This window comes from Amphiura filiformis, chromosome 13, assembly GCF_039555335.1.
Source record: "Amphiura filiformis chromosome 13, Afil_fr2py, whole genome shotgun sequence".
In the NCBI taxonomy this organism is placed as follows: domain Eukaryota; kingdom Metazoa; phylum Echinodermata; class Ophiuroidea; order Amphilepidida; family Amphiuridae; genus Amphiura; species Amphiura filiformis.
In genome coordinates this window covers 39,449,113-39,700,412 of record NC_092640.1, presented here as the reverse complement: position 1 = coordinate 39,700,412, position 251,300 = coordinate 39,449,113, and the positions used below count along the sequence as shown (strand labels likewise).

Genomic DNA, 251,300 nt, shown 5'->3' with positions numbered 1-251,300 from the left:
TAGTGAGAATCAAGTAACTTACTGCGTGTTGAATAGGCTTGATTTGAGGAGAATCAGCAAAGTAAGTTGTTACGAGAATCAGTTATCTGATTCTCACGAAATTTGCAGCTCTGGACTTAATTATAAGAGAACAAACTCAAAACTGACAAGGCCCTCTAAATATATCTTGCTTTATAACAAGCTGACCCCTGCCCATGTGTCAAAATATCATTTATGTTTTTTGTCAGAATATGTGAGAAACATCAACATTTAAACGTTTGAAGAATCTTTTGTTCTGTTCTCTGAGATATCAGAGGTTGTGTAGATTATGCGTTGAAATTAATTAGGCCCTTTTATTCTAGTTGTAAACCATTAACCCACTATGGAAGACATGACTTTAATCTGAATGGGTTGACTCCATTTGAAATCTACACTCCCTGTGTGGGAGACTTAAGGTCGTATCTTAAATAGATGGTGTACAGATTTCAAAAGGTTGAAATGTGTGTATTTACTATAATCATTATGAAAGTGTTGAATTTGACCAATGGAATTAAATTCAAAAAACCCTAACATGTAAATATCATTTGGCACAATGTGCTCATGGCGTGCAATGGCAAAATGAAAAATGTACTTGCGTAGAGTACAATAGTCTTTTTGTAGTGACACTACAATAGTAGAAATATCAATATTAATTGACCAATCACATGACAATACTCTTGGTACAAATTGTATAATACATTTTATAACATTGTATACAGTTGTGTCTTTGTTTGGCACTCTGTGCTCGTGGCGTGCATTTGTCTGGAGTATGATAGTCTTTTTTAGGAATGCTAAAATGGAAAAATATCAATTTGTAGTGACACTACAATAGTAGAAATATCAATATTAATTGACCAATCACATGACAATACTCTTGGTACAAATTGTATAATACATTTTATAACATTGTATACAGTTGTGTCTTTGTTTGGCACTCTGTGCTCGTGGCGTGCATTTGTCTGGAGTATGATAGTCTTTTTCTAGGAATGCTAAAATGGAAAAAATATCAATATTAATTGAGCAATCGCATGTCTAGAATAATTGTACGAGTTATAATACCTTTTACTAAATCGCAAACAATTGCATATTCCTTCTTAATTGACATACAACTGTCAAAGACTGATTTCATTGATTGGCAGATGCAGGATGCTGCGAAGTCTGATTAAAAATTATGTCAACCATGCACTGTAATTTGTCTTAAGCTAAGTGCATAAATTAGTGATGAGGGGAAAAAACCTGTTCAATGGGCGGGCAGATTTTCCAAGTAGCGTCAGTCAGATTTTTTTTACTTCGGGTTTTTTTTCGGGGAAAAAATCGCAAGCTTGAAAAATCTGAAGAAAATAACATTTTTGCAAACATTTTGAAAACTTTCTGATTTATTAAAAAAAATTCTTTCAAAATCAATCCACTTTAGTAAAAAAAAACAGCTGAAAAAAAAAGCGGAAAATCTGGGTCAATCAGGGCACGTAAAACAGAGTTTTTTCATCGCTATTTTTTGAAACTTTCAAGTTATTCAACCATGCATGTTGCAGCTGATTAGACCCTGATCTGTTAATATAATTAGCTTGAAAGGCTAATTAAAAACCTAAATGTCATGCAATGGGATTTTTCTCAGATGTACATCAATCAATTTTGTAAATGCTGGAAAGTAGGTCGTTACTTGGGGTTGCTTTTGTCTTTTTGTTTCATTTCTCAGCACATCGCAGTATTTTCTTTTCTGTATGATGAGTTTTATTGAAGGTTTTCAGTCAATTCCTTCACTATTACTTAAAGGAGAATTGATTTAAATAGCGGTAACTAAGTTGAAGTCGTTTTACATTGCATTCAATACAGTTGAAGGAGTATTCTCTCAGTTGGGGTTGTTCCATGTAATGCACTTAACCATTTCTCACACCTGTTGAAAGGGAGACAGCCTCACAAAATCCATACTGGTTTGTACAGGGCCTTTCAGTTGCAGTCAATGTTCTGTGCATAGAAAATTAAATAACAATTGCCCTTTCTTTTGTAGTTATTTGTTGATTCCCTTGATTAAAAATCAAACTTTTGGAATTGTTTCATCATTAGACATGTTTTGTGTGATTTCCCCCATTGAGTGCAACAGTCAACTTCCGCTTCATGTAAGAGAGCACGAGATGGAGCAGCCAAAAACAACCAGTTGAATGATGCAATCTGTCACATGTGACGTAACACCAAAATAATGTTCCGATCAACAATTTCGTCATCACTTTTTACTCTATCAAAATGAAGATTATAGTATATAAGTGGAAAGCCTATAGGTGAGATCACCTCAATGTTTATCAACAAAGGCAAGGGACTGGTATATCGATATGCTTGAGTGAACCCCATGCAACCACTACACTGTTCAATAGCCTTATTGTGATGTGACGCTCGCATACTGCCAGGCATTGACGTCAGAAGTCAACTCATCTATATTTTTGTCAGTTGCACTGTAAAATATTGGAGCTGAAAGATGAATTTTGTTTGGATTCCTTAAGCCAAAATGAGTTAACCTACTTATCTTTTCACACATATGCTATGTTCCCTTCAAATACCTATTTTTAGCTCTCGTATCAAAAAGGATTGGAATACTGCTATGAAACTTCATAGGGTGGGGATCAAGGTGGAAATAACATGTGATGAAATCGAACCATCCTCTTAAGCTCAATGACATACTTGATGACACATTGTGCATCTTGAAAAGGATTAATAGTCATGTTGAAGTAGATTCTACTCAGACAAATTCAATCATACTGTATAACATTAAGTTTTGTTACCTGGAGATATTTGATCATCTCTCACCTCCTTTTTCAACCAAATCGACGGTAATAACTCTGGTATTGAGGGATCAACATTTAACCACAAATTGCCTCAGGCACAACTCACTTCCTTGGAACCAAATACCACACAAGGTCATTTTTATGTAACTCATTGACCCATTTGTGTTATATACTTCTAGCTATAATGACATCATTGTGATCTGGTCAACTCAATGATAGATACAAGCCTCAGGAGGGAATTCAATTCTCTCCAGGTAGTGAAACGTAATGATTTGCTTGAACTTGTGACTGTTTCATGAGCGCTTGGGTTCAATGCGTGTCCCAGGAATTTTCTTCCTTACTAATACATTGTAGCATACTGTTTTAGGTGGCAAAGTTAGATCTTGCAATTATTATACTATACTTGGTTCTTTAGTTTGATAGAATGAACCAATTTTAATCTTTACCCAGAGCGGTCAGCAAACATACACGTTTAAGTGCTCTGGTTGCACTGGGACTGTAAAGATTAAATTTTGTTCAAATTTAGGCTTGGCTTCGGCTGTGGATTTCAAGTTGCTCTATGTTGAAATAGTGTCATGAAGCAGATTTGCCATTGTAAATCAAGTCTACTTCACATAATTTTCTTGCAATCTACGTCCCGTTCTACTCTTTCATTCAAAGTTTGTGTGTGCAGTCCATGTTTATTGTTTGTCTCTTGTTATGAATGACTCTACTTCAGATATTTTTGTACTATAATTTGAATGAAAACCAAACCTAAACCATGAAATCAATTGCCTGCATTGGATTATTCCAGTTGAAATCTATACACCCCTATGGAAGACACAACCTTAATCTTCCACACAGGGAGTGTGAATTTCAAATGGGCTTATCTAAGTGGGTTACCTCATTAAAAATCTATACCCCCCTGTCTGGGAGATTAAGGTCATGTCTTCCATAGGGGTGTATGGATTTCAACTGGAATAGCTCCTTTTGTGTACATTTCCCTTATTCTAGGTACCGGCTTTTTGTTATAAAAAGTAAATCATATTGTGGTAAAGGAAGTTAAAAATGATTCTTTTCCAAACAACTTAAAACTTAATTCAGTGACATTGGTGGTTGTGGCACCTGGGGACGAGGATACGGAATGGCAACCCCCAATCCTGAAACAGTTGCGCATGAAAATTTGCACGAAGATCACCAACTGAATTTTGGTATTAAAAAGTTGGGGTGTGTGTGCGAAAGTTTTGACTTTTACTGCTTGGAGAGGGCGGAGCACCAATTTAGGGTGCTGAAGTGGTACGCAATACCAGCTATTTCCAACGCTGTCCTTAAGACGTTTTACCCAGTTACGCCACTGAATTAATTTGTCTTGCGTGCAGCATTTTACAATGCATTCTTCATATATACTTTCATGATGATAGTACTATGTTTAATGCATTTGGTTCGAGTGTTTCTAGTCGTGTTGTTATCTCTTATTTGTATACTGAAACTGATTCAATAATGTGATGCATAAACTAAGATTTCTATTTCTAATATTTGAACTTTAATTATTGTATTTTGATGTTGATATATGTTTTACATAGTACAATCATTGCATTTATAAACATGTTAATTAGCATAATGTCACCCTGACCAATTGTGAATAAAAAAAGAAAAGATGTACATAGAACATATGTTTCTGCTGTTGAATTATTATTATTTTTTTGTAATTTTCAGCTTCAAATGTGACCAGCTCAAGTCCTTATTCATGAAACATGTAGAAAGTGGGCAAATTTTACCTGTTGATGTCCCCATGACAAATGACATTTGACCCCTAATAGGAGTTTTACTTTTGGGTTGTTGCTTCTTATAGAAGTCCCAAATATGCTAATGAGGATTATGAATACAATGTCACGCTCTAACACACATGTAACACTGGTACTCAACAACGGAATGAATCTATTTTCCTCATTAGCATATTTGGGACTTCTATATGAAGCACCTACGAACTTTTGTGCACCAGCTAAGGTCAATGCAGTATGCAAGTCGCAACTCTATATTATATATTTTTTTGCAAGAATTAACATTTTGAAGGTATTTGGTGAATGGCTGAAGTGACCCTAAATACTTTGACCCCAACTTAGATGATAACTTACTTGTGCCAGCTGAGATCACGTAACCCCTAAATGACCTTTGACACCAAATCGGAATTTCTTTTGTGCACCAGCTTAGGTCACTGCATACGTGCAGGTCCCAGCTCTGTACTACTTAAAGGAGTATTTCGTAATCCTAGCATCCTCTTTTATGACATTTTTCAGTACATATCCACGAAAAAAGCATATTCCCAAAATTTCAGTTGATTCCGATTTTGCGTTTGCGAGTTATGTATGATTATGTGTATTACACTGCTCCATAGACATGCACCAGAACGAAATTCAAATTTCGCGATATCTTTGCTAAACGAATTAATCTGCAAGAAATATTTTGTACATAAACATTATGTAGCCAGAGTATTCCAGTGATATAAAAATCTCAACTTTTTTGAGAAAAGTGGGGGATGAGGCTGTGGATCACGAAATGCCCTTTTAATTTGTGCGAGAAATAGCATTTTGAAGAATGACCGTATTTCGTAAATGACCGGAGGTAACCCGTACATGACCTTTGATACCAAATCGGAGTGTGCATAGGGGTCAACAGGGGTCAAATGCTATACATCAAGCTTGAAATTTCAAAATTACTTTTTTTTGTCAAAAAACCACGCCAAAGTATTCCACTGGTCACCGATCATCTATTCAGATAAAGCATAAAGGTCAAATGAGGGGTCAGTTAATTTTTGGGCCACACAGGGATCAAAAACTAAAAGTGCTCCGATTTCAATGAAAATGGTCTCAAATTGTTTTGTCAATAAAAATAGCGATCAAGCTTAAACTATAAATTAGCCACCAATAGAGGACAGGGCCTGAAGAATGATGGAAAATAAGGTGTAAAAATAAAATAGTTGACGAGCGCTCTCTAAGGATTGCTTGCTTTCTTGCCCTGCAGGGCTATTATATAGTGGAACTCCATTGTAAGTTCTCCCTATAAAAGTCTTCGGCCTCAGCACTGCCGGACTCGCAGCCTTGATGTTTTTTCTTGATACCTCCCCCAGTCCGTCAGAGATTAAGGTTGCAAGCCAGACAGGGCTGAGGCCGGAGATTGCCCATAGTTAAGACTTGCAAGTAATGGAATGCTAATGTATGATAGCCCCGCAGGGCGTGAAAGCAATGGTGATGTGCTGTCTCTAACGGTCCGAGCAATGAAACTTTAAAATTATTTTTGAAAAACATTATTTTGGGATTCAGCATACCAAAATTGCTTTTAAAATATTAGGAGTTTTGCATACTAGAAAAGCCTAATTTATTTATTTTGGCGCCCATTTTGTTTCTATGTAAATTTGACCCAAAAATAAATTATTGCAACGGCCAACACCCCACACACTAATGGGTACATTGTGATGATCCGATTCCACATGGTTGACTGCTTGTAACAAAAAATGCGATCAAACATTTTTATAGACATGTATGAGCCCTATGGCTGCTGTCTACAAATGTCTAGCGTATCAAAAGGAGCTTCAACATATTTCACTTGTCCAACATCGATTTTCGGAGACGACGAATGCTGGGCCAACCATGCCAACTGCAAAACGTGAACGAAACGTGTGACGCCATGAAATTGGAATGAGCAATTTGACGATAAAAACGATTTGTGGCCAAAAAGTATATTCGGACAAGAATGTCCAATTGAAAAAAAATCAGGATTTTCTCGACAAATGACAGACTTCACGTTTTCCTGTCACAACGTAGAAGGAGCATACTCGAAGAGCAAAATTGATTAACTGATGGGGTCGGTAGGGGGCAAGATGACTCTCCAGCGCGGCAGTGAGAATCTAGTCGGGCCAGTGAAAGTTTATTAAAATACCGCGAACCCTTTAACTTTGCTACACTAGCTGTGGCCCACAAGGCCCCGGTCACATTTTGAACGAAGTCACGAAACGGAAGTGTTGATTGCCTTTTTGCACTTTAGCATCAATGTTTTTCTTCAGTTTTTTTTATTGCAATCTTCCAATATCCATTCAACAAAATCCTCAAAATCGTACCCAATTAGAGCCAGCAGTATTACCAAGGGTCCAAAAATACCTTTTTTTTTTTTTTTTTTTTTTTTTAATTTTGAACACTGCTCATTGGACAGATAACAAACTGAATTGTGTGATTCTTTAACATTTAATATTTTGATACAACTAAAGCGAAAAAAGACTGTTGACGCATGCTTCTGGTATTATAAATCAATATTTCATGACCTTGGATCGATACGAACAGATATAAAATAATTGGAAATCTCATTGGTACGAGTGGGTTAAATTTAGAACGATTATAAATGATTTTAATTCAATTTTTCTTTGAGTACGTCTGTTTATATGTCCATTAAAGTCAGGCGGTCAATCCATATTTCACTGAGTCGATTCTTAGAGCCATATAGATTATTTGTTGACAACTGGAGGCTGAATGCAATGACAATAATAAAATGTAATTCTCCTGTGTGTATCTGCATGATTAGAGTCGAGTACTGAGATTTAAGTGTAATTAGTTTTTTAGATGAAATCGTAAAAAAACCCTTTGAGGTCATTTCACCCTGAAATCAATGCCTCAAGACCGGATTTATGATATTATGTTCATTAATTAATGGAAATAAAGAAAAAAATTCTGAAGTGATGATAATAGTTAACAACACTTTATTATTGTGCCCACTAATATGCTAAAACCTTCAACCTAATATATATGATGTTGTTTTTGTACTTGATGATGATGGTGGTGAAGAAAAAGAAGATTATTATTATTTTATTATTATTATTATTATTATCATTATCATTATTATTATTATTATCATCATGATCATCATCATCATCATCATCATCATCATCATCATCATCATCATCATCATCATCATCATCATCATCATCATCATCATCATCATCATCATCATCATCATCATCATCGTCATCATCATCATCATCATCATCATCGACATCATTATATCTACTGCGAGATCTTTACATCAATATACCAATAATCGGATTTGAAAATCGTTTTGCGCGGTGTTCCAGGAATGGGAAAACGCACCTTGATGGCACATTTGTTGTACTTTTAGCTAAACAGGTCTGCAGTTGAAGACCTGAGCGCAAGAAGACCGTAAGTCCACTCGGTCCCTCAACATGTATACGGTCGAATCCAACGAAAAGTGTACACGGCATGTTCAGGGCCATAACTTAAAAGTACTATTAATCAATTGACATTCGTTTTTATATTGTGTTTATTCGCCTTGATCATACGCTTCGCGCCATATATAATAAGACCCCTTCTGTGAAAAAAAATTTAGACACAGAGACCCCAAAACATGCTATTTTTACCCATTTTTTCAAAATATTTCTTAAGGTATTTTTAAAAACATCTAAATCAGTTATGAAAAGAAGTCATTGGATTGAATCTAAATTGATTTCCTGAAAGGTGTGTATTCAAAGATTGCCTGTTCAAATTTTCACATATTTGTACAAAATTATGAATTTTTGTGATCATTTTTGAGTGGTATTTTTTACATTACCTACGAATACAATTTTTCATAGCACTAGATATATCTTTAAAAATGGAAATCACTAATAAATGCGCAATTGATACAAGCTTTGATATGTCCAATACTGAAATGCATTGTATTCGGACATCTTTATTATTGTGTTTAGCTGCCAGAAATTCTAAATGGCACAAAGGTAGGTTTGGTAAAAAATATGCATTACCTCCGAATACATGTTAAAAGCTGTGTCATTTCCACAAAGTGAGAGAATAGTAAACAATAGTTAAGGAATAGGTGCAGGGTAATACACTCTTTATTTCTACCAAGTTTCAATAGCCTGCGTTTAAATATTTCTGAGATGTCAACAATAAAAGCAAGTATTCGTAGGTAAATTTCGGTAACCGAATATTACCTACGAATACAATTTGACATCATGACAGTATTGTGAAACACCGCCATTCATGCCAATGCCCATATTGGTACATAACGAAGGCCTGTATGTGTGCTATCAAATTATATGTCAATGAAAGTTGCGAATTCACATACATGCCCACCATGCAAAACCGAATACGGCTTAATTGTTGAAAATATGTACTGAAATAGACGACGGTCTGCTCATTTGAAAGAAAAATCAGATTCAAAGAAGATTAGAAGGGATAAATACTTGGATTTGTCAACTGTCATGTGTGCTTCATTTTAAATGTTTACCGACCTTCTGGTTTCTGAGTAATTTGTGTCCAAATTCATTTATTCGAAGGTAACTTTTGACGTTTTCGCTAAGGTTACCTACGAATACCATGGAAAAAACGACTGTTCTCATTGTCTCATGATCTAGACAACACAGTGATGGACCCTGGTATAAAGCTAATTGTAGTTGCCCTCAAAAGAAAGGCCACAAGACGTAATTGACTCCAAGATGGACTTCACAAGTCTGCAATAACGGTTTTAAGCGATTTGTGTGCAATTCATCAAATTAAAGTCACTTTAGTGCCTTTGTTTCTTACTTCAATCCTCTTTCAACCGCTGTGAACCGACATTATTAATACATGATAGGGTCTTAAGTATCAATAAACGCACATAAAGAAAATATTACATTCAAAGTGCTTTATAAAATGAAGTTTTGATTGCGATATCTACCAAAAGTCTAATTCTTACTTACAAATACTGAAATGTTACTTACGAATACAGCATAATACATGACATGTGTAATGAAGTGTCCCTACCAATGGAAATTAATTGTCAAAACTTTAAGCGGTACCCCAGGACACTATTATTACCCATATACGGATTCATTCAACAATTATTTATTATGTAAAATTGCTGATTAACTACTTGTATATCAAAATGAAGTGGTCAAAATCTTGCTAAAAGCATCAAAATTTTTGATCTAAGGTAATAGCATTTATTCATTTGGACGTACCATCTGAAAGAGATCTAAAACTACCATTTTATTAATTTATTACCATAATAGCCAAATTTAAACCTCTAAACTCAATATAGATATTGTTAAATCACTCATGTTACCTACGAATACCCGGGTTTCTTCACCTTTTCATTGTATAAAGCGTTAGGTGTATGCGTATAATTCCTAATATTCTTGAAAACATATATCCTACTCGTTCTTATACAATGTGTAAATTGATTCATACTCATTTGATAAATAAAATACAGAAACTGACCTAAACTTCATTTTCAAAAATAAACTAGCATAAATTGACAAAGATCACGTTGATCGCGTTATAAAAATAAAAACAAATATTTTCTGGTTGAGCTAGCATTTTCCTGACACCCTGTGGTCTACATTACACGAAAAAAGCGTTAATGGGAATATTCCATTTGTTTTAGGTTGATTAGTATTGCGATAGTGAAAGCATCCTAGTGGTATTCGTAGGTAACATTGGGTTTTGATATCACATTTACTATCACACGTCCTGGATTTATTTTTCAAGATTAGTAATGGCACTTTTGGTTCCTATAAGGCCAATATGTCATCAATCAATGGGCAAAAGGAAAAAATTGTGGAGACATTTTTATTTCGGACTTTTATTTTTGGCCCGTGGACACTTTTGGTTGGATTCGACCATACACTAAAGTTACGTATAGTTTCTTAGGGTTTTATAATGTTCCAGGGTAAAAACATCATGAAAGGTTGTGAAAGATTTGTTTTGGCCTCTGAACATGTATAAAACATTACCAAACTATACAAAACTATACGCAACTTTAGTGTATACATGTTGAGGGACCAAGTGGACTTACGGTATTCTTGCGCTCATGTCTTCAGTTATTGAGACTTATGTCAAACTATGGAAAAAACGTCCATGAAGTGATTTATACGGGTTGGTAGTAGCCAACTACCTTTTTGGGACTTTCCAAATGTATTTTCTTTACAAGAAACATCGTCTGAAAGGATGCAAAGGACAAAAAGGATCAATCAGGAAATAGCAGCATTACGCCGCAATTACGGAAAATGGCTTTTTTAATTATTTAAATCAAAAATATGAGTGCTATTGACCAGTTTTAGTTGCCCACTTCTTTGACTTGCCTATAAAACCCAGTAAACAAAAATATGTGACGTGTCATGTCAAAAGTAGACACTTTTGGGCAGGTTATCAATTTTTAGGTTTTTGCGTATCTTAAATATAGAGATATTTTGCTCCACAGCGCCCTTTTCCCCAATGAAATCGGACGTTCCTAAGCGAAGATATTGAGTTCGTAAGTTATGGTATTACAAAATTGGAAATTGACATATCGGCCTTTAAATATATTATTGACAATGTTTAGAGTAGGATTTACCTTCAAAAATGTCTCAAAAATACAAGATGTTCCGATCTGAAACTATCAGACAATATTTTAAACATTAATAACATCACAAATTCGCAACAAACCAAATTGTGAAAAAAATCACCCCGGGCAGATTTTTGGCTATTTCTCCATTTACGATCCTGCCCAAAAGTGTCTCCTTTTGACATGATACGTCACATATTTGTTTATTGAACATAATTCCTGGCTTTCTTACACTATAGAAATCACCTGCCAAGGGCTGTTAAGATTAAATGTCATTTTCACATAGTAAATAGATACACTAATTAGTTTTAAACCTGGAACACACGGACAGATATTCCATAATACGTCCATTAATTAATTTAATATCAATAATTACATATTTCAAGATATTTATACATTGTTTTCTGATTTGTACTGAGGTCAGCAACCGTTTGGTTTATATGATGTTTCCTTTTTTATTATTCGTTCTATCCACTCTGAATTATATTTCTTCCTTATCCTTTATGGTTACATACCACTAATAGGCCTGGGCGATATATGGAAATACGACGAGTAACTATTTGTTACTGAAAAGACTGCATTAAAATCGCTGAAATTGATAAAGGTATATAGCCAAAAAAGTACTTTTTAGGGTTTGATGCTTCAAAATATATATATTTTCTCTCATTATATGACATTTTTGATGTAATAGTACCAAAATTCATACGCACGACTTCGGTTTTTAGTAAATATTCGCCCTACCATATTGTAACTTTCAGCTTCGAGGGCGCACTGCCATTTTAAGATGTTTACGGTTCAGTGCGTTAAAACAAGAAAAGTCTCAGGTCAACCTATGTTGAGTTTTTGATCATTTGGCATCTAAATCATATATTTTCACCTGATATTAGTGGCATTTAACTGTGAGAGTTCTGAATATGAAAAAATTCCACCCGAAATTAGCCATTTTCCCATTGAAACCCGTTTAATACATAATTATTGGTATTTAACCTTATGTGCTTTGCTGGCTAAGTCTCTGTATAATAATGAGAGTCGCACTAGTTGTTTATCGTATTATGTTTGGACATCACGATCATGTCTTCGAATTCAGCTTCTTGAGTTGTTATGGTTATTTCCAATGTGATTTAGGTGAGTTTCTCTTTCATTTCTTCCATTATGCCATGGTGTCTTTTCCCCTTTTTTCCCTTTGTTTTTCGTTTGGTTTTTTGGTTTGTTGGTTTCCGGTTTTTTGTTTAGTTTATACACGTTATGCACCAGGCATAAACCAGGCATAAATGCTCACCAACAACAGTAATTCACTCTAATTTCGTACTATTCATTATTTTTTTAAATTATAATCCCTACTCATTTATTTTTGATCCCGTAACTATTCGTTTTGATGCGATATACTGTTCATTTTGATTAGGTATATTGTCACTCTGAACAATTGAATATTTTCCGGTTTATTTTAACAACTATTCAAATTGACAAGATTTCCAACTCATTATTTGACAAGATTACCCATTTCATTTGGTCAAGATTCTGTTATGTCCCTTCTCGGACAAGACAAACTATTTTTTTTAAATTGTGGTCATTTTTGACAAGACAAACTACTCAAATTTGACAAGTTGGGTCATATTTGACAAGAGTCTATTATTTTTTTTAAATGACATACGTATCAAATTTGATGAGCTTCTTGTCATTTTGATGAGAATATCCGATTCATTTTGAAGAGAAATCTGTTATTAATGGTTTTCAATGTCAAATTTGACAAGTTTCTATTCAAAAATGAGTAGATTGTTTTAAGAGTGTAGTTTCTAGGTATAACGCTCGTCTTATTATTCCTGGTGCACTAAAACGCTGAAAATATAAAGCGACCAAATGACTTGAGATAATCTTAAGCTATTGGTATTTGACCAATGAGGTAGCACGCTTTTCTCAATGCAACAAAAAGCGCTCTACCTAATTGGCTCAAAACCAATCGATATCGCTCAGCGATGGAGTATAAACTAGACTTAGCTGTGGTCTAAGACCACGAACACAGCCGTGTTGTGACCCCTTAATGACCTTTGACCCCAAAATATATGAAAACCCCATAGATATTGGCTAATATTAATGCATGTGTGCACGTGGCATCACTTTGACATGATATTTGTGGCAGAAGGGGCATTTTAAAGGTTTTTCGTCTCAGACCTGAAGTAACCCCTTTATGACCTTTGACCCCAAATAAAAAAAATATCACATATACACTGGCTAACCACAATTCATGTGTGAACATACCGTTACTGTGCTATGTTTTCCTTAGCTAATAACATTGTTTGAAAGTATTTCATTTTTTACCGGAAGTGACCCCTTCATGACCTTTGACCCCAAATCTGTGTACACCCCATAGACACTGGGTAATAGCAATGCATGTGTGTAAGTTACTACGTAATTTGTGGGAGAAGATGCATTTTAAAGGTATTTCGTTTTATACCGGAAATGACCACTTAATGACGTTTGACCCCAAATAAAAAAATACCACATATACATTGGTTTGATGCACTTCATGTGTGAACATACCATCACTCTCCTATGTTTTTCTTAGCTTGTAAAATTTTTTGAAGATATTTCGATTTATACCGGAAGTGACCCTTTAATGACATTTGACCCCAAATCTGTGTACACCCCATATACACTGGATAATAGCAATGCATGTGTGCAATTGGCGTCACTGTCCTACGCTAATGTGGGAGAAGATGCATTTTTAGTTGAAATCACGTTTTAGTTGAAATCACGTTTTTGACCCCTTTGACCCCTGCGTGACCTTTGACCCCACAAGTTTCATGTGACATGTAGGGGCATGGTCAATGATCATTGTGACCAAGTTAGGTCAAAATCGATGTAAGTATGTGAGTACTAGAGCAAATGTAATGGTTAACAGAAAGAAGAAGAAGAAAGAAAGAAAGAAAGAACATGTAAGTCACGGCTGTGTAATTCATCTTATTAGAGAGATTGCGAAATTTACGTGAAACGTGAAACGGGAACGGGAACGGCAAACTACATTAGTCAAAAATAGGTTAGTGTGCCCTCTAGAGGGTGAAATCTATTGTGAATTGGTCAATCGTGGAATTACCGTAAGGCGATTACGTTGCGGTTGGTAGCAAAAAATGACGTTCCAAAATGACAAAAAGACGCATTATAAAATGCAGAAAAATGTTATGTTTGTCTTATTATGAAGCGAATCAAAGTATCCTAATAGAGCAAGTAGAGTCCGACATGTAATAAAATCCATTTTGGGGGTTACAATTTGACCTAGTATAGACCAGAAGAGGTGAGTAAATTTCGATTTTTTTCGACGCGAATTCGAACGGGAAGATTACCTATTCATTTCTGTGTGGAAAATGCCGTCCAAAAATCATCTTGCGAAGAGGCGTTTTAGGTAAGATCGAGTCGTGTTACGGCAAATTTGCCGTTGAATTTTATTTTGGACGGGGACAGAAGTTCATGCAACGCCATTTTTCGCCTTGCTTTTTCGTTGTGTTAAACAGCTGTCAGAGTGTTTTGCTTATGGATACTATTCAGCAAACATCAAAATATTTTTAAAACATGATCACGTGTTTTGGTTAAAACATTTTGATAAAATTTTATTAAAATACCAGGGAATGTAAAGGTCACGATACTGTGGGAAAAGCAATTGTGTAAAATGTTATTTTGCAAACATTTAAATATTGTATGAACACTTTATGTACTAATAAGTCTATTGTGTTAGCCCTTTTTTACCTAGCTGGGGTTTACAACCCCGAGCTAGGTACTGTTTTCTATCCGATTCTTCTTTCTTCTTCTGGCAACAAACTTTAAAATGCTCCTCCTCCTACATGTTACACCCTACAATTACGTAACTTGCACATATGTATCGGCTATATCCAGTGCCCATAGGGTCTAAACAGAATTGGGGTCAAAGGTCATTAAGGGGGAATTTCCGGTATTTAACCAAATACCTTCAAAATGCTACTAATGCTACATATTATAATTATAGTACAATGATGTCATTTGCATATATGGCATCGGCTATACCATACGCCTATAACTTGTATACAGAATTGGGGTCAAAGGTCATTAAGGGGGCTAAATCTTACAATTGCATGATCTGGACATCTGTAAGGGGTATGGGGCTCAAACTCGGTGACAACAAATCTCATGACCAGGGGCACATTTTGCAGGGGTCAGGTCAAAGGTCATGCAGAGGTCAAATTTTAGAAACGCATTACCTGGACATCTGTAAGGGGTACAGGACTCAAACTTGCTGACAACAAAATTAATGACTAGGGGAACATTTTGGAACACTTTGCAGGGGTCAAAGGTTATCTTGGGTCAAATCTTATAATTTCATTTTCTAGATATATGTAAGGGGTATGGGGCTCAAACAGACTAGATGACCAGGGGAATATTTTTGGAACATTTTGCAGGGGTCATGTCAAAGGTCATCTGGGGTCAAATCTAAAAATTGCATTTTCTGGACATCTGTAAGGTGTCAGATACCTCCACAACACCAGCAAGTCCCAGCTAGGTTTGTGGTCTATGACCACCATTTGCCACTAGTCCTTTATTTCTGCCCCTGTGTAATTCACTTATACTGTATTATTCTCCTTTTCTTTTCTTTTTTCGTTTGTTTATTGTAGTACCGTAGCGTCACAGGGGCATGTGCCCATGTGCCCACAATCTATTTAAAAATTTAGAAAATCCCATTTGAATATTGCCGGTAAACGTTTTGTGGCACCTGATCAGGTGAAGTCCCCCTAAACATGTTTGGTGCCACCCTGACACCCCACCCCATGAATTCTGGTACGACATTGGTCCATTCCGCCCATTTTCATATGTCAACATTTGATATATATAATATACTGTAGATCCTTAATTTTTGGACCAGTTATAACCAAACTTCCAAACTTGGGCAAAAGCTTCACTGCCCCAGCCGTTGTATTTGGCATGACCCAATTGGGGTAAAACATCACGGTTGAGTAATTTTACCAAAAATGCTTCTTCTCACATGTTCCATGGCACAGTAATGAGATTTGGCTATAGCTAGCCGGGGCCTATAGGGTAAACATAGATTTGGGGTCAAAGGTCATTAAGGGTGTATTTCCGGTACATAACAAACAGCTACAAAATGCTTCTTTTCCTACATATTACATGGCACAGAGATGTGACGGACACATAAGCATTGACATTAGCTGGTGCCTATGGGTAACCGATTTTGAGTTCAAGATCATGTAGGGATCAAACATATGTGATTACTGAAAACAACTAAAAAATTCACTTTTTGCTGCATATTAAGTGTTGTAATCATCAGAACAATGCCAAAATAGCTATAGCATTAGGTGCATATAGGCACTGAAACCCAAATCTGAGTCACAGTGACTCATAAACACGTGTCCAGCCCTATGTCTAAAATGTCCCAGTTAAGTGAGTCAGTAAAACGTTTTATTGACTCACTCAACTGGGTCATTTTAGACATAGAGGTTAAATACCACTAATAGGCCTGGGCGATACATTGAAATACGATGAGGAACTATTTGTTTTCATGGCATTCGAAAAGACTGCATTAAAATCGCTGAAATTGACTTTTTAGAGTTTGATGCTTCAAAATGGTACATTTTCTCTCATTATATGACATTTTTGATGTAATAGTACCAAAATTCATACGCACGGCTTCGGTTTTTAGTAAATAGTCGCACTATCATATTGTAACTTTCAGCTTCGAGGGCGCACTGTCATTTTAAGGTGTTTACGGTTCAGTGCGTTAAAACAAGAAAAGTCTCAGGTCAACCTATGTTGAAATTTTGATCATTTGGCATCTAAATCATATAGTTTCACCTGATATTGGTGGCATTGAACTGTGAGAGTTCTGAATATGAGAAAATTCCACCCAAAATTAGGCATTTTCCCATTGAAACACGTGTAATACATAATTAGTGGTATTTAACCTAGAGTCAATGTGACTAACAAAGATGAGTCCAGCCTTGACTCACATGGGTGAGTCAAGCTATGTCTAAAATTACCCAGTTAAATTAGTCAATAAAATATTGATAACACATGAAAAGTACCATAGCAATAGATAAATACAATTTTTGAATATGCATTGAACCATAATTATATGTCAAAGAAATGCTGATCACTCGCACCTGTAAGCTATCGTATCTTTAAAAAAAGCGGTATTGTATTCAATCTGTGATTGCAGACATAAACAGGTGATGAGTGCAACCTGCTGTAGTGTAGGGTGATTTATTCAAAAATTGAATTTATCTATTGCTATGGTAGGTAATCCGAGTATTACGTAACTTGGCCAGCGTATTCGCCGTCGAAGTTACGTAATAATCGGATTAACTACCATAACAATAGGTACAAAAAATTTTGATTAAAAATGATGTAGTTTAAGTCGAACAATAGAGTGACGTAGTTTCCGGCATTGTTCCTATGCACTTTCACCCTCCTGATTGACATCATCGAATGGCTGCCTATAGTGCTGTTAGGGTTAGGCCTATGTGGGGGGGGGGGCTGTGTTTAGTTTCTATAATAATTATTATAAGGCCTACACTTATTTGTCATTCCTTTCTTTTCCTTTCTCTGTACTTATTCTTTCCTTGCTAAAGTATCACTCCCTCTTCTTATCTCCCTTCCCTTCTCCATCCCCTCATACTTTTTGTCCCTCTTTCTCTCTTCCTCCAGCCCCCTCTTATTCTTCATGTCCCCTCCTCCACCTCTTCCTCCCTCATCCCCTCCCAAGAGAGCTGCCCCCCCCCTTCAGTACGCCACTGTTTATGACATTCTCCTTCTTAAAATAAAATAAAATGTCAATTTGTGAAACAACTTTTATATAGGTCTATACCGGTATACTTATTATATGTTACATGTAGGCCCTATACGTAGCTATTACCATTATACACTACTAGACATACAGGCATGGCAGCCTTGATATGTAATCATTCAGCAAGCGCATTCAATTTATTTAAATGAAGCACCTACAGTCAGTGGGGTGACAACGAACTGCATCAGCGGCTAATGTGTGCCTTTTGTGCTTACGGCTACTCAATCCCACCCTTGGGTGGTATGACAACAAAAGGTACTTTTCGTTATAGTAAGCGCTTTCACGCGACTTTCGTTTGATCACTTATTGACAGTAGTCTGCTAGGTAAAGCGTTAATACACTGTCGGGTCAGCTTACCGATTTAATGGTGGAAGCCCTTTGTCCCAAACAAAAGGTACCTTTCGATGAATAGCTTGTCAGATTTCAAATCGGCACAAGTGTACAATGCGTTACATAATCTATTGCCTCTCCATCTTTAATAGCTCCATGCATACACCTGTTAAAAATACTCGTTTAAAAAAGGCCCGGAAAACATCGATGCTATAATTATTCTAAACTGGACTGATTGCAGCCAGTCGTATTTGCATACCAATACAAATGTGGGTTCGATGCACCCAAGGGTGAATGGGTGATTCATATATCTTTATAGATGTTGTGCATATGACTACTCAAATGCATTCAACAAAAGCATGACTGCAATCTACCGCGACAGTTCTCTCACACACATAGCAAATGCACTACGATCAAATAGGTTGATGACAACATTTGATTGAATAGACTGGACTGCGCCATGATTGCGGTGAAGGACACCGGTTCAAATCCTTTGTTTGGATCCAATCGAGAAAAGCATGCATGGCATCTATAGTATATTTGTTTCGGCATAGCGCCACCATGAATGTATTGTATTTGATTTTCGCGGCGAACGGCATTATGACGGTCGCCCGCAAAATGCCGAAACACGTAACCCGTATGGCGTTTCCAGTGAACGCCTCTCCGCAATCTCTCTATTAGTTCTTACGTCCATCCCCTACGATCATTACACGTCACATTGGACTCATCGCATTGTGAATGGTAGCTTATTCTACTTCATGTATTTGTCAGTACAATTAAAAGGTTAGTTATGTTTGCAATATGCCCGAGAACGGACCATCTATTTGACGCTGCGTAAGCCAAAATTATCTGTCAAAAATTGAGTTGCGTGTGAAATAAAGTGGGAGGAGAAAACACAGTTATAGGCCGGTTTGATGAAAACTATGGGATGGCGTGTAAACAGTAAAACCAATACTAATTGAGGTATTCACGTTTTCATTGAAATAGTTATAACTTGAGCTTACCTTGAACCTAATCATAGTCTTAACTGGTCTATTTGCTTGAGGTAGCTTACAATTACTCTAAGCAAGGAACTGTTTATTGTCTTGGTTACGAGAACTCGGGGAGCTAATCATGGGTGCGATGGTTTATCGTGGTATGTATTATACTGGGTGTACGCGTCTTAACTACAAATCGCTGATTGTTACTAAATGGTTTATATTGGTATATATGTCATTGGCTACAGTTAACAGCGAATTCCTGTAAAGTGAGCACAGGCTTGCGTAACGCACTATATATATAATTAACACTGCGCTCGTTTTTATCTTTTGTTTATCATGTGTATTCTTCATATGACGAGACTATGACAATGATCGTCGACCCACTACTTTCTGGTAAATTGTGGTGAATCAGCCCAAGGGATGCTCCCAAGGTTACCCAAAGTCGCTTTATTATAGTGGTTATTTGAACCTTTTAATGAAACGGGAGAAAAAAAAGTATTTAGGGGGTTGAAAAACGACACCCATGAGGGTTAATACATCAGTTCCGGTATCCTTACCCTTCTCTCTCTATATAAACTGGGTTCGAAAAAAAACCTTATAATTTTTCATGACACGGAATGCACTGACACGGAACAGCTTCCTGGACCACATTCACAGGCGAATAATTGGCACCCAGCAAAAGAAATATGCGAGAATACGAACAAGATCCTTACACAGGTGATTATTTCCAAAGAGCAAGTGGAATAGCGTATAACGGGCTGCTTCTGCTTTTCACACACTTTCGTCAAGAAACAGGTTTTGTTACACACTATTCCACTTACTTACACGTTTCTTGCGTTGGGTGCCAATTATTAGGCTGTGAATGTGGTGCAGGAAGCTGTTCCATGTCAGTGCATTCCGTGTCATGAAAAATTATAAGGGTTTTTTTCGAACCCAGTTTATATAGAGAGAAGAAGGGTAAGGACACCGGAACTGATGTATTAACCCTCATGGGTGTCGTTTTTCAACCCCCTAAATACTTTTTTTGTTGTGTCACTTGCACGACTGTTTGGTTACTGACCAGTATATAGAGTAGAGTGTTGAAGTAATCCTTCAATTCAATTTTATGGACAGGATTTTAAGATATGACCTTGTGAAAATTATAAGTTTCTTTTTGAGGCTAGTTTATACTGTATCCTATATGAGACTGATTCAATGACATAGAAGCTCATAGATAAACTTGGATAGAGCATAGACCGTGAAGACATGGAGGGTCATCTGCGGCACTCCTTTGAAGCTATGATCGTCTCGCCTGAACACAAAGAGAAGATAGTCTTCAAACCTGCCATCGAATCGATTTATCGTACAAAAGGTCAATAACGCAACTCTCGTCCACTCAATTGCATTATCAGTCGCAAACCAATGGAATGTTGTGCTATGAGCCTCCATGCAAGCATGACGAGGAGACCACAGCTTACATAACGCAAAGTGAAACTAATTCAATGTCAGAGTTACCCGTATTGTTAGATAAATCGCAACGGTGAATATATGTATTTATTTAATTAAATTCAAACTGAATCAAATAAGCAGTTTTTACCGTGGCATTTCTTGTAACTATAATTGTTTTGTGACAACAGAGTTTACATTGCAGTCGTAACTGTGTCAGAGACAAAGTATACGTACTTCCATTGAATGCCGCTTCTTTCAAACACGCTAATCCTACAGGTGCGAGCGAGACGTACATGGTTTCAGCATAATGTGAAATTTCTATAGAATTACGATCCAGATGACCGTCCATCTCTTCACGGTCTTTGGATAGAGCTAGAGATATATACGCATTATTTGGAAGGGTATATATCTCAAAAGAAGTATTATCTGCTCATAAATTATAATTGAAATCGAAATTGAAGATTGCAGCAAATTACATTTAAAACTTTTCTCTATGTTTTTAAATCACTCGTTGGGCTCTGTCCTCAGCTGAGACGAACAGGTCCTCAGCACATGGACGCGTGCCTAAAATAAGATCGCGGCCGGACTTTGTTTGTACTCGTTCATCTTCCTGTGTCCAGAAAACGAGAGCTAGGGACACAGTTTTCTCCACAGCTGCTGCTCAGTCGTGGAATAGGCTTAATTCCTGCCACAATCAGAAGTGCTCCAAACATAAACAATATCAAAATCCAGCTCAAATCTCAACTTTATACGTTAATAACTTTTGGTTTTGTTTTCACAACAATTTCTCTTTAAAACTGACCATAGTTGCCAGGCCACTAAGTAGCATGGTTTAGCTCTCACTAATGTATTCACATTGTCAGTGTGAAGAGTCATTAACGCAATAGTAGATGCTTTAACCAATGACCCTCTTGCATTGCTTTAAGGTCCTTGACCCGATCGACAGCCTCACTCTTCACTTTTCTTCTACAAAATTAAGATAAGGTCATATTTTTCTCATTATCCAAGTGGTGTGAACTAAAGCGTTGTGATTTGGTGTCTCCGGTGTATGTACAATCCTATGGGACATTGTTATACAGTTTTTGCTTCTTATATCAAAACTGCTGGAGCAATACAACTCACAATTAGGAAACATCCTCAATCTAAGATAGAAAACAGAACATGATAAATCGGACAGCGCCTCTTTAGCATTTAGTCCGCCTGCCGGAGTGCCGGTCATATGTACCTCGTTTTGGCGTCTCCATGATAGATATTGCTGTGGTGGATATTCGCCAGCGAAGTGGTTACATAACTCCTTCGTAACTGGATCACGTACCTTTTGGAATTGGTAGTACATGCCATAGACTTTGTGTTGAGATCGTTTCGATCGTGGTGCAGAACTCAAAAGCGTGATCCAGTTGACATAGTGATAATCGGATTACACGTAACACTTCGCTGGCGAATTGCTTCTCAAGACCACCTATTTGGAAGATGATTTTTACTGACCCTCTGTCAGCATTGGGGATTGTGTGATACAGAGCGTCAAAGTTCATACGGAGGTCAAAATTGCTGAAAATATTGATCAAAATGTCACCAAATTATTTCTCTTGACATAAGGTGCAGAACAAACTTTTATATATCTGTGACATACCATTCTGGAGTTATAAACAAAAAAGTCGAAGGTCACAATTTTGTCTTCACAGCGGTCAAAATCTGAAATATTGAAATTGGTTGTCTATGGGAACAAAATCTATGAAAACAAGACATAAGACGCGGAAGCGTCTACGTAAAAATTACACGTTTAGCACAAATTGTGATTTCTTGATATGAACCTAAATTTGTAATGCTCTGAACAGTAGGTGTTCTGCGATGTGATGGTAATTTTATCCGGGCGTCGAACTGGAGAATGATTTGCTTTATTCAGACATTTCGGTCAACATAGTCCCTATTCGTGTGATATGAGTAATTAAGTATGATATTTTTAAAAGTTGTTATTTTATTACGAAGGTTCTTGATCTTGACCATTTCTGCGGTTTCTCGCCACTCGCAAATTGATTTGTTTGTACAATATCCCATTTCTTCGTGGTCTTTGAAACGATAGCTCAGAACATCTTACCAATTCATATCCACACTGCACCAATTTATATCTCAATTATATATATCCACAAGCTTTTAACATGGTAGACAAACTAACTAAAGTTTGGTAAATATCACGTCTTCGCCTCAAGATACTGCTTTAAAAGCTGTCAGGGTCTTATTATGCTCTGCTTGTCACTAATGTATTCCCATTGTCAGTGTGAAGAGTCATCAACATGATAGTAGATGACTTAGCCAATGACCCTCTTACCATACTTAACATTAGAGTGTATCTGATTTCGTGATATAAACCTCGATTTAGGAGTTTTGCGATGTGATTGCATTTTTATCCGGGCATCGAACTAGGAATTTGTTATTATGTCACGCATATGTGATTTGTTTTCTTTAATGATTCAGTCACGTTTTTAAAGTAAGATTATTTAGTATTGTGTTTCAGTTCTCATATTTATCCCCACGGTTATTGCATCTTTAGACATGTTAGAGGGATTTTTTTATTGCCTTGGATATTTTTATCCAGGCTTCGAACTGGGAATTATTCATGGTGTCACACGTCTCCAATTTGTTTTCTTAAATGTTTCAGTCACGTTTTAAAAGTAAGATTATTTAGCATTGTGTTTCAGTTGTCATATTTATCACCACGGTTATTGCACCTTGACGATTTTTTTATTGACTTGGATATTTTCATCCAGGCTTCGAACTGGTAACTATTCATGGTGTCACGCGTTTCCGATTTGTTTTCTTAAATGTTTGTTACGTAAAAGTGAGATTTAGTATTGTGTTTAAGCAGGTCTCGTATTTCTCACCTCGGTTATTGCACCTCTACAAGATTTTTATTTATCTGTCAAAATATGTGACTTTGAGTTGCAAGTGAAAAAAAAATGTGGGAGGACAAATACAGTTATAGGTCAGTTGGATGAAAAATATGGGATGGTGTGTAAACAGCAGAATCAATAATTTTTATTGAGGTATTATATTGTACGAGTTTTGTTGTTTTCATTGAAGTAGCTTTAACTTTAACTTACCTTGAATCCTAACCATTGTCTTAACTGGTCTATTTGCTTGAGTTAGCTTACAATTACTCTAGGCAATGAACTGTGTATTGTCTCGGTTACCTGTACGAGAACTCGGGGAGCTGATACTGGCTTCGACGGTTTATCATGGCATGTATGGTACTGGGTGTACGCTTCTTAACTACAAATCCCTGATTGTTACTTAATTGTTTATAGTGGTATGTCTTTGGCTACAGGTAGTAGCGAATTGTTGGGGTTATACCTGGGAGTAGTGCACTATGTATAATTAACACTGCGCTCGTTTTTATTTTTTGTTTATCACGTTTATTCTGCATATGACGTGACTATGACAATGATCGTCGACCCACTACTTTCTGGTAAACTGTGGTGATTCAGCCCAAGGGATGCTCCCAAGGTTACCCAGAGTCGCTTTATTATAGTGGTTTTATATTTGAACCTTTTAATCAAACTGGAGAAAAAGTCTTGGGGGGGGGGGGGGAAAAACGACACTCATTAGTAAGGGCTCCGGTCAGTGGCGTAGTGTCATAGGGGCGGGGGGGGGGGGGCACGTGTCCCCAATCGATTGCAAAATTTAAACAATCCCATAGGAAAATTACCAAAAAACGGCTTGTGCCCCCCAATCAGACCCGCGGTGCCCCCCTCCCCAATCATGGTCGGTGTCCCCTCAATCGGATGGCCCACGCTACGCCACTGGCTCCGGTGTCCTTACCCTTCTTCTATCTATATCACTTACTCAGTGCCAGAAGTGGGTAAGTGCAATAGCTGCCCTGTGAACATTTGGCAATCTACTCAGAGTATAATGTACTCATCCGTATGGCAGCTACACATGCCAGCTATTGCACTTACCCACTTCTGGTACTGAGCAGCCGATATAAACATCTAAAAAAAGTAACTAACCCCCCTTAAATAATGGCCATTATTTAAAAAGGGCTATTGTATTACAAATCTGTAAAATGCGTTGGAAGCAGAATTTATTTCTGCGCATTTTGACACCTCATTTGATACGATAGCCCAGAAAACAATAAAACACCGGTTAATTAAATGCAGTGAGGTCCAGATTTGAAAGTTGCGCTTTCATACAAATTTTTACAATACAAAAACACTCAGATATCATTACACAGATTTCCTTCCATTACACTGAATACAAAATCAATACAATAATTAATTTACTGCAACTTTCAAATCTTGGGTTACATTGATTTAAATGTATGCTGTGACGTCAATATTTAGTCAATTGCTACAAATGAGGTGTCAAAATGTGCAGAAATAAATTCTGCTTCCAACGCATTTTACAGATTTATAATACAATCCCCCGTTTTTGAATAATGGTCATTATTTAAGGGGGGGTAGTTACTTTTTTTGAGATGTTTATATCCCAAATGAGACTGAATCAATGACATAGATCAATGTGGATAGAGAGATAAACGCATTACTTGGAAGGGTATATCTCAGAAGGAGATTTTTTATCTTCTCATGTCCCATGAATTATAATTGAAATCAAAATTGAAGATTACAGCAAATTTATCTTTTGTGTTTTCCTTACTTGCGCTTTGTAACTTTTTGAAAATGCGCTTTAAGAATGTTGTAGTATGTATATAAGTAAAGGATTGAAGAGTGCACAAAGCCACGTACACTGGTTTTGTTACTCTGTCACATAGCAACAAGTTGTCCACCGGGTTGTCAACATGTTTGGAAAATCCAATTTGGAAAAATTATCACGTCTAGCTTCGCCTCTTTAAAACTTACCATAGTTGCCAGGCCACTAAGTAGTATGCTCTAGCTCTCACTAATGTATTCACATTGTCAGTGTGAAGAGTCATTAACGCAATAGTAGTAGATGCTTTAACCAATGACCCTCTTACAATGCTTTAAGGTCCTTGACCCGATCGACAGCCTCACTCTTCACTTTTCTTCATCAAAATTAAGATAAGCTCATATTTTTCTCATTATCCAAGTGAAATTTAACGCTCGAGAAAATTTTTGTCTAAATGGTGTGAGCTAAAACGTTGTGATTTGGTGTGTCCAGTGTATATGTACAATCATAATGGGACATTGTTATACAGGTTTTGTGCTTCTTATATCAAAACCGCTGGAGCAATACAATTCAAAAAATTGGAAACATCCTCAATCTAAGATAGAAAACAGAACATGATAAATCGGACCGCACCTCTTTAATATTTAGTCCGCCTGCCGGTCATATGTACCTCGTTTTGGCGTCATCGTGATGGATATTGCTGTGGTGGATATTGCTTCTCAAGACCACCTATTTGGAAGATGATTGTTACTGACCCTCTGTCAGCATTGGCGATTGTGAGATGAAGAGCTTATTTCCAAACCGTGTTAAGTCCACAACCACATGTTTCTCATTTACTTGTGTGATACATTCACAATTACTTTGACAAGTTTGACATTAGCAACAATGAGTTGTATCTTCAAAAAGCCATTATTTACCACAACAATGCTTGTTAACAATATACAGACTATTGTTCTCATTTAGGAGTCAAAGGCCTCACACAGTATTGTTACTGTACATCCATCCACTATTTGCTTTGTAATGGTGCATCCAACTGAAATCATAATACCTATAGCATCACAACCCATTGCAATATCGGACCATAGTGCAGTTTTGTCCACGGCAAATTCACCGTGACCTTTTCAGCCATAAACCCGCTTAGTGAAGATTAAACCGAAATACGCAGTACTAACTATTATAGTAATCGATTGTCCAATGCACATTTCTTACCACGTGATAATATTAATCCAATGAGCGATCGAATTGTCCGCTACGGTCGAGTAATCCAATCGATAATGACGCTATTGACATGTACGGGTGGAGCTCCACTGACTGAGTTTTGGAGATTTTTCACTGGTTTGCTATCATTTACTCATCAAGGCACTCCGCCGTTATTATAAGGACTATGCTAATAATTTAAAGATTGACATGTAGAAAATAAACCATACGTGATTGACAGAAAATTTGTACATATTACGGTTTGGTGGCACTCCTCTTCCAAACGCGACCAAATCAGGGCGGCCCGGTGAAGCAAAATGTGCATTGGATTAATACGGGAGTTTGGATAAGATGGTAGATTTCCTTTCTCATACAAATACATGCTCCCCCGTTATTAAAGCTTGTACCGGATTAAAAATTCAGATATTTTGAAAAGAATAAGTAATTGAAACATAGAGCAAGTACTAAAATCTCGAGCTTTTATACTTTTTGATATATGACGCTAACTAGTTCTCGTATACCCACAGCACAACGCTACTAGTACGGGTCATGTGAGTGCCCCTGTGTTGTGTGCATACATGTAGTTAACAATAACTGCATGATGCAGGTAAATCAGAAACATGTGTTTGTGGACTTAACACGGTTTGGAAATAAGCTCTTCAGATACAGAGGTCAAAATTGCTGAAAGTGTTGTTCAAAATATCACCAACTTATTTCTCTTGTCATAATGTCCAGAACAAACTACTTTTATATATCTGTGACATACCCTTCTGAGTTATAAACAAAAAAGTCGAAGATCACAATTTTGTCTCCACAGCGGTCAAAACCTGAAATTACCCAGTAAACATATTTTTGAAATTGGTTGTGTATGGGAACAAAATCTATCATGAAAACAAGACATAAGACGCGGAAGCTTCTACGTTTAGCAACATATGATTTCTTGATATGAACCTAAATTTTAATGTTCTGAACAGTAGGTGTTCTGTGATGTGATGGTAATTTTATCCGGGCGTCGAACTGGGCACTTTGTCATGGGTCAGGAGAATGATTTGCTTTATTCAGACATTTCGGTCAACATAGTCCCTATTCGTGTGATACGAGTAATAAGTATAGTGTTTTTTAAAGTTGTTATTTCATTACGAAGGTTCTTGATCTTGACCATTTCTACGGTTTCTCGCCACTTAGAAATTGCATGGATTGTTCACTGTTACGAACGTCAAGAGTGAGCTGAGGCTTAATTGATTTGGTACTATAAAGGGGCTGTGCAATAATTATGAGCCCTGGGGAGGGTAAAATTGGGGGGGCAAGAAATTTTGGCGAGCCAAAAGGGGGCAAGCAATTTTGGCAAGCCGAGAGGGGGGGGCAAGCGATTTTGGCACGCATTCATGGGGCGCCTTTTAATAAAACGCTCTAAAGAGGCTAGGAAAACAGTCCGGAAACGCTTAAATATGCAAATTTTCCTGCTCGCTGCGCTCGCAACATACATCTAGACCATTTAAGGTTTGCAATTTGGGATCCCAAAAATTTGGCATGTTCAAGGGGGGGCGCAAAGAATTTTTGGCGGGCCGGGGGGGGGCAAGCGATTTTTGGCGGGCCGAGGGGGGGGGCAAGCGATTTTGGGCGAGCCGTTTCGCCTCAAGATACTGCTTTAAAAGCTGTCAGGGCCTTATTATGCTCTGCTTGTCACTAATGTATTCACATTGTCAGTGTGAAGAGTCATCAACATGATAGTAGATGACTTAGCCAATGACCCTCTTACCATACTTTCTTACCATACTTAACATTTGAGTGTATCCGATTTCTTGATACGAGGGTCATTCAAAAAGTTCTACCTCCATCCAGGGATGTGAGAGTGCTCCATCATCACATCACTTTTATGTTACGTGCCATGATATTGAAATTACCCATGATTATACTCTTAAATCTCGGCTACAAAATAAAAGTTCTTTGATGAAAATGTGGTTTGTTTTTTGGTTGTTTAGATATGTTGGTTAAAGTGAATACAGATTTGGTACGTCGGAAATGGTTAAAAACTGAAGCCAACAGTTTTGTATGTATCATATTGTAGCTTTGGATAATCTTCATAAAAATGTTTTTAAGATGCGGTTGTCCAACTGCTTACTCAGGATAAATATTTTGTTCCTATTTGAGGTCTCTGACATGCCTTTGGACTTCAAAACAAAATAAAACATGTTTTATATGAGAAGAAAACATTGAATGGTTTGTGAAATTGGCCAGATTTCAACTAGACCGCGTTTAAGGGTAATACGTAAGTACGTCCTTATTTGAAGCAATGGATGCACCTTGACGTAGAAACCAACAAGTGCTCACCCGATCGAAGTCAACAACCTATGGTAAAGGCTCAATATGAAGGCTATTCTGAACATCTATCGGTTTTGTTCTGCAAAAGACACGATACCCAGTAAAACTGAACTATCTGCAAGCATTAGATATTGATTAAAGACCCATTCAGTGATCCCAGTGCAAGTGTAAAAAAATTAAAATTGTTTATAAATTGCTTAAAAGTGATTCAAATTGTCATTCGGTATTTTTGAAATGACAAATTTGGCAAAAAACGAAGAAAACAGCAGTACTGACGAAGTTGAAGCCCCATTCAAATACATGTACATGTAGCCAATTTAGATACTGTCAGTATCTAAATTACAGATTCGTGTAAAATGTCTTATTTTGTCTTAAATACACGGCTTTTGGCTGAACCACTCGCAGGCTATGTTAGCACATCTATGACAATGACAAAGGTACCAAAATCTGAATTTTTATGATTTTTACGATCGTCCGAATAAGCAAATCACTGAATGGGCCTTTAAATTATTTGAACAAAAATGAAGCAATTTAATCATTTTCAGAAATAAATCTGTGATGATTTCCACATAGATGTTTTAATCAAAATTGGTCTTTCTTTTCAGACCGTTTCGGACGTACCAAATCTGTATTCGCTTTAACCAACATACCACCAAACATCACATTTTAATCAAATAACCGTTATTTTATAGTCAAGATTTAAGACTATAATCATGGACAATTTCAATATCCTGACACGTAAAATAACAGAGCTGTGATAATGGAGGTAGAACTTATTGAATGACCCTCGTATAAACCTCGATTTAGGAGTTCTGTGATGTGATTGCATTTTTTATTCGGGCACCGAACTACGAGTTGTTATTATGTCATGCGTCTGTGATTTATTTTCTTTAATGTTTCAGTCACATTTTAATAGCGAGATTATTAAGAATTGTGTTCAAGCAGTTCTCACATTTCACACCCCGGTTATTGCGCCTTTAGAAGTTTTTTTTTATTAACTCGATAGATATTTTCATCCAGGCTTCGAACTGGGAATTATTCATGGTGTCAAGCGTCTCCGATTTGTTTAAACATTAAAATGTTTCACGCGTAAAAAGTGAGATTTAGTATTGTGTTTAAGCAGGTCTTGTATTTCTCACCACGGTTATTGCACCTTTACAAGATTTTTATTGACTTTAATATTTTCATCCAGGCGTCGAACTGGGAATTTGTCATGATGTCACCCGTTTGTGATTTGTTTTCTTTAATGATTCACTCACATTTTAAAAGCGAGATTATTTAGTATTATGTTCAAGCAGTTCTCGGTTATTGCACCTTCACAAGACTTCTATACTTTCATTTCTGCATCAGGATTCTCGCGGAATAAAATTTCAGTTACGCACCCAGCAAACACAAAACGTTTTCGACATCATTTGCAAAAGGTTATAAAAGGTTGTCAGAAAACGTTTAAATGTCGGGTTATATAAAGGTTACACTAAGAGTATAAAACGTTTTCATAACATTAAAACACATTTTTTGATAATCTACTGCTCAGCAAACAGAAAATGTTTTACAGAAAACGTTTAAATGTCGGGTTATATAAAGGGTATAAAAACGTTTTAATAACATTCCAAAAACATTCTTGAAAACTTGATACAAAACATTCTAAACAGAATGTTATTTTGGGGTTGAAAAAATATTTTGTGAAAACTGATTGCCCAAAATATTTGCAATAACATTTTAAAAACGTTTTCATGACCTTTATATAACCAGACATTTAAAATGTTATTAAAACGTTTTGAAAAAAACATTTTAAGAACATTTCTGTGTTTGCTGGATGCAAATATTTTAACATCATGTTATTTAAGTGTTGACAAAATATTTGGTAAAATATGTTTGCAAAAATAGTTTACAATAACAGTTTGAAAACATTTTAAAAATATTGCTGACTTTGCTGTAGTGTGTTTTCGTACAAAACGTTTTAAAACGTTTTCATGACCTTTATATAACCCGATATTTTAATGTTATTAAAACATTTTTACCTAAACCAAAAGCCAACATATAACTTATTTAAAATGTTTTTAAAACGTTTTTGTGTTTGCTGGGCAGGTTCTCATAGGCTATTTTAACGTGCGCACGTTCATGCAGTGGTAATAAATATCCGTGCAGTGAGAATTAAAAGTCCGTGCTTTAAATATTTCTATACTATTCAAATCTCAACGACATTAAAGAAGTTCCTCCACAAAGTAAGACTGATCGGGTCAAAAAATCCTATACAAAAAGGTTTAATTTGTAGTAATCAATCAAACATTCAATTTTGCAAAATAATTCAAGCAAATATTGCCTTACAACGCCTTTGTCAACGCCCTTTCTCCCCCAATTTTTCGATTTTCAACTTTCAGAGTTTGTATGCGCTTTTTCATTTTTTTATTAACATTCATAAAACATAATACCATTTAACTTAATATCAATAAACCAGCTGTGTACTTTCATCAAACTTCATCTAGGTACAATTCAATTAAATGGTTTGAACTTTGAAATGAAAATCTATTCTTCTAAATAAATGCAAATATTTTCTTTTCTGATTGATATTTTACTGAGATTGTAATGTTATGAAATTGTAGGCACCTGTGCCTGTTATGCAACTTTGCATTTTAAAGAAAAAACAACGTTAATCTGACCTAAGTGAACCAGGTGTGTACTTTCTGCGGGCTCTAGCTGAGTAAAGACAATGACAAGTCAATTAAAGGGATTTACATTTTAAATGAAACCCGCCCTTCTAAATAACTCTCTTAATAAACAATTTGTTTGCTGATTAAAATTTTACAAAGATTGTAATTTTATGAAATTGTAGGCACCTACCTGTGTGTAATTATGAACACAATAATATAGGTCTGAAATAATTCCTATCATACAGCTGGTTAGTAGTTCAATAACCTGACATCACAATGGAAAAGAAACTGCCGTCGAGAGCCATTGCGGGCCCGGGGGTAAAATGATGTCGGGCCCCTTTTTACGGCCCCGTGAGGTCTCTTTTATTTGTAGTTATGGGCCCATTAAGGTGTGTTTTCTTTATTTTTTACGGGCCCCTAGGACCCCGGGCCCTGGGGTAACGCACCCCTTATCCCCACAGTGCCTTATCCCCATTTGTCGGCGGCACTGACGAAATGAGCGTAAAATTGCAAGTTGGCAATTTCGAGACATCCTGCCTGTCTGAGTTGATGTTCTTTGTTTGCAAAGCCAGTAGTATGTCCTTCGTGAATGGCTCATTGTACATACAGACATACTATACTCATGCTACTGGCTTGAACCACAGGGCTTGAACAGGAACACCAACGTAGTAACCAGGACGTCTCAAGACTACCAACTTGCGACTTTATACTCATTTCATGGCAACAGGTCACAAAATAATAGCTGGCATTAAGGGGCGCACCATTAGATTTCCAGGGGGGGCATGGGAGTTTTTTGAAAAAAAAAAAAAATTTTGCCTCACTGATGAGTAAAAAAAAAAAATTTCCCCCACCCAACTTTGTATAAAAATTTACATTAAAATTGAAAAAAAAAAACTTCGCCGAAGGCGGCGAAAAAAAAAATTTGTTGCTCTCGGAGGCGAAAAAAAAATTCTGCCTGACCCAAACTCCCATGCCCCCTGAGAATCTAATGGTGCGTCCCTAACCCTAAGATATCTGACTTGTCACAAGTTTTAGCTGCAGGTTATTGACCTTGTAAAATGCGCAGGTATATCAAACTCAAACTGGGAATTGTATTGTTTGAGCATGTTGAGTCTGAGCAAAGTTGGGAATGTGATGTTCTTTTTTACCGACTTCACTTGCGTAATTGACTTGTCAAAATGTATACATAAAATGTATGTTTCCGTTAAAACCGGATCCCAGCGCATTAAAAACTTCAATGGTCGTTGACTTGGCGCCATACTGTAATATACAAATGTTTATGGCATGGCCGGGTTAGCATGTTTAGCATACCAAATGGGTTGATTCACATGTGTAAAATTCAGCGAAAAAGTAACTAGTCATAAGGACAGGCTGCTCCTAAAAGTAACCAGTTCTGCCTGGAAGTATGATGTCCATATGTGACCGTACACGGCGAATGAACCGTAAATTCCTCTCCCGGTCAATTTTATTTTATTTCGTGTTTAGAAAATATACATCATAAGCTTTAAAATGGTATATCATTTGACTTCAAACGATATCCAGAAGCGGGGTTATGGTTTGTTAAACTTGCCCCTTCAACAAAATGGTAGCTTTTTTCGTTTCTACATGTGTCTCTTTTTCCACATTGCTGGCAATAAATATCAAACAGTCATAATTGGCGGTCATTTCAAATCATCCCCAAGTCAACGAGGTTTAAGAAAGTTCTCTCATTGTTAATTGTTGGTTATACATACCTATACAAAATACAATGCCTAGTAACCTAGCAACGTCCAGACGTCGAAATTTTAATCTGATTTCAACGTTAGGTGTGCCCACTGGGTACAGTTATACTGTTTAGATAAAAAGTGCAATGAATCATGATTTTACAATGGTGTTGAATTTTATCGTAGTTTTTTGATTTCTTTGATTTTTATTATTTATTTTGTACGTACCAACAATAGGACCATTTGCATCCGCAGTTCTCTGACTTGTGACAATGTTAAGCTGTCAGAAATTCGTAGGTGTATTTAACTGAGAGGTATTGTATTTTTGGATTCAGGTGGCAGTTGAAGTTTCTTTTTTTATTGTACTGACTTCATACGAAGGTTTCTGTGCTAATCAATAAAACAGGACTCTGATCATTATGGACTGGTTCTATTTTGGAAATATGTGCGAACGAACATCAATGCAATAGCCAGGACGTCTCGAAACTACTTGCGACTTTATACTCATTTCAAGTGATGGTAGCAGGTCACAAATAGCTGGCGTTGTGTAGGGGTGAAAAGTTAAAGTTGCTCCGATTTGTGTAAAAATGGAGTTTTTTAGGGTAACGGTCTCAAAATACTGCTTTAGACAACAGGTCCGAGTTCAGCATGCTCAAATTATCAAAAATCAGCTGGCTGCTAACTTGCCGTTTGGAACGCGATTTTATCAAAATAGAACCAGTCTATTATAAGTGATGAAATGATAACGTTCTGTCAATGGGCTGGAATAAAAATGACAATCACGCAATACATACTCACACACGTGTAAAAGCAACACAACTTTCCCGCTAATAGGGACATACTCAAGGGTATAAGTGTTTGTGACGTTAGGAATAATAATGGACATGTGTGATACACGGACTGATGAAGAAATCCGAGCTATTTACGTACACTCAATACTAAGTATATTATTTACCATACTTACTGTGAAAGCTTTTGATTGATCAAATTGGGAGAATTATTCTCCTTTTTCTAATCTAGTATAACTGAAATGTAAATTTGATAGTATATCGTGTAAATTTCAGTGACAACATGTTGTAGACATGATGAAGTAAAATTAAACTATTACTCAAAGCGGAAAATTAGCTCACCTGAGAGCTTTCGGAATGTATCACTATTCCTTGTTCACTCGGTAGATGGACTGGTGAAAGATGCTCGTTACTGGTCAGAGACCGTCGAACCGTGACGTGAGTCACGTGATATGCTCTGACGTAGTAAAGAGTTGTAAGCTCCGGAGAGTCTGTGGCGGCCCTGGTCTTTGTTCAAATCACTTTTGCTGGTCCTGAAGTATTCATATATATATCATCTACGTATATGCTGTGCAAGTGCAAAATAACCACACGCGAAACCGATAGTTTCACTTTAAATAAACAGCTATAAATCACGCACGGAATTGGATGAATATTGGTGATAACAGCTGTTCTTCATCTCTGAAGGCAGGACAGTTGGTTTTCAATACAAATATCGACGATAAAACAGTTCTCGTGAAGCCCGCTACAGGAAATCTTGTCCCATTACCATGATTACTATTTGTTTTACGTTAATTGGCCTGAGAATATCCCAATACAATACAATACAATACAATACAATACAATACAATACAATACAATACAATACAATACAATACAATACAATACAATGCGATACAATACGATACAATACAATACAACACAATACAACACAATACAATACAATACAATACAATACAATACAGTATCCCTTCCCTTTCAGTAGGATTTGGCGTTCACAAGTCTATATCAGAGCACCAATCATGCTAATATACATGTACACCCTGGCATTACATATACAAATGGTTTCAAATCGTGTCAGATTTGCATTACATCCTGTATTTGTGTATCACCTTTTTCTCTTCTTTCCTCAAGGACTCACTCTAGTCACGGTTTCTTGGTGTATTTGTTTGTAGACAGCATGGCGTTTCAACACACCACTACTCGTTACATTAATCAAACAACGTGAGTTGAGTACACTGATAAAGCAATATCGTACTGACCATCAACCTGACACCTATTTAGTTTCCAGCAACTTATTTGATCATGAACGATTGTCAGTTGATGTATTATTTGATAAAGCTTAATTAGATAGCACTGAATAACGAGTTAGAGAGCTATTTATACTAGTTTGTAAACTAGTTCATTGGTCAAGCACTCTTCTTTGGCGACACCGTAAGTGTTTCTTCACTGCTTGGCAGACAACAGATTCGAGTTCAGCATGCTGATAGTATCAAAAATCAACTGGTTGCCAACTTGCCGTTTGGAACGCGATTTTTCCAAAATTGAACAAGTCTATAATTAGTGATGAAATGATAACGTTCTGTCAATAGCCTGGAACAAAAATGACAATCACGCAATACATACTCAGACACGTGCAAAAGAAACACAACTTTCACGCTAATAGGGACATACTCAAGAGTATCTTCAGTGTTTGTGACGTTAGGAATGATAATGGACATGTGTGATACACGGATTGCTGAAGAATTCGAGCTATTTACGTACCCAATAGTCAATATATTATTTACCATGCTTACTGTGAAAGCTTTTAATTGATCAAATTGGGAGAATTATTCTCCTTTTTCGAATCTAGTATAACTGAAATGTAAATTTGATATTATATCGTGTAAATTTCAGTGAGAAGTAAAGTATGTATATTGTTCTGTTTTTAACCGAAGTATTACTGTATGACTAGGAATGAATGCCAAGAAGACCAAGGCAATGCTGTACAAGGAAACTCCGTCTTCAATAAAAACACTGGACGGAAGCGAATTGGAGATAGTACAAGACTTCAAATATCTAGGTGCATGGACTGCCAGTAGTGAGAAGGACTTCAACATCAGAAAGGCACTTGCTTGGAAAGCATGCAACAGCATGGACAAGATCTGGAAAAGTAATCTACCAAGAGATCTAAAGATCAAGTTGTTTACCACCACTGTAGAATCGGTACTAACATATGGCGCTGAAACATGGACAATAACAACCAAAATGAGAAAAGCTATGGATGGCTGCTATACCCGTCTCTTGCGGAAGGCACTAGATATCTCATGGCAAACTCACACCACCAACAAAGAACTATATGGGAATCTGTTACCAATCTCTGAGAGGCTCAGGATTAGAAGGTTAAAGTTTGCAGGGCACTGTGCAAGAAGCGAAGAGGAAGCAGCTTCAAGTGTTCTTATGTGGCAGCCCAAACATGGAAAGCGAACAAGAGGTGCACCCAAGAAGGATTATATCAAGATGTTGGCAGATGATACAGGATTAACAGGCCCAGACATCAAGAATTGTATGCTTGACAGAGCAGTTTGGAGAGCCATTATGGGAGTCCGACTACAAGAGTCGACATAAGCAAAGTAAGCAATTACTGTATACCATCTATATGCTGTGAAAGTGCAAAATAACCACACGCGAAACCGATAGTTTCACTTTAAATAAACCGCTATAAACCACGCACGGAATTGGATGAATATTGGTGATAAAAACTGTTCTTCTTCTCTGAAGGCAGGACATTTGGTTTTCAATACAGCAACAAATGTCGATGATAAAACAGTTCTCGTGAAGCCCGGTACAGAAAAACGTGTACCATTACCATGATTACTATTTGTTTTACGTTAATTGGCCTGAGAATATCCCAATACAATACAATACAATACAATACAATACAATACAATACAATACAATACAATACAATACAATACAATACAATACAATACAATATCCCTTCCCTTTCAGTAGGATTTCGCGTTCACATGTCTATATCAGAGCACTAATCATGCTAATATACATATGTACACCCTGGCATTACATATACAAATGGTTTAAAATCGTGTCAGATTTGCATTACATCCTGTATTAGCTTGTATTTGTGCATCGCCTTTTTCTCTTCTTTCCTCAAGGACTCACTTTAGTCACGGTTTCTTGGTGTATTTGTTTGTAGACAGCATGGCGTTTTCACCACTACTCTTTACATTAATCAAACAACGTTGAGTTCATGAGTTCAGTACACTGACAAAACAAATATAGCATTGACCATCAACCTGGCACCTATTTAGTTTCCCACAACTTATTTGATCATGAACGATTGTCAGTTGATGTATTATTTGATAAAGCTTAAATTATGGATAAAGAAATGAAAACGAATTACAGGGTTATTTATACTTGTTTGTAAACTAGTAGTTCATTGGTCAAAAAACAATCACGCTTCTTTGGCGACTTAAGTATAAATTCATCCATAACCGTAAGTGTTTCTCCAGTGATTCACAAAATCCCACAGGAAAGTATTGCGTTGCCAGGGTAAGCGGTTCTGTTGAACAAAACGCAAAATGACGACAAACACAGGCTGTATCAAAATGATGTTATACTTATCCCTGTAAGTCTTGTCATTTCAACTGGATTCAGTGCTAGAGTTGAAAGAGGCAGGCATGCCAAGCACCAGAAATGGATGGTGAACAACCATTTTGATATGACAGTTTTGAAGTTGCCAATATTATAAGTAGCCATTATTACCGTTATAATAATTTGAAAGGACAAATCTTCGTTGAGAACTGAATGGCCAATTGGTCATGAAAATTGTGTGTAAAAGACACCGCGACTAGCATTTTTTGGGAGAGAGTCCTCAAGAAGAGATAGAAAAGAAAGCGACACACAAAAACAGGATGTAATAAAAATTAGACACGATTTGAAAATGGCACGAACATTGTGTTTGGCTCCAGTGTGTTTGGTGATGTCAATTTGCTCTCGTGAACAAAATTACAATTCACTGCCGACTGTCCCGGTTTATCTACACATGGAAGTACTAACTCGGCAATGCTCGGAGAACTGATCAGTCTTTTTGAATATGCAGCTTTCTTACTTCATTGATCAAAATTTAGAGGAAAGAGGCACAAGTAAAAAGTTTTTCCCATCTTCTTTTGAATTTTTTAAACAAAAGCTAATGCCAATATCCTTGACCTCGTCAATGCGGTAAATTACCTTTAGAGTTCTTAGCAGTTTTCACAAACCATCCCTTGAGTAACTGCAAAGCTTTCATCATACTAGAGAATCAGTCTTCTATGATGTAGATAAGTACTTCAACTATTTCTACTAGTTTCTTTGAGCGCACACGGTGACACGTTCAGAATTAAACAGGTGTCACGAATTTAAAGTGATACTGAGAGTTCCATAACTTCCCAACCACAGGTTCCCAACAACACCAAACACTCCTGAACTAAATTATTGTCGGAAATGGTGTTTTCATGTCAAGAGGGACAAGTATCAGATCTTGGTAGTACTTTGTGTCCCGGGACAAGGAACTCTGTGCAAGGAAGTCGAATTCGGAAACTATACTCTACTAATGATAGGCCAATGGAAATAATTATATTTCAAAAATGGACGAAATGTGTAGGCGGGCCTCAGACACACCATCTCCCCGCAATCGAAGTTTGACGGCCAACACTACCAGGTCAGGCGACAGGCTCCAGAATTTTTCCCTAATCAGGGCGGCAAGGATGGTTGGAAAATTACATGAGCCGTTTGGTGGTTTTACGGCGACAATAAAAGAATCCGGCGTGGTAGCATGAATCACACCTCCTTACATTAGATGAGGGTTAATAGCGCTATAAATCATGGGAATGGATAAAAATTGGCGATAAAGATGTCTTCAAGTTTTTTTCAAAGTGAGAATTTCTGAATAGAGCTGATGTTCTTGTTCAACACAGGCAATATGGTTAACACACAGCAAAAGAGGTCGATGATCAAATAATTTTCATTCGCGTAAAACCCGGTACAGGAAAACTTGTACTATTACTATTTAATGTTATTTAACTTGTACAACTAAAAAAAAAACGTTCATATGACAACCAAACCTTTCCCTTTCAGTCAGTAGGATTTTGCAATGTAACACATGAAAGCTTAGCGTTGTTCCATGTGGATAAAAAGTGCAATGAATCATGATTTCGTATAACAATCATGTTGACTTTTACCGCAGTCTGCAAGTCACATTTCTTCGATTTCTTTGATTTGTAAAAATATATTATAGAGTAGACACTTTATTTTGTGTGTGTCGATGTTATTCATTGAAGTTAAGTCAAGTTGACGCAATGGCTTATGACATACGTACCAAAATTGAGGCATGTTATACCCATAGGTATCTGACTTGTCACACGATATTAACCTTGTAAATGCAAAGGTGTATTGACTCGAGAGGTGATGTATTTTTGGAGTCCGGTTGCAGGTAGACGTTCGTTTTTATTTTACTGATTTCAAACGAACATATTTCTGTGCTAATGAATAAAAACAGGACTGTAAACATTACAAATGATGAAACGATAAAGATATAAATGTCAATGGGTGGGAATAGCAATGACAATCACGCAATACATACTCACGCACGTGTAAAGCAAAACAGCTTCACCGTTAATGGGGATATACAAGAGTATAATTATTAAGTGTTTGTGACGTTAGGAATAATAATGGAGATGTGTGATTTGTGCAGAGATGATGTGATACGCTAGCTATTTCGCTATTTACGTATACAACATTCCATAGGTTAATTTCTATTTATCCTGCTTACTATGGAAGGGCACATTGGGAGAATTCTTCTTCTTTTCTACTCTAGTATTCCTAAAATCAGTATAATATTAATTTGAAAGGTATCGTGTAAATTTCAGTGACAACATGTTGTAGATATATTAAAGTACATATATTGTTCTGTTCATAGCCGAAGTATTATTATCCTCTATGTTATGAATCACGCATGGAAATGGATTATTACTATGACTATATTTAAACGTTAATTGGTCCCCGGAATTGCCCTTAGAAGCTAACATTTTAAGGAATGTTCATTTAACAGCTCCAATCCCCCAAATATCCCTTTTATACCAGAGCATTAATATGCAACTACATCCATAAGCTTACATGTAATATAACTGGTTTTAATTCGTTTCTTATATTACATCCTGTTTTTGTATCGCTTTCTTCTCTCTTCTTCTCAAGGAGTCGCTCAAACAAAATTCTAGTCACGGTTTCTTGGTGCATTTGCTTGTGGATAGCATGGAGTTTGAACACACCACAACTCTTTACATTAATCAAACAACGTGAGTTGAGTACACTGATAAAGTAAATATCGCATTGACCATCAACCTGGCACAGATATATCTTCGACTAACGTATGTGATCAAGAATCAGTTGATGTGTTATTTGATAAGGCTTAAATTATGGATAAAGATCTGAATAACGAGTTAGAGAGATATTTATACTAGCTTGTAAACTAGTTCATTGGTCAAAAAGTCAGCCACTCTTCTTTGGCGACTTAAGTATAAATTCATCCATAAGCTTAAGTGTCTCTCCAGCGAGTCATAAAATCCCACAGGAAAGTATTGCGTTGCCAGGGTAATGAGTAAGCGGTTCTGTTTAACATAAAGCAAAATTATGATAGACACAGACTATATCAAAATGATTTTATACGTTACCCTATAATATATTTAAAAGTCTGGTTATTTAAACTTGATTTTGTGATAGAGTTGGAAGAGGCAGGCATTCCAAGCATCAGAAATGGATTGTGAACAACCATTTTGAAATGACAGCCTGTGTTTTGAAGTAGCCAATATTATATGTAGCCATTATTACCGTTATAATCATTTGAAAGCAAATATCTTCGTTGAGAACTGAATGGCTAAATGGTCAATTCACTTCCGACTGTCCCGGTTTATATATACATGGACTAACTCGGCAATGCTTGGAGAGCTAATCAGTCTTTTTGAATATGCAGCTCTCTTACGTCTTTGATCAAAATTTGGAGGAAAGAGGCACAAAGTAAAAAGTTTTCACATCTTGTTTTGAATTTTTTAAACAGAAGCTAATGCCAATATCCTTGACCCCATCAATGCGGTAAATTACCTTTTGAGTTCAGTTAGCCCAAACATTCCTAGAGTACATGTAGTGCAAAGCTTTCATCATACTACAGCCCTCTTCCCTAGTAAAAGTGGCACAATTGGGATTTTACCCTTTCGTTCTTAAGTGAGCATTATTTATGACACAACGGTATTTTCTAATTGCCACAGAGGGCACTTGTCACTTGCACAATTTGTTTTGAGACAGGCTGTAGAGAATCAGTCTTCTATGATGTAGATAAGTACTTCAACTATTTCTACTAGTTTCCTTGAGCGCACACGGTGACACGTCCAGAATTAAACAGGTGCCACGATTTTAAAGTGATACTGAGAGTTCTATAACTTCCCAACTACAGGTTCCCAACAACACTAAACACTCCTGAGATAAATTATAATCGGAAATGGTGTTTTCGTGTCAAGAGGGACAAGTATCAAATCTTGGTAGTACTTACAAAATACGTAAGTGTATCGAACTGGGAACTGTTTATTTGTAGACTGAGCAAAACTGGGACTTTTCGGGTCTTTGTATCGACTTCATTCTTTTGATTGAGTTGTCAAAATGTAGACAAAATATTATGTTTCCGTTAAAAACCGGATCCTCGTGCAGTACAAACTTCAATGGTCGTTGACTTTTTTTTTTTGAATATTTTTTTTTGATTTTCCATCTATAAAATCAACTTGGAACATATCGTAGTTTACAAATCATTCACCTTTATAAAGGCAACGCTTAACCTTATCGCTCCCTTTCAAAGCTTCTTGATATGTCGTAAGAATTAAGGACGGTAAAAGGTGTCTATTAAATGGCAGTATACATCTTGGAAGGAACCTGCTTTTAATCAAAAACCTCGATTTCAATAAAAAAAATGTATTTATCTCTTGAAATGATAGAAACAATTATTTGAACGTGTATGGGAATTAAGTTTCATGTCCATATTAAAATATATTACAGAAAATGGACGACAATGTGTACCCGGGCCTCAGCCACACCCTTTCCACAGGAAAATATTGCGTTTCCAAGGTAACGAGTAAGTGGTTCTGTTCTACATTTTGGTATTTATGGTTACTTGTCTTATTTGAAGATGTTGAAAAGAAAGCAACACACAAAAACAGGATGTAATACAAATTAGACACAATTTGAAAATGGCACGAACATTTTGTTTGGCTCCAGTGTGTTTGGTGATTTCAATTTGCTCTCTTGAACCAAATTATAATTTACAATTCACTGCCGACTGTCCCGGTTTATCTACATAAACTCGGAGAGCTAATCGGTCTCTTTGAATGTGCAACTTTCTTATATACGTCTTTGACCAAAATAGAAATCAAAATTTAAATTGCGAGGAAAGTCACAAATAATATCATTCATTAAAAGTTTTTCCCATCTTGTTTTGAATTTTTAAACAGAAGCTAATGCAAATATCCTTGACCCCATCAATGCGGTAAATTACCCTTTGAGTTCAGTTAGCCCAATATCTCTAGAGTACTGCAAAGCTTTCATCATACTAGAGAATCAGTCTTCTATGATGTAGATAAGTACTTCAACTATTTCTACTAGTTTCTTTGAGCGCACTCGGTGACACGTTCAGAATTAAACAAGTGCCACGAATTTAAAGTGATACTCAGAGACCCATAACTGCCCAACCACACGTTCCCAACAACACCAAACACTCCTGAAATAAATTATAGTCGGAAATGGTGTTTTCGTGTCAAGAGGGACAAGTATCAGATCTTGGTAGTACTTTGTCTCCCGGGACAAGGAACTCTGTGCAAGCAAGGAAGTCGAAATTGGAAGCCATGTGCTACTCATATTAGCCAGCAGATGACGCTATAATAGGCTAATGGAAAGAAATCCGTAAGGAAACGGAAAGCAACGTTTGCACAGTACTTATTGTGGGATCTGAGAGCACATCAGACATATAAAATTTCATTCTGAATATAAAGAATGTCCTTCTGATATCAAATATTTAACAGTCCACGAAGTAAGTAATGATATGTACTGGGATGAAATGCCGACCATCAATTGAAAATTTTGAGCTTTCATATTGAAGATATACGTATTTTTCCATCTGTGTTTAATATAGATCTCATGTGGAGATGTGCATGTGGAGCAGTTTAGATTGTGTTTGATGATGAATTATTGTAGTATATACAAACCATACTTCTTGATTGCGAGTGCCTTACATCAAATTAATTACAAAAAGTGGGCGCTTACCCGAAGATATCCGACTTGTCAGAAGTGAAAAGTACAGGTCATTGACCTTATAAAATTCATAAGTGTATCGAACTGGGAACTGTATATTTGCAGACTGAGCAAAAGTGGGACTTTTTGGTTCTTTGTATCGACTTCACTCCTCTGATTTAGTTGTCAAAATGTAGAAAAAATATTATGTTTCCGTTAAAAACCGGATCCTCGTGCAGTAAAAACTCGTTGACTTGGAGCCAGAGTGGATTTTTTGTGTATGTTTAGCATACCAAGCAAGGTTGATTCACATATATTTATGATTATTTTGATTTTCGATCTATAAAATCAACTTGGAACATATCGAAGTTTATAAATCATTCACCTTTATAAAGGCAATTAACGCTTAACCTTATCGCTTCCTTTCAAAGCTTCTTGATATGTTTTAAGAATTACGAACGGTAAAAGGTGTACATCTTGGAAGGAACCTGCTAAGGAATTCAAATACTACATGTACTACTATTCTACTATTCCACTTGCAGTTCTGTATAACTCGGGGGTGGGGAGTTTTTTTCTTTTACAGTCCCAGACATACTTTGAAAGTTCTGTTTCTTTTTCGTATCGCTCATGACGGAACGATTTGTTGTGATTATTATACCTGGTTTTAATATGGTATAACCCACCATTCAGTAAGAGTGTTAAAACCAATGTGGGTGCGCATTTCTTAAAACTCGTTGGCAGGCATTTTCCACGTGAACACAAGTTGCATAGAATATTCAACAGAAATAGCATCAAAATCAGTTACAGCTGCATGAAAAACATGCAACAAATGATCAAGGCTCACAACAGCAAAACCATGGCGAAAAGTAATCAAAATACCACTGAAAAATCGTGCAACTGCAGGCAAAAAAATACCTGCCCCCTCCGTGGAAAATGCCTTGCCAACGATATAGTGTACAAAGCTAAAGTCACAACAGAAGAAAAATTGCCAGCTACATTGGACTAGCAAGTGGTAACTTCAAAACCAGGTATAATAATCACAACAAATCGTTCCGTCATGAGCGATACGAAAAGAAACAGAACTTTCAAAGTATGTCTGGGACTGTAAAAGAAAAAACCTCAACTACTCAATCTCATGGGAAATTCTCAAGTATTCTAATACCCATAGGCGCAGTTCAGGCCAATGCAATCTCTGTATGGAGGAAAAGCTCCATATCTTATACAGTACTAGACACGATTCAGAAGTCTCAATCAATAGGCGTAATGAGCTTGTTTCTAAATGCCGTCATGGTAACCATCGACGCAAACCGCCCGACCGAAAAAAAAAAAAGAAAAAATGATCTGTGTTATCAAGCATTAGTTGCCTGATGATCGCCGTACTGATCGTACGTGCGTGAAACTCCGAGTAGCACAAAATGTTTAATTAACGTGTATATTTATATATTTTATTAGGCTCTACACCAGTTGTATTGAGCACTCTTACTGCATTTCTGTGACTCTTATATATATATATATATATATATATATATATATATACGTTAATAGGCTCGAGAAGCTAAAATGAATGTTCCTTTAACAGAACCAATATCCCTTCCCTTTGAGTATGATTTGATTTTCCCAAGTACTAATATACAAGTACACCTTGTCATTACATATATAAATGGTTTCAAATCAAGTAAGATTAGTATTACATCCTGTTTTTATGTATCGCTTTCTTCTCTTCTTCTCAAGGACTCAGTCACAGAAAATTCTAGTCACGGTTTCTTGGTGTATTTGTTTCTAGATAGCATAGATTTTGAACACCGCACTAGCTACTCTTTACATTAAAGCCATATTATAACATTTGCTGAGGAGGACGCCCTCACTGAATTTTTTTAATTCATTTTTTTACACGATTAAATTGTACTTTATTAAACCAATATAGCCTGCAAAAATCAAGACTCTAGGTGCTGTAGTTTTGTCAAAATCAGAGATTTTGAATAAAAGGCTGATTCAGCCCTTTATTATTACGATGGAATTGTTAGTCGAACGCATACACGATGTTCATAACACACATAACAGTACTACGCGGCGTGCGCGACGGTGATATACACAACAAAGGGTCGTACCACAACATGACCGAAGGAGTGGTACGTATTGGCGACATGTGCGCTGGTAGTAAATTCCAATTTTCTTTGCTTTGAAGTAGTTGTTCGGCTCAAAAATAAAAGGGGATATATCTGACAGTAAAAGCTAACATTTTATGGCAAAGAAATGCTAATCTATTTTGCTTGAAAATGTTATAATATTGCTTTAATCAAACAACGTGAGTTGAGTACACTGATAAAGTAAATATCGTATTGACCATCAACCTGGCACAGATATAGTTCCGACTAACTTATTTGATCATGAATGATTGTCAGTTGATGTATTATTTGATAAAGCTTAAATTATGGATAAAGATCTGAATAACGAGTTAGAGGGTTATTTATAGTAGCTTGTAAACTAGTTCATTGGTCAAAAAGCCAACCACTCTTCTTTGGCGACTTAAGTATAAACTCATCCATAAGCTTAAGTGTCTCTCCCGGTCCCCGCACTCCGTGCATCCATGGGTATTCATGCTCGTCGAAAATTTCGCGAAATAGGGGGTGTTTTCAGATGAAGAAATGCGATTCGCGAAACACACAAAAAGGGTGTTTTTTCAAACCACGTGTTCGCGAAATGGAAAAAAATGGTATTTTCATGGAGCAGCCTACGTGTTTTTGTCAGAAAAGGGTATGTTAGAAATATCGTTCGCATTTTAGCGAAAATAGGGGTATTGTCGAAGGGCAAATATTTCGCGAAATCGCTAAAAAAAGGGGTGTTTTTGCCCTAAAAACTTCGCGAAATGAGATGCAAAAGGGGGTGTTTTTAAAGTTCACCGACAAGCACGAATACCCGCGGATGCACGGAGTGCGGGGACCGGGGTGTCTCTCCAGGCCCACAGGAAAGTAGTGCGTTGCCAGAGTAACGAGTAAGCATAAGGCAAAATGATGATACACACAGGCGGTACCAAAATTATTTTATACTTTATATTTAAAAGTCTGGTCATTTCAACTGGATTCAGTGGTAAAGTTGAAAGAGGCAGGCATTCCAAGCACCAGAAATGGATGGTGAACAACCATTTTGATATGACAGCCTGTGTTTTGAAGTAGCCAATATTATAAGTAGCCATTATTACCGTTATAATCATTTGAAAGGAAAAATCTTCGGTGAGAACTGAATGGCCAAATTGTCATGAAAATTGTGTGTAAAAGACGCCGTGACTAGCTTTTTTGTGTGAGAATCCTCGAAAAGAGGTAGAAAAGAAAGCGACACACAAAAACAGGATGTAATACAAATTTGACAGGATTTGAAAATGGCACGAACATTGTATTTGGCTCCAGTTTATGTGGGGTGGGGTGGGGTGTGTGTGTGTGGGGGGTGTATGTGTGGGGGTGTGTGTGTGTGTGGGGGTGATGATGCCGATTGCCTCTCGTGAACAAAATTAAAACTAACAATTCACTGCCGACTGTTCCGGCTAATCAGACTAAAAATTTGGAGGAAAGAGGCACAACTCAAAAATAATATCATTAATTGAAAATTTTCCCATCTTTTTTTTTAAACAGAAGCTAATGCAAATATCCTTGACCCCATCAATGCGGTAAATTACCTTTAGAGTTCATAGCAGTTTTCCCAAACCATCCCTTGAGTACTGCAAAGCTTTCATCATACTAGAGAATCAGTCTTCTATGATGTAGATAAGTACTTCAACTATTTCTACTAGTTTCTTTGAGCGCACACGGTGACACATCCAGAATTAAACAAGTGTCACGAATTTAAAGTGATACTCAGAGATCCATAACTACGCAACCACACGTTCCCAACAACACTAAACACTCCTGAGATAAATTATAATAGGAAACGGTGTTTTCGTGTCAAGAGGGACAAGTATCAGATCTTGGTAGTACTTTGTTTCCCGGGACAAGGGACTCTGTGCAAGGAAGTCGAATTTGCAAACTATACTCTACTAAGTCAAGTCAAGTCAAGTCATTAACTTTATTAATCCACAAGGGAAATTACACTCATGAGTGCTCATACATTCAACACATAATTACTGCAAAATATCATATCATATCAAAAACACAGTGTAAAAGATGAAGCTCTGTCAATTACATGTTACTAAGAACGGCGCCCCGTGTGTAGTTAGAGTTATGAAGTCTAATAGCTTGTGGAAATAAGGAGGAAAGATACCGGCTTGTCAAGGCAAAGGACAAGCGCATCCGACCAGATCTGGGAATCAGCTGACATGAGAAACGATCGTGTAGTGGATGACCAGAGTCATCCATCACATCAGTCAGCTTCTTACTCAACAGATCAGCATAAACAGCTTCGAGGTCCCGCCTTGACACACTTATAATCCTTCCAGCTTCATTCACAATTCTATCAATTTTGTCCCTATCCCCTTTTGCAACATTCCTTCCCCAACATAATAAACAATATCTCCAGACACTTTCAATAACGGTATCATAAAACAGAGCAATTATTTTTACATCAACATCAACAAGTAGTTCAGTTTTCTGAGACAATACATTCTGGAATTCAGTCTTTTGATCAAGTAATCTACATGTGTATGCCAATTGAGTTTGTCATCAATCATAGTGCCAAGATATTTATATGAGGACACACGCTCCACATTACTACCCTTCACCACTATAGGGCTTGGAGTTGTGCTTGACGTCCTAAAATCAATAATCATTTCCTTAGTTTTGGAAACGTTTAATTCCAGCTAATTGGCATCACAGTATTTTACAAAATCATCAAGCTGTTGATGGTAGACAGATAAGCCAATGGAAATAATTATATTTCAAAAATGGACGAAATGTGTAGCCGGACCACAGACACACCATCTCCCCGCAATCGAAGTTTGACGGCCAACACTATCCCAGGTCAGGTGACAGGTTCCAGAATATTTCCCTAATCAGGGCAGCAAGGATGGTTCACAACTACATGAGCCGTTTGTTGGTGGTTTTACGGCGACAATAAAAGAATCCAGCGTGGTAGCATGAATCCCACCTCCTTACATTAGATGAGGGTTAAAAGCGCTATAAATCATGGGAATGGATCAAAATTGGCGATACAAATGTCTTCAAAGTGAGAATTCCTGAATAGAGCTGATGTTCTTGTTCAATACAGGCAAGTATGATTAGCACACAGCAACAAAGGTCGATGATAAAGGAATTTTTCATTCGCGTGAACAACAATACAGGAAAACTTGCACTAGATCATTGACCTGTGCAGCTAAAAGGAACGTTCATATAACAGCCACACCTTTCACTTTCACTCAGGTGGGGTTTGCAATATAACACACGAAAGCTTAGCATTGTACCATGTGGATAAAAAGTGCAATGAATCATAATTTCATATATTAAACAATAATGTTGACTTTTACTGCAGTCTACAAGTCACACTTCTTCGATTTCTTTGATTTGTAAAAATATATTATAGAAGAAGTTGACACTTTTTTTCGTGTGTGTATGTTATTCAGTAAAGATAAGTCAAGTTGACGGAATGGCTTATGACAAACGTACACAAATTGAGGCATGTTATTGATGTTATACCCTTAGGTATCTGACTTGTCACACGTTATGCTGTCGGTTATCGACCTTGTAAATACAAAGGTGTATTGACTCGAGAGGTGGTGTATTTCTGGAGTCCGGTTGCAGGTAAACTTTCGTTTTAATTTTACCGACTTCAAACGAAAAGGTGCTTATCAATCAAAGCAGCGCTAGAAACATGATAAATGAAGATAAATTATGCCTCGTGTGTGTATTTACTAGTAATAAATGTCAATGGGCGGGAATAGCAATGACAATCACGCAATACATACTCACATACGTGTGAAAACAAAACAACTTTACGTGTATTTACTAGTAATAAATGTCAGTTGGCGGGAATAGCAATGACAATCACGCAATACATACTCACACACGTGTAAAGCAAAACAACTTTACCGTTAATGGGGACATACACAAGAGTATATTAAGTATTTGTGACGTTAGGAATAATCATGGAGATGTGTGATTAGAGATGAGATGATGTGATACACGGATTGCTGAAGAAATGCGCACTATTTAAGTACGCAACAGTCCGTATGTTGATTTCTATTTATCATGCATACTGTGAAAGGTTTCATTGATCAAATTGGGAGAATTATTCTCTATTTTCTACTCTAGTATTACCGAAATAAATTTCAGTGACAACATATTGTAGATATATTACAGTATGTATATTAATCTGTGTATAGCCTTACTAGCCTTACTAGTTTTACTATACCCGCTACATTCAAAGTAATTACAACTGAATGCAGGAAAGCTTTTTTTTTTCAATACAGCAACAAATATCGACAAATAACAATTGTTCAATTCGCGTAAACCCCGGTACAGGAAAACGTGTACTATTCCTTTAAAAGATCCAATATCCCTACCCTTTCAGGAGGATTTATTTTCCCAAGTATATATCAGAGCAGTAATATACAAGTACACCGTGTCATTACATATATAAATGGTTTCAAATCAAGTCAGATTTGTATTACATCCTGTTTTTATGTATCGCTTTCTTCTCTTCTTCTCAAGGACTCATTCATAGAAAATTCTAGTCACGGTTTCTTGGTGTATTTGTTTCTAGATAGTATTGCAATAATCAAACAACGTGAGTTGAGTACACCGATAAAGTAAATATCGTATTGACCATCAACCTGACACCTATCTAGTTTCCAGCAATATTTGATCATGAACGATTGTCAGTTGATGTATTATTTGATAAAGCTAAAATAGATAGAACTCTGGATAACGAGTTAGAGGGTTATTTATACTAGCTTGCAAACTAGTTCATTGGTCAACCACTCTTCTTTGGCGACTTAAGTATAAATTCATCCATAACCGTAATTGTTTCTCCAGTGATTCACAAATTCCCACAGGAAAGTATTGCGTTGCCACGGTAATGAGTACGCGGTTCTGTTTAACATAAGGCAAAATGATGATACACACAGGCTGTATCAAAATGATTTCATACGTTACCCTATAATATATTTAAAAGTCTGGTCATTTCAGCCGGATTCAGTGGTAGAGTTGAAAGAGGCAGGCATTGCAAGCACCAGAAATGGATGGTGAACAACCATTTTGATATGACAGCCTGTGTTTTGAAGTAGCCAATATTATAAATAGCCATTATTACCGTTATAATCATTTGAAAGGAAAAATCTTCGTTGAGAATTGAATGGTTGAATTGTGTGTAAAAGACACCGTGACTAGCTTGTGAGAGTCCTCGAAAAGAGGTATAAAAGAACCCGTAAAAGAAAGCGACACACAAAAACAGGATGTAATACAAATTTGACAGGATTTGAAAATGGCACGAACATTGTGTTTGGCTCCAATGTGTTTGGTGATTTCAATTTGCTCTCGTGAACAAAATTATAATTAACAATTCACTGTCGACTGTCCCGGTTGCTAATCGGTCTCTTTGAATGGACAGCTTTCCTACGTCTCTGACCAAAATAGAATATTTAACATTGGTAGGAAAGAGCGCAAGTCACAAATAATATCCTTAATTAAAAGTTTTTTCCATCTTGTTTTGAATTTTTTTCAAGTTAATGCCAAAATCCTTGACCCTTTCAATGCGGTAAATTAGCCCTACCACAGGGCCTTTTTTACACACTATATACTCCGAGACACCATACTATAAATTGAGAACTGCTAAAAACCCACTAACCGCTGTCTCCGATGGACAGCGGTTAGTGGGTTAAGCAGTTCTCGGGGTATAGGGTGTCTCCTAGTACAGCGTGTAAAAAAGAAAGAAAAAAGGCCCTGTAGTAGGGCTACGGTAAATTACCTTTTGAGTTCAGTTAGCCCAGTATCTCAAAGCTTTCATCATACTAGAGAATCAGTCTTCTATGATGTAGATAAGTACTTCAACTATTTCTACTAGTTTCTTTGAGCGCACACGGTGACACGTCCAGAATTAAACAGGTGTCACGAATTTAAAGTGATACTCAGAGATCCACAACTTCCCAACCACACGTTCCCAACAACACTAAACACTCCTGAGATAAATTATTGTCGGAAACGGTGTTTTCGTGTCAAGAGGGACAAGTATCAGATCTTGGTAGTACTTTGTCTCCCGGGACAAGGAACTCTGTGCAAGCAAGGAAGTCGAATTTGGAAGCCATGTGCTACTAATATTAGACGCTGTGATAGAAATGCCCAAGGAAACGGATAACAACCTTTGTACAGTATTTATTGTGGGACCTGAGAGCACATCAGACATATCAAATTCATTCTGAATACAAGGAATGTCTTTCTGGTATCAAATAATTTTGACTTTTTGAAATTAGCCATATAATGCAAATTTAATGGCAAATTATTAAAATTGGATATTTTTGATCCTCGAAGTAAACTTCATAAATGTAATGATATGTACTGGGATGAAAAGCCAACCATCAATTGAAAATTTTGACCTTTCATATTGATGATATAGATATTTTTCCATCTGTGTTTAATATAGATCTCATTTGTGGAGCAGTTTAGATTGTGTTTGATGATGAATTATTGTAGTATATACAAACCATACTTCTAAGGTATTTTTCAGAAGTTGATATTCCATTCCTTGTTGATATGATTCAGTGAAGATAACTCAAGATTGCGAGTGCCTTAATTACAAAAAGTGGGTGTTTACCCGAAGATATCCGACTTGTCAGAAGTTAAAACTACAGGTCATTGACCTTGTAAAATTCATAAGTGTATCGAACTGGGAACTGTATATTTGTAGACTGAGCAAAAGTGGGATTTTTTGGTTCTTTGTATCGACTTCACTCCTGTGATTTAGTTGTCAAAATATAGACAAAATATTATGTTTCTGTTAAAAACCGGATCCCCGCGCAGTAAAAACTTCAATGGTCGTTGACTTGGAGCCATAGTGGAATTTGCAAATGTTTTTTTTGTATTTTTAGCATACCAAAACAAGGTTGATTCACACAGGATTATTTTGATTATCGATCTATAAAATCAACTTGGAACATATCGTAGCTTATAAATCATTCACCTCTATAAAGATCTTATCGCTCCCTTTCAAAGCTTCTTGATATGTCGTAAGAATTACGGACGGTAAAAGGTGTCTATTAAATGGCAGTATACATCTTGGAAGGAACCTGCTAAGGAATTCAAATACTACATGTACTATTCCACTTGTAGTTTTATATAAATCTGGAGGGGGGCGTTGTCAGCTTTAATATAAACATCCCTAGCTTTTTTTTTTTTTAAATCAAAACCTCGATTTCAGTCAAAAAACATGCAGTATTTATCTCTGGAAATTATAGAAACCACTATTTAAACATGTATGGGAATTAAGTTTCATGTCCATATTAAAATATATTACAAATATGGACGAAAATGTGTACCCGGGCCTCAGCCACACCCTTTCCCCACAATCGAAGTTGGGCGGCCAACACAACCCAGGTTAGGTGGCAGGCTCCAAAATATTTCCCTAAATATGAGCGGAAAGGATGGTTGGACAATTACATGAGCCGTTTGGTGGTTTGTAATTTTGTTTGAGCGTTTTACGGCGACAATAAAAAAAAATCCGGCGGGGTAGCATGAATCACACCTCCTTACATTAGATGAGGGTTAAAAGCGCTATAAATCATGGCAATGGATAAAAGTTGGCGATAAAATGTCTTTAAAGTGAGAATTTCAGAATGTGATTACAGCTGATGTTCTTGTTCAATACAGGCAATTATGGTTAACACACAGCAACAGAGGTCGAATAATTTTTCATTCGCGTGAGTCCCGGTACAGGAAAAATAGTTTTTTACTATTTGCTTTAATTGACCTGTGCAGCTAAAAGGAGGGTTCATATGACAGCCAAACCTTTCCCTTTCAGTCAGTAGGATTTTGCAATATAACACACGAAAGCTTTAGCGTTGTACCATGTGAATAAAAAGTGCAATGAATCATGATTTCATACAACAATCATGTTGACTTTTACCGCAGTCCTCAAGTCACACTTTTCGATTTCTTTCATTTGCAATAATATATTATAGAAGAAGTTGACACTTTTTGTGTGTGTGTTGAGGTTATTCAGTAAAGATAAGTCAAGTTGACGTAATGGCTTATGACATACGTATAAAAATTGAGGCATGTTATACCCTTAGGTATCTGACTTGTCACACGTTAATGCTTTCGGTTATCGACCTTGTAAATGCAAGGTGTATTGACTCGAGAGGTGGTGTATTTTTGGAGTCCGGTTGCAGGTAGACGTTCGTTCTTATTTTACTGACTTCAAACGAAAAGGTGCTAATCAACATTATCAATAAAAACAGCATCAACAAAAACATGATAAATGATGAGAAATTAGGCTTCGTGTGTGTATTAACTAGTAATAAATGTCAATGGGCGGGAAAAGCAATGACAATCACGCAATACATACTCACACACGTGTAAATGCAAAACAACTTTACCGTTAATGGGGACATACGCAAGAGTATCGTAAGTGTTTGTGACGTTAGGAATAATAATGGAGATGTGTGATTTGTGATGAGATGATGTGATACACGAATTGCTAATGAAATGCGAGTTATTTCAGTTTGCAACAGTCCGTATGTTAGTTTCTATTTATCATGCATACTTTGGAAGGTTTCACTGATCAAATTGGGAGAATTATTCTCTATTTTCTGCTCTAGTACTACTGAAATAAATTCCAGTGACAGCATATTGTAGATATATTACAGTATGTATATTAATCGGTGTATAGCCTTACTAACCTTACTAGTATTACTATACCCGCTATATTCGAAGTAATTACAGCTGTTGTTCTTCAAAAGCAGGAAAGTATTTTTTTTCAATCAGCAACAAATGTCGACGAAATAACAATTTTTCAATTCGCGTAAACCCCGGTACAGGAAAACGTGTACTATTACGATCTGTCTACGATAATAGGCATGAAAAGCTAAAATGAATGTTCCTTTAACAGACCCATTATCCCTTCTCTTTGAGTAGGATTTCCCAAGTACTAATATACAAGTACACCTTGTCATTACACATATAAATGGTTTCAAATCAAGTCAGATTTGTATTACATCCTGCTTTTATGTATCGCTTTCTTCTCTTCTTCTCAAGGACTCATTCACATAAAATTCTAGTCACGGTTTCTTGGTGTATTTGTTTCTAGATAGCATTGCATTAATCAAACAACGTGAGTTGAGTACACTGATAAAGCAAATATCGTATTGACCATCAACCTGACACCTATCTAGTTTCCAGTAACTTATTTGATGCATGAACGATTGTCATTTGATGTATTATTTGATAAAGCTTAAATTATGGATAAAGAAACGAAAAATTGTTAGAGGGTTATTTATACTATATAGAAAGCCAACCCATCTTCTTTGACGATTTAAGTATAAATTCATCCATATAAGCTTAAAGTGTCTCTCCAGCGAGTCGTAAAATCCCACAGAAAAGTATTGCGTTGCCAGGGTAACGCAATACTAATGATTTCATACATTACCCTTTATATTTAAAAGTATGGTCATTTAAAAGAGGCAGGCATTGCATGCACCAAAAATGGATGGTGAACAACCATTTTGATATCGCAGCCTGTGTTCTGAAGTAGTCGATATTATAAGTAGCCATTATTACCGTTATAATCATTTGAAAGGAAAAATCTTCGTTGAGAACCGAATGGCCAAAGACTAATTGTTCGTGAGAGAGTCATCGTGAAGAGGTAGAAAAGAAAGCGACACACAAAAACAGGATGAAATACAAATTTGACACGATTTAAAAATGGCACGAACACCGTTTTTGGCTCCAGTGTGTTTGGTATTGCCAATTTGCTCAAGTGAACAAAATTATAATTAACACTTCACTGCCGACTGTCCCGGTTTATTTGCATAAACTGGGAGAGCTAATCAGTCTTTTTGAATTTGGAGGAAAGAGGCGCAAGTCACAAATAATAAATTAAAAGTTTTCCCCATCTTGTTTTGAATTTTTTTTTAACAGAAGCTAATGCCAATGTCCTTGACCATCAATGCGGTAAATTACATTTTGAGTTCAGTTGGCCCAAACCATCCCTTGAGCACTGCAAAGATTTCATCATACTAGAGAATCAGTCTTCTATGATGTAGATAAGTACTTCAACTATTTATACTACTTTCTTTGAGCGCACACGGTGACACGTTTAGAATTAAAGAAGTGTCACAAATTTAAAGTGATACTCAGAGATCCATAACTGTCCAACCACAGGTTCCCAACAACACCAAACACTCCTGAACTAAATTGTCGGAAACCGTGTTTTCGTGTCAAGAGGGGCAAGTATCAGATCTTGGTAGTAATTTGTTTCCCGGGACAAGGAACTCTGTGCAAGGAAGTCGAATTTGGAAAGTATGCTCTACTAATGATAGGCCAATGGAAATAATTATATTACAAAAATGGACGAAATGTGTACCCGAGCCTCAACCACACCCTCTCCCCACAATCGAAGTTGGACGGCCAACACTACCACAGGTTAGGTGACAGGCTCCAAGATATTTCCCTAAATATGAGCGGAAAGGATTGTTGGAAAATTACATGAGCCGTTTGGTAGTTTTACGGCGACAATTAAAAAAATCCGGCGGGTTGCATGAATCACACCTCCTTACACTAGAGGAGGTTTAAAAGCGTTATAAATCATGGGAATGGATCAAAATTGGCAATAAAAATGTCTTCATAGTGAGAATTCTAGAATGTGATTACAGCTGATGTTCTTGTTCAATACAGGCAAGTATGGTTAGGACACATCAACAGAGGTCGATGATAAAGTAATTTTGTTTTATTCGCGTCAACCCCGGTACAGGAAAACTTGTACTTTTACTATTTAATGTTAATTAATTTGTACAACTAAAAGGAACGTTCATATGACAGCCAAACCTTTCCCTTTCAGTCAGTACGATTTTGCAATATAACACACAAAAGCTTAGCGTTATACCATGTTTAAAAGGTGCAACGACTCACGATTTCATATAACAATTATGACTTTTACCGCAGTCTACAAGTCACACTTCTTCGATTTCTTTGATTTGTAAAAGTATATTATAGAAGAAGTTGACACTTTATTTTTTGTGTGTCGAGGTTATTCAGTAAAGTTAAGTCAAGTTGACGCAATGGCTTATGACATACGTACCAAAATTGAGGCATGTATACCCTTAGGTATCTGACTTGTCACACGTTAATGCTGTCGGTTATCGACCTTGTAAATGCAAAGGTGTATTGACTCGAGAGGTGTGTATTTTTTGGAGTCCGGTTACAGGTAAAGTTAGTTTTTATTTTACCGACATCAAACGAAACGGCCTTAGTGCTAATCAGTAAAAACAGCACTATAAATATGAGAAATGATGAGAAATTAGACTTCGTGTCTGTATTTAAATGTCAATGGGCGGGAATAGAAATGACAATCACGCAATACATACTCACACACGTGTAAAGCAAAACAACGTTACCGTTAATGGGGACATACGCTAGAGTATCTTAAGTGTTTGTGACTTTAGGAATAATAATGGGGATGTGTGATTTGTGATGAGATGATGTGATACACGGATTGCTGAAGAAATGCGAGCTATTTAAGTACACAACAATCCGTATGTTAATTTCTATTTATCATGCATACTGTGAGGGGTTTCATTGATCAAATTGGGAGAATTATTCTCTTTTTTTTTTTACTCTGACGGTATTACTGACATAAATTCTAGTTACAACATATTGTAGATATATTACAGTATGTATATTAATCTTTGTATAGCCTTATTAGTATTACTATACCCGCTATATTCGAAGTAATTACAGCTGCTGTTCTTCAATAGCAGGAAAGTATTTTTTTTTTTCAATCAGCAACAAATGTCGACGAAATAACAATTTTTCAATTCGCGTAAACCCCGCGTGTACTATTACGATCTGTCTACGTTAATAGTCCTGAGAAGCTAAAATGAATGCTCCTTTAACAGATCCAATATCCCTTCCCTTTCAGTAGGATTTTATTTTCCCAAGTATATATCAGAGCAGTAATATACAAGTACACCGTGTCATTACATATATAAATGGTTTCAAATCAAGTCAGATTAGTATTACATCCTGTTTTTCTTCTCAAGGACTCATTCACAGAAAATTCTAGCCATGGTTTCTTGGAGTATTTGTTTCTAGATAGCATTGCATTTTGCATTGATCAAACAACGTGAGTTGAGTATACTGATAAAGCAAATATCGTATTGACCATCAACCTGACACCTATCTAGTTTCCAGCAACTTATTTGATCATGAACGATTGTCAGTTGATTATTTGATAAAGCTTAAAGTATAGATAGCGATCCGAATAAGGAGTTTTATGGTTATTTAGACTAGCTTGTAAACTAGTTCATTGGTCAAAAAGCCAATCGCTCTTCTTTGGCGACTTAAGTATGAATTCATCCATGAGGTTATTATTTCTCAACAGATGTCTCTTCAGTGATTAAATAAATCCCACAAGAATAAGAAAATATTGTGTTACTTTTTGTTATATTTTTTTATACTTATTAAAGTGTGCTGAGGTTTGTGGATCAACGTCTAGGCGTTGTGCCTGTGCGTAGCTCACTATAAATTACTGCACTTTTTTTTATTGCTGCTTGCCTTGTTTCGCCTTTATATAGTCAAAATGATGCAATTCTGAATTAGCCGAAGATTATTTATTTTCAAAATATAAAGACCAGGCGAATATTTTGTGTCTGCTCATATTGTGATCGAGAATTGGATAATTTTTATTAGCAACGTCTGTACACTAAACTCAGACTTCTGGTCTCCTAAAGTAAAATTGTGTAAATTAACCATTAGGAGTACTTCGTCCCGTGTATTATGTGCACATAATACACACTACATTTTACGTATTTGGCTGAGATCGCTTTTGTTCGATGAAAATAATAGGGGCAACATTTTCACAAACCAATCAAATACGTACAATAAACTTTTAAAGTATCATCGTAATGAAGAAATGTTGTTTCTGAATATCATTTCTCCATCTGTTATTCCACTATTTATCACCCAACGACCTCTCAGTCAATGGTTTATGGAAAAGCTGGTGTTAAGCTCGACCCATATCTACTCGTCCGAGTGTAAAAATGTGTTTGATCATCTTGGTCATATCAATAAATTCTTACGATAAATTTTGTTGGCAATTGGAGAAGGTATTATTAAGACAAGTTAATAGGGTATCTCATCCTCCAATTTAAAACCAAATTTAGCATAAGTTCATTAACAAAACCAAAAGAAACTTCGACATTTTGAGTTAACAAAGTTGTTATTAAAAACAGGTACCTTACAAAAAACATATTGATGGAGGGATGCCATTAGAAATTAAAGGGTTCACAAAAAATAACCCCCCCTAAATTTACAAAACATTTCTTTTCATAACTTGACATTCATTTGGTTGTTTTAAAAAATTTAAAAATCTGTGAATAAAGGCATCTTTTTGCTACCCTGCAATAGTTATCCCTTCTTAAAATCCTTTTGTTTTGGTCAAAAATAATCAGAATTTTCAAAAATAATGCCTTCAAAAAAGATGCACTTTCAACATCCCATACATGTAATGTGCAAAACTTTATCGATATCAATGTTACGATTGATTTAATTGTTTTGTTTTTCTTCACCTTTCTGTCTCTGATCCCTTAGTCACCCATGCAACCACCATGTAGTGCAAAATAATGATTCTTTGAAGCTAATCTTGAGATAAATGAGGATGTTGAAATGTGCAACTTTTTCTGAAAGCATCATGTTTGAAAAATTTGAATATTTTTGGCCAAAACAAATAGAATTTTTAAAGAAAGAACGTTGGGAGGATAGATGATTCGAACCTTTGACCCCCGCATGCCAAGCACCCGATCACGGACCAGTATATACACGGGTAACGCTGCCCCGGGCAGATTTTCCGTGAGCATTTTTAAACACTTATGGTGATTGCGTCATCGCAGACCCTGGGATCCACGCATGCGCAGTGGTTTTCATCGTGGTATTTTGTGGTATTTATGGGTGTTAGGGTTAATACAAATATGTTGGAATCCCTAGTTACACCATGCAATATCCTGCACCAGTCTTAGGGCAATTAAGACATATCCGTTTGTATCAAGGTTCATCTGCACCATAGGGAAGAGCCTCTGAGCTTCAGAGGTAGTTTTGTCACATCGTCTTCTTAAGACTTTGAGTCTGACATCATACTAAGGTATTGTTTCTATTATCCATTTGCTGATGATTATGGAAATATCGAGAGCTTAGAGCCATAACTAGCTATGTCCATTTGTTTTCTCAATTACATGTTACTCATTTCGGCAACAAATGTACGGTTAATTATGCCCTCCATAATAAATGCAAGTGACTTTGGGGTATATACATGTACATGGTCACTTGAACAGTTAGTTAGACGCAAGTGACCATGCATATACCCCAAAGTCACTTACATTTTCTCATGGAGAGCAGAATTAACCGTCCATTTGTTACCGAAATGAGTAACATGTAATTGAGAAAACATTATAGACATAGCTAGTTCTGGCTCTAAGCCCTCGATATTTTGACTCATCTATGCTTCCCTTCTGATTCTATAGTTTCCCTTCTTTCCATTTCATACATGTATTTGTGCTTGATTCCTGTTAGATATCTTGCAAGCATTCGCAGCTTTACCACCCGATACCAAGGTCAGAATGGATAAAAATGTTTACGGAGTTATTTATTATTGCCCTTGTACTTTATCCGATCCATATCTTTTATTAAAAATACAAGCCCGTTGAAATGTATCATTTAACACACAAACATAAAATTCATGAATCTTGTATGGCATTTGATACACGTATAAGTGTTTGATTGCAGTTAAATTTCTAATATGCATTCGGTGAGTTGTACGGTCCACATTGTACCAAGGACAGAATGGCTAAAAATGATTAGCGAATCATTTATTATTTATACTGACCGCTCGACTCCCACAGGGGTCGCTTGCTCCGATCCCAAATCTTCTAAAAATACAAACTCCGTCAAATGTGTATCATTTAAGTTAATACAAACATAAATATAATGACATTTTACCAAGGTTACATTTTTAAAATTCAAAATTACAAAGCAATTATATGTTCCAAATCATCAATCAAAATTATATTAAACAAGTCATTAATTTATATCAACAATGCATTATTCATAATGAATATATCTATCCACAAAAGCATACGCACTGAAAGCGATTGATTAATTGATTTCATTGGAAGGCACTGATAAAAGCCTTTTAGCACATTAATTTTCATGTAGCATTTTAGATACAATGTCATCTTTCTAGCTATTTTATCACTCTTGATTTCTTGCTTCAACACGCTAAACGTAATCTTTTTTTTATCGATACACAGCCGCAGGGAACACACATTACATGCTTTGACTGTACTTTGTACACTATGGCGCGCTTTTTACCATTTCCACGTCGGCTGCTTAACCAAGCGACCCGCCACTGCGTTGAAGACGTGTTGTGATTGGATGAACACAATCAGTGGTGATCACGGACTCCGTGCTGTCGTTGAGGGCTCTTATTGCAGAAAGCGATCTTGCAACAGTAGACACTATGTGGCTTTAAATAACAGAATATGTGAGTGTGAAGTCACAGTGTTATTTAAACTACGTAGCTACAGGTGGTTGTATTCTATTGTAACCATTGCGAGTATATAAACCCTGGATACAAGCTTAATTGCCAGGACAACAAGTTGATTTCAATTTCAATATCACGGATGTGCCTGGTGGCAATAACTCTGGAATTTTCCTACCTATATATTTTGCCTTTTATGCCGATATCTTGGTGAAAGAAGAATCTGGATTGTTACAGGAACTGGAATTTGTACCATACTTAAAGGAAACATCAATTATTATTTCTTGGAGTCTTGTGGAATCCAAAAAGGAGCTGTAAAATTGAAGGTAATTATCGTAATCTGTGATTGGTGATTGGTTGCCTGTGATTTGTCTTGTTTGTTATCGATATTATGGATACATAGATCGATTTCTCACCAGATTAGACGATAAATGTTGATTTTACAACGGCTAAACAAGCATCTACTTTTGAATGCATATAAGAGGTGAAGGAATACAAACCACGCATTCGACAAAACACGACAAGTTGCGTTATTGGAGGATATCTTGGAAATGGAAAGCGTGTTACTGCTAGAGAGGTCTTTAAAAGACTTGACCGACTTCAACAAAAAACTTCAGCTCAAGCTAAAAATTGTAAACAAATATGTTAGCTCTAAAACACCCAGAGAGCAGAGTTTATTTCCAAAGATCCAAATTAAAAAAAGAGTTGAGGTCAGTGCTTTGCGAGTACCATTTTACACGATGTGGTGGTGGTAAAGCTATTTTAAAGCATTTCAGAACTGAAATAGAAACCAACACCAAACCAATCATCGAGGTTGCAGAAGCGATGCATATTTTGGCAGACTGGGCTTCAATATTAATACGACACCGACACAGATAAACAGGCGATGGAAAGAAGGACACATCGTCCCCTGAGCTGTGTCATCCAAACTAAATCAGAATCTACATGAAAATGTTGTCCCTTAAGGAAGTTGATACATTATAATGAGGATCGAGGATGCCCTGTTGAGAAATGGATTTGTTCATGATGTTGCCGATACCGGTGAAAGTACATGCGTTGCGATCAGCTTGATGATAAAAGTGTGGCCAAGGATATTTACATCTTGATAAGTCAAAAGATGTTGTGTTGTCATGGACGGCTGAAATAAATAGGAACTCCTCGTCTGACCTTTTTGTACCATTTCGTAACTTATTATTAGGTATGTTATCTGATTGAAACGCAACAAGCAATATTCATGATATACTGTAATCTCTGAAGCAATGGCTTCGTGTATAATGCATCCATATGCATGCCGCGTGTAGATTCAGTTAGTAGGTACCATTTGTGCATGTCTGAGTAAAGTCGAGAGCTAGTGAATTGGTACACACTCAATGGAGTGGAAAGCGTCCCAATTGATTGTACGAGGGAATTGAATTACCCAAACGGGACTAGCACACTCGAATTAGAGTGGTTAAGTTTGATAATTTTTTAATTACTTGACCGACATTTTAGGAACTTGATCATGTAGGAGAATATTGAATGTTGTTTTATACGTACTCTAGTCGTTTGTTCCCTGTGGAGGTTTACAAATATCTCGAATTGAAAAATAAATATTTAAAATTTGACATTTCAAAACGTGTTCCCTACATTCAATAAGAATTTCGAACATTTGGCTCTTTGTATGGTTTTCATATGTAATACATGACAGTGTCTTTAGTTACAGTTTTTCTGGGCTCCTGTTACGCTTTCCTTTTTATTTTTGATTGACATGTTTACTGGTTGGCACTTCAAAACGTTAAATCCTCTTTTGTCAAGGTGAGAGTCGGATCAGCCGGCTGATTCGTTGTAGTTTGTTGGAGGCAAATACTCTCTTTTGATTGGTTACCTATGTGTTGTGATGCGACCGAGAAACATAAAGCAATGAGTACTACAGTTAAGGTTGGTCTTAACGCTGGAATTATTGAAACCTTTGGGCCTCATAGCTGTTAAATTGTTGGTTTAAAGTATACATTGTTAGAATGGCTAAAACTTGACAAATCCATCTGTGACATCAAAATGTTCAGTTGTCGAGAATATCCCACCCAATAAAAGTTTTGAACAACATATTTTTTTTTCAATTTTCAATTAGTATAAATATTTAGTAATTCATTTGTTTTAAATTTGGAGCAAAATGGTTGAAAATTGGGTGAAAACTATGCTTTTCTATGATTTTCCAAAATGTAGTATTTTTCAACCATTTTTGGTGAATATTTCTCGAAGTTGGTTAAAATAAAATAAAAAATAAATAAAAAGGGATTCCTATATATCTATATCAAGTAATAGTAAAGATTTTATCATTATGTTGTTAAAAAACTGAGTCAAGTTAGTTTTTTAGGGATGTCCTCCAAAACTGAGCATTTTTACCACAATCTGACGTAAAATATGCATTTGCCAAGTGTTTGCCATTCTAAATATGTATACGGTTATATACTTTAGACAAATAATATAGCAGTTATGAGGCCCCAAATCTACATAAATCAAGGGTTAACGCCAACGATAATGTTCAAGCAGGACTACTAATATAACGAGGTTAGAGCAGTAAATGAAACGTAACATTGTCTGGACTGAAAATACCTTTTTTACTACACAGCGTAGATACCAAATTGTACATATCCCTTGTTTTTAACGATCAGGATTTTTTTATCACACTATAAATTTCAATAATATATAATCAACCGGTATTGAATCAACATCAAAAGAACATCGGAACACCAACATGCATGTTAAACTAAATTGAATCACTATTGTAAACTATGTTGGCATCCAGATGGTTGATAACAAAAACAGGGTTAGGCCAATTTGCTTCATATACTGTCTGGGAAAATGCAATAAAAACATTTAATAGAGAGATTGCGGAGAGGCGTTCACTGGAAACGCCATACGGGTTACGTGTTTCGGCATTTTGCGGGCGACCGTCATAATGCCGTTCGCCGCGAAAATCAAATACAATACATTCATGGTGGCGCTATGCCGAAACAAATATACTATAGATGCCATGCATGCTTTTCTCGATTGGATCCAAACAAAGGATTTGAACCGGTGTCCTTCACCGCAATCATGGCGCAGTCCAGTCTATTCAATCAAATGTTGTCATCAACCTATTTGATCGTAGTGCATTTGCTATGTGTGTGAGAGACGAACTGTCGCGGTAGATTGCAGTCATGCTTTTGTTGAATGCATTTGAGTAGTCATATGCACAACATCTATAAAGATATATGAATCACCCATTCACCCTTGGGTGCATCGAACCCACATTTGTATTGGTATGCAAATACGACTGGCTGCAATCAGTCCAGTTTAGAATAATTATAGCATCGATGTTTTCCGGGCCTTTTTTAAACGAGTATTTTTAACAGGTGTATGCATGGAGCTATTAAAGATGGAGAGGCAATAGATTATGTAACGCATTGTACACTTGTGCCGATTTGAAATCTGACAAGCTATTCATCGAAAGGTACCTTTTGTTTGGGACAAAGGGCTTCCACCATTAAATCGGTAAGCTGACCCGACAGTGTATTAACGCTTTACCTAGCAGACTACTGTCAATAAGTGATCAAACGAAAGTCGCGTGAAAGCGCTTACTATAACGAAAAGTACCTTTTGTTGTCATACCACCCAAGGGTGGGATTGAGTAGCCGTAAGCACAAAAGGCACACATTAGCCGCTGATGCAGTTCGTTGTCACCCCACTGACTGTAGGTGCTTCATTTAAATAAATTGAATGCGCTTGCTGAATGATTACATATCAAGGCTGCCATGCCTGTATGTCTAGTAGTGTATAATGGTAATAGCTACGTATAGGGCCTACATGTAACATATAATAAGTATACCGGTATAGACCTATATAAAAGTTGTTTCACAAATTGACATTTTATTTTATTTTAAGAAGGAGAATGTCATAAACAGTGGCGTACTGAAGGGGGGGCAGCTCTCTTGGGAGGGGATGAGGGAGGAAGAGGTGGAGGAAGGGACATGAAGAATAAGAGGGGGCTGGAGGAAGAGAGAAAGAGGGACAAAAAGTATGGGGGGGTGGAGAAGGGAGGGGAGATAAGAAGAGGGAGTGATACTTTAGCAAGGAAAGAATAAGTACAGAGAAAGGAAAAGAAAGGAATGACAAATAAGTGTAGGCCTTATAATAATTATTATAGAAACTAAACACAGCCCCCCCCACATAGGCCTAACCCTAACAGCACTATAGGCAGCCATTCGATGATGTCAATCAGGAGGGTGAAAGTGCATAGGAACAATGCCGGAAACTACGTCACTCTATTGTTCGACTTAAACTACATCATTTTTAATCAAAAATTTTTTGTACCTATTGCTATGGTAGTTAATCCGATTATTACGTAACTTCGCCAGCGTATTCGCCGTCGAAGTGACGTAATAATCGGATTAACTGCCAGACCAATAGATAAATTCAATTTTTGAATAAATCACCCTACACTACAAGCAGGTTGCACTCATCACCTGTTTATGTCTGCAATCACAGATTGAATACAATACCGCTTTTTTTAAAGATACGATAGCTTACAGGTGCGAGTGATCAGCATTTCTTTGACATATAATTATGGTTCAATGCATATTCAAAAATTGTATTTATCTATTGCTATGGTACTTTTCATGTGTTATCAATATTTTATTGACTAATTTAACTGGGTAATTTTAGACATAGCTTGACTCACCCATGTGAGTCAAGGCTGGACTCATCTTTGTTAGTCACATTGACTCTAGGTTAAATACCACTAATTATGTATTACACGTGTTTCAATGGGAAAATGCCTAATTTCGGGTGGAATTTTCTCATATTCAGAACTCTCACAGTTCAATGCCACCAATATCAGGTGAAACTATATGATTTAGATGCCAAATGATCAAAATTTCAACATAGGTTGACCTGAGACTTTTCTTGTTTTAACGCACTGAACCGTAAACACCTTAAAATGACAGTGCGCCCTCGAAGCTGAAAGTTACAATATGATAGTGCGACTATTTACTAAAAACCGAAGCCGTACGTATGAATTTTGGTACTATTACATCAAAATGTCATATAATGAGAGAAAATGTACCATTTTGAAGCATCAAACTCTAAAAAGTCAATTTCAGCGATTTTAATGCAGTCTTTTCGAATGCCATGAAAACAAATAGTTCCTCATCGTATTTCAATGTATCGCCCAGGCCTATTAGTGGTATTTAACCTCTATGTCTAAAATGACCCAGTTGAGTGAGTCAATAAAACGTTTTACTGACTCACTTAACTGGGACATTTTAGACATAGGGCTGGACACGTGTTTATGAGTCACTGTGACTCAGATTTGGGTTTCAGTGCCTATATGCACCTAATGCTATAGCTATTTTGGCATTGTTCTGATGATTACAACACTTAATATGCAGCAAAAAGTGAATTTTTAGTTGTTTTCAGTAATCACATATGTTTGATCCCTACATGATCTTGAACTCAAAATCGGTTACCCATAGGCACCAGCTAATGTCAATGCTTATGTGTCCGTCACATCTCTGTGCCATGTAATATGTAGGAAAAGAAGCATTTTGTAGCTGTTTGTTATGTACCGGAAATACACCCTTAATGACCTTTGACCCCAAATCTATGTTTACCCTATAGGCCCCGGCTAGCTATAGCCAAATCTCATTACTGTGCCATGGAACATGTGAGAAGAAGCATTTTTGGTAAAATTACTCAACCGTGATGTTTTACCCCAATTGGGTCATGCCAAATACAACGGCTGGGGCAGTGAAGCTTTTGCCCAAGTTTGGAAGTTTGGTTATAACTGGTCCAAAAATTAAGGATCTACAGTATATTATATATATCAAATGTTGACATATGAAAATGGGCGGAATGGACCAATGTCGTACCAGAATTCATGGGTGGGGTGTCAGGGTGGCACCAAACATGTTTAGGGGCACTTCACCTGATCAGGTGCCACAAAACGTTTACCGGCAATATTCAAATGGGATTTTCTAAATTTTTAAATAGATTGTGGGCACATGGGCACATGCCCCTGTGACGCTACGGTACTACAATAAACAAACGAAAAAAGAAAAGAAAAGGAGAATAATACAGTATAAGTGAATTACACAGGGCAGAAATAAAGGACTAGTGGCAAATGGTGGTCATAGACCACAAACCTAGCTGGGACTTGCTGGTGTTGTGGAGGTATCTGACACCTTACAGATGTCCAGAAAATGCAATTTTTAGATTTGACCCCAGATGACCTTTGACATGACCCCTGCAAAATGTTCCAAAAATGTTCCCCTGGTCATCTAGTCTGTTTGAGCCCCATACCCCTTACATATATCTAGAAAATGAAATTATAAGATTTGACCCAAGATAACCTTTGACCCCTGCAAAGTGTTCCAAAATGTTCCCCTAGTCATTAATTTTGTTGTCAGCAAGTTTGAGTCCTGTACCCCTTACAGATGTCCAGGTAATGCGTTTCTAAAATTTGACCTCTGCATGACCTTTGACCTGACCCCTGCAAAATGTGCCCCTGGTCATGAGATTTGTTGTCACCGAGTTTGAGCCCCATACCCCTTACAGATGTCCAGATCATGCAATTGTAAGATTTAGCCCTTAAGCACCTTTGACCCCAATTCTGTATACAAGTTATAGGCGTATGGTATAGCCGATGCCATATATGCAAATGACATCATTGTACTATAATTATAATATGTAGCATTAGTAGCATTTTGAAGGTATTTGGTTAAATACCGGAAATTCCCCTTAATGACCTTTTGACCCCAATTCTGTTTAGACCCTATGGGCACTGGATATAGCTGATACATATGTGCAAGTTACGTAATTGTAGGGTGTAACATGTAGGAGGAGGAGCATTTTAAAGTTTGTTGCCAGAAGAAGAAAGAAGAATCGGATAGAAAATAGTACCTAGCTCGGGGTTGTAAACCCCCAGCTAGGTAAAAAAGGGCTAACACAATAGACTTATTAGTACATAAAGTGTTCATACAATATTTAAATGTTTGCAAAATAACATTTTACACAATTGCTTTTCCCACAGTATCGTGACCTTTACATTCCCTGGTATTTTAATAAAATTTTATCAAAATGTTTTAACCAAAACACGTGATCATGTTTTAAAAATATTTTGATGTTTGCTGAATAGTATCCATAAGCAAAACACTCTGACAGCTGTTTAACACAACGAAAAAGCAAGGCGAAAAATGGCGTTGCATGAACTTCTGTCCCCCGTCCAAAAATAAAATTCAACGGCAAATTTGCCGTAACACGACTCGATCTTACCTAAAACGCCTCTTCGCAAGATGATTTTTGGACGGCATTTTCCACACAGAAATGAATAGGTAATCTTCCCGTTCGAATTCGCGTCGAAAAAAATCGAAATTTACTCACCTCTTCTGGTCTATACTAGGTCAAATTGTAACCCCAAAATGGATTTTATTACATGTCGGACTCTACTTGCTCTATTAGGATACTTTGATTCGCTTCATAATAAGACAAACATAACATTTTTCTGCATTTTATAATGCGTCTTTTTGTCATTTTGGAACGTCATTTTTTGCTACCAACCGCAACGTAATCGCCTTACGGTAATTCCACGATTGACCAATTCACAATAGATTTCACCCTCTAGAGGGCACACTAACCTATTTTTGACTAATGTAGTTTGCCGTTCCCGTTCCCGTTTCACGTTTCACGTAAATTTCGCAATCTCTCTAATAACATACATAATCCGCCATTATTATTTTCAATGGCCCGTCCCACTTACTTCAACCACTTAGACGGTAGAAAGCAGTGTTTATTGTGTAACACAAAATGTGTTTTATAGCTAGCTTTATCTGCTATTAAAAAAGCTTTTGCTAGCCAGTGGCTACTAGAGTACCCAAAATGTTAAAATTTAACTACAAATTTCACATTTTATAAACTGATTTAATGTGAAAACAAACACGATGAATAAGACGGGTACAGTTAAAGCATTGTCTTGCTTTGATAGTTCTTGTTTCTGTTACTTAAGTCCTTAAATAAGAATGTTTTGGTGTTAAAAGCGTGTAAGGCATTAACAAGAACACTTCTCTATTGCCACGTGTATAATAACCCCACCATAAGTGCCAAGGCGCCACGTGTGTGTCATCTATGCCAGATAAGTAGCTCCTGTTATATGCAACACTTCACATCTAATACGTCCATATTACATCAAACGGCCATTTTTTTTTATCCACAAAGCTTCCATAAAAGTCATCTTTGTCTGATGTGAGGAGTGATTTTGGTTAGAATTCTTTCGCGAAGTAGTTATGTGCAGACATAAAAGGCAAATGAACACCTGAGCGCAAGAAGACCGTAAGTCCCCTTGGCCCCTCAACATGTATACACTAATGTTGCGTAAAGTTTCGTATAGTTTTGTAATGTTTTAGACATGTTCAGGGGCCAAAACAAATCTTTCGCAACCTTTCATGATGTTTTCACCCTGGAACATGTATTAAACATTATAAAACCCTACGAAACTATACGAAACTTTAGTGTATACATGTTGAGGGGCCAAGTGGATTGACCTCAAATGAAATAGGTATAAGCAAAAAAACCACAGATTGTAATCAAATACAACACATATAAAACCATACGTTTGCATAACCAAAGTTAAAACTGTAAAATGCATTCAACTGAGAACAAACATGTATAATTTTGGTTAGGTACTTCTTACAGACAGTTTATAAAAATACGACTAGCTGACCTCAATACAGTACCATTTTACCAGTGTGCGTACAAAACACTGAGGTTGAATTTCTATCATGCCATATGTGTTACAACAACAAAATAAATAAAACGTTTTCATTGATTGTGCCTTTTTCTCAAACTTTGGATTGATTTCATTTGTTCATGATAAAAGCACTACATCAAGTCATATCTTAATAGACTTCTTCTATTGACTATTTAACGGTTTACGAGTCTTGTTACTCGCTACACATTTGTATCACGGTTGCATCACGTCCTTGCCACATAGTTATCAATATGGCACATCATCTAATTAGAAGTGTTTTGATTGAAGATGCATTTAGTCTAACTAAAATCAATATAGATGATTTAAAAATGCAACTCGTGTGCTGAGGAGTTAAATCCATTTCAAATGTCGACCAGCAGCATATTGTCAGAGTATATGTTGAAGAGATTTAACGAATGTGTACAAGTACGCGGTATAAGTGAAGACCTGAGCGCAAGAAGACCGTAAGTCCACTTGGCCCCTCAACATGTAAACACTAAAGTTGCGTATAGTTGCGTATAGTTTGGTAATGTTTTATACATGTTCAGGGACCAAAACAAATCTTTCACGGCCTTTCATGATGTTTTCACCCTGGAACATGTATTAAACATTATAAAACCCTGAGAAACTATTCGTAACTTAAGTGTATACATGTTGAGGGGCCAAGTGGACTTACGGTCTTTTTGCACTCAGGTCTTCAAGTATTTACTGAAAGCCTTCACCTACCAAAATATAGCCATTGAAAGGTAATGCATTAAGCTCTCTAAAGCTGAATTTATACTCTATCGCTGAGCGACTGGTACTTAACTAATGAGGTAGCGCGCTTTTTCCAATGCAACATCAAGTACGCTAGCACATTGGTTAGAAACCAAACGCTCGTCACTCAGCGATGGAGTACAAATTCAGCTTTAGTGTAAAGAGTGTAAATCCACTTTTTTTAGAGTGATCTGATGAACCACTCAAATTTGTAATCTTTTGATAAATATTTTACAGTTAACTTCGCTCTCGACGATTTACAAGATGATTCAACTTCCGCTACAATAACACTTTTCAATATGGAATTGAGAGAGTAGTAAAAATCTGCAGTTTGTCGTTTTTAAACGCACGAAAAGTTGAAGTAATTTTAATCTGCGCAGTTTACACACCATTTCAGTTTCAAGACAAAAAAACAACGTGATTTTAAACAATTATTGATTTGATTTTGATTTGATTTGATTTATTGATAATCCAGGCAAACATACATACAATAGCAGAAAAAAAGCCTTAAAACAATAAACACAAATACAATAGTCAACGGGGTCCCTGGCGGATTCCCTAAATAGCGAACTAAATCACTTTGAAGTGGGTCTCCGATAACGCCGTTGACGAAAGAAATTATATATAAAAAAGCGATTAAAAAAAAACCGCACACACAACACATTACTGATAAAGGTACATACAACTACGCGTTTTGGGAGAATAAAAAAACAAACCAAAAACAATTTCACTGGAGACATCATTTGGCAAGGTGGACCATAACCTGGGAAATGCGACAAAGAGGGAATTATGGAAAGCGTCAGTTCGGCTGCGATGGAAATGCCGGAAATCTATGTTGACTGCTTGTCTGGAGGAAAGAGTATTCAGCTTGATATAGTCAGCCCAGCTAATATTGTATTTATTCCACAAACATCCAACAGCAAACATAATGCGAAGATAATTAAAGCGAGAAAGAATGGTGGGAATCTCAAGGGTCTGGAGCCTTGTACTGTAGGAAGGCCTAGACTGCCAGGGACCAGGAAAACTGTATCTGGTGAACCTTCTCTGGACCCCTTCCAGCTTATTTTTGTGACCCTCCCTGTTAGGAGCCCAAACTGGAGCACAGTACTCCAGGATAGGTCTCACCAGAGCAAAGAAAAGCTTCTTCATGGTATCCGGGTCATTGGATCCAACCGTTCTTTGGATGAAGCCAAGCAAACGTTGGGCCTTACTAGTGATAGTATCAACATGGGGACCCCACTCAAGGTTAGAAGACAAGACAACGCCGAGGTGCTTATGAGTAGAAACGGTTTCAAGAGGGATATCACCCATCTGATATCTAACGGAAAGAGGACGATGGGATCTGGTAATGTGCATTACCACACATTTAGCAGCATTAAGGGAAGCCTATTGATGGTATTGAATTTTTAAATGTTTCTTCTTTTTACAGTGTCATTTTAACTTAGATTGCATTGCATTAATTTCACGTCCTTTACTGTTTATTAAGACATTGATCAAAAGATAAATAAAATTAATACCAAAAAAATGTATAACCTAGAAAGCTACTATGCAACTCTACTAATGAAATCTATGCAACCTTTACACGTTGTGCATTAAACAGTTTATGGATTTAACATCTCTGTGGTATATTTAGTCAACGTTACTGTTGAATCTTCTTTTAACATTAAATGACGCCTTGATTGAAACAAGTGAAGCCAATGATGATATGTTCCGAAAAGGACAGTACACGGGTCACAGGTACATTCAAATTTTGTCAATAAAATGACTTGAATTCCGAAAGTGTTATCATGTAACTTTCTTTCCCATGATGTTATAAGACAATTGATAGACTTTACATCTCAGTGTTAGATTTATTCTACGCGTGACCAATATCTTGGTTTAACAACTTGACTGATGTATTTACTGTTATAATCTGCTATTTATGTTGCCTTGCTTGAAATGCGTGAAGCCAATGACTGGTCCAGTGGTACATGATTATACCACGTAGTGGAACATACAAAACTATCGATTATCAGACGTGGAAAGAAAAATGAAGCTTCCGGGTATTTATCTCTTATCTTTCACTATGAGACATTTTATTCTGTGAAAAATCTGTGATAGGTTGAAAAATCCGTGAAACATCTGTGTTGGATCACTGATCTTTCAACCGATCACAGATTTGTGTCTCTTAGTGATTTACTGTAATTGTTAAGACAATGACTCTACAGAGATAAATACTAGAAATATGCTCGTAGAAGTGATACTAATAAAGTAACTTTAAACCATGATTGTGTTTCCAACCTGTGCAATAGACAATTTGTCAATTTGATATCTCAGTAGTTTTTAGTATTTTATACGAAATGAACTCGTTTTCCCAATGTGACTCCGCTGTATTGTCACTGTGTGATTGTGGAATCTGTTAGGCAAATTAGGGCTGTGGATTGAGTGGATCGACTTCTCAGTGCCAGAAGTGGTTAAGTGCAATAGCTGCAATTTGTAGCTGCCATGTGTAGATGAGTACAATATCATAGGTCAGCTATGGCACTTACCCATTTCTAGCACTGAGCAGTCGACGTGTGTCTACGAAACAATATATATTCTTATACTGTTGGCTGATCGTTATTAATAGGGCATTTCGTGATCCACAGCCTCGACCCCCACTTTTCTCAAAAAAAGTTGAGATTTGTATACCAATGGAAACATCTGGCTACATAATGTTTATGTACCAAAAATTTCTTGCAGATTAATTCGTTTAGGAAAAATATCGTCAAATTTGAATTTCGTTCTGGTATACCAGGACGAAATTACAACAGTGGCCTATGAAGCAGTGTAATACACATAATCATGCATAACTCGCAAACGCAAAATCGGAATCAACTTAAATTTTGGGAATAAGGTTTTTTAGTGGATATCTACTGAAAAATGTCATAAAAAGAGGATGCCAGGATCACGAAATCCTCCTTAAATTCGCAGGTTATAACACGCTTTATTTTCGAAAGAGGTTTATATAAATTTTAGTCATACTTAGAGGATGGTTCTTTAATGCTAATAATAAATGATTTGAGCTAGTTTTTTGTCTCTTTTATTTTACACCTAACTTAGCGCTGCAAAATTATAAATTATGCTTAGTATTAATGCGAGATGATCAACGTTAATGTAAATCAATTTAAGTGCATTACAGCCATATTGTGTGATTTGCGCCCTCAATTTGTCTACTTTTTGCATGATTGTAATGCCCAGTGGTGTACTAAAATACCACATGAAAGACTAAGCCTGAAGTGCTTTAATTACAGTAAAATACCAGTTTTTAAATTATCCGGAGATCTCTGGTTTGATTCAGAGTTCACCGATCGAGTGCTTGCTAACATGTCTCGTGAATGTCAGCTCATATATGAAGTTGTATTATTGAATCAGTGATGTATAAATTGTGTGCATATCGCTATTCGTCGTACGTCTTATAATATGCGTGATGCTTCGTGCAATAATAAACATAACACGACTGGCGAGCTAATACACGCATTTATGCACAGGAATGAAATGGAATTACACAACATATTATGTCTTATTAGATATAGATGTTTCTTGTTGGTGTCATATTTCAAGGTTCATTTTAAAGTAGGATTAGTGGGTTTAATTTGTGGGTATGTGTTACATTGCGAACCCCATGTGTAGTATGCTATGTAATCAGATCTACGAATCCAATAATTATTCATATACATTTTATTTCTTATTAACTTTGCACGTACTCGCTTGTCATATGCAATAAGATTCCACCTTGGAAAAATGTAAACATCCATGTAATCCCGCGTCTAGATGAAAGTCGGCACATTTCATGTTCACTAACATGATTACAAAAATGAACTGAATGTCGTATGTATATTTGCTTCCAAAAGAAAACCGACTAGTTAATAATCCCCAGTTACTTTAGTTCATGAAGAATTGGCAATGTAACATAAGAACTAGTGTAACCTTTAGCTGTAAGCAATTCCTATTTCTGTAATTGAAGTGCTTCTCATCATGCCATATTCATTGAAAGGTAGATATCACAAATTACCTTGAAACATTTCAATGATCATATGTCTGTATTATCACGCTTATGAAGCATTGGGCTATTCCATTTATATCCTACATCCCCCATGGAAGAATTGACCTTAATCTTTCACACAGGGAGTACGTATTTTAAATTGAGTTATCTGAATTCGTGACCCCATTTAAAGTATACACCCCTGTGCGGGAGATTAAAGTAATGCCTTCAATAGGGAATGTAGATTTTAACTGGAATAGCACATTCCACGTTATCGATATGTTCTGTTGTGTCTCAAGGCTAAGCTGAGACATTGTATGTACATATTTTTGCAATTCTGGCTACGAATTATTTACTACATGCAGTATATTCGCCGAAGAAGTGATGATGTAACAGGAGTCAATACCATAGCAATATGTTAAAACAATTTTTGAATATATCGCCCTGGACTACAAGCATGTTGCACTCATCACCTGTACTGTGTATTTCTACAATCATAGATTGAATACAATACCGCTCTTTTCAAAGATACTAATCTTACAGGTGCGAGTGATATGGTTCAATGCAGGGGTACCATGTGAACGTACTAGTGCAGCGCGATATATTAAACAATTGAATATATGAATACAAAAGCCACCTAAGTCCATACTTTGGCCAAATTGAGTTAAGCATGGGAAATTGTTGCTATACATAGGCCTGTCATATGTATGAAAGAACAACTCAAATTCATTCTCTGTGTCTATTAAGCATGTGAAAAATAGCATGTATGAAAGAATCACCCAATTCCATGATTTGAGTCTTGTAACACATTGATTGAAATCCATTATGTATAAAAGTCCACTTGTAACACATTCATTGCTAGAGAGTGACTTTTGAACAAAAAATGGGTTTAATAAAGGAAAGTGTGTGGTTTATATTACATGGCAGAATGCTTATCAACATTATACATACCTGTGTGCTTTATTTTGTATTATCTTACTAGTGGTAATCTCATTCTAACATTGTTGTCTTTGTATATGATTCAAAAAACCACCTAAGTCCAAAATTTAAAATGAACCCCACGAAGTCCCTGAAATGCTAATCGTCATACCTAATACAGGTTAATCCACTCATTTGCACGTAAAACTTACCATATTGACCAGGTAAATCTAACTGAAGGAATTAAAATGATACACAGGTTTTCTCTCAAAATCACTTCCTATGGACTTAGGTGGCTTTTGTATTCATGTATTCAATTGGTTAACCTATTGCTATAATCGGTTGTTACATCACTTCTACGGCAAATTCTTGTACTTATTTCATTTGTATTTTATGTAAAAATAGAGTTTAACCACAAGGGTATGAACTTTGCTCAGGGAACTAATTCCGGCGGTATGAGATGTCAAGCTTATTTATGTGCTGATGCAGCCATTACCTGATCTCTTTTTCCAGCGTGTAACAGTATAGGACTTAAGAAATATATGGGCAATTCCACGGTAACTCGTGCTACACTTTATGTCGTCCTTTTACATACTTTGTGCTCCAGCTTTTAAATTGATTTGATTGGAATCTGTATTTTTTGTATTTTAATACCCAACATTCAAGGCTAGATCCTCATAGTATTGCTAATTCAGGATATCAACTTTTGTATGTATGGTACAGCTGTAAAAATCGGTAACTCGTGCTACGAGCAGAGGACATGCTTAAAAATCACTCATTTTTATTTTGATGGTGTGCTAAAACAAAAAACACTAAAGCCTTATTGATTATATGATAAGTAATTGCTATAATAAGGTTTGTTTTGGTATACCTTAAAAAGTTGTGCCCCTCATAGTTTTACATTGACTGGCAAAAAACATGGTAACTCGTGCTACGGTAACTCGTGCTACAGTTTGTCCGGCCATATATAAAATGGTATTGTTCATCTAAATGTCATATTTTTTTGGATAACAATTCCTCAACAACTGGTGTAATGATCAAATAACTCAATCTATGTACAAATAACCCCCCAAATAACCCATCTATGTACAAATAACACTATTCAGTGTATGTACCAGCATACTTTGATACAATGTACCACACACATTACATACAAACATCCCAGCCTTACATACGCCTTGCTTGATCCTGTTTGGATATTTTATTCTAGGGCTTAAATTTAAACAGTTAAATTGAACAGTCAACAATTGATAAAACTTTTACTTCCATGTTATTTGACTCTAAATTCCCTCACAAAACTTGTAATGTTCATGGTTATTTGCTCTGTAAGTTTTTAAAAAATTGCTTTCTGAGTTATAGAATGTTTGGTCATCTTTTGATTGAGAGACCATTTCCTGCTTGGTGCAAATACTCTAGTTTGCCCGATTTCAATCACTTCACTAAGCTGGAAAATGAGCCTCATTACACTCAACAACAAACCAATTTCCAATACAAATCTCAGAACTATACCAATCTCAGTATCAACAATGTCACTGTAGCTGTTAATCTCAGGATTTCCAGTATCTATTTTGTTTGTTTTATTTCTTCTTTTGCCTCGGTTACTCATTCAGTGGATGTTTTAAGGTATCCTCTGTTCTTCCATGAGGCCCATATTAATTGATTGGTTCTTAGGCTAGATCCTACAATGTAGGGGGTGGACGGCTAAAAATGTTGGTTGCATCATTTTGACCAGGTATTGATAGTGGGATATATGCTAAATAGCATGTTTTTTTAGAGAGACTGTACAATGTAAAGTCTTTGAGCTTAAAAAAAAAAAAAGGACTTTATTGGTGTGTGCAAAAATTTGGTATAAATAAATTTACACTATTTTGGCACATGATCGGGGTGGAAACTGGCTCCTTGAATCTTATTTCTATCTTTGCCTTCCATATTTTTACTTTAATTTTCCTGCGACAGGAGGTCACTTTTCTCTTTAATTTTTGGCCCCCGCACATGTGTGGTTGCCTGGTTGTTTGTTTCTTTGTTTGACTGTCCGGGCGGAAGCAAATTCATTAATCCACTGTACAGCTCCAACACAATAACTACAAACTTGGTACCGGTATGGTGATAGAATAATGGTGGCTTGATGTGCTGTGTAGTTTTGTGTTATGTTATTTGCATATTTATGAATATTAATGAGCTTATTTACAAATTTTGCCTACATTTTCATTAATCCACTTTGCAGCATTATAAACACAATAACCAATCAACTTCAAACTTGGTTTGGTTGGATATGGTGGCCTGATGTGCTGTATAATTTTGTGTCATGTTATTTGCGTATTTATGAATATTAATGAGCTTATTTGCATATTGCATATTATTTTTTATTTACAAACCTTTGTTATTTACACACTTTTGTGTGGGGGTGTGTGTGTATGGGCACCTTAATTACGAACTGCATAATTCTAGTTTGTCATGGGGCAGGCTGCCCCTTCCCCCACACTGGCTACACTGCTGCTAGAAAGCTGTTACCAATATCATGGCCACATATAAATGCATATTCATGTAGTTGGGAGATCCTCTATTGCTGCAAAGTGGTAGATTTTGCATTACCTTTGCTGGTACGGGGGAAGTGGGCTATGGTAACTCGTGCTACATCGGTAACTCGTGCTACTGGTAACTCGTGCTACAGTTTTAAATGGGTCATTATTATGTGATGGATAGTGTTTTGTATATTAATTTCTTATTTTTACTCAAGGCACTACTAGTAGAAGGAAAATAATAAGTGGCATCAATTAAATTGCCAACATTTTGAAAATATATATAAAAATGCATCTTTCGGTAACTCGTGCTACGCCATATTTAGTGCTATGAAAACGCAATGAAAGAAAAAAATAGTTACCAATACCATGGTCACATATAAATGCATATTCATGTAGTTGGGAGATCCTCTATTGCTGCCAAGTGGTAGATTTTGCATTACCTTTGCTGGTACAGAGGGAAGTGGGCTATGGTAACTCGTGCTACATCGGTAACTCGTGCTACTGGTAACTCGTGCTACAGTTTTTAATGGGTCATTATTATGTGATGGATAGTGTTTTGTATATTAATTTCTTATTTTTACTCAAGGCACTACTAGTAGAAGGAAAATAATAAGTGGCATCAATTACATTGCCAACATTTTGAAAATACATAAAAAATGCATCTTTCGGTAACTCGTGCTCGCCATATTTAGTGCTATGAAAACGCAATGAAAGAAAAAAAAAATTAGTGGGGGATTATTTAAAATGTGTTGGATGTTTCTTGAAGACCATATTTCAGAGATATAAAATGTATCAAATTTAAAAGAAAAGTGCCCATGTTTAATAAAAATAGGCCCACTTGGAAAATATCTAAGTTGAACAGGAGTTTTTCACTTAAAATACACTCTCCAAAGAAACTTAAAAAAAAAAAAAAAATGTTAGAAAAATGCCGAAAAAAGTTAATAACTTGAACCTTACATCTGTTTGGAATAATATAAAAGTTAAAAGAAATATATATTGGCAATTTCATTTTTTTGAGTCATGTCCACTTTTGCTTGGAATTGCCCATATGTAGGTTAACAACAAAATCAATCCTTATAAATAAAACTCTTATTTGTATAACCGTCTCATTTAGGTGCCCAGCTGTATAAAAGAAACCATATTATCACTTTCCTATGGTATTGAATTACATCAACAAATATCATTTTAAATAATGTGCCTTTCAATGAACGATTCCTTGTCGTATCTGAGGGCGAATTTGTTCATTTTGAATTCACCATAATGCTTTAAGGTTGAATTTCATAAGTTTGTATTTCCTTTTTATGCAAAATGACCCCGACTTAAACTCCAAATTCGTCTCCATGCTCATTTTTATTAAATCGCATGACACTATCATGTAGTGGTTTGAGATGTATCGATGTATATATTTCTGAAATGGAACATTATTAGAATTACAATGTTTGCACATTTTGAACAGTTTTAGGCTATGTTAGATGTTTTTATGCCTTCGGCACACAGTAGCTGGAATTTTATTTATTTGTTTACTTACAACTTTCAAGACGTCATTGCAAACGTGCATGAAATATACTGAGCGTTTCTAGTTTTTGCGACGTGCACTCTCAAATTTGGTAATGTTTATGTTGTGGGAATATCATCTTACAAAGAATTGTAATAACCCATTCTCCTACTGGGTTTGCCTGTTTCTTGATTTATGTAAGAAAATATGTCTCTAGTCAAAAGCTACGCCAATGTTTCGAGTAAATTCCAAATTCATCAACGACATTTTACATTTTACGTTTTCAAAAAAATATCGGTACAATGTTGAATTCACCCATTATGTCGTGCTATTTGGCTTTAGAGTGTAACTAAAGGATCCGAAATATCTTGCCAAAATCATATTATTCTAGTACCTTTTTTTTACTTTACTTCAACTCTAAATGAATACCCGACTGCAGCACAAAATGACTACTTGATATACTTCTTATTTTAGGTATTTTACATAAAAGCATACGATGATTGATGTACGTAAGTAATAAGTACCACTAGTGGAAAATTTGCAATGAGAATTATTTCAAAACGATGAGAATTGGACAAAAGTATGAGAATTTAAAATGTTCTCATTTATATAAAACTTTCTCATTCAAATGAATGAGAAATACCAATTAACGTGTCAACCACCTGTCACATTGTTTTAAATGAGAAAATTAACCACTTGTGACAGGTTGTTGACACGGTAATCAATATTTCTCATTCATTTGGATGAGAAAATTTTATATAAATGAGAAAATTTTAAATTCTCATACTTTTGTCCAATTCTCATCGTTTTGAAAGAATTCTCATTTAAAATTTTCCACTAGTGTACACACATGACCAGCTTTGGCTATGGCTCTAAAGAAAGGCATAAACTTTTCAAACCATATGTGACTCTGCTAAAATAAATTCCATATTATGTAGGTAGCGTAGAATAATATTGAATTCAATAAGAGCGAAACCTCCAACGTATATGAGCATATGTGAAATCCAAAACATTTCATACCAGCAAATCTAATATATATTACCAAAGGGATGAGACGTTCCTGTTATCTAACCTAAAATTTAAAGCTTGTTAGCGCTTATTTTATAGTTCAAGTCGTTTGTGACTTTATCGCTGTAAACAATGTGGTTTAATCGCACTCGTAAGCTTATTGGTCAATTTTAAGAAGCTTGTCGCTTGCCTCTTGGGTAATCTATAATGTTACAAAAGGTTCATGTAGAAAATCAAGCCCATTTTGCGATAGTACAATAAAACAATGTCAACTTTCAGGTAGTTTCAACTCAAGCAACTTAATTTATGAGCGCAAGGCGAAAGCAGTGTCAAGAGTGACAAACCATTAAAATATCTCATAAAAAGGGACAAAGATTTGTGCCTTGAAGTAAATAAGTTTTGGACTCTCCATACGAGACATAAATAACGCTCATTAATCCGCATCCGATGAATGCGGACTAATCTGGGTAATCCCATAGTCGTTGCGTGCTTGAGGTGGCCCGCGTATAGACGAATCCAAGTAGCCAAGTCATGGTCAGGATTTGGTCGGACATCTTTGGGTAGCCGCTAGCACCAACCTGGTGTTTTGAGTGCCCAATTGTGCAAATAAAAGCCGCCTAACACCTAGAGAAGATGCAAGGACGATGCGGGTTAATAGAATAATATATACAATAGAGATAATTCCGCAGGTAATCCCGTCGCATCTATTCATAATTTACATAGTCCTTTTGTTCGCAAGTACATCCATTTGTAGCGTTTGATATGGTGTATGCAAATACTTTGGTGTATGCATAGATACCGCGTGTAGTTAATCCGATTATTATATGGCACTTCAACAGCGAAAAGACCATGTAGAAGCTGTGCGTTTTGTGTTTTGCCGAAGGGAATTGTAGTTTGTTGTATAATCATGCTTTTGTTTACCTGTGTTTTCGGGGAAGGTGTAACACGGGTGATGGACATTTGTAGTTTAAATTTTCCGCCAAGGCCGAATCATTTCACATTTTGGGTGTATTGTAGCCGACGGCTACCCAACTAAAGGCTTCTAGTCAGGTGTAGGAATGCGTGAATTTGGATTCGTCTATAGGCGGCCCAAAACTGGATGCGGATTCGATCGGTACATATTGATGCGGCTTCGGTATTCTGTGTGGAGAGCCCCAGAGTCTATTAAAAGAAGAAACGGAGGCAGCTCTTCCCAAATCACGTCTCGAAAATATGCTATTGTCCACTGGGTATTTTCAGTTAAAACAGTAAACACTTCATGATGCAGTCATGTCTACAGTAGAATTCATCTCGACCTTTGCAGGACTTAAACACCATTAAAAGCTATTAAACCAAGATAACACTCATTGAAACAGCTCAACTGATTAAATCGGATCTTCTCTTGTTGTGCACATGTGTCTGTTTTCATGTGCTATATCGCAATAAAGCTGGTATTATAGCTTCAGTTGGGTAACCGATTATAAAGGAAACGAAAGGAAACAATGGTGTGTGTACCTTTGTTCACGAAATGAGACAATGGCCTGCTTTTTGTAAACCAGCATTCTTGAAAATGAGCAACATAATGATTGTTGACTTAACACGGTTTGGAAATAATTTCTTCATATTTTTGGTGTTATCTGTCGTTTACATATCCTTCCTAAAACACAAAAGTGCGACCCTATCCAAACACCTAAATTAGCTAAAAATTTAGGACATGTTACAAAACTATATTGTCTAGAATTTTAGAAGAGTACTTTTAATATTGGCCGGTTATTTTTCACACAGCGACGTTAACTAGGCAATGTACTATTACCTATAACATTAACTAAAACACCAAAGTACGCATATTTCCAAACATCTAAATTAGCTAAAAATTTAGGACATGTCACAAAACTATATTTTCTAGAACTTTAGAAGAGTACTTTTAATATTGGCCGGTTATTTTTCACACACCGACGTTAACTAGGCATATCCCCATACTTTTAACGTAGGGCTATTTGTAGAGGTCACGCGTCAATGGGAAAGAGCACTGTGTATTGTGTATAGGAAAACGGACAGTAACTGCAGTATGTTTGCCAAACCACTCGTTCGTCCCGTGAGTCAAACATACTTGAATATTTGGTTTGTAATTGCAAGTGTCCACTTATATTGAGGGTTTCTTGTCTCGCTGGAATATGCTATGAATATTTCAACTTTATGGCTGTGTTTATAGTGTTTTCTTTTATGTAAAATGCTATTAATTATTAGTATAAAATGATATGCAAATAGGGCAATATTCGCAGACATGGTAAAGTTCAGCCACATTTTAATTAAATAGCAGGGGGTCTTGTCACTCTCCTACTAAGCTGCATGCTGTAAACCACAGATTGGCCCATAAGGATTACTAATATTATAGTGCTCGGCTGCCTATATTTTGACATAGTTATTCCTAATGGGCTATTGTTCAAATAAAATTTCTTCAAAAAGAAAAAGGAACAAGTCAGCATCAAAGTCGATATTAGCATATTTTATATGCTTCATGGGATAGTACGTACACCCGGTTAATATGGTTACAACAATTAACCACGTTTTAAACCAATATCTATATAAAAGAGCCATTATCTCGGGCATTAACTTTTACTAGGGTAATGAAAAACGTATGACCTTTTCACTTGACCTGTAAACTTATAAGATGTAAAGCGTTATACTCTGAGTTTACAGTTTAAATAGTTTTTTTTAAATGTGCCCTATTCAACAGATACTTATTTTAATATAAATCGAAACGATACCTCGTTACATTTGATTAAAATGAGTGAACGTATTCTAGCCGTCACATCAAACTGTTACCGAAGGGATTTGTGCTTGTATCATGAGTATTTTCTTTGCTGATCTGCAATGTAGACTGAAGTAACCTTTATAGTACAGAACTTGCACAGTTTAAATTGTTGCAAGCACATGCTTTATAACATAATTAAAAACAAGCACTTGGGTATTGAAGGCCTACTTTGAAAGCAACGTTTGCAATATCTGAAACAATCATACTGGTCCCAGACAATATGCAACCGTCAAACTAGGCTAATTTTATAAACGCAATAAAGCTTTCACAAGCAAGAATGGTTTCTTGTTTCATTTAAACAAAACATTACCTGATAGTTTTGTTGCTAAATATAACAAATAACTTTCTGCATCTCAAGATGAAGATATAAAACGTTGCATTGTGGTGCAAAAAGCAACTCTATAAGAGCTCAAAATGTACTAAAAATACAACTTTTATACACAGGTATAGGGCATGAAAGACAATATCTATTTATCAAGTCTCTGCTGTTTTTGCCGACATTCGCCTCGCCTTACCACAAATATCTATTTAGAATGGTTAATTTAGACTCCCGAAAGCTCAATTTATTATGTTTGGATGTGCTGCAATAATTTGTGTCAAAAAGTCACTAGATTCCAGCTTTTACTTTATAAATATTGAATTGTTGTCAAAAGCATAAAATTCAAAACCTCTATTCCATGCACAAGTCTAAGTTACTATATATATTTGCCATTAAAATGGAACCCTCTCGTGGATAGATTAGGTTAAGTTAAAGGTAAGGTTCGTAAGCTATACAGAGACTTTTATGTAATGTTTCCAACTTATTTGTTCCATAACCTAAAAGGAAGTTATTTCAAACATCTCCGGCAATTGTTGGTTTAACTGAAAAGTGCTTTACATTTTATAATTTAAAATGGAACCCTCTATCTAGTGGATAGATTAGCTAAAGGTAAGGTTCGTGAGCTATACAAAGACTTTTTTTTTTGTAATGTTTTCAACTTATTTGTTCCATAACCTAAAAGGAAGTTATTTCAAACATCTCCGGCAATTCAATTGTTGGTTTAATTGTAAAGTGCTTTACATTTTATAATTTACTGGCGCCCACGTGTCATTTTAATTGGTTACTTTCAGCTTAGTTTTCTTTTTATACAAATGCAGTAATTAGAAAGACAGATTTGTAATTGTACATTGCTCACTGCCAATTATAGGACAAGTTATGAGTACTGCTTTTGTATGTTAATCCTAAAATGTAGGCTACATATCTATCCTTGGCAAAGCAGTTGGTGGTTTTAAGATCTCGGTGTACTATAGTATTATTAATCGGTCTTTAGACGGTGTGTGAGTCTTTAATAAACGACTTGGGGCAGGTCGTGAATGACGAATTAGAATAATGCATTTCTTTTATGGGGCAACAAAACATAAGGTCAAAAAGTTCTACCTCCATCATCACATCTCTGTTATCTTACGGGCCAGCTACTTGAATCCATGATTATACCCTTAAATCTAGGCTTTAAAATAAAAGTTATTAGATGAAAATGTAATTTTTGGTTGTTAAGATATATTGGTTTAAACGGATATAGATTTGGTACATCGGAAATCTTTGCATCTAATGTGTATTTGTTCCACGTGACATTGGTTTTGACATATGTCAGGCTTCTTTGAGATATACATTGATCAAGCTTCTGCAACATTATCCATCGGAGATCTTTGATCTGGATGACCTTTTCAAGGAAACTTGGGAGACCCAGTTTTGCGAATCGGGTTCTTTTCTCCTCCCGCCATGGAAAGTCACATTAAGGGAGTGGAATACATCCCGCATTCATGTAATATTCAAATATTTCTTTTTATCATCCATTATCTGCATCTTCAAACTTAAAACCATAACCCTCAATCAACTTTGTGATACCCCTAAGCCGCAATATCCAATGTTTCTGATTAAAGTACGAATGTCAGCGGACAGATGCATAAAACCTTTGATTAATCGTTGCTGACAACAAACCAAAAACAATCTCCAATTTCCAGTTTTGAGGTAAATAAAACATGATGGCGGGGGATTTTGTTTGACCGAGAATATGCTGTTGTTTATGCGACACACATACTAATATAATGCATTTCATATGTTACTGATCTGCTACTTGCTCAACTTTATTCCACACAAGGAATATATCAATCTTACAGAAGAGGTCATTGAAACAACCTAACCCGATTTCTCATGTATACTTACATTGTCATTCATTGCATATACAATTTCGTATTTAATCAAAAATATAATCCAAGCAGGGACACATAAACCGATACCTTGACACTAAGTTGTTTATACAGAGGACGTAAACGTTAACGTTAAAATAGTGTAGTATTAGATGACATGAATCTAACGGGAATATATGTCATATCGATGGATGGTGACAGACACTTATATCAAGGTTAAAACCTGAAGATGGAAAGACTATTTGCTATTGAGAGAAACCCGACACTTTGTTGTTTTGAATCAAGTGCACGTATAGTACGAATGGTAAAATCACAATTGAAGTAGTAGAAACATAAATGAAAATGAAGAAGCGAAGAAAAAAATAATAGTAAAAAGAATGAAGCAGTAGATGAGATGAGATAAATAAGAAAGATACAGAGAAGTAAAAGCCTGACAAAATAAGAATGAGAATATGTGAAACTATTGATAATAAACCAGACAATCTAAGGTTTGCATGTTAGAATGATAGGTGTGCAAACATATTAAGGTTAGCAAATATTTTAAAGTGTTGCGATTTGGTAGTTCACAGCATCTCACGAATGGTAATTTGCTTTGGCAAAAATTGCATTGATCAATTCATAGCGAGTGTGTAGAACAATTCAAATATCACAGATATACTTTTGTAGGTCCTGTGGTTCTTGCGTAATGATGTAAAGAGTGTTGAAACAACAACACTTATATAAAACGTACATAACTTCTTGAAGATATTCATCAGGACTGTTCATAGTAGATTGTTATTTGTAAATTCATACAACTAGTCCAATAAAATTCCACTTACATGCAGACGTTTCGTAAACTACCAGTTTACTTTTTCGATGCTATTGTTACAATGACGATCTGTGTACAGCTGATGTTTTCTGCTGCTTGGCAACGGAGTTGCCAGTTGATTTTCCTTTGGAAATCAGATCGTCAAATACGTGACTTAAGTTGTATTGCCCCTCGTCTCTGTTCAAGGCTTCCCAATCAGTCGTCCATAAATCTGCCATTACAGATCATGTGGTAGAAAATAATCATGTCATTGACTGGAAAGAGGCTAGGATCGTGGGCAAAGAGAGTAACATGTACAAGAGGTGGATCAAGGAGGCAATTACCATTAGGAAGCAGGACAACACCATGAACAGAGACGAGGGGCAATACAACTTAAGTCACGTTTTTGACGATCTTATTTCCAATGGAAAATCAACTGGCAACTCCGTTGCCAAGCAGCAGAAAACATCAGCTGTACACAGATCGTCATTGCAACAATAGCATCGAAAAAGTAAACTGGTAGTTTACGAAACGTCTGCATGTAAGTGGAATTTTATTGGACTAGTTGTATGAATTTACAAATAACAACGTACATAACTCATTAGCATTAGCAACAATAAATCAAGCAAGTTTTGAAAGTATATGATTTGTAGAATGAACTTTTGCAAAACATCAAAGTGTTATTTTTCAATAATATATTGATTTAGATAATGAAAATTGATTTTTATGACTGCTTCGACCAACAATACCTAGTCTACCCTTAAGCAAGAAAAAACCAACATCGACTTAGTAAGGATATAATTTAAAATATTGGAGGCACCTGTCCGTACGAACACTGTAAACAGCACCTCACAATTGAATGGAGTTTCACAACTTTTTCATTTTTTCTCATTAAAACAATACCTAGACTTCTATCATGTCAATAGGCTCATTGATCACGTTGAAGACTTTTTTAAATTAAAATTTCTACGCATTTCAAAAACTGTTATGCTCTTATGAGGATCACTGTCCCTGTAGGAACTAGTCGGACATCCTTTCAGTTGTTAAATATATATGCTATTCTTGCTTTGAAGACGCAAAAAGATCATAAAAAACAATACAATGCTGCATAGCATACGTCATGGCCTAGGCAGCTTGAATAACAACCATATTATCGGTTTACTTTTCCATATTTGGATTATATTACAAGTACTTGTAAGTAGATCGACACGTTTATAATGTCATATATATCACTACCAATATAAAAAAATGAGTAGCGCTTTTGTATGTTACGGATTAGCTGTATTCAAAATTTTTGTATAATAATCTACAGGTCTAGTGTTAACTTTGGTAAAGCCGTTGAGGGTTTTAAGATCTCGGTGTACTAATATTATAATCGCGCTTTGGACGCTTTCTACGTCTTGACTAAACAACTTGAGGCGATTCGTAAAATGATACAAAGCTGAATTAGAATATAAGCTACTCTTTTATGTAATAACATAAGAGGATATTTTTGCACATAATAGGAAAGTGCCGAGAGTGGTTGTTTGCACATATTTTGTCAACAAATTCTGCAAACATCGATTATAATCACAAACGTTGCAAAATGTCACAAATGACGTTGGATCTTTAAAACGTAACCTACTCTTATTCTTTCTTGTAAGCAAAATGTTTCAAAATCTCCTTTGAGATAATTAATTTAAAAGACATGCGAGAACTTCTAAGTCTTTCGCATTGTCTAAAGGGGACAGATGTCAAAATTGAAATTTATTTTGTCATTTTTGGAAATTTGGTGCGGATAAGTTCAAACTTTCTCCCTTCTCAAACTTACAGCGCATTATCATTCATTTTCCGCAAGTTCAGAAGCGCAAACACAAATCAAAACTTTGTACTTATGTGTGTATATGATAAAGTACGAATGTCAGTGGACAGATACATCAAAACCGTTGATTAATCGTTGTGGCACAATCGTCACTTTCCAATTTTTAGGCACATAAATCATGATGGTGGTGGATTTTGTTTGATCTAGTATATACTTCGTTTTGTTTATACGTCACATTATAAATGTTGCATCTCATATGTTATTCATGAACATTAATGATTTGCTACTTGATCAACTTTCTTCCACCCACGGAATATATCAAGATTTGTAGAACAGGTTCATTCAAACAAATAATTTAATTTCGCCTGTATATGTTCATTGCATATAAAACATCACATTGCTCAAAAACATAATCCAACAAAAGCAGGACACATAAACCGATACCTTGTCACTAAGTTGTTAACGTAAACTTGTGTTGCAATATTAGAATCTGATGACATGGTTCTAAGGGGAATATATGTCCTGTGGATGAAAGGTGGAGGTTAGTTATGTCAAGACTAGAATTTGGAGATGAAGAGAAGAGTGACGATTTGAGAGAAAATTGTCACATCATTAAACCGAATCAAGTACATGTAGGTTTATAATGCTATAAAAGCTTATAAAGGTAAAATACATACAAGTGAAGAAGTATAATAGAAGAAGTAGGTAAAACAAAATTAATGAAGAAAAGAAAAAAAGGAATGGTAAGGTAGAAGAAGATGAACATAATGAGAAGAGAAGAAAAAAGACACATATTATGAGTATAATTGACGAAATTGAGAAAAGATGACAAAACTTAGAAAAAAGCGACAGCACTGAGAATGACAAGGAACTATTGGTAATATCGGTGTCCAAAAAGGTACTATAAAACGATAATTACAAAGGGATTAGCTAGGCTGCTTGGAATACAACTTTATTAACAGTTTGTTTTGTATCAGGTTCAGCATAAAAGTAACCCAAGGGACTAATCACTTTCAATATCAATATCATTATTCTTATGATTATTTTATATTTCAAAACAGAAACATACACTAGGGAAGTTCCCTTTTACTTCATTGTTTTGTAGTCGGTATTTGGTTTTTTGTTATAACCGGAGAGTATTTTACTTATATAGCCAGTATTACGTGCACGAATTGGCTATTTCAAAACAAAGAAATAACCCCTTTTACTCTTTAATAAAAGTAGTCAGCATTATATCATTTAATGCAAGTATTGCATACACGACTTTCTGACAAATGTCTTTTCAACTTGGAATTGTCAAATGGCTTAAAGCAAGGGTTGTTTTAAGTACCATCAAGGAAGAAGCGGCTCGATATTCAAGCAATGATTGCTAAATGATTTCCCCACTGTACACAGGAGCAAACAAAACAATAGTGTACATCCGAATAGCATTCATAAAACATGAATGTTGCTCTAAATAGGTTAAGTGCGGAGCAACATTGCAAAATGAACAGACATTCGAGTTAACGTAATCTTACAGTGAATCAAGAATGTCAAGTTCTCCACTTTACAACGTCTTTTGATTTCATTACGTAAAGCGCAATGCAACCAACATCTTTCTCTTACATTGATCCTGACAGATGTATATACTTGTTTCAGTGGGATACTTAAATTTTAAAAGACATCGTATGTTCAAACTAACCTTTAACCATTAGCGTCAGTTACACTCGCTATCGATAACTCGAAACATCCACTAGTATATCGTACCAGTTTAGTGAATACCTTCAACATCGTAGGGGATATATTAAACTTTTCTGTGTCAAGCAGATTCCCTGGATTGGGGTTCTTATGGGGTAACACATATCCTAGTGTTCTTGTAGCTTTTAAAGTGCTTTAATAGTCGGTAGAAATTAACACATATTTGAGCATGAGCATTACCCGTATCATAAGCCTTATCATGAGCCTTAAAATCACGAGCAAGCAAAATATGGTTGCCAGATAACTGTACTAGAACTATTCTAAAGTTCGTCAGATCCCAGGAAATAATAACTGGGATTATGATTGGGATAAGGATTAAGGTTATGACAATAATTTAATTTCGACTGATGTTCATTGCATGTAAAATATCACATTGCTCAAAAACATAATCCAAGCAGGGGTACATAAACCGATACCTTGTTACTAAATTGTTTACGTAAACTTGTGTTGTAATATTAGAATCTGATGACATGGTTCTAAGGGGGAATTAATGTCCTGTGGATGAAAGGTAGAGGTCACTTATGTCAAGACTAGAACTTGGAGATGGAGAGAAGAGTGGCGATTTGAGAGAAAATTGTCACGTCATTAATTCGAATCAAGTACATGTAGGTTTATAATGTTATAAAGGTAAAATACATACAAGTGAAAAAGTATAATAGAAGAAATAGGTATAACAAAAATTAATGAAGAAAAGAAAAAGGAATGGTAAGATAGAAGAAGATGAACATAATGAAAAGAGAAGAAAAAAGACACATACGAGTATAATATATCTTCCTGTGCTTTTTATTTGATGTACACCGCATCGAAACTTCAGTCTTATGCGCTTTATAAATGAAATTTATGTTATGTTATGTTAATAATGCCGAAATTGCGAAAAGATGACAAAACATATATAGAAAAGTGACAAAACTGAGAATGAGGAGAAATTAGTAATATTGGTGTCCAAAAAGGTACTGTTGACTTGATATAATTGAATGAAAATAAAGACCTAAAATGATATAACGACAAAGAGAATAGCATTCGCTGCTTGGAAAACAACCAACTTATCAGTTTGTTTTGTGTCAAGCTTAGGCCTAAAAGCAACACCGGGGAAGTTCCCTTTTACTTCATTGTTTTGTAGTCGGTATTAACCTCGCAGTGTATTTACCTTAAATAGCCAGTATTACGTGCACGATTTGACTATTTCAAAACAAAGAAATGACTCCGGGAAAGTCCCCTTTACTCTTTTATATTATTTAAATGCAAGCATTACATACACGATTTTCTGAAAAATGTATTTTCAACTTGGAATTGTCAAATGGCTTAAAGCAAGGTTTGTTTCAAGTACCATCAAGGATGAAGCGGCTCGATATTCAAGCATTGATTGCTAAATGATTTCCCCACTGTACACAGGAGCAAACAAAACAATAGTGTACATCCGAGTAGCATTCATAAAACATTTGACTACGTTGCTCTAAATAGGTTAAGTGCAGAGCAACATTGAAAAATGAACAGACACTCGAGTTAACGTAATCTTATAGTGAATCAAGCATGTCAAGTTCTCCACTTTACAATGTCTTTTGATTTCATTACGTAAAGCGCAATGCAACCAACATCTTTCTCTTATATTGATCCTGACAGACGTATATATTTGTTTCAGTGGAATACTTAAATCTTAAAAGACATCGTATGTTCCAACTAATCGACAGCTCTAAACACCCAATTGTATATCGTACCAGGTTAGTCTAGACTTTCAACATCGAAGGGAATGTATTAAACTTTTCTGTGTTAAGCAGATTCCCGAAATTAGGTTTCTTATGGGTTAACACGTATCCTAGTGTTCTTGTAGCTTTTAAAGTGCTTTAAATCAATATAGCTTTTCTTTTTTTGGTGAATAGTCGGCAGAAAAGTGTCCAATCAACACGTCACGTATTTCAGCATGACAATGAGCCATATCATAAGCCTGATCATTAGCTTTAAAATCATGAGCCATCAGCGAAATATGGTTGCCAGATAACTGTACCAGAACTGATCTAAAGTTCGTCAGCTCCCAGGAAATAATAACTGGGTTTATGATTGGGATGAGGATTAAGGTTAGGACAAAGGTTAGAAGTCTTAGAAAGGAGGTAAATGAAAAGGAAATTGTGAGCTCACGAGAAAAAAATTAGGCTGTGTTTTATCAGATAGTTTGTAGAGTGACAAGACTAGTCTGGGAGACAGTGTGTAGTGTGCCATGAAATAAACAAGAAAACGTGTATAATTTCTCTGGTTAGTTCTTACCTATAGCATGCGACGTGCGCGCTACGCGAATTGAACCGATATATTGGGCTATTCCAGTCATGCACCCCTTATGAAAGACATTACCTTAATCTCTTGTACAGAGAGTGTCGATTGGAGGATCTTGTTAAACCGAAAATATATACTTTATTTTGTTTATGCGACTCATGATTATATAATGCATCTCATATGTTATTCATGAAAATGCTAGATTTGATACTTGATCTGATTTATTCCACACAAGGAATACGTCAAGATTACAGAAGAGGTCACTAAAACAAATTACCCAGATTTCTTCTTTATAGTGACATATTTTCATTGCATATATAATTTCGTATTTAATCAAAATTATAATCCAAGCAGGGACCCATACACTGATACCTTGTCACTAAGCTGTTTACACAGAGGACGTAAACTTGTGTTAAAATAGTGTAATATTAGATTCTCATGACATAAATCTAACGGGAATTTATGTCATATCGATGGAAGGTGGCAGACACTTACATCAAGGTTAAAATCTGGAGATGGAAAGAGCAGTGGATATTTGAGAGAAAACAAACACTTCATTATTCAGAATCAAGTACACGTATGGTATAATCCGAAGTATAATAAGTATAATAGTAAAAGAAGAAGGCAAAGGCGAAAAAAATAGCAAAACGAATGAACGTCATGTGAAGCGATTCGTAAAATAATACAAGAATGATTTAGAATAATTTTACAGGCTACTTCTTTTTTTGAAAAACACAAGAGGATATTTTTGCACAATGTCAAATATGGTTGTTTGACACATGCTTTCTCGAAAAATTCTGTAAACATCGATTATATTCACAAACGTTGTAAAATGTCACGAGTGTCGTTGGATCTTAAAATCGTAACCTACATGTACTTTGATTATTATCCTATGCAAGCAAAATATTTCAAATATTCTCCTTTGAAAATAACTGATTTGAACTACATGGTCGTTTGCATTGTCTAAACAAGGCATTGTCAAAATATAGGTTTATTTTGTCAAAGTTTTTTGAAATTTAGAGCGGTTAAGTTCAAACTTTCTCCCTTTTCAAATTACGGTGCATTATCATTCATTTTTCGGATCTTCAGAAGTAATGATATAAATCAAGACTTTGGATTTGTATCCCATATGTATGATAAAGTATACGAATGTCAACGGACAGATACATCAAAACCGTTGATTAATCGTTGGGCACCAGGCACAAACAATCATCACTTTCCAATTGTAGGCACATAAATCATGATGGTGGGGGATTTTGTTTGATCTGGTGTATAATTCGTTTTGTTTATACGACACATGATTACGTGTTGCATCTCATATGTTATTCATGAACATTCATGATTTGCTACTTGATCAACTTTCTTCCACCCACGGAATATATGTGACCGTCCACGGCGAATGAGCCGTAAATTTTGTTTTATTTCGTGTTAAAAAATAAACATCATAAACTTAAAAATGGTATATCATTTGACTTCAAACGATATCCAGAAGCGGGGTTATGGTTTGTTAAACTTTGCTCCTTCAACAAAACTATAGCTTTTTACGTTTTTATATGTGTCTCTTTTTCCACATTGTGGGCAATAAATATCAAACAGTCATAATTGGCGGTCATTTCAAATCATCCCCAAGTCAACGAGGTTTAAGAAAGTTCTCTCATTGTTAATTGTTGGTTATGCATACCTGTACAAAATACAATGCCTGGTAACCCACCACTTGAACAGAATTTAGCGATATAAGCAAACAAAGACCAGAGCTATTAAAAGTTCTATAGCCATCTAAGGTAGAAGCTTATTATCCACTTCAACAATAGGATTATTGATTTAGTTTTTGACTATCGAAATGAGGCGGATGTCGGGCCAGCTTAAGTTACCGATGAATATGACCTTCGTACACATTTTACACCGTATCTCAGAATACAATTTAGGGAATTTACGGCTCATTTGTGCTGCCGGGTCACATATCAAGATTTATAGAACCGGTTCATTCAAACAATCTAATCATTGCATATAAAATATCACATTGATCAAAAACATAATCCAACAAAAGCAGGACACATAAACCGATACCGTGTCACTAAGTTGTCAACGTAAACTTGTGTTGCAATATTAGAATCCGATGACATGGTTCTAAGTTGAATTTATGTCCTGTGGATGAAAGGTGGAGGTCACTTATGTCAAGACTAGAACCTGGAGATGGTGAGAGGAGTTGATATTTGAGAGAATAATGTCACTTCATTTATCTGAATCAAGTATGTGTAGGTTTATAATGTTATAAAGGTAAAATACATACAAGTGAAGAAGTGTAATAGAAGAAGTAGGTGAAACAAATGAAGAAAAGAAAAAGAAAAGAATGGCAAGGTAGAAGAAGATGAACATAATGAGAAGAGGAAAAAAAGACACATATGAGTATAATTGACGAAATTGAGAAAAGATGACCAAACTTAGAAAAAAGCGACAGCACTGAGAATGAGGAGGAACTATTGGTAATATTGGTGTCCACAAAGGTACTATAAAACGATCATTACAAAGGGATTAGCTAGGCTGCTTGGAATACAACTAAATAAACAGTTTGTTTTGTATCAGGTTCAGCATAAAAGTAACCCAAGGGACTAATCAGTATCAATATCATTATACCTTAATCTTTCAAAACAGAAACATACACTAGGGACGTTCCCTTTTACTTTATTGTTTTTAGTCGGTATTAACCGGAGAGTAATTTCCTTAAATAGCCAATATTATGTGCACGATTTGGCTATTTCAAAACATAGAAATAACCCCTTTTACTCGTTAACAAATGTAGTCAGCACTATATTATTTTAATGCAAGCATTGCATACACGATTTTCTGATAAATGTATTTTCAACTTGGAATTGTCAAATGGCTTAAAGCAAGATTTGTTTCAAGTATCATCAAGGATGAAGCGGCTCGATATTCAAGCATTGATTGCTAAATGATTTCCTCACTGTACACAGGAGCAAACACAATATTGTCTATATCCAAGTAGCATTCATAAAACATGAATGTTGCTCTAAATAGGTTAAGTGCGGAGCAACATTTAAAAATGAACAGACACTCGAGTTAACGTAATCTTATAGTGAATCAAGCATGTCAAGTTCTCCACTTTACAACGTCTTTTGATTTCATTACGTAAAGCGCAATGCAACCAACATCTTTCTCTTATATTGATCCTGACAGACGTAGGCCTATATACTTGTTTCAGTGGAATACTTAAATCTTAAAAGACATCGTATGTTCCAACTAATCGACAGCTCTAAACACCCAATTGTATATCGTACCAGGTTAGTCTAGACTTTCAACATCGAAGGGAATGTATTAAACTTTTCTGTGTTAAGCAGATTCCCTGGATTAGGTTTCTTATATGGGTTAACACGTATCCTAGTGTTCTTGTAATTTTGATAGTGCTTTAAATCAAGATATAGTTCTTTTTCATGTCATAAGCTTTATCATGAGCCTTAAAATCATGAGCCAGCGAAATATGGTTGCCAGATAACTGTACCAGACCTATTCTAAAGTTCACCAGATCCCAGGAAATAATAATTGGGTTTATGATTGGGATGAGGATTAAGGTTAGGACAAGGGTTAGAAGTCTTAGAAAGGAGGTAAATTAAAAGAAAATTGTGAGCTCACGATAGTTTGTAGAGTGACAAGACTAGGGAGACTCTGGGAGACAGTGGGCAGTGTGCCATGAAATAAACAAGAACACGTGACTAATTTCTCTGGTTAGTTCTTACCTATAGTATGCGACGTGCGCGCTACGCGAATTGAACCGATATATTGGGCTATTCCAGTCATGCACCCCTTATGAAAGACATTACCTTAATCTCTTGCACAGAGAGTGTAAAATTCAAATTCAAAGGTAACACTTTTTGAAATCTCTCGCACAGAGAGTGTCGATTGGGGATTTTGTTAAACCGAAAATATATACTTTATTTTGTTTATGCGACTCATGATTATAATAATGCATCTCATATGTTATTCATGAAAATGCTAGATTTGATACTTGATCTGATGTATTCCACACAAGGAATACGTCAAGATTACAGAAGAGGTCACTAAAACAAATTACCCAGATTTCTCCTTTATAGCCACATATTTTCATTGCATATATAATTTCGTATTTAATCAAAATTATAATCCAAGCAGGGACCCATACACTGATACCTTGTCACTAAGCTGTTTACACAGAGGACGTAAACTTGTGTTAAAATAGTGTAATATTAGATTCTCATGACATAAATCTAACGGGAATTTATGTCATATCGATGGAAGGTGGCAGACACTTACATCAAGGTTAAAATCTGGAGATGGAAAGAGCAGTGGATATTTGAGAGAAAACAAACAACATGTGTCTCTTTTTCCACATTGCTGGCAATATATATCAAACAGTCATAATTGGCGGTCATTTCAAATCATCCCCAAGTCAACGAGGTTTAAGAAAGTTCTCTCATTGTTAATTGTTGGTTATGCATACCTGTACAAAATACAATGCCTGGTAACCCACCACTTGAACAGGATTTAGCAAAAGCAAACAAAGACCAGAGCTATTAGTTCTATAGCCGGCCATCTAAGGTAGAAGCTTATTATCCACTTCAACAATAGGATTATTGATTAGTTTTTGACTATCAAAATAAGACGGATGTCGGGCCAGCCTAAGTTATCGATGAATACGACCTTCGTACACATTTTACACCGTAACACAGAATACAATTTAGGGAATTTACGGCTCGTTTGTGCTGCCGGGTCACATATAAGTAGTAAAAGAAGAAGGCAAAGGCGAAAAAAATAGCAAAACGAATGAACGTCATGTGAAGCGATTCGTAAAATAATACAAGAATGATTTAGAATAATTTTACAGGCTACTTCTTTTTTTGAGAAACACAAGAGGATATTTTTGCACAATGTCAAATATGGTTGTTTGACACATGCTTTCTCGAAGAATTCTGTAAACATCGATTATATTCACAAACATTGTAACATGTCACAAGTGTCGTTGGATCTTAAAATCGTAACCTACATGTACTTTGATTATTATCCTATGCAAGCAAAATATTTCAAATATTCTCCTTTGAAAATAACTGATTTGAACTACATGGTCGTTAGCATTGTCTAAAGGACGCATTGTCAAAATATAGGTTTATTTTGTCAAAGTTTTTCGAAATTTAGAGCGGTTAAGTTCACACTTTCTCCCTTCTCAAATTACAGTACATTATCATTCATTTTTCGTATCTTCAGAAGTGCAAATATAAATCAAGACTTTGGATTTGAATCCCATGTATATGATAAAGTACGAATGTCAGCGGACATACATCAAAACCGTTGATTAATCGTTGTGGCACCAGCCAAAAACAATCGTCACTTTCTAATTTTTAGGCACATAAATCATGATGGTAGGGGATTTTGTTTGATCTGGTGTATAATTCGTTTTGTGTATGCGTCATATTATAAATGTTGCATCTCATATGTTATTCATGAACATTCATGATTTGCTACTTGATCAACTTTCTTCCTCCCACGGAATATATCAAGATAATGTAGAACAGGTTCATTCAAACAAATAATATAATTTCGCCTGTATATTTTCATTGCGTATAAAATATCACATTGATCAAAAACATAATCCAAACAAATACGTTGCCACTATAAATTGTTTATGTAAACTTGTGTTGCAATATTAGAATCTGATGACATGGTTCTAAGGGGAATTTATGTCCTGTAGATGAAAGGTGGAGGTCAGTTATGTCAAGACTAGAACTTGGAGATGGAGAGAAGATTTGAGAGAAAATTGTCACGTCATTAATACGAATCAAGTACATGTATGTTTATAATGTTATAAACATGATAAAGGTAAAATACATACAAGTGAAGAAGTAATAGACGAAGTAGGTAAAACGAAAATGAAGAAAAGAAAAACAATGGTAAAGGAAGAAGAAGATAAAGCATAATGAGAATAGAAGAAGAAAGATACATATGAGTAAAAGTGACGCATTTGAAAAAAGATGATAAAACTGAGAAAAGGGACAACACTGAGAATGAGGAAAAACTATTGGTATTATCGATATCCAAAAAGGTGCTAGTGATATGACTTATAAAGGTACTATAATTGATTGCATAATAATAATCAACTTATCACTTTCTTTTGTGTCAAGTTCAGCCTAAGAGCAACCCAATGGACTAAGCAGTATCAATATCATACCTTAATCTGTCAAAACAGAAGCATACACAACGAAAGTTCCTTTGCTTTGTAGTCGGTATTAACCTCGGAGAGTATTTTGCTTAAATAGCCAGTATTATGTGCACGATTTGGCTATTTCAAAACAAGAAATAACCCCCTTTACTCTTTAACAAAAGCAGTAAGCATCAAAGTATTTAAATGCATGCATTACATACACGATTTTCTGACAAATGTATTTTCAACTTGTCAAATGGCTAAAAGCAAGATTTGTTTCAAGTACCATCAAGGAAGAAGCGGCTCGATATTCAAGCAATGATTGCTAAATGATTTCCCCACTGTACACAGGAGCAAACAAAACAATAGTGTACATCCGAGGAGCATTCATAAAACATTTGACTTCGTTGCTCTAAATAGGTTAAGTGCAGAGCAACATTGAAAAATGAACAGACACTAGAGTTAACGTAATCTTATAGTGAATCAAGCATGTCAAGTTCTCCACTTTACAATGTCTTTTGATTTCATTACGTAAAGCGCAATGCAACCAACATCTTTCTCTTATATTGATCTTGGCAGACGTATATACTTGTTTCTGTGGAATAATAAATTTTAAAAGACATCGTATGTTCCAACTAACTTTGAACCATTAGCGTCAATTTACACTCGCTATCTACAACCCTAAACATCTACTAGTATATCGTACTAGTTCAGTCTAGACTTTCAACATCGAAGGGGATATATTAAACTTTCCTGTGTCAAGCAGATTCCCTGGATTAGGTTTCTTATGGGGTAACACATATCCTAGTGTTCTTGTAGCTTTTAAAGTGCTTTAAATCAATATAGCTTTCTTTTTTGGTGAATAGTCGGCAGAAAAGGACCCAATTAACACATATTTGAGCATGAGCATTACCCGTATCATAAGCCTTATCATGAGCCTTAAAATCATGAGCAAACTAAATATGTTTGCCAGATAACTGTACTAGAACTATTTTAATGTTCGTCAGATCCCAGGAAATAATAAGTGGGATTATGATTGGGATGAGGATTAAGGTTATGACAATAATTTCATTTCGCCTGTATGTTCATTGCATATAAAATATCACATTGCTCAAAAACATAATCCAAGCAGGGGCACATAAACCGATACCTTGTTACTAAATAGTTTACGTAAACTTGTGTTGTAATATTAGAATCTGATGACATGGTTCTAAGGGGAATTAATGTCCTGTGGATGAAAGGTAGAGGTCACTTATGTCAAGACTAGAACCTGGAGATGGAGAGAAGAGTGGCGATTTGAGAGAAATTGTCACTTCATTAATTCAAATCAAGTACATGTAGGTTTATAATGTTATAAAAGCTTATAAAGGTAAAATACATACAAGTGAAGAAGTATAATAGAAGAAGTAGGTAAAACAAAATTAATAAAGAAAAGAAAAAGGAATGGTAAGGTAGAAGAAGATGAACATAATGAAAAGAGAAAGAAAAAAAACACATATGAGTATAATGCCGAAATTGCGAAAAGATGACAAAACATAGAAAAGTGACAAAACTGAGAATGTGGAGAAATTAGTAATATTGGTGTCCAAAAAGGTACTATTGACTTGATATAATTGATTGCAAATAAAGACCTAAAATGATATAACGACAAAGAGAATAGCATTGGCTGCTTGGAAAAAAACCAACATATCAGTTGTTTTGTGTCAAGTTCAGCAACAAAACGAACTAATCAATATCAATATCATTATACCTTTATCTTACAAACAGAACTATACACCGGGGAAGTTCCCTTTTACTTCATTGTTTTGTAGTCGGTATTAACCTCGCAGTGTATTTTCCTTAAATAGCCTATTTAAGCAGATTTCCCTAATTGGGTTTCTAATCCTAGTGTTCTTGCAGCTTTTAAACTGGTGCTTTAAATCAAGATATCTTTCTTTTTTGGTGAACAGTAGGCAGAAAAGGGCCCAATAAACACGTATTTCAACAAGAGCATGAGCCATATCATAAGCCTTATCACGAGCCTTAAAATCATGAGCCAGCGAAATATGGCTGCCAGAACTGTACCAGAACTGTTCTAAAGTTCGTCAGATCCCAGGAAATAATAATTGGAATTATGATTGGGATGAGAATTAAGGTTAGGATTAGGGTTAGAAGTCTTGTTGGAGTTGTGGCCACTATTCTAAAGTTGCTAGCTTTTGTTGCGGCTAATAAGAAATAGATGCAGGGGATAGTGATCTTTGAATCTGAAACGTCTATAACCATAACTGTACAAGAACTGCTTTAGATAGCTTTATTTACAGTATATAACAACACATGATCCAAGACAATAAAGCTAAAAGGCGGATGGTCCGAAAAGAACAGAAATTAGATATCTGTCTTTGCAAACAATCTCTGGTAAAAATGTACTGGAATCTAAAATGTGAACTTACTTGATGTCGACGTTATTTTAAAGGTAGTTTGTGTAAGTCGACGGATCCCGGTCTCGTCACTACCTAAGAAAATTGTGATTATAAAGACATCCTGAGAAAGGGGATTTTTTTTGCGTTTCAAAATTTGTTATTTAGGATTGTAAGCACTGGCAAGATCTTGTTTTCTTTTCAAGTTTGTAACTTCTTTTGCGTTTATTTCCAATAAAGAATTGTATTATTCTGTCATGTTTTGTTTCAAAAGGTTAATTAAAAGAAAATTGTAACCTCAAAAAAAAAAAAGAAAAAAATAGGCTGTTTGTATCAGATAGTTTGTAGAGTGACAAGACTAGGAGACAGCGTGTGTAAATAATCAAAAAATTGTGTCAGTAGCTTACCGCCTAACGTCATCATGTGTTGACATGAAATAAACAAGAAAACGTGACTAATTTCTCTGGTTAGTTCTTACCTATAGCATGCGACGTGCGCGCTACGCGAATTGAACCGATATATTGGGCTATTCCAGTCATACACCCCTTATGGAAGACATGACCTTAATCTCTTGCACAGAGTGTGCAAAATTCAAATGGATGGAGGCATTCATTCAGGTAACACTTCTTGAAATCCACACGCCCTGTGGGGAAGATTAAGGTCGTGTCTTTACATAAGGGTGTACGGATTTTAACTGCAATAGCACATTAACATGATCATAGTGGGTGTATATAACATGTACAATAAGATAATTAATGTCAGACTTGACTCAAGGCGTTTCACGTTTTTCTCTAAGGGACGCACCATTTGATACTCAGGGGGAGTAGGAAGTTTTCAACAAAAAAACTTCCCCCACTACATGAGCCAAAAAAAAACTTTCCCCACCAACACTAAAAAAAAAAAAACCTTCCCCACCTAACTGTGTATAAATGCATAAAATTAAAAGAAAAACTTCAGCCGCCTTCGGCTAAAAAAAAAAAAAATTTCTTCCCCGACCCCAACTTCCTACCCCCTGAGTATCTAATGGTGCGTCCCTAAGAGTGATTATATGACGAAAAAAAAAAGAAGAACTGGAGCATGCCGACACACCTGCTGGAAAACTTTGTGTAGTTTGGCGTTTGTCTAGACTAGTGCTAATTAGGTTGTGTGTAAGGTTGCCTTTTATCAATGGTAATTGTTTGTGGGAATCGCTGAAAATGCACGTTAGTTGTCGACGCGTAAATCTAGTATGTAGAAAACTGCGGGGTGGTGGTGGGGGTGTGGCGGCCAGTATTGGCACAATTTTGACGTCATCATTGGTTCAGTACGTAAATACGAAACGTTGAAAATAATTTGTATTCATTTTTTCAAGCAATATTGAGCTTATAGTTTCTTGTTTTTTTAAAGGTATTTGACAAAGTAGCGAAAAATGTGAAAAAAACATTAATCAAATGTTGCTAAATATTGTCAGACCCAACAAGTTTTCAACTTCCACTCGAAAAACCTGATGATAAACACTTAATTCTTTACAAATTTGGTCTTGTCCAGCGATATTTTTTATAAAAAGCTTTAAAGCGTCGGGTACCATAAACTTTTTGGAATCAATTTGTTTAAATCAATTTTGTGCAATGTTCTAGTTTTAATAATTAGATGCGCTAAAATAGTATTTATTTTAAGTACAGACCTTCCAGATAGAAGTCGTTACTCTGAGTTTCACACCTAAAGGCGATCGTCAGACGACACGTTGGAGAAAATTTGGCTGGATAACTATCTCCTTTGAATGGAAGAATATACATTCCATGGTTTCAAGAGCCAAACTCTTCCAGAGTCGCCCTGTACTATCATATATATTCAAAGAGTGTTCAACTGCATAAAATGAGCCTAAATAACAATATTATATTAATCATGTACATTGTTAGATTACCTTTTGAATAGAGTCCTAATCCCAAGACTGCATGAGCAGTCCCTTCTTGGCTGATATCGCATTGGCCACGAGGCATGGCCACCATCGTCTGGGTTTCTGTAAACGGAACAAGAAATAGCGCCACCAGTTTTTGAAGTGAGTGATGTCACATTCTAAACTTTTGACTCGGCTGGTTCTAATACAAATATTGTCACTCGATCCCTATTTCAGGATTTAAATCAAAGTATCTTTTCTTTTTTCGTACTACATGTCGTATTATTAAAAGACCTACCGGTACAATATGTGCTTGTCCAGGCTTAAACTATCATCACAAATATTATCACAAATTTGTGGTCGCTGCATGTGAGACCGATATAGGTAGGTATACTCTCATTCAAAGTTACATGTTTGCAAGTAATAGCGAGGTCGCATGAAACACGAACGACAAAAGCGGGTTTCAATTGGTTTTAATCAATACACAGCTAACACACGTAGCTTTCGACTTAGAAGGACAATGAACCTGTAATGTTAGATTCACGTGGGATCGTATATAGTGACTTTGATGATTTTGATGACTCTGAGGTAATTTGAGAAAGAAACCCTGAAAAGAGTTTCCCGCTTTAAATAGGCAAATGTAGATAAAGGGTAAGAAAGTCTTGTGATTTAGTCTTCTGAACAACGTGGCAGGTCTTGCAATATCACTAGGATCTACAACATGTTCATCTATAAGGGCACAGTTCTTTAACCCCAATACATTTGTACATTCATTAAGTGACCTTTGAAAATGTGGGTACAAAAACTCATCCTCTGCAACTTGAGGTCAAATTTCACACAATGAGTGTTTAATTGATGTTATTGAACTATGCCATTGGGATGAGGCCATTGTGGTCCATAGTGTATTACATTGCTTGTAAGATCTTGTGGTTAACCACCATAAACCGTTGAATACATTTGTCACCATATATTTGCTTAAGGTCTGTCTTTAATTGTAGCTTAAAGTTTGATAGTTAGCCGGGACAATGAACTTAGCATTTGAGCGCAAGTCATTTACATTTGAATCAGCTGTGACAACTTAGCAATATTGACGACGCTTTCATGTTTGCACACTTGTATTAACTTCCATTGTCTGTGATCATAAATTGCAGTTACTGTCTTAATTTAAATCTTCAACCTATAGTCACCTGCATATGACTCAAATATTATATACGGTCAAATTTGATACTACAAATGTTTTTGCAGGTGTACGTTAAATGTTTATCAAACAGGCTAATTGAGTCAAATTACATATGAAAATGTAACGTTTTGTTTGTCTTCATACATCAATCGGATCTGTCTAATTTGAATGATATTCGTGATTAAATTACAAAACATTTTTATGAATCAGTGCTGTGATTCAAACAACTACAATGAAATATAAAGCTGACTGCTATACAAGCAAGGATTGATTACATAGCAGATCATTTGAGCTCATAAATGTCAAGAAAGACTCTCCTTTCCTGTGCACGCGATGATCTAGATCATATTTCTTTGCAGCATTTTTATCATTGTTTTTCGTATAATTGAATTTAGTTACTTTCATGGAATTGCAAATTCACTCATGAGATGTTATCGTATTGCGAGTAACTTTGTTGCGAGCTTTGCAGGTCAAGAGACCTATATACTGAATACTGAAGCAATATTTTAATTAAAGACACAGATAAAAAGAATTTATCGCGTCTGACGTTATCTGTCAATCAAATTCGAGCACGGTTTGTTTACAAGTGTCGTGATGATGACTTGCTGAACGCGGATTTATAACTGGGCGCCTTATTGTTAATTTTGCACCTTTCGACATGCAAACCATCTCAAAAGTTAGGTCTTTATAGTAGGAAACTTTCTTATCCGAAGGCACCATGTCCACAATGCCTAGAAAAGCTGCTTTTTGCCTTGTAAAAGTACGGAATTTTTCGACATTTGCTGCTATTCCTTTTCTCCGATCAGCACCAGATAGACCGGTCTTCCTTTTACGCGCTGATTAACCTGTTTTAACCAATCAAGGATCGTAATTGACAGTGACATCAGACGCGATAAATTGTTTTTTTATCTTTGTCTTTCATTATACCATGATAGTTTCTTTTTCTGAATACCTGTGTGCAAGAAGCGCCAAAGTCCATTTGATTGAAGTGTCGTAGTCAGTAGGTCCTAGTATTTGGCATCTATAGTCTTCCTCGAGGTAGTTAAATAAAGTCAAATTTTGTGATATTCTCAAAAAATGAACATTTTGGCAGAAATTCAATATGTACGGTTGTTCGATGGCATGTAAAACTGAGTCATTTTAAAGAAAAGTTGAACAATGATGGCGCTATTTATCTAAAATCTTGTTTGCTTCTTTACAAGGGGTAGACACTTGTAAAATGGTATTAGAACATCAGCAAATAAAATGACTATAAAAAACTATTAATTATAAAATGTAAGGTTTAACTCGTATTATTTGGCTAATTTGAATTAAAAATATATGTAAATAGCGCCCTCAATTTCCACACAACTGTACAGCTTATAGAAATAAAATTACTAGAAAAAAACAGAAAAAGATGAATAATTTGATATAGAAACGAAAATCTATGTTAAAATGTGTTACAAAATGTATGTGTATGTACAGTTTATTAGTGTGATAGCTGATGGTGTTATTCATGTTTAGAATTGAACATTATAATAATGTTTTGTTAGACAAATTAATAAATGATCACATCAAACAACCATTATGCTAATTGGAATCCTTGCGTCATGTTCTTCTGAAAATACAATAAAAACGACTTCTAACTTACTGCCTCGAGGAAGGCATACACACTATAGTACACTGCATCGCACTTGTCATCATTCCTCCCGAAATTTTAGGCCACGGACCCTGCTTATACAAATATTAACAGATTAACAATTTTATTTGGCGGGCATTTGATCCAAGAGCACCCGTGCACTTCACACATCGTAAAGGAAACAAAGCAACACTGTTTTTCTTTTCAAGTCATATCATTGTAGGTTTTCTACAAAATAATATTCAGTTAAAAAATTACTGGACTTAGCTGTCCCCATCATGAGCCTCAATGATACAAGCATCGACTTGAAATTGTTCTTTCTCTATTACTAAATTGGGTTGAAACACAGACAATACGTAAAGACGTAATTAAAAAGGTGGTTTCCTATTACCCTGATGGGATGATTAATTGCGGATCTAATATCATCGTATTATTTAAAACAACACAAAATCACTTACGATTGAATGCGAACCTAAGAGTGTTAATGCTATGTGTGCTAGCCATATACTTCAACATTAAATCCAAGTTTTGGGATATTTTCTGAAAATATCAAGAACTTACTCAAGAGCCTCTGAACTAATACTAGGCTTGTTTGTACTCATTTTAATGCATTTTTCATGCTGAATCAACATGTGGTCATGTAAATGTACAATTTTGAAATTTTTTGAATTTTAAAAGAAAATTTGGAACTTGTCGTCTGCAATCGACAGCCGCGGGGAAAGGGTTAATGCTAAAGAGACTACTTGTACAAAATGTCAACTTTCATTAAACCAATTAACTGCGGATGTAAATAATCGTGTTATTATAAACAACTACAAATGGAGCGTGATGACTTGCAGTTAAATATGAAGATACGGTTGTTAATGCTAAAAAAAGGCCTTTTATCACTTATACCATTTAAAACGATCTGCTGACAGGCTTGATGTACTTAAACGTTATATGACCACCACAGAGTTCAAATTAATACAACACCAAATACAGCATAACAGCTTACAGATTGATGTTAAAATCAGATTTTTGTCCGTAAAAAAAGACTTCTTTATAGAATTATCATCCTTCATTGACGTCATACAATTAAAACTATTTGCGAAGGCTTATTCTTACTGTGCTTAAAAAGACAACTTATGGTAAGTAAATATGAGATTGACAAAAGTGAAAAACACTTTTATTTTATTTGAAGTTTATTTGAAATGATAGATTCGTTTTTGTGTTTTGTGTTTGCTGGGTGTACACATTATTATAGTCAAGCTGGCGCAAAGTAAGCGATAGTGTTTATTCACAACATTATTTATATCAAACTAACACTTATTGTGGACATTTTACAAAACAAATCAGAACGCATGAAGGAATCGCACCTGTAGGATCATAATTTGTGTTAAGTGTCAACTTTAAGATTTTTCCAAATGAGGAAAAATTGATTCATGATCCTTGACAGAGCCGGGCATCTCAAACGTACGTAGACGTCGACCCAGTTCTATAACTCACAAGATCGAGGCAATACGAGACGCATGAAAGCATACAATCATTTATAAGTGAAATATGAATGCAACCGATATTGTAATAGAGTCTACAGACATGATTGGTGCCGTCACACCTTGGGCGATTCTGGAAATAGAAACCTGCCAATCACAAGGCGGGTGTTTTCCATGTTAACCCTCATTCTTGGTTGTAATTGTATTTATTTACAGAATGGTTATAAAAAACCATTGTTATAACATGTAAATGAGTAAGGCTGTTACTTTTTCAGTACATTTCCAAATAGTCTTTGTTATCTTTCGCAAGTAATCCAAAATCGGCCACCTTTTCTCCGTGAAATCATTGCTTATCGACATGATGTCTTCGTGATGCTTCAAACGTATGGTTAAATCTCCCCAAAAGTGATGGGAGCTTAGTGCCATGAATGAAAAAGGTCGATGGTAGTTGTTTACACATTCTTCGCAATTTCACAGGCTATTTGCGTCATTTCAAGTATGGGAGAATGATTCAAAGCATTGTTGCACGATAAATATTTGGTCCATGTTTGTTGGACCAATGATGTGATACTCAAAAATAAATGTTGGCCCGATAAAATCTAATACCCTCTTGTGTGGGTGGTTGTGTTTCTTAAAATAAATGCCATTGGATACAATCTTCCTGTTTGTTACACGTCATTTCAAATATGAACATGACGAAAGTGTCCATCCCCGGGCTCAATCTTTTTATTATATAGCCTGTCTCAAAACAAGTTGTGCAAGTAAAAAGCGCCCTCTTTGCCGATTGTTCTGTTCAATTTGTTTGCTTCAATCTCGAGATATGTTTAGCTAACAACGAAAGGGTAAAATCAAACTTGTGCCACTTTTACTATTGGCTGTACATGTAAATAAATGATAGCATCAAGTTTAAGAGTTTCTTCGTGAAATCAAAAGAATGCATTGATTACACAACAATACAAAATTGTTTTTACTGTTTTTACTAGTGTTTTATCATGATACAGGTATAATGATTCTCTTTTGCCACTTGAAACAGATTAAAGAAAAATCAATATTTCACATTCTGCTGTAAAATTAAATACATGTACTAGCAAATATGTCAATGTCATTTTCATGGTAAATACTGTTCTCTTTGACAATCATGATAATGTTAAAATGCAAACAAATATTGCACACTCTGTTGTAAAATTAAAATCATGTCTACGAAATATTGCATACCGTTTACGTTTGAAATTTTACATAGCAATTGTTACATAATCATTTCTAATCCTACAAATGAATGTTCTTTTGTTTACTGTACTGTACCGGTATTGGAAATAAGTTAAATATAAACCATGATAACATTGTATTCAATTTTCTAAAAAGTGGCACAAAAGGGTTTTCATACATTTGTGTTTAGTGAAGCAGATCTCTAGATTGCCGAAACCAAAATGAATGAAAAAAACGGTATTTGAAAGCTAGGACTGCTCCCTTGACGTTGATGTAAGCATCATGTCACAACAGTATTTTTAATTGCCAAAGATGGCGCTTTCCAGGCTGTAGAGATTAAATAAAATATTCAATGGCATTCTATTTATTCTATTTTAATAGATTGAGTTTTACAATTATGATCAACAAGTCTTCTACAATCTGGTGAATCAATCATACATGTATACATTGAATACACTCAAGCATTTTAATCACCGCCACTTTTCCAATGGGGATTATCAGATAAAATCGTGGCCATATTTCCATTTATGATCAACAGGTCTTCTACAATCTGGTGAATCAATCATATACATACATTGAATACACTCAAGCATTTTAATCAATGCAGCTGTAGCCCTCGGTATTAGCACTGCTTAAACGACCCTCTTTCCTTGTAGACAATGGTCCATTAAACGACCCTCTTTCCTTGTAGACAATGGTCCATTAACGCGGCATTGATTATGATTAATATTTTAATGATACCTATTTTCTAGATAGCATTTGCTTTCGGAGGTTGAAGATGATTCACTTGATTATCACTGGTAAATAGATAGCTGCCCTTGGGACTATAGGCAATTACAGGGTGATTTAAAATGAACTGTACCCAACTTTACCCAATTTTTGTTATATATTTGCGGATATTATACATATCAAAAATACTATCATAGAAAGCAGTGATAAGTGTTCAGTCAGAAGATATCGCATTTTCAAGTTATCATCCCATTTTAGACCAACACACGGAACTAAGTTTATCAGTGTTCTCTACCGCAGTAACAAAATGCATCTACCATGACTACATACATGTACAGCAAAACCAAGACAAATTAAAAAAATTATTTTGCATTATTAAATCAATAATATTCAATTACAATGTTAGGTTTGCAAAGATTACATGTTAGAACGAAGCGAAGGACCCGTTGACTTGAAATTGTAGAGGGAAATTTGAATTCAAATAGAAATGGTGCTGGTGCAATATCCATATACTCGAAATTGAGACCTGATTTTTTTCACCAATAATAGGAAACATAACCTACTACCTTATTACAGCTTGCAATATAAAATTATTTAGATGTCGGTAAGTATTTAATTTTAATTGTATTTATTTATCAATTCATCTTTTTTAAAATATTTTTAAATAAACATGCGCAATTTATGTTGAACTGAAAGTGTCTGAGGGCAGCTGAGTGAGCAAAATGCTGTAGAACAGATAGTTTGAATAAAATACTCATCCGTGTGCAACATCGTTTATGGTGTGTTTTCTAAGAATGTACCTTTCTTCAAAACCATTAGAGGTAAAAACATGTATAAAACCTCCATCAGACGCTCAGAGTACAACATTACATGTTTAAGGTATTGTTTGTTGCGTTGTGAATGCGGAGGATATTCTTGCTCATCTCTATAAACAAAATCCAATGATTTGCTTAATAGATACAGTTTGGCATGGATCTTACCATATGTGATGCGATCAAGCAAAATCAGTCGGAACTAGGAAATATTGATTTTGAGATATAGCCATACGACGGAAATAATGTCCTTTTGTTTCCTTTTGTTTTGAAAACTCTTTAATTGCTCATATCTTTGGAAATAGTCATTTAATTTCAATGGGGTTTTCTGCAAAATCCAGATATGTTAATGCTTTTTACTATCCTTTAAGAAACTGAAAATTTAATATTCCCGAGTTCCGACTAATTTTGCTTGATCGCATCACATTATGATACCCTAAAAAGGGAGCTCTAGATTCCTGCATAGGTTGACCTGAACTCATGCAAATTTTAAACTTAAACTGTTAAACTAAGCTTCTTACAAATGTATGTAACATGATTTTTACATTGTATATAACAATATTTTTGTTTTGAAGAGAGGGGCATTATAAGACGCTTGAAAGCGCACAATTATTCCATGGAAAATATGGATGCAAACGATATTGCAATACAATCTATAGACATAATTGATGCCGTCACACCCCAAGTGATTCTGGAAATAGAAATTCGCCAATCATAAGGCTGGTGTTTTACATGACACCCTCGATCTTCACTATGTGGTTGTATTCGTATTTTTAAAAAGAATGATTATTCGAAAACATTGTTAAAACATGTAAATGAGCACTGCTGCTACATTTTTACACGTTTCCGAAAAGTCTTAGTTTCGAAAGTTATAAAATTCAACCACCGTGTCTCCGTGAAATCATAGCATCACAGTATTAGATGATGAATTCTTCCTGGTGTTGTCAAACATACGGTTAAATCTTCTCGAAAGTGACATGAGGATATGGAGCTCACAGCAGCTGAAATTCATAGTTTAGTACCTAACATAACAGTGGATTTATCGCCAAATATAATGGGACGTGCCGTGAATGAAAAAAGTCGGTGGTTGTTTATCAATTCGTTGTGCACTTTTCACAGGATATTTGCGCCATTTTAAATACTAGGACAATGCGACTAAATAGTGTCAGAGGTGGCTAAGTGAAAATAGCTGCTCCCTGTGAACATTTGGCAATTTACACACAATTTACACATACATGTACCTCATCTCACCTATGGCAGGTATTGCACCTCACCCACTTCTGGTACTAAGCAGTCACAGAAATGGGTAAGTCCAAATAGCTGCCCTGTGAACATTTAGCAATTTTCCCACAGGATATTGTACTCATCTAACAAACGGCAGCTACAGGCAGCTATTTCACTTACCCACTTCTGCTACTTTTAAGCAGACGAATTATGTTTCAAATCACTATTGAACGATAATATTTGGTTCATGGTTGTTTGACCACTGCTGTGGTTAAAGTTAAAGATGATAAAGTTTAAGGCAATATATTGTGTGGGTAATTGTTTGTTTTAAGGGGGTACTACACCCCTGGCCAATATTGTGCCTATTTTTGCATTTTCTCAAAAATTATAGCGCATTGATGAGAAGTAAGATATGTATATTATAGGGGCAAGGACTACAACCACTGCACTGAAAATTCAGCAACTCAAGGCAAGTAGTTATTGATTTATTGATCAAATACTGGTTTTCCTCATTTTTGACTATAACTCCACAACTGTTGTATGTGCTGAAATAAAATTTCCATTGCAGTAGTTGTAGTCCTTGCCCCTATAATATACATATCTTACTTGTCACCAATGCGCTATGATTTTTGAGAAAAATGCAAAATTAGGCACACAATTGGACAGGGGTGTAGTACCCCCTTAAGTAAATGCCTTTGGAAACAATCTTCCTGTTTGTTATACGTATTATCGACACGAATTTCACAGTTCTAGTCCAATAAAAGCAGCACTTACTGTCGACGTTTCGAAATCTGTCAGATTTCTTTATCAACCAAACGATGGATCAAAGAAGCAGTGAAAATCAGGCAACAGGGCACCACCATGAACAGAGACGAGTGGCAATACAACCGAACTAACGTGTTGGACGATCTCCTGAAGATAAAACCAACTTGCAACCGCGTTGCTAAGCAACAATGAGTTGTATCCAGAAGGTCGTCACAACAACATCAGTGTTGATCAAGAAATCTAACAGATTTCGAAACGTCCAAAGTAAGCGCTATTTTTATTGGGCTAGAACTATGAAATTCGTCTCTATTTTCAATAACAGTCCTGATGAACATGTTCAGTAATATACCTATTATCATTTAAAAATACCAAGGTTCCCATCACATGACATACAGATTAAATATTAAAAAAAAGGTCAATGTTATTCTATTAATCATTCTTTTGAGAGAATTTGGCATTTGGTGAATCGATCATTTTGTATTGAATACACACAGCCACTTTGAATTAAAAGCTTAAAAGCATTTAATTCAACGCAGCGGTAACCCAGGCGGTAACCCTATGATTTAAGTACTGATTTAAAATCAAACGATTCTCTTTCCTTGTAGACAATGGTGCATTAACGCGGTATTTACGGTGATTAAGTTCTTTATGCTACCTACTGTCTAGGTAGAATTTACTGTGGGAAGTTTTCTAGACATGATTATCATTATGATAAATAGCAAGCTGTTACACAAATCACGTGATCAAAATTTTAGGGATCCGTGCAGGAGGTTATTGACCTGAGCAGATGTCAATTTTATTATTACACTGTGGAACTAAACTTCTTATAATTGTTACTATTTATAACAGGCTTTTTACCGGGAACAATGTTTCACTCAGAAAATAACATTACGCGGATGTTAACTTCCGAGCCTTATTCGTCAAAAATGTCATATAGTCTGACGCCTGCGACAACAACATGCTTGAAAAATGTCGCCATTTGTTATGACTCAAAGGTACTGGCAATATTTTTATATACTTAACCGTTGAAGATGACACGTACACGTAAAATGCTCAGGGTGTAACAAAATTTGAATGCTGTATCAGTACAACTTTAAATGACGAATGTTTCCGATGATAATTAGTTTAGTAACTGTAACTTTCCCTTCAATGGGGCCAGTGGCGTAACGTCACTGGGGCACGAGGAGGCACGTCCCCCATCGACCTGAAATTTAATAAAATCCCATAGGAAAATTGCCGAAAAAAGGCTTGTGCCCCCAATCAGACCCGGTGCCCCCAATCATGGTCGGTGCCCCCCCCACAATGTGATGACCCACGCTACGCCACTGAATGGGGCTTCAATTACCCCTAACTCCTTCCAATCCAACACAATCCAACAGCACAAAGTGATAACAACACTAAAATCTCACGTCACCCGATTGCCCAATGATTCAAAATCACACGAATTCGTTGGCCGGAAAAAGTTCATATTCGTGGCTTGCTATCACCCTTGTTGACCTCTGCATCTGAGTGGTCGGTGGTTCAAAACCGAGATGGTAAAAACAACCTTTCTCTCCATCTTCTTTCTTCCTTCATTCCCCCCTTAGGCAAAAAACAGAAAGATAGTTCAGGTTAAGGGAACCGGAAGTTTGCGAAGCGCAAATTGTGCAAAAGATTGTATCACAATACAAGTAATCAGTTTAACACCCCTTCCCCGCCTTCTGTTTATACAACACCACACTGCCCATTATGGTGTGTAAGGTTACTGTAGTTGTTGGGCTTACATGCCTTGCTCGTTAAATTAATGTCCCTGCTTTTCCAGGTGCAGCTAAAAGGTAAAGTAGACCAAGAATATAGCATGGTCATAAACGACTATGTAATGAGCTAGATAAATCACCGTTGGTACCATAATGTTTATTACTTAAATATAATAAATGCATTGTTTTTAGTCGCTGGAGTGCATCTATCGTCGCATATAACACGGGCGACATCATTATTGTAAGTAAGTAAAACAAGGAGGTGTTTATGATATGAGACGATAAATGCACGACCAGCAGCCAAAAACAATACTTATTCTTAAGTACTTCAATTCAAATAAAAATATCGTAAGTATACCAAATTTTAATCAAATTAAGTCCTACATTTTACATGGAATTACCCTAGGGCTTAAAATCGACCAGTCCCGTTGTTACTATGCACCTCTGATTGGTTCAAATAGCGCGTACGAGTATCGCGTCGACACCCAAACGCTAAAGTGTGTGATGATATCCAGTTAATGCACATATCAAATGCAACCCCGGCCCCTGGGGACCCGGAGATGGCCGGGTCGTGGGCCGTGGATTTGGGGTTTTAAAGTTCAAGTCCCGGGTAAACACCTGGCCAGTCCCGGACCCACCCGGACAAAACTCTCAGCCACTTCCCGGGCCCCCGGGGCGAATATCCGATGCAAACCGATGCAAACCCCGGGTATTCCTCGGCCCAAGTTCCCCGCCCTGAGCATCGAATATAGGCCTGGATCTTAATATGGTTTTAATATCGCGGCAATCTTGTCATCATACTGGTCATGCGGGCTCAAAATTTGGCAGGTATGTCTTCAATGGACTGCCGAGCTATATGATGCTGGTGGATTCACACGCTTCAAATATAGGCCTACATGTGTGTTCCATTGCAAATACGTCAGTTACTCACCTTGTTGTGGAACATCTAAAAACGATAAACGAATTTAGGCTACCTAGATTCTCGTCACTAGCGCAGAGCAGCGTAATTCTTTCCTTCCCTTCCTATATATATATAGATAGTATCGTGAAAATATAATGTAGTTATCTGTATATTAACACAAGACATTGAATTAAATTTTTATATCATACACCTATGCAGATGTCACAAAAGTATCATGGATTCTTTTATTATCACGATCAGTTTTGTTTTTAGTGTAGGCCTAATAATTTAAAACTTTCAAAAAATAACGTAAAAAACAGGGTCTCGTTTGCACATGCATGTCAAGAAGCCAGTGTGGTCTGGTTAAACGTGTTAACTTTAGAGCCCCGCTAAATAGCAGATACATGGCCTACTGCAAAATTTGGAAACAACAGCCAAGATTTGTTTTTGGAATGGATTTATATGAACAGTAACATTAATGTGGATTATTAATATACATCCACGGCTCAAGTACGCAAAGTGATAGGATTACCTGGCCCATAAATGCGGGCATCCTTACTAGCAACCCATGGCCATGTTCACGGCCCATTTTACTGGTTGGAAAACCCCGGGTAAGTTACGACATAATCCCGGCCCTCGCGCTGGTAAAGTCCCGGCCCAATCTCCCGGGGGTTTGGCCAACGTCAAGTCCCGGCCAACACCCGGCTCCCGCCGGGATACATTGTGAGTCAAATCCCGGGTCACATGATGTCAAGTCCCGGACCATCCCCGGGTCCCCAGGGGCCGGGGATGCATTTGATATGTGCATAAGTGTTTAAGAATGTGTGATACCAGGGATACGAGACATATCCCTGGTAATACAGTATCAAAGAACCTAACAAGTAGTCATCTTTTTTATTTTTCATGTGGACTTATTGTGTAATGTAAAAGCTTGGCATAAAATAAACGTAGCTACAATGTTTAGGTTAAACTATAACCCTTTCAACTCTTTGAAACATCATTTATATTTTTGTGTAAGCTTAGGTTCTGCCATTTCGCTTTACACAATTTTACTTACTTTTGATTTTACTATGATTTCAAAGTGTGCGCTAACATTTCCTTGTTATATGTAATTCAATGTTATGTCAATAAATTGATATATTATTGCTACTTTAAAATGATATAGTCTTTTCTGAGATTACGAGGTTGCCGAATCTATTCTCAGCTTATTTGTGGTTGATATAAATGAAATTAACTTTGACAATCTCATCATGGCTCTCAACATTACAAGATGTAATTGGACTCACAAGATCCGCAAATAAGTTCATCAGGATTGTCAATAAAACAGATAATTCAGAGATTCTTGTGTACAAATCCAAAATTTGGGTTGATGTTACGTACATCAAAGACAGTTTCGTGCTAAGACTTAGCACTTTCTCAAATTGACTGACCAATTCCTGCACATCGTAGGCTGCGACCAGTTGGAGCTGACGTAGGTGGTGCGGTTATGAGTTAGTCGTAGATGTGCGGAAGAAAGTAGTTCCCTTCGTCTCTGTTGAGTGTTTTGCCCCCCTCTTTCTTATCCAGATGGCTTCCTTTATATGTCTTCTCTTTCTTTTCTGTTCTCTGTCTCTGATTTGTGATTCCTCCCATCACAAGATGCTTATATAAATTATAAAAAGGTATCTGTTTCAGTGGGGTAAACCATGAAATAGTCACCATAACATCAGAACATCAGTATTCAGGAGAGGATCCAGGATATCAAAGGCGTAATGGTTTGGGTTTTGGAATTCTGGTCTTATCAGTTAGTTCGTTAGTCCCAGGTGCTGCTAATTTAAATTGAGTCTAATTTGTATTGAAACGATTTGATGGATAGTCGAAATCAAAATTCTGAGACAAATATTAATATCAAAATAATTTCTTATGACGTACACGTTGTTTCTCAATGCACATTCCAGTTCAGTGTGCTTGAAAAAAAAATGAATACCTAAGGGATGAAATGACAACTCGACCGGCGGTTGACCGCCAGTTCCGCCAGGTTCCGGCCGGTTTCTAGTGTTCTAAACAATGGAAACTGGACGGAACCGAACGAAACCAGCCGTTAAGCGCCGGTCGAGTATTGAATTCATCCCTTAGTGGAAGAAGGGCCCATCTCCACCGTTGTCATGGAAACATCATATTATTTCACATTATTATGTAATAATATATGTTCACGTATTTAAAGTCTCCTGAGGATGAAAACAATATGTCTATAAAACTTTCTTACAAATATTAAGTTTTTCTTAATATCTCAAAAACAGTTTTGATGGAGTTGGGCCCTTCTTCCTCCCAGGTATTCAATTGAATTTCAATATCATTTTCATACAATGGCTTTGAAAAAAGAAACAGAACATTCTGAATTGTAAATTGATATTCCAGGATTGGGTGCGGAGGGGTAAAGAAACACCTTGTGGCCCGCGGATTGTGCTTTGGATTGAATTATGAATACTGCAGCATATGGCTATGTTATGGCGATGGTTTCTCTTGCATTACAATGACTTGTTTTCCTCATTGAAGATAATATAGGCCCTAGAGTCAATAAACTGCTGCATATGCATATAAAATAAAGAGAGACAAGAAACACGCTCTTCAAGACTTGACTTTTGTTAATCATTCCCAAATCTATCCTGTTTTGCAAGACAATGGGTCATTTCAAGCATACGTTTCATGATAATTCAATGAAAATGAAAGGTAATATATTCATTTTGCCTTTGTTTAATATTGTCTTATACCACAATTGCAACCTAACGCATAGTCAATATAAGGTATAAACGTCATAAAAGTAGTTGACGCACTTTGGGGTTATCAGCATACGTGATATAATAAGCTGATCAAATCTTGCGCTTGGGGTAAGGAACGAAGACAGAAAATATAAATAAAGATTGAATTGCGTAATTTTATTAACAATTTAATGTTTTACTTCAAAAGAGAAGCATTATATATGTTTATTTTGCCTCAGGTGGATTTAAAATCTTTATACCTAACGGTATAGGACTCATTTTTGTTCTAAATGCATAGAAGAAATAAAGTAATGAACCCCATAATTTTTATCCTCTGGGAGTAAACTTGTGTCTGTAGAATTCACTTCCTAATTTGCATATATGGGTCGTTTTATTACTTTTGCATCGTTAATTCAGATTCTGTATCGGATTTCGTCCCATTTTGAGCTCCACAGAGGACCTCTGTGGCTCCAAGCACGATGAAATTACTCTTTCTCTTAATTTACTTTGGTTAAATGCATTAGCCTGCATCAGTGCATAGAAGTCGTAGCACAGACTTGGCATCACCTTTTTCAAAGATACCTTAGTCTCCGGAAATTGTCTCATTTGAACTGTTACCTTGCCTTTCTTTAAAAGTCTTTTGAATAGTTAACTTGCCCTTCTTCAGACGCCTTCATAACCCTATGTTTTATGGTTGATTGTTTTAATATTGATACCGATTTGATACTAGAGAGAAAGATAAACTCCTCATAAAAGTTTGGAAAGGTTGTTTTCAAGTACCTAGTATATCTCAGATTATTGTGATATGTGCACATCGTGTTGCATATCAATGGACAGCTAATTTATTTCCAATACAATGACACAACATTTGAAACAATCACCTTTTGAATGCAAAGGCGGTAAACAACGCGAGACTGTGCAGCAAATCGTTTTATTTTGTTCAACTTTGTGATTATATTGTAAACGTTTCCGTCGATAAATACTTTCAAAATGTTGTTTTCGATAACATTATTATAAATTCGGAATCCCCACATATGTAATATTTTGGCTATTCAATTCTATTCAATTAATACTTAAATTTTCTGATATTTATCTAAAGAGTTCCTATCCTTTTCAGTGGCATGAGGATTTGGTCACGCTTGCTGGTCTTTGTATGTCGTGTCCATTGGTCACGTGCGTATTTATAAATATATTCAAATGTAGTTGTTTTCAAGTAGAGTTGACTGTTGACAATATTTACGGAAGTGTCGTCAAAATGTTTTGCAATGCTGAATAAAAAGGTTGATCAGTAATACGTAACCTGCAAAGCACATTAAAAATGAAATAAAACTGTATTGCAATAAAATGTCATATACAATGTGATGAGTATTAATGCATCGATATATAATAATAGTGTAACGTAATATTACGCCACGTGGTGCACTTAAAGGCAAAGGTATTCACCTCTAATGTCTCTCCCCACCCAGGTGTATAAATGGGGACCACTATATGTTGAGAAGGTAAAAAAACTTAAGAGGAAGAAGTGGTGACCCCATCGGCACACCCAAATAGCAAACGATATGCGCAACGTGACTGTGGCCTGTGAGCAAACGACCTAGACATAAGACATTGCTTCCCCTTTTAATATAGTCTTGTGGACGATAATTTCAGACGAGGCCAAGGTCCAGAAAGTCTCAAAATACTTTCATTTTACATTTGTTATTGCGTCGGGGAATTGTATACTGAATTAAATTTACATTATAAAGACAGATGTGGACCAAACCAATCTCTCAATAATTTTAATAACTCCAGTTTAATATCAGGAACACACTAATTTGAATAATTGTATCCACTAAAGGATCTTACAGATGTGAAGCATTCATTTCACCTGCTTCACGAGGGCACTATGATGGCCTCAACCGCATCTACAGAATAGAAGTTTACTAAGAACAAGAATAGTTTAAAATGTATTCTTAATACTAAGAAATACGTGTTGGATTTAAAATTCTCCATATGACCTTTTGAACAATTCAATCGCATCAAATCTACTGTGTACTCCAGACGTATTACTTGTTTATACGAGTTTGGATGTATTTGGCTGTTCCCAAAGTAAATATATATTTTGTATTCCCCTATGGAAGGCACAGACGCAGAATTTAAATTCACGGCTATATTTCAAGAACTTTGTTACCAATATGATTGTTCTATGGTCAAAAATGGATTTCCAACAAGTTCAAAATTGCAGTTTCCCTTCCTTTTTCCATCTGTGCTAGGTAAAGAGGTCATTTACAATAAGAATAATACAAAAACCCGGAAATTCCGGCAAGTAACAGGCTAATCGCGAAAAGGTTCATGGTTATTTTTCAACTTTACCCTACACTCCCATTGAAGACCTGAGCGCAAGAAGACCGTAAGTCCATTTGGCCCCTCAACATGTATACACTAAAGTTACGTATAGTTTCTTAGGGTTTCATAATGTTTAATACATGTTCCAGGGTGAAAACATCATGGAAGGTTGTGAACGATTTGTTTTGGCCACTGAACATCTATAAAACATTACCAAACTATACAAAACTATACGCAACTTTAGTGTATACATGTTGAGGGGCCAAGTGGACTTATGGTCTTCTTGCGCTCAGGTCTTCAAATGTAGTGTCCGTACGAGCTATGGAATGATCAGGAATTGCCAATTTCATTCAATAAACAATGAATTATACAGGAGTTCTCTGGATGTACGAAACTGTTTCATATCACGATTGTTTTTAATCCTGAGTTTACCTAAGCGGAGATCCTTTAACACAAGTTTATTTTCTTTGTCAAAATTTATTTTGTCCGACACTACGGAGCATCGGCCTTGAGGAGAAAGATAACTAATAGTACATCACTGTTGTTTTGTACAATTCGTAAAACTTCTCCCACTGACTTCAAAATAACAAAGCTATATAGTCTAACTTGAGTTTAACTAATTCATACGGATTAATTCATATGTCAATTTTCAGTATTAATCTAGCATAAATGTTCTGATTTTTTCAAATTACTCAGATGCTATTTCCATCTACAGTTACATGTATTTGCCTTGTTTATATGGATATTTCTTGGTATTGTAAAGAAATATACTTGAAAGGCTTTGTTTCGACGTGATCATCTTTTTCAGAACATTACTTAACCCAAATCCAGTGAATCATAATACATTCATCGTTCCTTTCTCTGATCTTTGTGTTTTTTTCTTGAAATTTAAGTAAATATGTAATCACAGGAAATATTCTCTATCTTCAAATCATACTGGATTTCTAGGCCATCACAATCATTATTGCTATTTATATGGAATAACTGAGAAGGAAACAAAAACTTGCTTTTACGTCAGATAGGTTAACTGCCCTAAAAATCTCTGCATTAATGTTAATCTCTTGATGCATTTGCACACGGGAAACGCATCAAAAAGTGAAAAAAATATTTCCACATTTTGTTCAGAATAGTTCTTCCTCTGACTTGTATTTTGCAAAAAAATTCAAAACTGTATTGTTCCCTAACCATATTCCTTTAGGATTTATTTGGAAGCTTTTGAGAAAAAAGGTGACATGAAAACTGCGATACACAATTCTCTAAGGGGACAACTGTGGATTAAATGCACATTTTTTTCATTCCATTTCTACGCTGGATCACAATCAAACATTTTACTGTCATTTCTATCCCCATGGTTGCAGGCATCAGTTTTTAACAGCCTTCTAAGCACTACTGATGATCATATGAGGTCACACGATCACGTCTGATGCCATCATAATTTCGTATCTTGTAGTAACACCTGAGCATACTTTTATATGTATCAAAGTGAACGTAAAACTTATCTATCTACTTTACAATTCATGTCCTCTCCTCAACTATTTAAATTTGTGCACAATAACGAAATTTGATTAAGGTGCTAACCCTTCTGAAAGATTTACATATCCAATTTGGCTTTTTGATGAGATTTTACTTGAGAATGTAATTAAATCGGTTCAATATGTGATGCAGACAAAGCCTTTTTACTCTTATCGGAATCCCCGCATGAGTTCAGCTATTCCTTATTCCAAGAATACATAATATACATATTGGAGGTCACTGTAGTTTGTTGAATGTAGACCTAGAAAGAATCATTATTAAACTAAATACGAACTCTGATGGCGCTATAAATCTTTAAATTGTTTGTATATTTACAAATTACACTTGTATACTGGATTTAAAACATCAGAAACACATTTTTTTTATCATAAAATGAAAGGAGTAACTCATATGTGACTGCCCTTAAGAATGTGACGTCGGCATTTTCATTTCTTGAGATATTAGCCAGACAGATTGTCCTCTAAATACGCTTTTACACATTTCCATTATTGATTGTTTGCAATATAAACAATAATAAGAATCAGTAAATTGGTTCGGAAATTATTTTGTGTCTGTTGGGTTTTTTTAAGACCATATCACAAAACAAACTCGCCTTCATTCTGGCCCATTTGTAATGGATAGTCACATATTATGTAGCTAAATTAAATTTAGAAAATAAATAAATAAATAGCGCCCTCAATTTTGACACAAATATACAATTTATATATAGAATACAAATTACCACAAAAAAAAGAAGAGGATGAATAATTTTATAACGAAAGGAAAATCAAAATTATTATACTTAAAAATATATATGTATATCTTATTATAAAAACAGTTGGTATTGCCCAGGTCTAGAATTAAACATTATATTACGTTTTGTTAGAAAAATCATAAATAATCATACCTAGTAGCCGTGAAAGAGGTTTCGTAACAAGGAAAAAATATTATTGCTTGCCTTGGTGTACGTTTAGTGTACGTTTGTGACAAAAGCTAAATTCTGACACTTTATTTTTATTCGATATAGTGTTGAACAGTGACCTGCAAAAAGCTGCCGAAGTTACCCCTGCATGCCAAAGTTACTCAGCACATAATGAGCAAACCACTTCATAACACTTGGACGTCAAACTTGTTAGATTTGCTTGTTGTAAAGTTTCATCAAGGTGGTAATCTTCCAAATCTCAATATTGCACGTAGAACACGATTGCCAGTACACCAAAAAGAGTCTCTGACGTCATTAAGTATGCTATTACTCATAGTGAATACATACCCTGGGATTTCTTTATTACATCATGGGGCTGTCTGATTGAAATTCAAGAGGCATATTTGTTATTTTTTATTTGGCGGTGATAACTCGGCAAGCTACATTTTATGACGTCATTACCATATCCAGGAACCGTAGCATGTGCCATAAAACATTATGTCATTACTGGGAACAGCAACATCCGACGGCACATTCGGTGAAAACAAATGACCATGACTTTGAAACAAACCAGATCTTTATTTTTTCTCTGCCAGAAAAAGGCAACAATTATATTAATTGTTATCCGTATATTTCTTGACAATTACTTCTCAATTATTGATACGCTGTAATAAATCATGATACAAAATCCCAAAATAAAACACATTCGAACACCTTCATCGGCGAGGATGACCTGACCATTTAGGCAAATTCATAGACCTTGATCGAGGATAAACCGACAGGGATCCAAGGTAGGTCATCCAAGGTCATCAGCATACTGTAGTAGGATTTCAAGTAGTTCAAGTATAGTATCCACTTTAACGTTATTATTGCCACTATTGGTGTATAGGCTGCTTCAGATAGAAAAAAAAGAAAAAAGCGCAGTGATTTATAGTGCGCTACGCACAGGCACAACGCCTAGACGTTGATACACAAGCCTCAGCACACTTTACAGGTTGTAGCGTGGTCTTAATATCTGCCATCATTGAATGAAAAGGTGACGCACACAATAGATTTTACCCCATGTATCCTAATGTATGTTGCAACATAACTCAATTTGTTATGTTCATTTATAGTAGATAATGTAATGTTGATGATGGATGTCCTAATCCGAAGGTTGCTTTAGAGATGTCAGATTGATAATTAATGACATGAAATGATTTTCCAATAAACGGGCTCGGTTCTTTTATGATTGGGTTAAGCTAAACGCCACTGGATTAAGAATCATAGATGTAGCCATGCACTTTCATTCGACAATGTTGCATGTTTAAAATGAATAGAGTCCGTTTCGTTTATAGTTTAAGCTTTTAAAATTTTCATTCGTTAGTAATAAGAAGAACTTAATTATGATCAATCGGTGAATTGGTTCGGTTCCTTAGCCTGACCCTAAATACTTGGATATGTATATTATCACTATTTATGCACGAGTTTTGATGCACACATTTCAACCATTGTCGGTACCAAACTCATATTATATTATATTTTGACGGATAAGTCAGCTACAACCTAAAAATTAATTAAGGCAAGCCTCAGGTGAAGATCAAACATCACGAGGGACACTAAAGGGACATCGGTGTCCATCGGCGTGTTAAATTGCAATGAGTGGTTAACGAGCTGGAAATGTAGGCAATGGATTATGCTGTAACAGTTTCGGACAGCTTGCCTTACGATGACCTTTTCAACAGAGTCAGTAGTCAGTGTATGCAACGGGCGATATTTGAATTCTTGCTCCTCTCTCCCAAATGAGTTGGCCCTTTGTACAGGACTCAGGGGAGGATTGGATTTTCTATTCCTCATTTGCACCCCCTGAAAGATTTCTCGCCTGCCCCCGGCTGCTCTGCTGGAAGAGTGACTCTGGTTAATCATTAACAAATTAACCCTGTTTTGCAAGACATGATAATTCAATGAAAATTAATTGTAATACATTCATTTCCTTCCAATGTTCTTAAGTGCTACATCTCACTCATACCAATAACCTTTCTGAGCCGATGCAGTCTGCCTATTGAGGGCAACACAGTACTGAAACGCCCTTATTCTCTGTCTAAAATGACATCTTGCGTGAATTGCATGACCAAAAGGTTGTATTGTTGTTGATGTTAGATCTTTCAGCAGTTTTCAACACGGTGGACCACAAAATTTGAATTCAAAAAGAGATGACTTTGATATAGGAGGTTCTGTTATGGCTGATATAGCTCATATTTTGATAATAGATTTTAGAATATTAGTATCAGGTACTTATTCTAAAGATATACGTTTGGAGTATAGCGTCCCTCAAAGGTCTGTAACTGGGCCATTGGGCTTTGTGTACTATACTAATGTTGTTGTTATTGGACGAATCTTACGTCAATATATCCAGATTTATTTGGGGTAGATCATACAGATCCCGTTGATGTAGCGTGTGCATTATGGAAGCTCTGTATAGATATCAGACATACAGACTTGGATGATTGAAAAGAAGCGCAAACTAAATATAAAAAAAAACCTGATTTTTTTCTGGTATTTTTTCTGTTCGTAACATTGAGGTTGTTTTTGATCGTCATGTGTGTATGTATGCTCACATCGCCCAACTCTGTAAATCAGTCAATGGGCTCATTAGAAACATCAACAGAATTCGTCCATATTTGGATTTCAATACTTGTCACAACTCTCATTCTCTTACGTCGTGATTACTCTAACATTTTGCTCAATGTAATAACACAGAAAAATCTCTCCAGACCACAGAAACTGCAGAAAAAATGTGCCAAACTGGTATATCTCAAGCCCAAGTCTGATCATGTGAGCCCACTCTTAAGTGATCTTCATTGGCTACCAGTTCATGAGAGAATCAAGTTCAAGACACTTTCGTTTGTGCACAAATCCCTGAATGGGCTCTCTCCTCAGTACATGTCCAATTGTCTCACGGTCAAGAGCTTCATACATGCTACGAGTACTAGGTCCAGTGAGAATGTTAAATTGTACCATTTCTCGCACCAGGAAATGTGCCGCTGATAAAGCCTTTTCAGTGACTGGAATGGCTTACCATCTACCATCAATAATGCCACCTGCCTGGACTCATTTAAATCATTGATCAAAACTCACTTACTTTCTTAACCTTTGCTGCCATTGCTTTTTTGTGTTTTTGATTTTTTTTTCTTTTCTTTTCTCTTGCGCCTTGAATCCCTAGGAAAATGTGCATATATATACTTCTTGTTATGTTATGTTATGTTTGCATTTGTTTTTACCGGTTTTTAACAATTTAAAACTGTAATGTCTAGTCAACTTAGGGTTATACATAACATAATGCAGTGAACATACTTTGGCTGTGTCAGCATACATGTGAAATAAGCTGATCACATCTTGCTCTTGAAGTAAAGAACGAAGATGCAAAGTATAAGCACAGATTGAATTTCGTATTCTATTCAGAATTTAATGTTTTTAAATCAAAGGAGAAATATAGTCCCTATTTGTTTATTTTGCCTCAAGCCGAAAGCGAATTATTTAAAAGCTTCATAACCACAAGTGTATGACTCATATTTGAGTGTGGAGGAGAAAATATAATAACGAAACCCAGATTTTTTATCTTCTGGGAGTACACCTGCATCTGTAGAGGTTATTAACTGATTTACATATATGGGTCGTTTTATTACTTTGTAACATTAAATTAGATTTTGAACTTCAGTATCTGATTTCAGCCCACTTTGAGCTCCACAGAGGACTTATGTGGCCCCAAACTCGATGAAAGTACTCTTTTCTTTCAATTAGGTTGGTTAAATGGACCTGCATTATTGCATTGAAATTGTACCACAAAAGTGGCATTATCTTTTTCAAAGATATCTCAGTCCCAGGAAATTGTCTCTTTTTGAGCAGCTTATTGACATGACCTTGTTCTTCTGTTGACGTCTTTAGGCCCTATGTGGTTTAAGGTTTATATCGATGCCAATTTAAAACTGGATAGAAAGATAGTTGACTTCCACCTCGGAACACTGTCAATTTTAATCATACCTTAAAGTGACGTTACATAATGTCATGTTTTGGTATGCATCTTATGCAATTCATTGTAATGTACTGTTGTATAACTGTAAGTAAATGCGATACAGTGTATTGCAATAAATTAATGAAGTATATAACATAATGTAGCGTCTCGTTGTTCACTTAAAGGCAAGGCTCTTCACCTCTATTCTTTGAATCTGTATCGCTCCACCCAGATGTATTAACGGTAACCGCTATTTGATGAGAAGGTAAACAATACTTGTATTAAAAGAGTGGTGACCCACCGGCAGACCCAAACACCAAAGGCCGATTAACAGGATTAAAACGCTATGGGCACCGTGACTTTGACCTGTGAGCAAACGACCCAAAGTGAAGAACAATATTCTCAGTTGCGTGGTCAATGGCCAAACACATTCATTTGTTATTGCATCGGGGAATTTTATTCTGAATTAAATTTAATTATAAAGACCAAATTAATCTCTCAATTACTTCGATATCTTCAGTTTAATAACAATAAAACACCAATTTGAATGGTTTTGTCAACATTAACAAAAGAAGCTTACAGCGAATTTGAAGCACTAATTTCATATGCCTCTCGACGGCCGTAAAATCGTTACTGTTCTGTCAAACCTCGTTACCTTGTTACTCTAATAGCTGCTAGGTGTAAATTATGTACAACATAATATATTGTATTGTATATATATAATACATAGCAGCTATTGGAGGCCTCAAGACATTTCAAACGGATAACCTCATCTGTTATGGTTTTATTGATTAAAAATAGAAAAAGGTTGATATTCTCATCGGTAGTTTAAAATGTATTCTTAATAATTAAGAACTACAGGTTTATTTTGATTTTGTATTGTTGGTCAAATCTCCATGATTATGACCTTGTAATTACTTTACAATTGATGTATTTGGCTATTCCAAATGCGTTGTATTCTCTTGTGTAAGCATGGTAAGGCATATGCGAAGTCGGGAATATGAGTTTGAATTGTTTCCAATTAATTGTTAATAAGGTCAAAATGGACTTCAGTAGATTCCAATTTGTACAGTCCCCTCCCGTTTTCAATGTACGGCGTATAAAAAGGGCACTTGCAGTAGATATAATACAAAAATACGGAAAGTAACGTGCTAACAAGTTCAAATTTCAAGGTTATCATCCATATCTGTATCAGGTAAAGAATGAATCAAAATTAGTATTTTTCACACATAAACAATAAATTCGATACGCGAGTTCTGCAGGTGTACAAAACTGTTTCAGAACCAAAAATAGTTATTTATGAATTGTAAAAATATAGGTAAATGCATACATTGTAAGCTATTTTATAATTAATAGAAGCAATTATATAACTTTTTGTTAACTAATCAAACTGTAAAATGACAAAAATGCAGATACGACCTCCTTGTCATAATATTAAGTTTCTATGCATTGTCAAGATGCTGTTCCCAGAAACTACAAGGCATTGTCCTTGTGGGCAACGCCATTAACTAATACATCACTGTATTTGCTTTATACTTTTCCAGGCCTTCTAGGCGACTGGTCGAATTTTCACAAATACCACTTATTTGAGTATAATCAAGAGAGCTTCAGTTTTAAACCGGTATTATGTTGAAATGCGCGCAAAACGCGCTAAATATTTTGACTTTCTGCGCTTGAATCGACAAAATGGTTGATTCGATGGTTGATTTTGAGAAATTCGCAACGAGTGATATTTAGTGTCTGTGGCGAGTGGAAAATCACTCACTAGAGGTCGGGTTTGGGCGAGCGGTGGCGAGCGAGAGCCATCGCTCACCTAAAACTTCTCTTATCGACTTGAAACAAAAGTAAATACAGGTTGAAATCTAGTTTTCCCATTAGTTTTCATCTTTATACGCATGTTTCTTGGAACTATAAATAAATACCCTTCAGATGCTTTGTTTGGATTGGAACTGAATTTCAACATTTCATTGCCACTCAAATCCAGTGAATCATAATATTTTGTTCTTTATATGCTTTCCCGGGCCCTTATGTTATTTAAAACAATCTTCAACTCGCTCCACCGGGAAATCAAAGTAAATATATGATCACACTAAGTAGGTAATGGGACTACGCATTCCTGCAACAGAACAAATACAATGGGTAACGATTGCTCACTACAAGAGGTAACTAGATAAAACGAATTGGAAAGAAGGAACAGTTAACAAACCCTAAGATGAGATGTTAACAAAGAACAGTTTTCCTTCGGATAGGATAACTGCTCTAGAATTATACTATATTAATGTATAGTGAACTGTTAATCTCTTGATGCATTTTCATGCGGGAAACGCATGAAAAAGTGAGGAAATATTTCCATCAAGTTGTGTTCAGAATAATTCTGATTTCTTCTTTTTTTTCAACACTCTTACTTGAATTTCACACTATTGTAATCCATTGGATTTAATTAGGAAGCTTTTGAAATACAGGTGAAATGAAAGAGAACGTTCAACTACGTTGCACAATTCGCTAAGAGGATGACTGTAGAATGAATGAATGAATGAATGAATACATTATTTTGTATTTAAAAACAAAGTTCTCCATTCCATTTCCATACCGGATCAAAATACAATGGCACTTCTATCGCCACGGTTGAAAGCATCAGTTTTACCAGCCTTCCAATTACTATTGTTGATCACAGGAGATCACACGATAACATCTAAGGTCTGGGTGTCATAAAGACTTCGCATCTTCCAGTAACACCTGATAATATATATGTATCAAGGCAAACGTCAAAATTATCTGTCTTCTGTAATTCCAATTCCATGGTCTTTCCTCACCTATTTTTTATATATTGTGCACAATAATGAAACTTAAACAAGGAGTTAAACCTTCTGAAAGATTTACATATCCAATTTCGCTTTTTGATGAGATTTTACTTGAGAATGTAATTAAATCGGTGCAATATGTGATACAGGCAAAGCCGTTTTACTCTAATCGGAATCCCCGCATGAGTTAAGCTAATCTGTTACTTTTGACGACTTATCTCTAGAATACATACTGATTAGAGGGGTGTTTCGTAACGAAGAACACCATCACAAAGGAAAAAAAGGACACTGACAACATCTAGAAACACTGGCCAATCATAAGTCAGTCTGCCAACATCATGACACCGTTGATAATGGAGAATATTTTCTAATTCAGTTCAAAATGTGAGTGTTGTTGACCAGTTTTAAGTATACTGTTGAAGAAAAACAGTAATATTGTAGTAATGCTTGCTTTGGAAACGATTTTCATGTACTTTTGTAATTTCCTACAGAAAATGAGAAGACTGTATCGGTAGTAAATGTGACATGCAGTGGTAACTTTTCAAGTTCAACTCTATAATAAATATATCAGAAATAGAATTTCTTTCAAGAAAAGTTCTTTCTTTCCAAAGTAAATCAATTTATGATATTTTTAGATTATATAGAGTTGAGTTGAACAAAGTGACATGCAAAGAGCATAACCTGACAAAGGTACCTCTACATGCCAAAGTTACCCTATTTTGCGGTGTCACGATTTACATCTTTTAACGTCAAACTTTCCAGATATATATGTTGTAAAGTTTCACAAGGTAGTAAGCTTCCAAATTTATTTGAATATTGCACGTAGTACACGATTACCAGCACACCAAAAGAGTCTCTGACGTCATCTAATATGTTTGCATTCATAGTAAATACGTACACTGGGATATCTTGATTACATCATGGGTCTGTCTGGTTGAAGAGACACATTCGTTATTTTGTTTTATTTGGTGGTAATATCTCAGCAAGCTACATTTTCTGACGTCACTAAATTATCCAGGCCTCCGTAGCTTGTGTTATAGAACACTGCGTCATTATTAGTAACAGTAACATCCAACGACACATTAAGTGAAAACAAATGAGAATGACTTTCACTATGAAGTAAACCTAAGTCTTAATTTATCTTCCAAATAATGAAATTGTTATCCGTTTTATCTATATTTTGTAGGGAATTGCATACTGAAAGTAAAACAAATCAAACATATTGAACGAGGATGACTTGACATGTATAAGGTTTTTTTATGCACATTTAAGGGCTGGGGTATGAACGTTTGGACAGTATTTATTTTGGGACATCAGAGCACATCAGACATATCGAATTGCATTCTGAATACGAAGAATGTCATTCTGATGTCATTCTGATATTTTTGATATTTAACAGTACTTGAAGTAAACTTTATAAATCTGATGATTTATACTTAAAGTGTATGTAGGTGGGATGAAAAGCCGACGATCAATTGAAAATTTTGACCTATATGGATTTTTTCCCAAAACACCAAAAAAAAAAAGGTCTTTTTGGGAAAAAAATCCATATCTTCAATATGAAAGGTCAAAATGTTCAATTGACCGTCGGCTTTTCCTCCCTGCTACATACACTTTAAGAATATATCATTAGATTTATATAATTTACTTCGAGGACTGTTATATATCAAAAAATTGAATTTTTTTTATAATTTGTCATAAAATTTGTATTATATTGTGATTTTCAAAAAATGAAAATTATTTGATATCAGAAAGACATGCTTCGTATTCAGAATGCAATTCGATAGGTCTGAGGTGCTCTCATGTCCTACAAAAAATACTGTCGAAACGCAATAAACGCTCATTTTAGATCCCTTAAGGGCTGTGCAATAATTATGAGCCCATAGGTATAACATTCCAAACTGCGTTCCAAAAAATGTCTCCTTCTTCTCGGTATGTCAAAATATCTTTGCCCCCCTTTACACATGACAATTTTGGGGGAACTCAATTTGCAGATCTTAAATGGCCTAGAAATGATGTGAGGCGAAAATTGTGCATATCTGAATATTTCTGTGGTGCTTTCCTAATCCTTTTAAGGCGTTTTATTTAAACGTTGCATCGTCAATGTGTGCCAAAATTTTCCCACCTCTTGACTTGCTTGCCGCTCCGTTGACTTGTCAAAACATTTTTGCGTCCAAATTTAAACCTCCCTCATAATTATTGCCCAGCCTCAAGGTCATCAAGCACACTGCTGTTTTATTGGTAGTGTCAACTTGAATATACGCGTTACTGATCTTCCTACGCATTATTACCCCACTGTTCCTTTTTAACTTAGCCCATATAGACTCTAATAGCCACGTCAATTACATATCTGACATCGAACATCTGACATCGAACGAAAAGACGATGCACATAATAGTCTTTACCCCATCCTAATTAATTTGATATTTGTTGCATATCTCAACTTCTACATAGGATGTTGATTAATGTATACTGAAGATGGATGTTCTAATCCGACGGTTGCCTTAGAGATGCCAAATTGAATTCACGGAATTAAAGTGACATGAATTGATTATTCAATAAACAGACTCGCTTCTTCTATACTTTGATTAAGCATGCTAAAAGCCATTGGATTTAGAATCATAGAGGCAGGCATGATATTCCATTCGAAGATGTTGCATAACCTAGCGGTATTTGCACTCAGATATTGAGACAAATAAATCTAACACACAAGAGGAATGGTGTAGGGGTTCTTTAAAGTGCATGATTTTTCAGGAGGGGGAAACATGAAATACATTTTAATATATTATTGTACCTAACTCAAGAACCACGTGACCTATTGAAATATAAATGCCATTACTGGCTTCCTTAACTCATATCCTATAAAATCAATGTACATGTAATATAATTATGACACACACTGTAGAGTTTTTGTTAAAGTGACTAAAACTAGAAGGGGGGGGGGGGTCTTAGAAACTTTTTGTATGGGGATGTGCCACGCAGACTGTTGGATGTTGCCTTATACCTACTTTTTGCTGTTTTTGCCACCCATCAGTATACCATTTTGTTTTACAAAAAACACCCAAAGAACACCCAAATTTGTCTTAATTGGATGCGTTTAGGGGCGCTTTTGACCAAGTGCGCATTCGACTCCACTAAGAACCCACCCATCGATAAACCGAAATCGCTGAAAAGGTACGAGGGAAAAAGGTACCCCCAAACCGTGGTACATCCCCGTATACCTTCAACCAGGAAGAATTCCTTCCGTGAACCGGAAAATATTGGTTCGGTGACTTTCGCAAGTCTGGGTGATGTATACACATAATTAGAGTACGTCATTAGCAATAAAGAGGGTCTATCATATCATAAGCCAAAACGCAATTAGCCCATTTTAAAAACTTCATTGAGGGATTATTTATTACGTAAGCTTTATAATCCATATCTTGATACTAGGGCAAACTACATGTATGTGAAGGCTTATACCATAAAACATCCTCAGCGGGAAATTAACTCATGTGACAAGCCTTGAATCAAAGAGGCGCATGCAAATATATACATTTGTCTCTAACACCATATGGATAAGTCTGTTTTACTATATGTGACCGTACAGTACGAATGAGCCGTAAATTCCCTAAATTGTATTCTGAGTTACAATGTAAAATGTGCATGAAGGTCGTATCCATCGGTACCTCTAGCTGGCGCGACATCTATCTCATTTTGATAGTCAAACACCAACCAATAATCCTATTGTTGAAGAGGATAATAAGCTTCTACCTTAGATGGCTATAGAATTTTTGTTAGCTCTGGTCTTTGTTTGCTTTGGCTAAATCCTGTTCAAGTGGTGGGTTACCAGGCATTGTATTTTGTATAGGTATGTATAACCAACAATTAACAATGAGAGAACTTTCTTGAACCTCGTTGACTTAGGGATGACTTGAAATGACCGCCGATTATGACTGTTTGATATTATTTTATTGGCAGCAATGGGGAAAAAGACACATATGTAGAAACGAAAAAAGCTACCATTTTGTTGAAGGAGCAAAGTTCAACAAACCATAACACCGCTTCTGGATATCGTTTGAAGTCAAATATATACCATTTTAAAGCTTATGATGTATATTTTCTAAACACAAAATAACACAAAATTGAACGGGGAGGAATTTACGGCTCATTCGCTGTGCACAGTCACATATGTTCTTTTACCCATATTGTGCCTACAAACATATCAATAAATAGCAATAACACGAACATGAAGATGAATACATTCCCTTACTTTGTAATAAATTAAACCAGGATGAAAGATGAAAACCAATTAAACTGTCGGTTTATTGAATAAACGGATAATAAATTCAATGCCACAGTGATCATGGCCTTTGCTAAAACATAGTAAATACATTATCAGGGCAATGAGTTGTGATGAATGATGGCAATTCTCCTCTAATGTTCATCATGCCTTATCATGTAACCCATGACGTGAACTGGAACCTATCGTTAGAGATAAAGGCCAATAGACTTAAATAATAATTCGGATATTGTGTTTTTGAATGCCGTATCCATGTTAATAATCAAAGCACATAAGTATTTATTAAAGAATGATTAATAACAATAAATTATAGTTTATAGTTCTTCTTCTTCTCAAACGCCGCCGACAAATCCAATAAGACCAGATATACAGCCCTGTTATTGTCAATCTCAATTCATTTTTGACACGTATAATTTTATATTTTATTTTTTATATTCTATTATGAAATATGAATAAGATTATAGTAACACCTGGTAAGTCATTGCTTTTATTGTATTATAAAGTAAAACATAAAATTGATGTTGCTGAACACTGCAGGGTTGGCAGACTTTATGACCCATATCGTGGGCTTGAGTGTACCATGACTCTACCTGCAATATAGCCGCAAGGTGTTAGATGTTACTATACTGCGCCAAAAAGGTATCATTACACTTGGAAAAATAATCACAAATTCAAAACTGAACCATATTGGGGTAAATTTGTTTTTTATGACACACCTTTGAAATCAATGTTACTTCAAGAAGCAAAGTTACAAGTATCTATCGCAACGACATTTCGTTGATCAAACCCTGAACCAGGGGAGGGAAATTCAGCCCACGCAGAGAATTGTTTTAGGGATAAAATGGGGACGGCAAAGAGTAAAGTATCCTTAAAATTACTAAAATTGGAACAAAAAAGTGACAAATGGGGATGAACTTTTAGCTTTGCCCACTCACACTAAAATCCTACCTTCGCTTCTCTTCACAATGTATTAATTTTGGTGTGGGCGGGATCCTGTTTGATGATATTTAGTATGGATGGTCCCTATTCCATGACATTTGGATACCGTTATTATATCAATTTATTATGGATTTTGAATGATAAATATACTACTGCACCTGGTACGCCTTTGCTTCTATTATATTTTAGCAAATGTTGGTAATGCTTATATACATCATAGATTAAATATCATATCCTAATATTTCAAGTTAAGTAGACATTACCCCATGTTACTAGCAGCACCGTTTTACCCTTTGTTACTAGCAGTGATCTTCGGAAGTTGCAGTTATCTTTTGTATATGATATACGACTCACCTGATACCCTTTATTAGTTTTAATCTATAGTTTTTTTATGACAGCTGCAATGCAATGTGTCTTGGATCTTGAATGGCTTGTTTCTAGCCCCAAACAGCTATTACACCTATTATTTGATTCAATTTGATATATAACATTGTTTCTGGTCCAGTTTTAGAAGATTGTTTACTACCCAATAGCCATGCTACTCTCAAGGACTCCCATAAGCACAAACAACCGGTGAGGATTTGTACACTCACGTATCTACTACCTACTCTTATAAAATTGACTGTGATTACATGCACACATGTGTTTTTGATGCACGTAGAACTCGACGCGTATGTGTGTGAGATAAAGTGGAAATTTATGGCGATATTTATCTTAAGGGGTACTACACCCCTCGATAAATTTGTGTCTATTTTTGCATTTTTCTCAAAAACTAATAACACACTGGTAACAAAAGTTACGTGTATTATAGGGGTAAGGAATCCAATTACTACACTGGAATTTCAGTGACCCAATACAAGCGAAATTTCAGTGTAGTAATTGGATCCCTTGCCCCAATAATATACAGAACTTTTGTTACCAGTGTGTTGTTATTTTTTGAGAAAAATGCAAAAATAGTCACAATTTACCACAGGGGTGTAGTACCCCCTTAAATGTTGTTTGTATAATTACACGAGGTAGACACTTGTATACTGCCATTAAAAATCAGAATGGAGAGTTTCTAAAAACTTTTGTAATGAAATGTAAGGAATAACTCATATTATTTGGCTAAATTGAATTGAAAATAGAAATAAATAGCGCCCTCAGTTTTCACACAAGTATGCCGTTTATAGAATACGTTTTGTATGAAAACACACTACAACAATATTTTAAAAATGTTTTCAAAAATGTTATTGTAAACTATTTTAGCAAACATTTTTGCCAAATTTTGTTGTCAACACTTAAATAACATTATGTTAAAATATTTGCACCCAGCAAACACAGAAATGTTCTTAATTTTTTTTTTCAAAACGTTTTAATAACATTTAAATGTCGGGTTATATAAGGTCATGAAAACGTTTTTAAAACGTTATTGCAAATATTTTGGGCAAACATTTTTCGCAAAATATTTTTAAAACCCCAAAATAACATTATGTTTAGAATGTTTTTTATCAAGTTTTCAAAAAAGTTTTTGGAATGTTATTTAAAAAAACGTTTTTATACCCTTTATATAACCCGACATTTAAACGTTTTCTGTAAAACATTTTTGTTTGCTGAGCAGTAGATTATCAAAAATGATTTTTAATGTTATGAAAAAGTTTTATACCCTTAATATACCCTTTATATAACCCGACATTTAAACGTTTTCTGACAACCTTTTACAACTTTTTGCGAATGATGTCGAAAACGTTTTGTGATTGCTGGGTATGCCCCTATATTGTCGCTATTAAATTGATGTTGTATACCCTTTGTGAGTGATATTTGAGCCCCTCATCCACTTCTGTCAGGACGTGCCCTACAAATTCTGCTATTTGTGACCTGCTAACACGAAAGGAGCATAAAGTCGTAAGTTGGTAGTTTCGAGACGCCCTGGCTACTGCGTTGGTGTTTTTTGTTTAACAACTGTTCAAGCCAGTAGTGTGTCTGTATGTTTTTTTGTGAATAGGGACACAATGGCGTATACACGAAGAACATACTACTGGCTTGTACATGTGCGCGGCAACGAAAGAACATATGAAGACCTGAGCAAATGAAGACTGTAAGTCCACTTGGCCCCTCAACATGTATACACTCAAGTTGCGTATAGTTTCGTATAGTTTGTTAATGTTTTATACATGTTCAGGGGCCAAAACAAATCTTTCACAACCTTTTATGATGTTTTCACCCTGGAATATGTATTAAACATTATAAAACCCTAAGAAACTATACGTAACTTTAGTGTATACATGTTGAGGGGCCAAGAGGACTTACGGTCTTCTTGTGCTCAGGTCTTCAGTTGTCCGCTCCAATGAGGTTCTTCCGAGTGCTCACATCCTATGTATTAAACGTACTTCACTTTTATTTGATTCCACGGTAAGGGAGCACGGTGGCCGAGCGGAACGGGCTACGACTCATAATCGGAAGGTTGCGGGTTCGAGCCCCGGCGACGCCATCGTGTTGTGCCCTTGAGTAAGGCACTTTATCTCGATTACTCCTCTCCACCCAGGTGTGAAATGGGGAGCTGTTATGAATACTGTCCATTGAGAGCCGCCCAAAGGTATGAGCATGCCTTGGGCATTGTATGGCAGCTGACATATTCTAATGACGGCGGAATAAATGTAAAGCGCTTTGGTACATGTTCACATGTGAAAGGCGCTGTATAAATACCAACATTTAACATTTTATTTATTCCTCTTCCTCTCTATAAGGCTGTTTCTGTGACGCGAACCTGTAAGACATAACAACCAACCAGAAAGTTTATGTAAATACTATATATTCAAAAAGAACAAGCATTAATAAAAAGACATGGCAAGCATATTATACTGTTGTTTTTTTAGAGGTTTGTTTAGATGTGTCAGCTCAATAAGTCTTAAATATCTGTATTAAACCATGTCCCTATTGTCGCTGTTAAATTGATGCTGCGTACCCTTTGAAAGTGATATTTTACCACCTCATCCACTTCTGTCAGGATGTGCCCTACAATCTCTGCTAGGTGATAACAAACTCTGACGCTAAGTTGTTAAGCGACGAAACAAAACTGATTTGACAACACTCTTGAAGAGACAGGATATTCTATTTTGTAGTGTCCGTTCCAAAAAGGTACTCCCGACTCTGTAAACAAGGTTGTATCTGATCCAGATATTGCGCTTATTGTGTACGTTTCAGCAAACAATGTTGCCTTTGTCAACACTTGATGAGGAGTAACTGCAAATACACAAGTACGTGCTGGAAGGTATACACAAGTAAGTGCAATTTCTGGATCAGATACAATGAGACTTATTTACCATGTTTTCTCTACAGATCCTGATAAATTTGTTTAATCCCAAGTGCTCACAATACTATAAATAGTATTTCGCTTTTATTTGATTGCTCTTCCTAGCTATAAGGCTGTTTCTGTGACTCGACCTGTAAGACGAAATAATCTTCAAAAAGTTTATATAAAAAGTATTTAAAAATACAAGGATTAAGGAAAAAAGCAAGCATATACTATTGTGTTTCAAACGTTTGGTTCGATTTGTTAGTTCAACAAGTCTTAAATATCTGTGTTAACGGTATAAAACTGATATACATATATGACATAAGCCGCTCTATTTTCCTATCGGCTAAATGAATTACCAGAAATAATTAAACCATGATCTTGCATTATCATGCTCCATTTACAAGCCCGTTTTTTTAATTTCCTATGCCTAGCTTATCTGCAACCTCCAGCAGGTCACGTCTGCAGCATTCTGCAAACAAATTTTGTTGTTTACACAGGGACTGCTCCTGAACATTGATATTGATATATGTCATAAGCGTTTCGCATTTTGAGCCGAAGGAATATTAAAGTAACGCTACGAGTTGCGTGGATATTAAAGCATGTATGTCAAGATTATTATTATTTTTCATGTTCTTTCATATTTTCATTCTACTAATGTTTTGCTGGTTGAACTTTAAGCGTTTATAGTGTGTATTTTTGATTTGTGAGTGTGATTTACCTAAAATACACAACTGTTGTTCCTCTTGGTTAACGCTTTTGCAACAATTCATAAGATACAATCTGCGTCACAAATATTGATATAACCCATCAGTTTTGGTTATCTATAAAACAAACGCCTTTTTTTCAATGTAAGATTACAAATATATTTAAAATGGTCAGGTCAGGCTCGTCGAAAGTCAGATGAAGTATGTGGCCCAAAATGTCGGTCGAGTTGGCGCTCCTGACTCTGGCCCGACCCCCAGTAAGATGTGTTTGGAATCCGATCCATACACTTGATGTTTTTAATATGACGCTGGAGCAAGATTTGACGAAGGTATTTACCTTGTTTTTATGTCTTTCATGTAACCCATGACTCGCACCAATAGGGAAAGCAGCTTGATTTTGTATCGAATGGCAAGGATGGACTTCTCCCAGGCGTTCCAGTTTCCAGAAACCTACCCACGCTAGTGCTTTCTTGTTTTATATGCAAGGAAAGAACGAAAGAAAAAGAATAGAAGATAAAGATAAAGAAAAGGAGACCACCCCAACAAATCATGTGGACAAGTTTATTTTCGGCCTTCGGGTCAAGAGAGAATAAATACGTAACCCAATCTCAGGTACCATAGAGGCCTTGATAAAATGTTGACAATGTAAAATGTAATTTAAACTCGTTAAATATACCTACGTGATGGGAATGTTTTCCCGGTTATCACAGCTATCCCACTCTACCTTCCATTCAATAAGCACGATCATCTGCAATGAAAAGAGACATTAGTCCAACGGATGTAGAGATCATTAACTTCCTGTTCCTGTTTCAAATGATAATTTTTGCTCAAAATGTTTATAACTTTGAACAAAATGTAATTTAAGAAGGGTGGCGTACTTTCCAATAGGGTAAAATATAGTAAGCAAAAGAATTAAGGTAGCAGTTGTGTTCGCCCATGTATATCCTAAATAAAGACAAATGTGTAAAAATTTGAACAAGCAGCCGATGCCTGTAGTCGTTAGCTCTGATTTAAGACCTTATTTGTTGAAATTGATTGAGAATTAAAGATCCAAAACCTAATGAAGATATGAAATAAAAAGTTGCACTTTTGTGTTCTAATCAGTGAAAGCACGACGATAGTTAGTTTTTCGTGCTAATCAATGAAAGCACGGCGCTAGCTCTCTTGTTCGCGAACGCTTTGTGTACAAATCAATAGGGCATTAAATTTGAATCTTCCTTGAGTTTTTTGATAGTCGTGTCTATTTCTTGAACAATTGCAACGAATTCGAGCTAAAAGACGCAGCTATTGGCTGCTGGTTCCAATTATGACATATCTGTCTTTGTTTAGGATATACAGGGGGTAAACGTAACTGGTACCTTAAGTATTTGGCTTACTGTAGGATGTCCGTGGTAAATGTCATTCACTATTTTCCTATCCATATCGTGAGCATGTGATGGGCGTGTGATAAGAATGTGCTTCTTCGGGGTGCTCTATAGATCCATCATCATTATCATCATCTCATCGCAAACATTGTTATCATCAATGTCATGGGATTGATGATGGGTTAATGGTCTGGTACGGGGGTGTATTTTTATTTTTTATATATTGTGTGTCCAAGTGGTTAATGTTTTATTAATCTGTACGTTATGCTTATTAAATGACATACAGAGAACAATTGGGCATTAAAATATTTTATGCTATGATTACTGATTTGAAATTATTTTCTGTCGCTACAATTTCACAAAGAGGCAAGCAATATTGTTTTCGTCATTTATGTAAAAATCATCCGTGGACTTGCCGCTTATTAAAATAATAATTATAATGATTAAAATAATAATAATTTTATATTATATTATATTATATTATCAAGTATGCTGTAGTTTTGTCTGAACAATACGTCAGAACAAGTATAAATAAGAATGTTGGCTTAGTGGAAGGCGGAGACTGGTACAGGCATTTTGCTTGTAAAGCAGTGATTAAAAATTTACTTGGGTCAGTTTGGCTATTGGGACCCATTGGCGATCACAGAATAGTATATTATAGGCAAAATAATTATTTCTCGATCATGAGAGGATGTACCTTTTGCGTCAGCGTACTTTTCATAGAATAACACGATCGCACGACCTACATGACCAAACCTGGACCTTGCCTAGTGACGACCATGTGATTAGTCAATTCTCAAAAGCTGTGTTTGAGCCGTAAGTGCCGGTCTTTGCGTAGTACGCTCGACACAAATACCTGTGCGTACTCAAGTTTGCTCTTATGATCGAGAATTAGATAATTTGCCTATAGTATTGGCTATCAACAGACACACCAATTAATCCCCTTTAATATGTGTGACTATGTAGGCATTTGTTTTATTTGTCAACATACGTAGAACAAGCAGAAAGTCAAATTGTTATTGAGATCCTTGTTGATTTTTTAAAATCTTCTGACAGTCAGGTGTTACTGCCAACAAAGTTTATTTCAACAAGATAATAACAAAAAACGTGAGTCAAGAATGACAATAATCAAGTGCTTACAACTTTATGTGTGATTTCTGATACCACGCACCTAGGCACTATAAAAGACAACCACATGGGCCAATCAGTGGTTCACAGCAGCTTAGAAACAACGAGAGTGAATGGGTACAGTAAAGCATCAGACACGAGTAATAACATGCTTATGCGCTCTGCTCTTGAAGGGTGATGCGCCGTTGTCAGATATAGTCTGTACGAATAATGATATTTTTGGGGAAAATATTATTTAAACAAATTTAAAACAGCTCAGTATAAAACCAACATCCTTCACCATAGATACAGCCCTTGCTGCAGATGCGGTGTGATTAAGACTCGGAGTATATCTTATATTCCAATTACTATTGCACTTGCCATATCATCTTAATGTTGAAATCAAATGCGTAATAATAATAATAATAATAAACCTGTCCTTCCTGGACGCTATCAGCAGTATGATTTACACAATGTACAAGGTTTAAGAGTAATATATAAAACCGTACCACAAAGAACATTCTAACATCCCGGAAATAGTAACAATGAGTTGTATAGAATGCAGGAAACTGACCAATGAATAGCAGGTGGATGAGTTTCGCATTCATTTGTATGATGTTATACACGGATGTCATCACATTTGTGTCACTTATTATTTGTTCGTTTGTACTGACTTTGAAAACAGATGAAGATGACAGCATTTCATATGCCGTGGAATTAATACTTGCACTGACTAACAAACGCTTTTCAACAGTATATATTTTCTTATTGTGAATTGCCTGGTACATCCAATAGTTTAAGGTGGTACTACACCCCTTGATAAATTTGTGACTATTTGTGCATTTTTCTCAAAAAATAATACCACACTGGTAACAAAAGTTATGTATATTATAGGGGCAAGGAAACCAGTTACTACACTGGAATGTCAGTTACTTAGGACAAGCAGTACGTTATTTATGATAAGAAAAGAGGTACCACTAGAACGTACCTCATTTCTGAACATATATAATGAACCACTTGTCTTGAATGACTGAAATTTCAGGGAAGTAATTGGATTCCTTGCCCCTATAATAAACATAACCTTTGTTACCAGTGTGTAGTTGTATTTTGAGAAAAATGCCAAATTAGTCACAAAATATATCAGGGGTGTAGTACCACCTTAAAATACATCCAATTTTTTTGCAACCTCCGACGAATATAAAATTACTACATTGCCTAAACAATAGTTTTCAATACTCGAATGTAAGTTCATGGTAATAAACAGTTTCAAAAAGTGAAAACTGATTTCGACCAATATACGAGGGTTGGTCAATAATATCCCGCAACCATTATTTATCTCCGCTCATGCATGACTTAGATGACTGTTACTTACGATCAATAAAGTTTGTACCTTTGTCTTTCAAAACGCACAACAATTAGTATCAGAGTACCTTTAATTACGTAATCTCATTTGCATAAAGTCATTGCTATATGTACACTGACAATAATGGCGAGAAATTTGATTTGGCTTTGAGGAACGTGTAATAAAAAGAAGCAGAAGTAAGGACCAAAGCAGTTTACAAGCCTTATTTTTGGTATGAGGTAATCTGAGTATATTCAATTGATAATTGTGAAGGAAGAAATGTATCCGTCAACAGATGAGGATAGGGACCGTCTTTGAACTTCACCAAAAATAGACCTATAACAACAAGCAAAAATGGTGTGAAAATCGCGAAAAAGAGCCCACACGCTAGAAGAAAGAATCCAAATTATCTCCAAAATAAAGCAAAACCAAATATGGTTATTGGTATGGTATTAGAGATCATAGTCAGGACAATAGAATTTGTTGCAACAAAATTAGAAATATGTGCATGCGTTGATTGTATGCATGATTTAAAGTACCAAAAATGTATGAAAAAAGTAAAAATTCATCAAAAACGCGCTAAAAATATGACTAATACAAGGTTTGCGGAACAGTAGCTATGTGAGTGAATTGCTATACCAAGTCTTATGCTAAAATTAGACACACCTTTCGAAATTCAAATTTCTTATTCAATCCAGAGCCTCTCTATGGTGTGCTACTTTAATTACCAAAACAAGACCTTTTGAAATTAAGGGTTCATTAAGAAAGAAATGTTTATGGTTTCACCACTGGGACCTCCCTTTTTTATAATCAGTAGATACCCAATCAAACCAGGTACCATTGGTTAAATTTTGTAATCGATTAATCTTTTTATCTCTTATTATGTAAAGAACAATGGGTGATAAAGCCTACTCAAAATTGGAGATATTCAACACGATTTCTTTTCTTTAATAAAAATGGTATAAGTCTAAAAAGAGTCCAGCATCATGCCTATATTATCGGTCTATAAAGCTGCAAAAACCGTGCCAGATTATATACTTTTATTCTCGAGATATTTGGAATTATGTAACAATACCTCAATTTGGCGCGAGATTTTCTTGACTACTTTTCACCATAAATCAGGCAGTGCCCATACGCTATTGTGTTTATGCTAATGTCATTACGTAATCAAGCATTCAGCATCGCTAATGCATATTCGTTTTGAAAGAAAAAAGTACAAACTTGAATTTAGCGTAAGTAACAGCCATCCAAGTCATGCATGAGCGGAGATACACCATAGTTGCGGGAACTTATTGACCAGCCCTCGTAGTTGTAACCTTTTCCTGACCTCAACACGTTGATTGTCAAATGAAGTTACAAGTTAAACACCTAAAACTAAGAATTCACCATTGTATCATAGCCTCATTTCAAATATATAGTTTTAGTTTTGGTTTTGGTTTTGGTCACGTGGTTTCCTATTGTCCTGCCTAACCACTTGAATCATAAGATATCGAACTCATTGTTTCTACCTTTTGTTTAAAACCGAACATTTGTGTCAGTCAGTTTCGGTTTTGGTTTCAGTTTCTTATAAGTGGTGTGGATCGTAAAATTATTTGATTTGAAGTTACCTATTCTAAGTATACAAAAGAAATGTTTAAATTTCGCAGTGCAATATTCACGAGGAGAGAAATCGAGCATGGTAATCTACATTGAAAGACGTGGTTTACAAAACCGAATAAGTCTAGGCTAATTCACCTGTAAAAAAATATAGACCATCGAAATATTTGCATTCGACATTACAAAAGGGGTCACTATTGTAATTGTATAGGTGCTATAAACAAAATCGATTCATGTCCTTAATCCCATGTACCAGAATCGATGGAAGGCCATTATATGACCTCTAATAACCTAATGACTTTTACTGAAGCAATTTTACTGCAAAAGTAGAAGATAGAGGGAAAAGAGATTGTGTGTGGGGTGTGTGTGTGTGTGTGTGTGTGGTGGTGGGGGGGGGGGTGGTTGGAGGGCAAGGGGTATATGGGCCGGGAGAGAGAGAAACAGATGAGAGAGAGCATTGGAAGTGAAAGAGGAGGGGGAGGAGAGCTCGAGAGGAAGATATCGAATGTAGGGGAGGAGGAGGGGGAAAGGGGTAATTTAGGGAAGAGGTGGTTATATAGGGAGGGAGCCCCTCTTAAAGAGGTATGGGTTGTGCTTCCGGGGATAATAAACTAATTCATAATCAAATCATCTCCATGCATCGTTTATGTTTCATACAAACAAACAAATCCCCCCACCCCGCCCCATCCTTCAATATACGCGCATGTATATGATTTCTAGGCCTAGAACTCGTGAGTGTAATATGCCACCTACCTTCGACAGAGAGCATCAACTGTCGTCCGCGGGATAGATTTCCGATATCAATCATGATAATAATTATGTTAGCACAATAGGCTATTGTATACTTCTGGTTATATACCCTATACTGTGTCCTTCCAGCATAATAGTGTTATGATTGCAAACCAGATCAGCTCTACTTTTTAATCCCTTGATTTTTGGTTTCTAAACAAAAGAGAAACCAAAACTAAATATTTGAAATGAGGGACTGTCAATTGTTAGACATAATAGACATAAAAGAAGACTTCTATTTACCTCAAAGCACTTGTCCATGTGCCACTTAATAACCTTCTTTGGAATAGTGCCCTTCGTTCACCTGTGTCCGAAAAACATTTAAAGTAGCTTTAATTGAGCATATTATTCAACTCGTTTGATAAATTGAGAGTATTTGCACAGGGTATGCTCGATGTGTGCACATATTGTATTCTACATTGCCCCACATTACCTCCATTGAACCATATTGAGCCTATCAGACATGATACGAATTCAATTGTATGTGGTTTTCATTTTTAAAACTGAACCAATCGCCACTCACATTGCCGTCGATAGATTCATGTATTCTGAAGAGCTTTGGAAATAGATTTAAACGAGCTTGTTTTGTCGGTACCGAACCACTTTTATTCTTGAGTACATATCTGCAGAGTAGATATGATGAGCATTATTTTTGTCTTCAAATATTTCGTCGTTGCTATTAAGGAGACGCATGTTAAATCATGTGTCGCCCATAAAAGATGAAAACGTGCCTGAAACGTATTGCACTGATATTCCTTGTTTGTAAAAATGTACTTCACTGATATAAATACTTACTAGAACATCAAGCAAGCATATCTAAAAAAACAAACACTAGACGGCTGGTATCCGATCGACAACCCCTCTTCCAAGTGGACGGAAGTATTATAATTTAGACCAGACGAGCATATTTTGTGCCGGTTTTAATGAAATTTTCAATTCCTATTTTGTGCCTTATAATGAGCGTAAATTTGTCTATGGGATTGGCCTAAAAAGGAAGATGCAGTTATTGCTTTATTGTTTCTTATATTACAATTTTTTTTGGGGGGTGGGGAGGGACATTCCCATGGAAAATTTAGGGAGAGGGGCCTGTCCGCCGTCCGTCTCGCTACCTATGCCACCAACAGCCAATGCTACATCAAAACTGGGATTTGAATGAAGCTCGTCACGTATTTTTCTCATGGTTACAATGGTACAATCTCATAACTGGACCAAAACATTTGTGTATGCTAGTAAGCTTGTCAATCCAGGAAAAGGTCATTATTAGTCCCAAGGGTCATTAGTCCGAAAAGTTCAAAGTTCAGAGTCTAGACAATTTATGTTAGGATATGGTTACGGATAAGGTCAGGCTAGGATAAAGTTCGGAGTTTGGATTAAAGTCAGGGTTATGTTTAGAATTAGGAATAGGGTTAGGATTAAATTTATGGTAGGATATGGTTACGGATAAGGGTCTGAGTGTGGGTTAGAGTCAGGGTTATGTTTAGAATTACCGTTAGGATTAGGATTATGTTTAGTGTTAGAATTAGGGCAAGTTAGGTTACGGTTAGGATGAAGTATAAGGTTAGGGTTAGGGTAAGGACGTACATATGTGGTTTTCAGACGAATGACCGTTGGGACTATCGACCTGTTATAACCAGCATAGTATCAAGACACGGATTATATAGCTTACACAATAAAGCTGTATAAGCCCTCACCAAAATGAATTCATGACAATAGGCTGTCGGGCAAGGATCCTGTGATAGGGCCGCTAGTGAAGCTTTAAAAAGCTGCAATGATACTAATGCGATAAGCGCGTGCGATAAGGCTGGTAAATTGAATCGTTTGTTGTTGGCAGTTTGTCAACGAGTAATAATGGGTCGATATGGCATCGCTCGCCAATGGCGACTGAGTTTAAATCCATGTTCATTTTGTTTTTATCCATTTTATTTACCCAGGCCTTAACTGGTGACAAAAGAGATTTGACCCAATGGCTTTGGAATAAAATATTGAAGCTTGTCGATTGAAAAGTTAATCTACAGATATAACGTTCAAATTGACTTTTGCATGTCTGATTAGTTTGCAGGTCCATTGAAAATGAAAGATTATGTTGAGATCTTGAGATCAAGTTAGCTATAGTGTTGTATTATAGAAATAGGCATCAATATTCGTTAGAGCTTAACCATTTCATATTGTTATTCTGGCAATATTTTCTTATACAATATTATTGTTATATTGGTATACTTACATGTAGAAACAAAAACCTATATATGTATATAAATATAGGAAAACTATATAAAAAAATTATAAAAATAGTGAAAAATTATTGTGATGTTACCTACTTTCCTGTTTCAGTTGCCTCAATACTGACAGCCTCAAACGCTTCATATTTTATTCATTGATTTCAGTGTATTTCCGCGACAAAGTTTTAAAACTGTCCATCGTTGCCTTTTTGTGATTTATCATGCCAAATGGCTTTTCAGTCTTTTAATCATTTGTTTGTTCACTCCAGTGCCTTTTATACTTGATTCTATTACCCCCACGACCCATTATTCAAAATCGCGCACTGTGATTTGTTGAAACGCGTCACGTGACAGACCATTAATTAGCGATAAAGTGTCAAGGGCAACGAACTTTATGTTCTTCTATCATCACAGCGCACAACAGAGCGCACAGCACACCTGCTTATGTAGGGGAGAATGGAATGCCAGGGGTGTGTTATTGTATGTGCATACCTGCTTATAGGGGAGAATGGAATGTTAGGTTGTGTTATTGGAATGTGCATACGCTTTGGCTACGCGTATGCGCTCCACCTTGAGGTAAACAACTTGAAATATATGGGCAAAATTTTTTATATTTTCTCTTTAAATCACACTATTTTGTGGTAATAGAAAAGAAATAAAGGGTGCAGCATTATCCTTTACACGCAAATAATGTGTCCTCGGCAGTAAAAACGTTTACATAATGGGTTCGGCTGCGCCTCACCCATTATTTACGTTTTTACTGCCTCGGACACATTATTTTCGTGTAAAGGATCATGCATTGCCCTTTATTTCTTAAGTCTATATCTTAATGATATATGCATTGCGCGATCTGTTATACGAGGTTTCTTAAAATTGGCCCCATTACAGCCGTTGATGGCGTTTTGGATCGGTTAACTCCAATCTGGCCGGAATTAGCGAAGTGGACAATTGAAAGTGAGGACGAGTGTGTAAGATGAAAACTGAAAACGATGGCGATTGTGTAGCCTGGCTTCGTTAATTTGCCCCGGCCTGATTCAGGTGGGTCGGATGCGATATCACCATTATGACGTCGGCATTGGATTAACACAGAATCATGAAATCTTCACAAACAATTCTAAATGCGTTATGTGGTCTCAAAGCAAAATAATGTTATTCTAAAACCGTTGAAGTGCGACAAAGTATCTGACTGTAATGTTGTTGTTTTTCAATATTTACCACTGGCGGTAGGAAAGAAAAGAAAATGCTCAACGATGGGTCAATGCCTCATAAAATACCCTTCTTAAACTTAAGTCTGTATTAAATATCAACGTCCACTACGTATATGTCAGCTTTAATTATGTTATGAGGCGTTTTTATATTGCTTTTTATATGTCTTTCGATAAGATAAGGTCAGTGAGTTTAAAGAAGCAAGTAAAACAGAAAACAACTAATTAATGAAAGTTGACATACGAAACAGTAAATGCCCAACGGACGTTGAGAGGTATAAACGGAGCTTGGTTCTGAAGTAGATAAATAAAAAACGAACCAGAATTTGGTACCGTAGTCGCCATTTTGGACGAGTGTTAAATGTTAAGTACGAGTAGCCACAGATCCTCATGGTTATTTTCCGTCTAAAATCACTCAGAGCGCTAGTCACTCGCTGGCTATTGTTATACAAATATAAGAAGAAAACCACAATGCTTGATACTATATTTTTTTTGTTTAAATCCTGGTGTTAATCATAGGCGTGAAATTTAGACTTATTGCATGGCTGAGCATAACAATTCGACTATGCATACTCAGAGAAGATTTATAAGCAGTCCCATGATACAACTGAAACATCCGGGTACTTGAGAACCAGTCTACTAGAAATTTCAATTGAATGAATACAGCTGTCAAAAGCTTGATGATTCTCTGCGTACACTGTGTGATGAACGCCCGCGTGTGCGTAACGTGGAAGTGAATTCAACCTTGCCAACTCGCTCATGATTGGTTAGTAGTTTCATTATTGCATTCATGGTCGTGCGTTCGTGTTGTACTTTGAAATACGCGACATACGAAATCGGTCGCATCGCGTACAGCTGTTGGCAGCTGTGTCCATTAAATTGAAATTGTTACTTTTAGTATACCGATTTCTTGTACTTTCAGACTTTTATTCCTCATTCAAATGTGGGTCGATAGTAACAAAAAAGAGCTCATTTGAACAGGGTATCGATGTAATTCTATTTCAAAATATGCTGACATTACTCCCACCTGTACGATTAGTGTCTTTGAAAAGAGCGGTATTGTATTTAATCTATGATTGCGCACATACACAGATATGACAGGTGATGAGTGCAACCTACAGGGCAAAACATTCAAGAATTGCATTCACCTACCTATGCTATGATCAGCTCGTGTTAAGCGAGAATTATTCGGATTTTGTTACTGTGCTCCTCAATAAAGTTGTGAGGTCTCATAGATGACAGAGCATGTGTTCGAGAAAAATATGAGGTCTTGCAAGGGTGAGTGATGCTGAAAGGGGGGGTCTTAACAGCCCTACATACGCGTCACCTCCAAAGTGGGAGTGTCCCGGGTGCAAAACCACTCTATTTTATATCGTATCTCCTTATACCTCATAACCCTTTTACATACATCATTCATTCCAGATATCACTTAAAGCTACTCTATCGTAGTTTTATTTATTAGAGCAAAGACATCATTAACCTGACGATAATCGCCATTCATAGAGCCTTGATCACGCGGGTTATCAAGCACTACGTTCCTTGACCTCTATTTACAATCGTAGTCAAAAATTTTGACCTTAAGTTGTGGAGTATGAGGTTTTTGTACCAAACACACTATCAATGGTCATTATCATGAAGGTACAAGTACTTTAGGGTAATGGACTGTGCCCTGACAGATGAGGTGTTTGACTTCCTAGTGAAGCTAACTAGCCATATAAACACTCCTAAGACAGACTGACCCTACAACGGCTAACATTGATCTATCAAGTATGATGTTTATAACCGGTTAAAATGTAAATCACACTTGACAGAAAGGGTTCAGAAGACAAACTGGAAATGCTCTCCATTTCCTTAGAGGCATTTTGAAATGAACCGGTAAAGGTTATTTACATCTGATTACAATTCACAGAAGGACCTCTTAAGCTTTATGTGCGGAAGTTGTCTGTTTACGTATTCTACTTTTCCGGTCTTGTCTTTTAAACTCTTCACTCAATCGGTATTGTTTCTCGTTCGCATTACGTTTAATGTTTGTTCCAAAAGTAGGATACATTTTTTGCTACGATTATATTTGAAGAAGCAAACCGCGGCGCGCCTCGCATAGCAAGCGAAGTGAGCAGCGAATGTAGCCACTATGGTTTCCAAGAGTGTGTGATTCCCAGTAGTTTCTCTCCCTATGGGTAATATAGGTACATGGTCTGTAGCACAGACTACATCGATATTGGATTTTTAAATATCGCCCAAATTTTAGAAGCCCATAATAATAGACGCACATGTAAAAAACAAACCAAGCTTGTGGCTTTGAAAGTTTTTATGTTCTTTCCAATAATTTTGCTTCAAGAATTGCATATGTATGCATCTAAGCAATCTATTTAGTGATATGAAATAAATCACTGAACCATCGCTGTTGATCAGTGAAAATAAATAATCTCCAATTCTCCGTTAAGGTCAGCTAAAAAAATACACACACCCCACAGATACATGTAGATCTTCAATGAAAGTATATCTGATCAAGTTGTTAGTTACTGTCGTCGTATACCTTTCACGAGTCAGTAATTTAGATATTGTTTTTAACTGTATCTCTAAATGTATACGAGTATAAAAGGGTACACAATTTCAGAAAGAAAATGATGCAGAGAATCCAACCAACATAACAACATTTTTTTGGGAAAATCTCAAAATTTGATTTTACTTTATTGACTCGAGGAAGATATACGGACTATATAACATGATATGTTTTGATTCATTGAGCTTGTCATTTCAATAACCGATGTCACTTTTAGTGATTATGTGAAAGTCGCTGGAGGTGGATGACATTTAAAGTGCCGTCTTAACGAGGTCAGTGGGTAATAACCACAAGTCACTTCAGATATAATATTGTGGAAAAATTTATAACTTGATAGCAAGCGTCTAAGGCAAATCTGATGGCGAGGGCGTGCGGCCAATCCATACTTGTCTTAACAACTCAGACGGAGTTTGTTTAATGATTAATGTTTATTATTAATGATTCAGTCAAATTTATAATCACTTTCCTTCGGATGATAAAATAATAACGGAAAATGGTACCATTGTGTTGATGTACAGATAATTACTTTCATTATCTAATGTACTTTTACTAGTTGAAAGGTGACCAAATACCAACAAAGGGTTTCAGAACAACGGTGGCCATTTTATATGTAAACTTTGCCATACGATCAAGGCGGCTGGTGCATACAGTCAACAAGTTCCAGAATATTAACGAAGTGTAAGGTCTTTAAGTAATCCAAGTACAAGCTTAATTACCTGTTCTGCTCACTAGAATAGGTAAGTGGTTGCGCAATTGTGTTACAAATGCATGCAATGAGCGTTAGCTCAAAGACAATATTGTTCAAGGTTGCACCGCAGGCTTATAAAGAAACAATGTTGCTCTAGAGACAATAGCAAAGCTTAAAGTATCAATTAGCCCCCGATAGAGTGCAGGGCCGGAAGAATGAGGGAAATTATAGGTAAAGAGTAAAAAAAGTTAAAAGTATGAAATGGGTGACGGGCTGTCTCTAAGTATAAGTCACATTTTATGATATCGATAGCCCATCACCCTTAAGGTTACTCTTGATTTCTTGCCCTGATGGTTTTTGTTGATACTGGGGCACAGTACAAAAAACATCAAGGCCGCAGAGGCGGCAGGCCCGAGGCCGGTGACTCCCATTCGACTCCAAGTGAAACCCCACAGAGCATGAAGCAAAGAGTAACCTTAAGGGTGACAGACTGTCTCTAAAATGACCTTAATTTTTAAACCTTTAGTAACCTTAATGCAACGACCATGAAATGTAATGTAACAGATGGCGCTATCACTGTACTAATGTGCTAAATATATTAGCACTTAAAAACTTAATATTAGCGCTGTAATGAAGAAACTAGGTTGCAACCTTTGTTTATCGTTCTCAAAGGAAATTTAGTGACAATGCTACTTTTACTTGTCAGTCCGTTTGAATTTTAGGCAATTATTACTTGCAGCGAAAGTAGTAGCCTTGATTCGTTGTGTATATTTGAAGTAGTCAGAAGTACGTGATTGATCAATCTGCTGATTGTTCATAAAACATTGAGTGACGTTGACAACTTGAATCGTAAGATCCTGAGCGTTGTATTTGCAAATGTAATTGTCCTAGTGCCAATGTTTAATCTATTAGTTTCATATACTGTTGCAAATTTTGATTAAAGAATTTGTATACAATATACTAAAATTGGTCCATGCAATGTTTTAGGCTATCGTGATAAGGGCGAAAAAGTAGCGTAACACAATTTGTTGGTTATATAATAGGCTCCTTCGACAAGAAAGAGGGCTTCGCGCCATTCGTGATTGAATATTTCACATGAAAATCACACATTGCTTTTTGTACCTGTGTTGGTGCCTTTGGATGTAATCCATCGTGTTCACTGGCTGTTTTAGGGACTCGGAATTGTTAACAACAAAATATCTCCTCGAACTTGTAATGATGAATTGTAATTGTGTTTGCGTAGTGAAGAAAATCAATTTGTAGCTGACTTAGAATGCCAACCCTTGCATACTATTTTATCCTTCTGAATATTGAATCTTATAGGTTAATATGCTTTGACCTGCTTTTACTGAGGAGCAGTTTCTGTCTTAATATAGTGTTATATCTTATATTAAAATGGTTATTACCCTGACATGGCTATTCTGATTTAAAGCAAATATTCTAAAAGTCTTTATAGTGGCGCAGAGAGGCAAAACAGAAACCTAACCACGGTGTCTTGTTCACTTTCTTCCCATCAAAATTTCGCTGATGTAGAGATTCCTACATACATGCATAAGAGCAGTAATCACCAAAGTGTTTGCATTGGAGCAAAGTTTATTATCGGTATTTTATTTTAAATTTATCACATATCGTGACCAAACGGCCAAATTACAAAAAAAAAAAAAATAATAAAATAAAAATAAAAAATACAATTTGAACATGCATTTAAAGATTGAACACTTTAAGAACTTTAAAATACACCAAAAACAATTACACACAATATTTTGACTTCGACCAAATATTTAAATTTCAAAAGCATGACAAAATATTATAACCACTGCACTAGACTATAGAAAGGGCATTCATGGCACTGAAGAAAAAAAAAAAAAAAGCGCAGTGATTTGTTGTGATTTTGCACTGGCACAACGCCTAGACGTTGATCCACAATCCTCAGCACACTTCACAGGTTGTCGTTGACCCCACATCATTCTATAAACAATTCCAAGAGGATATAACTGCTTCTCCGAGAATGCAACTTCGTATGACCCCGTGTATCCGGTTAACCCACTAATGCAAACCGTAATAGAATTTCTTTTATTCATAATCATTATCTGTCTTTTAAGGATGTCTTTGGTCTAAGGGAAAGGCTAGCCCATGATGATTAATTGATGTATTTTCTCTCCTACTTGAGCCATGACCTATGAGACTTAGTGGCTATGACAGTATAGTCTAAATAATGCAAAAGAAGTCATGTCAATTACGCATTTCCAGAAATCCATTTAGACGCCTAAGGTTCGTCTAACCACCCGTTTAATATTTACGGTACGAATAGAGTGTTGAACAATCTTTCATATAACATAATTTTCTAAAGGTATCTAAAGGTAATGACTGTGCTCTACTGCTTTAGTTGGAGTCAGCTAGGTATCGATAATGGAATACATATAACGAGAAAGACCAATTCAATTTGGTTAGTTAAAATATTGGAATATATCAATATTTTTCAGTAATTTGACGTGAAAAATAAAGTTGCATACTGGTAAAAAAAAGTTGTATACTGGTTGGGATAATTCATGATTACATCTGAGTTTGTTACAGCAAGTTATTGAGGGCACGATTAAAACGAGGCCTTGACTACATGTAGTTGTAAGGAAAAACAAGTATTTGAATTGGAGCGAAGGTTACGTGAACTCCTGCCTAAGGATGTTGTTGTCATCTTGGCTCTAAGACAAAGGCTTACGTAGGATGAATCATTGATGTATTTCCTGTTCTACTGAGAAGAGTGAGGCCATGATCTATGAGGCTTTGTGACAATGACAGTCTAGTCTAATGATGCAAAGGAAGTATTGTCAATTATGCATATCCAGAAACTATTTAGCCGCTCGAGGTTCATCTAATCACCTGTTTTATGTTTGATGTACAAATACAGCGTGGGACACTCATTCGTACATCATACTTCCTTAGTTTAAGGTTATTAATTATTTTAAACTGTTGTGATTGGGTAGTTCACAGCATCTTACGAATGGTAGTGAGCTTTGGCAAAAACTGCATTGCTCAATTCATAGCGAGCGTGTAGAAGAATTAAAATATCCCAGATATACTTTTATAGGTGCTGCGGTTCTTGAGTTACGTTGTAAAGAGGGCTGAAACATCAACACTTTTGTAAGACGTACATAACTCATTAACAACAATAAATTAAGCAAGTTTGCAAAGTATACGATTTTAGAACTAACTTTTGCAAAATATCAAGGTGTTAATTCTCAATAATATATTGATTTAGATAATAAAAATCGATTTTTAGGTTGCTTCGACCAACAATACCTCGTCTACCCTTAAGGGTAGACGCGGTATTGTTGGTCAAAGCACACAAAAATCGATTGTCATTATCTAAATCAATATATTATTGAAAAATAACATATTGATGTTTTGCAAAAGTTCATTCTACAAATCACATACTTAACTTGAAAACTTGCTTGATTTATTGTTGTTAATGAGTTATGTACGTTTAACTAAAGTGTTATTGATCTTGTATTAAGATGGCAATTCTAGTCCTTGATCGCGATTTAGAATATACATGTATAGTAGCCCAAATATGCACAATAGACACTTAACCGCAGCGATGTGTTCACTTTTTCCTCCAAAATACGTTGCTGTAGAGATCTATCAGACTTAGTGACAATGAAAGTCTAGTCTAAATGATGATGAAAAGGAGGTCATGTTAATTACGCATATCCAGGAATGCAATAAGGTTCTTCTAATCATCCGTTCCCTGTTTATGGTAAAAAAATACGACGTAGGACACTCGTTCTTTACATCCTACTGCTTTCAACTTAGTAACACTAATCATGTTTTGTGTGTGCATAAATGATTTCAGGTAGCGACGGTTCCCTTTATACAACGAAACTAACAAATTCAATGCTGTTTTGTTAGAGGTGTTCCAAATTTGTGACCCGGCAGCACAAATGAGCCGTAAATTCCCTAAACTGTATTCTGAGTTACGGTGTAAAATGTGTAAACGAAGGTCATATTCATCGGTAACTTAAGCTGGCCCGACATCCGTCTCATTTCGATAGTCAAAAACTAATCAATAATCCTATTGTTGAAGTGGATAATAAGCTTCTACCTTAGATGGCTATAGAACTTTTAATAGCTCTGGTCTTTGTTTGCTTATATTGCTAAATCATGTTCAAGTGGTGGTTTACCAGGCATTGTATTTTGTACAGGTATGCATAACCAATAATTAACAATGAGAGAACTTTCTTAAACCTCGTTGACTTGGGGATGATTTGAAATGACCGCCAATTATGACTGTTTGATATTTATTGCCAACAATGTGGAAAAAGAGACACATGTAAAAACGTAAAAAGCTATAATTTCATTGAAGGAGCAAAGTTTAACAAACCATAACCCCGCTTCTGGATATCGTTTGAAGTCAAATGATATACCATTTTAAGTTTATGATGTTTATTTTTAAACACGAAATAAAACAAAATTGACCGGGGAGGAATTTACGGCTCATTCGCCGTGGACGGTCACATATATAACGATTCGTCAGCTATTGTACAAAGCATTGTAGAATGTATCAGGTTATTTATTGCACTATTAAAACGAAGGCGTGACATCATATAGTTATAAGAAAAAAGAATAAATATTAACCGTGTCAATACTACGTAGGATACATAATCCTGCGAAGAATAAGTATTAGCTCATTTTGAAAATTATACTCAGGATATTTGATCGAAGATATTTCATAGATACGATCTTAACGCAAATTGTTGTCAAAAAGTCTAAAGATAACCACTATTATATTGTACCGTAATAATCTCCTCGAACTTGTAATGACGAATTGTAACGGTGTTTGCATAAGACATAAATCAATTTGGATATGACTTAGAATGTAAATCCATATGCATACAAGTGTATACTTCTGAATATTACTAGGTTAATATTCGTTGACCTATTTTTTCTGAGTAGGAGTTTGAGGTCTTAATCTAGTGTTGGATCTGATTGAAATGGTTATTACACTGGCAAGGCTATTCTGATTTAGAGTAAATATAGCAGCGCAAAGAAGCACAAAAATGCATTTCTGTAAAGATTAGTGTTTACATTTATTAGAACAAGAATAGGCAAGTATGTGAAATAGAGCAAAGGTTAGACGCAGTTTCGGCAATCATATCTTTTGCCTTTCTCAATAAAGCCTGTTGATACTTTTTGGATGAATGACGTCATTAGATGATGACGCCCTCTGGATTAGCTGGTTGTAGATTCACTAACTATGTATATTTTTTATTTTAACTTACAGATTTGTTACGGAACCTTAAATATAGACGAGATCTTGTCATAAAGGGACACGAAATGTAAGTATTAGTTATTTTTATATTTAAATTCAAGTATCTTTCTTTAATTACCAAAACTCTGTTAATAAAATAAATGCATTTAGGGTTGAGTGACCGCTTATAGGTTGAATTCCCAGTCTGCCTAATCATGAAGCTCCCGTGGCCAAGTGGTTAAGGCGCTGGTCACGTAAACCACAGGTAATTAGTTTAATTCCCGGGCGGGATCACTTTCCTATTTCCTCCATTAATAATGACTCGACGGCAGAACTGATAAAAATGTCATCATCATTAGCATTTATTTTGTAACAAAAATAATAGTGATTGTCACTAGTGCCCTTTTGCTTGAAATGATCGATCTTGACCCTGTATTTTATTTTTACAAAATACTTTTAATTTGAGAAATTTGTACTTCAAATAATAGAAGTGATATTCTAAGATATTTAGAACATTTTTAGATATTTAGATATATTTAGATATTTAATTGAAATTATTCTGTGCTGGAATATCCTTCGTGAGAAAAAATAAAGCTAATATAACAGCAGGTGAGGAATTATGCTTTAATATTCCGTACACCTAGCTAATATTCAATCACCGCCTCAAAGGAGCAAAATTGGAATACGATTTGTTATATATATGCATGATTGACACTCTGTAAAAAGATATATGTCGTGATCAACTACAATAATTCATTCGTCGAGCAAATTCAGTTACTGTGAATATTCTTACCCACTGTTTGATTTACAACTTATAGATATCCTAGTCATATTTACAGCATATTTGACTTGATATTTATGAGATATGATATATTTTGTTGTTACTAAAATATAATAATGAAATTGAAACGAAATTTAATATTTCAGTTGGCTGTATCTCAAAATAATTTTGCGTCATGTTACTCATTTTGTTTGATCATGACACATATTGCTTCAAAGGAAAGCTTACCGTATTTGAATGAAATTGAAATTAAATTTAATACTTCAGTTGGCTGTATCTCAAAACTAATTTTGCGACATGTTACTCATTTTGTTTGATCAAGACACATAATTGCTTTAAAGGAAAGCTTTAATACCGAATTTGAATGAAATTGAAATTAAATTTAATACTTCAGTTGGCTGTATCTCAAAACTAATTTTGCGACATGTTACTCATTTTGTTTGATCAAGACACATATTGCTTCAAAGGAAAGCTTACGGCATTTAATTTGAGGAAATCAAATGTAATACAATTATTTTAATCGAATTGCGGTATTTGCGGTAGCATTCTAAAAATCTGAAAATCTAATTTGTATTGTATTAATTATAAAATTAGTTTTACCTTGTCAATTATCAAATTGATTGATCGTTACATAATTTTGTCGTTCAAGAAATTCCTATCTTATACAGTATGTGGTATATACATGTATTTATTGTATACAAAAATTGATACGTTTATTAAACAAATCAAGTAATTGGAAAACCATCATAATTCCAAGGTTATGGTTTCTAATAAGCAATCGTACGAGTACATAAGAAAACATAAAGCAGAATCTTAAGGAGAGTCAGATCAGTGCCCGAGTTAGCGGTGTTTGTGCTCATATATTTAAAAAGATAAAACCAATACTCACAGGGAAAGGTACTGTTCAATACAGGAAATCTCAAGGCTTATTGTAATTGTTTTTAATTTTCCCCTATGTGCATGATTTTCCCTGTGAGGGAGAAATATATATTACCAAAACTAGAAAAATATGGCCTGAAGGCTCCGCCACTTCTTAAGTTTAAATAGTCCAGTATATATCGGGGTTTATAGTGTGTTGGTTTGGTAGAGTCCTGGGGGATGCATATTAAAGTTTGATGGTTTAAATCCGTGTAGCAGATTTCTTGATACGTCTTGAGAGTCAACACTATGCACTAATAGTTACACATACTTGGAAGGATATTTTTAGAATTTAACAGAAACGAACTTCAGATTTGGTACTTTTACTTTCAAGAAACAGCTGATCACAAGTTCACATTCTAATCTAATGCCTATACGTTTACGTGCTATTATCCTTGTACGACTGTTGTCGTTGCAATTACGTATTGAGTGGCAATAGTCATTCTTCCTTAGGGCTAGAGACGCTGACACTTTGAACACGTGGGTGTTTTCTGTTGCCATGTATATATAAGAAACACTATAATATTAATATCTTAATGCTGCTCCTGCATTTCACATACAACAGGTGTATATTTATGAATCAGTGTGCCATATTCAATAACGGGAATTGCTCCCTCTTGCGCTGTTTATTTGCGAAGTAAAGGAAGTTAAACAGGAGAATACATAATTTAGGTACTAGAAAGTCCGAACTAGGAAATTTTGGATGTCAGGGTCAGGAAGTGAAAGACTCGTTATGACCAGTTTGACTATGAAAAGTCCAAACCAACACCAGTAGAATAGCTCAGAAATGAAAAGTGAATGGTTGTCGGTATTGTTAAAGGGGCATTTCGTGATCCACAGCCTCATCCCCCCACTTTTCTCAAAAAAAGGTGAGATTTTTATATCACTGGAATACTCTGGCTACATAATGTTTATGTACAAAATATTTTTTGCAGATTAATTCGTTTAGCAAAGATATCGCGAATTTTGAATTTCGTTCTGGTGCACCAGAACGAAATTACAACGTATTGTCTATGGAGCAGTGTAATACACATAATCATGCATAACTCGCAAACGCAAAATCGGAATCAACTGAAATTTTGGGAATATGCTTTTTCGTGGATATGTACTGAAAAATGTCATAAAAAAGAGGATGCTAGGATCACGAAATACTCCTTTAAGTAAAAGCTGCCAACAGCTCTTTTAAAGTAAATTTGATGAATTGTTCTTTGCCTAGGTAGAGTTTGGTACCTTTGTCACTGTGATCTTGCTAATGGTGCAGCCGAAACTACCAAAAGCTGTGTGTTTAAGACAAAATTAGGCATTTGACATGAATTAGCTACATTGTATTTGAATGGGGCTTCAATTTAGTCAATACTGCCGTTTTGTTCGTTTTTTGTCAAATTTTGCCTTTCAAAAAATACCAAACGACAATTTAAATGACTTATCCTTCACTTTTTTAAAAGCTGTTAAAACAATTTTATTTTGTTTACACTTCGGCGGGATCACTGAATGGGACGTTAACATAATATTTGGATAAAGTTTATGACCTGACTTTGGAATCACATTTAAATTATCATTATTTTGGCGTGCGTGCTGCATCTCACATGACTGAACTGATTATATTTTTCACTCTGTACCATTTATTTATGTTTATTGCATGTACTTTAGCATAGCATAAATGCACGTGTTCCCAATCTATGGCTATTATAGCTATCCATATTTAGTGAGCCACAGAAGGCCGCATTTTCATTTTTGTGATGTAGTGAAAAATTACAGCTTATGATACCTTTACGTTGTGTTGTGCCAATGTTGTCAATTTGAAGAAACAGGAGCCCTAGGCTGGTAAAGACAGGTGAAGAGCGCTGACAGTAAACATTGTTATTCCGTGAACGATTTATAATTGGATAATAAAGTTGACTCAATATGACATGTTGCTTTTGAATCACATTCCGAGCCTGTCTTAATCTATGAATTGACGCGATGCAAAAGCAAACTATACACAATTAAAGCAACGTGAGAGAATCTATTTTTATTGTTGCATATTTTCAATGGAAGTAAACAGAAGCCCGAATTATTTCTTTAACGGAACACACAGCAGTTGTCGGAAATAAAACTGAAGACCTGATTGCAAGAAGACCGTAAGTCCACTTGGCTCCTCAACATGTATACACTAAAGTTGCGTATTGTTTCGTTTAGTTTGGCAATGTTTTATACATGTTCAGGGGCAAAACAAATCCTACACAACCTTTCATGATGTTTTCACCCTGGAACATGTATTAAACATTATAAAACCATAAGAAACTATACGTAACTTTAGTGTATACATGTTAAGGGGCCAAGTGGACTTACGGTCTTCTTGCGCTCAGGTCTTCATTATTGTTGTAACCTACTTTTCTTAATGCCGATACAGAATCACTTTATATTTACACAGCTGTTTATATAGACAAAAGCACAGCTTTCCAAATATTTAGATAACTCAGAGATTTTCTTACTGTTTTGTTGAAGATGCTTTGCAATAAGCCGAACTCATGAACGTTTCAAATACGTTTCAAATTTATGGTTATTCTTGAACGTGTGATATATCAGTCGCAAGGTTTATACTCAGAAAGCAGGGTAGACTTTGGTAATGTATATGTGACCAGCTCCAACAAAACTCGGAACAAGTCGACAGGCATGTTTTTGAGTTAAAGACCTTTAAGCTGACATTCCCATAAATTTTAGAATTCTTAATTTCATGGTATTTGACTGTGGGACTATTGAGTTTATTTAATCATTAATTAACAGTTGAACTATTATACTCACTATTCAATCCTCTTCAAGGCAGGAAACTAATCGGCACATCTTGAAATGTATTGATGCTATTTATATAATTTTGGTATCATTTTAAAGCTTACCGTCTAGTGCTTACATTTTAATTCAAATCACGAAATGTCAAAAATGCGACTTGTTCCTGAATTTCTCAGAACGGGTCACATAATTTATTTGCACCGACATTTGAGTGATTGTTTGTGATACTAGCTTTCGCTTGCTAATCGTTTAGCAAAGTAAAATTCAATGCTTTTGTAGAAAAAAAACACTATACAAATACACAATAAAGTAGGGAAAGCAGGACAGTAATTTTTGAATACAAATATTGGTCCTCTATAAGCCCTCAGAGAAAAAAACACTATTTTAAATACAATATTTACGCGTTTGTGTTGTTACTATTTTTAAATTTCCACGGATTTTACTTCTAACGTTGCTGTGGTTCATAACACCTAAACTAATTACCCGCACGGCAAACATCTACCATAGGTAATCTGCGGAGTATTACAGCAATCACTTCCAACTATCAAAATGCACTATTGGTTTTTACGTTATAACAATCCTTGTCATCAAAACGTCATATTTGTAATCTTGATGTATGGATATTTGATTGGTTTGAGGCTTATCAACAGATAGAAACCTTGTCTGTAATTTGTGGCAATGCTATTGATGACAACCTTCGTTTACCTTGTGCGAGAGCGGAAAGTCAACAAATAACAAACGTTCAATATTTAACTGCATTTGTTTTGAAATGTTTTGTATGCATAAGTACAACTTAGAAAAATTTAATACGAAATCACGGAAATAGATTAATATTCTTAACAAATCAAATACATAATTTTGAAACCGGATGCATTTCAAAATAACATGATACACATTAGAGACCAAAACAGGACGTTTAAATATCACAATTATTCATTTATTTTCATAATTCCACTTGGTATTTTTTATTTTTGGATATATGATTACTTGTATTAATTTATACGAGATTATTTTAAGACACCAAGCTAACGTTGCTTTGCCAACACTTAAATATTTCCTTTCAACATTAAAATTAATTTTATAATCAGTTTGCCTATGTTCATTTTAACAAAACGTTTAATGATTTGAACAATTTATGAGAAAGCAAAATGTTTGTTTTGTAATTCTGTGTCAAATTTTGTGTTAGAAAATAAGTGAAAACTAGCCTTCAATGGACAAATGGGTTTACTTCTTTTAAAAACCTTTTAACAATACATGATCTTTGTCCCTTATTAAGTGCTTCAAATCGTAAGTACAAGGTCAACTGTATTTACCAAATGGCTGCCTTATGATAGGTCGAGGTCTTACTCCAAGAAGGCCCCATTTGTAATAGCTGCCAGATCTATTTTTAGATGTACACAATATGAAATACAAAAAAAAAATCAAATTTCAGCGGTTTAATGTTGTTGATTGAGTGATTGGTAACGTTACCAGTGTAATTTTTTGTCCTTTTAGGCGGTATTTCTAGTAGCATGGTTGTTTGGTGTGATCATTTATTAAATTTTCTAACAAAACATCCCATTAATAATAGGCCTACATATATTTTTATTTATCGTTAAGATGGATTTCTGTTTCTTTTTCAACTGATTCATGCTTTTCAGCCTTTTACGGTGACTTCTATTCCAGAAAGTGTATATATGTATGCACATTGAGGGCGCTATTTACATTTATTTAGCCAAATAATATAAGTTATTCCTTACATTTCGTGATAATAGGGTTTTTGAAAATGTCCTTGCTATTTGTTACTCTCTGATGTTTTAATGCCATTATACCAGAGTCTACCTGTTGTAATGATGAAAACACGATTTAAGATAAATAGCGCCATCATTGTTCGCCTTTTCTAAAAAATGACGAAGTTATACATGCCATCAAGCAACCGTGAGAGAATTCATAAATGAAGGATAGAACTATCCAAGATTTAAGACTCTCTACTACTTAAAACGCTGTCTGAGATGACAAAAAGGACACTGTCAACGTCCGCTGGAAGTAGAGGGTCATCAATCTGTCAATCAACAGCATTTTACCGCTGTTGACAGGGAACGTTTTCTCTGAAATTATGTTCTTGAAAATATCTGGGTCATGATAACCTTTGGAATCCATATTCTATACCACAGTCCATATAGAGGATTGTTTCAAACAATCCAAAGAATAAAATTTCACTTTAATAATCAATTAAATCAATAAACAAAGGAATACAAACAAATCTCACGTCAGAGGAAGTAATGTATTTATCTTTTATACTTTATATTTTCTGGAGTTATGAAAATGCTGCCCTGATCTCGCAAATAATATTCTACACACCCCGCGAGATTTGGATTTTGACCATGTGGTTCAATTTGTTTTAAGTAATAAAGGCAGCTACTTCATACACAATTCTGCTCAGATGAAATGTGTTCTACTGACGTCAATTGGCCTGGACAATAAACATTGTTTCAAGCACTGAATACAATGACCCATAAAATCACCATATTACCGAATCAAGTGTTTTATATATGACTTCAATGTCTCGTGTAATCGCGTTTGCAGAATTTTTTGGAGGCTCATTTACAATCAACAGCTCGTAATAGCTGTGTACCGTGCGACTATTTTTACCATTGCCGTATGTAGGTCGATGTTTTAAGTTAAACAAATTTGACGGGCTGTATTCAGAGTCCATTCGCTGATTGGCCGTCGGCGATTGGTTTCCTATATCCAAGAAGGAGACTCATACAAGGAATCTCAATTATGCTTTAGGTTGTCTGGCTTGATGAAGTAATTGTTCATTGCAAGCTTTGTTCTGCTTTACTGGCACACATTTGATCTTTTTAGATGTTCTGAATCTTTCAGTTTCTGCTATCTATTTTACATAGCGAACTGTCGTATCGTTTTTCTTGAAAAAAATCACGTAATTGCCAAAGTAGTTGTAAGCAGGCGCGTAATCAACCTGGGTTGTGCAAGGGTGGGGCAAGATCGTCCCTCAGGGTGTAAAGGACTGTTTTAATATGTATGTTCTTAACAAACACATTCTTCATTGTCACTCGTTGCAGGGCCACCGCTGAAATATTTGAAGTACGTATACTATGCTGTAGCTATTGTTACATTTGCAGAGATAAGCTAATCAACAAGTGTTTCAGATACTTCTTTCACGTAAAATTGAATAGACATTGCGCTCAAATGCTTGGTAATTCAAAAATCGTAATTTGAAATTGGAATTAACATACTTGTTATTTTTATACAAACTAGTCATTACCTAGCGATTGAAGTATAAATTAAGATTATTTTCGCTTACAAAGGAAAAAGCTGCTAGTTGCTAGAAACATGTCAGAATTGAACATGTAATGAAGAACAAATAATCCAAGAACAAACATTGTTTTGTCGTATATATTTCGCGTTAGATGTATAAGCATAGCTTATTTGATGACCACTGAAATGGCTTCTCCTAATGTCATAGCAAACCCTAGTTTAATTCTGTATAAAAAGTGATCTAAGTAGCTAAACATTGTAAACAGACTCGACCGATTCTGTTTGCACGTCGCTAGTTTTCAGTTGAGTGTTAGGAATCAATAAACCATCTCGTTGAATTAAGTGATCAAATAAGCATTCAAACGGTCAAAAATTGGAGTGTGAAGAGTGTTTGAAGATTAATTTGTTTTAATATCACTGACGTTCAAGATTGACACTTTGGAAGCCTAGATCATACTGCACCTGAATGACTAGCTCCTTCAAATTTTTTTATGGCTGGCAGAATATGAATGTGCTTGCTAATTCACTTCATAAAGTTAATTGACTCAAGAATTCACACATCTATTTAAAGATAATTTATCAAAAAAGGTAACCTACTTTTTGAAGTAGTTCTTTTAATACGTACGGAACATGGGGATTACCTAATTTCTTTCCTGGCGCTGATATTTTTCATTTGATATGTACAGAAAAACCAATACATCATAAGGATTATTCTTAACAATACACCAAAAATCTTGCAAATTTTGATTTTATCTCTTTCGTTGTAGAATTGCTTGGATATTATCTAGAGGGCTAGTTATAAGTCGAAAATACTTAAAATAACTTAAATATTTGCCTTTCTCCATCGTATGTTTCATATTGAGGATAGTCAAGAGCCGCCTCCGGACAATGACCAATACAAATAATTGGTCATCTTTGCCACCCATGTATGTTTTTAGTATCTTCTAACAACTTTCTTTGCGCGCTTGTCCGACCTAGTCAAATAAAGGCGTTTGCGAAGAATATGGTCGATGTGCAGGTTGTAGTGTTTGCTTTAAATGTTTGGATGATGTTTTTCCTATATTTGAACTTTTAGCCATTTAATTCCCTATTACAAAGCTTTTATTGCCATTTACTTAAAGTCAAGTGTGCCGTTCGTCAAATCTTTTCAATAGGTCTGAGTCTAAACTAACATGGAAAGCAAATAGCTGAACTCCACCTACAGCATTCGCAAGTAGTTTTTAGAAAGTTAATGTGTATGTTATTTCTTTCATCTTGTCACTCTGAGGAAGAACCAATGGCTGACAAGTATTTTTTAAACATGTGGAAATGGTAACTTATCGTGTGTGATGTCACCTGATCATGTTGGTCTCTAGCCGTTTCTAAGAAAAACATCAGAGTTAAACCATCGGCTGACTAGGATAGTCACTAGCCGCCTCCGGACAATGACCAATACAAATTATTGGTCATCTTTGCCACCCATGTATGTTTTTAGTATCTTCTTTCAAATTTCTTTGCGCGCTTGTCGGTACTAGTCAAATAAAGGCGTTTGCGAAGAACATGGTCGATGTGCAGGTTGTAGTGTTTGCTTTAAATGTTTGGATGATGTTTTTTTTTATATTTGGACTTTTAGCCATTTAATTCCCTATTACAAAGCTTTTATTCCCATTTATTTAAAGTCAAGTGTGTCTTTCGTCAAATCTTTTCAAAAGGTCTGAGTCTAAACTAACATGGAAGGCAAATAGATGAACTACACCTTTGCTTTGACATTTGCAAGTAGTTTTTAGAAAGTTAAATGTGTATGTTATTTCTTTCATCTTGTCACTCTGAAGAAGAACCAATGGCTGACAAGTAATGCAATTTTTAAACATGTGGAAATGGTAACTTATCGAATGTGATGTCACCTGATCAGGTTTGTCTCTAGTCGTTTCTATGAAAGCGCTTCCGGTATAAATAAACAAGTAATGTCGAAGTTTAATTTTACTTTCAATATAAAAAAATAGCTTCACGATAGACCGACATGATTAATTTTAGTTACATACCTGGGGTTGGAGAATGTGTTTTTGTGCGCAGGTCATATTGCACGAGTGTAGTTTTAAAATAGGAATAAGTGGAATAAATACCACTCCTTCTTGCCACTTTTTATGACACACGTGATTATAGTGAAGTCTGATGTCGTTGTAAAATGACAAAAATAACTTTAAAAGCATTACTGTTTTGTAATCGATTGAGTCCTTTATATTATCTAGACGCTAAGATAAGCTACTGAAATTACGTAAGTGGAATTAAATAAAAACCTAAGAGCACTGGGATTGTGCAACTTTCACCACCTTTAAAGAGAGCTTAATGCAAGTTTGAATATACCTAATACATGAAGTTGCATGAATATCACCTTGCGATGACGCTCATTCTGTCTTCTAGAGTACATCAACACCAAATTTTCGCGATGTGCAAATCGGTACTATTTTATCAATGTTTTAGCTGAAAATGGGGTAATAAATCAATCAACCATACTATTGGTGATGACCAATCTGGTGGGTCAAATAGCATTTGGCTGTACGTATGACAGACAACCCGGTAGAGCGTTTAGTTTTTCATAAATAGTAATTTATGAATGTTCAGGGGCCAAAACAAATCTTTCACAACCTTTCATGATGTTTTCACCCTGGAACATGTTATAAACATTATAAAACCTTAAGAAACTATGCGTAACTTTAGTGTATACATGTTGGGGGCCAAGTGGACTTACGGTCTTCTTGCGCTCAGGTCTTCATATGTGCTTTGAATTATAACATTTCCGCTTGAAACAAAGGTGAGAAGCGATTGATTGTGCTGTGTCCTCCGCCTTGCGTTGATGGCAGAAGAGTCGTGAGCTTTAACAAGTCATGATGACCCACATGACTCAAGTATACAGGTTACAAATAAATAGTTATTACATGTGTTCTGTTTTTGTTGGCTCAGGGCTATAAGTTGCAATGAACATAACATCTTTAATCCCAAACTTGCACATTCTTTGGGCAGTGTCTTAGTTGTTGAATTCTTAGGGGTCTTACTTACTAGTAGGGCAGTTTGCAACGTGTAATCACATACATGATGCAGTCATGTCTACAGTAGAATTCATCTCGACATTTGCAGGACTTAAACCCCATTAAAAGCTATTAAACCAAGATAACACTCATTGAAACGCTCAACTGATTAAATCGGATCTTCTCTGGTTGTGCACATGTGTCTGTTTTCAATGTGCGATATCGCAATAAAGCTGGTATTACAGCTTCAGTTGGGTAACCGATTATAAAGGAAACGGAAGGAAACAATGGTATGTGCACCTATGTTCACGAAATGAGACAATGCCCTGCTTTTTGTTAACCAGCATTCTTGAAAATGAGCAACATACTGATTGTTGACTTAACACGGTTTGGAAATAATTTCTTCATATTTTTGGTGTTATCTGTCGTTTACATATCCTTCCTAAAACACAAAAGTGCGACCCTCTCCAAACACCTAAATTAGCTAAAAATTTAGGACATGTTACAAAACTATATTTTCTAGAATTTCATAGAATAGTTTAAATTTAGCTTCTACCGTTTTTTGTGGCATCCTTCAGAACGGAGCGGTCCGTTACCAATATAGCTCAATATTTTCGGTCAAATCTCCATTCAATTAACACGGGGGAGTTGGCTAGCTATGAGCTAGCTACGCTTTGCTCTCACTCATATTCTACGAAAGTGCAACCCCTTCTGAACATCTAACCTAGCTGTTAATTTTAGGTCATGTTAGAGAAATATATTTCCTAGAAGTTTGGAGAATAGTTAAAATATTGGCCGGTTATTTTTCACACAGTGATGTTAACTAGGCAAATGCAATATAGTTCTTCATACACTATTTGTAAAGGTCGCGCGTCAATGGTGAGAGCATTGTGTATAGTGATTCATATAAAAATAAATAAATAGAAAATGGACTAAAAGGTCACATATTTCTACTTATGGTAGGATATAATACTCGAGGGACAAGAATCTTGTAGCTAAAAGAGGAGTAAGTAATCAATTTCAATTGGACCCAGATTCAGCCACACTTTTGCCAATGTAATTAATGATGTTTTCACCATCATCAATTGCACGTGTTCTTCTCGCTCGCGTCTCAACACGGTAATTGTAATAAGTTCTCTTAATGAGGTCTGGACCGTATGCCTCCTATATAGACGTCTTTCCTTGGGGCTATAGAACAGCAAAAAGGCGTAATGCAAGCATCACTCTGCATCCTGGACCCACCCTCCTCAGAGGTCACCAAATATAGACATCTATTAGACGCCTAAGCCTGACCCTGACCTATTTGTTGGTGTAGTGAAGTCCTGACGTTCTTTGTTCTTCATTGGGTGAAGCTTTACCTATTACAAATCATGAAAGGTGTGAAGCTTTGACTAGTAATTTGTGTTTTCTGGTGATGTGACATCGTATCCACTACCTGTCGCCATGCTTCCTATAAATCCCCAATGATAGTTGGTTTACAAAAGTGAAGCCTCACCTATGGAAATATTTCAAAGGGTGAAGCCTGGACTAACACATTTGCTGATAAGAGTGATGCTTTGCCTTTGCTTTTTGTAAAGTATGTGAAGTGATGGTGAAATCCTGATGTTACAAATAATTGGCTCAGGTGAAGAAAGGTGATGACCTGAGGAGGGTGGGTCCAGGCTGCAGAGTGACGCCTGCATAAAATGCTGCTGTTTTGGTGTAGACTTGTTACACAGTGTAATGATATGTATTACAAAGCATTGCATGCCCACAGGTACGCACTTAAGATCACCATGATGATCGATGAGCTCAGGAAACCATTGGTGAAACGGAACTTAGTTTCTCCTACAATTCTTGCACTTCCACTAAGTATACTTAGTCAAACTGTGGTTAATATGCTTTAGTTTTAAGTCTATGAATTTGTGCAGGCTCTAAGTCTAATATTTAGCTTATTTTTCTGAGTTGGTCTGAGTCCGTCAGTAACCATATTGAGAATAATATTGTATAATAAGACATTAAACTAAAAAGAAATATGAAAAACTTTATTACAAGACATATTGCATTTATCGTATTTGACTGAGTTTGATAACCACCAATAATGCTAAAATATTAAACCGAGTGCGGTACCAGAAGTAATATTCCCGAATCCCTTACTAAAATTCTGAGCTCTGTTTTCTTGAAACTTCCATAACCTTCAACGTAGAGAAAACGTCAAATCCAATTCCCATTTGACATTTTGGAACTTTTAAAAATGCAAACCATACTTGTAATTGGAGATAAATTTAATATATCTTATCACATCAGGAACTGTGTTCTATTATGTCACTGAACAGTCGTCTGGCAGTATCATTAGCTTTTGTAAGTAATATAAAACATGATAGTTTCGTATCTATAACACAAATACCATACAAAAGAACCGGTTGAAACTCGATAGTGTCTTTAAGCAAACATATATTTATTTTTCAAAACGTTTGAAGATGATCGATATAATGAATATTCTATTGAATGTCACTCCACGGTTATCATTTGCTCATGGCTGACGTATGTTTATAATAAAAAATCAACGAACTTTCACGATCCTTATCTATTTCAATTGCCCAATGATAATGTTACAACTCGTCATACCCGGGGTATTTTTTAACTAATTTAGTATCTAAATCAAACCCCACCATTTACATTGTTTTCAATTGGAAAAATTGATATTCTTTCTTTTTAAGAACATATCAATTTGTAAGCACTCTTTAACTATGTCATAGTTCATTGAATTTACAACCGTATGACAAAACAGGCGAAAATAGTAACTTTTTGCACAAGATTTGCAATTTAAAGACAATTGGTCATTGCTTATTAAAATGAGGCTAGTATATGGACGATATACGTGTGCTCTTACATTTATTTACATAAAATTTTAAGGAACACTTGGGGTTTTACCTTTTAAAATCTACATTTTGGTCGAAAAATGTGCTTGGATAGGTAGTTTTCAATAGATTTACCACATTCGTCTTGTTATAACATTGAATTGCGTTATTTGTTGACCTAATGACGAAAAGTGTTTTTAGGGGGAAGTGTTACTGTTAGCTTTCGTTTGATATAAACAAAATCTGATTGGATGAAGGGAACACTTGCCGTTTCGACAAAAAACAATCACAGAGGAATGTTTTCCAGCTAGAAGCTCACACAGCTCTTAGGATGATATGCACTCAACCATGTAGTGTAATCAAAGACTGTGTAGAGACAATTCACTACTTGCTTAGAAGCTCTTGGACGCAAATGTGTGCTCAGGTGTATCGAGGTTGAAACTGTGCATAAATGAAGATTATAAGAGAATCGTTTTTGTATACAAACCTTTCCATATGTTACTGTCAATACCTTACAAGATAATTCTCAACGATTTAGATCGCAAATAACCAAAAAAAGTAACCCTGTAGAGATACCAATCATTTTGATATACAGTTTGTGTATGAAAAAACACTGCGATACCTAGGATTATAAATAATTGGATTGGCAAGTTGACACCGAGAAAGGAATCACCAAAGAATTTAATGTGTAAAAATCAAATTACACTAATACTCATCACACCATTGACCTTTTTATGAGTAGTAAGGAATAAAAGGTAATGACGCAAATCTGAATTATAATACTCAGGTACTCACGACACGTGTGTTTTTAATTTCAGTGTATAGTGTCAAGGGAATAAAAACATCTTTTATATTTCCCAGGATCACCAAGACTTGTAAATAATACTCTGAAGTATGCATTAGTAGTGTAAGATTTAATTTGCTTAGTTACGTGGCTAATTTAATTCAAAAGCAAAGAAAGCATGGCCAAATAATAAAATTATGTCATATATTACGAAGAGTCCTTTGTTATTACTATGTACTATCATTCGAATATTTACCCTTTGGGATGATGCATAGAAAATACCTGTTAGAAAAATCCCTGTCACAAAGTTAAGAAGTAGTAAAGCAATAAAATATGACTGAATCAATCCCTCGAAAGAGCCTCTTATAACCATCTGTGGCATACGCATGTTTAGCTTACGGGGCATATTTGCCGCCAGATAAGGATAGCATATTGTGATCATAGCAATGTCTCAACATGTCAGAATTATCGGTGTCAACTTTAATAAACAGTTTGCATGCCACCATGCATATTTATTTTGAGGTTCTTTTACAGTGGCTTCAAATATTTTAATGCAAAAAATAGTGATTGCATTAACAGATTTTTCATATAGGTAATGAAAATTCTTAAGGTATACTCCTTTGAAATACGTATATATCAATATCTAATAATTCTGTATGTATTTTTGATAAAATAAATAATCACGATTACTAATAATACCTCTTCATTAAAATTTAGCATTGCATTTAAATTTTGTTAAATATATATTCATAATTACAGAAGTTTGCCGTATAATTTTTCATTTATTTTTACTTTTCGGTATTTCAAATACTTGAAATACAAGAAGTGTTATTGACAGATATTTAGAGTATTTGTGCAAGACCCTTCCACGTCAGGAAAGTTAATGCTACAATAACAATAGGCGATGCGTGTAATTGGGATAGGTAAATATATTTATTTACTTATTGAGAGGCATTGACCATGACTCCTTAGGGCTAGAGATGCTCTGATACTTTGAGTGTAAAGAGGCGTTTCTGTTGCCATGTAAAAAAACATGCAAAGGGTGTCCCAATAAAAATAACCATAACTACAATTGAGTATATGAATACAAAACCCACCCAAGTCCATGCTGTGGCCAAATTGAGTTAAGCATGGGAAATTGTTGCTATACATAGGCCTGTCATATGTATGAAAACAGCTCAAATTCATCCTCTGTGTCTATTGAGCATGTGAAAAATAGTATGTATGAAAGAACCACCACCCAGTCCATGATTTGAGTCTTGTAACACATTGATTGCAATCCAGTATGTATAAAAGTCCACTTGTAACACATTCATTGCTGGAGAGTGACTTTTGAAAAAAATGGGCTCAATCAAGGAAAGCGTGTGGTTTATATTACATGACAGTATGCTTATCAACATTATACATACCTGTGTACTTTATTTTGTATTATCTTACTAGTGGTAATCTCATTCCAACATTGTTGTCTTGTATATGGTTAAAAAAACACCCAAGTCCAGCATTTAAAATGAACCCCACGAAGTCCCTGAAATGCTAATCGTCATACCCAATACAGTTTAACCCACTCATTTGCACATAAAACTTACCATATTGACCAGGTAAATCTAACTGAAGGAATTAAAATGATACACAGGTTTTTTTCTCAAAATTACTTCCCATGGACTTGGGTGGGTTTTGTATTCATGTATTCAATTCTCAAAACATTAAGAAAAAAAAATATTTGTAGATATTTGTTTTTATCTATTTGTACTATTCAGAATTTCAAACACTTGAAAGAAAGAAGTGTTATTGCAAAGATATGTAGAATTAATATGAGTATTTGTGCAAGAACATCCCATGTCTGGAGTTAACGCTACAATAACAATAATGTTGTGTTTAATTAAGGTAGATAAACATATTTCGCACAGAAGAGCAAACTTGGCAGACAATTGTTTATTATATAAATTTATAATGTAATCTGCAAGAAAATACGTGTCGTGATCAACTAAAGGGATGCATTTGTCGAACATAGTCAAGTTCAATTACTAATTTGCATATTCTTGCCCATTTATGCTCTGCGTGCTACAGTCAGTCTACTCTGAAGCATAGACATACCAACCTAGACCTATCACTGCCCATCCCTTACCACAGCGGCAGGTGAAGCCCCGTATCCAAGGTGATATTGACGGATTGACGGGGTTACTAGGCGCGGAGATATAACGCGTACATTCTGACGTGCTCGTTTGCGTGCTTACTGCGCTGTTATCGCCCGCGTTAAATGCAACATGTTCCGTAGACGCGAACATGTCTGCTTGTTTGCGTCCGGGTATGCATCCTTGTCAAATTCGTTGCTAAGCAGTGTCGGCTTCACTACGCGAGTCAAAGTCATAGGTCTAGGTTCTCGTGTGTCTGGGCTCTGAAGTACAAAGTACCGACGCGGACGCACACAAGGCACGCATTCCTCAGCAGAGACGCAACCCTGCACACTGTTTACGCGCTGTATACGCGAGCGTTGTAACTTTGTACTTCAGAGTTTTTAAATATTTTCTCAAAATATTAAGAGCTATCTTAAGAAGTACTGAACCAATACTAGGCTTGTTTGTACTCATTTTAATGTATTTTTCATGCTGATTTCAAATATGGTAATAAAAATTTTGAATTTTGTTTTAAACATGTCGTCTACCCGCGTGAAGAGAGCTAAGTGTTTCAATTAGCACATGAAGAAAGTTCTAGTCATATTTGACTTGATATTAATAGGATATGATACATTTTATGTTACTACAAATTATGAAATCGAAAAGAAATAGAATACTGGAAGTATTTAAGTTGGCTGTATCTCAAAACTAATTTGCAACATACTACTCTTTTTGTTTGATCAAGACCTTTATTGCCCTAAAGGGAAGCTTACTATTACCATAAATAGTGGTGAAAAGAAAGATTAAACATTGCGGTTGATTAATGTAATAATCTTTACATGCACTAAAACAACACTAAAGTCAATTTTCCAAATTAAATTTGTTCAGTAATTTGTATTTCGAAGCGTTCAATGTTGTTTGTAGATGATACAATTTGATTAAACTAATGTAATGTACTTATTTGAATGGAATTATGATATAATAAACCTGAAAATTGAATTTGTATTGAATTATTGTACAAAACCCCACTTTTATCTTGCCAATAACAAAATTGTTATGTAGATCGATACAAGTTGTTATTATTTAACAAATCCTTTGGGTATATACATGATATATGATCCGTGTTTATGCAACAAGTCAGGTAATTGTAATAGTAATTATAACTCCAAGGTTATTTTCTCTAATAAGCACCCGAGCAAGGATTTTGTAAATGAATCGCTAATACTATGAAAACTTGTCGAATGGAAGCATCCGTCAGAAGCCGCTAATAGTGTTGTAGACTGAGTGAACAACCACAATCAACCAGAATTTAATACAAAAATGGTATTTATAAATCAGTAATTAAACAGGATCATAACAAAACATTAGGTCGAAGTCAACTACAAATCAAATTTAAAGGCAGAAGTGAGCAAGTGTGACCTTTAAGTAAAGAGCAGCCTTAACTTTGTTCTTAAGGTGATTTGAGAGATTACCCCGGATTCTTCGGGTGCCGTTTATCAGGCCGTAGACGACCCCACGCCATCATGAGTGTTGATAACGAGTAACACGCTTGTAGAGATGCGAATATGTATCACATTGTATGCTTAGGCTAGTGCGGAATACTGGGGATGAGTTAAATTATTGTGTTGAATATACGGCTTTAGCGATATACTCAGTCCCCTGGAAGAGAAGGACACATGGCAGCAAATGGTGTTTTTCCAATGTTGTCACTTTGCAGAATTAGGTAGCCGTCGTAGGCTGGGAAAGACAGGTGAACAATGCTGACAGCAAACACGGTTGTGCCTTGTACGATTCATAATAATTGTATAATAAAGTTGACACAATTTGACAAGTTGATTTCGAATAACATTCCAAGCCTGTCTCACTCTATAAATCTGCGTGAGGCAAACACTTAAAGGAACAATGCGGTAGCCTACTTTTTAATATTGCTGAAAATGGATAGAAAGGAGATAAACAAGTATTAATTTTGAATGTGTGATATGTCAGCTGCAAAGTTTACGCCAGCAAGCAGGGGAGACTTTGTAACCATTTGAGTATGTACAGCATATATTTGCACCGATATTAAAGGTGATTAAAATGAAGATATCATGTAATTGACAAATCAGAGGCAATGTTAGATTGGCAGGTAGTGCTAAAGGGGTTAAGGTGAGCTTTCCACTTCCAGGAATGCCACATAAGGTGATAATGTCCAATATTATTGACAAACAAAATTCCGGCCATTTTCCTTTTTTTTATTGAAGGTAATCATAACGTTGCTATGCCAACACCAGCATATTTCCCTTCAACATTAAAACTATTTTAATATTCATTGTTCATTTTAACAAAGCATTTAATGATTTGATCAATTTATGAAAAAGCAAAATATTTGTTTTGTTTTTCTGTGTCAAATTTTATGTTGGAAAAGTAGCTTTCAATGGACAAAATGCATTTCCATCTTTTGAAAACCCTTTAACAATACATTATCTTTGTCCTTTACTAAATAATTTAAATCGTTTTGTTAGTACAAGGATTTTCGGTGATACTATAGTTTTTACTATACAAATGTACACTACATAAAATAGGGAAAGCACGATCAGTAACTTTGGAATAAACGTGCTGATCCTTCATAAACAAAATGTATGCCACTGGTGCGAAAAACACTATTTTAAATAAAATATTTACGCAGTTGTGTTGTTACTCTCACTATTTAAAAACTTCCGTGAATTTTACTCCTAATTCCGTTAAACCTCGTCTACAAGCATATAGAGTGCTTCTGATGAAAACTAAATTAATCCAGGCGCCATTATGGAGTTTGAGCAAATAAATTACAGATTGAAGCGTATACAAACAAGTATTATTGTAAGATGGCATATTTACGCATGTATCGAATTAATTTAGCTTTCATCAAAAACACAATATATGCTTGCAGACTATGTTTTTCGGTATTACTGTTGATAATAGCTAAACTAATTGTCCGCACGGCAAACAAATATCTAACACAACTAATCTGCGGAGTATTACAGCAATCACTTCCAACTATCAAAATGCACTATTGGTTTTGACATAATAACAATCCTTGTCATCAAAACGTCATAGGGATCTTTGATTGGATTGAGGCTTATCAACCGATAGAAACCTTATTTGTCTGTATTTGTGACAATGCTATTGACGACAACTACGCAAAACGTCGTTGACCTAGTGCGAAAGCGGAAATTGAACAAACAAAGGATTGGCATTTTTCGGAAACTTTAAATGCATAGAAAAATTTAGAAAATTATAATATACGGTATATTTTCAGGAACTACAATAAATGATTTTTAAACAGAACGCACAAGAAAAAAAGCAAAAATACAAATATCACGATTATTCATTCATTTTCATAAATCAATTTAATATTTTAATTGTTTGATATAATTATGACTGCCTTCATTTATTCGAAATTATTATTAGACATCTAGCTAACCTAGAAAATACTCTTCCACATTGCGAATAATTATATTGATGACCCGTTCTATTTAACCTATGAGAAAAAAGAGTAAACTGGAGGAAATCTAATTTGCGGTCGCTTTTTGCCTCTTGTGTATAGCAAATACAGTAATTGACTATAGCCTTTTGCTTAGTTTTACACGTAGAAATGTCTAACGATGACTTCCATTGATGGATAAGGTATATAATCTTTCAGATTACATTTTAAATTTCAGCAATGATGAATTTGCTACTATGGTACGTATGATTATATGGTAGTTTTTGAAATTATTATGTTTAAACCTATTTAGGAGATAGAAAAGGTCTCATGAATGATCTGAATAAGAATAATAATAATAATAGGAAGAAGAACTTTAAAATAATGCATCTAATAATACTACTTATAAGAATAATAAAAGTCTTAGCTTCTGCGATTCATGTGACATACCTAATAAATTACGACTCCCGTAAAACAAATTTGCTTTCAAGGTGCATTTTCCATTTCCCAGAACACCACATTAGACAACGCTTATAGCCAGATTCTTGACAGAAAGAACTCGCTGTATATTTATTTATTTTACTCACGCAAGTAGGAACATATCTGACGGAATGTGTTTTGAATTAATACCTAATGTTACTAATTCAGGTATATCAAAGTATATTTTTGGAAATCATATTTGAAAGAAGCTTTGAATTGAAAAAGAATACATAGAAAATCATAAACACAATGTTTCCTTTGGAGATGGTTTGAAAGACCGTATCAAGTTAATTTATAATCACCTGGTCCCTCTCTGATTCAACTAGCATAACACTTTTAAAACATATCGTGACACAAGAAGTACAAGCGTGCTATTAACCCCATGAGAACGACCGGCCTATTGGTCAAAAAGGAGTTTTCGTTACCAATTGGACCAATCAGCAACATCGTGGGAATAATTTCACCACGCCAAACAATTGGTGTGAATTATTTGCAAAACTCTGATTGGTGATTAAAATGAAGATATCATGTAATTGACAAATCAGAGGCAATGTTAGATTGGTAGATAGTGCTCAAGGGGTTAAATTGAGCTTTCCACTTCCAGGAATGCAACATAAGGCGATAATGTGCAATATTTTTGACAAACAAAATTCCGGTCATTTTCCTTTCTTGTTTTTTTATTGAAGGTAATCATAACGTTGCCATGCCAACACCAGCATATTTCCCTTCAACATTAAAACTATTTTAATATTCATTGTTCATTTTAACAAAACATTTAATGATTTGATCAATTTATGAAAAAGCAAAATATTTGTTTTGTTTTTCTGTGTCAAATTTTATGTTGGAAAAGTAGCTTTCAATGGACAAAATGCATTTCCTTCTTTTGAAAACCCTTTAACAATACATTATCTTTGTCCTTTACTAAATAATTTAAATCGTTTTGTTAGTACAAGGATTTTCGGTGATACTAGAGTTTTTACTATACAAATGTACACTACATAAAATAGAGAAAGCACGATCAGTAACTTTGGAATAAACGTGCTGATCCTTCATAAACAAAATGTATGCCACTGGTGCGAAAAACACTATTTTAAATAAAATATTTACGCAGTTGTGTTGTTACTCTCACTATTTTTAACAAAACTTCCGCGAATTTTACTCCTAATTCCGTAAAACCTCGTCTACAAGCATATAGAGTGCTTCTGATGAAAACTAAATTAATCCAGGCGCCATTATGGAGTTTGAGCAAATAAATTACAGATTGAAGCATATACAAACAAGTATTATTGTAAGATGGCATATTTACGCATGTATCGAATTAATTTAGCTTTCATCAAAAACACTATATATGCTTGTAGACTATGTTTTTCGGTATTACTGTTGATAATAGCTAAACTAATTGTCCGCACGGCAAACAAATATCTAACACAGCTAATCTGCGGAGTATTACAGCAATCACTTCCAACTATCAAAATGCACTATTGGTTTTGACATAATAACAATCCTTGTCATCAAAACGTCATAGGGATCTTTGATTAGATTGAGGCTTATCAACTGATAGAAACCTTATTTGTCTGTATTTGTGACAATGCTATTGACGACAACTACGCAAAACGTCGTTGACCTAGTGCGAAAGCGGAAATTCAACAAACAAAGGATTGGCATTTTCGGAATCTTTACATGCATAGGAAAATTTAGAAAATTATAATATACGGTATATTTTCAGGAACTACAATAAATGATTTTTAAACAGAACGCACAGAAAAAAAGCCAAAATAGAAATATCACGATTATTCATCCATTTTCATAAATCAATTTAATATTTTAATTGTTTGATATAATTATGACTGCCTTCATTTATTCGAAATTATTATTAGACATCTAGCTAACCTAGAAAATACTCTTCCATATTGCGAATAATTATATTGATGACCCTTTCTATTTAACCTATGAGAAAAAAAAGTAAAATGGAGGAAATCTAATTTGCGGTCGCTTTTTGCCTCTTGTGTATAGCAAATTCAGTAATTGACTATAGCCTTTTGCTTAGTTTTACACGTAGAAATGTCTAAAGCTGAGTTCTATTGATGGATAATGTATATAATCTTTCAGATTAAATTTTAAATTTCAGCAATGATGAATTTGCTACTTTGCTGCGTATGATATATGGTAGTTCTTGAAAATTATTATGTTTAAACCTATTTAGGAGAACTTTTAAATAATGCATCAAATACTACTACTTATAAGACTAATAAAAGTCTTAGCTTCTGCGATTCATGTGACATACCTAATAAATTATGACTCCCGTAAAACAAATCTGCTATCAAGGTGCATTTTCCATTACCCGGAACACCACATTAGACGACGCTTATAGCCAGATTCTTGACAGAAAGAACTCCCTGTATATTTATTTATTTTACTCACGCAAGTAGGAACATATCTGACGGGATGTGTTTTGAATTAATACCTAATGTTACAATTCAGGTATATCAAAGTATATTTTTTGGCCAGAAGCTTTGAATTGAAAAATAATACATAGAAAATCATACACAAAATATTTCCCTTAGAGATGGTTTGAACGACCATATCAAGTTACTTTATAATCATCTGGTCCCTTTCTGATTCAACTAGCATAACACTTTTAAAATATATCGTGACACAAGAAGTACAAGCGTGCTATTAACCCCATGAGAACTACCGGCCTACTGGTCAAAAAGGAGTTTTCGTTACCAATTGGACCAATCAGCCACATTGTTAGAATAAATTCACCACGCAAAACAAAGTGGGGTGAATTATTTGCAAAACTCCATTCTGATTGGTGATTAAAATGAAGATATCATGTAATTGACAAATCAGAGGCAATGTTAGATTGGCAGGTAGTGTTCAAGGGGTTAACGAGCTTTCCACTTCCAGGAATGCCACATAAGGCGATAATGTGCAATATTATTGACAACAAAACTCCGGTCATTTTCCTTTTGTTTCATTGAAGGTAATCATAACGTTGCTATGCCAACACTGGCATATTCCCCTTCAACATTAAAACTATTTTAATATTCATTGTTCAGTCTAACAAAACGTTTAATGATTTGATCAATTTATGAAAAAAGCAAAATATTTGTTTTGTTTTTCTGTGTCAAATTTTTTATGTTGGAAAAGTAGCCTTCAATGGACAAATGCATTTCCTTCTTTTGAAAACCCTTTAACAATACATTATCTTTGTCCTTTACTAAATGCTTTAAATCGTTTTGTGAGTACAAGGTCAGTCGTATTTTTCACATGGTTGTCTTATGATGTATGTTACTTGAAGAAAACAACATTTTCAATAGCAGTCAGATATCCCATATTTTTAGATGGGTACAGTATAATTAATATTACTAAAATGTTTAAAATGTTTATAGGGAGCTATTGCAGATATGGCGCTCATGTACGAACGCCTCGTTTCATTTTTTTCTCGGCTAAATGTCACGATATCTGTTAATGTTCCGCACCAGTTTCCATAAATAATGTCCTTATTATTTACAAAACATTTAATTTATTAGAGAAAGTCGTAACTTGATTTGGGTATATTTCAAAATCAAATTGAACGACAAACCACTTTCCACATGTAGTGATTTGTACGTGTTGGTAGTAGATATTAAAGAGAAGTTTAAAACAAGTGGTCAACAAGACTTCCATTGTTTATTCAAATACTTTCAGAGAAACCACTCTCCATCATTAGTGGTGTAAGTGTTGTTAAATGACTCATTGGTGATGTTTCCAGGGTTCTTATTTTACCTCTTAGACAGTATTTCTAGTAATTGAGTATAGAACTGTCCCAGATTTATTTACTCTTTACTACTAAAAACACTGTCTAAACAAACAAGGTCAACGTCCAGAGGAAACAGAAGTTCATCAATCTGTCAATCAACAGCATTACACTGATGATGACAGAGAATGGTTTCTCTGAAATTATGTTTCTGAAAATATCTGGGTCATATCCTCATAACTCCATGCTTACTCTATACCGCAATCCGTAAACAAGCTCATCAGGATTGTCAGTAGATATCATTTATAAAATTTCATGTAAACAAATCCAATTGATTATTTGGTAAAATGATGTTAAACATACCTAACAATGACCGTCGTGCTACATCATAACACTGTCTCAAATCGACTCCCCAATTCTCCCAGTCCTCCTCGTCTGCTTCCTGTCGGAGCGTGTCGTTGGTGACCAACTCCTAAAACCACCTAAAACAGCGCCACCAACATCACGCTCCGACAGGAAGCAGACAAGGAGGACTGGGAGAACTGGTCAGTCGATTTGAGAAAGTGCTACGATGTAGCACGAAACGTCATTGTAATGTATGTTTAACATCATTTTATCAAATAATCAATTGGATTTGATTACATGAAATTTTATGAGATCTATACCGCAATATTTATCCATGATTGTTTCAAGCAATCCAAATAATAGAACAAACACAATACCGCAGTTATTTTTACTGCTCTCTATTTAGATGATAATTGTTGATTTTACTTTAACAATCGATTAAATCAATAAACAATGAAATACAAACAAACCACACTTCGTATGTATCCCTTTTTATTATTATACTTATACTCTCTTTAGTTGTGATAAATGTTGCGCTGATCTTACGAATACTACTCTCTACAGCCTGCGAGATTTGGATCTTGGTTATGTAGCAAGTTGTTCGTAACAAAGGCAGCTACTACTAGTATTTCAATTCTGCCAAGATGAAATTTCAGTCAGTACAATAGATCAGGTAACAGTTCATGAATGTTGGTGTTTTCATTACAGATTACTTAACTTTATTTTTAAAGGTCACATGGTTTTTGAAATCAACAACGAATTTGGCTGTAAGATTATGATTCATGAAATGCGACCTTATTTATTGTGAATACTGTATGTTCTACTGACGACAATTGACCTGGACAATGGAGATTGTTTTGAAAGACAATGATCCAGAAAATTATCATATAACCCGAGTCAAGTAGTATGACTGCATTTTCTCGTGTAACTACATTTGAGCTATGTACTAAATTAAGCGTGTGTAGCCTCTCCTGATGGCTCATTTACAACCAACAACTCGTAACAACTGTGTACCGCACGCCTATTATTACCGTTGCCTGATGTAGGTCGACGTGTTAAGTTAACCAAAATCTGCGGGCTGTATTTATAGTTTAATTGCTGATTGGCAGCTAGCGATAAGCTATCTATTCAAGAAAGATAATCATACTAGGAATCTCACTTATGCTTAGGTTGTCTGACTTGATGAAGTAATTGTTTATTGGAAACTGTGTATACATGATTTGATTTGCTTCACTTGCAGTTGTCACAGGTTTTGTAATACGTTCCGTTTCTGTGTTTGACATAGCGTACCGTTTTCCCTGAACAAATAACGTAATTGCACAAGTACATTTTAAGCCGGTGCGTATTAATCGGGTCGTTCGGATTGAAAATCCTGAAGTACGTGTATTATGTTGTGGCTTTTATTACATATGGTAAAATAAGTTGACGATACAGGAAACAGAAAAGAATAATATAAACATAATTATACGAGTGAATATACATGTACACGGCGGTGAGTAAACAATTAAACAATTTTGACTTCAATACTATACTGGTTGTCGCTCACCTGGAAAGTTTTCGCTAGATCGACAAACGTCTTCAGCAGATGGGCTATCCCATCTGAAGACAGAGATCCAACGAAAACATTCCAGGTGAGCGTAACTAAACTAACATAATATATATTTCAATTTCATTAACATAATAGTGTTGACATCATCAACACGTATTTCAAAAAAAGTAACTAACCCCCCTTAAATAATGGCCATTATTAAAAAAAGAGCTATTGTATTACAAATCTGTAAAATGCGTTGGAAGCAGAATTTATTTCTGCGCATTTTGACACCTCATTTGATACGATAGCCCAGAAAACAATAAAACAACGGGCAATTCAATGTAGTGAGGTCTAGATTTGAAAGTTGCACTTTCATACAAATTTTGACAATACACAAACACTCAGATATCATTACACAGATTTCCTTCCATTACACTGAATACAAAATCAATACAATTTACTGCAACTTTCAAATCTTGGGTTACATTGATTTAAATGTACGCTGTGACGTCAATATTTAGTCAATTGCTGCAAATGAGGTGTCAAAATGTGCAGCAATAAAATATGCTTCCAACGCATTTTACAGATTTGTAATACAATCACCCGTTTTTGAATAATGGTCATTATTTAAGGGGGTTAGTTACTTTTTTTGAGATGTTTATTAACAAGCTGCCTAGATATTGCCCTCAAATGCAATAAAGCACGTAATTTTAATGCACATAATTTGATATTGCAATTAATCCAATTTGATATTGTTTTGTCAAAGTAGTCACTGAATTTCACCATGGAAGAAAGAGATAAGAAGGAACCACAACGAACGCATTCACTTTGTCCACTCCCTTTACCGACATTTAGTTGACATTGTTATTCATGAGGATTTACTTTGATCAATACCCCGCGTTAAATAGGTGATTGGTATTGTATTCCATGTATTTGCATGTCTTCTGGAGCGTGTGTGAAGGATGATTTGAACTAATGACCTTCCGTGCAAGCACCCTATAGGATTTTCTTTGGTGACGTGATCATCGGTCATTGATGGCCTACATCTTTTTCTTCCATTTTGCCCAATTTTCCCGAATTTTGATGACTTTTTTCTCAGAGTTGGCAGTCTTTGGCACTGAAACGAGTTAGCTAGTTACGATTATACACATATAAACTATTAAATTAAACAGGTTTTATGTACCGGACTCAACCGGAACATTGTGCATTATTTAAGAACATTTTACATCTATTTTTCATCGAAAAAGTCACCAAAATCTTACCTTATTTGCTAAAGATGAAACTCAGAAAAAAAACGGCCGATTTTGATTACCTTTTCGATGTTTTATAGGACATTTTCTACACAACACGATCAAGAAAACAGTTTGACTGTAGATCCCAAAACAAAGCTACTATACATGTTCAGAGCATCAGTGAAATTTCATAATCTTACTTCTGGGTAGCGTTTGTTTGTTCGTGGATGGGTTTGTTATAAATTTTTTCCAGTAATGATTTTGCCAAGCATCGATCGCGGTAAATGGATCATACATGAAAGTAAGTACCATTGATAGCTTTTCTTTTCATGCGTCAATAGATAAGCGGATTAAAACTTGGCCGATCGAAGTCGTTGTGGTTCCTTCTCATCTCTTTCTTCCATGATTTCACTGACCATCCAGGATTTGAACCTGGGACCTTCGGATCACCGGACCGATGCTCTACCAACTGAGAAGATGTGATAGAGGGCGGGTATTGAACTGAAGGCCTATAGATAATAACATCACTGCTCTTCTCCATCTGACTCATTAGCTCAGTTGGTAGAGCATCGGTTCGGTGATCCAAGGTCCCAGGTTCAAATCCTGGATGGTCAGTGAAATTTTTTCACTGGCTGTCATTTATGTACATGTATGTGGAGACTTGTGTTAAAAACTTTTCTCATAGTCACTGAATTAATTGCTAGCGAATGAACTACAAATTCATTACTTTGTCACTTGCGAAGAATAAATCTGACTATTGCTATTAAACAGGTCAACATTGAATTTGTCCCTAAAGACTAAAGTGATTTGAATCTTGATTAGCCAATGTCGTATTTCGCGTTACACTTATTAGCACAATCTAAAACTTATTTTGATAACTACTCTGTATATTATACCAGAACCTAGTTTAATTCTGCATTATATAAATAGTAGCTCTACATTGTAAACAGGATCGACAGATTTTGTTTGCACATCGCTACAGTTTCAATTGAGTGTTAGGAATCAATAAATTAAGTGATCAAAATAAGCATTCAAACTGTTAAAAATTGGAGTGTGCAGAGTGTTTGAAGATTTTCAATAAGTAGTTCCTTATTGATTGAATTTGTTTTAATATCACTGACGTTCAAGATTGATATGTCGGAAATCTAGGACATCCTGCTGAATAGCTGTCTTTTTTAAGTGTCAGGTGGTTGTAAATCAGTATGTTCCTGGATTATTTTATGATTTATAGCTATATTTTGGGAATGTCAAGAATGTCAATTCACACCACTAAGTCATGATAAATTAACCAACATCAGACCTACTTTTATAAGCATTTCGTTTAAGTTTAATGATTACGCTATAGTAGAAATTACACCATCTATTCCTTGAAACTGATTTTTTCATTTGATATGTATAGATGAGTTGACATCTGACGTCAATGCCTGACAGTATGCGCACGCATCATCACAATTTCCATTATTTTTTGCCTGGCAGTATGCGCGAGCATCATATTTTGTTCAGGGCTCGTGTTTTTAAAGCTCCCGCCACATCACAATAAGTCTAATGAACAGTATAGTGGTTGCATGGGGTTCACTCAAGCATAAAGATATACCAGTCCTTTGCCTTTGTTGATAAACATTGAGGTCAACTCATCTATAGAATCAAAGTTTTGATTGTTTATCTCTTTTGTATGAGGAATCCTATGGAATAAATCTTAACTAAAGAAAGAATTGTAAGCTGGAAACACTTTTAGTTAGAAATGACTTGACAATTCTAATCTAATATTGTCCATTTGCCATTTTCATATCGTATGTCTCTTGGCTAATCACGAGCCGCCCTCGGACAATGACCGATACAATAAAAAGCCATCTTTGCCACCCAGATATGTTTGTAGTATCCACTTACAATTTTTATGCGCGCTTGTCACTCGTAGTTAAATAGCAGTGTTTGCCAAGAATAACGTCGTTGTACATGGTGAAGTGTTTGTTATGAAACGTTCTGATGAGAGCATTTCTTGCTTAGACTTTTAGCCATTAAATCCCTATTGCAAAGCTTTTATATGGATTTACTTTACGTCAAGTATGCATGTTAAGAAAGGGCAAGTCTAAACTAACATGAAAGGCAAATAGCCGAGCTCCACCTACTGCATTTGCAAGTAGTGTTTAGATCGTTGAAGATGTGTGTTATTTTGTTCTGTAAAATAATCAATTGTTGAAAATAAGTATTTTAAATATTTACGTTAATATTGCATCTTTAAGTTAAACCTTCATTTGATCTCAAATGAAAGACGATACTGTTGGTATTTTACTATAGTGACTCAGAAAAATAAGCAGATAATGTAATAGCAGATTCCCAAATATCTAGAAGCAAGGTTAAGTAATGATCAACCCATTCTATTTGTTATATCAACATTTCTATTATATTGTGATCTAGATCACTGCAGTTTCGCGTCGCTCCTGTTTTCCGAACACATATAAATCTTCCTTATGTTACTCTCAAGTAGATGATTTCCCTGTCGTCCTTTTTCAGCCTCAAACATTGTATTGAATTCATTATGTTGCGACTGTCAAGTAAGCATGTTAAAAAAAGGTCCGAGTTTAAACTAACATGAAATTAAATAAGTTAAGTAGTTTTTAGAAATTTAAAGGTTTGTATTATTTCATCTTATCATCATTCAGTACAAGAAACAAGTAGTTTTAGAACGTTAAAGGTGTGTCTTACTTCATCTTATCATTCATTACAAGAGCCAATTGTTGATAATAAGTATTTTAAACAGTTAAGTTACTGTGTCATTGGGATGTTAACTTGACATAAAATTAATGATGATACTTTGGGCATTGTACGATAACCAGAACAAGAACAAGAAGATAGTGTAATAGTAGAATCCCAAATGTAAATATTGAATTCATATCTAGAAGTTATCAAACGTTTCGAGGGCTAACACATAGAAATATTGCTATGTTGCCCCAAGTAGAAGTTTTCTACCAATGACAGTTATTGTTATAAACTGCCTAGCCTATATAACACAAACCTTTATTTCGCCAGCCTCAAACGATGTGTTCAATCAGTGTTAATACATTATTCTGTACCCGTGTGTTGTGTGAATTCCCAATGACACACGGGAATGCGCTTCTTGCCTGATGTACCATGAATTCTGTTTTAATTCATGATATATTAGACACCTGCTTCAGTATAGCACATACATCTGGGATCTGTCAATAATATTTGTCATTGGCAGAGAGTCAGCTTGTCACAAATGAATTAACGTCGTACCCGTCTTTAGTATTACATACATTTTAAACAGTTAACGATAATAACAACCTGGTCAAAATATATTTTGACACCATAGAATATAAAAACTAGTAACTTGATAAATGCCTCAATGAGGTATAGAGAAGGTTGGCGAAGTGTCGGCCGAAAACACACAATATTGGTTAAGGTTTCCCTGCAGGGCTACAAAGAAACAATTAGCGCTAAAACAATAACCAACAAGCTATGGGAGTCTTCGGCCTCGGGCCTGCCGGCCCAGCGGCCTTGACGCCCATATTTGAGTTATTTACTAACGGCGTTCTAATAATATAATTGCCCGAGTTCTTTATTTATGCAGTTCCAATATGTAATCGTCCCGCAGGGCAAGAAAGCAATGCGTAACCTAAGGGTGACGGGCTGTCTCTATCGGAATTACCATTTTAAATCGACCTAGTGTATTTGCAGAATCCTTATAACCATACGATTACGTTGAATTGGTTTTAAAACACTGCCCAAGGGTGCCCACTGGGCACCCGTCATAATTTTCATCTTCACACCTGACACTCTTATTTAGAAAAGTGATACCCAAATTTGCACAAGGTTATCTAATGGGTTGTTAAGAAGTTGACTAAGGATGTTTTCTTGAAGCATTACAAGAGGCTAAAGGAAGATATGTGCGTATATGGACATGTATTTACATAATTATTCTGTTATGAGGTTGTTTTTATGGTAGATAGCTGCTACTCGCGCGATGAAAGATATACCAACCATCACAATTCACATTATGGTAAGATTTAGGGTTTTCGTGAGGAAGGATTCTATAATTAGAAAAAGAATTCTATATGTACCTCCGAAAAGTGTGGACTAACGTTTGACCATGTGTAGTTGACATTTGACAAGTTTTTGTCTTATATTTCCGTAACCATAAGTCGTAGATAGTAGAAACTATACTTTGTCAGTCCTTGTGACCAGATGAATAGTTTGATGTACATTTTTACAGTAATATAAACATTTTACCAAGAGGTATATAGGAGCGTATTTTATTCTAATTATTTCTACCGATATTAACCCTCAATCTGACCCTACTACATACTAGTAGAGCAGATTCCAACGTGTAATTATATAGTTCTGAAAAATAGGAAGAAAATTAACTAAAAGGTCACATATTTCCACTTATGCTAGGACATAATACTCAAGGGACATCCATCTTGTTGCTAAAAGAGGTGCATGTAATCAATTTTAAATGGACGGAGATTCACTCCAAATATGATTTCACTAACACCATTATCAACTGCATGTGTGCCTCTCGCTATAGCGTTTCATCACGACAATTGTCCACAATTCTCTTGATAAGGTCTGTACCGCCATACTATGCATCACATGTAGTTTTTGCTTGGGGCAGATGAACAGCAAAAAGAGGCATACATTTCTGCTGTTTTTTTGGTCTAGATACAGTGAAATGTTATGTATTACGAGGCCTCCCCATAGGTATGCACTTAAGTTCACCGTGATGATCAATGAACTTGGGAAGCCAATAGTGAAATGGAACTTAGTTTCTCTTACATTTCTCGCACCTCAACAAAGCATACTTACTCAAACCTGTGTGTCCAGGTTGATCCATTTGATGTTAAATGTGCTTTGTGAGTTGTGACTTCTTTGATCAAATGTGGCGTCTACGATAGTTTACGATGCTTTTCAAGTGTGCAAGTCTGTTTTCTGAACGCTATAAGCGTGATTTTGTGGAAATGGTTCAGTCTGACCTTTTGTCGGTGTGAGTGCATACCCATAATATGTATAAGACTTCAACTTAACAGAAATTTATTAGATTTCTTTAATGTGTTATGTTGTATTGATATTTTAGCTTATCCTGTTATTAAATGCCAACTTATTATTAAGATTTTATATCTGTGACCGGCTCCGACAAAATGAGCACAATGTAGAGGATGGCATGACAAAATCCAATGGAAAACAAAAGAAATTCTGAAATAAATATTGATTTTTGAAGACCAAAGTAAGGAGCCATTCCTATACCTCAATGGCAGCCATATTTGGGTCCCCGTCGGCTACATCTGACCTAAAATGTGAAATGATGCGGCCTTGGAGGGTATTTTAAACTGCATTCTATCACCCGTGTCACACGTAGACAAAAGAATGATGACAGTGTACAACACAAAAGAATCTAACATCGAATTTTAAGCGGCTTTAATCCACCCAATTGGGCAGTCACAACACCAGTTTGGTGCTGCGGGGACCCAGTCATGGGTGACCAAATACTGACCATGGCTTGGCTCGTTGGATTCGTCTATAATATGTATGTATAATATTAAAGGGTATAAAATAAGGATTTCAAATCTCAAATATCTCAGAAATTTTTTTTGTCAACTTTGTGCTCATTTTGTGAGAGCAGGTCTTATTTAGCATTGTTATTGACGTCTGAAAAGTCCCAATAATAATAACATACGTGATATGTACAATAACAGAAGGAATATCTTGAATTTCCCCGATGAATTTCTTACTAAAAGTGGGAAAACGTTTAGACCTTTTTGTCATAAATGGTTATATAGACCACGAGAAACAAACTGTATTGCAATTTTTACGAGTCGTTATTGACACAAGGCCAAAAACACCTTTTCCCAAGTTCACTTCAGAATGCACAACAAAACACACTGTTTAATTAAGTTAACAATATCTAAGTCTTTTAATCAAAAGTGATACATATATATTGATACATGCAACATCTATTATGAAAGTTTGCATGATAATGCCTCTTAGCCAGCAGCGTTCTTCTTGTTGTTGATTCGAAGTCCATTGAAGACTTTTATATCCTTTGCATAAAATCCTCGCATACCGTAGTTGACTATCTCCAAAATGGTGCTATTTTCACCTGACACAAAATTTCTAATGAGAAACAGGCCTGCATTGCATTGCAGTTGTCCCCCTGTTTCCACTTACATTGACAGAAGTGTTGTTTCATAAACCAGATTTCAGCAAATCGACAGAAGAATATATTCCTTTCCTGGATGACGTATTCTAAATCTTCTCTGATATCACTGGATGTAGTAGTACATTGACTAGATAAAATATTTCTGGTTCTCAATTTCCTTTTTTAAAGGAAATGGACTGCGTGAGGAGAGCGTGGCGCAATGGTTAGGGTACTTGCCTTTAGTGCATGAGGTCCTGGGTTCGATTCCCGGCGGTGGCGATTTGCTGAGATATTGACTTGGAAAAAAAAGTCTGAAATTAATTGGCAACTTCTGTAGATTAAATTCAGACTTCCGCTCTCCCATGGTTCATTTAGAATTGGGTAAATGAATCATGAAAGTACTCCGTCCTTCGGAGGGGACGTTAAGCCGTCGGTCCCGTGTACAGAGAGCCATACCTGTACATGTATCTCGCAGCCAGTTTCGAAAAGAGTATGGTGTTAACCCCTGACTGTTCCCAACCCGTTCCGGTGTTCAAATGGACCCCAATGGAAATAAGCTTCAATAGAGGCTTTCTTGGGTTATCCAGGGTTGTCAAAAACCCGAACAAATCAAATCAAATCAAATCTGGAAGCACAATATTACTAGCCCACATCATATTCTCATTATACTAAACAAAAAGTTCCATTCTATTAATAGCCGTTTACTTCTTTACCATGTGATGTAATCCGAGAATGATTTGATGTTTTTAAAAGTTGTATATACCTATGATTATATGAAATTACGTGCCATAATTGTTTGTATATCTAAATGTGTTTTTATGTATAATTTCTATATTTTATATGAGTGTCTTTTAATATTGTTGTAACTTAATTGTATATTGCAGGGCCCCGGTTAGAACAGCTTTAAGCTGATTCGGGCATACCCTGGGTAAAGATAATAATAAATAAAAAATAAATAAAAAAGAATTCCCAAGAATAATTATAAACATTAACCTTTTACATTATATCACTTGCCGTGGGGAATTCCAATATGATGCAACACAATGAACAATCTGGAAAGGGGATTCCCAGCTATACAAAATTAGAATGATTCAATTTGTTTTGATCAACTTGATGCATGAGAGGGGATTCCCTAAAATGTCTTATGAAATAGAATAGTTAACAAAGATAACTAATCAAATTTACTCAGGGCACATCACACAATAATTAATTCGAATCATTACCTAAATAAAATACTCTCATATATGAAACGATTAAAAAAAATCATCATAAAACGACTCAACTTGGTGAAAACGAAAGTTAAAATTTGGATTAATGTCAATTTCTGAGCTCTGTTTTCTTCAAAAATTTCCATAACCTTAAAAAACAACGTCAATCGACAAAAAACCGTCAAATGCAATTATCATTTAATAGTTCGATGCTTTTATTAAAACCCACACTTGTAATTGGAGATACATGTAATATATCTTATTTCTTCAGAAACTAAGTTCCACGTATGCCACTGAATAGTCCTCTGGTTATTATCCGCTTATTTGTAAACTGCAAATATGACGTACAATCAGGCGGTATCATCAGTTTCTGTATATAAATATAAACATCTCAAAAAAGTAATTACCCCCTTTAAATAATGGCCATTATTCAACAACGGGCTATTGTATTGCAAATCTGTAAAATGCGTTGGAAGCAGAAGTTATTTCTGCACATTTTGACACCTCATTTGTAGCAATTGATTAAAAAAATATTGAGGTCAGCTTACATTTAAATCAATGCAACCCAAGATTTGAAAATTGCAGCACATTCGATTGATTTGTATTCAGTATAATGGAAGGAAATCTGTGTAATGATATCTGAGTGTTTTTGTATTGTTGTAAGTGCAACTTTCAAATCTGGACCTCACTGCATTAAATTGACTGGTGTTTTATTGTTTTCTGGAATATCGTATCAAATGAAGTGTCAAAATGCGCAGATATAAATTCTGCTTCCAACGCATTTTACAGATTTTATAATACAATAGCCCGTTTTTAAATAATGACCATTATTTAAGGGTGGATTTACTTTTTTTGGAGATGTTGTTGCTAGTTACGTTTGTAGCACAAATGTATTATACAAAGGAACTTGTTGAAACACGATAGTGGCTTTTAAAATAATATATATTCCTAAACGTACAGAATCCGGTCGATATTATGAATACTAAATGTCACTTCAAGGTAAATATTTGCTTATGGCTAGAGTATTTTTGTAGTCAAAAATCAATGAACATCAGAGACGGTAAATGTTAGGAGACACGATACTGCGCCTAACACTTAAAACAAAAGCCCTTTCTTAAAGATACTAAAATAAAATTACAAAATAAAATAGTCGATACACAGACCATTTTGTTCTGCGTATTTTGATTCCTCATTCAGTACGATACCACTTTATAGCAATTTGAATAAAAGAGAGAGAGAGAGAGTTTGTCAAAAGTGACAAATTACATTGACTTTTCCCTCGAAACACGCAGATATTGATCACAGCGGAATGAGCGTCCATGCGTTAGGCTTTACTGAACCCGTAACAAAAAGGTGGCAGAAATCACCTTGAAGGACTAAATAGCTAACTTTGTCACTTTTAAAACTCGATCATTTGTCAATTCAAATGAGTATAGCTTAGTGGAATAAAATCGCATCGTGCCGAAAAGGATATCAAAGTACGCAGAACAAAATTCTCCATCTATCGATTGCAATTTAGATTTAGTGTTGTTAAGATATTGCTTTTATTTTAAGTGTTCAGGTACTTTTTGTGAGCAGTATATTTCAATTGTCCTATATTGTTATATTCTGGTATTTCTGAAACTGTTGTTGCATTGTCTATAGTGGAAAATTGAATCCTCCTGAAATGTCACAGTGTATTTTTGACCTTTAATATTATTAAACTATTAATTAGGTGGATCTTCAATGTCGCATTTTGATGTGGCAGTCTTATCGATCATCATTGACAACGGATGGGTACTAATCATTTTATATACAGCTTGTAGTACAAAACACTGATACGTAACCATTCTGTACACAGGCGTTTGATAATGGCGTTAATAGGTTTTTACATCTGACATCTTCATATATTCATTGGATTGGGAAGTTAACGCCGTCCTTTATCCGTCATGGGACCACCAAAGAGTTTATGTAAAAAGGAAATTAAACTAATACTCATCACACAATTGACCTTTTATGACTGGTAACGAAATAGTAAGTAATAACGCAAATCTGAATTATAATATCCAGACACTTATTACGAGTGTGTTTACAGTACAGTTTATACCGTCAATAAAGAAAAACCCTTTTATCTATCCCAGGATCACCAAGATAACTTAATTCAGGAAATTGTAAAAAAAGTACGGAAAATGCTTTAATTTGGTTGTTAAATGGCCAGTGTAAGTAGAAACAAAGAAACTATGCATTTGTGACACAATATGATCCAATATGATATGACACACAGAAAATACTTGTTAGAATTTAAGAATTTGTGGGGTAATATAGTAAGGAGAAAAATATGACTGAATCAATCCCTCCACAGAGCCTCTTGTAACAATCTCTGATCATAGCAATGTCTTAGGTCAGAATTGTCGGCGTTAACTTCAATAAAACAGTTTGTATGCCGTCATGCAGGTTTAATCGGAGGTTCCTATTGCAAAGGCTTCAACCAGTAATTTTTGCTACATTTTCACGGCGGGTATTATGTTCTCAACAGGTTGCAAGGAATTACAGCATGTTGGTGAAGTAATAAAGGTCTTTAAGCAATCCTAGTACGAGCATTTTTACTTGTTGAGCTAATGTATTGCAAACTGCATACAATGCCATTAAGATCAACTCGACAATTACCATTTAATGATTTATAATCTTTGATATACTTTGATTATATTTGTGACCGTACAGCACGAATGAGCCGTAAATGTCCTCAATTGTATTCTGAGTTACAGTGTAAAATGGGCATGAAGGTCGTATTCATAGGTACCTCAATTGGGTGCTACGTGTACCTCATTTAATGAGATACACGTAGCACCAAATTGAAATACCTATGGATATGACCTTCATGCCCATTTTACACTGTAACTCAGAATACAATTGAGGACATTTACGGCTCATTCGTGCTGTACGGTCACATTTTACTATTGTACATTATGTGAAATATTAGAACGGATTTCTTTATAGTGTCTTCAATACATACTCTGATCAGTGCTCCAGTAGCATTAATTGCTTCTCAGAGCAATTGTTTTATCAGGTTTAGATCAGTAAACTGTATCTTGTCATTATATCGCCAGATGTATTTGTTTATCGTTCTCAAAGGAAATATAGTGACAATGCTACGTTTACATGTCAGTCCGTTTTTGTATGAATTGTATCAAATAATTGATTGTCTTGAAAGAAGTAGTGTTGATTTGTTAGGTGAAGAATCAAAGTACAAGTTGTGGCTGATCAATCTGTTGCCTACGTCTGGTGGGTGATTAATTGTGTAGCATTGAAAACGACAGCCGTAAGATCATGAGCGAGCGGTGGTTTGGTAAATATACATGTAATTGTCCTAGTATCTTTGCTATATTGGTTTCAGGTATTGTTACAAAATTTGATCAGCCTTTTAAATCGAAACAGTATAGCCTACATTTCATCATGGACATTCATATGCTACAAATGGCTCATGTAATGTCGTAGAGTTTTTTTTTTTCAAACAAAACATAAGATAATTTTCAATTCTAATCCGGGACAATACCAACAGTTATCATACTAATATACACATGATACCTTTTTTCTATTTTTAACATAGATGTTACTTTCTTTATTAAACATTGCTGCCTTTTTATGGTATATTTTATTCTATAAATTGTATTTTTGTGTGAAAACTGAGGGCGCTATTTACATATATTTTAAGTTTAATTTAGCCAATTAATATGAGCTATTCCTTTTATTTCATGACATAAGAAACTTATTCAATGGTCCACATTGCACAATTTTACGGTCCAGCGCTTCAGAGGATGAACTCGACTAGCCAATCACAACGTATAAGTGAGCTAGCGCGATTAGCATAAAATTTATTTATATTAGCATAAAATCACATTACCATGTCGACTTTACACCCAATGCGTAAATGCTGGCAACAAACTTATTTTTTGTTAAATCGGGCATGCTGAACTCGAATATTAATAATAATAATATTAATAAAAAGCACTTACTATAGCGCATTTCAAGGAGCTGATCAACATGATCAAAGCACTTTACAAATATACAAAATAAATACAAAACAGAATACCTGAATCATGATGAAAGAATAAACAAAGATGCTTAAATACTGCGGCAATCAGTACAGGTGAGTTTTTAGGTTAATATGTAGTGTATATTTTTGGATAACATAACAAAAATCAATTCGTCAGTATCTTTTTTTAAATTACTTTTTCAAAAAATAGATAATGGTTTATAGATAATGTTTTTTTTATATTTGGTGAATTTTAAAAAAAAAAACGTAAACATTTATATTTAGATTAATAAAAATATTGCTGAAGCAAGTTTTAACTATGTTGTTCAAAATGATAATAAGACTATACTGAACATTTCAAGAAAATCAGAACGAAATTAACACGAAATTGTGGTATCTCTAATTAAATAGAGAACTTATGTAGGCCTACTTAGTTGAATGGGGCTTCAGCTTTGTCAATACAGCTGTTTTTCGTGCTATTTGTTACTCATTTTCTGATATTTTAATGTTATTATACAAATGTTTACCCCTTGTAAAGATGCAAACAAGATTTAAGATCAAGAGCGCCAGTAGTGTTCAACTTTGTTTAAAACCGAATACAGTTATACAACCGTGTAGTATGTCGAATTTGTTACAATCACTATTCCAACAAGTCTTGGCTCTAAGTGAAACCCATGATGAAAATTCGATGCATTATTTTTCTATTCTACTGAGAAGAGTCAGTTAAGGTTATTAACTATTTTAAACTGTTGTGATTTGGTAGTTCACAACACCTTACGAATGGTAGTGAGCTTTGGCAAAAACTGCATTGCTCAATTCATGGCGAGCGTGTAGAAGAATTAAAATATCACAGATATACTTTTATAGGTGCTGCGGTTCTTGAGTTACGTTGTAAAGAGGGCTGAAACAACAACACTTTTGTAAAATGTACATAACTCATTAAAAACAATAAATTAAGCAAGTTTACAAAGTATACGATTTGTAGAATGAACTTTTGCAAAACATCAAGGTGTTATTTTTCAATAACATATTGATCTAGATAATGAAAATCGATTTTATGTTTCTTCGACCAACAATACCTCGTCTACCCTTAAGCCATGATCTATGAGACTAAGTGACAATGACAGTCGAGTCTAAATACAAAAGAGGTTATGTTAATTACGCATATCAAGAAATCAATTTAGGTACATTGTACTAATCATATTTCATGGGTGTATAAAAATAAAGATTTTGTACTGTCTTAATTTAAGTTTGCGATGATTCCCTGATTAATTTGATATAGATATTAGATTTGTCGACTATTTGGACGTGAAAACAGAGTTGTACAGTGCTTTGGAGATTTAAAGATACCCGTGTCTTTCATCTGTGTGTAACCAGTTATTGATTGCAAGATCTTAGTGAGATTTGACCTCATGTCGTTGTAAAGCATGACGTGCAAAATAGAGTTGTACAGTGCTTCGGGGAATTTCGGATACGAGTATATTGCATTTACATATATATTTACATATATATACTAAGTATTAACCCTGTCAATACCTGATCATGATACTTAAATGGGACATAAATAAGTTCGTACTTGGGCAGAGTAATGTTAGAGAAAATGGACCTTCATACTTTTTTTAGAATGGAAATGAGTCGCGAATACACTTTTTGGCCCAAAGTTTTGTTCGGAGTAAAAAAAAGCAGTTAGATTTTCATAAAGTATAGGTTTTTTTATTTGTTTGGAAATTATCCCGGTTTTTCAGAAAAAAGTTGTACATAATCATGATAATGGTGTATATTTTTAGTTTAAAACAAATCTTTTGAAAATATGATAAAACTTTCATTAGACTTTCATGTGCTCTAAACGATAGTGCAGAAATGTTTCCTTTTGCTTGTATATTTTTCGAGTTATCTTGTCACGTGTAATGTTGTCAAAAGTGAAAAATTATCAATTATTTTAGTAAAAAATGTCCAAATTATGCACAAAACGTCCTTATATTTTAAATGGTAAGACTTTCACGCTTGCGAAAGCTGCATCTGGTGCATGGTTTTAATTTGAATATTTTTGCACCAATGATTCCAAAATATCTGCTTTTAGTGTGCAGAATTTCTGAGTAGCATTCTGAGTGCAAACCTTCGTTTGGTTTACACCGTTTGCTGGCGAATGCGACTCGACTGCGTTGGATTTGCGCAGGTTTGCGCAACGTCACGCAACAAGAATTGCGCGCGAATTACAATATTTCACATTCGCGGATTCGTGACTCATGTTTCCCGCCAATTAACTTCAGAAAGAGCACAATAATGATTTTTAAATCAAGAAAAACTGTAGAAAATAAAAAGTATATCTGTTTGAAGTGAAAGAATACATCTTAGTGTTCATTGATATAAAGAAATCTCAAATTCTTGCTTGGACGAACGTGTCTTCCCTTATTCTAACCTTACATTATTAAGGCATTTCTTGCTACTTCTTATACAATATTCGTATCTCGTAATCTTTGATGACAGGTGATTCAAAGATACGATCTTAACGCTTTGAAAGTTCAGTGAATTTATGTCAAGAAGTCTAAAGATAGCCGCTTATTAACGCTATTATATTTCAAGGAAGGTACACTCCCATGTACCGTAATAATCTCCTCGAACTTGTAATGATGAATTGTAACGGTGTTTGCGTAAGACAGAAATCAATTTGAATATGACTTAGAATATAAAACCATATGCATACAAGTGTATACTTCTGAATATTACTAGGTTAATATTCTTTGACCTATTTTTTCTGAGTAGGAGTTTCAGGTCTTAATCTAGTGTTGGATCGTTTTGAAATGGTTATTACCCTGCCTATTCTGATTTAGCACAAACATGGTAAAATTAGTTATAGTAGCCCAAATAATCACAACAGATACGTCATCGTGGATTGAGTTCACTTTTTGCTCAAAAAGACACACTTTGTGAAGATTCTTAGTATCAGAAAAAGCAATCAGCAAAGTGTTTGAATTGAACTTTTTTAAACCTTTAGTTGCATACTTTTTTCCTATTATCAGTCTCGTGATCTTCCGTATATTTCTAAAAACACTGTCACTAGCGAACATGAACACCGCAATATTGTTTCACAACATGAATCATTGTATAATTTTAATAGAGCAATAATCAATAAAGTCCATGGAGTTTTTTTTTGTTGTTCAAACTATTAGTAGCAAATATTCTACTATTTTAAACTATTTTGTTATGTATTAAAAGAAAAATCACGTTCAAAATGATGCAGATAATTAGCGTTGTGTTACAGGCATGTATAAATTTACTTTTTTTGTTATTTTAACTTACAGATTTGTTAAGGCACCCTAAGTATTAACGAGATCTTGTCATCGAGGGAAACGAAATGTAAGTATTTCTTACATATTTTCATAATATTTCAAGTGTGTTTTTTAATCGCCAAACTATAATGAAGAAGGAGGCGGCCTATATGCTTCACCCTTCATTGTTTTTTTACTCCATATATTTGCCTTCATCTCAATTTCAAATTTGCCTCCTTTGGCCTCCATGGAGCAGATCGTGTCACATATACACTCTACAATCAGCAAGAAGATTATGTCGTGATCAACTAAAATGAATAATTAGTCAAGCCTAGTCAGATTCAGTTACTTATTTGGTTTATTTTTACCCACTGTTTAAGTTGCAATATGAATAAATCCTAATTACATTTGACATTTCATTTTACAAAAATAATGAAATCGAAACAAAATAGAATATTTGAGTTGGTTGTATGTCAAACATACATATTTGCGACATGTTACTCATTTTGTTTGATAACGAGGTATAATTCAGTAAAGGAAGGCGTACTGTTACTGTATCCTTGAATAGCGGTGAAACGAAAGCTGACATGTTACGGTGGATTAATGCAGTAATCTTGACATTCACTATAGAACCACAAAGTCAATTTCCCAAAATTATATTTTTTCCGTAAATAGCATGGCGTTCAATATTGTCAGTAGACAAATGACATTTTATCAAATCAAATGTAATACAGTTATCTTAATCTCATTGTGGTATCTGCAGTTTATATAAACCTGCCAATACAATTTGTATTTAATTATTGTATAAAAAATAAATTTTGTCAAAAAAATTCTTATGGAGATCGATACAACATGTTATTCACCCCTTGCATGGTTCCGCCATATTGGGTAGAGCCTCAAACTGGTAATAGACATGAAAGAAAGAATTGCGTCACTTTACACAATGTTATATGACTCGTTCAATTTCCATTCATGCATGCTGCCAGATGGAGGTTCTACCTTCAAACCATGCAAGAAGTTAAATCTAAGAAATACCTTACTTTAGGAATATTATACGTTTTGCTCCGAGTTTATTCAACATGTCCGGTATTTGAAATCATAACGCCAAGATTTATTATGATTTATGATGAAGGCAATGATTTTGGTAATAGTACGCTGATTATTTGTCGCGCACTGTGCTGCACACAGATTTGAGATAACAGCCAAATTGGACACGAATATAAAAGAATATATTTTGGAGATTCCTCAGGAGCATATGTAAGCCATAGCGAATGCTCTTTCTCTCACCGAATGATTTGTGAGATCTGGGTTTATGAAGCAAATAGATATTGGCAGAGCGGAGTTGAGACTTGTAAATTTGAAGATTCACACAAAATCTATATGCTGAAGTAAGTCGAATTAATCCGTAACGATATTTTAAAAGAGCAGAATCTTAAGCCTGGTTGAGTAATTCAGCGTCAAGAGGCTCAAAGTTTAGCAAATTTCCTGACACAGCTTCAGAGCACAGACCCTAGGGTCTGTGTTCAGAGGGAAGCACGACCTAGCCGTGTTTACTCATAAGTATTGAGAAACACAAAGCTGCCATACAAGAAGTATGGTATGGCTTCAATAAAGTAGATCCGAAGCCTTGATATAAAGAGTTTTATTTCCGGCCATGTCTATTATTTTTCTCAGCCTTACTGGCCTTAACTCGAGAACCGCAATAAATGCGCCACTGGTTTCCTTTAATAATTCCTTCTTAATATTAAGAAGTGAGAAGTTCAATGGCCATCCTACTCGCCCTAAAGTAAACCCTTGACATTCAGTATAAACGTAGTTGACGCCTTCATGAAAAGTTCACTATATTGAGTACAAAGACTTGTAAGGATGTCATTGTACCCTTTAAAATTTAACAAAAACGAACTTCAATTTGTTATTTCGTTTCATGAAGCAACAGCCTCTCATACTAAGCATAATGTTTACGTGTTATTCTCCTCATACGACTGTTATCGTTGCAATTACGTATTGAGTGTCAATGGTCATTCTGCCTTAGGGCTAGACAGGCTGACACTGACAGTTTAAATCTGAGGTGGTGTTTCTGTTGCCATGTATAGATAGCCTGAATGGTTTTCTCGGAGTAGACTATTATTATCCTAACGACAAAGCTTTAACGTTAGCCTTTTACCCATTTACACTGCCATTCTTACAGCATTTCTGATTTGCTAATTACACGATATATACATCTGAGTGACCAATTAAAATACAGCTTCTAAATTCTTAATGTCGGTCCTCTTCGGCCCAACCGCAATTCTTACCATATTGCTGACTGGCTCAATAATTCCCGACACGTCTTCTTATAACCAATAAGACTGTATATCAGACTACCAAGGAGGTTGTTGTAGCCTTTGAAATTGAACAAAAACGAACTCTTGTTATGTTATATCATGAAGCTATTAATGTTTACGTGATATCCTCATAATGACTGTTATCGTTGCAGTTACATATTGAGTGACAACGGTCGTACTTTCTTAAGACATACACAATTTGAATAAGAGGGGTTATTTATGTAGCCATGTATTATGTATATAAAAAGCGTATATGTGATGCGATCAAGCAAAATCAGTCGGAACTCGGAAATATCAAATTTTGAGTTTCTGATAGGATAGTAAAAAGCATTTACAAAGCTGGATTTTGCAGAAAACCCCATTGTAATTGAACAACCGGTTCCAAAGATATGGGCGATTAAAGAGTTTCCAAAACAATAGGAATCAAAAGGAAATATTTCCTTTGTTTGGCTATATCTCAAAATCAATATTTGCGAGTTCCGACTGATTTTGCTTGATCGCATCACATATACGTATTTTTCTCTGTGTAGAATATTACTATATATTGAGGTTACTTCTGCATTTCTGCGCAACAAGTGCATATTTATGAATCAGTGTGTCATAATACTGTCATTTTTAATAAAGCGAATTGGTGCCTCTTGCTTGTTTGCGAAAGGTAAACAGGAGAAGTCATCGGGGACGATCCAGTACTAGAGGGTGCTGTTAAATGTCAGAGGTCACAGAGGGAAATATTTGTTACGACCAATTTGACTATGACAAATCGAAAGAACAGAACATATTAATTGGACTAGTTCAGAAATGAACAGAAACTATTTGAGATGCGTTCAGCATTATTAAGTAAATGCTGGTAACCACTGCCTTGAGGTGGCGAGTTAGAATATAGTTATATTGTCTACCTAGCTGTAGTTTAATCCCCATCACATCGCCACGAGATTTATCACATAATTCTATCCTAAATACATTATGCATATTACGTACCGTGGGCTATGGCAGGGATCGCAAGACGTTCCAGGATGAATAATAATAATAACAATAATAATAAAACAACGCAATTTTGACATGAGCCAAAGTAGCCTCAAGAGAACGTGTCTCGTTTCAAAAATGGCCGAGAAACTTTGTGACAGGAGTTATAACTAGGGATGGGATTAACGAAAGACCTTGATGAGTGTTATATATTAATAACTAAATTATATTTGGCAAAGGTATCATGTTGCGGTATACAACATCACCAAACTGTTTAATGTTGTACACTATTTCTTTTGATCTTGTTTATTACATGTAATCTAGCATAGATTCTTGTGTGGCTAATAGCTATTCACACAAGGCAGCATTTTCATTTTTGTCATGTAGCGACAAATTAAACTATAGATCATGTTTCCTTAACGTCATTATCACTTATGTTGTCGCAATGTTGTCATTTCGAAGAATCAGATAGCCGCCCTAGGGCGCGAAAAGCAGGTGAAGAGCATTGACAGCAAATTTTGTTATTCCGTGTACGATTCATAATTGGATAATAAAGTTGACTCAATTTGACATGTTGCATTTGAATAACATTCCGAACCTCTCTCGATATAAGTTTGAATGTCACAATCTATGGATTTTTTGTGATGTAAAAGCAAATTTACACAGTCAAGGTAACTTAAGAAAAACCTTTTTTTCGCATTCAATGCGAATGAACGGGAAAAAAATAAACGGAACAGCAGTTGATTGGGAAACAAAATCCTCATAATGTGGTAACCTACTTTTTTTAATGTTGATACAGAAGCCCTTTCTACTTACGCAGCTGTTTATATAAAAAGTGCAGCTTTCAAAATATTTAGATAACCCAAAAGATGTTCTTGATGTTTGATTTGAAATAAGTAGAACTCATGAGTGTTTGAAATATATGATTATTAATATTTTCGAACATGTTATTACGTTTGAGTACGTAACATGTATATTTGTACCGATATTTACAAGTCGTTTTTTTGTGATTCTAGTTTTATTTCTAATCGTTCAAGAAAGTAAAAAAACCTTGCTACAAAAAGAAACGTATGCACGATGCGTAAACACCATTTTAAATAAAATATTTTCGCATTTGTGTCATTACTATTTTTACAGCTTGTGCAAATCTACGCATAATTGCTGTTGTTGATAACAAATTAACTAACACAATTGTCTGTACGGCAATCATCTACCTCATCTAATCTACAGACTATTACAGTAAACACTGCCAACTATTAAACTCCACACATGGCTTAATGTTAAAACATGTATTGTCGTCATATCTGTAATCTTGATGTGTGGATCTTTGATTGGTTTTTTAGTTTTTCATCTCACCGTCTGTATTTCTATCAATGCTCCTTGACAAAACACTAATCAGCACAACGTTGACCTTGTACATTTTGTACGCAGAAGAGAAATGTATAGAATTGAAATAATTGAAATAAAAATTAAGAAAATGGGTTAATATTTTCAACAAATAAAATAGATATTTTTAGAATAGAATGCGGAATCTAACGAAATACATATTAAAGACAAATATGACGCTCGCTCAAATATCACAATTTATAATTTATTTTCATAATTCAATTTAGTATTTTAATTTTCTGGTATATAATAATAATAATAATAATAATAATAATAATAATAATAATAATAATAATAATAATAATAATAATAATAATAATAATAATAATAATAATAATAATTCATACACCGAAACATTTGGTGATTTTTTGATAAACAAAATCAATGTTTTTTACTCATCTGTCTGAGCTTTTGATGACCGGTTATGTCATATTCATCACAGCTCAGACAAGTGAGTAAAAAATCATTGGATTTGTTTAAGTTAAGTACAAAATATGGTTCAAGCATGCATCGGTTACGTAATCACCTTTAATTTATTTAATTTGACGCATTTTCATGTGTTGTGCAAAGATTGGTGAACAAATATGTAGAAATGCATATTTGAACCATTATTTTGTACTTTCTTAGGCAATCAGCGTAGTAAGCTGACGATTATTTCTGACTCCCGTATAACAAATCTGCTATCAAAGAGCATTTTCTTCTTTCCAGAACACCACAATTGATGTGATATCAGATTTATAATATAAAGAACTCAAAATATGTTCGATTGTTTTATCCAATAATTCAAGCAGGAAATTATGCGTTTGGTGGGATATTTTTGGAATTTGGTGGCACAGATGTTTGGGAAACAAAATCTAGATAATTATCTGGCCGTTTTGTGGTTCAACTAGAACAAGACTCTGACGAAGAATGGATTACTTTCTGAAAATATCTGATTCTATATAGTAGAGAATCATAAATTTAGGATATGTTCAAAAGTTCTGACATCGTTTGAAAGGACAAAAATGACTCTGTCAACGTCTGTATGAAGTAGAGGGTCATTAACCTGTCAATCAACAGCATTACACCGGTGTTGACGGATAATGTTTTCTCTGAAATTATTTACCTGACAATATCTGGTTCATAATATCGTAAAATGTATCCAGAGTGTTGTCAAGCAATCCTAATAATCAATCAATCAATCAATCAATCAATCAATCAATCAATCAATCAATCAATCAATCAATCAATCAAACAAACAAACAAACAAGCAAACAAACAAACAAACAAGTTTCCGGTACTCAAGGTCATTTGAATCAAAACCCAGCTGAAGTCTGAAGGTTTCAGTCGTCCGTCCAAAATACCTATATGTCTAGTTGATCAGGTTTAATTAAATCTTAATTAAAATCATTTTTACAATTTCATATTTTGTTGATAATAATTGTTGATTGTTTTCTTTAACAATCAATTAAACCAAATAAACTATGAAATACAAACAAATCTCACTTCGGAGAAAATAATGTATTTATCCCCGTTTATTATACTTGATCCATTTTTGACTTATGCTAATACTGCACTGATCCAACGAATAATACTCCTTCCCATCATGCCCATCCCATGAGATTTCGTGTCATTTGGCTCAAAATTTCTTTGTAATAAAGGCAGCTCTCCTTAATACACAATTCTGCGCAGATGAAATCTGTTCTACGGACGTCAAGGGAACTGAACAGCGAAATTGTTTTTAAACACTTTAGACAATAGCTCTAAAAATCACCATGTTACCAAGTCAAATGGTTTAAGGTGGTACCACACCCCTTGATAAATTTGTGACTATTTCTGCATTTTTCTCAAAAAATTATAACACACTGGTAACAAAATTTATGTAGGTCTATATTATATGGGCAATACAAGGAATCCAGTTACTACACTGGAATTTCAGTGAATCAAGACAAGCGGTACGTTATTTATGATCAGGAAAGAGGTACCGCTAGAATGAACGTCATTTCTTAACATATATAATCAACCACTTGTCTTGAATCACTGTAATCTCAGTGAAGTAATTGGATTCCTTGACCCTATAATATACATAACTTTTGTTACCAGTGTGTAGTTATTTTTTGAGAAAAATGCAAAATTGGTCACAAAATTCATCATGGGGTGTAGTACCACCCTAAATTACTGCAACGTCTCGTGTAACCACATTTTAGCAATATACAACGTTTGCAATCTTTTCTTGATGGTTCATTTACATTCAACAGCTCCCAACAACTGTGTGCACCTGATTACAATTGCCGGATGTAGGTCAACATGTTAAGTTAAAGAAAATCTACGGGCTATATTCATAGTTCAATTGCTGATTGGCGGTTAGCGATTGCCTATCTATCAAAGGCAAAAATACTTAGGAATCTCAATCATGCTTAGGATGTCTGACGTGACGAAGTAATTGTTCATTGCAAGCTGTCTATACATGTTTGTTTTGCTTCACTGACATAAAGCAAAACAGGTTGTCTCAGATTAATTCATGATATGCTAAAATGCAATTCTGTGCTTGAGCACAATTCTGTGCTAAAATAGCGCACTGTCGTGACCGAATATTAATTGAACAAGTATTTTAAGTACGTTAATTGAACAAGTATTTTAAGTAGGTGATTAACAATTTGGTCCATTGGAATAAAAAGTATGTCTATTATATGTGGTTATAATTACATCTGATAAAACAATTTACGTTATATAGTTCACTAAAATACAAAGATACCAGTGGATATTCATACGTAGTGGAATGAAATAATCCCTTTTTTTGCTAGATCGACAAGCGTCTTCAACCCGGGTCTTCAACCCTACAGTAGCATCATCTGATAAATACGCTAGTAGATCTAGCGAAAACCATTAGGAAATTAATTTGGGGAAAACCTTCTGTTAATAAAATACTATGCTGAGCCACCAGCCTGGGTGGCTCACGCTCCAGTAATTTCAGATGATTGAGTTCAGTAATACATCAAAGAATGTTTTCCAATTCATGAAAACAAATAGATAATCAGCTTATCGGATTAAAAGCTTAGAGGAAGGTCTTGCTGCTCAGCGAGTGTTTGTAATTACGAGGGGCGGTCAAAAAGTTCGTAGAACTCGGTATGTTGCTTTGTCGCACGGTATTGAATTTGGTCTCATTTGAAAGCTTGTTCCTTCAAAACATTACTGCAAAGATATTAGATTTTTGCATCACTGTATGTGGGCAGGACACTCTTCAGAGGAAGCCTGCCTCCATGAATTCACAGGTACTACCAGAAGTGAATAGTGGGTCATTATGGAAATTTCTCCGAACGGCGGTGAAAACTCAAATGAAATTTAACAACGTACAGTTGCTGTAAATGGTTATTAAGTCCTTGATATTCAACAGCAACGAAATGGTTCTTAGAGTTCAAGAATGGAATGAGCGTCCTTGAAGATCATCCAAGGTCCAAAAGACTTGCCGACGTCACCACTAACGATATACGCGCTGGTACAGTGGCATTGATAATGAAAAAAGAGCCAAAAAAGAAAGATGAGATAGCCACAAAATATGACAACTCTGATGAATGTGTTTTCAACATTAATCCATTAACATTGGGTATTCCAGGGTGTCTTCTAGACGAGGTCCCAGAATCTTAATGTACAAACTTGATACCAGTTGACATATTCAGGTCCACACCTTCTATACACCTATACACTTAGAATGAGGACTGAGGCAAGTTTAATCTATATGTGGCTAAAGGTGATAAAATCACTGGAATTACGAGAGCATTTAGTGGAAGCACATGGATCTCCTACACCTAAGAAGATCATCACTCGTTCACCATAGTGCAAGGTCTTCATCGCTGTTTCTGAGATCCAGAAAGAGTCTTGATGGCAGATCATTTGCCAAATGAAAGTACAATCATAGGCCTATATCATACAATTTTGATAGCAAAATTGAGGCAAGCCATCATGTAAAGAAGGTTGATGGTAGGAATGTGACTGTTCTCGGATTGTGTCCTGTACGCTATTCTTAGTTTGTCAAGCTGCCATTCACGACAGAGGGGTCAGTTAACTAAAGTAACCACATTGTGGTTCAGGCATGGCCTCCAGTTAGTGAAACCTATTTTAGAATTTTAAGTCCTAGCTTCATAATATCAGGTTTGCTGGTGATCAATGCTGGTGAGCCTTCATTGAAGAGTGGCTCAAAGAGCTATTGGAAGACTTCCATTTTGTTGACATAGAATGTTTCAAGAAAAATTGCGACGGGTGCATTAAGGTTTGTAGTGACCATGCTCAAGAGTGAGATAGAAAGAATTTGGCTAGTACTCTTTCAAGTACCTTGTTCTACGAACTTATTGACCGCCCCTCGTATCAGAAGGTTTTCTCCAAATTCATTCTCTAATGCATTCTGCGTAAACGTTAACTAGTGTAGTATTGAAGTCAAAACTCTTGATTAAGCGATTATAATATTTTAATTTCGTGGAAAGAATATTTTGGAATCAGTAGTACGTCTTTCAAATTCGGTCACTAACTTTGGCTCGACATTGTTCGACATAATAATACGCTTAATTTAAAAAACATCATAATTTGATAATTGCCAGCGATTGAAGTAAAAATTCATATTGTTGTCGCTTATTATAAGGATAGCTTGCTGGTTCCCAGAAAAAAGTCAGAATTGAAATTATGCCAAAGAATAATTATCCCTAAAACATGTAACTACTTTGACTATGTTTCTAATCGTGATGTTTTTAATCATGAACATCCAAAGTGGTATTTAATAACTACTGAAATTGTTTCTGCTTATGTCATACCAGAACCTTATTCAGACTTATTATTATTATTATTATTATTATTATTATTATTATTATTATAAATATTATAACCTAGTTTAATTCTGCATAATAGAATTAGATCTAAGTAGCTCAACATTGTGAACAGACTCGAACGATTCTGTTTGCTTTTCAATGGAGTGTAGGAATCAATAAAGCATCTTGTTGAATTATGCATTCTAACTGTTAAGAATTAGAGTTTGTAGAGCGTTTTGTGTGAAGATTTTGAATCAAAGTGGTTTCTTTTTTAATAAATTTGTTTTAATATCACTGTCGTTCAATATTGATAATGTTGGAAATCCAAATCATGCAGATCATCCTAGCTCATTTTAAGTGTCATACTCTTTTGGTTGTAAAACACTGGTGTTGATCATTTCCCGATAGCTATAGGGGAAATCAAAAATTTCAATTCACATATCTATTTCATAATAAATTAATCAATTTCTGTAAGTTTATGGTTACAATATAGTAGGAATTACATTATTTCTTTCCTGAAACTTTGATATGCATAGAATCATATTTTTTGCAGGCATCTGTTGGAATAAATTTTCACTAGAAGGAGATAGTTATAAATCAAAAACACTTATCGTTAGAAATGGCTTGACATTTTCTAATCTAATATTGTCCTTTCGCCATCCTCATATCGTATGTCTCATATTAAGGCTAGTCACGAGCCGCCTTCGGACAACGACCGATACAAATAAGTGGTCATCTTTGCCCCTCATGTATGTTTTTTGTATCTTCTTACACATGTCTTTGGGTGCTTGTCACTTGTAGTCAAATAGCAGTGTTTGCGTAAAATAACGTCTTTGTACAAGTGACTTCAGACCTGAGCGCAAGAAGACCGCAAGATCCTAAACATGTATACACTCACGTTGCGTATAGTTTCGTATAGTTTGGTAATGTTTTATACATGTTCAGGGGCCCAAACAAATCTTTTACAACCTTTCATGATGTTTTCACCCTGGAACATGTATTCCCAGCAAACACAAAACGTTTTTGACATCATTCGCAAAAGGTTATAAAAGGTTGTCAGAAAACGTTTAAATGTCGGGTTATATAAAGGGTACATTAATGGTATAAAACGTTTTCATAACATTAAATAACATTTGTTGGTAATTTACTGCACAGCAAACACAAATGTTTTACAGAAAACATTTAAATGTCGGGTTATATAAAGGGTATAAAAACGTTTTAATAACATTCCAAAAACATTTTGAAAACTTGGTACAAATCATTCTAAACAGAATGTTATTTTGGGGTTGAAAAAATATTTTGCAAAAAATGTTTGCCCAAAATATTTACAATAACGTTTTTATTTTCACGACCTTTATATAACCCGACATTTAAATGTTATTAAAACGTTTTGTAAAAAACATTTTAAGAACATTTCTGTGTTTGCTGGGTACAAATATTTTAACATAATGTTATTTAAGCGTTGACAAAATATTTGGCCAAAAATGTTTGCAAAAATAGTTTACAATGACATTTCGAAAACATTTTAAAAATATTGTTGTAGTGTGTTTTCATACAAAACGTTTTTACCTAAACCAAAACCCAAAATATTACTTGTGTTTGCTGGGTTAAACATTATAAAGCCCTAAGAAACTATACATAACTTTAGTGTATACATGTTTAGGGGCCAAGTGGACTTACGGTCTTCTTGCGCTCAGGTCTTCAAGTTGAAGTGTTTGTATGAAGACATTTCTGATTAGACTTTTAGCCACTTAATTTCCTATTACAAAGCTTTTACATGCACTTACTTTACGCGCGTTATTAAAGGCCCTAGTTTAAACTAACATGAAAGGCAAATAGCCAATCTCCACCTACTGCATTTGCAAGTAGTGTTTCGATCGTTAAAGATGTGTGTTATTTTATTCTGTAAAATAATCAATTGTTGAAAATAAGTATTTCAAATATTTCTATTGCGTCTCTATTTCTATTGCGACTCAGAAAAATAAGCAGATAATGTAATAGCAGAATCCCAAATATCTAGAAGCAAGGTTAGATAATGATCAACCCAGTTTATTTGTTATAGCAACATTTCTAATATATTGTGATCTATATCCCTGCAGTTTCGCTTCGCTGCTGTTTTGCTGGCGAACACATGTTGCTCTTTAGTAGAATCATTGTACCAATGAAAATTATTGCATTCATACTTGCTTACTTACTTGCTTAAGATGAGTGGTGTCCACGAACTACAACAGCACGCCAAGTCCTTCTGTCCTGCATTACCGTTCCCAAATCCATAACATCCAGTTCTGTTTCAATATATCCACATATGTTAGAGGGGTCTACCAAGTTTTCAGTTTCCATGTTTTGGTGTCCAATGGATCAGCTTAGCTACAGGCTTATTTTTACTTCTGTAAGCGTGCACAGCGAACATGTCCTCCTCTCTCTGATCTTCTGTGAAAGTTTTGGTAACACCTAATTATTTCCCCGTCTTTTTCCCCTTTTTCAGCCTCAAACACTGTGTTCAATACATTATTTCGTCTTGTATATGAAATACCCAATGACACATTGGAAATGCACTTGTTTGATATAACATGAATTCTGTTTTTATTCAATGCTGAGGAGTAGACACAGCTCCTATCTATTGCTAGCAATCGTAAATTTCAGACAATAGAGAGACTTAAGCTTACATTGATAGCAGAGATATAAAAAAAATCTTCGAAAAGTAGGTCGTTAAGTGAACGTCAAAAATATATCATTGTTTCACGATAGTAATATTTCCAGTGGCATAGCTGGGAGTGGAAGGATGTGGTTTTGTACCATTAATGTTCACATAGTTTACAAGTCTATTGTAGTTTAAGAATTGTGCCCTTAATTATTTGTAGGTTTAAGGTCTAAGTGCTTCAACTGGTTTGTCATGTAGACATGCAACAATGTGTTTACGCACTTGTAGTTTTAAAGTTAAAACAATAATAAGAATTGGTTGTTCTTTTTTGCACATTGTATTTTTCAAACATAGATGTATGTCATGCAATAGTTTACTACATGTATAAGACGATTTATTTTAAATTATAAACTTTTTGCTTTCAATTTTAAAATTTCCGCTTGAAACAAAAGTGAGAAGAGTCATGAAGTTTGACTACGTAGGTACACCCGATTGCAAATTTAGCTTGAGATAAGTAAACGTCAATTGTTGTGATTTGTAGAAAAGTTGATTGCTGTGTCCATCTTCTTGCGTTTGCGGTAGTAGAGTCCTGAGCTCTGGTAAGAAATGAAGGCCCATATGGCTCAATTAATTGTCTGCAGGATATACAGGTAAATACATGTAGTGAAAACCTTGGTTTTGTGTTCTTTAAGATTGGGGTTACGGGCTGCAATGAAGCCTTCTTGTCAAAGCTGTTGGATGTGTTTAAGTTGTTAAATTTCTATAGTCCTTTTGCCTTGCTCGAGGCAGTAATATAGATATTGTTTTTTATTATATCTCTAAACGTAATGATGATAAGTATGTACTAAGTATGCATTTTCAAAAAGGAAATGGTGCAAGGAATTCAACTGCCATAACGATGATTCCCGCAAAAGTGAGTAGTTTTTGATTTAATGTACTGCCTCGAGGAAGGCATACGGACGTTAGTTGTGTTACTTTCTTGTGGGGCAGGCTGCAACGTGCCATCACATACATATGACAAATAGAAAATGGGCTAAAAGGTCACATACTTCTGCTATGATATAATACTCGAGGGATAAGAATCTTGTAGCTAAAAGAGGAACAGGTAATCAATTTCAACTGGACCCAGATTCAATTCCAAGAAAGTTATTTCGGTAACACTTTCACTAATGTAAGTAACGATTACTTGTGTATACGTGTTCTTCTCGCTACATATGAGGGTCTCATAAAAACAATTTATCGCAATCCTCGTAATTAGGTCTGTACCGTATTCCCCTATATCGGCAGCTTTCTTGGGGCTACAGAACGGTAAAAAGACGTATAATTCTTTTGTTTTGGTATAGACTTGTTACACAGTGTCATGGTATGTATTACAAGGTCTTACATGCCCACAGGTATGCACTTAAGTTCACCATGATGATCGATGAGCTCAGGAAACTATTGGTGAAACGGAACTTAGAGTTTCTGCCACTGACAGTTCTTGCACTACCGCTAAGTATATTTAGTCAAACCTCTAGCCAGGTTGACCCATTTGATGTAACACGTGCTTTGTGAGTTGTGACTTCTTTGATTATTTTTTTTCTACGATCGCTTACGGATACGTTCATGTGTGCATTCGCGCAGGCTATAAGCCTTATTTTGTAGAGATAGATATTGTTCAGTCTGACTTCTTGTTGGTCTGAGTCAGCAGTCATACCTTATTGCAATGAGACATTTAACTTATAAAGATGTTTGAGGTTGTTTATTATTCAGTGTCATGTCATTATAATGAATTTGTATTCATTGGTAATATTACTGAATTTCTTACTCTACTAACATTTGTTGTTGTAGAAGGCTATATGAGCCATGAAAAACATATTGCAACTGACAACTAGTAACATGCTCATCTCGTTTTGCTCAAAAGTAATGGAGAAGCTCATAAACAAGAAGATGTGGAGGCACCTGGACCAACATTGTCTGATATACTTCAAGGCTTCAAGGTTGGCTACTCTACCTCGTATGCCTTGACTTACATTACTCACCCTCCCCCCGCCCCGACGCAATAAGCAAGCAAGAAGCTCGCGTTGTCGGCATAGACATCTGAAGAGCTTTTTACCGTGTCTGGCATCCGACCTGACCAAGATCTCTGCAATTAGTTTCACTGGAACATTCTATGTCTAATTGACCGATTACCTAAGTAATAATATCATCCACAAAGGTTATTTTAAAGTGCCAAAGCAAAAGGCGTCAAACTGATCAATGCTGGTTTACCCCCAAGTTTCTATATTGGGGTCCCTATTGTACATCACACTCATTTCTGTCCAAACCTGACAAACTAGTCAATTCTACATATATGATGATGATGCTACGATCATGTCCTTCATCAAATCCAGAAATAACCGACACCAAGCTGCTATAAGATTGAGACATATGCTGCAGCATAGAATGTCCTGTTCAGAGCTGCCAAAATCAAGTCCACAACAATATCCAAACGAGATATAGAGTGTAAATCTTCTTGGTCTTAACTCGAGCAAAGATCTATCTATATTGTCATTAAAAGGGCCAAGACAGCAGGCCAACGCCGGGGACAGCACTTCGTAGAGCTGTCCCCTACATTGTTCCTGCCCAGAATGCCATTATCTACAAAGCTATGATGCACTCTAAGATGGAGTATACCAGCTGCAAAACAGAGCTGGCGTATCATCTGGCTTCCTGATAATGAGTACATAGACCACCGTATTAACCCACTAAACCACCAAAAACAATACTCTTTCATTGTATATTCTAAAAGGAAGTTTCGGAACTACTGTACAAGCTAATGGCAGAGATGCAGACATTAGATACTTGGTTTCGACAGTCCGTTGGATCCTACGATCTTGCATTGTATACCTATCAAAGATCTTTTGTACCATCTGCAGCCCGCGTGTGGAATGCTCTCCTTACGCATATTACTGCTATCAGACTGAAAACCGATGGTTACTCATCATTCGGATACAGCTTGCAACTGCTGTATATAAAATATATAAAGTATGGATTGAGAAAGTGACACCCAAAAGATTTACCCGTCGTGGGATCACCAAAAAGTTTAATATGTAAAAAGGATATTAAACTAATACTCATCACACAATTGACCTTTTATGAGTGGAAAGTAATAAGAAGTAATGACGCAAATCTGACTTATAATCAGGGACAGGCGATTTGCGCGAAAAAAAAACAGCAAATTGCGCGGAATTGCGCGGAACTCTTTTTTCAGTGCAAATCATGTATCCCTGCCCATAGGAAAAAAAAATAGCAAATTGCGCGGAATTGCGCGGAAAAAAAGTTCCGCGCAAATCGCCTGTCCCTGCTTATAATAAGTACTCAATCACTTATGAGATAGTGTATTTAAAGTTCAGTTTTTATATATATTGTTATTAAAAGAAAACTCCTTTACCATTCCCTGGATCAACAAAAGTCTTAATTCAGGCAATTGTAAAAACATGATATATAACTCTGAAGTATGGAAAAATAGTCTGAAATAATTTGATTGGTTACGTGGTCAATTTAATTCAAAAGAAACAAAGAAAGATCACAATCAGTAATAGCATTGTAATTTATGCAAATATTGGAGCAAATATAATGAGCAAGGTACTGTAACAACTTTAATTTCCGAATTTGGTCTGAGTGGATCGGTAATAATAAATTTACTGTAAAAAACTTACTGCCAAACGACCTTTCTTACGAAGACCCCTTCGTTATTGCCAACATGTCATTAGAATGTTTTCCCATTGGGATAATTCACAGACAATGAGTAAAGAATGAGCCAGAGAAAATGTGGGGCAATGTAGGAAGCAACAAAGCTACTTGTAACCCTCTATGATATACGTATGTTTAGCTTACGAGACATATTTGCCGCCAGATTATGATAACATTTTGAGATCTGAGAATGTCAGAATTTTTCATATCGTCATGCATGTTAATCTGGGGGTTTAAATTTCCTTACTGAGGCTTCAAATAATTTAAAGCAAAAATAATTGACTGAACTAATCCATAGACAAAACCACTTGTAAACCTCTATGACATACATATGTTTAGCTTGAGAGACATATTTTCCGCCAGATGGCGATAATATTTTTGTGGTCTTTATAAGTCAGAATTTTGCATGCCGGGTTAAATTTCTTTACAGAGGCTTCAAATAATTTGAAGCAAAAGTATTGTTCATAAATAATTTTCATATTGGTAATAAACATTTACCTGATCTGTTATTTTTACTCCATGGTTGTTTGATAGAATGTTAAACGGAGTCAAGAAGAAAAACGGAGAAAAGTTGAACAATTATGGCGCTATTTAGCTTAAATCTTGTTTGCATCCCTACAAGGGGTAGACACTTGTGTTAGAACATCAGCAAGAAGACTAACAAATTACAAGGGAATTTTTTTTTAAAACTTTCTATCATTAAATGTACGGAATAACTCATATTATTTGGCTAATTTAGATTGAAAATATATGTAAATAGCGCCCTCAATTTACACACAAATGTACAGTTTATAGAATAAAAATTACCACAAAAAAGCAGGAAAAGATGAATAATTTGATAAGAAACGACAATTTATGTAAAAAATTGCTACAAAATAAATGTGTATTATACAGTTTATTAGTGTGATAGCTGTTGGTATAATTCAGATGTTTTGTTAGAAAAATTAATAAATGATCACATCAAACAACCGTGACTCCTATATATTCCTCAAACGTTACTTTAGAAATTTCATGATTAACATAGAACTGGCTGATAAAGATGAAGAAAAAGATGAAGTCAACTTTATTTTTCATTCTATCATAAAGAGGGTAAAATGTAGGAGATGTATGGAAGACATGCTTGAAAGGAACACACTCTTCTCATTTAGAACAAATTATTTCCAAATTACAATTCCTTGGGATTCCTACTCATGTAAAGAAGAGCAACATGATATTTGAATATATCTACATGTAGATCATCTGAATATTTTGTACAACAACATTGCGATTGGTCATGTGTATAATTATTTAAAACATTCTCTTGAAAGAGTAAAAGTGGTATTACAGGAACATTAGGTAACAATCTTGATGCGACAGCCACTTACAACGACATTGCTCTGTCTAGCCAAAAGCATTTTCCAAATTGATTACGATAAACAGTCGTCCATTTAAACCTCGGCAATTCCTAATTGCTAAAAGAGTTTCTTCTGAGATATAGAAAGGACCTTATTCCATTTAAAGTACCCCGGCGAAACAATATGTCAGCTATGTTTACTGCGAGTTGAAGACGTGGATAATAATGGACCTGCGTTTATTGAATCTTGCCCTGTTGAACTACAAACAACTTCAGTATAAATACCATTGTAAAGGTCTTCGTAAGAAAGGTCGTTACATATATACGCTGGCGAAGTTACGTAATTAATCGGATTAATTACCATAGCAATAGGTGAAAACAATTTTGAACATATCGCGCTGCACTACAAGCAGGTTACACTCATCACCTGTGTATATCTGCAATCATAGATTGAATACAATACTGGTCTTTTCAAAGATACTAATCTTACAGGTGCAAGTAATCAGCATGATATGGTTCAATGAAGAGGTACCGCGTGAACGTATCAGTGCAGCGCGGTATATTCAAAAATTGAATAGTTAATCCGATTATTACGTAACTTCGCCAGCGTATAGCTGAAAACGATGACCTATCTGTTATAGTCACTATATTCATTAAATTCTTGCAGACTCCTATGTCTACACTGTTGTTGTGACGATCTACTGTTTACCGCTGAAGCTGGTAGTGCAAAAACACGATTGCCAAGGAGATCGTCAAAAACCTGACTGAAGTTGTATTGCCCCTCGTTTTGAGGCATTCTGTTGTTGTCAATGAATGACATTAAAACGGGCCTTGACATTCCGCCAAACTTGCTTTCTTCTTATTTGTAATATCAGTAGGATGCAGCTGCAGCGGCACTGAACATGCCATATGAAGTCATTCCAACCAGTTGAATATCTGCACCGATATCATGCCTTCCTTTTAAATTGACGGCATACCTTTTAAGTGGAAAGCAAAAATTGTTGTTGCTCCTATAAATTTATTGTTGATGTTTTTACTGTTTTGCCGCTGTTGTTGGAATGTGCAAACCCCGTTTTCGTTTATTCTATTTCAATTGGTCGATCTTTGTAAATATAAATATGCGATTTGTGTTACCATGATATTTAACATAATTATATGAATCTCATAATATTATTTGATATCATTTAATAGCTACGCATACGAGTTATTATGCACTTCAGTGGTATTATTCATTTCAGTTCTGAAAGGCAATACGGCTATAATAGAATTTTGATTGTTTTTGCTACTTTCCAGCACTTGAATTCCAAATAGTATTTGTTTGTGGTTAACAATTTAAAAGTCAACGTTTTAGTTCTTTATTGAAGATTAGTACTCAAAATTATGTCTTCAATGTATGATGCAATAATTGAAAACTTTCAGATGATAACTGCCAAATCGTCATTGATATATTTCCACGATTTGTATCTTCTTATAATTACATGTAATACCAAGATAAATTAAATCAAATGAAATCATCTTGCAAACGTACTATTTTTACATCCTCTTTTAAATTACTATTTATGGTATTCTTTATAAAAAATTATCGTAGTAATTGATGAGGATTATTTTACGACTTTCATGCCTATTGTAATGAAATAGTTAATTATATATTTCGTTTAAACAATCACTAGCTTGTTGAGGTTGTTTTGACAGAATAATATGAATTGATAATTCTTATTATTACCATGGGCCAAATGCGAAGAATCCCATAATTTCCATAATTTTGCCCGACTAAGTTAAAATTCAAAATATTGTTTGCCGTGTTTGCTGTAGCAATAATTATAATCTAATTTTAAAGCTTTGGGGTGTAGGATCAAACAAATCAATCTAGGCTAATGTAAGTTGTATTATAGTGGTTGACCTTTGAACTCTCAGCTCGCAAAAATCTAGCATCGTATTATATGGCAAGCTATATAATGTAATTATAAATTCTGAGTGGGGATAGAACATTTGAGACCATAACGAACTAAAGGACCAATGCGGGTATTATTATATTTTATAACGTACTATTATATAGCCAATGTAGTTAGCTAAATTGAACTACAACATTTTCTATACTAGACCATTACATACAGAACGCTTTTGCAAAGAAATCAAAATATCACAGCACTTACACAAGTCAACATGCATTGGTAAATAATACTATAGAAAAAACAGTAAGCGGTACTTGAGACTGGATTGTTATGGGAAACAATTTAGATGTTTCATTGAGATACATTTAACTCACATAGAGAGAATAAAATAAACAATAGTTACAGCGATAAAGTGCTGTGGATGTTAAAAGGGAACCGTCTGTATTTTATTTATGAGTTTCAGGATGTTTCAAGAGTTTCTATTTACATAAGCATAACCATCCGGGGATATAGATATGTCTAAACATAATACATCATGATACGATATGCGTCCTTTTCGTCGTTTTAAGGATCATTTAACAAACATGATCTGACTAGAATATGTTGCTATGAAGATAAAGTCCTTCAAGTACACAAAGCAGTCAAGGTTTTCTTTACATTTTTAATGATACTTTCCGGATAGCATTCAGGCAAGCCATTAAAGCAGACGAGCGCTAGTTTCAATCCCACACGGTGTATGCCTCTTTCGCCATCTAAAACAGCCAACTGGCTCAATTTCTCAATTTCAATGCGCCTCTTTCGCCATCTAAAGCAACCAACTGGCTCAATTTCTCAATTTCAATTTCTTCGTAACACTGGACATTCATCCAAGTTAAAAGAATAAAAGAGAAATACATTTGTTTAAAGATGACCAATCACAGCAAACTCTCACCCTTTTTCAGGGTTTTCCTCGTTGCGACAGACTTTGCTTTGTTCTCAACGGGGATTTTCAGTGCATTTGTCGGCTCTCGGCTGTGATTTTCCACTTAAGCTATAGTTGGGACTTTGACCTTACATCTTCACTCTCTTTCTCGCCCTACCATGAAGGAAGCGATGACCTTTTTTTTCATTACACCTAGGTACAAGTATATTCCCTTTTCTGAAAAGTAGAAACAGAAAAGGACAATCACTGAAACCCACCACAAAAAGAAGACCAAATAATTGCCTTTTCTTGAATAATTTGATACAAAACAGCCAAAGTGATAAACTTACTAAATCGTCAAGTAATCTTAGTATTTTCTTAAATATTAAGCAAATCAAACAAAACGAGTTTTTGTCCTATATCTCAATAGTATCAAATTGGTCATTACTTTTATCAAGGTATGGCAGTGTACGTATCTCATTTTTTATGCATAAAATGCTAGAGTGAACAATAGCCCATGAGGAGTGAAACAGGTCAAGAACTTATATAGGCACGTAGGCACTATAAAAGACAACCACATGGGCCTATGAGTGGTTCACAGCAGCTTAGAGTGGGGGTTGCTGGCCCCCTCACCCCATATACACACCTAAGAGGTGCGGTGGTGGTGTGCACTATACATGACCTTAACTGAAAGCATCGTAAGATTCAGAACAATTCGGGCATCCAGATGGCAGACGATACCTCTCAGTCAAGGAAAGGGAGGTCAGTGCTTTAGGTTACAACACTCACTACCCTACGTTCACCCCTCATACACTCCTCACTACCCGCATCCTTAACATTGGGTCCGGAGTAATGTTCACCAATATCTGGTAGACAAAATCCAAAATCCAAACTTAACTAAAATGTCATTGACCATTTTCTGTGTTTACCAGTGCTGGAAAGGATGCCGGATTCGTGTAATGAATAACGTAAATTATACATTGAATGTTACATTATGAGTGACAAGTAATTATCAGTTTTTCCTCTACATTTGGATAAAATTAACTATACAAAAGATTATCTAGAGAACATTTCGTTGCCTGATTACTGACATCCAGCCACCACATGTTTTACTTATGTGCTTTTAAAATTCGCCTAATTCCCATTGATTGATTATGGTGTTTACTGAGTACGTTAAGTAGGAAAGAGGAATTCCAAAATAGCTACAGCTGAAATACCTCAGACGCTTACGATGTAGTAAGTGATATATCTGGCTATTTTGAGATGCTCCGTTTCTATTTACATAGGGAAGAAGATTCGTGTTAATTGGTCAAAAAACAATCGCTCGTCTTGGGCGATTTGGAGTATGGATTGCACTTTGAAAGGGGAAGAAGTGGTATCATTTGTGGTCTAAGTAGATAGTGCCGTGACATTTGAAATTGGTTGTAATAGTGTCAATTCACGAATGTTGTTGCACTTTTCTTATGTGTGCGTATTACTTTAGGCCATGGATACATTACTCGTGCACTTAATAACATTTTTACACCTCATTTGTTGCAAACGGATGAGTATTTTTGAAGTTATGCTTATTTAACCGAACCTATCCACTGGAATGAAAGTTGCACTCATACCACTTGAGATGGTTGGCAGTATACAGGTGTAATCAGTGCTCTCCTCTTCTTCTTTGTGAATTCATTGGGGCGGACCTGCAACTTTCAAATTTGATAGTAGGCTTGTTCAAATGAGCATAACTTCAAAAGTTTTGATCTGTTTGCGACAAATGAGGTGTCAAACTCCGCGTAAATGTACACCGCTTCCACTCATATGCTATTCAGTATAATACGATTTGTCGTTTGAACTTGACAGACGAATTTCTTACCTGGTAAGTTACTTTTTGGGACCAGTTTATAACATTACTCGTGCACTTAATAACATGTAAAGACGCGAGAATGAGATTAAGACTCGCAACAGAAAAACAAAGTGTTCAAATTATTGCTTACATAAATATTCCATTTTTTATCCTCTTATCGTTGGATTGCAATCGTCACCGTCACCAGTGAAATAAAAAAAAACCAAAGCAAACGGAAAGGTTCACTTTTGGCAATTGATCGTTTGGTGCATGTATTTTCAGTGTGCTCAACATCGAATAATGACAACTACTTTCGAATATATTTATAAATACGTATTTATAAATACGCACGTGATCCATGTCACGACATATCAAGCGTGACCAAATTCTCATGCCATTGAACGCTATATAGAAAAGGATAGGAACTCTTTAGATAAATATTATCAATTTTAAGTATTAATTGAATAGCAAATTTATTACACATGGAGGGATTCCGAATCTGTAATATGTTTTCAAAAACAACATTTTGAAAGTATTTGCCGACGGAAAAAAATATTTATCGACGCAATAATATCACAAAGTTGAACAAAATAGACAATGCACAGTCTGGAGTTGTTTACCGCCTTTGCATTCAAATGTACAGGAAGACCACCCGTTGTGTCGAAGGCCATTTCCAGACTTCCTGTCTACAAACTGTAATGGCAGCGCGGAGGTTGTCACGTGCGTATTTACGTACATGTATTTATAAATATAGTCGAAGCATACTGCATGAAGAGAAGTTTTGTTATGCTGTTACGTAATAAATACATTTGTCCATCTTTTTTTTCTGATAAGTAAAAACTTAAGACCACATTTTTGCTTTTGCTTTGAAGAAAATGGGACTAAATATCTTCCTTACAAGTGTAATTGTCTTTATCAAAAACCAAAACAAACAAAAAGATAATTTATACTATTGGCCATCTTTATAGGCTTGCGTGTTGCACGCTATCAATAGAATAAAAGGGGATGCTTCATCGTAGTGCGAAATGGATTGTTTCAATGTCGATATTCAATAGACACACTTGGCGTCTTTGCTTTCCTCAGTCAGTATTGTACAATAGTCACGTGGTATCAAGTTATATAGAAGGACGATAATATCAATTGATTATATTTGCTAAACGTGTTAAAAGTAACACATTTTCACGCGGTGTGTTTTCTACAAAATATCCATTTGGAGTTTGCACTCATTGATTCTCTTTGTCTACAGGCAAATATGAAAACCTCAGTTTCTATTAGTAAAAATTTCAGTCCAACTTCAGGCAAGTAATGAATACTACACATGGTAATTATAAATGGAGATATAATTATTTGAAGCTTCCGGCAACCAATGATCTTGAAAACTTGAATTACACTTTTGCTCGCATTTTTTGTTTCGAGAAAGTATGCAAACGAATGGAGTTGAAAATAAACCTTTCTTTGATACCTTCGCAGAAGTATATCCACTCTAGATGTAGTGATCATGATCAACGTCAATGTCAATGCACTTACAGACATTAGGTATCAGGTATCACCTTAGGACATAATATGGCAAACTACGTGTCATGTCTTGCGATCATATTCACCTCTAGGCTTTCACATTTACACTATCCACGTTTTTACAAGTTATCGTCGACTATCTCGTTCCTTTCACGCAACTTTTGCTTCCTACAAGTGTCGATGCACCGTGTCAAATGGTCCCTAGGGAACATATTCCCAATAGTTCCTTTCAGCAATGCCAGGACTATTGAATTCTAAATGATGCGCGTAAATTGGTGGTAAGAATTGAACACTTCCACGCATCGTACGTTCAACTTTCGCGAGTGAGGAATGCCACTCTATTAAAAATATAAAGCGTGTGTTAAGTGACATTTCCAGTTCTATTTTCGTCCTCAGGGAGAAATGATTCTATCAATTCTTAATTATTCTCTCTCAAACGTTCATTCCATAAAAAGCATAGGTGACCTTTCACTTTTCTTACAATTTTCTAAATCAAGTAGTGAATATTGTTCGTAAAAGTAAACGAATTTTTATTTTGGGAATATTATTCTACATAAGTGCCATTGAATGGGTTGACATCGATGATTGAAGCACAGAGCACTCATCAATCAATTTTCAAAGTGAAGCACAAGGCCATTGTGAATATTTTGGTTTCGTATATCAAATGAAATATACTTACAGAATCAGGTGCAACTCCCGCAGGTACCACATTAGTGCGCACTTGACGAATTCTTTCACTTGAGTGTTTTTACTTCTCAAGTCTGACCTTTGTGCAAACTTATACATAATTTATTGTTGCCTTCTCCAACGAAATGAGCGTAAATATGTTGTACATGTACGTATAGTTTCGAGACCTCTTGGTGTTCTACTGTTTGATGCGCACCTGTACAAGGCTGTTGTACAATACCAAACTGTGATCATCCTGATAATGGGCCAAAATAGTGTAAAATACCAAATTTTTGCAGCTATACGTACGCACATTTCTCATCATTATAACATCATCATTTATAACATCATTGTTTTTGGAAAATCGAAGACTTTACATGATTGTAGTCTTTCTAACAAAAATACCGGTATATGTATTATCTTAACGATAATAGCGGGTCAAAATGATGCAGCCGGAAATTCGTTCGTTTCTGCCCTCGAAATGTTTTTATTTTTTTTTCGGCTCTGAATGATAACATACCCAAGGCTTCTAAAGTATGCGACCTATCGATAATATCTAAGATGTTAGTTTGATGTACGCACATGGTTACAGGGCACGTTTTACTACGCTGTTGCCATGATACCTCGCTCGACAATGAACGTATTTCGGGTTAAATTTGCAAAGACTTTGGGAGAATTATCGAAAGTGTCTATCCATTTCTAGAGGGAAATCATATCATGAACGCCGAAGACGGTATGTTTATTTAAAGATGATGCGCAATTGAGCTAAGAAATTTAAAAGTGGTATCATAGCTTTGAGTCTACGTGGACTTGAGCACGAAGTTCCTATCTAAACATACGGGAAGCAGTCTATGTGTGATGTCTTCAGCTTACATTTCGCTATATATATCTTATTATTTTCCTCATAATGCCTTGTTGTGTTGTCTAACGAGACCTGAATAATAATTTATTGCCGAAGTATCCTGGAAGTGGTGCTTGTCTGTGATTACAATTCATGTTTTGCATTCACAAAGTAAGTACTTAAAACGCAGACAAAGTTTACTCTAATCACGAATCATTCTTGGAACGAGGCTCTTCAAGAACTCTGTAAGCAATTGGTAAGATTACAAATTCTAAATGTGGCTCCATCTTCCAGAACAGAGTACAAAATCACTTCACTTTCTTAAAGTACGCGGAGAAAGGTATAATTATACAAGAGGAAAAATATTCGATATAATGTAATAGTTCAAATATGACGTGTGCAATAATGTATATAGCACGTAGTAAACTATCAAAAATAATGTGTCCAATTTTTCAATTAAAGTATTTTAATTTTACAGTTTCAACAATTTACCTCAAAGTACCCCTAGCTTTCGTATATATAAATATATTGCCAAAGCAACAAGTAATCCAAACACTCCATATCAAACTATTTCTGATTCTAGAGATGGAAAGAATAGAAACACTTTTAGCACCAGCGTATTAATTAAATACTATCAATCATTTGCGCAAACTCTTCCTAAGTGGAACGAAATAGTAGTGTACGATGGCTTATCAAACATTTTTGACAGATGTATTGTTAAAAGTTATAAAATCAAGAAGCACAAAGAAACATTTGAAGCCATTGCCATACAATTTGATAAAGTTCATGAATCCTAATAATTATTGAAAACAAGATCGAGTCTTCGACCTCATGGCCACCTATTGGCTTACGTGTTGCACGCTATCAAAGAGCAAAATAAGACGTTCCGTTATAGAGCAAAAGAGTAACATGGGACATGTCAATGTCGATTATTCAATAGAAACACTTCGACTCTTGGCTTTCTCCAGACAACACAATTTAGACCATTGTGTAAAATCAATTGTTTATATTTGCTGAACGTGCTAAAAAGTAGAACATTTTCACGTAGGCTTCCGAGCAAACATCCATTTGGAGTTTGCACACATTGACTGTTTTTGTCGACTGGCAAATACGCAAACTCTGATTTCTTCGAAAACAGTTCTCCAACCTTGAGGCAAGTAACTTAGTGCTGAAGTTAAATGTTTGCAACTTATGACCCAATAAATTTTTCATATCATGGAAAACTTTAATTTAACTAACCTTTTCTCATGTATCCCATGAATAGATTTGAAATTCGAACTCTCCTTGATACTTTCTCAAAGAAGAACATTCACTTTAGAAGAAGTCACCGTGATCTACGTCGATTGCAATGCACTTACAGATAATTATCAGGCTGTAGGTCTCATCTTAGGACATATACATGGCAAACTACGTGTCATGTCATGCGATGATATTCACCTCTATAGGGTTTCACATTTACACCGTCCCGTGTCAAATGGAGGAACTAGCCTCGATTGATTCATTCAGGAGTGCCGAGACTATTGAATTCTAAATGATGCGCGCAAATTGGTGGCAAGAATTGAACACATCCACGCATCGTACTTTCAACTTTAGCGAGAGAGCGATATTACGATATAACAAAACAAAAGGATGTGCTAAGTTTCATTTCAAGTTTTATCAATCAATCAGTCTTTATTTCATTCAAAATACAACAATACAATAACAGCAAGACAACACATTTGAATGAGGAGATGCTCAGAAGGCCAAAAAAGGCCTGAACAAGCACCCCTTAACCTTAGCCTAAGTTTCTTAATTTGTCTAATAAAATACAAATACATACATACAAACACCCCCACCCTCTTTCATACATTCATGTAGAACGAACTAAGCAGGGAAAAATGATGAATAAAGAACATGCAGAATATAAGTGTACGACAAATTAGGATTTCATAACATATGCTCACGTATATCGCAAAAGAAAGCTGAACATTTTGTGAATATAATATAAATGCTAAGAGATCAGTTAATTTTAATCGATTTTTTGTTTTATCTTCCTCCTCAGGGAAGAACAGCTTTATAAATTTAAAATAAAAGGTAAAATAACTCACTCAAACATTCATTATATAAAATGTGTTCCCAAAAGCATAGGTGACACTTTTACTTTTTCAAGTTGTTATAAGAAGTAGTGAATATTGAGTAAAGGTAAACGAAATTTTATTAAAGTAGTACCATAAAGTGCGATAAAAATGGGTTGTTATTGATGATTGAAGCACAGTGTATTTTTTTTATATCAATCGATCTTCAAAGTGAAGCCCAAGGCCATTGTGAATTTCTTGGTTTCGTATGTCGAATGAAAGCCACTAAACAAATTCAGGTGCAACTTCCACAGGTGCCTATTAGACTAATAGACTAACTTGACGAATGATTATTTAACGTAGTATTTTTACTTCTCATTTCAGACATTTCCTAAGCTATGTTTTAGTAATTTAATTTTAACCAATGTTTTTAGTTATCTTTGTCTTGGAATTATTATTATGGTATCTCCCTGTATTATAGTACATTTTATTTAATAATCAATGAACACGTATTTATAATCTTGAGCTTGACAGAAGAGATTACTATATTATCTATATCTCTAGGAGACAAACATCTGTGATCGCTTGAATAATCCGTGAAAACCTGTAATCCAACCCAGTTACAGATTTTTCACGAAAAAATGTCTCCTAGCTGTATTATTAATTATATTTCATCTAGTAACTTTAAAAGCTATTTTAAAATGGCCCACATCAGAGGTATCATGACAAAAGTATTAGGATTATAAAAACACTCAATAAGCACTGAAATGACTTTGTGCTCATTTTAGCGGGAACAAATTTGACATATCGCGCTACCCGGGTAAGAGTATACTGTCAAATCATCAGTAGAGGGTAGGGGAATTGCTGAGGCCCAGTGATCTTTATTTTTGCTCTTATTGACCTTTTTCCCTCTATCCCACAATGAACTATTCCATGGGGTATGACGTAGTTCTTCAACCGCATAGATCGTGTGCATCCGATTGTCTTTGCCAGACCTTTGCAATTATTTTGTCTTAATATGGGCATACTGATTCCATATATGCGGTTTATCGTAAAGGCCATCGATGTTACTAATTATGCAATTATTGAATACACGAGTGATGCAGTTACGGAGCGATGCAGAACATCTGTGTAAGAGATTTTGTTTAAGTTTTATTTTCATCTCCGAAAAAAAGTGAAACGGACGCCGACAAAATAATCATTAGCTTTTCACCATTAGGTTTATAAAATGTATACAAAGTTAGGTTTCAATAACAGGAAACTTTTTTTGGCGACGACATCATGTTAATAAGACATAGAAATGTTGTTTTTTGCCCCCGAAAGGTATAAGTGATCGTGCGCCATTATTATGATTATCGGGAATTCCTTTTTTGTGATGAAGGCACCAGCCAAAATGTCCGTATTCCACAATGTAATGAACATAACTCTGGGAGATGATGTATTTTGCGACACTCATCCCCCCTGGAATAGTGCATGATGGGAAAGAGGGAAAAGGTCAATATTAGAAAATGAATCGCAAGTTTGTATGATTGTTTAGCCATAAATCGCCTAAATTTTGTGAACAGCCAGAAAGTTCTCACTTTCGAGATATAAAGATCGATAAGAGAAAAGCGTTTACCCAAAAATTACGTTTATAAGACAAAGGTTAAAATCCACATTTCGTTTTTAGAATAAGCTTCCACTGACACTGACAAAAGAAAAATGAGAAGAAAAATGCCAAGTTAATGCTAGTATTGTGTAACCAGCAATACCAAGACAATGATCATCTTTATATGCTTGCGAAGTTACGTAATAATCGGATAAACTACCATAGCAATAGGTGAAAACAATTTTTGAATATACCGCGCTGCACCGATACGTTCACGCGGTACCTCTGCATTGAACCATATCATGTTGATCACTTGCACCTGTAAGATTAGTGTCTTTGAAAAGACCAGTATTGTATTCAATCTATGATTGCAGACATACATATGTGATTAGTGTAACCTGCTTGTAGTGTAGCGTGATATGTTCAAAATTGTTTTCACCTATTGCTATCGTAATTCATCCGATTAATTACGTAACTTCGCCAGCGTATTATCAACGTCGTATTATTGTCATCAACAGCTCCACTAGTACCACAATTTATCCATAATTATTGACATCATTTGTTACTCATCTGATGGATATAATTTGACAACATATCCATCATTGCAGGTAATTTACAACTATTGCACACTATATCAGTTCAAATAAGTTCAAGGACAAGATTGCAAATAGCACAAACAAGATGGATGACCCAATACATTGTGTATTTATTTTTACACCAGACAAATAAACATGGATTGTGTCCAATTAGTTGTAAGCAAACAACTATTATACATTAAAGAATTAGCTTTTGCAATTATTGAAAATACTGCAGAGTGCCCCAATAAAACGTCTAAAGAAACGTCTTCTTAAAAAGAAAATGTATTGTTTTCGCTTTTTTTCACTGTGACTGATGCATGATTCATGATGTGAGTGGTGTTTAGACACAAGAAAGAATGTACATGTTTATTGGCGACGATTATTCTCTTAAATTAAAAAATTAATCTTTGGAATTACAAGCCTATTTCTTCCGATTCAAATTGTTTATTTATATCTAATTCTTGAATATCACCTGTGCGGGGTTTTTGGTTTTGAAGCAGGAATTGTGATGGCTAAGTTAAGTAATCCGGTATCTTTCATCAGATCTGTGCATGAGTATCTATAGATGAGGTGACATGTGTTTACATTTGATACGCCCTCTGTTGGTCTGTGATCAAAATTGTCAGGCAAAAAACACTATAGTTTACATGGAAGAAGTTGATTTTTATTCATTAACTTTGGTTTCAAAGCAAATAATACAAAAAATGGTATCAATCTTGTTTATAAATGCATCAAGCTATATACATAATATCACACAAAACTTCAAAGTTTTTAAAAGTTGAGTTTTAAAGAGATTTATGTGGTCTGTCATAGACACTTCTGTGTTATTTTGCCTGCTTTGAAACAACAGAGGGCAGTCTGATTGTAAACATGTGACATCATAGGTCACCTCATCTATACCCATATCCGTCGCGACGGCAAGACTACGGTATATTGTTCTGCATGTAACATGAAATGTTCATTATAGCTCTTACACCAGCACAAACAAACTATGCTTAGAGACTACATCAGTAATTTTCCAATAGATTTCTAAGAGGTGGATTTCCAGCAAGATTATACTTATTTATTGACGGCTTCAAAACTCAACCGCCGGTTGCCTGCGGTTCCGCCTGGTTTCGTCCGGTTGGAGCCGGTTTCTATTGTTCTTAACAATGGAAAGCGGTTCAACCGCCATCAACCGCGGGTAAATCGGCTGACGAGACATGTCTGACATGATTGAAGAGGCGAGCTGTATAATATTGGAGCCACATAACTTCAAGGCAACTTAGTTATGTCTACTGAAAATCATTGACTTTAACTGGTCGATTATAGCTTACTCAAGGCTCCTAAAGTCTGAGACCTATTGATAAATGTCCAATGCTAGAGTCCAGACATTACTTCTTAATACATTTCTGTTTGAATATCTTGAAGCTTAATGTATTTACATTTCTGTGATGCATAAAATGTCTCTAACACTTCTTTTTATGGCAACATTTTATTGTTGTTAAGTAGCCAGGATCGGTACTTTACACACCTATTAAGAAGACATTGTATTTTGCTAGCTTGCTATTTTGTTTACTGGAGGACTTTAAGTTTTAAAGAGTAGTTAAATGTCAAAAATGTACTTAGTATGTAGAATAGATCATCACCATTTTATTGTCAGTACATAGCGCCTGAACGGCAAGTTGTTTAAACGTTAGTCTGATTGTGGTTTTAATGGAATAGTGTTTCACTTTGATGTGTAAACAAGAAACAGATATTGACCTTTTCGGGGGATTTATTTGAAGATAAGGCGCAATATAAACATCTCCAAAAAAGTAACTGACCCCCCTTAAATAATGACCATTATTCAAAAACGGGTTATTGTATTACAAATCTGTAAAATGCGTTGAAAGCAGAATTGATTTTTGTACATTTTGACACCTCATTTGTAGCAATGGACTAAATATTGATGTCACAGCGTACATTTAAATCAATGTAGCCCAATATTTGAAAGTTGCAGTAACTTCTATTGATTTTGCATTCAGTGTAATGGAAGGAAACCTGTGTAATGATATATGAGTGTTTTTGTATTGTAAAAATTTGTATGTAAGTGCAACTTTCAAATCTGGACCTCACTACATTAAATTGACCGGTGTTTTATTGTTTTCTGGATTATCGTATCAAATGAGGTGTATCATAATGCGCAGAAATAAATTTGGCTTCCAACACATTTTACAGATTTGTAATACAATAGCCCCTTTATGAATAATGGCCATTATTTAAGGGGGTTAGTTACTTTTTTTGAAATGTTTTAGTTGAGTACATCATAGCTTTAAGTCTACGTGGATTTGAGCACGTTCTTTTTAAATACTCGGGACTTCGTATATCTGTGATGTCTTCAGCTTACAGTAAGCTATCCAATTATTTCCCTTATAACGAATGTATTCTGCGTTGTTTTGTCTAACGAGACCGGAATCTAAATAATTTATTGCCTTAGTTTCATCGACGCGGTGCTTGTCTGTGATTTCAATTCACGTTTTACATACAAAAGGCAAGTACTTAAAATGCAGACATACTATTGTGGGTTTTGGAAATGGATCACCAGTCATCGGAGAGTTGTTTTCAAAATAAAGTTAACTTTACCGTCTGGAAGATTCTCTATTCAAAACCCCAACATCACTCCATTATGAAACCCTACAAATGAATGAACTATGGGTAAATGTTGACGTTCACGGAACTCTCCTTTCACGGAATAAGCCTCTGAAGGGACTCTGTAGGCAATTATTGAGATTATGAATACTAAAAGAGGTTTCATCTTCCAAACTAGAACAGCAATCAACTTCCAGATATGCACATTTGAATGCTTTCCAACATTAGGCCTAAATCCAGGTGTTTGATTTTTACCATTTTCGAAAAAATAGAGGTAAAGAAGCAACAGGTGCAGAAGGATTACCAGGTCGGTTGATCAGACATTGATCCTGAGATATAATGTACTAAAAGTACTAATATAATTGGGTCATATTTTCAACTTTGAATAAAGGTGTTGTTCAAATAACTAGAAAAATGCATAGGTTAATGCATATAATGCTAATAATAGGTTAATAAATGCGCATCAATTATTCGGAGTGAAATTGTACAAAATAATGCATGCGTACCGAAGGGGGGAGGGGGGGGGGGTACATTAGACGCACCACACTTGTGGGAGTGAAATTGTACAAAATAATGCATGCGTACCGAGTGGGAGTACATTAGACGCATCAACATTTTAGTACGCATGCATTATTTTATACAATTTCTCGAGCATTAAGTGCTAAGCATCCATTAACCTATTTCATGCACGACCCCTTGATTATTGCTATTGTCACTAATTTGTTTTGAAAATGCAAGCAAATATAAATGCATCCTCCCGCAAGAAAAATGAACGCGACCGTCGAAAGCACTGCGAGTACTAAGCGGGGTGCGCGCCCGTGCAATTATTCAATTTTTATAGTAATTTACTAATGTCTATTATAGAATCTCAGGTTTACGGCATTCCAACAGCTATAAAATATGACGTTCATGAATTAATGTTCAGACAAAAGGCGGCTCCTTCTAATTGAATCAACATTAAGAGAATTGGCGTTAGTCCACGTGACCTTATGACAGGAATGTGAAATCACAAGCATTCTTTGAATAATAAAAGGTATGTTTAACTGTATCAATGTGTTGAAATTAGAACTAAATTTGAAAATATTATATTTTCAAAGTATTTTCTAACAGAGATTTAGGATATATTAGTTTTGAAATCTTGTTTAATTTTTCATACCTTATCGGACGACAAATTAATTCACAAAATGAAAGACACATTTTAATTTGGAGTGTCTGCAACCAACAGACATTGATGACTAATAAATGCTCGAACCCTACTAGAAGTGATGTGCTGTTGATAATTCTTGATATCATCTCACAATGCAATAAACTGAAGTCATTATAGCAACAGCATTCAATCATCATAGTGTCTATAAAAACGGATATATTTTATACTGTAAAGTAGCCCCTGAGAGACAAATTACGCTAGACCCAGACAATGTAATCATGAAGGTTGTATTATTAGTCTCTGAACTTAATTAAGTCGTGTCTCGCGTATTAGTACTCCGTGTAGTGTATTCATTTAGATTAATAGCGGTGCTACATACTGAGGTGTTATATAAGCTTATCGGTAGCGCGGATAAAATTGGAGAAAAACTTAAGCAAAATAAGTGGAAACAGAGGGTCAAAGGCAAAGGTCAAATTTTAAACTTTGTCCAATTGGGCTTAAACTTGGTGAGTGAAATCATTTAAGGTCAAAGGTCATACGGGGATAAATATCACAGCAATCAGCATGCCAGATTGGGCATAAACTTGATAAACTAATAATAGCAAATTTAAATACCAATTGTTCAATGAATGCGTAACATTGCTGCCATGCAAACAGGCATCGTGCTAATCACTAAAATTAGCGCAAATGATGGATATACGATTAGGGATGAAATCAAAACTCGGTCGGCGGTTGTTTTGCTCGTTTGCTTTTGTTGTAAACAATGGTAGACGGACGGAACCGGGCGGAACAACTTCCGGTCAAGTTTTGATTTCATTCCTTAGCTTATCTGCAGAATTGACTCCGTCATCTTCGTAGCACGAGGTGAAATAGTGAGTTTAGAGCTATTTAGAGTTTTGAAACTTTGTCTAATTTGTCATCAACGGAAGCCATATAAAACATTCATGATAGCTATGTCTGTAAACATTGTCTAATTCCTCGAAACCGTGGGAGTGAATGTTGTTGATACTGATCAATATCGTCTCATAGTGTAGTAAACTTGAGTGGTCTAATAACGATTTGAAGTCATTAATAACAACATTCACTCATCGGGATACCAGTAAATATAGCGAATTGTTTACTACAAAACAGCCATTGAGAAAAAACTCCGAATAGGGTGTCCTAGAAAAAAATCTTTTCACAAAACCAAGACATGATTATGTGATGATCTTGTAGCTTCTAATTTTTGATATTGTGCAATATTATGTTTTTGTTTTAAAGTTAAAACTTTTGCATTCGTTATTCATGACAATATTTGAAGCAACAGTTTGCATTACTCTCATATTGTGAAGCAGTACGTAGCTGTTGTGTTAGTTCAATATGTAAGGAAATATTTTGCCTGATGACCCAATGTTGACATTGGCTAAATAAGCTGTATTTTTACCAAAAGATGACACTTACGGAAAGTAGCATGCAGAGTAGTCTATACCAATGGAAAGGAACTACCTCGAATACTTTTGAACTCAAATTATTCAACATTTTGTATCGTTAACTTCAGATGGCTTTGCAAAATGTACCAAAAAGTCAACCAATTCAAGCCCTATTCTTGTACCTACTGCAATTTTGTAAATTCGCGTTTTTAGGGTTTGATTGCGAAACGAATTTCTGAACTTATATAATTCCATAATTATCCTTTGCATTTCATTTATTTATTTATATTTTCTATTGTACATAAAGCAAGTCACATAATATGTATATCATAGCAAGGTCAATACCTTAGGCCATGTCCTTTGTATTAAATTGGAATTATTATGTTGCATGTAGGAGAGAGAAAGGAAAAAGTCTTGGTTACTCAGGTTTCCTACCTCTATCCCAAAGCCGTGTAAGGCCCCAATGATTTTGCCGTATATCCCTGTTTTTCCACCCGACTTGAAACTTTCAAAACTTATTCTTAAATATTCTTATACACATTATAAAATTGTCATATCACCTGCAATACTTATAGGTCAATAAATAATTTTTGGGAGAGAAATTATTAGTACAAAATAATTCACGCGTACTGAGATATTGGTGCATCTAATACACGAGCCCCGTAGGGTGAGTGCATTAGCATTAGCATTGAAACTTTTGAATCTATACCTTCAATCGCTTTGCTTTTCATAACTTAGTGATTTCTCCATCGTTTCCCGTTACTGATATCTCAAATTAAAGAAAACATCCTTGCACACATAATGCCAACCTTTTTGACTTTTTGAAATCTACCTTCATTTTTTGCTGTAATGTATGATTTATAAACTGTTACATTATTTTTTGCTCACTGTATGTGTTTTTGCACTTCAAATAAAACTTATCATCGATGGAGACGTTAAGAGACATTTCCATTTTAAAGATGGAAAATAAGAAACGGCATAACAGCTCGATACTCAATGCTTATAGTATCCTAAGCGATCAAATTGTTTAATTTGAGTCTACAAAAGTCCAATAGCGGAGTATTTATTCCCCGTACGGGTTTCACAGATGGCATTTAACTTGTTTAAGGGAAACATAAGTGATATTTGGAAAGCTATAAAAGAACGCAAAATGAAAATTGTTACTTTTTAAAAGTAAAAAAGCACTCACGGTTTCCCTAAGGTGTTTCATTTAATAGCAACGTTAAACTAAAACTAATTACATTTGGAGAAAATAAAGTATAGTAGTATGAAATATCAAATGTTAAAGCTGGATTTATACCCCGTCGCTGAACGACTTGCGATTCGTTTCTAGTCAATTAGGTAGCGCGTTTTTTGTTGCGTTGGGAAAAGCGCGCTACCTCATTGGTTAGACACCAATCGTTCGTCACTCAGCGATGGAGTATAATTTCAGCTTTATGTTAGCAATTATGAGTATTGCTCTAGGTGGCTGCATACTCACAACAATCTCTTAAAAAACGTACTCGTCATAATAAGGTATATTATGTAATAAAATATTAATAATTCAATATTTAATGTCAATGCTAAATGAAAAATGCTAAAAAAATATATTTGCTAAAAATTCTATCATCTTGATTTGTTGTTGTTTTTTTCTAAACCGCTACCGCCAAATTTATATTTAGGTTATTTGTAAATGAGAAATGTTTGATATCTTCTCTGGGATAATTCAGTGGCGTGATTCCATCTACTAAATTGCCCTCTATTAATTGATATTCCGGCTGTTTCCATATTTCCTAGAACTGCAATGAACAATAGCATCAAGATCAATATTATATACTACTAAAAATACGAAATGTTGCTATCATGAAAATTATCAATATTTTGTACATATTTGAAAGGCTAGACTATTCTGGATAGTTATATGCAAACATTGGTTTTTGATTCATACTTTCGTGGTACTAATATACAGGATCAGTAACCCTGAAAACGTTTTTGAATTACCGTTTAAGTAAACATTATGTCCCCAAAAGTCGTCTGATGCATTTAAATGCATTTCGTTATTAAGTTGTATTTACAGAGATCGGAAAGGTAAAACGTGTAGTGATGTGTCCGGAATTGAAGCTCATTTGGTCGAATTAAGTAAATATGATGCTCATTGACTTCGCTTAGCGCAGCTTCATTACAGCTTCGTATATCATCTACAAAAAATTATTAATCGGCGAAGTACTTGAACTTCCATTTGCTTTATGTGACTTAGGAGACCAAAACGATGACATAGCTTGTTAAGCGGATGTCCTAAGGCAGACAAACATTGTTTGGAAGTCTTAAGGAGCAATAAAGTGGGAGACAGGGAAAGAGTAAATGTAATGATCTCCGATTCGAGAAACATTATGTTATTCTGTTCCTTTAGTTAGTGTCAAATTTAAGTAACCAAGTAGTCACTAATATTCATGTTTTCATTATTTAACACTTAAACAAACGCAAAAACACGACGCCTGATGATTTCCCTGAAACAATCACAGTGACGCCATAAATCAATCAAGAAGGCTAAAAAAAAAGAAGTTTTAACTTCAAGTTTTGTGTAAAGAGATATACTCTCAAGAAGAAATACAATTTACTGATGACCCGGTCCGGCATACTATTTCTAAGGTTCAAATAAAAGTGCAAAATATCAACCAATCAGTATGTAATAGAATAATTATGCAAATTAACATGGTAATATGTACAACATCCCATGCTTAGAATCACGAGAGAGTACCATGCCATGTAGAATAACAAACATCGCTAATCTCTGTAATCCAGGGTACAGAATAACCAAACAAAAAAACATGGTCATGGTTAGTGCAGACTATACGCGGTATTGGCAATGATTCATATATGAATGATATTATTTAAAACTAATATTGCGGCTATTTTGAAATTAATCCCATTAGCGTACTGTAGAGGAAAAAAATACCGAAAATACCTAATATGGTTCAAACGTGGCCATTTACATTCAAATCAAATCATATTTAGTAACACTAGCAGACAGCTTGTAAAATTTCGACAGGTCGGACGACTACATAACTTTAAAAAAAAGAAAAAAGGTGTTAGCCCCCATTGGCATTTTCATCTGGTATGTGGACAACCTAGCGGCATACTGATGTTGATGTCGTTCTGGTAGACGTGGTGAGGGAAAAAACACAATGCATATATTAATATTTTTGTAAAAAATATACTAAATATCAGTAGAATCTACCACTCTCTACGTCAGTTACGTTTTTGTTAAAATGATCGCAAATGATGGGCCCATAATTTCACCGAGCCATTTGATGGTAACAAGTGTTTTAGCGCACCCAAATTTGCATCTTTACAATCGAGTTATACCGGGCTTAGCAGAGTAGACAATGTTCTTAGTATCCTGAGATTGTACTTAATTGTGTACGTTTCAGCAACACATGTTGCCTTTATCAAAAATTGATGAGTTGTGACCATGGGCGTAGCCAGCTTTTTTGGTCAGGGGGGGCAAAACAAAAATTTTGGGGCACAGACGAAAAAAGTTACAGTTGCATCATACAATACATATAGACGAGAGGCTTTATTGGGACGATGTGCGCGTGTAGCGCGAAAAAAATTGGTATTTTACACTATTTTCGCCCATTATCAGGATGGAAAGGGCTTAATCTTTGCAGTATGCGCGCGTAGCGCGTAAAAATTGTGTATTTTCGGGCTGAATTTCGGTGGAAAAGGGCTCCTTGCCCCTTTTCTTTTCCTTTGTCCTCCTGATTTTCCCTTTTATTTTTTGTCAGAGGGGCACTTTTTTCTTTCATTTTTTTTGTCAGGGGCACTCTGCCCCTGCCCCCCCCCGCTGGCTAAGCTACTGGTTGTGACTGATATTGGCTACTATAGCTAGAATTAGTTCCAGAGCTGATCAGAAAGTTGCCGATTGGGTTTTCTTTACGGGATTTTATTGAACCGTTTTTCAGAAATGTGAGATAATGCCAATTACAAATCAGTACGTTCTTAGTATCCAGAGATTGCACTTAATTGTGTACGTTTCACCAACACATGTTGCCTTTATCAAAAATTGATGAGTTGTGACTGCTATTGGCTACCATCGCTAGAATTAGTTCCAGCGCTGATCAAAGAGTTGCCATTTGGGTTTTTCTTCACGGGATATTTTTTAACCTTGTTTCAGAAATGTGACATAATACCAATTAGCAATCAGTACCGATTTTCGCTCTTTTTTGATTACTTTCTGATACTATGATTCAAGAAAATCAATTCAAGAGAAACCAATCTTGGGCGATCATTTTTTTTCATACTCTGCTTTCCATTTTACATTGAGCAAAAACAATATGTTTGCAAACTTTAAGTGATTGTGCTACAGCAGTTTCGATATGAGATGTAAAACACGTATAACAATGGCCCATAGGATAGTAGTTTTGGTGAGTAACCAAAAAAGATCAGGGCTGGTACGTGTTTTTTTTCTACTGCCTTTAACAGACAAGTATAGTGTTCGTTTAAGGGAAGAAGTGCAGCAAAAACAGCCATTTTTCATTGTCATTTCAGGTAAAAGAGCAGACTTTTTTCTTTCACATACTTTTTATTCCACAAAAATCGCACTTACTGTTCCCGAGGAATTGCAATTTGAAGTGACGCATCTTGCGCAATCAAATGTATTATTAATGTATTTTATTATTTTTCAAGCAGTCATATTTATTATGTATTTTATTGTTTTTCAAGTGGCGATATATAACATTTCTATAGTCAAAATTCTGTATCTCATAAAGCAAATAAGCTATTATCATGTTATCTTCACAACAAATTGTAATAAATCAAGTACCTGCTTCTTTACATGTTGGGTGTAATAAATTGCCATCTAATTTCCATAAAAAATTAAAAAGGTGTTTTTTCTAGGATTTTTCTCATTTTTGCATTTTTGAGCCTTCAAAATAGAACCGGGAAGCCATTTTACGACGGATTTGAATGAAATTTTCACAGAATGTGTGTTTCGTTATTTGTAAAAAAAGTATGAGAGTAGATTTTTGAATTTTGTTTTTGTTTTGACGCAACGTCACGTTTTTTAGGTGTTATCAGGTTTTGGACTTTTTTCCCAAAAAATTAAACATTTTATAAAAAATCTGCTCTCATACTTTTTTTTTGTTGCTTTTTAACTTTCATTTAAAACAGAAATTACATCTCTAGCATCTATGGTTGCGTTCCGGTTCTATTTTAAAACCCGACACCTAAAATCCAAGATGCCTGCCAATTAAATATGCAAATGAGATTTTTTTGGTGTATTTTTCTGATTTTCTGGTCATTTCTGGTGTCATTTACACCAAGTATGAAGTTCCTAGCATGTTTAGTTTAAAAAAATGATTTTTGGTGCACTTCTTGGGGTATGAACCAAAAGTGTGGTCAAACTTGGTAACCACCTTCAACTCATATGAATGAAAATATTTGACGACACTACATTTTCACAATGATACTATTATGATGCACATAAGCAACATGTGTATTACTTAACACTATTGTAGCATCTATTATGAAACATGAGAGGAAATTTATTATCCTCTACGTGCTTATTATTATACCAATCGTATAATTCATAATGTGCCACCTAAATTATTCATAAATGTCGACTTTAATATGATTTTCCCTAGACACATTAGACACATGCATGCAATTAAAAAGGGTAAGGATTGTTAATACTAGTTTCTAAATGCATCATTATCATGATTCTATAATGTGGTTAACACTTGTAGGTAATAATGACTCAAAACAATGGATATCCGTCACGTTTTTTAATAACAAGGTTTTTCATTTACCTCCTCCATTTATAAAACACAAAGATAATTTTATAAGTAATTTCAAATAAATCGTAGAAATATTTGACCAACAATATTTCATCGTTCTATCCGAGAAATTGTACATTTTGTGACCAAATGAACGATGTTCCAAACTGACCGCACACCACGGGACCACATCAAGAAAAGTGATGAATATATTTATTTTCGCTCTTGGTTTTACAAAACCACACAATAAGTGAAAAACGATTACTGTTTTTGCTTGCTCAACGTACAGGGTGTCCCCCAAAAAAGAGGCCTCTCATTGCGCCCTCTTTTACTCCTATTTTTGATAACTTAATCAAATATGTGTTGGTATGTAAAGAAACCTTGACTCGTTAGCTGTAATAAACCAAATAATTATATCAATCGGTGCACAACTTTTGAAGATATGCTCTTTTAAAGAAATGTACCCGTTTCTCACTCTGTCCACGGAGAAGGTTTGGCTACTTCAAAGATTGAAAAGGAGTACACATACCATGCATGAATATCAAACATTCCTCAATGATAACTTTATAAAATAACTTTATTTATGGAATGGGCTTTACCGGTGGGTTTATGGGCAATGGATTTTGTTAATAGTGTCATTAATTTGTGGGTAAAATGGATGCCGAACGGGACTTCTTTTGCTTTACTTGCAATTACTTATTTTTTCTTGGTTATTATGCCTTTTTGTTTTATTATGTTTCTTACTTTGTTGTTTCTTGATTTCTGTTTTTTATTTACAACATAAGTCATTTCTTTTTTAGGATAAAAGGTAGCTCTAAAAGGCTGTTTGGTTTGTCTTTGGTTCTTCTGAACTGAGTTTACTGTGCTGCTCTGCCCTCTACCTGGTTGCCTCATTGGCGAATACAGGTTTCAGCCCTGGTCCTCATTGCATCAATTGCGTTGCGTACCATCCTTATGCGCCGGATACTTGCGAAAGCATTCGGTAATACGTTTACGAAGATCTTGGATTTTGCCACAAAGGGAAAAAAGTGGTGTGAGGTCTGGTGATCATGCAGGCCACTCCACAGCATGAGCCATCCTAACCACTCTGTTTACTATCCGTGGACAGAGTGAAAAACGGGTACTTTTATTCAAAAGCGCATATCTTCAAAAGTTGTAAGCCGATTGAAATAAATGTTTTGGTTTATTAAAGCTAACGATCAAAGGTTTCTTTGCATACCAAAATATATATAATCAACTTTTCAGAAATAGGAGAAAAAGAGGGCACAATGAGGGGCCTCTTTTTTTTGGGGGGGGGGGGGACACCCTGTAGCTTAAAGTGTACAGTTTACTCTTTGCACCCATAATATAACTGCACGTGGTTTTTGGCGCCAACAAATCTGATAGAAATATTTCACAACTTTAGAAACAAGAACCCTGTTTCTATTTACAGCGATTAGCCAGGTGGGAAGCTTGTGCTGTTAGATTATTCATACTTGGGTCATGGTCCCCTCTTTGCACTTTAGAGCGATTAACGTTTGGCTATCATATTAATGAATTCTTTTTCCGACGCAACAAGAAGCAGAGATGAGAAACAAATAACAATTACCTGTTCTCTCTCCATTTACTTATTCAAATTGCAAAGCAGCTGCTGTCATCACTCTAGGATTTACAAAACCCAGACAATAAGTAATTTTAAAAATGCATTGTGCAAAAAATGAACGACATTCCTTCCAACACTGCAATCTGCGAACTGTCCAACTCTGGGGAATATACCAAGAAAAGTAGTGAATATATTGTCGCTCGATGTTTTACAAAACCCAGACAATAAATAGCATCCTAATACATTACATAAACTTCTTTCTCAAACAATGTGCCAAAGGATTACTTTGAATTCGTTTGTCAATTACTTGTGCATCGTAGGCATGGCAGGTGGATTTATACAGTTTATATGTTGATTTAATATCGCAGATGGATTCATACAGTTTCCATGTAGATTGATTGTACTTTTTGCACCCATGATATAACTGCACGTGTTTTGGCGCCAACAAATCAGATGTAAATATTTCACAAACTTAGAAACAAGAACCCTATTCCTATTTACAGCGACCTTGAAATTAGCCAGGTGGGAAGTTGGTGCTGTTAGATTATTCATACATGGGGCATGGTCCCCTCTTTGCACTCTGGAGTGATTAACGTCTGGCTATGATATTAAGGAAAATTGTTCTTTCCGACCCAACAAGAAGCAGAGATGAGAAACAAATAACAATTACCCGTTTTCTCCCCATTTACTTATTAAAATTGCAAAGCAGCTGTTGTCATCACTCTAGGCTTTACAAAACCCAGACAATAAGTAATTTCAAAAATGCATTGTGTACAAAAATGAACAATGTTCCTTCCAACACTGCAATCTGTGAACCGTCCAACTCTGGGGAATATACCCAAAAAAGTAGTGAATAAATCATCGCTCGATGTTTTACAAAACCCAGACAATAAATACTATAAATAAATATTACATAAACATCTTTCTAGAGCATAGTGCCAAAGGATTACATTTAATTCCTTTGTATGTGTGCGCATCGTAAGTATGGCAGGTGTGTTTAAACAGTTTACATGTGGATTTAATATCGTAGATGGATTTATACAGTTTAAGTGTACTTTTTACATCCATTATATAACTATTTTTATTTGTTTTTGTATTTTCTTGCGCCAACCAATCAGATGCAAATATTTCACTTAGATAATTGATATTGTTACTGATATGAAAACCACTAGCCAGTTATTTGGTTTTAGAACTTATACCAAATACATGGCCAATGGATCTCACAGTTAGACGGGGAAAGACTCGCTGAATACTCGAATAGAAATATACGGTTAACAAAATATAACTTCAAAATAATCATAATATAGATTACGGATTGAATACGCCTGCGGTCCTTCTCCTTCAGTGACTGGCCATCGACTACATAGGATAATAGGCGAGGGTAATTGATGAGAGAAAGACCGCGGAACGATATATTTAAATGAGGAAATATAGAAAGAAAATAGTAAACCAGAAAGGAATCTTGTGCTGTTACAAATGTCGTAGTCCTCTTGTCACATAGGGGTGATTGACTTTGGCCATTATGTTAAGGAAAATTGTCACCACAAGAAGCAGAGATCAGAAACAAAATACAAAGCAACCGTTATCGTCCAAATTAAATGCATTATGTAAAAAAACTAACGTCGCTAACTGCGAATCATTAAACTGACCACACCCGAACCTTTGCATACGCAACCACAAATTTTTGTGTCATTCTAGGTTTTTGTAAACCCAAACAATAAGTAATATCCAAATACATTACATACAAATCCTTCTTCAGCAAAGTACAAAAGGATTACCTTTACCCATTCAATTATTTACACACCGTAGGTGGATTTAAACAGTTTACACATAGATTTAATATCGTGGGTGGATTTAAATACTAGTAGTTTAAACAAAGATTTAAGGGTATAGTTTACTTTGTGCACTCATGATACAACTGCGCGTGTGTTTACACCAATATATCAGATGTAAATATTTCACAGATTTAGAAACAAGAACCCTCTTCCAGAGATCTTGAGAGTAATACAGTTGTGAAGTTTGCATAGTTAGATTATTCTTGGTAACACCATAGCCCTGTTTTGGCGACGAGCGATTGACTTCTAGCCAGTAAATATTTCACAGATTTAGAAACAAGAACCCTCTTCTTATTTACAGAGATCTTGAGAGTAATACAGTGGTGAAGTTTGAACAGTTAGATTATTCATGCTAACGCCATAGTCCACTTTGTGGCCACGAGCGATTGACTTCTAGCCAATGCTAGCCCTTGAGGAAGATTGTTCTTTTCAGCGCAACAAAAAGCAGAGATCCGTAATAGATAATAAGAAATTGTTAAACACCCATCAATTTTTTGTTTGGTTTTGGGTTTCGTCAAATCATTTTAGTACAATTTAAATGCCGTGTTATATAAAGGTCATCAAAACGTTCGAAAAAAGTTTGGTATGAAAAACACTGTTTTGTTTTGCGAATGTTTTTGAATGTTATTAAAACGTGATATACCTTTTTATGCCCTTTCTATAACCCGACATTAAACTTTTTCTGTAAACCATTTTGTGTTTTCTGCGCAGCTGCTCAGCTGTTAATCATGATCAGGATAATATGCACATGATGAATTAGATGAATCTTAATTTTGTCATTTCAGATGTTCCATGCTTCTGAGGATATAGTGGGTTGTTGACTTATTGGAGATATATGACAGTCTAAAGACGAAGGTACGTATTGGAATGGGTTTGTTTAAATTATGTTTTAACTTAACGTAACTTAACTTAATAAATAATAACGCGCAAAACAAAAGCAAAAGAGCATGTTGGAAAATTTAATTTTTGATAAACAAGTGAAATAAGTCATTTAATAGGAAAATGTCTTTACAATTGTAAAATTTCTGTAAATTTTGTTTTAGTGTAAGTGTTTTTGACGTGGTATCATAAAGAATTCAATAAATTGTTTATTATTAAATAAAAGTAGCAATTGCCAGCTGCTGACATGTATTGATCCCTTTTAGTACAATGTAGTCGGATGAATTCATTACTTTATTTCTTATATAAATATTTGATAATAATATCTAAAGAAACCCGCACAAATTTTGTCTTAGCAATGAGTTTAGTGCAATAACAAATGTGGAGTTATATCCAAGCATGTAATAGATCTACATCTGAAAAGGAAAAGTTTTATGGTTTGCTGGAACGGATCATTGTACTCTCAGTCATGCCGTCGTGATTTCAGCATACTGTCAATTAGGAGCTTACTATAAACCACCCTTATATAACCCTTGCAGTGCCTTAGTCGATTCGCTGAGCGCGTGCAGCGACAATAGTTTAAACAGCTTCGCATTGCAAGAACTCATTAACGTCGCCCTCTGTAGTCATCATAATACAAAAGGGCCGGTTTATAATTATCTAGGATTCATCACTATGCAATATCCAATGGATAAAACAAATCATGTGGGCTGCTGTCAGTAAATAAACGTGCGGATTGAAGCACGACATGATTAAGAAAGGCTACGAGTATGATGAGGGACATATGTTGCAGGCATGCAGAGGTATGTCCTCAAAGTATTAATTTTTCCGTCTGGTCCCTTTTAAAAGCCACGGAAATGTGAGATATCTAATAGATCTGGAAGACCGTTCAAATCATCTCTCTGAGCTGAGGATTAAATTGTGCCAAACTTGATTGTTTTAGCAAATTGGCATTACAACTCATTCGAAACTCATATTCCCTTCATTTAACGAAAGGGATTGTATATAGGTACAAACCTCTCCAATATCCTGTTTAATACCTTAGTAAAAGGCTCTAACAAGCAAGCCCCCAAACGGCTCCATGTAATCTAGCCATCCTTTTGCGCTCATTTTAGCGAAACAAATTCATTCCATCACATAACCCATGAGCAGTGTAGGCCGCGTGTGAGGAGCATTGTTGAGGCATCAGGCATAGGTACACATTGCCGTTCATTTTCTAAGATATTTTAATTATTATGACTATAAAACTTTCTATATATATAATAATTATATTATAATTTAGTAGGTTCGAATTTTGACTGAAAAGATGAGATTTTGGATTTTTTTGGTACATTTTGAGGAAACCCATACTTACTACAAACAGCAGTGGCGAAGTTAGGGGTTGTGGCGCCCGGGGCTAAGGATACATAATGGCACCCCTCGCTAACTCTTGAAATAATTGCGCGCGGATCGAACGCGCGAAAATTTGCACAGAATTTACTTCGAGGACTGTTAAATGTGAAAAATATCAATTTTTAATAATTTAATAAAATTTAGATTGTATCGCGAATTATTTGATATCAGGAGAACATTATTCAGATTGCAGTTCGATATGTCTGATGTGTACTCATGTTCCACAAGCAAATACTGTGCAAACGTTGCTATCCGAGACCTTAACAACTGACATGACTTTACATGCAGGTAACTTTGCCTAAAGCATGTTGAGTGCAACCGTTTCAAAGAAAAAATTACCCGTTCCGTTCAGGTTGCGGCAAATGAATTGTCACTTAGCTTAGTCGATAGGTCATGAAAATGTCATGAGTTATACAATTCAAGAGCAGGTACATACTCAGTATGTGTGTAGTAAAAACGTTGAAACAACGTTAACTTTCTCTACGCGGGTGTCGACTGCAGACGACAAGTTAAAAAAAAATTAAAAATCAAAACATTTCAGAATTGTGCATTTTCATGACCATATTTGGAATCAGCATGAAAAATGCATTATAATGAGTACAAACAAGCCTAGTATTGGTTCAGGGGTTCTAGAGATAGCGCTTGATATTTTGAGAAAATAGCTAAAAACTTGGGATGTTGAAGCATATGGATAGCACGCAGAGCATTAGAATCACCATTTCTCAGTCTTGTGTCGTGTTATTCTTGCTTTCTTTGCTTTCTTGCTGTCTGTAGGAAATACATTATTACAGTTTTACAAATTTCTGGCAAGCTGTCACACTTATAAATATTTATGTTAACAATTCTTGAGCCGACATTGTTAGCAAGGAAACTGTCTTTTATTCATAATAGTGGATCGATCCTTCATGTATTATTTATTTTATTATTATTCAGATACACGCAACTTACTGCGTAAAAGTATTCTTAATGTAAATTTGTGTGAGGAAATAATGATTCGCATTCGTTCTATATTTGCAATGCAACAACGTCGACATATTAAGTTACAGGTTTATTCAAATAATAATAATTATGGTTCGCACAAAGCCTAAAACAAAGACATATGGTTATAACATTTGATTAAGTCATATCCTTCAGCAGGTGTTCATAATAACCATATTGTTTTAGAACGTCAGTTTCTATTGTTAGACTTCTGAATTTAAAAAGCTCGTAAAAACTTTGAACTACACCCTGAATATTCAACGCAATTTTAAAAACTCTCTAAAAGGACTTTAATTGGATAAACATCATAGACTTGTTCCTTTTATTAAAATAATTAGTGGGTTTTTTAGCGTGTTCGCCGTCGGACAAGTTTAGAACTGTCGAGCTTTCGTCAGGAGTAGCTCTGACTTGTTCAGGACACAGTACCTAAGAATAAGACATGTAGGCCGCCCCTTGCCTACTGATGGCTCTGAAAAGAGCCGTTCACTGAAGACTGCCCTGTTCCTCAATCTTTGGCGAATAGTGATCTATTCCTGATTGGTCGTTATCTTTTGCGCTGAAAAATCACATTGATTAAAGCTATATAAAATAAAGTCTAGAACAAGTTAGAGCAACAACAAACATTGCCGTGTTTCAAATAGAAAGTCTTTGGAAAATTGATTCAATTGGTATTATATCGTTGAATCGAATACGCCAATACCAACTTCTTGATGAGTAAAAAATAATCAAATTCAAAAATATTTTGTATTTGAACGTGCGTGTCACAATTCCCTGATGAGTGTTTCAATAAGCCGTAAAAACTTTTTTTAAAATAAAAAATAATCTTTATTTATATGTTGTATAGATTGTCTCTAATGATATCCTTCTAGTGCTCATTTCTATTCACTATTGTGTTTTGTACTCCCGCGCGTTAAGTTGGTACTACACCCCTTGATTAATTTGTGACTATTTTTGCTTTTTTTGTTCAAAAATAATAACACACTGGTATCAAAGGTTATGTATACTATAGGGGCAAGGGATCCAGTTACTACACTGGAATTTCAGTGTCTCAAGACAAGCGGGACGTTATTTATGATAAGAAAAGAGGTACCGCTAGAATGTACGTCATTTCTTAACATATAACGAACCACATAATCTTGAATCACTGGAATTTCAGTGAAGTAATTGGATTCCTTGCCCCTATAATATACATAACTTTTGTTACCAGTGTGTAGTAATTTTTTGAGAAAATTGCAAAATTAGTCACAACATTTATCAGGGGGTGTAGTACCACCTTTAATACGATATTCATAGCGATATCTGAAACTGGCACGTAACAATAGAATCTTGATAACATGCACCCTGATGCAAACAAGAGGAGGGAAGAAAACGTAGAGTGCCTTGGACAAGGCTAAAGATCAAGATATATTTAATTTACAGAATATGTCTTGTCTAAATAAAGAATGAGACTCAAGGACTGCAAGCCACAAATTGATTAAAAATGTATGTTTTCGTGGCTCTTTATTGGCATAGGAATACATTTTCAAAGAGATTTGATCTATTTTGAATTTCAATGATAAAACACCCACCCGAGTTCGAGATGGTGTATGTTAATCAGCAAGTGTACAGAATTCTAAGAATTGATATTTAAATAGTACAGTTACCTTTGGTCAATGTGTTTATAAAGCCTTGTACTGCTAATTATGATAAACAAATTGGCGTACTTTTCCTTCATTACATAACATAAAGCAGACGATGCGGAAGCAATAGAGATTTCTTCTGCCTAGTGTGTTATATGACATGGACTTATATATCGTATAGATCGCCAGTTAAGTGTACAAAATGTGTTTCATCTACATTGTCTTTGCTCAGGCGAAGTCCAAAGTCAATAAATATAAATAATTATTGTCGTATGAGATCGGCTGGAGTGCATGAGGTACATTCCCTAGGCTTAAGTGACGGAAAAGAAATAATCAGCTTTACAAGTGTAAAACAAGTTTAAATATTACGGAAGAGCAGATATACATGTACCTTATCAAGGACGTCCAGTGCTTATTTTCAAATTAGCATGACAGCATATGAGATTATTAAATAATGCTTTCACTCTTGCATAATACGTACAGATAAAACAGTATGTTCTTGAAGCAGGTGTTTAGGTCATATTTTACTCAGGTAAATGTACTTAATGTCATTGAGGCATCACTTGACTTGATATATTTAAAAAACATATTTTCACTTGACTTGCTGCACCAAAGGCTACTAATGTACATTTTCACATTACTGAGTATTGCCTTTTCTAACAAGCGGTCATGATGACTACTACATTAGTAGAAATTTATTGAGCAGAACTGTTATTGAAAATGGTCGGACGTGAGAGAGGGCAAAATTCAAATTCCGTCATGGTTTTGGTAGGGTTTGCTGGTAATAAGACAATTTCTCGGTGTGAATCAGTTTGGCCTTGCATTATCGGCAGCGTATTCGTGATCTTTAAAATAAAAGGAACAAACAAAAACTATGTAAATCCAGCTTAAAACGTGGATATGTATCGGGAATTGCACACAGAACGTCCCTTACGAATATATTCAATAACATTAGGAAAGGCTGGTGATACTGATAACGTTCAAACCGAGACACTCTTGTGCAAGAACATTCAGTCGTATACCTGTGTATACATAAAGCAATAATTTTGACACGGTTGTTAAGGTGCTGACACCGCAAGGTACCTTTAGGATTAATCGTATCAAGTTAAACACAGCGTGAACAACCTAAGGCTTAATATTTATATAGTCTTTATAAAAGTGCAATAACTCGACCTATTTAAAAAACCTCCTTTTTTTTTTTTTTAATGTCTGGAGTGAATGTGAGAAACCTTAAGTTGTAATGCATGGAATAAATTAGGTATATACCATGAGAAGTATGAATGTTATGTATTCATGGTGCATATTGTCATAGTATTTTGAGGTGCAAGAGGTTGTCCGTTAACATGTCTAACATTGACTTTCTTTACTACTTCCTATTTATGAATGCTTGTTTGCTTGCTTGTAGTAGATTGCCAAATTGAGGACTCTCGTTTTGTTTTGTTTTTTCCGGGGATCAGACATTTTGGATGCTGGGCAGACCTGATGGTGTCATATGGGTTTTAGCGGGCGAAGCTCCGGAAACTCGGAGCTTAAAGGAAATAAACGAAGAAACGAGTGACACAGTTTTATAAAAGCGACAGTATTAATTAGTCAGTTAATAAACTGGGGAATGGTAGAAGGGTTATGACTGAGGGTAATTCCCCCATGTCCTATTCCCGTGACGCTGCCTCATATGGGCTGCTTGCTAGGTTGCTCGATGGTAAGGCAAAATCGGTTGCCCTCTGCGACTGACCGGAAAATTGGAAATTGTGTCGGTTTTTTTTAATCACTTTTTTAGCAGAAACCTTAAATTTGGACAGTATCAAGGACATTTTATTTGTTATTCAATCATTTTATTCATTAAATGCATATTTAAAAAAAAACAGGCTGTATTTCCATCCAAAAAGACAAAATGTTTTACCTTAAAATTATCAAGTGTTTGTCAATACTAGCCTTTTCAAAATGTAGGAAAACTGAAGCTTAAATTTTGTTTTGGAAGGGCAACCAAACTATTTTTTTGTGGTCTAAGCAACAGGTATTTCATAAAAGGAACCATAATTCATCACCTAACCTATCGATTACAAAAGATATATCATGTCCCACAGACTCCACGGTTGTTTGATATATATAGAATTGGCTTCATTATTAACTAAATGCAAACTATAGATGGCGCTATTTATGCTAAATCATATTTCTTTATTTTCAAGGGTTAGGTGATTTAACTGCCATTAAAACAGCTGGAATAGGTGAAACAAGCAAGAAGGTAATTTTATAAACATATTTTATCAAACAATAAAGAGAATTATTTGTATTAAAAGCTTGAAAGAGTAATTTCCAGTAACTAAATAGCGCCACCAATCTTGTCATAAATAGATACATTTTATATCCGAAAAAGCTTTAAAAAATGCTATAAAAGTGAATAATTTTGTAAAAGAGGGAAAATTAAAGTTGAGAATGACTCAAAAGCATCTGTATACATTAGCATGATATCACTTTTAGCTGTTTAAGCTTAATTTTGTTGTACATGATGTTTTGTTTGAAAAATTAATAAATGATCCCATCATACAACCATGTGTCCCACAGTACTGAAGTTCAAGGATACGAACATTATTCTGATATCATTTATTATTAAACTGGAGTATGTTGTAAACGCACAACGACGTCTATATATTTACCAACAGTATAACGTGTTTATAAACGAATCAATTTGTGTCATAAATTGCCCGATGTCTCCAGTTGGGCTTTCCGAGGAGTCTGTTGATCGTTATACCCTGAGTGATACTGCGAGATGTGTGTTAACGTAGTTAACAAATAAATAGAACCATAATCATGTGGCATTTGTCATGATTAGAGTTATTGGTCGCAAATGAAAGACTGCCTCTCCCTAACCTTTTGAGAGCAGAAGTTCGTCCAAAATATCGATGTTCAATGGGCTATTCCAGAAAATAGATGCACACCCCCTATAGATGAGTTCGGATTTCCGGACTTTTTGTCCAGTCGTGATTGTTGGAAATCCGGACTTTTAAAGTGTCCAAAGGCGAAAATATCCAGCAGAAAAATAGTTCAAAGTCAGAAACTCGCTATTTGGGGTCTCATTTCGGACAATTCTGTGATTTTCCATTTATTCACTTGCATTTCTAAGCTTTTTCCAGTAACATTGGCAACTGGAATTGCAGTCGTTTTCAGAACATTTCTTTTTTTGAAAAGTTACTCCTCTATAGGGGGTGTGCACTTATTTTCAGGAATAGTCCAATAGAAGTAATAGAATTGCGTGTACCATTACAATCAATGGCAGACTATTGGCAGTCACAGATTGGCAGTTATATAAGTGAAGTTCATATTTAACTCTCTTCACGCGGGTGTCGACTGCATACGACATGTTTCAAAAATTTCTTACAAATTCAAAAATTTCAGAAATGTAAATTTTCATGAACATATTTGGAATCAACATGAAAATCGCATTAAAATGAGTACAAACAAGCCTAGTATTGGTTCAGTAGTTCTTAAGATAGCTCTTGAAATTGTGAGAAAATATTTCAAAACTTGAACTTTTTCCGTTGAAGCACATAGATAGCACGCAGAGCATACTCCTGACGACAAATGTGTATTCATGGACTTACGTGAGTACTTTTAGTTAAATGACTTTCAAACCGTTCGTTCAATAATGTTTCATATCATATCAAACCAATTTCGTGAGAAACCAATTGTGGTTCCATAATTTAAATGTATTTATTTTTAAAAATGTGTAAATTAAATGCTATAAGATTAGCATGCAAATGACGTTGAAATATTAATTTAAACTTTAAACTGAGGCTTTGGAATATTTGGTAAAAATTTGTGTTCAAGACAAACGCAAACGTTGTACAGAGCGCATCACACATTGAACGATTTAAATCAGTTAATGGCACTTGGTATTTTCATTTTTAGCAGATTCCTTACAGATCTCGAATAACAGAACGTCAAACATGAGTTTACTTCTTTTTGACTCAGCCTGTATGCCATACAGTATAACATTTGTGGTGATGGAATTCTATATAATTACAATAATATATCTTAATAAAACTCAGAAAGTTTCACTTCAATCTCAGAATTATTTACGCTTGCTGACGAACATGAACCACTTCGCCCTCGCGGGTATTATTTTCATTGAAAATTGATTTTAAAACGGATAGTTCAACCGACTTGAGACCTATGGTCCTTAAGTCATAAATTATTTTAAAAAATTAAAACAAGATATATTCTGAAAATGATATATATCGTGATCCTTAATATAACTCAATTTAAAGTAATTTTAAAGTGCTTTTAAGCTTAATTTGAATAATCCAGTGTTAAGTTCAATGTATAAATAAATCTTCAACGCTTCAATTGTACATTTATAGAAGTACTATAACTTTATCATTTATTGTTATTTTTAACCATCCTCCAAATAAGGTTTTCTTCGGGCACACTAAAACACTTGTATTTACACCCGAATGACTTAAACTAATAGTAGATCCTGCCCACCATATTGATTCTACAGTAAAGTCCATGCTTTTATTTTGACTCTTCTGAAATTACTCTAAACGATATGGGCATTAAACTTGGTAGTCATTTAGTCGGCAGGTCATGTAAAATATTATGAGTTATACAATTCAAGAGCAAACATACTCAGTATGTGTAAATACCCTTATTGGAACGTTGAAACAAGTTTTGTGTGCTGTTGTTTTTTCTAAAATTTTGTTGTTGTTATTCAAAATGTTGAATTCATTAACACAATATGTCTGTGGGAAATACATAATTATAGTTTTACAAATTTCTTGCAAGCTCTCACTCTAATGTAAGTATAATTTGTTCATACCAGTGGATCGATCCTTCATATATTATGACTTCAGATACGTCACTTACAGTTGTCAGTTATTCAAGTGTTCTTAATGTAAATTTATATGAAGAAATAATGATCTGCATTCGTTCGATACTTGCAATGCAACACCGTCGACATAATAAGTTATAGTGTCATATTTTATTCAAATAATAATATTATGGTAAATATTTATTTAATGCATGTAAGAAGAGATATATTTATTTTCGCCAGTAGATGTATACGTTAGTAATTTTCAAAGTATTTTAGGGCCGGATGCTTTAAATTACTCAATAAATTTGAGGGAATTGAATTGAATTGAAATCAATTAAATTGAATTGAATTGAATTGTTCGCTCAAAGTCTAAAATAAGAACATTTCCCTTATCAGAGACGTGGTTATACTATTTGATTTCGCCATTTCTTTATAACAACGTACCATTTTGTTTTAGAATACCAATTTCAATTATTAGACCTATGATTCTAAAATGGTCGTACAAACATTGGACTTAACACTGGATTATTCAAATCAATTTTAAAAGCACTTTAAGAAAACTTTAAAAAAAAATTGCATTAAGGATCACAAATTGGTCAAACTATACATCACCCGATGGTGAGGTGGACTATGTTCATCAGCAAGCGTAAATAATTCTAAGATGTGTATTAATATAGTACATTCACCTTT

General features: G+C 35.3%; 1 long non-coding RNA gene across 1 annotated transcript; it reads left to right on the top strand.

The window, feature by feature from the left end:
- Positions 1 to 60,944: 60,944 nt before the first annotated feature.
- LOC140167286 (uncharacterized) lies at positions 60,945 to 241,787 on the top strand. Its single transcript, XR_011861022.1, has 4 exons — positions 60,945 to 61,291; positions 155,741 to 155,795; positions 197,628 to 197,682; positions 241,718 to 241,787. It is a non-coding gene; the product is annotated as an uncharacterized lncRNA (long non-coding RNA).
- The last annotated feature ends 9,513 nt before the right edge of the window (positions 241,788 to 251,300 follow it).